The sequence below is a fragment of the Channa argus genome, chromosome 2 (assembly GCF_033026475.1).
Source record: "Channa argus isolate prfri chromosome 2, Channa argus male v1.0, whole genome shotgun sequence".
Taxonomy (NCBI): domain Eukaryota; kingdom Metazoa; phylum Chordata; class Actinopteri; order Anabantiformes; family Channidae; genus Channa; species Channa argus.
Genome location: NC_090198.1, coordinates 2,401,624 through 2,617,314, shown reverse-complemented (window position 1 = coordinate 2,617,314; position 215,691 = coordinate 2,401,624). Strand labels below are relative to the sequence as shown.

Genomic DNA, 215,691 nt, shown 5'->3' with positions numbered 1-215,691 from the left:
CTGGTCAAACACCACAAACACCACCCCTTAAATGATGGAGCATTTACAACATGTTAACAGTGTCACAGAGTGACAAGTCTACTTGTTAGCTTAGAAGTTTTGATAGAGCTGGTGTAAGATTAGTTTCATATGTATCACTATATTAACTTTAAAACTGTAAGTGCTTGAATGTAATAGACGGTACTGCAGAGTTGGTCGTCTTTGACAACATTAAAGTCAGTGAAATACTAGGTAAAAAGTCAGTAGACTTTTTATTATGTATTGTAACATCTTTGGTTGATATAAAGACTTTGTTACATGTTTGACACATTTTTAAAGTTTAGTAAACTGCTCCTGTTGAAAATTAATTAATTATTTTCAGATTCTGCCACCCTGTTGACTCAAAGCTGTTCTTGTAGATTTGTAAATCACAGCTCTTTACTAAGGGGGAAAATACTTTTTTTTAAAGACACAAGACTTTAACAGAACAAAAATGTATTTTACTTAAAGTGCATGTAAATGAGCACATTCTCACTTTAACCCAGCTCAAATAGATGCAAAAAAAAAAACCTAAAACAACTAAGCAAATTGATTCTTCATAAAGAAAAACAAAGGTAACAGTCCGAAAGTAACGATGTCTGTTGCTGGACAAAGGGGATGGTCATAAGCAGCTGTTAGTTGATCATTGTCTGCTTTTGCTTCAGTCCTGCAAGATTCCCTTTATTTTTGAATAAAGCTCTGCTTTAAGATCTTTAAGATAGCATTTTAGTACAGACTATAAAGCTATAAAGTAATTTTCATTTTACTGATAGTTTTACTAATTTTTACCTACTGATGAATGAATGTAATGTGCTGGGAAGTATGTCTCCAAACATAAACCACGTTAAGTTTGTCAAATATGGGCTTTGTAGTCTTAGAGACTATTATGCTGTCACATCACAAGATTAGAATACAGTAAGTAGCCTTACAAAAAAAACTGTAGTAACCGACAGCTAACTAATGCCTACCATATAAAGCAGCAAGTGCTAACTGTAACTAAACTTTATTTAAAGGCCAAAGACCAACTTTGATGTCACGGCCAACAAAACGTTATGACTTTCTTTAAAAAACATAGTACTCTGCTAAAAGAATAGTTAAGGTGATATATGGTGGTGATATTTGAATATAAAGTGACTATGGCAACACTCGCAACCACTGTTCAGTGGCTGTTGAATAGCTTGAGGGTATGATGCTTCAAAATTTTTATTTTCAGTCTATGATCACTACAGATACAGGATTACCATGAAATAAAATTTGAATTAACTTGAAATATGTAATTTAGCATTTTTACAACTCTCTTACAATGTTCTGTACCTGTTGGTATTTTGGTTCCACATTACTAAGCAGATGAATTTGACCTCCTTATTATCTAGCTATATCCTTTGGGTGACTGGTTTGATCCCCAGTCCCTGCTGTATGTCAAAGTGTCTCTGGGCAAGACACTGATTACATGTTTTGAACCCCTAACAGCCCATTCCCCTCCCCATGCAGACAATAATCCGCCGTGGCGACCCTGAACTCGGGGATAGCCGAAAGGACAAAAAAAGGGGAAAAAAAACAAAAAACAATATTACACCCCATTACAGAAAGTTTACATTCCTACTACCTTGTAATTTCTAACATTGGCCCACTATTATGTTATTACATGATATGAGCCATTTTTACCTTGTCATTACCCTTATATTATCCTGTTATTACAAAATATTACCCACACTGTTATTACCAAGCTCTAAAGCAAAGTGGTGCAATTCAAAAACAAAACTTGAGGTTGATTAACTTTGAAATAGGTCCCTGTACTATAACTTGAAACGGATAACGTGAATGTGCTTTATATAGTTGAACTGGTTATAAGATTCAAGGTAAAATAAGCTCCACAAACTCAAAATGTTCATAAGGAGGAGCTCCACCAAAACATGACATGTATACAAATTATTTTGAGATTCATAACTGTGTAATGTGTGTACATTTCTTTGTTACACTTTGTAGGCAATCATTAGTTGAAGACAGCTAGGACAACTTTAACTTTACATAGTTAACTGATTGCTGCTGGACATTTTACTTCTACCAAGCAGTGTAGTCATTTATTGTACTTTTCAGTGGAAGGTCAGTAAAAAAAATAATCAATGCAGTTGAAACTGATTTTACTAAGTATCGACTTTGTGTTTTGGGGATGCTCTCCTGTGTTGCTGCACTTTGAGTGACAGGTCATAAATAAGGGTAATGTAGCTGCGAAGCCCAAATTAGCCATGTTGTACATTTTGGCAAAAAAAGGATCGTAGTCTTTTTCATAGGACAATATTTCTACATTATCCCACAACAGCCAAACCAAACTATGGCTTTAGATGGAATTTCACAGTTTTCACAGTGTAAGCAGCTTTAATTTAATAAAAATAATGTTAGTTTAGCACACTTATTTGTCATTTTTCAATAAGAATCCATTGCAAACACTAATATAAACCTAGGCTGTAAGTATTGGTGTATAGGCAGGAAAAAGGCGCTTTTTTGTTGTTGTTGTTGTTGTTTTTTTGCATGCTGTTGCGCTTGCATTCCAAACTTTAACAATTATTAGTTATGCTAAAATTATGTCTAAAATAAATATCAAAACTGCCACTAACATTAAACTTATACAGGACCTGATATTTGTCAATTCCTAATCATAATGCCACAGACCAGGTATAAACATAAACACACTGTCAGACTGGGCTATCTCATCTTGAATGGGTAGTTTTAAACTTTTCAACCTAATCTGGACAGAAACTTGAATGCTATTTCTGAATATGGAACAGCTGTTAGTTGTTAAAATGTTTTCTGCTTTACACACAGACTGAAAGTGAATTTGATCAAGTTGTTGTGTTATTGCTTCAAATAAAGAGTAAAATATTTTACTGTTATAGTACAAATTAGATTTGACTTATCACAGTGTGGCCCAGGAGGTAGAGTGGTAGTCTACCAATCCCCCAACTCCTGGTTTGATCCCCGACTCCTCTGTCGAAGAGTGCTTGAGCAAGACACTGAACCCTACCTTAGTTACTCCTGGTGAGCATTGGCCAGCTGTATACCAGGTCCATTGGTATGTGAAGTGTGCGTATGATTGAAAGAATGAATGGGTGAATGAGAAGCAGTGTAAAAAGGTAGAAAAGCGCTATATAAGTGCAGACCATTTACCAATCACTTACGCACCACTGAAAAGTCTCAGGTGGACTCTGGAGTGCTTTTTTGTAAATGAGGGCTGTACAGCTTGGCCTTCATTTCTTACAGTATAGTCATGTCCCGGATGAAATAGCAGACACTCCAGAATGCAGGAAAGTTTTAACAACCAACAGCCTGTTCTATATGGATAAATAGTAGTCAAATGTCTATCACAACAAGGTGGAATAACCCAAACTATTCCTTTCCACCAGATCATCTTTAGAAATAAGTATTTCTAAAAATGAAATACTCAAAACATCCTCAAACAAACAGTTGCACTAGAGTTAATGTAGTAAGAGTAGGAATGTTTATTATAGTGAGTTTTATAGTAAGGTCTGACAGCAGCAGGGAGAAAAGACCTAAGATATCACTCCTTCAGGCACTTAAGATGTAACAGTCTGTGACTGAAGCTGTCACTGTGTCATACCAGGAGTGGGAGTTGTTCTCCAGCAAGTATTATAGCTTGGCTATAATCACTCTTTTCTCCCACCTTCTGTACTTTGTCCAGGGGCATCCCCAGGACAGGAGTTGGCCTTCCTGAGCAACTTATCTAGTCTCTTCCTGTCTGCCGTACAGATACTGCTGCACCAGCAGATCACGCTATAAAATATGGCTGAGGCCACTACAGAGTCAAAAAAGGTCTTGAGTAGTGCTCGTTACACTTTAAATTACGTTAGTCTTTTCAGCAGAAAGAGTCGTCTTCGCCCTTTCTTATAAAGTGAGTCCACTCTCTCCATGTCGTTTCCCTGGATTTTCACTGGTGATAGTAAAGAGTGTGTTTATCCCAGGAAATCCACCACCAGCTTTTTGGATTTCCCCTCATTGATCTCGAGGCAGCTCCGCTGGCACCAGTCCACAAAGTCCTGAATCAGTTTTCTGTACTCTCTGTCCTCATCATCTGTGATTAGTCCGATGATGGCAGACTCATCAGAGAGCTTTTGCAGGTCGTAGGTTGCTGAGCTGAACATGAAGTCTGCAGTGTAGATGGTGGAGAGGAGCGGTGCCAGAACCGTTTCCTGTGGGGCTCCTGTGTTGCAGACAACCATGTCTGACTCAAAGTCACAAGCCCTCACATACTGTGGTCAGTTTGTGAAGTAATCCAGTATCTAGGTTGACAGTTGTTGGTCCACCCCCATGTGCTCCAGCTTATCCCTCAGAAGAGCAGACTTGATTGTATTAAAAGCACTAGAGAAGTCAAAAAACACGAAACATGACTGAGCTCCCAGGCTTTTCCAGGTGAGAGCCCTATTCAGCGGAAAGATGACAGCATCTTCTACTCTGGTGCCTGGCTGGTAGTCAAACTGAAGTGGGTCCATAAATGGGTTCACCAGAAGGCGGAGATGGTTAAGCACCATCCTCTTCAGTGTGTTCATTATATATGAGGTCATCACCACTGGCCTTTTTGCGAGAGATCCTGTGGTACAACACAGGATGTCTTCCACAGTTGTTGGGCTTCTGACAGTGATGTGACTGGAGTTACACCATCTAGTATTCAAAAATACTGCCAGCACTCCTCCCTTCCCCTTAGGTTGCACGAAAATTTCTGCCACTTCCTTTCACAGGGAATGTGGTCACCTTTTAGTAGAAGTGTTTAACATAATACCCACTTTCCTGGTAGTGATCATTTAAATGAATAGCATTCCATTTTAAAAGGTAAAATGAGCCCTTGTGAGGCTGTGGTAGGTAAAAGTATTACTGTAATGATAGTCACCGTTTCTCATTGTGGTCCCTCGGCATCAGGGGCGGGTGCTAATTCCAGTATATTTGTCTTTTGAGCATATTTGGCAATTTTGACAATTTTTTAATTGATGTTTTTTATTATTTTGCCAGGCAAAAAACAGTAGGGTACCAGAAACCCTGATATCTCCCTAATCTAATCACTCAATTGCTCATTGCTCAATACGGTCCTAGACAGTGACATGGCTGCTGAAAAACAACCTGCAACCTCACTGCTCGATGCCAATACATTTTAGACTTTTGACATTATATCCAGGTGGTTTATAAAATTTTAATTCTCAAAAACCCCCAACTACAGTCTTCTGAGCTAGCAGGTAGCTAATCTTTAGAGGGCTGCACCACTGTGTCTCTCTGTGATTATCTTCTATAATTGGAGAAGTCATATAAATGTTAAGTTGCTCAAGACAGGCATGTTAAGTTTCCTATACTTGAATATGTTGGCAACAAATTGTATTGTTTTTTAAAAGTACGAAGAACAATTATGAGATGTATATTTAAACAATTTCACCTTCTATTTTTATATAGGATTTATACTTCCCCTTTGTGTTTGGGTACTATTTATTGCCTGAATTATTTATCTGAATTGAAAGTATTTTTGAAACAAGTGAAGTCTAACAACTCTGTTTAATCTACTGGTGTGTGTTTTCTTATTGCCTGTATAGTGTTTGCCTTTTTGTGACATGTGCTACTTTGACAGTGTGTCATGGACTATGTATACAGGATCCCTCAGTGCTGGTATAGACTCATAGAAATATAGTATAGAAATCCTCTCTGTCAAACATGCCTTCGTTTAAATAAATATTTTTTCAAAAATACAGAAATTATAGTTTATTCTAAAAGTTCTTTTCAACATGTCCTTGTTGGTAGATCTTAAGCCACAGTATACAAATAAAGTTAGTACTAGGTAAAGCTGCCAGGTTGTTCTTTGAGTTTGACTTCACAGGAGTCAATACTCCCTCCACTACAGAAAGAAATGGATAAAGATACAGTAGCGAACACTAAACCGAAGATTCTTAGCCATCAACAACCTGTGCAAATTCCACAAATGGCATGTAACCAGTCCTGTGTGCATGAGCTACACAGAGCATTACATAATTGAAGAAAACATAACAAGACACAGGACATTTCCACAGGAGACCAGGGTTTGTCTCTCTTTGACTGTTTGTAGCATTTAGTTTTTATGTAATATATTTTCTAGTTATCAGACAAAAATACCCAATTTATAGAAAATAACGAAAAGAAGCAGAACAATTCAGATTAATAATATGGATTATTCGGATTACAGAATAAAATGATTTTTGGAAATGTATGTAAATTGATGTGTGGAAATGGATTTGCTCCTTTTTCACATACTATTCCCACTGCTCTGTTGGCACATTTTATATTGTTACTCAAAACTATCAACAATGCCAAGACAAACTGTCAACAATGCGCATATATACAAAATATATACAATATATTATTTAAAATATCATAAAGTTTAACAGTCAAGCGTACTGTCAATTTATCTGCAATGACTAGTAGTAGAAATTTTTGATCTTTGGATTCTTTGTTTGGCTCATGTCCCACCATGGGACAGGTCCTAGACTGTACCTATGGCTTACGGTGGCTACACTTCTAGGAATCTGTCATGTCATAACAAGTAATGCCATGACATTAACTAGAGTGTAATCTAATTGTTAACATGTTATTAACCACTTGTTTGCCCTACCGTTACCTATTCCTCTAATTATTTTGGTAATTAGCATAATTTTGCTTTATTATATTTTTGATAATGATGTAATGACCTTGTTACATAGTTTTTACCCCTTAGTACTTTCTTATTGTTCAAATATTACTTCACTATTACCCTATTATTACCAAGCTGTATATTGCTACAGATTTTTGACTACATTGAAAAAATACAACTAGATTTATTCTTTAAATTATAGGTAATACAATTTATGTGTAAATAATAGACAAATGTAACATGTTTCACCACAAATCAGGCATACTTAGCATTTGACCATTTTCAAATACACGCTGTAGAGTTGCACTTTGCTTCAGTTTGAGTTATAGTTTTCAGTCCTTTCTTTATATTAAGAATATAATGGCAAGCTATACTTGCCAACAACTGTCAACATGATTTTCATAAGAAACCTGTTGCCAAGCAGAAAGCATTAGGTTAATAAGGTTACTGTAGATATAGGATTAGATGGGATATAGTATTATTATTTAAGTGCACAACATCTTGCACTAGTGTGGAACCCTGGTCTGCTGTGAGAGAGACCTGTGTCCTTTTATACCATCCACCACCCTGTCCACCTCTCCACAGCACTTTTTCACTTCATATACTACTTCATTGCTTTAGGGGTTAAAAAAGTTAAGCATCTATTTTTCTTTTGTACTTCAGTGAACGGTCCGACGCAAACTAGTATCCTAAGCTCTGTTTTCTATTACTGTTAACCTAGGTTTGTCTCTCTGTTGTGTTTTTTCTAGATCTCTTCATTATTACCCTAGCGTGTTGATGTGAGGTCACATTTCATCATCCAGTTCATGTTTTCCATGCTTCTTTGATGCTTCCAATTTAGATTTTTCACTTTGATGTTGATTTCTAGCAGGTTTTGTTTTTTCCCATGTGTTATCTGTGCTGTTGACAGCGGTGCTAGAAGGACTGCTACTGAACAAGTTTAAAGTTACAATAAAATTCTTACAATAGTATTCTTACAATACAATCTATTTTTCTAGAACTGATTTATCTATCCGCGCGATATTTATAAATACAATTTAATGTGAGTCTGACCTTTAACCTGTGTTGTGGAGCAGTCCTCCCGGTGCCTTATATACAGTATACTTTTTTATGAATTTGTGTGTGAAAGTAGCTAATCTGTCTTTAAATGATGTTGTGATTGGTGGTGTGTCTCCTAAGCAAGAAAAAAAAACTTTTTAAGCGAGTTAGTAATCATGTGTTCTTTGACATTTGTTTTTTTAATACTAGGCCATCTAAAGATTAATTATTACAAAGATGTTATGAGGAGGTCATATTTACTGTTTACTCATAACTGCAAGCACATGATAGTGTTAAACTTTGTGTGTTTGTGTTTGTGTGTGTGTGTGTGTGTGTGTGTGTGTGTGTGTGTGTGTGTGTGTGTGTGTGTGTGTGTGTGCAGAATCAGAAACAAAACTTACAAGGGAGAGATTTCTGTTTAGTATGCATGTTTTTATATATTCAATAAAATTTGTGGCAAAGCGTGATATCATTTCTGTTAAGTTTTAATTAAAATAAATGAAAATACAAATTATGTGAATTGTTTGGCACAACTTTATTAATTTAGAGATCATTGAGACCTATGATTATTTAGTGGTATTCATATTTTTGTGATCACTGGACCAATGTTGTGAATTGCACCAAGTGTGGTCCACCATTCTGGACGGATCCGGACAAGTTATTTAATGTAGCTTGCTAAACATTAAGGGGATTGCTACAGATTAATGGGATAGGAGGCCTGGTGGCTCAGTAGTAGAGCATTGGTTTGGCATGCAGAAGGCTGCGAGTTTGAATCCCATCCCACTAGGTGTGGCCCTGCCAAGCCACCGGGGACATCCTTGGTGGCAGGTCCTAGCCCTGACAAAATTGGAGTGTGGCGGCAGGAAGGGCATCTGGCGTAAAAACTCATGCCAAATCAACATGCGGAACATGTTCCTCTGTGGCAAACCCTAAAAGGACAAGCTGAACGTCCAATGAAGTTGTAAATTCATCTATAGGGACTGATAGGGACTGGGGCTCCCCCTCCGGTTCTGCAAGAAGGACTCCGAGGGACTGCTTTGGCTTACAGCGGTTTCAAATGTTTGTTTTTCCAAATGAAAGAATAAATGACCATAAAGGGTGCAACAGAACTTATTTATCCCCTGTTCACTTTATTAGGTACACCTGTGCAAGCTAATTCTACTCTGTTTATAATTAAGATTGAAGTGGGTAGTGGAGTCGCACTGGAGGGCATTATAAAAAGAAGTGGCTCTAATGTTTTGGCAACCCTATTTAAAATAATTTAATATTAAGTTATGAGACAAGTACAAATCTAATTTCATTCATTCATTGCAGAAAAAACATGGTACATAAAAGTATCTGTCTGGCAAGTTGTCACTAGGAGTGGACTTCTGATCCCTTAAGGAGGTTTTATTGGATTGGGGTCGTGTAAAAATTTAACATAGTCTGGCTTCTTCGTTTGTAGTTCACAGACATGTCTCCTTTGTACGTTGAACTGTGCCCAGTTAATGAAATTGAGACTCACAGCAGCATTTGGAGGGGTACAGTGTTAATGAACATACATGAATTTTGCATGTTGTTCACTGTTAAGTGCTACATTTACAGAAAAATATTAACAAACCCTCCTATTATTTTAAGTATTATGCCAATAGTTACAAATCACATTCATTTCCCATTTTTGTACAGAAAAAATTACTGTATTAGAATACAGTCTAAAAATGTTAAATATTTACAATATTTATCTGTAATTTAATATCTTCTTTCCCTTTCGGCTGTTCCCTTCCAGGGGTCGCCATAGCGAATCATGTGCCTCCATCTAACCCTGTCCTCTGCATCCTCTTCTCTCACACCAACTTACTTCATTTCCTCTCTCACTACATCCATAAATCTCCTCTTTGGTCTTCCTCTAGACCTCCTGCCTGGCAGCTCCAAGCTGAACAACATCGCTGGTCTCACCACCGTCTTGAACATCTTTCCTTTCATTCTCGCTGATACTCTTTTATCACACAACACACCTGACACTTTTCTCCACCCGTTCCAACCTGCCTGCACTCGCCTCTTCACCTCTTTTCCACACTCACCGTTGCTCTAACCCGTTGACCCTAAGTACTTAAAGTCCTGCACCTTCTTCACCTCTGCTCCCTGTAACCTCACTGTTCCACCTGGGTCCCTCTCCTTGACGCACATGTATTCTTGTCATGGTAACACCGTACTTCCTGGTTTGGGACTTTTATTTTGTGCCCCCTTCTTCTTACTTCCTGTCCCTGGTTCTTTTTGCCCAGCTTTACCCTCATTGTCCCTAATTGTTTGCACCTGTTCCCCCCTCTATTTAAGTTCAGTCCTTACTTCACTCCCCTGCCAGATCCTTGTTGTTGTTAATGTGGTCACTGCTGCTGTTGTTGTTGACTTCATTGTTGTTATAACCCTCACCAACCCCACAGTAGACTCTGGACTTTTGGTAAAGCCTAAACTTATGTTTCTTGGACTCTTGGGGAATCTGGACTCTAGTATCTTGGACTTTGGTATCCTGGACTCCGTGTTTCCTGTGTGGTTTTGGTCTGAGGTTTGCCTTTTGTTTAATTCAGTGTTTCGGTCTAGTCTCTACTTTTTTCCACTTGTTTGATCCTGGTTTTTCGTGTTTAAGTTTGCTTGTGTGTTCTTCAGTTTGCCAGTGCTTTATGTTTAGTTTGTTCGTGTCTGCCTCCCCTTAGTTCTTGTGTTTATGTGCTCCCCCAACTCTCTTACTTGGGTATCTTTCCCTTCCAGTGGGTTTTAAGTAGTGCTCCGTTTTACTTTAATCATTATTACGTGTTATCCTTTGTTTAGTAGTTTGTGTCCATTTATATTTCTGTTAGTCTCCTTAGCCTTCCCCTTGTGGTTACCCGCCTTAGTAGTTTAACGTTTATCTGTGCCTTATTTATTTAGTAGCCTTTGTTTGTTCTTTCATTTAAGTTAATTCCTTTCGTGTGCTGGTCCTGTTCTGAATCCGGTTTCTAGTATCCTCCTGTTAGGAGCGAACTCTGTTCACCATTTACATCTCTGTCAATAAAAGCCCCTTATTTGCAATCCCCCTCGCACTGTCTCTTCACTTGGGTCCTCCTTTAACCAAAACCGTGACAATTCTGTCTCACTGCGGCTAAGCTTCATTCCTCTGTTTTCCAGAGCAGACCTCCACCTCTCTAGATTTTCCTCCACCTGCTCCCTGCTCTCTCTACAAATCACAATGTCATCTGTAAACATCATAGTCCATGGAGATTCCTGTCTAACCTCATCTGTCAGTATGTCCATCACCAGAGCAAACAAGAAGGGGCTCAAAGCCGATCCTTGGTGCAGACCCACCTCCACCTTGAACTCCTCTGTCACACCTACAGCACCTCACCACTGTCTTACAGCTCTCATACATGTCCTGCAGCACTCTAACATACTTCTCTGCCGCTCCAGACGTCCTCATACAATACCACAGCTCCTCTCTCTGCACCTTGTCATACGCTTTCTCTAAACCTACGAAGACACAATGCAACTCCCTATGACCCTCTCTGTACTTCTCCATCAGCATCCTCAAAGCAAATACTGCATCTGTTGTTCTCTTTTCTAGGCATGAAACCATATTGCTGCTTACAAATACTCACCTCTGCTCTTAGCCGAGCTTCCACTACTCTTTCCCACAACTTCATTGTTTGGCTCATCAGCTTTATTCCTCTGTAGCTGCCACAGCTCTGCTCCTCTCCCTTGTTCTTAAAAATTGGTACCAGTACACTTCTCCTCCAGTCCTCAGCATCCTCTCACTCTCCAAGATCTTGTTAAACAAACTAGTCAGAAACTCTACTGCCACCTCTCCTAGACACTTCCATACCTCCACAGGTTTGTCATCAGGACCAACTGCCTTTCCACTCTTCATCCTCTTTAACGTCCTCCTCACTTCACTCTTACTAATCTTTGCTACTTCCTGCTCCACACCAGTCACCTCTTCTACTCTTTGTTCCCTTTCCCCAAAATTGGACTACTTAGAAGTTGAGTCCGGCAATTGATTTAGTCACTGAGAGGGTGGCGGTGGTAACTGAGAGGCCAACGGTATCTCTGCAAATAACTCTCTGAGGCCAGCTACCCACTCGCCAAGCAAGGCTATTCAATTGCGAAGCCTGGTAACTCTCAATTATAATTCGGCAACTCAATGGATATGTAACTGAATCGGCTAGTCACTGAGATTCCTATGCTAGCTACTAGCATCTGTAGTGGTTAGAGATTATACATGGGAGTTAATTTATAATAGGTTTTTTTATTATGAATTATAATTAATCTATACTATAATATATAAGTCATACTGATAATTGTGGGATTTAAAAGTCAATGACACATGTTCTGGATTTGGCTTTGCTATTGTAAACTTGATTGACTTGATTGATACTTGATTGACTTGATTGATACTCCTTTAGTGCTTTAATTATAGTAGGTATATTTTGAGTGCTTTTCCCCTTTAGCGAGATATCAAAATGAATCCTAAGGGCAAAAATAATGGAAAAATATTAAGTCCTACTACTAAGAAACATTTCACTGAATCTGACCTTTTTGTTGTATGTTTTGATTTTACTAATTAATAAACTGTAAGTAAGGATTCTAAATTAAGACATTATATGGTTTGACCACATATAATATCATAAGTGTACAGTATAGAGAGCCCCCAGGAGTTGGGAATATCATGGATAATAATATAAAACAAAGACAAGCAACAAATATGGTGGCACTGTGGTTTCATAGAAAAATATACTGTAAATACTTTTGTTGTCACACACTTAAAAAATCAGTGAAGAACTCCTTGTTTCCATAAACCTCGGTTTACATACAAAATCTTTTAAAAGCGGTATTCTCTGGTCAGAACTATTCTTATTTTCATATATTCATGTTTTAAAGAACTATTATAGGGGAAACACTTTACATCTGGATACATCGAATACTTAAAACATTGAAATGGCAAGACATTCTATTTGCTGTAAGATAGACAGAAGACTTTTGGATTTAAGATCAATATATGGATAAAAGACATTTTAGATCATTGATGGTATTAACTACTTAATAAAAATATAAGATAGCACCTTTATTATCAAATGAATCAAATTTTACATGTGTAAAAAATTATTGGAATAGTAAATAAAACTATAAAACGGAAGAGTTAAAAGTAAGTCATGCTGAAAGCTAATTTAAACCACATGGCATGATTAAAGAAAGGAATAATAAAAATAATAATAATTTTTTTTACACAAAAACAACAACCACGCTGACATTCTCAGTGTGTCCTGCATTAATTTATGATTACCTGGCGTTACTTAGTTGCTGGGGGTGCCCTCGAGTAGATAGACCTTGCACACTCAGTGATAGTACTAAGTGGGTCCAACATGTTTACATGAGTACATTTGGAAATTCTTTACCTTATTAAAGTGTCTTGATATTATTTCTGTTGTAAATTGGCACAATAAAAATAAAGTGAATTTTAATTGAATGAAATTACATTTTTGGTATATATCTGTGGACAGTTGTGTTTTTTCTATTGGAAGATATAACGGATATTAAGATAAAATTGACACATTTCACACTCCAGCACCTTGTTTTGTCTTACTGACCAATGTGGGGTGCTGACTTCACTCTTATCAACATCTTCAAATGAGAACACAAAATTGGTTTGTGCCATCTCGATTCAGGAAGTGGAATTAACTGGATCTGAGCGTTGATCAACATGCATACACACACATGCACCTTGCGCAAATAAAGTGCATGTGTGACTATCAAAACCACAGTTGCCTAACACTGAAACTCTCCGCATTCTATTGAAGAGTTTAAATCAATCTGAAAAACAACAAACATTATACAAGGTTTACTTGTTTACGTTTGGCAGGTTATGGGTTAACATAATATGATCTTAAAAAGGTTTACAATTTTTCAAGTCTGTATTCTCAATCTACCCATATGCTGTTCAAAAGAATAAGCCTTAGTTGTTGTGACTTCCTCTATTCTTTACACTGTTCCAGAAGCTTTCACCCTGAATATGACTATGCTGTGGAATGGAATGCGGAATGTGGAATGTCACTGTTATACTGTAGTTAGCTACTGAAGGTTTTAGATCTTTATGCAACTTATAGCTTATAGTAATTTATTACTATTATCACATACTGTGCATTTTAAAAAATTTTTAAACGTACTCTTAATTTCCTTCCTGTTTATCTGAAATCTTAGTGGTTACACTCACTATTCAGACTACCATAGGCCACACATGCAAGATTTTACATTCATGTTTTGTTTGTCAGTGGTGGAGAATAGAAATTCTGCAGTGTGAAACTTTTCTAACTAATACCCCCAGATTTAAGAGTTTACTTATGAACAGAATTACTATCAGCCAATATAAGTATCACTGTCTCTGAGACAGAGACTTGTAGACACTAGGGATTGTGGGAGTTCTGTTCCATTCTGAGGGCTATTCTGTTGAATTATATAGTGATGTCCTTTAATTTATATGCATAAGCCAGTATGCTTATGCTTATTTATGTTTATGTATGAGTTTATGTTGACACCACGACCACGAGTGCTGCTGCTGAGGAATTTAAGAATCTGTACTGTAAACTAAGTGGCTAAGGGGAAGCAGAGAGGTCTCATATTGCTTGTGGTCTGGTGGAAAGAGACTGAGTGACCGAAAAGAAGGAAACTTTACATAATAACAACAAGATTATACAGATATGTATCATGTCACGGGGGATACACCCTGGACAGGTCAGGGCTGACACAAAAGTTTATGCAGTAAAGTCAAATTGCAAAGGTGGAACTGGGAGGTAATAACAATTATGTACTTACATAATTGGCATTCTCCATTTATGGTTTAAATTTGGCAGAGTGCAGTAATCCCATAAAAGTTTTTTATCTCTTACACTTTATTTTTTAATATTAATAAACGAATGAATGAACAAAGAAAATTGACTGAATGTGAATTGCGGAAAGCACTATTACATAATCACTCTGTTCTGGTTACACCTGCAAATTGTCTTCTTCCAGAAACAAGGTTTCTATTTTTGTGTAGCCTCCTTCTCTGAAAGGAGGTTAAACAGGTTTTTGCCATGGCTCACTGCCACAGCTTTTCCCACCTGCAGTAAATACAGTTAAATAATACTTTCACAAGGTGTGGAACACTGGCTTCTATGGGAGTGGACAAAATACAGAAGTGGTAGCTGAAAGAAGGGTAAAAGATGTGTAATGTTATAAGAGAATAGGGATTTTTTTTTATTTCAAGGACAATTCAAGGTTGATGAGTAATACCTATTCAGTAATCAAGATTTGTTTAATTTGGTAGGACTGTTGTTTATTGGTAATAACCTCACAGCATTCTGATGCAAATCACCACCTATTTCCTCTGTCAGTTATGAAGCCTTTGTTAATGCACACACAAAGGAACAACACGCACAGTGAAGAAAACTCAAAACTAAATTTACAGAATTTCGAGTGGCAACATAAACGTAACAACCTGCAGCACCAGTGCAGAACCAACAAAATTAGATTGCATTGAACTTAACTCATCCATAATAAATAGGTTTTCAATATAAATAGCAAAAACAATATGCTATACACAGCAACATAAGACATCAAATCTTTATTGAATATTAATATATTTGCACATGTTCACATTTATAACAATCTACTATGTAGAAATGCTTCTACATATGGTACTTCTTCTCTGCCGTGTGTAAATCTAAGTTATCTAAGATCTATCTTTGATAACTTAGATTTAGAGGTAAAGAAGCATCATTCAGTATTACATTTAAATAACCAAAGTGGACGGAATGGTTCTGTAGTTCCAACAAAAGAGACATTTCCTCTCTTGTAAAACAATCAGCTAATCTAGTTTCAGCAGTTACTGTTTTCCAGTTGAAATCCTAGTAATATCGTGTAAATACATCGACCCTCGACCCTATGGACAGTGGACAGCCACTTTACCAACTGAGCCACTAACGCAATTCAACAACAGAGAAAATAAAGTGACTTCACAGCATTAGTGTTTCCAGAAATAACTAAAGGATAAAAGCAGCAATGAAAGGTTATTTACATTTATTAATACACTATGTACAAACGTTTTTGACTTGATTCTGTTGTCATGGCTTGAGTGAGAATTCATTTTAACTTTGTTCTATTGCACATAGATGTATTCAAATGTCCTGTTACTCCGAGTCCATATTAAAGAAAAACACAAAGTGCAGCACTGCAGCAGTCGTGATGTGCTTATGTTTGAGGCTTTAAATGCTCTGGTTTGAGATAGATATACGTTGAACACGAGTCCATCCACCTGCTTGGGTCATGGTCCTCTATCTGCTCCTCGACCTCTACTTCACTGTACTCTTCCCCTTCATCTTCATCTGAGCACATCTTCCCAGTGCTGTCCCCCCTTTCTCGAGTCGTACCTTGGGCCTTTGTCAAAAGACCTGAGTGACAAATAGTGCATACCCTCAACTTCTTAGTGGGATGAATGTGTCCAATAACAGCTCGGTTCTTGGAGCATCCACCACATACCACAAAGCCGCATTTTCTGCAGTGGTGTCGCCGTTGGGTCACTGTGAATTTCTTAGAGCAGCGCATACAGATGGCGGAGGCCTGATCAGGGATCCAAGTAACGGCAAAGGCTGACGAGGGTCTGCGGCCGCTGTTTTGCAGAAGTCTGGACTGGCATTCCTCCATATGTTCAATCCAGGCTCGCTTCTCCTCACATGAGGCAGCTGCCACATAGAAGGATTTGCGTGGTGTGCGGATCAGCCACTGGTTCCTCATTTTGATACCATCCTCCAAGTCTTCAAGCTGGATGTCCTCTGAAATGATGAATGGTTGTAGTTAATATAACAGTAACAATGGTATGAAACTTTGGTATGTTTACATGTATTTCAGTTGAGTTAGCCAGGTCTAAAACTATTTTGAAAGATCTTTCAAAATGTTTAATGCAACTGTATCTACCACTGGAGGGGACTTTTAGCTCTTTACTGTTGTTTAAGGGTATAAATATACACCTTAGCCAGTTCCACCTTTAATCAGCATTTTCTAAGGTTACTGACTAAGGTTTTTAACCGTCAAAGCATTTCAAAACCCTAAAATTATACAATTAATACAATCTTACTTCTCAGGAAGGTATTGTCTACTTGCATCAAGAGTTTTGAATAAACAGAAGTTTTGGAACTTACCTAGAGGGATGATCTGTTGGTTTTTATACCAGCGGCCATTCAGAATTATGCTTCCATAGACCAACATATCATTGAAAAGGAAGAACACTCTTGGCTGTGGCCCCCGACGGCTCTGCTTCATGAGACGGCCCTCTCCAATCAGAACTCGACTGGGCTGATACAAGGGCTTCCCAGATGGCCCAAATGAGTTCTCAACTGCCTGGATCCGCTCCCGGTTCTCTTCAGCAAATGTTAGGTGGTCCACCATGATGTTCACTAGTCCAAGTCTGTGCTGATAAATGTGCTAATAGTTCCTTACTTCTGTAGATATGAGATGTTGTCAGGGTTTGTCTTTTCTCTAATGAAACAAGCAGCTGAGCAGAGGCCCTATAAGCTTTTGCCTTAGTGACGTAGTGGGGATTTCCAGTCAGTTCAGCTTTAAGAAAAACATTTACAAAGAAGGAAGGGGCAGAAACTAACTCTGAAATCAGAGTGACGGAGGAGATGTCAGCTTTTACAAAAGGGGAAGTTGTAGGTAGATCTAAGAAATTACACTGACTTTGTGTTGGCTGTGTACAGACAATTCTGTTTAAATAAGTCTCCCAGTGAAGGTATATGTTAGGTGGAACTGCACTTCTATTTTACTTGGTGCTTCCACTATTTACAGCTCACAGATGGATGTATCCGCTTATGAATGTATATTTGTATTTTACCATGCACTCCATCATGAACTATCACTTTCTTTTAATAACCAAACATGTAGTCTACACTTTACACACATCTCAGCAACAGAGACCAAAACTGCTATACCAGTGGAGAGTGAAATCTGATCTACTGTGAGCAGAAAGTATAAAAACAGTAAAGCTGACAAGAGCTCACATTACACAGACAGATGCATTATTGTCAGACAGGTTGAGCAGCTCTGTCAGGAGTTCAAATGAAAACAGAGTCATTAGACTCCCACATGCTGCCAGCTTTTTTCATTTGTTATCTGGGAGGTCTGTGATTGAACTCAATTAAATTATTCTTCCTTCCAAGAACTGTCTGTGTGAATTTACCTAATACCACTGATTACAGTAAACACATGCACAGAGAAAACAAATGGGAGACTCCAGTGAGTTGGTGAGGTTTGGCATACTTCCCTTACCAAATAAGCTAAAGAAGTCCTACGTCAGTCCTTCAATTTGACATCACATTATGCTCAATTCATATATGGAGCAACTCTATAAGGGGATAGAGCAGTCATCCACCACTTCAAGTGCTGTTGGTTCAGTTCTTGACTCCTTATGTCACATGTCCTTGTGACATATGGAGTCAAGTCATGTGTCTTGTACTGTCCAACTACACTAACCACCTCAATCACCTTGCTGTGCGGACTGTGTATTTATATATTATGTCTGAGGTGCCTTAGGTGTTAATTATAAAAGCACCAGGCTTTCCATTATATTTGACTGATAGCCCTGTGCATCTATTACATATGGGGTACCTATAGTGTCAGCATGTAACACCAAAGGAGTGGACAAAGTGGCTGCGTCTGACGCCTGGAAAATGAGATCAGGCTGAGATTTGAGAACACCCAACAAATCCTCCTGAACAAGCACTAGGCGATAGCAGGGAGGAAAGTAGGGAGGCAACTACAGTACTAGACTCAGGGTGGGCAGAAATCTGCCTTGATTAGTTGGGGTGATGGAAAGCAGAGAAAGAAAACAAAGGAAGGGATTCAAGGTTAAGGTAAGGTAAAGTTAAAGTGCTATATTTGTCATTATACATTCAAGGTGTACAACAAAATTGCGTCAGATGGTCAAACAGAGGCCTAGTCCTGAGCTGCTGCAACGGAGTGCACTGCCACTATGGGTCAACCTAACATGTTCCCTAATACACATTTTTAGTCAAGAAGTAACATACAAAACCACTACTGTGTTGTTTAGTAGGACTAGTAGGTTTTAACTCGTCATTCAATCTAGCTAATGTATTTTTCAGACTTTATAGATAAAGTCAATGCACAAAACACAAAATCATTACGTTACATTATTTAACTAAACAACTGGTGAATACAATGATTATCAGTAATGATGTCGTCAACTTAATTTCTCCTTGTAAACATCCTTATCATGACTCTTTGCCAATATAAATCTATAAAAAGTAATTAAAAAGAAAAAGGTTTTCAATATTAGAAAAATCTACAGCAATAATTATGGTATCTGATTTGTTTAGAACCAACAACTGCGAGATTAGTGGATAACCGCTCTACCTTCCTGCGCCACAGTCACCCCAAGTGAGATACCGTATAGTGGATTTTCTATCTAATCATACTTATGGATCAACTGATGCCAAAAGTACATAGAACAAAGTCTGAAGACACAGTATAGGGTGATATTCCTGCGCACCATTTTGCAACTTGGTGGCATGAGATGTAGAAAGATATAATCATTGTTGTTTTCCCTATGTCATACCTGTTCCATTTCCCAGTTTGGGTTGCTGACATTGCAAGAAAGTTGTTGACACTGAAAAACACACAGCTCCAAAGCCGTGGACAACTGAGGAAAGGGACAGAGAAAGTGAGACATAAAAGGAAAAAGACAAGTACGGGAGAAAGACGACACAAAGTTATTGTCATACAGTGGTGACAGATAAATGTGGAGTGAGAGGACAGGAGAGAGGGATGATAGGAGGAAAGGAGCTCCATGCATCGGGGGGTGGTTCTCCCAGCAGTCTTTAAGCCTCTAGCAGGATAAATAGGATAAATAACTTTAGAGGAGAGGTGCTTGATAGCTCAAGGCTCTGCCTCCCATTCTACCATTGGAAATTTTGGGAAACACAAGTAGGCCTGCATTCTGAGATTGAAGTGGTCTAATGGAATGATATGGTATTATGAGATCATTTAGATATGATGCAGCTTTATATGTTAGAAGCAGGGTTTTAAATTCTATTCTTAATTTTATGAAAAGCCAACGGAGAGAAGCTAGTGAAGGTGAAATATGATCTCTCTTGTTAATTCCAGTCAGCACTCTTTCTGCAGCCTTATGGATTAATTGTAGGCTTTTTTAGGTTGTTACAGGGTTATGCCGAAAGTAGGGAATTACAGTAGTCACACCTAAAAGTAACGCATAGTTTTTTGGCATCACTTTGTGACAGGATGTTCTAATTTTGGCAATGTTCCGTAGGTGGAAGAAGGCTGTTCTAGAGATTTGTTTTATATGTTTTTTTAAGGTAACGGGCAAATCCTCATCAAAAATAACTCCAAGGTTCCTTTCTGTAGTACTGGGGCCAGAGTTATGCCGAGAGTAACAATATTATTGGACAGCGTTTTTCTAAAATTTTTAAGCCCAAATACTGATTACTTCAGTGTCGAGTTTAAAAGTAGGAAACTGTAGTACATCCAGGCCTTTATATCTAGCTTATGTTTGATTTTTTTATCTGGTTCCATAGATAGCTGGGTGTCATCAGCATAGCAATGGAAATGTAAAAGTTGTGTTTTTTAAATGATGTTGTCTAAAGGAGACATATATATATATATATATACACATATACATACATATATACCTGTATATATACGTGTGTGTGTATATATATATATATATATATATATTGTAGCGCCCCACAGCTAATGGGAGCTAACTGTGGGAGGTGCCAAAGCCGAAGCTAAGGCTAACCCTAACTGACTAGTATGGGTGCTAGCAGGCTGATGCGAGAGCAAACTTGTCCAAAATGACAGGCAGAAGGGAGAGCACCTGTGCCCCATACACTGCAAGACTCCAAATGCCTCAAGCTGTTTAACAGGACACAATGATAGGACAGCTATTGCCTTTTTTACAGCTACCTCTAGCAACAGAAATAGCTGAGCTTTATTTTGAACACACCAACAGTGCACGGTCACCGTGATGGCTACTCCTCCTCTTTCCCTCATGGTGCCGGCCAACACACACATCATGTATAACAAAACCAGAATGTCTAAACACACCTAATAACACTAATAACATAAATCATGCACATTAAACACTTTAATTCAATTCAACTTTATTTATTTATATAGCGCCAATTCACAACAAAGTCATCTCAGGGCACTTTACAGAATAAAGTCAAGATTATAAAGATGTATAAAGAGAACCCAACAATTCCCCCTGGAGCAAGCCATAGGCAACAGTGGAGAGGAAAAACTCCCTTTAACGGAAGAAACCTCCAGCAGAACCAGGCTCAGGGTGGACGGCCATCTGCCTCGACAGGTTGGGGTGAGTGGAAAAGGGAGAGAGAAAAGAACAGAGCAACAAAAAGCAACAACAAAACATCGGGCAGGTTGTTAGGACCAGTAGCTGCACACTGGAAGACACACAGCTTCGAAGCCGGGGGACACCTGCAGAAAGGGACAGAGAGAGGGGGACAGAGGAGGACAAAGACAACTACGGGAGAGAACACACAGAGTTAATGACATACAGTGGTGACAATTCTGGGGTGAGAGGAGAGGAGAGATGGTCAAGAGGAGGAAAAAAACTCAGTGCATCGGGGGGTGGGTCCCCCCGCAGTCTAAGCCTATGGCAGCATAACTATAACTAACTATATGCTTTATTTAAGAGGAAGGTTTTAAGCCTAGACTTAAAAGTAGAGAGGGTGTCTGCTTCCTGAATCTGAACTGGGAGCTGCTTCCTCAAGAGAGGTGCTTGATAGCTAAAGGCTCTATCTCCCATTCTACTTTTGGAAATTCTGGGAACCACAAGTAGGCCTGAATTCTGAGAGCGAAGTGGTCTACTGGGATGATATGGTGCTATGAGGTCTTCTAAATATGATGGAGCCTGACCATTCAGAGCTTTATATGTAAGAAGCAGGGTTTTAAATTCTATTCTACATTTAATGGGAAGCCAATGGAGAGAAGCTAGTAAAGGTGAAATATGATCTCTCTTGCTAGTTCCAGTCAGCACTCTTGCTGCAGCATTTTGGATTAATTGCAGGCTCTTTAGGGAGATACTGGGGCATCCTGAAAGTAGGGAATTACAGTAGTCCAACCTAGAAGTAACAAATGCATGGACCAGTTTTTCGGCATCACTTTGAGAGAGGATGCTTCTAATTTTGTCAATGTTCCGTAGGTGGAAGAAGGTTCTAGAGATTTGTTTTATATGTGAGTTAAAGGACAGATCCTGATCGAAAATAACTCCAGGGTTCCTTGCAGTAGTACTGGAGGCCAGACTTATGCCATCTAGAGTAACAATATGGTTGGACATCATATCTCTGAGATTTTTGGGCCCAAATACTATGACTTCAGTTTTGTCTGAGTTTAAAAGTAAAAAATTGTGGGACATTCAGGCCTTCATGTCTTGTAGGCTTGAAGCTTTATTAACTGATTATTTTCATGTGGTTCCATAGATAAATATAGCTGGGTATCATCAGCATAGCAATCGAAATTTATGAAGTATTTTCTAATACATTTGCCTAGAGGAGACATATATAAAGTAAAAAGTATTGGTCCTAACACAGAGCTTTGTTGAACTCCATAGCTAACCTTTGTGTGCATGGAGGATTCATCATTAACATGAACAAATTGAAATCTATCAGATAGATAAGATTTAAACCAACCTAGTGCAGTTCCTGTAATTCCAATTTCATGTTCCAGTCTCTGTGATAAAATGTTATGATCAATGGTATCAAATGCAGCACTAAGATCTAACAGAACAAGTATAGAGATGAGTCCAGTATCTGAGGCCATGAAAGATTGTTGGTGACTTTTACCAGTGCTGTTTCTGTACTATGATGAACTCTAAATCCTGACTGAAAGTCTTCATACAAATTATTCCTATGAAGGTGATCACATAATTATTTAGCGCCTACTTTTTCAATTATTTTAGAAATAAAGGGGAGATTAGATATTGGTCCGTAATTGGCTAAAACACCTGGATCAAGACAGGGTTTTTTAAGTAGTGGTTTAATTACAGCTACCTTATAGGCCTGTGGTATATTTGTACATTTTTAAACTATTTTTCCAGGCTAAATGAGATTCTTCTAACTTTCTGGAACGCCACTTCCTTTCTAACTTTCGTGTTTCCTGTTTTAAGTTGCGTGTTTGTGAACTATACCATGGAGATCGCCTCTGCTGGTTTACTGCCTTCTTTTTCAGAGGGGCAACACTATCGAGTATTGTACGTAGTGAGGCTGCAGAATTATCAACAAGATAATCTATTTGTGCAGGAGTAACATTAAGGTGGCTACTTTCCATTGTATTAACATATGGTGAAGCAAATGATGAAAGAATAATTTCTTTAAATTTGTTGACAGCTTTTTCACTTAAGCATCTGCTATAGTGGAATGTTTCCCTAACTGCTATATAGTCCGTTATTGTAAATTTAAATGTAAAAAATGGTCAGACAGAAGAGAGTTGTGAAGAAATATGGTTAAATTATCCATTTCAATTCCACACGTAAGGACAAGGTCTAACGTGTGACTAAAACAGTGAGTGGGTTTATTTACAGTTTGCGAAAAACTAATTGAATCTAATAATGAATTAAACGCAGTGCTCAAGACAGTTACTGTCAGCATCTACATGAATGTTAAAGTCACCCACTATAATGACTTTATCTGTACTAAGCACTAAATCAGATAGAAAATCAGAAAATTCAATCAAAAACTCTGAATAAGGGACTGGAGGACGGTACATGATAACAAATAATAGTGGTTTTTGAGTTTTCCAGTTTGGGTGTGAAAGGCTAAGAGTAAGGCTCTCAAATGAGTTATAACTATGTTTAGGTCTAGGAATTATTGATAAGCTAGAATGAAAGATGCTGCTGCTCCTCCACCTCGGCCTGTGCTTCTAGGAACATGATAATTAATATGACTCATTTAAACTGACATATTCTTCCTGCTGCAACCAAGTTTCAGTGAGACAAAATGAATCGAATTGATGATCATTTATCAAGTCATTTACTAACTCAGAGAGATCTGATATTTAATAACCCACATTTAATAGTTTTGGGGTTTTGTTCTGTAAGAGGAGTAGTCTTAACTTTTATTAAGTTTTCATGATTAACTCCTCTTGTTGTCATATTTACTTTATGTAATTTAGGTCGGGGAACAGACACAGTCTCTATAGGTACTTTAAACACATAGAACTATTAACATAACCCATAACACCCATAATTCCCGGGGCTCACTGTGCCAGCCCCAAAACTAACCCACTAGCCGGGGTGTTACTATATATACATATATATATATATATATATATATATATATATATATATATATATATATATATATATATATATATATATATATATATATATATATATATATATATATATGTATATGAAGGAAAGTGCTGTGTATAGGAGTAGCCTTCACGGTGAGCGGCCACTGTTGGTGTGTTCAAAAATAATGCTCAGCTATCTCTGTTGTGAGAGATAGCTGTAAAAAGGCAATAATTGTCCTATCATTGCTCCCTGTAAAGCAGCTTGAGACACTTGGAGTCGTGCGGTGTATGGGGCACAAGTGCTCTCCCTTCTTTCTGCCATTTAGACAAGTTGCTCTCACATTAGCCTGCTAGTACCCATGCTAGCCGATTAGCTAGTCAGCTAAGTTAGTTAGGGTTAGCCTTAGCTTCCGCCTCGCCGCCTCCCACAGTTGCTCCCATAAGCCGTGGGGCGCTACATTGGTGTCAGAAGTGGGATTCCACCGTCTAGTAAACTTCGTCATGGAGCGAAGCATAGGCGAATTAGAGCGCACAGTCCTAGAGAGAAGCATGCTGCTGGAGCACCTCAAGCAGGGGGCGTGGCGAAAGACTGGTGATTCGCGCGTGTCATCGCGGGGCGGCTCTGCAGTGCACTAGTGGATACGGGATCCACCATCTGCTTAGTGTGGCGGGGGGTTCTGCCAGGGACTGCTGGTCCTCTCCAGCCCAGGTCGGGCAGGAGAGGCAACAGAGACGCCATGGGAGCCGTACAGCCAGGGCCGGCACACCCCAGCAGCCTCACAGAGACCAACGCTCTCCAGCCCAGGTCGGGCAGGAGAGGCAACAGAGACGCCGTGGGAGCCGCACAGCCACGCCAAGAGCACGTGAACAGCCGCCCCCTCCTGCCTCTGTACCTCCCTCTGGTGAGACTGCTGCCACTGTTGCAGAGCTAGAGCAGCGGAGCGGAGGACACCTTGATGCAGCACAGTGGGAGCAGCTGAGCAGGCTGCTGCAGGACTTTATGGACATTTTTGCTGCCAGGGACGAGGACTGCACTAGGATGGGTCTGGTGCAGCATCACATTGACACTGGCGATTCGCCCCATTCGCCTGCGGCCCCATAGACTGCCGCTGGTGAAACGCCAAGCCGCCCAGGAACTGATCGAAAGCATGGTGGCCAACGACATCATCGAGCCCTCGGACAGCCCCTGGGCTGCACCAATGGTTATGGTGCGGAAAAAGAATGGAAAGTGGCGCCCTTGTGTGGATTATAGGCGATTGGATTATATATGGATATATGGATTATATACCCCCTGCCCCGCATCGACGATGCCCTGGATTATGTTGCTGGGTCCTGTTCGTTCAGCTCCTTGGACTTACGTACCGGGTACTGGCAGGTGGAGCTGGCACCAGAGGCCCGTCCAAAGACTGCTTTTACCATAGGGCAAGGACTGTGGTAGTTCAAGGTAATGCCTTTTGGACTGTGCAATGCCCTTGCCACCTTTGAACGGCAAAATGCCAGCAAAATGCCACTTGCTGGCCAGAGAGACTCAGTTCCTGGGGAACGTGGTCAGCGAGCATGGGGTGACCACGGACCAGGCAAAGGTGGCCGCAATTAAGGAGTGGCCCCAGCCAACCACCACGAGTAAGCTGAGGAGTTTCCTCGGCCTAGCTTCCTACTACAGGAGGTTTGTGAAAGTGTGGTCGGAGGCCTGCTCGGTGGCAGTTGAAGACAGCCCTCTCAGAGGCTCCTGTCCTGGCATACCCCGGCCCCCAGCAGCCGTTCGTTGTGGATGGGAATCGGAGCGGCACTCTCCCAAGGGGGAGAGACAGGAGAAAGAGTGGTGGCCTACTATAGCTGCAGTCTGAGTTGGGCTGAACGCAACTACTGTGTCACTAGGCGGGAACTGTTGGCGGTGGTCTTGGCTGTACGACACTTCAGACCGTATCTTCTTGGCACCAGGTTCACCTTGAGCACCGAACACGTCTCTCTGACTTGGCTGCTCAACTTCAAGCAGCCCGAGGGCCAGGTGGCAAGGTGGCTGGAGATCCTCCAGGAATACGACTACGAGATCCAGCACCGACCGGGGCGACAGCATGGCAATGACGCCCTCTCCCGACGCCCCTGTCTTTCAGACGAGTGCCGCTACTGTCGTCGCCATGAAGAACGAGAGCTGGGGCCATCAGCAGCTGCGGCACAGCCAGGCGTCACCGCTGGGGAGGGGGAGCCATTCAGCAGAGAGCAGCTGCAGCAGCACCAAGAGACTGATCCGGTGCTGGCTGAGGTATGGAGCTGGCTGGAGACTCGACAATGACCGGAATGGCCGGCCATTTCAGCAAAAGGGCCAGAGATCAAAATACTTCACTCGCAGTGGGACAGCCTGGAGCTCTGTGATGGTATCCTCTACCGGCGGTGGCGGGCGCCAGGTGGGGGGGTTGACCGCCTGCAGCTCCTGGTCCCCGGTGCTCTTCTGTCGGAGGTACTCCGGTGGGTCCATGGGTCCATGGGTCGGCCAAGGCTGGCCCTTTCGGGAACTCCAAGACGGTGCGCGGTCTGCGACAGCGTTTCTACTGGCCAGGCTGCCGCCAGGACGCCGAGCTTCACGTCCACTGCTGTGACGACTGCACAGCGCGAAAAGGACCCACCCAGCGCTCACGAGGGCCGCTGCAGCAGTACCTGGTTGGGGGCCCAGCGCTGGATTATCTCAGGCGTCTCAAGGAGCGCCTTAGTGTGGTTCATCAGCTGGCTCGAGAATCTCAAGGGGATGCTGGGGTCCGACAAAAGCACACCACTGTTGGTGTGTTCAAAAATAAAGATCAGCTATCTCTGTTGTGAGAGATAGCTGTAAAAAGGCAATAATTGTCCTATCATTGCTCCCTGTAAAGCAGCTTGAGACACTTGGAGTCGTGCGGTGGATGGGGCACAAGTGCTCTCCCTTCTTTCTGCTATTTAGACAAGTTGCTCTCACATTAGCCTGCTAGCACCCATGCTAGCCAATTAGCTAGTCAGCTAAGTCAGTTAGAGTTAGCCTTAGCTTGCACTTCGCTGCCTCCCACAGTTGCTCCCATAAGCCGTGGGGCGCTACTATGTATATCTATATCTATATCTATATATCTATATCTATATCTATATCTATCTATCTATCTATCTATCTATCTATCTATCTATCTATCTATCTATCTATCTATCTATCTATCTATCTATATATATATATATATATATATATATATATATAGTAAAATCTGAAAATTCGGTCAAAAACTCTGAGTAAATGACTGGAGGATGGTACACGAAGACAAATAAAAGTGGTTTTTGAGTTTTCCAGTTTGGGTATGAAAGGCTAAGAGTAAGGCTCTCAAATAAGCTTTAACTATATTTAGGTTTAGAGTTTAATGGTAATCTTGAGTGAATGATTGCTGTGCTTTCAGGAACATGATAATTAATATAACTTGAGGGGGTTGAGTTTCAGTAAGACACAATAAACTGAAATGATGATTGCTAAAAGAAACATCATGTAGGTCTTTTTTTCCCTGAGAGCTACTTTTACAAAATGAAAATGGCAGAGAGCTACCTATCTACTCTAACATGTATTCTCAGTCTTCTTTAACCCAAAAACAAATTCTACAAATTGTTGGTATTGGAGAAAACACATGGGAGCATCCAGTGAGTGAGTAGGAGAGGTTCAGCATGTTTCCCTTAACATAGGAATCATTAAAAGCAGCAGTAAATAAGCTAAAGAAGTCCTACATCAGTCCTTCAATTGGAAATTACATTATGCTCTATTCATATATAGAGCAACTGTGGCTCAGGAGATAGAGCAGTCGTCATCTGGTTCCAGAGCTGTTGGTTCAATTCTTGACTCCTCCTGTCACATGGTGAAGTGTCCTTAAGCAAGACACTGAATCTGAATTTAGTTGCTCCCGGTGAGTGTTGGCCAGTTACATAACAGCTCCACCATAGGTGTGTGAGTGAGAATGGGTGAATAATAAGCAGTGTGCAGACCCTTTATCATGCAAATCACTGTGCTGTATACAGTGTAATCAGAATTTCTATCAGTCCTATACCTGACATGAGATTTTGCAGACTTAGTTCAACACTATTAAGACTCCTCGATGCTTAATAAATACCTCATCAGCGATCTCTGGGCCGCAAAATATCCTTCTTGTATGCATTTAGGCAGCTTGTTGCAGTACCCCATAATGACAAAGTAAAAACTGAATTATTGAAATGTCTGAAAAAAGAAAAACTGAATTATTACATTCACACAGCTGCTTCCACTGCTACTGTATCAGAACAAAAGCCATGAGGTCAAAGGAACTGCCTGCAGAGCTCAGAAACAGGATTGTTGCAAGGCACAGATCTGGAGAAAGCTACAAAAACAAATTGTTGTTCCCAAGAGCACACTGGCCTTTGTAATTCTCAAATGGAAGAGGTTTGGCGCAACTGTTTTCTATTATTATTAAAGCACAAAAGTTCTTCACAGTTCAACTAAAAAGCATTTGCATTTTAAACTGTGCATATTATTGAGGATGTACAGGATGTTTTCTATGGCATTAGCATATTAATCTGATCTCTAAAAGCCACAAAAAAAAAAAAAAAAAAAAGAATTGCCATATATGGCAGTTGTGTGTTTTGCGATCAGATTGGAAGGAAGCTTCTTATTCTCACAAGCACAAATCGCTCCTAACTCCTAAACCATAAGTCAAGTCAAGTCAAGTCAAGTGGCTTTTATTGTCATTTCTACTATACACAGTGGTACACAGTACACAGTAGAAACGAGATAGCATTACTCCAAGAACCAAGGTGCTACAAACAACACAAGCTATAGTAAAGTGCATCGAGTGCAACGAAGTGCAAACAGTGCAGATAAAAAAACAGTACAGACAGACAGTGTAGACAGACAACACAAGTAACACAGGACAGGACACAAAACCCAAGACAGTGCCGACGTAAACCTACTGTATACTATTTTACAGTACAGTACAGTACAGTCAAGTGTGCTAGGGGTGTAAAAAGAGCAGCATGTAAACGGTATAGTGCATTTAAATGTCCAGCATGTCAACAGTGCAATAAGTTATAGAATAAAAATTTTTTTGCATTGCATTACTGGAGTGGAATACTGAATATCAGATCCCTCTTGTCTAAATCTCAATTGGTAAATTACTTGATTCAGGAGGGAAGCTCTCTACTTGCAAGATTAGCCATAAAACTTTCATTTTGATAAAGCTTAGGTAGTGGGTTAATCATAGATGTGACATCTGCTGGCAACCATGGCACAGGAAGGTAGAGCGGTTGTCCACCATTCTCACAGTTGTTGGTTCAATCTCCGGCTCCTCTGGTCACATGTTGAAGTGTCCTTGAGCAAGACACTGAACCCCAACTTAGTTGCTCCTGGTGAGTGTTGGCCAGCTGCATAGCAGCTCCCCCATCGGTGTATGAGTGTGTGTGTAATTGTGAGTGTGAATGGGTGAATAAGAAGCAGTGTAAAGTGCTTTGTGCCAATAGGTAGAAAAGTGCTGTATAAGTGCAAAGCATTTACATCTTAAAACTTTTTTTTGTCCTGTGAGAGTTCAGGGCTGTACACAGTGGATCATTTGTCCGATTGTTGATTTGTCAGTTTTTATGCTGGATGCATAAAATGGCTTAGCCACTGCTGCCCCATCTTAAAACATGTTTATTGGTATAAAAAAAGCCAAATCCTATGATTTAACATTTTAAAATATATAAAACAAAGGGGCCTAGTGGCTCAATAGGTAGAGAATAGGGTTGGGATGCAAAAGGCCGTGGGTTCAAATCCCACCGGCACCAGGTGCGGCCCCACCCAGCCATCAAGGGCCACGTTAGTGCCAGTCCCAAGCCCAGATAAAATGGGAGGGTTGAAGCAGGAAGGGAATGTAGCGTAAAAACTCAAGCCAAATCAACGTGCGGAACATGTTCCCCTGTGGTGTGGTGGTTTAAGTGTGTACTTTATGCTTTTAGTATGTGTAGTGTGTACTTTTTGGATCATAACAGATTTTGCACTTTTAGCAAGGTGACCTGCCCTCTAAAACCTAGGCATGCATCCCTCTAATAACTTCCTACAAAAAAAAAAAAAAAGGGGAGAACAGTGCTGTACCTTTTTGTTTTAGCCCTGTCATACCACAGATACCTGGAACTCAGTAGACTCAGGAAATGCTCAGACAATTTCTCTTGCCAAGTGAATACAAGCACACAGCAGAGTAGCAACGTTTGATAAGCAAACTGAGGGACATCCCAAGAAAAGTGAAGAAGCTCAATGCGAAGGGCTTTATATTGTTGCAGAATTTTTCCTCAGTTAAAGCTCATTGTGTTTCATATTTTCTGTAACAGAAAAGGAACAAAGAAATCTTGCATAATGGTTTGTTGTGACAAAGAAAGACAGGGCGCAGATTACAACACATTTCCTGTACTATACAACATGCATCAAACCAGAAAGACTGAGCCTCAAAAAAGTTTTAACTTTAATTTATTGCTGACAGTTTCCAGCTGCTTCCTATACACAAGATTTTAACATTCCAAGAAGAATCAATCAGATTCGTAAGAAATAAAACTGCAGAGAAAAAAAACTTTATTTTACCACTAAGCACTGTGCTAATAATTCCCAGAAAATATTGTTCACAATTTCCTAGAAATTAGCAATTTTATTGTTGTTAATTATATTTTTCCACAACAGAGTGATACACATTGTGTGTAATGTGTTTTGAGGTAGGTCCTACAAACATTAAAATTCTTTTGTTGCCTTAAATTCTTTCTGCATATGACATGTCAAATCTAAATTTACTTAATGCATTTTTTAACTCAAAGCAACAATTTGATAACTGCAGGTATACATTCTCTATTTCCCCTGTAACTTGTAACCACCACTTTAATAGAAATATTCTAGTAAAATATAACAAAAAAACGAAAAAAATAAACATATGGTACCAGTAAAATAAAGCACTTCTATAAAATGTTTTTTTCGTTTTTAACATTATAACCGAACTCTAAAAGGGGAAAAAGCATCCATAATCATGAGCCTGAGCAACATGCAATAATCAACAAATATAATACAATTTGGAAACATCTAAACATACCACAAAATTTCCAAAAAGCATGAAACAGTCACTTTGGAAAAGGTTTAGCAGTTGTAACTCTGAAAGAGCATGTTCATGCAAAAACCTGTTGCTAAGCCCTTTAAAGAGAGTAAAGATGCTTTGGGTTAAACAGCTCAGATTATGTGGGTGAGAGAGCTCTGACACTGCCACTGCTTTGTAACAAGTCCCTGATAAACAGGACACACCTGCACTTAAATCCTTTGACTGTTTCTAGTCTGAAGCACCTGAAGCTCCTGCTAATGGCTTATAGGGGGCTCTGTGTTCACAGAGAAACAGTACTTCCTGTAGTGACACTTCCATCATAGGTCGATGGTCCCCCTCAGTTTAAACTTCTTGGCGGAGCGTTCGCTGGCTCGCTGCTCAAACTTGCTTCCATAGATGTGAGAGATGAAGCCGTTGATCTCTACTGCAAACACGCTGTTCCTCTTAGGGATCACTATCACACAACATGTGTGTGGAGAAGAAAAAACATAGGAACAAATGTGTTAACATGTACCATTAACACGTTTAAACATTGGTGTAGAAAAAGATTGTCTAAGACTGACAGCTTCCATTATATGTTAGTTAAAAAAAGTGCTTGAAATGCACCAGTATGCACCAGTAAGTACGTTAATTTTACTGTATGGCATAAAGTACCAGGATGTTTTCTTGCTTAACTACACTTCTCAAAAGGCTGCTAGCAATGAGTTTGGACTCTGCTGAGATCTGAGTCCCCCCAACGGGGGCATGCACAGCAGAAATGAAAACCTTTAACTCAAACTTCTTTTGAGACAAATATTCTACTCACTTATTCAGTAATCCCCATTTAAAGGTGCATTTTGCCAAGTCTAGTGTCAAATTTACTCTGTCATGTCAAAGTCGATCAAATGAATCACATGCTTCACAAGTGTTCCTGGACTTTCAAAGTCGATCTGCACTTGGTGCAAACCTAAGATGACATAAAGTAATGCAAGCTCATGGTGTTACTGCTTTGAGAACAATCCAGCACATAACATTGGGGTGCAAGATACTAGCATTAATGGAAGGCCATAACCAAACATAACCAGAAACACCTGTGCCAAAACACAGAAACTTCCAAAGGCCGTTGAGAATGACAGAGCTAAAGTCCTACTCTACTAACAGCACTGCAAATTCATTGTTTTTCCTGCATCCTGAAGTAGGGCTGCACCCTATCGATTATTAATCTATTGTTGTTGTTTTTTTACCTGTTAATATTTAATTTACAAAAGAAAATAGAATTTAAAATCATCAATCATTTATATTTTAATATTTTATTCAATCTTCTCTTTAAACAAACAAATATGACAAAATGAACTGCAGGGCATTATTACTCAAACAAAAAAAGGGCCGGTCTTAACTGGTAATCTGTGTATTATTGACTAAAGTCTCTGCACAACATTATTAAAGCAAGAGCTTCTTCCATTCAAGTTAAACTGCAATTCAGCCAAATAAATGAAGTAATTTGCAGAGCTCGCAGAGCACCATGTTGTTTGGCTTCTGCTTAAAATACTCTAGATGTTTCGTAAGTTCCGCACATAGATTTGGCATGGTTTTTACACCCGATGCCCTTCCTGCTGAAACCCTCCCGTATTTATCCGGGCTCGGGACTGGCAACAAGGAGGCCAATTGTGGGTTGGCGGAGCCATGCCTGGTAGGGTGGAATTTGAACCCACGGCCTTCTGCATGCCAACCAAATGCTCTACCACTAAGCCAAAAGGCCCCCTCCCTTATGTGTTAAAACTGTTAATAAATCATAAATTAACATGAATTAGAGTGAGCTGTCTGCAAGGAGAAAAACAAATCATTATGAATTTAAAAATGTGTGAAATCAATCTGAGGCATTTGCCAAAAATTGAGCATTGCCAGAACAACAATTTGGAATGACTAGTACCAGTGGACAGAAACCAAAGATACTGGTACTCAGCAGCATACACAGACCAGGTCAGTAAAGGGAAATAACAGCAACTAATGACTAGAATCCCAAGTTGCTATGCTAATCAAAAATCTAGAATAATGGCAGCCGCTTCAGAAGACAATAAAATAATACCAAAGAAAGGTATTGATGTTACCAGAGTGATGAAATGGTTTTTGCTGTGTTTGTGTGCTTCACATTAAAAGAAAGTAACACTGTTTCTTTATAGAAGCCTTAGCATTAGCAAACCGAACCTAACTTAGTGTAGGGCCCCATGTTCAATTAGAATTATAAATTATCAGAAATATCTGATATTTAGAAATTTTATATTCATTGTTTGAACTTCAACTTAAATGGCATCAATATGCAAATTACTGAAGGCCTTGCCATTCCAGTATTTTTGGAGAAGAATTATAAGCTAATAATTATTGTGGAAACTGATGTTTACTACCTCAGTGTTGCTTGCACATCTTCGATTGTAAACTAGACACCCGTCTGCGTCAGCAACTTAGAACAAGCTCAACTAGATGGCATGATATGAGATACCCCTGTTCCTGCTATGACTTGCCAAAATGGCTGTGTGAAAAAGGTTTATTGTCTTCTTCCGTTATGCGTTTTATCTACTGTGGTATGACAGACTTTTTAACAGAGAGGTTGCAAAATGTTGCAAATTCATCTGCAGCATATCTGACCTTTCAGTTGGTCCTTTCTGGTGATGATTTTGAAGACATGTTTGAACTCTTGTACTAGAATCCCAGTAGTCCCCACATATGATAGACATTTAGAACGAACCACTGTAAGAAGAGTGAAAAGAAAACACACATTTAGTACAATGCTGGCAGAGCTGCATCTGTGTTCAGATGCAGACATCTAATCCGGTTGGTATAATTCCATAACCAACGGGTATTTGTAGGCTTCTATATGTGGGGGCCAGCAAGATGATGAGCTATACCTATAAGTTCAGATCCAGCCATTCAAAGTGTTGTAGTTTTTCTGTGCAGTAAGTCTGTGGTACTTTAGTGGTGGTGTTCCACCAGAACTGCAGTTTGTTTAGTTTTGAAGCAGGTTCATAATATCTGACCTACAGTTCTTCAGGCTCATTCTAGTCCCCCGTCCACAGTAATGAATCCTTCTGTCTTATGTTGACTTTGTCAGATAATGTAATTGACATAAGATTTCCTCATTTTGTGGGTAAAGTTTGATGTGCAACATGCTTTTAGAATGAATGAAGCGAAACATTTACCTACAGACATGTAGACAGAGGTATACAACAGTAGTTGAGTGGTGACCACTTTAAATACTTGAGTTATGAGTTAGACTACAGCGTTGTTCTTGGAGGTAGCCATAAACAGTTATCATTCAGCTTTGAAGTAATTTTAATGATTCATTTGATAACTCTTCCCCTAGTTGTAACCACTGGCTTACCGCAGCGATGTCTGCTTGTATTTAAATTGAAGTTCGCCCATGTCTGAAAAAATACATGTTGAACACTGTGTGTTCAACATGCAGTTCAGTTTTTTCTTAACAAATCTAATCATGAAAACTAATCTGAAGCCGCTTATCCACAATGTTGCTGATTAATAAACTACCAACACAATCTGCTGACTGGGTTTAATTGTTTTAATTATTATGTGTTAGTAACTGACCAGATATAGGAGGTGGAAGAGTCCCCTCCTATCAATGTCCATAAGCCTTTTCGAAGTGAGATGGACATGTGAGAGAACAGATTTAATAACTTCAAAAATCCTGTCCTGCTTGTGGGTCACAATAAGCATTATGTTAACTGGAATCAGCTGAGAATAGAAACCTCTCCCCCTCCACCTCAAGTGTTTGTTACACCAGCTCCTGTTCGCAGCTTAGAGGCTGAGGAGCCGATTAGTCTGTTCTCCTGTTTATACACAGCAGTGTTAAATTAACACTTGGATGATATAAATTTACCACTGAGTTAATTTAGCACTGGTGATTTTGCAGTGTACCTGTAAATTTGGTAAACTTTGGTTTGATTAGATAAGACTGTAACTGCTGTTTTTCATACGGGGCTGTTTGTCTTCTGTTTTCTCATTACATTTTTCCTTATTTAGGATAAATATCATAATTTTATAATAATGCCAATGAAAATAATTCCTCACTCCACCCAGTCTCAACCAGCTAAATATTTATTTATTATTATATAATTTATTATTCTATAAATAACTGTAGCTTGATGAGTATTAATAAACTTAATTCCCATCATTGTACTTGTTACTACTTACTCAGCTACAGACCATATACTGTAATCACATGTCATCCAACAGCAAAAAAGATGAACATCTTGCGTAAGATTGATGAATTGCACAGCAGAGACCAACACTTTCAATGGCTACATCTGTAAAGCCTGTTTCACACGTAAACTCCAGACAATTTTAATTTTTTGGAATTCTTCTTTTATTCCTGCATAAATATGACCAAAAAGGTCATTACTTTTTCAAGCATATGTCCAAAAGCTACATAACGAGTACCCAATGAAATCAATCATGTGGAAAATTCTTTTGTAACTCTTTCCAGCCTTACATGCGATTGCCCGTCAAATGGATTCGTAATCCTAAAGGTTCACATACTTTTGCCCTATACATACATAGGTTTACCATCTTCTACAATAAATATGGAAAAATTTACTTTTCAGACTCAGAAATGAAGTTTCCATGAACTACCTAGTGCCTCTGTATCACAATAACCTTTTTCTCTCATTCAAAATTACATCATCTCAGGTTTCTAATTTATTCTGAGGCTCCACTGAAATAGTTTTTAACAATTTACAATTTTTAAACTGCTTATCTGTCATAGCACGGGCATTTATGCGTTACTTTTTCTGCAGCTTCGTGTGAAATTGTTAGTTTTAGCTCCCATCTTTGACCAAGCTGACAGAGCAAATGGTAAAGGTAATTTTGTTTTGTGTCATTTGTTCTACATACTGTATGTTCAGCTCATGCTAAGTTAACAGTTCTAAATATTATGGTGTTAACTCTACCTGTGATAATGGCACCGTGGAAGTCTGCTTTTAGAAGCTTCTGCTGCACAAACTGTGGACTGCTGTAAAACCAGCACACATTTATGTGGCTTATTATACGGTAAAAGAGTGAACTGAGCAACTAAAGATAAATGTTTCGGTTAATTTTGCTCCAAGATAATTTACCTTGTTGGTTTCAATCCACTGCACAGGTCAATAATATACTCCCTCCAGAGCTGATGCAGAGGCAGGAAGAGCTCATACCTAAAGTGACAATGATAAACAGTGAAGAAAAAGTCAGAAACCAGTACTGAGTTTTGATACAGAAAAGGTATTATATGTGGAAATGTATACAATAACGTGTAGTGCAAAGCTCCCATTATATTTTCTTTTGCTTTCCTGACTAACCTCTGATGTTCGGGTTTGATCTGAAAGACCTTCATTGTCCTCTTCTGACGAGCATTTAGTCCTTTGGCTTTCTTGCTGTTCCTTTGGGACTTGTCCTTCTTGGGTCTGGTGTAGCCTAGGATCACTGCCTTGTGACTCAACATGCTCTTCAGATCATGCCGTGTGCCCTGCTGAATGCTATTCTTCAGAAATGCCTCGGTGAAGGCCTCAGCTTTAGAGATGGGCTTAGACTGGAAATGAGACAAACTCTTTACAAACTCTGTAGAATTTAATTACAACTCGTATTCAAAAGTTGGAACGATGTGTAAAAGGGAAATAAAACACATATTTTATGTTGCTCCCATCAAATTCTAAATGAGCTAATATTTTCCATGAAATGGTAAAATGGTCTGTTTCAACATCTGTTATTTTATTTATTTATATAATTTATTATTTTAGTCAGAAAAAGAAAATAATGTAATCTATAATGTAATAAATTATCTACCCAGCTGTTCCTTTATGTTTTGTAAAGCTTTCGGGCGGATGTTTAATTCTGTTGATTTAAAACTGCATAAGCACTTTTTACTTACCTCAACACCAAGAACCTTCACCAGGTCCTGCGGTATCTTAGCTCGAACCAACGTGTCTAATGAGACGACAAACAAAACCAGAATTACACAAAACCTGATCATCTTACAGAGGCAACTGGACAATAATGCAGAAGTGGTCACAGGGCCACAAAGAAGTTGAAACTTTTTTCACAACTTCCATGTTAATGCTTCTAGAAATATTGTGCTGCCTCCAATTAGAAAGTAGATTGGAACTGGAAAAAATATAATTTCTATTAGTCTCTATATTACTGTTGACTATTGATTAAATAACTGAATATTATAATTTTGTGCCCACAGTAATATCTTATTTGACCAAGAGTCCAAAGCTCAAAGATACTGAGTTTATAAAAACATTTGCGGACAGACAGTTGGCTATTTTGCTGAACTTAATCAGTAAAACTGTTGATCTGTTGATTAACTGATTTAATTAATTAACTAATCAAGCATAATCAGAATATGAAAGTCTTAGTAGTGGGGACATCTCCTGTACAGTTGGGATTGTGCAGGTGATATCCCCTACGGTGAAGCATGCTGCATCATGTTATGGGTTTCTTTTTTCAGCAGCAGGGACCGGGGAACCAGGCTGGTTAAGAGAAAGCTGAATGGAGTAGAGTACAGAGATATCCTGAATGAAAACCTGTTCCACTGTACTCAGCACCTCAGAATGGGCTGGGGAGAGACCTGAAAATGGCTATTTACCAACGGTCCCCATTTAACCTGAACTTGAGAGGACTTGCAAAGAAGAATGGTAGAAAAAAAGACTAGGGGCTGTAACTGCTGCCAAATGTGCATCAACAAAGTACTAACTACTTAAAGGGTGAGTTCACCAAATTTTAACTTGCTCTCTATGGCATTAGTTTAGGGTATGAATTTACATCTGGGGAACTCCTAAAATAATCTGAAATGAAGGTTCCTCTAAGTGATGTCATGTGGAGGCAATTTTTCAGCTAAAAGTAGAGGGACACTTTGATATAGGGAAGTCAATGGGAAATTGAATGGCATTTATGTACACGTTCTACACAAACTAAAACCATAAGAAGCACGTTCAAAATCAATGAAGGCATCCTTGTACATGTGAAATTTCAGTTTTTCCATTTTAAAACAATTACAGACATTTCTAAAATTCTGTGTTTACTTTGTCCTTATTGGCTACTAAGTGTATATTTTAAAAGAAAAAAATGAATTTAAACATCTGTACTATCAGGCTGCAGCATCACAAAATTCCTTCCTTCCCCTTCACATTTTTATGAAGGGGTTTAGATACTTATTGGAGATAGACATGTATCAGTATGTTTGAAAACCAGGCATTCTACTGACTGTAGGTCACCTTTGTGTCTGTGCAGGAAAGTCAAATGACACATTGACTTTTGATTGAAGCCATAAAAGTGGGCTGCTGATTGGTAAAGCTACAATACCTCCAAACTTTTTCAGAGTGTTGGATTTTGGTTATTCACCTTCCCACATCTGCAAGAACCCACTTAGTCAAACTTTTTTGGAGAAGCTACTGTTTGCAAACTACACAAGCAACCTGGGAAAAGACACGGAGAGTGACTAAATGTCAAAAGGTCAGGTGTCAAGTACAGACTAGGGAAAAAAAAAAAACAGCATTGCTGGCTGAACACATCACGCATGTTGGAAGTTTTGGAGGACTTTCACCTGAAAGAAAATCCTGCTTACTGTAACAACTACCATACTTCCTTAACCATAAGACTGCTTTAGTTACAGGTTATATGTTCAGCTATTCCCAAATGTGGACTGGATAACCTCTTAGTGCTTAGTGCTGGGTCAGTTCCAGCAGCTGTCATGGAGCAGGCAGACCTGCCTGACCTGCTGCTGATGTGACCACCACCCCGCTGATGACATAAACGAATGCAGCAAGAACAGCTGAGTCATGCAACATTATTAAAAACAACAGCTGCATCAACAGCATGTGAACTTGTCTATGCATGAACAAACAGTAATGAAGAAGCCACATGTCCCAATTCTTTTGAGCCTTTGTAGTTTTATCACAATGTGTTTGAAGGCCTGAATCTCAAACACAGATCTTTCTATATTAATGTAAACTTACTTAAACAAAGCTCAGCCTTGGCACTCGGCCAGCATATTAATTGCTTGATGGCAGAATGTATGGCAATGTAACAAACCCTAGGAAGAAATAGTTAGGCCTATATCACAGCAATAATAAGTTAAACTAGAATGGGCATTTCCTGCAGAAAATGCGTGTGATTGCTGAAAGCCAGCCGCTGCACCTGCTGCAGCCATCGCCGAATCTGCAGCTCTGAACGTTGTAGAAGCGACAGGCAACACTGTAGCATGTGTAGTTTTTTAAAATATTGAACAACTTGTGAAAGCACATGAAACGATGAAGAAGTTTTCAATTGCTATTCACCAACTCTCCAGCAGATGGCAGCCTGTCCAAAGGAATCAACTGTTGCCATCTTGCCCTCTCACCACTAATGAAGTTCTGAGGATAAAATACCAAAAAAAAAAAAAAACACCCACAATAGCGCCCCCCAGTGGAGAAACGTTTAACTAGGTGTTTAGAGCAGTGTCCTACACATATTTGTAAAGTTCCATTCAAGTCAGTCATTGCATTAGCTTAAAAAAAAGATCGAAACAGTTGCAGTACCGCGAATGGCCGCCAGGTGGCGCACGTGGTAGTACTAAAGGCCCTGTACAATATAGAAGTGAAATCAGAAAGAAAAAAATAACTGACCACACGGTGGCGCTAGAGAGCCCACACTGCAACATGTGAAGCATTTCATCGTTGGGCAGCTTTCCTGAAAGTTTCATAACAATATCACGTATAGTTTCCGAGATACAGCCATGTGAAGATTGCTCTCATCTTCTTTTCCTTTCGGCTGCTCCCTTTCAGGGGTCGCCACAGCGAATCATGTGCCTCCATCTAACTCTATCCTCTGCATCCTCTTCACTCACACCCACTAACTTCATGTCCTCCCTCACTACATCCATAAATCTCCTCTTTGGTCTTCCTCTAGACCTCCTGCCTGGCAGCTCCAACCTCAGCAACCTTCTACCGATATATTCACAGTTTCTCCTCTGAACATGTCCAAACCACCTCAATCTGGCCTCTCTGACTTTATCTCCAAAACATCTAACATGAGCTGTCCCTCTGATGTACTCATTCCTGATCCTGTCCATCCTCGTCACTCCCAAAGAGAACCTCAACATCTTAAGCTCTGCTACCTCCAGCTCTGCCTCCTGTCTTTTCTTCAGTGCCACTGTCTCTAAGCCAAACAACATCTCTGGTCTCACCACCGTCTTGAACATCTTTCCTTTCATTCTCGCTGATACTCTTTTATCACACAACACACCTGACACTTTTCTCCACCCGTTCCAACCTGCCTGCACTCGCCTCTTCACCTCTTTTCCACACTCACCGTTGCTCTGAACCGTTGACCCTAAGTACTTAAAGTCCTGCACCTTCTTCACCTCTGCTCCCTGTAACCTCACCGTTCCACCTGGGTCCCTCTCATTGACACACATGTATTCTGTCTTACTGGGGCTAAGCTTCATTCCTCTGTTTTCCAGAGCAGACCTCCACCTCTCTAGATTTTCCTCCACCTGCTCCCTGCTCTCACTACAAATAACAATGTCATCTGCAAACATCATAGTCCAGGGAGATTCTTGTCTAACCTCATCTGTCAGTCTGTCCATCACCAGAGCAAACAAGAAGGGGCTCAAAGCCGATCCTTGATGCAGACCCACCTCCACCTTGAACTCCTCTGTCACACCTACAGCACCTCACCACTGTCTTACAGCTCTCATACATGTCCTGCACCACTCTAACATACTTCTCTGCCACTCCAGACGTCCTCATACAATACCACAGCTCCTCTCTCGGCACCCTGTCATACGCTTTTTCTAAATCTACGAAGACACAATGCAACTCCCTATGACCCTCTCTGTACTTCTCCATCAGCGTCCTCAAAGCAAATACTGCATCTGTTGTACTCTTTCTAGGCATGAAACCATATTGCTGCTCACAAATACTCACCTCTGCCCTTAGCCGAGCTTCCACTACTCTTTCCCACAACTTCATTGTGTGACTCATCAGCTTTATTCCTCTGTAGTTGCCACAGCTCTGCACATCTCCCTTGTTCTTAAAAATTGGTACCAGTACACTTTTCCTCCAGTCCTCAGCATCCTCTCACTCTCCAAGATCTTGTTAAACAAACTAGTCAAAAACTCTACTGCCACCTCTCCTAGACACTTCCATACCTCCACAGGTATGTCATCAGGACCAACTGCTTTTCCGCTCTTCATCCTCTTCAATGTCCTCCTCACTTCACTCTTACTAATCTTTGCTACTTCCTGCTCCACACCAGTCACCTCTTCTACTCTTCGTTCCCTTTCATTTTCCTCGTTCATCAACTCTTCAAAGTACTCCTTCCATCTTCCCATCACACTCCTGGCACCTGTCAATACATTTCCATCCTTATCTTTAATCACACTAACCTGCTGCACATCCTTTCTATCTCTATCTCTTTGTCTGGCCAACCTGTACAAATCCACCTCTCCCTCTTTAGTGTCCAACCTAACATACAAGTCCTCATATGCTCTTTGTTTGGCCTTTGCCACCTCTATCTTCACCTTACGCTGTATCTCCCTGTACTCCTGTCTACTCTCTTCAGTCCTCTCAGTGTCCCACTTCTTCTTAGCTAACCTCTTTCTCTGTATACACTCCTGAACTTCCTCGTTCCACCACCAAGTCTCCTTGTCCGCTTTCCTCTTTCCAGATGACACACCGAGTACCCTCCTACCTGTCTCCCTGATCAAATTAGCTGTAGTAGTCCAGTCATCTGGAAGCACCTCCAAACCACCCAGAGTCTGTCTCAGCAAATCCCTGAAAACTAAACGACATTCTTCCTTTTTCAACTTCCACCACTTCGTCCTCTGCTCTGCCTTAGTCCTCCTTATCTTCCTCACCACCAGCATCATTTTGCACACCACCATCCTGTGTTGTCTGGTTACACTCTCCCCTACCAATGCTTTACAGTCACTGATCTCTTTCAGATTACAACGTCTACACAAGATGTAGTCTACCTGAGTGCTTCTCCCTCCGCTCTTGTACGTCACCCTATGTTCCTGCCTCTTCTGAAAGAAAGTGTTTACTACAGCCATTTCCATCCTCTTTGCAAAGTCAACCACCATCTGACCTTCTGCGTTCCTGTCCTGAACACCAAACCTGCCCATAACAGTCTCATCACCTCTGTTCCCTTCACCTACATGCCCATTGAAATCTGCACCAATGACAACTCTCTCACCTCTGGGGATGCTCTGCATCACTTCATCTAACTCACTCCAGAATTTCTCCTTCTCTTCTAACTCACATCCTACCTGTGGGGCATAACCACTCAACATTGAACATCACCCCTTCAACTTCCAGCTTCAGACTCATCAACCTGTCTGATACTCTTTTCACCTCTAGAACATTCCTCACAAAATCCTCTTTCAATATAACTCCTACTCCATTTCTCTTCCTATCTGACCCATGGTAAAACAACTTAAACCCTGCTCCTAAGCTTCTAGCCTTGCTGCCTTTCCACCTGGTCTCCTGGACACACAGTATGTCCACCTTCCTTCTCTGCATCATGTCGATCAACTCCCTAGCCTTCCCTGTCATAGTACCAACATTCAAAGTCCCTACTGTCAGTCCTACATTCTTAGCTTTCCTCTTCTCTCTCTGCCTACGAACACACCTTCCTCCTCTTCTTCTTCGTCTTCGACCAACAGTAGTCCAATTTCCACCGGTACCCTGTAGGTCAACAGCACCGGTGGCGGTCGTTGTTAACCCGGGCCCCGACCGATCCGGTATGGAAGTCTTTGTCACGATTCGCATGTTTGATTTGGCATGTGTTTTACGTCGGATGCCCTTCCTGCCACAACCCTCTGCATTTATCCAGACTTGGGACTGGCACAAGAAGACACTGGCTTGTGTCCCCTTGCGGTTGCATTTGAAGATTGCTCTCATAGACGGCAAAAAAGAAATCATACAAATATTCATAATAATTATTGTATATCAGCTGTCAGCCCACAGAGTAATACGTCATCTCTCCTAACTGTATTTAACATATTACAGTTGGAACCATGTTTCTAGCTGTAAGCGTGTAGGAGTAGTAGCACGTGAAAAACAACTAACATAAACATGCTGATATCTGACCACACGGTGGCGCTATAGAGCCCACGCTGTAACATGTGAAGCTGTTCATCATGGGACAGTACTAGACAAAGCTGCGTCATGCTACCATGTGTAGTTTTTGAGATATTGCAGTTTAAACATCACTTCCATAGACTTTCCATTCAAAAAAAATGCATATTAATATTCATAATAATTACAGTACATTAGCTTAAAAGAGTATCAGCGAGAATGAAAGGAAAGGTGTTCAAGACGGTGGTGAGACCAGCAATGTTGTTCGGCTTAGAGACAGTGGCACTGAAGAAAAGACAGGAGGCAGAGCTGGAGGTAGCAGAGCTTAAGATGTTGAGGTTCTATTTGGGAGTGACGAGGATGGACAGGATCAGGAATGAGGACATCAGAGGGACAGCTCATGTTAGATGTTTTGGAGATAAAGTCAGAGAGGCCAGATTGAGGTGGTTTGGACATGTTCAGAGGAGAAACTGTGAATATATCTGTAGAAGGATGCTGAGGTTGGAGCTGCCAGGCAGGAGGTCTAGAGGAAGATCAAAGAGGAGATTTATGGATGTAGTGAGGGAGGACATGAAGTTAGTTGGTGTGAGAGAAGAGGATGCAGAGGACAGGGTTAGATGGAGGCACATGATTCGCTGTGGCGACCCCTGAAAGGGAGCAGCCGAAAGGAAAAGAAGAAGACAGTACATTAGCTATCAGCACACAGGGTAGTGAGCACACCTCTCCCAACCATGCTTAACATATTACAGTTGGAACCATGTTTGCAGCGTTTAGCATTCAGGACTTACAGCACGCCGAAAAACCAACGGAAGAATCCGTAATAATAATAATAATAAAATTAAATACTGGAAACAACATAAGTGTGATTGCTTTCAGCAAGTAAGTTTACAGAAATAAATAACGACATACTAATTCTCATTTTAACTGTGTACCATTTCTCCCGAACGATGTTGGTGCATTTCCATGGCTACAGGTCTGAAAACCATGATTGATAACAGTAAGTAAAAACAAAGCTCTGTTCTCTTTTGTTAGAGAAATAATTCACAAAATTAAATATTTACCATGTGTGGACGAGATTTGGCTCCACCAATTTTGAGAACTTGCTTTTTTTAGAACTCAGATACACTTACGGCCTTCTAGACTCAACATTAGATTATTTCAGATCTTAGCTAGTAATGCTAAGCCTTCGGCATTAGAAACCGTATCATTACATATTTATATATTTCTATCACTGAAAAAGCTTTGCCGTCTATCAAATTGTGCTTTACATTAGGGCTTCATGTCTCGAGTAACGTTGGCATAAATCGCCAAAGCACCGGTGTTAGGAGACTCGCTGGTAATACAGGGCCATTGATCCTGCTGCGCCCACACACGAAGTCGAAGCTGAACCAGTCCTACTTTTTTTATTTCATCAAATTACGCAAGGAGCGGCACGTGTCGTCGTGTTCACGATTGTCAGGTCGCATGTCCGATGTCTGGTGAACACTTTCGGACTTCTCTTTTACAATTGTGACTTTAATTTCGTTGCCGTAAATTAAACTCACCATCCATTTGGACGTTTTAGGGACTTTCCGAAGAAACGTAATTAATCCAAACTCTGTCTCTGACTGCAAGCAAACAGTAAAAACGTGATAAACTTGTATTTTTTATCAGCCCACTTCCGCTTTTCGCTTCTTCGATTACCAGCAAACTGGTCGCTGTGAGACGTGATACTGCCCTCTACAGTAAACTGCACGCGCAACAACTGATGTACAAATGGAATAGATAAAATGTTACCAGGCAAAACTAAAGCATAATAAAAAGATATAATACACAATTATCAGAAAGAACAGACAGGGGACAACTGAGAGACAAAAAAAGACACGACATGTATCTGACACAGTAGTAATGTAGTCCTGGATATTTTTCCTCTTTGTGTATTTTAAAGACAAGCGGTAGTTGCAAATTCATTGATGCAAAAAGCTTTGTTTTCCTAAACTGGTTTGGTGCAAATTTCTGGGATATAATGATAATATATACGATCATTTTAAGTCCTTTAATTTTCAAAAATAGTCCAACGATAACACTTTCTCTAGTACGTAAATGTCCCCCTCTCTCTGTCCCTTTCTGCAGGTGTCCCCCGGCTTTGAAGCTGTGTGTCTTCCAGCGTGCAGCTACTGATCCTACCAATCTGCCCGATGTTTTGTTATTGCTTTTTGTTGCTCTGTTCTTTTCTCTCTCCCCTTTCCACTCACCCCAACCGGTCGAGGCAGATGGCCGTCCACCCTGAGCCTGGTTCTGCTGGAGGTTTCTTCCGTTAAAGGGAGTTTTTCCTCTCCACTGTTGCCTATGGCTTGCTCCAGGGGGAATTGTTGGGTTCTCTTTATATATCTTTATAATCTTGACTTTATTCTGTAAAGTGCCCTGAGATGACTTTGTTGTGAATTGGCGCTATATAAATAAAGTTGAATTGAGTTGAATTGAATTGAGTAAATCAGATATGCTAGGGAACAACAAGCAGCCTAATATTTATAGCAAAAAGTCCTATTTGAAATAATGAAAAAAAAGATTTTGGGTTTCCATTATCATCTCACAAAATTGTAGATTATAATCTAGTAAAGTCTAAGAAATTCTAAGTTGAAAGTTTGACATAAAAAGATCAAAATGTCTGGCTATTTCTAATAACAAACTCTAATATTGCAATAGGCATACAGTGTTAATTGTATGTCACTGTTGCTATCATTCACACTTTTTTACAGGTGGTACTTAGCGGCAACTGTACTTGTTTGAGGATGTAAAAACCAGAGCAACCATCAGTGGTCCACAAAATCACTTATAATATAGTATTGACATTACATTACAAGCAGTATTACAGCTATTTCCACTTTGGTACGTTGCCCTAATATAACACATTATGGTGAGTGGGACACCATAATGTAAAGACGACACAGTGGTTAAGTACCTGGAACTCCCCACCAGTCAGTTACAACTGAAGTAGCCTTTTGAAATAGAGGTTCTCTGTTCTTTTCTCTCTCCCCTTTCCACTCACCCCAACCGGTCGAGGCAGATGGCCGTCCACCCTGAGCCTGGTTCTGCTGGAGGTTTCTTCCGTTAAAGGGAGTTTTTCCTCTCCACTGTTGCCTATGGCTTGTTCCAGGGGGAATTGTTGGGTTCTCTTTATATATCTTTATAATCTTGACTTTATTCTGTAAAGTGCCCTGAGATGACTTTGTTGTGAATTGGCGCTATATAAATAAAGTTGAATTGAGTTGAATTGAATTGAGTAAATCAGATATGCTAGGGAACAACAAGCAGCCTAATATTTATAGCAAAAAGTCCTATTTGAAATAATGAAAAAAAAGATTTTGGGTTTCCATTATCATCTCACAAAATTGTAGATTATAATCTAGTAAAGTCTAAGAAATTCTAAGTTGAAAGTTTGACATAAAAAGATCAAAATGTCTGGCTATTTCTAATAACAAACTCTAATATTGCAATAGGCATACAGTGTTAATTGTATGTCACTGTTGCTATCATTCACACTTTTTTACAGGTGGTACTTAGCGGCAACTGTACTTGTTTGAGGATGTAAAAACCAGAGCAACCATCAGTGGTCCACAAAATGACTTATAATATAGTATTGACATTACATTACAAGCAGTATTACAGCTATTTCCACTTTGTTACGTTGCCCTAATATAACACATTATGGTGAGTGGGACACCATAATGTAAAGACGACACAGTGGTTAAGTACCTGGAACTCCCCACCAGTCAGTTACAACTGAAGTAGCCTTTTGAAATAGAGGTTAAATGCCTTAAAGAACTTTAAGTCTAGTTGCCACTGAGCAGCACCTTTGGGACAACCATGACCTGGATAACTGTGAATCTCCTAAGCCTAACACATTCATCCCTTTTATTATACACGGTTGCATTTTATTTTCTGTCACATGAATAAGTTAGCCGGCATAAAATGAAGTTCCTTAAGTGGCCGGGCTGATTCAGCAGAATAGAGCTGTCTAACAGTGAGATATTTTCTTTGAAAACGATATATGTTAACTTCCTGCTATGTTGCTGTTCTCATCATCAAAACCAAAAGAAGTGCAGTCAATTCTGAGAAAAAGTAAACCACAAAGAGGACCTTTAAATGTCTTATTGCACAAGTTCCTGTCCAACCACGTGATTTCAAATAAAACTATCTTTTACTTGGTAGTTAGTGAGATACATGCAGCAGAAGGGTTTTCATGCTACCTATGAACTACTAATGTGCATTAGATATCAGAATTTCTCCTTCTCTTCTAACTCACATCCTGACTGTGGAGAACATGATGCCTTCAAATTCCCCTTTGACACCTTCCTAACCATGGTAAAACAACTTGAACCCTACTAACCTTCAAGCCTTGCTACCTTTCCACCTGGTCTCCTGGACATATAGTATATCCACCTTCTTTCTCTGCATCGTGTCAACCAACTCTCAATGCTTCCCTGTCTTAGTCCCAACATTCAAAGTCCCTACTGTCAGTCCTACACTCTTAGCTTTCCTCTTCTCTCTCTGCCTACGAACACGCCTTCCTCTTCTCCTTCTTCGACTAACAGCAGCCCAGTGTTCACCAGCACCCTGTAACTTCATGGGTGGTGGTCCTTTTTGATCTGGGCCCCAACCGATCTGGTATTGAAGTCAGATTTGGTGTGGAAGTCAGGATTCACATGTTTAATTTGGCAGGTTTTTTATGTTGGATGCCCTTACTGAGAAGACCCTCTGCATGTATCCAGACTTTTGACTGGCACAAGAAGACACTGGCTTTGCCCCCTTGTGGTTGAATAGTGTTTATAGTTTATATTGATAGTGTTAGTGCATTTACAATTATGAATTGGAAATTTCTATACTTGGGGAATGTGTGTTTGTGTGTGTGTGGAGTGAAGTTCTTCTCTTGATATAAATCAATAAATCACAAAATAATTCATTTTAGACATTTATTTTCAAACTGTATTTAATTTTTTTACAAACAAAAAGCACAGATAAATACAATTTGTTTCTCTAGTTATTTCCAACATCAGAAAATCACATTAAAAACATTTAAGTTGGATCTATATAAAACAAAGGCACGCAGAGTCAGAATGAGTAAACATATCCCTTGTTATTTCTTGAGTTAGAAATCTGAATGAATATGCTAATATGCAGGTACCACTATGCACATCTGCTCTTAATTACCGAGCCTTTGATATTCCAGATTGTAGAGGGATACACAGGACTCATGTTTCTACAGTATAGAAATCACTGAGATTCTCTTTCTGATGCATTGAAAAGAAAATTATTTTGACTTCTCAAAGTCACTTTGTTTCATGTTTAGTCAGTCTATGAGCAGAATTCAGGTAAAGAATGAATTGCTTAGTTTTATTTACATCACAGTAAGGACATTTGACACCTGCCAAAAGCGGGTAGTTTTCAGCAGTGGCAGGTTACACAGTAACTCCTATTTGCCACTTTGTCAGTTTGAATCTTATATAGACTTTAAGTTGTTATTTTGTAGTCTCATAAACCATCCGAAATATTTGCAATGTGACACAATGACACTACAAACCCTACTTCTTTGTGCGCTAGTAACCCACAACACACAATACGGAAAACAAGACTTTCTGGAGAACATGATGGAGATGTAAACAGAAGGACATATGTGGTGGCACATAAAGGGTTGGCCTGTCACAATAATTACTGGTTCTAATGTTTTGGCCACCTCATTCATTTTAAATAGGGTGACCTCTTCTCATAATGCACTCCAGTACAACTCCACTACCCACTTCAACCTCAATAATAAACAGAGAGTAGGATTATAACCTTTCTGACAATTTTAACTTAAAAACTGAAATTAAAACATTGTAAAAGCAGAATTTAACAAAATGAGGGGGCAGAGACAACAAAAATGGTGCCACTGTTTGGGAAAAAAGAAAGAAAGTAGGAAAGTTTGGATTTGCTTTCTCTATGTGCAGTTTCCAAATATGAAATTGGCAGGTGCTTTCTGTATTTACAGCTTGATTCATTTCTTGTGCACTTGCTGCCAAAACCCTAATAGGTACAGCACAGTATTTCAATATGGAGTTGGCACACAACTTGAATTCCCTTTGTGCAACTGAAACTATGGCAAACAGTGGTTTTACTCTTGTAGCAAGTATTTCCTACTCGTTACAGTAGCAGCAGTAATTTTAAATTACAACAATTCAAATAAAAATAACAAGGAGAATGCTATAAGACTGTCCTCTCAGTACTTTTACCACGGAGTGGACTTAGTTAGAAGCAGTCACTTCATTCCTTACTGCTGGTGCTCTAGGTGTGTGTGTGTCCAGCGTAGGTGTAAGTGGGGGTGCTGGTGTAGTTGACAAAGTAATTCCTCTTCTGTTGGCTCCTGGATTTGCTCCCTGCAGAGACATAGGGGAAAATCATGGATAACAGAGTTAGGATTGGTCGTGGGATTAGCTATGGATTGAGAGCTAGATTTTACAACAAAAAAGCAGCATTAATTTACTTGAATATGAGCTGAACAGAGGTTTCATATCTGATCTTCTCCACATCTGTAACAGAACAGCTGTGACTGCGATCCCACTTGTAGATAAAGTTCTGTTCGAAGAAAGAAAACAAAGAGACTGTTTCACATGTGGTTTACTCTGAGGGGGAATGTGGCCTGTTTGACGTATGAAGATATACAGCACACAGAAAGACACAAGAAACCAAAAACGAAAACCCAACTTTTGAATGTTGTGTCTGTGGCTGTCAGCCCAAAAAAAATGATCAATTTACAAGAAACTTGGTGAAGTGGGACGTGTGTGACCAGCTCATTTCTGTGGTGAAAAATGTTGATTTTTTTTTTTCATAAGGAGTTTGTAGAGCTATAGTACAATTTACTGTATAGAAAAAAAAAAATCCACAGACAACATGGAGATGTCATCGACTGTTAATTCTATGTGTGTTACATAGCTTAGCTTGTTCCAGAGGGGCTTGTTCCTCTGTGCAGACACTTTCTAAGGGAAGGACATTTCAAACATTAACCACAGGCTCATACTCATCTGAGGGACCTTGACTGAGACTGGATTGGTTGCAACGTGTGCAGATCGAAAAAGATTCAGCGGCAGCTTCTTGTGTAAAACCAGTGCTGATGCTGCATTTTTTTTTTTGTTAAAAAGAAAAACATGGTTTCAGCTTCACCAATATTAAATCTGTGAGGCACATGTTGGTTATTTAATTTATATCAATAATTTAAGCTGATAAACGTAATTGTTTTAACCTTTAACATTTGTAATCTTTTAAATTTAATGATCTTTAATTTTGAGTATTTGGATAAAGGTCTGAAAAATACACTGTCAGATTCTGTCAGATTTCAGATACATTTAACATTTACTGTAGCTAAATATGAATAAAGGATAAAAGGTAGCGGATCACACTAATACTAAAGGTATAGAGTTACTTAATAGTAATAAGACACAGGTTCTTTTCATAGGCATCAGATCCATCCTTTCTAAGTCTGAGACTGCCTTGCTTGCTATTGATGGATTCTCTGTCTCCCCTTTCGCCCAGGTAAGAATTTGGGTGTTCTCTTTCATAGCACCTTATCTTTTGAATCCCAAGTCAATAGCACCACACAAATCTGTTAATTCGATCTTTGTAACACTGCTCGCCTTCATCCTGCTCTCACCTTTCTCCAATTCTATCCTCTTACACCCTTTGATCTCTTCGTGTTTTGACTAATGTTCTGTTATGTGGTATCTCACACAAGCTTCTCGATAAACTTCAACATGTTCAAACCAATCAAATCATGACTTAAGTCTCATCTATTTAAAATGGTTTATTCTTTGTGATCTCTCAATGTAGGCTTTTACCTAAATATTTTTATTAGGGAGATTTTAGCCTTTAAGTGGCTGGCTGCATCATTTTTTTTTTTTTATCAACAAAGCAAACAAAACTGAGATTCTTGTAATTGTTCCCCAACATGTGAAAAAACTGATTCAGCCATCTACTGGTACATGTTGGGCTTGTTGCAAAGAATCTTGTTTTGTTAGACAACAACTTAAGCTGTGAGCAGCACATCACAAAAGACGTGTTTTAAACGTCTCCGAAATATTTAGTTATGTTTGTTTGTTTGCTACACATTAGAAACAGAATAAATACAATTAGATCCTAATGTAGAAGCAAGTCTTCATTCACATGTGAGATGGATGATTGCAACAAGTGGCTAAAATGTGCCATATGGTGCAACAACACAAGAGTATAGCGTGTCACTAAAAACAATAAAAGGGAATTGTTTTTACATTTTTACCAGTTATTATGTTTTATTATGTTATGTTTTGTGTGTTTTCAATCAGTCCAACAAATCCTTAATTCGTTCTGTACAGAATAAGTTGTGTTTGTATGAGTAGCTGCAATTTAACCTCCCTTGAACACTGATGGAGATCAGTGGTTTAAGAAATGATAAATGAATGTAACAGTCTGAGTAATCTCCCCCACAATTGTCACCACTGTATGACATTAACTCTGTGTTTTCTCCCGTAGTTGTCTTTCTCCTTATCTGTCCCTTTCAGGTGTCCCCGGCTTTGGAGCTGTGTGTTTTCCAATGTGCAGCTACTGGTCCTACCAACCTGCCCAAGTTTTTGTTGTTGCTTTTGTTGCTCTGTTCTTTTCTCTCTCCCAGTTTCACTCCCCCCAACCGGTCAAGGCAGATGGTCGTCCACCCTGAGCCTGGTTCTGCTGGAGGTTTCTTCCATTAACACTTTTCCCTCTCCACTGTTGCCTAGGCCTTGTTCAAGGGGGATTTGTTGGGTTCTCTCTATACATCTTTATAGTCTTGACTTGCCTTGAGATGACTTTGTTGTGAATTGGCACTATATAAATAAAGATGAATTGAATTGAATTGAACTGACCTCTAAGATGAGTGCCACAAACAGGTTGACCCACATGACGGAGGACGTTAGCCACCAACATACAAAGTAGACCTTAGCCCACCTGGGAATAATGAAACATCATCATTATCATTATCAATAGCAGCAGCAGCAACAGTATTAGCTGCTGTGCATGTGAGCTGTATTCTTTTCTTACTCTGTGGTGTATCTGCTGTATGCTTCCATGAAGGCCTGCCAGTTGTTGACTACCATGACATCATATAGCAAAATGATGGATGCCTGAGTGGGAAAAGAATGTTTTTATAACATCACTTTTAAGAAAAATATTGAATATATGTACTTGTAAAAGTCAGTCAATATACTTAAAAACATACATAATAGTAAATAATATCAAAAGAACATACAGTAGTTCAGTCTTGAACTGCAATCACATGCTTGACACTTTTAAAGGTCGAATTATATTTCTCCGTTGATACTGTAAACATCGAAGGGGACCTACGCTCGGATACGTTTGCCATGTGTTTCTTTTATACTTGCACGAAAGATGTACGTGTCCAAAGGAGGGCACAAACCTCAATTAGCCGAAACGGAAGAAACAATCCGGAAACAGAAATTAATTGTGTGTGTTCTACATTTCAAAACACTTAGCGGTGTCCCATGTGAAGTACATCATGATATCAATCCCATGCTTTTCTTATTGTCCTTTTTAAAAAAATATTCATTTTGGAAACAAAATGCCATAAGTTAAAATACACATCTCAAAACTGTGAAAACAAAATGAATACACTAAATACTGAATAAAGCAGCAGTAAAACCATAGAATACATTAAACAACATACATAAACATTATATAAAATCAGTGTAAACATCTACAAAGGCTGGGGTTATGTTCCTTGATCTACTTTTTCATTCTTTTTTTTCCGGTTCTACTCCCTTTTTGATCCGGACTCCCGACATTATACAATCAGCTTGGTTGACGCACATTTCCGCACAACACATGGTTGAGACCTGGGAGTTCTGCACGTAAGGGCCTCTGCAAACCTGTGCAACCTAAGGTTACCCGTAATTCTCTTCTCTGCGTAGGTCTGTGTCGACATTTATGTGTATTGACGGGGAAGCATAAATTGGCCTTTAATTTTTAAGTTTAATTTTTAAGAAAAAAGTGCAACACAAATAAATGAAACCGACAGTGGTTGTCACTCACAGCAAAGTCATCAAAATTGTTTGGCCAGTAGCCCAGCTGCTCATAGGTGCCACACTCCATGCTGAAGTTTGAGGTGATGTTCTCCATGGAGTTATTGGACTGCATGCTGGGACACACACAGAAAGAATGCACACACACTATAAGATTTGACTAACTCAACCGTGTCACTTGCAAACCATATAAAAGTTTTTTAACCATAAAGCCATCTTTTTAAAGTCAGAAACATTTAAAAAAATATATAAATACTATTCCATTCTTACACACATTTCCTAGGTATCAGCTGCACATTTTTACAGTGCATTTACTGAATTTTCTTCAATTTCAGTTTGATTTACTACATTACATTTAGAAATTAAACATTATATAAATATAACATTTATATTGTGTTCATCTTGTAAATAGGTTTTTATGCGAGAAAATCAGAAGTGCCATTCTATTGTAATATCTAATATCTAATGTGTAGTGTTGCATGATGCTTGTGTGATTTGATGTGATGTGATGTGATATTAAGTTTGATGTAATAAAGTTTGGTTTATTTAAGTTTGTGTAATGTCAAATGTAAAATTACATTGTTTGACAGTTTGAAGTTTATGAAAATTGTTGAACAGTGAGCTTTGGTAATGGAGCCTAATTACATTTAAAGAAATGTGTCTTTGCAATTTTGAAAAACTGTAAGAGGAAGTAGAGGTAAATTGATGCAAAGTGTATGTGTCACATACAAACAAATACATAAATTACTTCAGTCAGTATTTTATAACTTCCGCTGCCCATCTACTGCCTTCTAGCAAACACCAGCTTCTCATAGGCCTGAGTTAAAGCTTACATAGCTTAGTTGACAGATAAAACAAGCCTAATTCATTATGAGTTTTAGAAGAATTAAACCAATTAAAGCAAATGCCTAAACAAATTCAGGTAGGAGACTAAGCTTTACCCACAACATATTTAATTACCCTCATCTAGTCAGTCTTACTGTACCAGCTGTACTTTCAACTTTCAACTACTTTTTTGCTGCTGTTTAAATTTAAAGGAAACAACGGTTAGAGATGTGGTATGTGACTTTTTCTTTTTCTTTCTTTGTCTTTAGAAATATGCTGCATAACTTATCTGAAGGTAGATAGATGCTGTGAATGTTTTCTATAATGTGACAAATATTCACAGAACTGTGAAGATGTCACATGTGAAGGTTTACATGTCTTGGCTGTATTTTACCCCCCATTTGTCATGGTTTTTTAAGTTACAGCTTGCTTCATTCCCAAGAGTTGCCTATTGTAACTTTAACTATTATAATCACTTAAAATGTGAAAAAATAATGTGAACAGAAACGTGGTGTGATGTTTTATTTCACTATTTCACTAGCCCCACTAAATCTCATCTGCACAACCAAGACACTTGAAGGAAAAACACATGTTCTCATGTTTTGTCCTTTCTTCTAACTGCAGACAAATTCACACAGTACCTCATAGGTGGAACGGGTTTAATGGCTCCTTCAAACAGCCAGATCCCAAACACAGCAAACACATAGTACACCACCTGTACAGAGTCCATGAAAAAGACATCAGCATTTACCCATTTTCAAATTGCTTCCTTTGGACACTTGTCCTGCACATCACTGTTATCAGGTTTTAGAAAGCACAACTTAGATAATGGTCTCAAACAATGAATATATATGAAGAAGAATTTATTCCAAAAGTGGATTGTATTAAATTATTTATCCGATTTAAAATAATGCACACATCTAAGAAGAAAGGTTTTCACTAACAGATAGGTATCATATTTTAAGGAAACACCAAGTGCAGAACCGCTTGATTGCACTAATAGTATTCACTCACCACAAGTATCCCTGCAAAGGCTCTGAGGTTTTTCACCAGGTCCAACAGTGTGCTTGCCACCAAAGCCATGAGCTACAGAATAGGGCAGAATGTATGAAAACAAATACCCTAAGTGAAATTGTAGCATGAATAAACAGTTTAAACCATTTCAGATATAGATTATCTGTATTTGGAGTGTTTTGAGAATTTAAGTTATATAATGCTGAGCATTATCTGCACCTTGATATCTGGGATGATGCGCAGGAAGCGGAAGACAATAAGCATGTTGACTAAACGAATCATCTCCCACAGAGACATCACACTGTTAGAGGATGGGTCCCTGTTGAGACACACATTCACACACATCCACACACATGTCAGTGGAGCTGTAAATCTCATATAATGTTCATATAGAGATGCAAAATAAAACGTAAGAGACTACATAAGAGACACAACCAGCAGCTGAAAGGACAAATTCAATCAATTATTTAATCATTGTTTAATTATCTCAATTTAAAACAAATGGGAGAAAATACAAACCCACCACTGAGAATATGGAAGCCTGTAGGTGGCATAAATAGTGATCTGTAGGAGCTAAAGGGTTCAAACAAAAGTATAATATTAGTATTGAACAGTAAAAGTTAAACAAGGTCTGGACCTTGACTATGTCATTCCAAAATCTGTATTCTTTTATTTTTCAGCCACTCTGATGTAGATTTACTGCTCTGCTTTGAATCATTTTTCTGTTGCATAACCCAATTTGGACCAAGCTTTAGCTGTCGGACATATGACCTCACATTTACCACTAGAATACTCATGAGTCGTGTTTGCAAGGTGCCAAGATATTGTGGTTGCCAAACAAGCACAAATCATCAGCCCTACACTGCTGTGCTTGACAGTGGGTATGAGGTGTTTCTGCCCAAATGCAGCAAACTGCCGAAACTGCAGACTTTTATAGCAGTCTGCAGATCTGCTGATGATCAACTGATGAAGGGCTAAGAATTGGCAACTTCTGGCTGCAAGTTCTTCTCTTAAACCTTCACTTTTTGACAACAACAACAACAACAACAACAATAATAATAATAGCACCATGAAAAAGTTTGATGATTTTTGTTATGTTTTTACCCCCCAAAACATTCACATTCATTCATGTGAAATAGGGCATTATGCATAAAAAAATACTGTTACTTTTGGTGTTTGTACTTTTGTAGTGAGAACAGGGAGCAGGTGGAGGAAAATCTAGAGAGGTGGAGGTCTGCTCTGGAAAACAGAGGAATGAAGCTTAGCCCCAGTAAGACAGAATACATGTGTGTGAATGAGAGGGACCCAGGTGGAACGGTGAGGTTACAGGGAGCAGAGGTGAAGACGGTGCAGGACTTTAAGTACTTAGGGTCAACGGTTCAGAGCAAACGAGAATGTGGAAAAGAGTTGAAGACGCGAGTGCAGGCAGGTTGGAACGGGTGGAGAAAAGTGTCAGGTGTGTTGTGTGATAAAAGAGTATCAGCGAGAATGAAAGGAAAGGTGTTCAAGACGGTGGTGAGACCAGCAATGTTGTTCGGCTTAGAGATAGTGGCACTGAAGAAAAGACAGGAGGCAGAGCTGGAGGTAGCAGAGCTTAAGATGTTGAGGTTCTCTTTGGGAGTGACGAGGATGGACAGGATCAGGAATGAGGACATCAGAGGGACAGCTCATGTTAGATGTTTTGGAGATAAAGTCAGAGAGGCCAGATTGAGGTGGTTTGGACATGTTCAGAGGAGAAACTGTGAATATATCGGTAGAAGGATGCTGAGGTTGGAGCTGCCAGGCAGGAGGTCTAGAGGACGACCAAAGAGGAGATTTATGGATGTAGTGAGAGAGGACATGAAGTTAGTTGGTCTGAGAGAAGAGTATGCAGAGGACAGGGTTAGATGGAGGCACGTGAAAGGGAACAGCCCAAAGGAAAAGAACAAGACTTTTGTACTTTTACTGAAGTAATTTTACTTGTAACAAAATTTCTACTCTGTCATATTTTAACTTTTACTTTACTTTACTTTAAATATCAGGCAGTGTCAGTAAAAAAATTTATTTAAAGAATTTGTTTGAAATTTTGGGAAATGTGCTTAATCCACCATCTCTCTAGAAGTTATATTAGATGAACAATACCAATATTAACAGTCTCAGGAAGACACTAATTAAACTTAAAAAACATTATGTTTAATGAACTGGTAGATTATTTTCCATCTAAAAAGGACATATGACATCATACAAAACATGACACTAAAAGTAACCATGAAGAAATCTTGCCCTATAAAAACCCTTACAACTATAGTTTTACACTGACTACACAGATGTAATATGCTCAATAGTTAACGTAAGTGGAGTTTATAAAAACAGCCGCTTTACCAATAGGACAACGGTGAGGAAGCCATCAAAGATGTTGTTCCTGTAGGAAAGGTACCCTCTCCAGCTGAAGGCAAAGATCTTCACACACATTTCAAATAAGTAGTACAGGATGAAGCACAGGTTGATAATCTGAATGAAGGACAGTGGTAGACTGGAATTAGTTTAGCTTGGCAACATGGTAATGGGAGATAATCTCTCTGTAAAAATGCAACTAGCTTATTATGTTGATTAATATTATGGATAATAGTAAAGTAATCACAAGGTACTGCTTACATTTTGCAAATAATAATAATAATAATAATAATAATAATAATAATAATAATAATAATAATAATAATAATAATAATAATAATAATAATAATATACCTAGGTAATAAGAGGCCAAAATTATGGGTAATACCATTGAAACCAAACATCAAGAGCTTCAGTAATTACAAAAGGTGGCAAAAGGTGGATGTTTCTGTGCAAGAGCTGTAAAATGCATAACTAAATGTTTTTACTGAATTGCATGGTAATAACTGCAGTGGTTGTTTATTATATTGTTATTACTTCACTAAAGACAATGATATTACTGTATTATTTTATTATTCATTTTATATTTTAATATTTATTATTTAATTTTCACCTTTTCCAAAATAGTGATGCTAGAGGAAAGGTCGTGGGGGTTCCCCAGGTTTTAGGAGTTATCCTCTGATCACCTCTATAAGATAATGTTTTTTGGGCCAGTGTGCAACATCCTGATCAAGTCAGATGTTGCTCCCCAGCACTGATTTTAGGGGCTTCGCTATGACTGTGCTCACCTCCAAGGTGTAGTTGTCTCTCTCTAAAGTGGACTTTTCAGAGTTGATTACCAGGATAGTCTGAAAGACACAAAAAATGTTATTACAGTATGCTGGCCAGCTTGACCACGTTGTGTGGGTTTGTTAACTTGTTTGACCAGTTTGAGAGTTAAGACTTAGTGGTAGGATTCGGGATAGAATAAAGTTGAGTATGTTTTAGAGTGAAGTGCAAGGAAATACATTATGTCAGTGAATGTCCACACAGCTATACAAATTTGTGTGCATGTGCGTGCAACTTACACATATACACATGACGTTGATGAGTGCTACTGCGTTGCCAATTATAGTGAGATAGTAGTGACTGAAGATCAACTGAAGCCTCTGCAGAACTGGAGAGTTGTACTGGGGCAAGGGAGGATGCTGGGAGGAATGCCCACACACACACACACACACACACACACACACACAGATATCAGAAACAGAAAACATTTGTAAAATAAAATGTAAAATGAATGGGGTAGAAATCCACCTCCTTGATGCGGTCTTTATCCAGTTGATCAAATATCCTTCTGAACTGCTCTCGATCCATGTAGCCAACATCTGCATACTGCTGCGCCTCCTGCATTAGAAGGGCAGATGAGACAGTCATAAGACCATGAGTGGCTGGTGTAAATGGGCTAACAGAGCTAAGTCCTCCAAGTCTTATTATACAATCAAGACACTTCAACGCGTCTTCAAAAATAGAACAAATAGTTTTATGTTAACAGCATAAAACAGTCATATTAATCAATATGTGTCTAAATGTGATTATTTTAACAGACACAAAAGCTTCCTTTGTTAATTTGCTGATTATTTGGGCTAAATTCATTCAGCTCACAGGTTGTCTGACAGTGGCTTAAGCAAGGACTCTCACACTTTTATTGGCAGCAAAGTGTTATGTTTTTGACCTCCTGTAATGCACAGTTTCTCTGCTCCGAATGTCCATTGCAACTACCAGCCAACTGGCTTTAGAAGCTCACTAGGAGGAGAGCTGAAGATAAGTGAAGCCAGTTTTATCCACACAAAACATATTTACAAGGTGTTTACTGGAAGAAAAAAGGGATGAGGAGCTGGTATTCAGCAGCAGGCTGGTGGTGGAGGACATGCTACACCCTGTATGCATGTTGAAATAGTGATACCAAGCATTGTTCAACAACATGACAGACTGTTGATTTGGTTAGTTTGCTGATTACAATTATTACCGAAATATATTAAATTTGGGCAGCTCGCTGTTGGAGTGGTTAGTACTACTGCCTTACAGCTACAACGTTTCTGGTGCAAATCCACCAGTGAACTGAAGCCTTTCTGTGAGTTGACATGTTCTCCCCTTATTGCTGTGGGTTTCCTTTGGGTACTGGTTTCCTCCCAAGTCTAAACACATGCATGTTAGGTGTGAATATAGGTGTGAATAGCTCTGTTTTTGCTCTGAGATAGACTGGAGACCTGTCCAAGATGTAACCTGCCTCTCTACACACTGAACGTAAAGCTGAATGGCATTTAACCATCAGTTGTGTGTGTGCAGCTTAATATTCAAGTTAAAGAGCAAGTTCTTGCCTAACAAAGTACTCACTAAGTACTTTTTACTAAGGTGGAAGTACTAAGTACATGCTCTATAATTTACTACAAGCTATAGTATGTATTTTTTTCCCAAATACTGTTTTGTAGAGATATGCTCAATAACTAATCTTACTATGGAGAAGTGCATTCAATGCCTCCCATGATACCAAGAGGACTGAACAGGAGTGGCAGCAGTGCTGAGCTATTTCTTTTTTAAATGTATGAAAAAGAACATGTATGAACTTACCAGTCAGACAAGATCAAATCCTGTGCATCACATGTGGATGTGAAGTGGCACCTTGCACATTTCTCAGACCACTTATAATAATAAGATTAACATCAACAGCTATATGTATTTAATGTTATGGCTGAAAAGTGTATATACGTATAGCTTGTTCTGCAAAGTATCTAAATAACTACTGACTAATGCTGCTAAGTGTTTTCTTCCAATAAAAAAGTATTATCTGCTGTAGTATCAACATTTGCAAAAAATAAGTATGTGAGTGTGGGTTCAGAGAATGGTGTAATGGTTCTGACCAAAGTGATAGCTGCTCTGTAGTAGCTCTTCATCTTGACTCTTTTCATCACGTCCAGCACAGAATCCAGACGCACATGCTCCCTGGTATAGAAAACAACACAAAACAAACGGTAAACATAAACTACCATAATATTTCTCATTAAATAATGTATTTCTACTGTGTCTCTACTGTGTATGAGCTTAATTTGTAGGGTTTTCCGAAAAAAAAAAAAAAAAGAGAACGACTGGATGTGTGACAAGACACAATTAGTGAGTGTTCAAATACTTGAACATCTGTGTGTGTGTGTGTGTGTGTGTGTGTGTGTGTTCGTTGCTCTTACGCAGCAGGCTGTTGGGCTCCGTGGCAGCTGAGGACATGGAAAGCAGCACAGATTCCTAGTCGTCTTCTGATGATGGATGTCTGAACTGACATCTGGAAGGAAACATGAACAGAAAGATTCCCGACTTTATATGTTGATGTGCTTAATGTGGGTGAACAGTATTTTTGTTCTTTCTGTCTCTATTACTCTGTTACATACTTTATTCTGTCTCTGTACTATTAATACAGTATAAATACTGTGTATGTCTTTGCCCAGCTTAGTACATGTGAACCCCATCAAGAAAATGACTGCTGACTTGATAATGGTCCAGAAGACAATCATTGGTATGCTTAACAAGAAGGGGAAGCCAGAGAAGTTCATTGCTAAGAGGGCTGGCTACCTGCAGAATGCTGTATTGAATCATATTAAGATGGACTGAAGGAGACAAACATGGTAGAAAAAGGTGCACAACAACAGGGATGACTGCAGGCTTAAGCAGACAAAGTTGATTCAAGAATGTGGGAGAGCTTCTGAAGAAGCTGGCTGAGCCTGGATTCAGTGCTTCAAAAGTCACCATGCACAGACACATCTGATGTAAAATCTGTTTCAGTGTTGGAATATGGAATTCTTTATATGTTCTCAACTGCAGCAACTCACACTAAAGCATATAAACCACAGGAATGGTCCTTCGAATAAGGGGGAGGTCCAAAGCCAAAAGTGTTGTTAGTCTATTTCTAATTGTGGTGCAGTAAAAGCATGCAATTCACTAAGAGGTTTATGCCAGGTGAACGGGTGAATGTAACAGCTTTAGCTACAGAAACGGTATAAAGTATGACCTGAAAGAACGGTCTATTGGCTCGGCACAGATACTATTGGATTATGAGAAATGTAGGAAGAGGAGCATTTTGGTGTTCACACTAGGAAAAGTCAGGATATCTTAGTTGCTTTAATTTTGACCATTCTGAGTGTGTTTTACTAAACTACTACAGTGCCATTGCTGAAGTGGTAACCATAAGGCTCAACAATTTGATAACAGACTGCATACACCCAATAACTGCATTATTGGGTGTATGCCATGGCTATGAATCATGATTCCTCCTGTCAGCCCTTCACCGCCAAGGCCAGTCTTTCCAAAGCACTAGCTGTAATGACACACCCATTTTTCCCAGCTGAGAACAGGCCTAAATTGTTTGTTCATGTCTCTGAAAAGCTCAAAACATGATCCAACTGGAGCTAACTCTCTGCACATGTGACTCACCAGTAAATATCCCCTGAATTGGTTATAGATGATGGCTGTCAGCAAATTCATCAGACAGTAGGTCCCTGTTGGGAAGCAAAATACAATCTCTCTGCAACACTGATTTGACTTGAACAGTAACAGAATCATCTACTATCACTTAAAGCTGCTGCACTAACTTAGACAATAATACCTGATGCTTACCAATTACACTGAAGACAACAAAGAAGATGGAATAGCCTCTGTTGAGGGAGTAGGCAGGGATCATCACTAAAGGTATGAAGTGAATATGATCAGCTCAACCACAAAAACAATTAACAGGGATCTACAAAAATGAATAATTGCATACCATCTGGGTTGTTGGCAGTAGTGAGCAACACTAGCAGAGAGGTAAGGGAATTAGGCAAGTTTCTGAAATGCATCTCCCACTCCCCATTCTTCTTTGGATCCTGGACAGAAACACAGGTTGAACTTATGGAGCAGCTCAAATTTCTTAGTTTCATCATTTGATATATTGTGTTTGTGCTATTTACAAACAAAAATAAGTTTTAAATTATTTGCAAATTATTTAATTTTATTTTAATTGACATTTTGCATAATGTCCCAACTTTCTTGGAAATGAGGTTAGTATTTTGCTGCAAGTCATGTGTGGAATGACAACAGTGTGTTGGTCACTAACAGTCAAGCTCTATTATATCTAAAAGGCCTCATGGCACCATATCATCCCAGTAGACCACTTCGATCTCAGAATGCAGGCCTATTCATGGTTCCCAGAATCTCCAAAGGTTGAATGGGAGGCAGAGCCTTTAGTTATCAAGCTCCTGTCCTGTGGAACCAGTCCCCTAGTTCAGAGTCAGGTAGCAGACACCTCTCTACTTTTAAGTCTAGGCTTAAAACCTATTCTTTCTCCCGTGAATGTCTTTCCCCTTCTCTGTCTCCCTGTCTCTGTCCCTTTTTCCAGGTCTCCCCTGCTTTGGAGTTGTGTGCTTTCCAGTGTGCAGCTGCTGAATTGAATTAAAGGACAGTTAGATCAGTCAAATTCTTTTGCTGTTTTAATCTATCAGTCACTATGGGTTTAACACAGATTGCCTACAAACTGATGGAGAGTTAAATGGGCCTCATTCCACACACGTGGCTGAATCCAGATTAAAATGTTGAATAAATTATGTGACATAAGTCTGGAACTTGGTTCTTTGAAACTTTTCAATTAAATTAAATAATACTTTATTTATACAGTGTCAATTCACAACAAAGTCATCTCAAGGCACTTTACATAATAAAGTCAAGACTATGGTGATCTATAGAGAAAACCCAACAAATCCCTTGAGAAAATCCTTGGCAACAGTGGAGAAAAAACTTCCTTTAACGGAAGAAACCTCCTGCAGAACCAGGCTCATGGTGGGCAGCAATCTGCCTTAACTGGTTGGGGTGAGTGGAAAGTGGAGAAAGAAAAAAAAAGAGCAACAAAAAGCAACAGTAAAACATTCTGCAGGTTGGTAGGACCAGTAGCTGCACACTGGAAATCAAACAGCTCTAAAGCTGGGGACACCTGCAGAAACGGACAGAGAGGGAGACAGAGAAGGAGAAAGACAACTACGGAACAACTATGGGAGAAAAAAAGAAACTAAGCTAATACAGTCATACAGTGCTGACGAATAAAGCTGGTTCAAAATGTACATGGATCTGTTGTCATAGGATCCAGACCAAGACATAAAGTCATTTTCAAATACAAGTGTTTCAATTTCTAAAAAGAAAAAAAAGGAATTTTCTGTTGACGTAGCAATCATAATTCAATTGCATGTACTCATACATGATAAAATAGATAGCAAACACACTAAAATATGAAAAAACCCAGATTTTGAGATGCTATAAACAAAATTATGTAAACTCAGATTCTGATTGCAAAATAACCAGTGGAGCCAAGATTCATTATTTAAAGACTAACACTTCTTAAGTGATTAGTGTAGAATTCACTTTTTTTACATTTTCCCAAGATATTTTAGAAACATTTAAAACTCAAGTAGCTTAGTACCAGACTTTGCATATGATAGGTCCAACAAGCTCAAGCTCCAACATTGTTCATAATCTAAGAAAATCAGTGATGGTATCTAAGTTAACAGTAATGCAAGTAGCACCAGTCACAACATAATATAAAACAGTGGTGATAAAATGAAGAAACACATGTAAAATGACAGCTATTTACCTGAATCTATTACCATGGTGCATGCTGAGATGTTTCTTAACACATCTCATGTTATATATCATGTTTTTACAACATGTGACTACGGTATGTTTGGGCCTAAGTTAAACTGTGTTAAGTTGCCTCATAAACTCACCTTTTCCTTTAAAGACTTCAACACGCGATGAGTTAAAGCTTTTCTTTTTCATGTTTTTATAATTGTACTTTTTTGGAAGTGACCCTTGAAGGTGAGTTGATTTGTGTGATATTTGTGTGGCCAAAAATATCTGAACTCACCTCATTTTTAGCAAACAGTAACATGCCAATCATGGTGAAGAGGCAGAGGTGGAGCGCCAGCAGCAGGATGACACTGCAGAGACAGGAGGACACACACACACACACGCACACACACACTTAGTGGAATGGAGACCCTGAAAGGGTTGAGCAGTTAAGATAATTGATGGAGGGATTTGCACTGATGATGGGATAATTGCAGCACTACTTAAAGTTTTCTCCAGCACATCCCAGGCTTCTTAATTGAGTTTAAGTTCAAAGTCCACATGTGAAAATTATGTCTCATGCTTCTCTCAGCCTGTCAGCCAACCCTGGCATTTTTGTCTTGAAATACATCTGTACATCTGTTAGGGAAGATAAACTCCACTGATGGAAAACCTGGTCGTTCAGTACACAATATTCAAGTGGTCAGCTATTCATTGCATCAGTTAGGGTTGAAGAACTTGCCAGCTGAGATGTATTATTCATTGTACTGAATATCAAATGGAGACATTTTTGGCCAGGCAGTGCATATGTACATTGTCTTTTAACATTGATGCCTGAAATAACTTCACAATTACAAAACAAACTTCTGTCCGGAGATCAACTCATTAGCATGGTTTAAAATTGTAGGACAGAGACGTAGGATATTTGCTTCCAGTTCCTTGTCGCTAATAATTTTACTGTAACTTCACATAGTTTTAGGTCTGCCACTACCAGTCTGGATCAGTACACGGACACTCTGACGTCCGACATTAACTTCTGTGAGGACAGTGTCATTCCATCACGCACCAAGGTGAGTTATAACAATGACAAACCCTGGTTCACAGCTAACCTTAGACAGCGGCGGTCAGAGAAAGAGGCCGTATTCAAAAGTGGGGACGAAGTCAATTACAGAGAGGCTAAGTACAGATTTAGCAAAGAGGTGAACGGAGCTAAATCGGTGCATGGTGAGAGAATGAACAGCAATTCTCAGCCAGCTGAAGGCAAAGCTAACTACAACCCTAGAGCCCCCCACTCTGAACAACCGGCGCCTGGCCAACTGCCTGAATGAGTTTTACTGCCGCTTTAAAAGACAATGGGACAGACGTGATACACCGCACCAGCCACTGATCAGCAGCATGTACTAATTATGATGTACTAATTTTACTCTTTACTTTTCCAATCATTTGTTGGTGCCAATTAGCCCCTAAGCTAACCCCAACACTTTTCCACCATGTTGTTAATTTGTTTTATGTCATAGAAATTTTTGGAAATGTTGTGTATTTTAGACACTGTAACACTATCAGAAAGAAGATCAGTGAGCAGTCGTGCTTTTGTAACTTTATAATATAGAAGCAGACACACATGTAGACACTTAATCAATCAGTAATTTAAAAAACTGAAGCCTGCCACTCTCAGTGACCCAGTTTGCCGAGCTTCTGATTTACCCATCTGTGTTCTAGCATACATCATAATTCTGTGATTGCCACAGAGGCTGGCTAGTTCGGACAAAACAGCTTATTTATGTTGCATAAGATGACCATAAATGAGGGAGTATAGAAGTAAACCTGGCAATCTCTGGCACAGTCCTCTTGATGCACTTCAATGTTTTTTTCATCAGGGAGGAGTTTTGCAGGAGGAAGAAGGGGCGCAGTAGACGGCGTACTCTCAGTTTCTGATTAATAATGAAAAGCAAATTTGTTATAAATGTTCAGCTATACACCGATCAGGTAAAACAGTATGACCACCTGTGCAATTTAACGCAATCCAGTACAGTGGCTCTGTCATAAATTCAACTTTTACAGATTTATAATTTCTCATTTTTTAGGTTAAAACTGCCAGAAAGGTGATCATTCTACTATGTGTTTATTATTGAGGTCAAAGTGGGTAGTGGAGTCGTACTGGAGTGCATTATAAGAAGAGGTGGTTTTAATGTTTTGGCCAAACTGCTATGTGAATTTGATGTATTAAATGTTATGCTAAAAACAAAGCACAGCCACGAGTTTACTAAATGGGTCACTGAGATAAAAACTATTGTGTCCTGAAATGATGACAGTAGTTGATGAGTTAATCTAAATCTCTGGTCTTCTTATCTCAGGGGGAGAAAGACAGTCCTCATATCTCTAAAAACATTAACATTTATTTGATAAACCAATCAAGATTCAAATTTAAATCTCTTGATTTCGAGACTAAAAACTTAACACTAAACACTAAATTGGTATTGGTATGTTGGTGTTTTACTGGTCCAATGCCATTGGTGCTGATCCTCCTCTACACTTTGGTCATTTGGAGCATACAGACTTTTAACTACAGTACTGATGGTGTGTTGTTGTCAGTAAAAAGTCAATAATTATTGGCTGATTGCCCAAGAAGGTTGTTCCAAACACTCATTTACAACCGTTGTAATGAGAATGATAATAATCTAACTTTTTAAACAGTGGCTGATCAATGTTTTTATTTGTCCAGTACTTCTAATCTAAGGACATTCCCACCATCATCAGCTGTAGGTTGTGTTTTATGCTATTTACCAAGGGTATCAACTGTGTCTGAACACAACTTTACATTTGGATGACTGTACACTCATCGTGTTAATGGAGCACATCAAGGAGTCGTATGACATCATGGCAGCAAAGCACAAAATACCAAACTGTGATATGTGGCTTTGGTTTTCTTTGGGAGGAATTTTGCTGATAATGAAAACAGAATTAATGACTCTAGGAAAGACTATTTCTTCCTTATTTCTACTTCACTTCTGAATGACCAGTGATGTTCAGTTGATTAAATAACAACTGAGCACAGCATTAGATAGCCTCACCTCATCACACAGCATGCTGAGAGACAACACCCAGTCGATGACAGAGACTAAAATGACTACAGAGTAGCCAATCAGCCATTTGTTCTTTCTGAATTCCTCCCAACCAATCAGGTAGCTCTGAAAACAAAACTGATGAAGTCAAGATGTGGTCCAAGTTGATAAATAATTAGAAAACAAATATGAGATCAGTGTGAATATTTGGAGACGTGACAAATACCTTGTCAAAGTCAATTTTTAAACCAGACAATTCCAAATGTTCTGGAAATTTCTAGCCAAGTTGTTGTTACCTTAATACCAAGGTCTAGTGAGAAGATGATGAGGCAGACCATCTCAATGCTCTCAGTAAATCCGCATGGAGGCTCCCAGGGTGGAGAGCGATATCGAGGGTCTGAGGAGACAGACAGAGAGGAAGGGCGCTCCACGAAGGCCAGCAACAACAACACCGTAATGGTCAGGCCCAAACCCCTGAGACAGGGAAAGACAGATGAGTGGGTGGACAAATCAAGTTAGGAAAAATATCACTTTAAATTTTGAGTATTCAATATAAAGTTGGGTATACATGTTTGCATCCCCTTACACTGAAATATTCCATATGGGGATGCAAAGTTAACATAAACCATAACATGACTATAATGCACATTCAGCTAGTACAAAAGTTATTTTATCATGAGACGTAACAGAAATTCTTGAGGAGCGTATTGATGTTTAATGGACTGCTACAGAGTATTTTGGTTGTTTTATGTAAATCATGGCAAGATATTTGAATGGACATGAAAAGTAGATCTAATCCTGGACAGTGGCCCTTTTTTAAAGTAGTGCTTTGAGAAAATTACCCGTAGAAAAATCTGAAAATAGCACAACTTTTTAAAAGTATTTACAGTGAATATACCAATAAGAAGCATGACTGCTTGTCCATCTTAATGTGTGATACACTAGTAATGAGTGCAGGGCTTATCTTGCCTAATGCCCCATGTCAGCTGGGACTGGCTCCAACTGTCCACAACCCTTTTCAGAATGCAACTAGTATACAGTGGCATGTTCAAATGCACCTGTCATTATCACACTTTTCTGTCATTTGCACTCTGACAGGTGAATAATGGGACCCTGCTTGGAACTAAATGAACCAGTACATTATCTAAGGAGACTATGTACAAACCATTGTTCAAAACTGTGTTACAGACAAAGATCATCACAAAGTCCCAATTTCTTTGTAGCTGCGAGACTTTTTGTAGAGCAGTCACATGCTGTAATTTACAGTCATTATTGTAGCAATTACAAAATAAGCACTGGAACACCGATCTCTTGTGGACTTTACAGGGAGGTGATGTATGTAAGAAGGCAAATGTTTGAATGAGTTGCTCTGGAAATTACCCAGAGAGCTGATCTGTCTCCAACTGTCAGGAGGATTTAAAGCAAACGAATGGACATGTTGACGTAATCTCTGTAGAAAGTCAACTGATCTGAATAAAACTTTTTGGCTTATATTTCTAAAAGTGTTACTACTCTTCTAATGTTTTCTGTAAAAAAAAAAGGACTTCTGTCACCAATAATGAGCAGCTCCACAGTTTCTGCTCTTCTAAACACTGTGGGTATAGAAGTTTTAGTTCCAAGGTAAACTCAGGTGTAATCGTATTTCATCCTGCCTGAGCAGGTGTTAAAAGGTGTGGACTTACCACTGGCATATCCTGGAGTAGTACCATCGATACAGGCGGAGTGAGCTGGCATCCACCCGGTGGTTGATGGATCGGTACTGTCAGCAGGTAACAAACTTTAAAAGTAGGACTTTGTCCAGGCAATGTAAAATATAAGAGGAACATACAAAATAGAAAAAACAAGGAGGCAAAATGTACTCACTATGAAAACTGTGATAATCTGTACCAGTTGCAGATATTTTTCTTCGTTTTTTAAGATTTTGATATGGTAGCTGTTAGTTCTAAGCTCTGATAGCTGACGTTCTATCAACACATGCTTCATTTGCCTCTGAGTTTAGGGATAGGGCGAGGGGTGGATTTAGACAGTCCATTTACTTTAGGATAGCACAGCCTGAAGGTGTCAAAATATGACACTGGTGACTCTAGAGCCTCACATTAACTACTACACCCAAGCCTTTAGAATACATCTACCATTTAAATACCTAAACATATAAACTAATAGATCAATGCCACATATTGCTATATACTGTACATCTGTGCTTAGAGATAAAAACAGGGTCAGCAGCCTGCTGTGTCTAGATGATTATAGCAAATAGTAAAACCAAAACAAATCATTTTACTTTGCCACTTTTAAAGAAGTTTTTAATTTAGATCTGTCACTTATCAGACACATATGTAGTGCTGCTATGGAGCTGGCCTACGCTCACTGGAAGCAACTAAGTTAATATGTGAATAGGAGGAGTCAAAAACCCTCTACCTCCTGAGCCTCAGGGGCCTCTGTATTTAGACCAGTCCATGGGCACAGGAAGGTAGAGTGGTTGTCCACCAATCTCACAGTTGTTGGTTCAATCTCCACCTCCTCCAGTCACATGTTGAAGTTTCCTTGAGCAAGACACCAACTTAGTTGCTCCTGGTAAATATGTAGGCCAGCTGCAGAGCAGCTCCCTCATCGGTGAATGAGTGTGTGTGAATAAGAAGCGGTGTAGAATAGGTAGAAAAGTGCTATATACGTGAAGACCATTTACCTTCTCCTAGAGGTGAAGGTGCCAATGGACCTCAGACCTGATTTTTTATTACAAAGGTTCTTGCCCATGTAAAGCATGTAATGTTTGTTAAGAGCAAACGTTTCAGTCATGATCAGTCATTATAGTGATCAGTCATACTATCAGTCATAGTGACAGAGAGCAACTAGATACAATCTAAAGTTAGAGTAATTGTGTTACACTAGGTAGAAGCCTCTGGACTGGGAGGATTTAGGAGAAGTACAGGTTCAATTAGTCCAGGTGTGATGCCTTTTTAGAAATGTTTAGAGAGAATAAAGGCTCTGACTCTGCACTGTTCCTTAGCTAGAAAAGGGAGGACTGAAGCATACGTTCTGCCACGCAGGACAAACAAATACTGTATATTGTTTATCCCTTTGAATGCATATTCTTTTTCTTTCTAGCTGCCAAAAAAAATATTCTTCTTACCTGTATGGCATCCTCGATGAATACAACTGCTTGGTGGATGTAGAGCTCCTCATTACCTATGGACAGCAAAAAAAGGAGAGTAAATGTCTCAGAAGATGACTGAACAAAGTGCAGAGGTGGTGTCAGAGCACAGTAGTTTCCGCTGTTCCGAATCATCACCTGTGTAGTTATGGATCCTAAACAAGATAATATGCAAAAAACACCCCCTTACTACAGCAGAACACAGTCTCTGAGATGCTGTTGTCTGCACAACTGGTTGGGTTGGAGGCTGATATGAAGGTTTGTTTTTTTCTGGAAGCAATACTGAAAACAGAAACTACAATACAGTAAATACAAAAACTATCCAGACATACAGCACTGATTGTTCTCTAATTATCCTGAGTAGGATTATCACACTAAAGTAGATTCTGTAGAAGTACAGAATGAGTCCCGTTTCAAATTCTAAATGTACCTCCATGGCAACAATTTTAACAGCTCAATCTGTTCAGGGGTGGGGGGGCTGGAGCCTATTGCCGCTGTCACTGAATTGACAGTCTATCTCATGGCCAACGCAGAGAGATCCACAAACAACCAAACAAACCTCATTCACACCTTTGACCAATTTTTAGTCACCAATGGACCTAACATGCATATCTTTGGACTGTGGGAGAAAACTAAAGTACCAGGAAACCAACTCAAGCACATGGAGAACATGCATAAATCCCACAGAAAGGCTACAGCAGGCCTTGGAACCTTGGACCTTCTGCATCAGACATCTTTTTTTCCTCATCCTCCCTGGACAAATTATTGTTGTCATGTGTGCTAAATAAGTGTTTTTGTATTTGCAGTAGAAGCACACACAAGGCTGCATAGAAAGATACTTGGATACCTGAATTTTAAGTTTCTGTGTAAGTTAATTCTGTTAAGTTTGGTTATATTACGATGGAAAACCGCAAAGTTATTTTCTATCTGATAAATGTGTTTCATGTGTGAGGAAACCACAGTGCCCTCAAATATTAATATTACACATCACATCAATGTGGTAATTAAATTAGTGTTTGGCTAATTCTGACCTTTGTACTAGTGTTTCCTTTATAACAAATGTGTCAAAATGTGTTAATAATCCCATATACAAGAGCTAATGCATTCTTAATTTGTACTCTATGATACTTTGACTATGTTTTTGAATACTAAGAGTAAAGTAATTTCTATTATTATACATTGTTTTTTGCTGCTTGTGCTCAACTCTCCAGGTGTTTTATCCTAAAGTTAACTTTAACGCACTTACTTGTCAATATCCTCTCTGGTGTCAAAGATCAACAGCTTGTCCCATGAGGCGTCGCCAAAGAGGAAAATGTTTGGCACATTGATTGGGCATTGAGCAGTTTTTACGCTGCATACCCCTTTTGCCGCAACCCTCCCATTTTTTTATCCAGGGTCAGGATCAGCACCAGGGTGGCCATTGGTAGGTGGGCGGGGCCACACCTGGTGAGATGGGTTTCGATCCCACGGCCTTCTGCATCTCAACCTGATGCTCTATCCATTGAGCCACCAGGCTCCCCAATATTGCTTCTGGTGTAGCTCTCAAAAATCTGTTTCACTGATAGGTGCATCTAGCAGTCAGAGCCAGTCTTGCTCCTCTCAAATTTCCTCTGCTGTTCCTGGTCATCTGAATCTCTCACCCCCAACTCATCCATTGCTTTTATCACAATAAAGTAACTTCACCTCACCATGATGCTGAGCATTCTTTGGGTCACACCTTCTCTGAACCATTGCAGAACATATAGTGATTTAAAAGATAATGTTCCTGCATGCACATTCAAAACGCTTCTCCTCAATGAAAAATATCTTTTTCGTTTTTCTTTTGTTCATTTTACCCAAACTTATTTGATCTTCTTTGAAGTTGTTCTATCAGTGTATTGGCAAAGTGTACGATCATGGCAGTTCTACTTGGACACATTGTGCCCTGAAATCCAACTACTTTAAATATAAAATTAAAAACATGTATAAGCCGTACAGGTTTTAGTGTGTTACATTGTATGTAGCCTTTACCCACTGTAATTACTGTAACACTCAAAATCCCAATGTATGACCATGAACAAGGTTAGGTGATGGTCCTCACTGCTGTGAATCTGTGTATAGGATTGTATATAGGACTTTTAGGGGAAAAACTATGGTAAAAGTTTGTTTTTCAGTCAGGTAAGATCAGAGAGCTCCTTACTTCAGAATATATCTTGTTCATAAAATACATGTATGTTGAAGATTTTGTTTTCTAGGTGTTCTGAGTTGTATTATTTGAGACAAAAAGGGTGTGATAGTGACAGAATTCAGATTAGGCTTTTAAAAAGCTATTTTTTTTAAAAAGCTGTCGAAGTGCTGGTAACTAATGCAGACAATGATTTTATCGGAAAAGTTTAGAGCAGAATAAGAACCTCAGTGATTCATATTGTTCCATAGCTGTCAGGTGATTATGTTTGGTGGCTTTGCATTTCCATTCAGCAGCCGTAGATGCATAGAGACAGAATGAATCACTTCTGGCCACACACACACACACACACAAAACTGCTGCTGACTTGATGTGTCATGCAGTGGTGGTCGGCGCAGCTGACGGGACATAAAACACAGTTGCTAAACTGTTGCAACACTCAATAACTCTGTGTTGGGTTTCTCACACTTGTTTCAGTAGCTTGATCTCACAAAAGGGAAACTACCAGAGGTACCTTGTGCTTGATAACATTAGCAGTAATTATCAATAAAATAATAAATATTTTCTCTTTGAAATTTCAAAGTATGTGAGTATGTGTGAGTATGTGCTAAACAATACTATTTTGTACACTGCTGCAGTTGTGCCAGGTTTTGCATTCACTGCACATAGGTGAAAACCCCAGCATCAATTATTTCTAGGGCCTGACCAAAAATTATAAATGATCTCTACACTACTTTATGAAGGTTTAGAATCAACAGTATTTTATCAGGCTAAAGTCTGTTAGCAAGTATTATTTGATACCCTTAATACAATTTATCTGAGATTAGCACCTTTTATTGATTAATATCTCAAAAGTCATTATCTGAATGCAAACTCGTTGGCTCATTATGAATTATTGGCTGATAACACATTTAATCCTGTTTCCTGAGTCTAATGGGATGGATGCACAACAGACTGTAGCAGCTAAGTCGTTAAGTGCATGACATTCAGTTAAAACAGTAAAATAGCTTAAAGAGCTAATATAAATTTGATTCATCAGTCTGCCAACAGTATGTATGAAATTCACACTTTAAAATCCAAAATTGACTTGTTATTTTAACCAGGAAAATTGTTACATGCTGTATCTGACATTTATAGGTTACAGCCCAAGATATCCCACATCATTTTATCCTATTTGTATTTGTAAAGAATTACAGAGGTGGGTGCATTATTATTACTTCAGAGCTGCTGACGATTGAATCCTCTTACTTTATTGAAAATTCTTACTATCATGCCATAACCAACCACAGTTGGTTTACAGTTGGTAATGTGCTATTAATATGTTAAATTCAGTTTGGCAATGAGAATTCCACATAGCCATCAGTTTCAATGGCTAAAATAACAGGGGATGCTAATATCAACATCGGCTCTCCCAAATACTATACCTCCTCTTAAGTTTTTCAGACACTTTAAAAGGTTAAAATTATTTTACCAGCACATATTTTGATGTCTCTGGTTATCAGTGTAAATTTCAGTTTTGTAACGGTACCTAATGAGAGATCAAAATGAAGAGGGATATCATTTCACACTCTTGTATAAAACTGATTTCTGTCCACACAACACACTAAATTGTAAAGGGGATGCTTTAGGGCAGCACAAGACCATGGTGGTTTATTTCACTGCCAGCTAAGAACAGGAAACTGAGGTTAAAATGGCTACCTGCTCGACAACAGATGACAGACAACAAGGCACTGTCTCTGGAATCTGGATTTGGACAGTCTGGACAGTTCAGGCTGCTGCTGAATACTGATGTGTGGGAAATTCTCTTGCCATAAATCCGGTTTAAATTCCACAGAGCATCTCCTTATCCTGAACATTTTAAATAATACTTTCAGCTCTATTTGCTTCAAAAGCAAGGCTTCCGTCAACAGACAGTTCAGTTACTCAGTCAAGTCAAGCACCTTGATTGTGGTGGCAGCTTAAACATTCAGCTGAGAAATATGCAGCAATTCTTGGATCCCATGCAGTCCGATAACCATGGACTCAACAGAGTGACCAATGAATGTTTACCACTATACAGTGTTGCAGGTAAGGGGTGACCACATTACTCAGATACAAAGGAGAGTTGTCACAAATTTTTATCATGTGCTTTAGCCTTTGATGCTTTGTCACAGAAACTGTGAATAAAAAATGGTAAATCCTCTGCACTTATATAGCACTTTTCTACCTACTGACACTCAAAGCGCTTTACACTGCTTCTTATTCACCCATTCACACTCACAATCACACACACTCTCACACTGATGGGGGAGCTGCTATGCAGCTGGCCAACACTCACCGGGAGCAACTAAGTTGGGCTTCAGTGTCTTGCTCAAGGACACTTCGACATGTGACCGGAGGAGCCCCATTTCATGCATTGTTCTAGTCTTCAAATGACTTTTTTGTAGTTTGATACTGATGGACATTTTTGTGTTGAATTTAAGTTCTACCTCCAGTTGATGTGTGGAATCGAGCTCACATGTTGGCTTTAATTTTAACACAAGAATGTCTCCAACAGCTGCAGCCGTATGTTTTTCATGTTGAACTACGAACTGACTGACAAATGGCAAAGGATTTTGATTAGGTTATTAATGTAAACTTTAGATAAGTCTCAAATATTCACCTAATGGCAGCTTTACAGATTCATATTTGTACAAAGCACTGAAACTACATATTGAATAAATGTGACATAAACATTAATACTCCAGTAATAATATTCCAATATATTAATTAAACATGTGTTTAACGTCCTCCAGGGGACCTGGAGTCCATGACTCACTGCGTACAGCTTTTGATCATTTTACTGAACCATGCTTTCTACTGAGATCACTCAGGGGCCAAGTTCTTCAATTTGGTTGCTCACATTAAGCCTAGAATATCTTCACATGATGTATCTGTAGGTTTAATGCATAGAGGTTGTAGAGACGTCGAATGGGTTATTAGGTCCTCAGCTGATTTCTTGCTGCTTCGTGGTGTGAACATGTGTTAGTGAGTAACAGAGGAACAGGGCTCACCTGTTCTGACACTCTCACGACATTTTTGCAGAGACCGTCGACCTGAACGCTTTACAAACCCCCTTGACCTCCACTCACCTGTGTCCCTCTCGACACCACACGACTCCCCGGCGACAGAGTACGACATCCGTCTCCTGCCCCAGGTCCTTTCGTGCTTTGCGCCCGACCTAGAGCCATAATCGCCGGGAGCTGTGTTCACACTGCTGCTCAGCAAACTGTCCGTTTCCATTCAGGAAATGTCCAACTTTTTCTGAAACCGCTCACCGCAGGGGAAAGCGAAAGTAGTTGGTCAGCTCCGAGATCGAGATCAGCTCCAGCAAAACTCCCTTTAGTGTTGTGCGAACACAGAACCAAAATACACCAGCGTCAAGCTGAAGGTATCGGAATGTGTTTTAGGAAGTTGTTCTCTGCCCCTCCCTGCTCTGTCCTGTCAATATGATTTTACAAGGACTCCAACAGACACACTCCACCTACTAAACACGGCACATTGCGGTCACATGAGAGGACAAACTTTACCCCCTGAGAACAGACGGAGAAGGGGACAAAACCAAAAGTGCAAGTAATTGCGACAAAGCCTCCTTTACAAGTACTAGTTTAAATTGACCATGCTGAAGTAAATACTAAACCTAATAACTGAACTGAAATATAAATCTTTAGGCCTTGTTAATTTAAATTCATTAATTAATTCATTCAGGTAAAAGGGGAATAATTAAAGTTGGACATAAAAATCATATACAACGCACACACACACACACACACATGCAACCTAAGGCTCAGTGTCTTGCTCAAGAACAGTGAGATGTGGAGTTTGGTAGCTGGAGACTAAATATCCAAGAATCCGCTGTACCCGATGTAGTTTGGTTCTAACTACCTCGGCCTGTAAGAAACGAGACGCAGCACACAGTAACATGCGACCGACATAATATTGTAGAGATCACAAATATACCTACAGAAAAATAGTTTCAAATAACTTCCATACTGTAAAATATACCTTGTTGTTTCAACTTTAAAAAGCCAAGTCCACAGGCTGCTTTAAATATTAAGACAATAATAAGACAATAAAACAATTAATTTTCTTGGGTCAGAGGTGCTTTTTTGTCATGATGGTTTTGAAATCCAACTGCAAATCTCCACTGTCTTACCAGTTACCAGTTTACCAGTTTGTGACTAAGAAGCAATGAGAGAGTTCCTAACAGTCAGCCAGCAATTTTTTTTCATTCTGAAATGAGTCAGCAGCAAGGCCACAGCTGTTGGTGTGATACACAGCACTATGAGTGTTTCGCTTTTTAACATTTAGTATCCAGTCAGTCCAACACTTCAATCGCAATATCTCTTTTTGATTAAATTTCACTGACTTTGTTTGTTCCCTGACTTTTAGCTTGCACCACTAGTAGGTTACCATTAATATTAGATGGCCTGACATTAAATTACATTCACATATACTTTAATCTTAAATTAATCATAATCATAAGAGAGCAAACACTTGAGTCATACTCTGACATGTAAATGGTAAATGTTCTGCACTTATATAGCACTTTTCTACCTATTGGCACTCAAAGCGCTTTACACTGCTTCTTATTAACCCATTCACACACACATTCACACACACACACTCATACACCGATGATGGAGCTGCTATGCAGCTGGCCAACGCTCACCGGGAGAAACTAAGTTGGGATTCAGTGTCTTGCTCAAGGACACTTAAACATGTGACCGGAGGAGGTGGGGATGGAAACAACAACTGTGAGATTGGTGGACGACCGCTCTACCTTCCTTTTTTTGTTTTTTGTTTTTCTCTGGTGCTCAGTTTCATTATATGAAAATAAGTTATTGTATCCATATGAAATAAATGCACAAGCATTAATGTACAGCAAAAGATCCAGAAATTATGAGTGATGGTTAACCTGCCAGATGTGCAAATGCTGACTGAACGCTGGCATGATAAGTAGTTTTAGCCTGGCTTTTCTTTAAGGAACAGTGCACCACCATTAGAGCCATGACTAAAGCGCCTTCCACTCGTGGCAGCAGCGTAGGTGACAAACAGCCTGAGGTGAGCACACCACCAGGAGGTAGGCAGATCTGCAGAAAAGTGGCAGCAAATGAGTGGTACAGAAGTATTAAGGGCTGAATTAAAAGTTGTTTCAGGAGGGAGTGTTTGGATTTTCAGCCCGAATTGAACAGCAGAATGGCCACTTACCCAGGTAGAAGTAGATGAAATGCTTCGTCTCATGCGTCACATAACTGCCAAAGTTTCTCCCAACAATGCAGTGCGATGTGGGGTTGTACTTCTTGTCAAACTCCTTTTTGACATAGGCAGCGATGTCCTTTTCAATGTTGTACTTCTCCTGCATGGCACAGTCTACTGCATCCTGCTGCATTTCATCACACATGTCTGCAGTCTTTATTACTGCTCTCTTGTCAGACATGTTGGCCTCTTGACTCTTGTCTCTCAGCTAAGTTAGAGTTTGATCAAGTTTTGAAGTTTGATTGAAGTTTGATCTGACATGTCATCCAGTGCCACCATCACTTCGGTTTTACAATTTGGCTTATAACCAAACACTGCAAACAAATGACATTGACATCAGCCTCAACTGCTTTTTGTTATATGTGAATCTGTAAAAGTTAGCATGCTACCATTACCATTACCATATAAGCATTTTTATTTCACAGTCAGAAACTGTAGTTGAAATAGAATGGGGATAAATGTTTACATGTTTCCTGCATTCTACATGGACAATGATCAGGAATGATCCCTGCCTATTCATAGCAACCATTTGGAATGATGACATATGGATTGACAATGGTCAGTAGTCTTTTAATCAACTTCACACAGTTAAAACAATTTGTTATATACTCTGTAAACTCTTTGTTATACATTTCTCTGATGTATTTTCACTGGACACTGAAGTGTTACAGTAGGTTTTTCTTATTTCTTTGGGGCATTTGGTGCCATCTGGGACACCTGTGGGAAAGAGAGTGAAAAATGGAAATTTGTTTAGAAAGCTTATTCACAGTATACTGTGATCAATGTCACCACCGTTTACGTCCAGTTCTACCAGGTCAGAGTTTTAATAGATCCTCTTGACCCTCATTATTCCTTTATTGCCTTTAATTTACACATCGTTCAAACTAATTCTAAGAATAACATTTTTAAAAATGGTTCTGCTTTGAGCACAGATCGCTACCTGGCTGTCGATGCACCTGAACTGCCAAGTCCAGCGTGTGTCGTAGAGGAATGGTCGGAGGTCAAAGCGATTGTCGTCAGGACTGTAGCTCTCAGCATGGTAGGAGGGTGTCACCGTAGTCATCTTGTGGCGGTTCACCGCGTACATCCTAAAAAAGTGCTTCACCTTCTGGGCCACCTGAAGGTGGAAGAAGAAGTTAACGAGCAAAATATGACTTTGTGATAGTAGCCACCGATAAATGCAGTATATATATAGATATATAGATTGATAGATAGATAGATCTATTGGTTTAACCTCCTTTAAACCAATTGTGTTGTAAAAAAAGAAAAAAATTAAACTTGCAAGATTTTTTTTGGGGGGGATGTAGAATATTACACTTCTGGAGGATTAACTCTTCCCACCCCAAAACAAGCAAACAAACAAACTAACAAAAAACAGAAGAATGCTGACTGACCTCTGTGGGTGAGAACGTACCCTTCCACATATGAATGAGTTTACAGAACATACTGAAGGGGCCGCACTTGGAGATCTTTCTCAGTTTTCCAATCAGAGATAACTCTGAATAAGTCATCCCCATGTCTGCCTGAGGAGGGAGGAGGGGTGGTGGTTCAAAAAAATGGAAGAAAACAGGAAAGAGAGGATAGAAACCCGAGGCAAAAGTCCAATGATTCTGTGCAGCCATTGCTATCCTGGAACGTAGCCCAATTTGGACAAGAGGTTTTTCTTGAGAGGAAGCAATGCTCTTTTATTATTTCTGGTTTTTCACTCTCTATTAAAACTAACAGTCAAAACTCCTCAATTCCCCCTTTGCAAACAGCAACACTGTTTTCGAATGGAAACCATTTGACTTCCGTACGGTAGAGTTAGAGTTAGAGTATTATAAGCACACTGTTATTTCATTCTGAATGCTTACTATAAGTTAATACTTTAACAAGCCTAAAGATTCAGAGAAACTTGTAAAAGGGTAAAACTGATTACTCAGTCATGCTAATGTTTGACGCTTCTTTAAGGGAACAAACAATTTAGTCCATTTCTGACAATTTTGCTAACGTTGAGATATAAAAAAAATATAGAACATATTCTAACATAATTTTTACATGGTATCCGGAGATACCCATCCACTCACCCATCCAAATAAATGAATTCAGATGCACAAAGCAAGGTCCATAAAGACATGGATGGGTGAGTTTGGTGTGGAAGAACTTGACTGGCCTGCACAGAGTCCTGACCTCAACCTGATAGAAACCTTTGAGATGAATTAGAGCAAAGACTGCGAGCACTGTGTATTATGTATTTCATAAACACACTCCTAAACCTCGTGGAAAGCCTTCCCAGAACTAAGGTTCATATAGGTCTAAAGGCAGATGAGCGAATACTTTTGGCAATATAGTGTTTATACTAACAACTCTGAAAGTCAGGGAGTAACACTATCTGAACAGGCCAACTGGAAGATTACACTTTAGACATTCTTTCGTCCTAAGGAGGGGACATATTCCCTACCTCATCTGTCTGTGACACCTGTCCATCTGTGAGTGGCTCCAGTTCTGCTGTGGGTGGAGCTGCCAGGATGCTACAGAGGAAACCAAAACGAGTGACAAACAAATTAAGGACGAAATGCTGAAATGTATGGTTTATAGTATATGATGTAAATACATGGTGCTGCTATTTTTAACAAGTTTCCTGGCAGATTTTTGGTGTCTCTGTTATTAGTAGTACATTTGTTAGTCAGAAATCTTGTTACCCTCTGAGGGCAGTGAGCTGGAAGTGCTCAACACAGTAATGGAGGAAACTCTTCAGGTCTGTCTTGCTGATTCCTCCTATTGGGTTGATGTCAGCACTGGAGCAGTCATACTTGGTGAAATACCCTGTAAGACTGAGCAGGAAAAGGGACTTAGTGGTAAGTTTGGCTACTCTCCATAAAGATGTGAAAATTATTTCTAGTCGCGCTCCTTTATCCTTAGTAACTAGTGCTTTGTATGTGCTGATTTGCCAGTGAACAAAACACTTTAGGCCTTATTCACCAACTTTCCATTGGAAGAAATTTCTTCTTAAAAAAAGATTCTGACATTCACTAATTATTTGTTATTTGAGATTTGTTCTCACACCAAAGACCTAAAGATTAAACACTTACACACATTTGCTTGCTGACTTGTTATTTTTTATTTCATAATATTTTTAATATTACTTAGTTGTTTATTTATTTACAAACTATTATCAATAAATACGGAACTATTTGTCCCAATTTAGCAAATGTGCTAAATTGGGACAAATAGTTCCATGTTTTTAACTTAAAAACTTGCCCTGACATAAACGTTTTATTTTTAAGAGCAAATTTACTCCTAAAAAAACATTGGTAAATAATGTCCAATGTTTTTGGTAAAAAGCCTCCTTGTGTCAAACATTACAGACAGTAAATAACCAAACACATCCGTGCTTTCTGTCCAGGTAATCCTGTGTTCTTACAACTCACATTACTGCCAATCTACCACTCATGCAAGTAGCAATGCCATTTTATATTCAGGGGCTCATTGATTTAGGGGCTCACTTGTGGCAACGTAGAAATAGAAAATCTACAAGAAGGTCAAAGTGTCAGAGAAGCTGAAAAAGGACCTTCAGAAAACACCTGTTCAAACTACCTAACACACTGAGACTCGAACACCTACACACAAGATGAGCAAAATAGCATATGCAGTCCAATGCAGTAAAGAGTGTTCAGAGCTCTACATTGGTGTGAACATAGAGCCTTTATGCAAGCAGATGGCCCAGCACAGGAGACACAACCCCTCAGGACTACAATCAGCAGTTTACCAACACCTGAAGGACAAAGGACAATCGTTTGAGGAGAACAAGGTACACATTTTGCACAGAGAAGACAGATGGTATGAGAGAGGACATGTAAAGCCATTTAAGTTCACATGGAGAGAATGTTCACATTCAGAGGAGGCGGCCTCAGGCACAATCTGTCTCCCCATTTTATCCATCCCCAGGAAGTTTAAGACCACTTCACACAACAATCAAGGACACCCCTAACAACCCCATCCTAGGGGATTAAGGGTGTTTAGGGTCATAACCATGACATCTCTATGACTCCACCCTGTTTTCACCTTCCCCAATATTCAACTTTCCACTTTATTTTGATAGTGCCAATTCACAACTAAGTAATTTCAAAGCAATTTACAGATTACAGTCAAAATTATCTTTATAATTTTTTATTTATAATAAACTTTATAATAATTTCTTATTTGAGATTTATTTTTATACTAAAGACCAAACACTTACACACATTTGATTGCTGATTTGTTATTTTATAATAGTTTTGAAAAGTCAAAATTATCTTTATAAGTTTGACTTTAATCTGTAAAGAGACATCTATCTGTATAGAGACAACCCAACAAATCCCCCTTGCGCAAGCCCAAGGCAACAGTGGAGATCCATCTAAAGAGTCTATAAAGTGGAGATAATGTGTTCCCCCCCAAATTTTGCCTCAGATTGAAGGAGCTGCTTGGATAAATATAAAACGTTTCCAACCAAGAAGAAAGAAGTTCAGCTGACATGACATAACCTTTGGATAACCAAACCTTGATAAACGACCATTGGTGGAGGAAGTACAGTAGTTAATTTACTGTACTTAAAGTTACAATGTGCAACATTTTTCACACATCAAAACAGTGAAAGTTCTCCACATAAAATATAACCTATTTTAAAGTCTATAGTAGTATATATGAAGAACCGCTATTTTACATGAATAAATATTATATTATTGGATTGTAAATAATGTGTTTATGTTCATTACTTTAATGCTATAGCTTAGCACTCTTAGACACTGTTTTGGTTATCATTTCTTTTGAATTTAATTAGTAATAATAAAAATTTGAGGATGACACTGTATTGTGTAATAGTATTTTTCTGTATTTCTATCTGATGGTGAAACAAAATATACTTATCAAATGCATGTCTTAAGAGTCAAAGTATAATGTTTCAGAAAATGGAAATACGTAAAAAATACTTAAGTATACCAATTAATTAAATGTACTTAGATACATTTAACTACTAAACGCAGCTGAAGCAATTTAATAAAATAAATGTCTGCTTCAGTTTTTGATAAATATGTAAAAATCTTGGGAGTGATGTCTGAATTTATAACAATAGTGAATTCATGTGCCAAAATTAAGGTCTAATAATAGAGCTTTAGCATTCAGCTCTATCCATTTAATCATCATTTACTTGACAAAAATACTGAGGAGTAAATGGTGCAGAGGGCAGTCAAACCCACAAACATACATAGTGTTAGTTTATAAACTGTAGTATCCTACACATTTCCCTTACAGAATATCATGTCTTAGTAGTTGTATTATCATTTGACATTCCAACAATCGCATCAGGTTCAAAGCTCGGTCTCTTGCCTACAGGGTGATCACCTCATTAGCTCCTGCTTACCTCAACTGCCTCATTCAGGTCTACAATCCTTCCCGTCCACTGCAGTCTGCCAACGAACGTCATTTGGTGGTTCAAGCACCGCACAGAAGACACCAAGCAAAACTCTTCAGCGCAATGATCCCACGATGGTGGAATGAGCTACCAAACTCTGCACACTCAGCAAACTCACTCCCAATATTCAAAAAACCGCTGAAAACAGACCTTATCCTCATCTTCCTATGCACTTAAATCCATCAAAACAAAAACCAAAAAACGTCCTTTCTGCTCTTTCTTGCACTTGCATCTCAATGTAAACACTTTCCTTTGATGTCTTCTTCTTGATTTAGATTCTTGCTGCCTTGTACCTCACTTGTAAGTCGCTTTGGAAAAAATCGTTTGCTAAATGACTAAATGTAAATGTAAAATTTAAATGTAGATATGGTCAGTGATAACTGGCCCAGTGTGAACATGGAGACATAGTTAGTATGGCTATATGGCAATTATTTTGCTGTAAAAACAAATGCAACCACAAGTGGGCACAAGCCAGTGTCTTTTTGTGCCAGTCCCAAGTCTGGATAAATGCAGAGGGTTGTGTCAGGAAGGGCAACCGATGTAAAACACATGGCCAAATTAAAAATGCGAATCATGACAATGACTTCCATACCGGATCGGTTGGGGGCCGGGTTAACAACGACCGCTATCGGTGCTGTTGACCTACAGGGTACCGGTGGATATTGGACTACTGTTGGTCGAAGTCGAAGAAGGAGAGGAGGAAGGTGTGTTCGTAGGCAGAGAGAGAAACGGAAGGGAACAGAGGTGATGAGAATGTAATGGGCTGACTTGGTCTTCAGGACAGGAACGCAGAAGGACAGATGGTGGTAGACTTTGGTAGACAAAGAGGATGGAAATGGCTGTAGTGAACACTTTCTTCCAGAAGAGGCAGGAACTTAGGGTGACATATAAGAGCGGAGGTAGAAGCACTCAGGTGGACGACATCTTGTGTAGACGCTGTAATCTGAAAGAGATCAGTGACTGTAAAGTATTGGTAGGGGAGAGTGTAGCCAGACAACACAGGATGGTGGCAGGAGTGTGATGGGAAGATGGAAGGAGAACTTTGAAGAGTAGATGAATGAGGAAAATGAAAGGGAATAAAGAGTAGAAGAGGTGACTGGTGTGGAGCAGGAAGTAGCAAAGATTAGTAAGAGTGAAGTGAGGAGGACGTTGAAGAGGATGAAGAGTGGAAAGGCAGTTGGTTCTGATGACAAACCTGTGGAGGTATGGAAGTGTCTAGGAGAGGTGGCAGTAGAGTTTTTGACTAGTTTGTTTAACAAGATCTTGGAGAGTGAGAGGATGCTGAGGACTGGAGGACTGGTACCAATTTTTAAGAACAAGGGAGATGAGCAGAGCTGTGGCAACTACAGAGGAATAAAGCGGATGAGCCAAACAGTGAAGTTGTGGGAAAGAGCAGTGGAAGCTCAGCTAAGGGCAGAGGTGAACATTTGTGAGCAGCAATATGGTTTCATGCCTAGAAAGAGTACAACAGATGCAGTATTTGCTTTGAGGACGCTGATGGAGAAGTACAGAGAAGGTCATAGGGAGTTGCATTGTGTCTTCGTAGATTTAGAAAAAGCGTATGACAGGGTGCAGAGAGAGGAGCTGTGGTATTGTATTATTGGACGTCTAGAGCGGCAGAGAAGTATGTTAGAGTGCTGCAGGACATGTATGAGAGCTCTAAGACCGTGGTGAGGTGCTGTAGGTGTGACAGAGGAGTTCAAGGTGGAGGTGGGTCTGCATCAAGGATCAGCTCTGAGCCCCTTCTTGTTTGCTCTGGTGATGGACAGACTGACAGATGAGGTTAGACAAGAATCTCCCTGGACTATGATGTTTGCAGATGACATTGTTATTTGTAGTGAGAGCAGGGAGCAGGTGGAGGAAAATCTAGAGAGGTGGAGGTCTGCTCTGGAAAACAGAGGAATGAAGCTTAGCCGCAGCAAGACAGAATACATGTGTGTCAATGAGAGAGACCCAAGTGGAAGGACGAGGTGCAATACTGGTGAATACTGGTCATCTCTTCAGTCCCTCTCTGGAATAATAAATGTCTCTCTTTACAAACAGGAAAAATCCAACAATATTGATGATGCTCAAATGTGCAGTGTCAACTCCAGTAGCTGTGGTTTAACAAGGCAGCGTAGTGTGGATACAGGTCCACACCTGTAAACTAAATGGTATGTAGGATCACTTTAGACTCACTAAACGTCCCATAACTAATATTAATTGTAACATCCTGCTGACACTCTTGCTACTCTGTGAGGCCCAATGCTAAAGTATGTGACTAAAAACATTTAAGACCGACCCAATCTGAATTTAAGACATTGTAATACTTTGATTACTACAGAATTTAGTGTTAGGATAATAAACAATGTTACAAAGCACTGATTTTTAGGCTTTTTAGAGCAACTGAACCTTTCATTTTGAAAAACAATTGTTAAATATCCTACAAGTGCTCAATTATAGCTGAATTCTTTGTGGAATATTCCCACAGAGCTTATTTTTGAAGAAATGTAGTCTATTGCACAGGTACTCGGGTAATTCATAGTTACATCCTTACTACAGGTGGAAAGTAATACCTCTCATCTACGTTGGCTGAGCCCAGCACTAGTAGTCCACCCGGCTTACCACGCACCCACAAACTCAGCTGGGCAAAGAGGTAGGCCAGGACCATCCTGACCCGAGCCTGGATATCCACAGATATACAGAGAAAGTCAATACAAACTGTGGTACTGAGAAAAACTCCTTCAGTTAAACTGCCAGAACATGTTTGTGAGCTGAAAAAAGCTGTGAGAGTGAGGAGTAAAAAAGAGAAGAAGCGAAAAAGCTGTCATGATGGGAAGAGTGTGAGCAAGTGCCTGACCTGTATGTTCTGCAGAGCCAGGTTTTCTCGGTGGCTTCCCCCGTTTGCTCGAAACTGAGGCCATGTGCCAGTAACCACTGAGAAGATACCCAGAATTCCTTTCACTGCCAGGTCTATGTTAATATTCATGTGTGTGCTGCAAAGAAAAAGATACAGGTCATGAAAAAGTGTTTCCCCAATGAGAATTGCTCATTAGAAATACCAGTTTATCCACCTTTACCTCAATGGGCTAACACAAAAAACAATGTTCCTGTTGCTGGCCAGTTGAAATGGAGCTACATCATAACGCCTACCTTTCTGAACACTGGAGCCTGACTGATCCCGGATTTCTATTTTGTAGATTAAACTGTCTTACACACTGCATATATTTCTCTTACATGTATTTTCACATTTTATGTATATGTATACTCTGTTATCTTCTGCATACAGAGTAAATTATACTTTACATGATATGTTTTAATTTTTGTCTGTCATTAAATAATTTTATTGTAGTTGTTTGTGTATCCATTCTGGATATTTGTGGTCGATCTAAGGAGCCCAAACTTTTTCTGTCAGAAAATAAATCATTTACTACCGAAACCCTAGGGTCTTTAGGGATTTTTTATTTTTTGACATTAGCTAAAATCTGAAAGCCACTTCCTGTCTCAGTTTTTACCAAGGAGCCATGATGGCAGGTGTTTGAGGATGGAAATACAACACTGCAAGGACCAATTACTATGTTCAGGCTACTTTCTGAAGGCGCTCTTATCCGATTTGTCCGTTCAGTTGACTAAGATATAAAAAATTGTAAGTGTAAAAAGTGTAAACATACCAAATATGTAAATGGCCCTGGATCTAACAAATACATGATTTCTGGCTGGGTAACTGCTGTCAAGTTGAGATCGATTGTTTTTTTTTATTATTATCCTACTTCTGTGAGCATGCCGATGTTGTCTGTTGTCATCAGTCTGTATCTTACAGTCAAGTAAATTTAACACGGAGAACAACAGAGGCAGCTTATGAGACTTGGCTGTCAAACAAAGGACAAAGTAGTTTTTATTAGAAGTATGACACTGATATTGACCGAAATCTGCACATAATGAAGTAAAGAATGTCAGTGGTGATACATGTCACTTGCAGACATTAAACATCCACACAAAAAGTTTATATCTGATTAACAAACCTGAACATTTAAAGCCTGGGATCAGGGCCTGAAATACAGTTTTTGAAATGTTGGACAATTTTCCCTTAAATGCTTCATATAGGGGGGATTTGTGAGCCTAACTACAGGTTTTACCAAGTGCTATTCTCACCTCAGATTGTGTTTAAGTTAGCTTTAGAGGTCCTCTTTTAGAACAGTTTTACTGATTGATTTATTGAAATGATAAAAATAACTTCAACTGTTGAAACTGAAGTGAGACCACCCAATAAGATGTCTCACTCAGGTTGCAAGTACAAAAAAACTCAGTCCATTCTGATTTTCCATAAGTGTTACTAAATTAAAAAAAAACTTAGGCTTTGCTGTGTTGAAGCTGTGACCCACCAAATTTATTAAATGCGTTAAATAATTAACTGTTTGAAGGTTTTTAAAACAGTCACAGGAATAGTAAATGAATACAGATCAGAAATAATTAATAACTTTTTAATGTTTTTTCAAAATAACTGTTAATATTAGTGTAACATTGCCTCCACTTGTAGAGGTGATCATCCACTAATTGCAGAGTCAGTGGTCAGATCACTTGCTCCTTCTGTCAAATAGTCCTTTAGACACTGAAACCCAGTGTCTGCCTGCCTACTAAATATTTTGTCTCAGCTGCATTGGGTTACCTATATTTTTAAATGTGTGACTTCCAGTTCAGTTGATGTAGATACCGTATAGATGTAGATTTATGTTGTATGCTCTCATGTTCATATCAGTAAACTTGACTGTCTATGAGCAGCCTTGTGGAGAAAGGGGGAGTATGTGTGTCTAGTGTGTTGTCATTATTTTTCATCCCTGTAAAAGTGTGTGGGAACTCACCAAATTAAGTGCTGGATTATTGGAATTCATTGAAATTATGTGCAATTTCCAAAATCACAAAGAAAAATTTTGGCAGTAGCCTCAGTTTTCAGTGAAAGTGACATTACAGTCACCTCTGTCTTGGCCATTTTTAAAGTTTGATTGTACACAGGCTGCCTGACTAACAGGTAAAATAGTGGATTCTCTAGCACCTCTCTCGCTATTTCCTAGCAAAATTCCTTGAAAGTTAAATCCTGCCTACCTGCCAATCTGATTAGACAGGTCTTTGGCTCTGCTACATGTGTCCTCTGAGGAATTCTCACTAGCCATGTAGCAGGTGGTAAAGATGCGCCGACACAGCTCTCTGGGGTTCCGAGGACAGTAGGAGTCGTCTCCAACCACCCTGCGAACATCGTTCAGTACCTGGCTGTCTGAGAGGAGGACAGAGAGAAGGACAAGGGAAATAGTAGACTTTTGATCCATTAGAGTGACGAGAGACAAAAAGACATTAAGGATTAAGGATATTTAAACACCTGCAGCTCCCCCTCTAATTAAGGGAATGTAAATTAGAAGAGGAAAAAAGCAGACACTGAGTATAACTGAACTACATTGTGTGTGTTCATGAAAGAAGAAACATGTCAAGCTTGGCTCATTTTTGGCTGACAATGGTGTCCACAAAGTAGACACAAAGTAGGAGGCATTCAGTGTTAGTTTGGGCCATATCATGAGATTATTGTTACCATTATTAAATGATAATAAGTGAGAATACTACTACTCTTTACACAAACACACATAAATAAATCACAAGCAAAGCAAATGGAGTCATACTCACTGTTGTCCTCAATGGCCTGGCACAGCAGCACACACATTGAGTGGACAATGCAGGCAGTAGAGGAGCTGTCGACACCTCCACTTAGAGGCAACAAAAAACCAGCCTGGAACATAAACCATAGATATCTCAGACACCAGCAAGTCACAATCTAAGTATGTATTTATTTTCCTTCCAAAACAGAGCATGTTTTATGTGGTGGATCTCAGCAACAGTTTATCTGGAATATAAGTAAATATGGGGAGGACCTAGTTTGAAATAATGATATACTTCAAAATCCATGGAGCTGTTTTATAGTAATAAAGAATTCTGTTTGAATGGATCCAAGGACTCTGGTTTGCTGTCCTTTTTTGAGCTCAGGCGCTTCAGTATTTACATACATGGAATATTCAACGGTTTTTCCACAATTATAAAGTGCAGCACAGTGTCTTTAAGAGAAGGCTGCATGGTGTTGGAGTGGTTAGCGATGCTGCCTCACAGCTAGAAGGTTGTGGGTTCCACCTGGGTTTCCTCTGGAGTACCCGGTTTCCTCCCACATTCCAAAGACATGCATGTTAGGTTAATTGGTGTCTCCAAATTGCCCGTAGGTGTGAATGTGAGTGTGAATGGTTGTCTGTCTGTGTTGGCCCTGAGAGAGACCGGCAGCCTGTGAAGGATGTATCCTGTCTCTCACCCCGTGATAAGCTCCAGCTCCCCCACAACCCAAATAAGATAAGTGGTGACAGATAAAGGATTGAGGTCTTTAAGTCTAACTATCCATCTTGTTCGCCTAAATTCAGAAATGACACCACTCTGCTCCACAATAACCACCAATCATTTAGAGTATATATACACACACACTTCAGACTAGTCAATAATAGGATATTCTCTGACAGGACTATGACACACTAAGCCACTGGTTGGCCATAAGCCCATCTGGTGAGAGAGAACACTGTAATCAGCTGTTCAGCTAAGTAAATTGGTCTACATATTAACAATTCTGGTACAATTTACAACTTGTTATCATACATATCCTCAATAGAAATAGTTATACACTATCTTCAGCAAGAGTGTTGTTAAAATGCAAATCTAACATTGCTTTGTTTATAGATTGTATATCCGCAGTTCAAGGGCAGAATGTTCTTCAACCGTCAGCTGCAGTTGGTGAAGTGTGTTCAATTCCGATTTCTTGGTCCAGACAAAAGGGGACGTGAGCAGACGGTAAAGTTGGTCTTTGACACCTCTACTTCATTGCCTTCAGTTAGGTGTTACATTGCCCCTCTTTGCAGACAGGGGGTTAGCAGAGCACAGTGCCATCTGGCCATTCTTTCCAGTTTTCTTGATGATTTCAGTGGTTAATTTTGTAAAAATTAAGTGCTTTACAATGCAAATTCTGAAGTATGCTGCAAGTGTGTTAAGAACATCTCTCAGCTCCTGCCTTAAAATTTACTTGAAATAAGCAAGAAACTGATAAAGTCAAAACAATAGTTCTTATACTGTTAAATGTTGTGCACTGTCCAGACCTGTAACATGACTGAGTTTTTAATTTATCCTGTTTTATGGGCTGGTTTCATGTGTTACTTTGATGACACATACATGTAATGATTATGCATGCACTTGGATTGTTATATGGTAAATGGTCAATGTTCTTCACTTATATAGCGCTTTTCTACCTATTGTCACTCAAAGCGCTTTACACTGCTTCTTATTCACCCATTCACACTCACAATCACACACACACTCACACACCGATGGGGCTGCTATGCAGCTGGAAAACACTCACCGGGAGCAACTAAGTTGGGGGTTCAGTGTCTTGCTCAAGGACACTTCAATACATGACTGGAGGAGCCGGGGGTTGAACCAACAACTGCAAGATTGGTGGACAACCGCTCTACCTTCCTGCGCCACAGTGTGTACGGCGAAATACACATGTATGTGAGCAGTACACATATATATACACATATGTGTACATGTATGATTTTCAACCGGATTCAAAAGTGCCATTATGTTAAGAGCATTGTTCCAGTGCAATCCAGCAGCAGTATATCCATGGATATACATTTTCACATATAAAAAGTACAATTCAAAAAGTATTAATATATTACAAGAATGTCAAGGAAAATTCAAACAAACAGGATGCACCTGACCACAATACAGAGAATCACATTATAAAGCATCTAAATACTTTGGACAAGAGGGATAAACCCGTTTAACTTTTAAGTAAATCTCAGCTTACTCACCTGTCCACTTCTCCGCAGGTAGTCCCACAGCCAGCAGGCCGGACCTAGACTAAACAACATGGGAGTCAACTGCTAAGGGTTTTCCTGATTAACCAAAGCTAAAAGATGATGGTTTCAAGTCATATTTAAGAAATACTATTTTAATAAATTACACTTATCTTGTACCTGATCTCTTCCTCTGGTGTATGGAAGTGCCACGTTATTGGTTGGTGGGTTGGGAGGTAAATATCATCCTCATTGGATAATGAGAAGTCAACTTTTACTCTCTGACATGGTTTGGGTTCACTCTCCTGCAACAGGAAAGTAAGTGTAAGAATAAGAGGAAACACAGAGATGAGACCAATATCTAATCTCCCCTTTATTTCTAAAATCCTTGAAAAAGTAGTTGCTAAGCAATTATGCCACCAACTGTAAAGATTTTCAGTCAGGATTTAGAGTTCATCGTAGTAAGGAAACAGCACTGGTGAAAGTCACCAACAACCTTTTTGTGGCTTCAGATAATGGACCATGTTAGATCTTAGTGCTGCATTCAACACCATTGATCACAACATTTTATTACAGAGACTGTCACATGAAATTGGGAATTAAGGAACTGCAGTAGGTTGGTTCACATCTTATTTATCAGATAGATTCAAGTTTGTTCATGTTAATGAAGAATCTTTCACATAAACAAAGGTTAGTTATGGAGTTCCACAAGACTTAGTGTGTTAGGACAAATACTTTTTACTTACTCTCCTTTAGGATACATTAATAGAAAACACACACAATTTCCATTGCTATGCTGATAACATCCAGATATATCATGCCTACAAGACTTAAATTCAATTAATTTTCAATTCAACTTTATTTATATAGCACCAATTCACAACAAACTAATTTCAAGGCACTTTACATAATAAAATCAAGACTCTACAGATATGTAGAGAAAACCCAACAAATCCCCCTTAAGCAAGCAACAATGTAGGCAACAGTGGAGAGGAAAAACTCCCTTTAACGGATGCAACTGCCAGCAGAACCAGGCTCAGCAGAACTCCGTAAAGCGCCTGCAATAAACCCAAAATGCTGCTGCAAAAGTACTTCCTTACAATTTCAACCTCATAGTCAGTAATGTGAACCTAAAATGGGATAAATAAAACACAAATTGGTTGCTAAGCAACATTAGTTGAAATGTACGGTAGGCACTTTCAGGGGAGATGAAAAAACAAATAAGGGCAGTATAGGTAATCCAGCTGCAGATTAAATTTGGTCTGAAAGTGTCTCTGTTATGTATTTGGTTAACTACATATTTTGGTTATGGCATGTTTGGGTTTGTGTAATCAGTATTTGTATGAGATGTAGTATAAAATGTAAAAAGTGGTTTGTCATAAACAGCATGGTATGCTAATTAGCCTTGTGCATGTAGAGTGATTTGTATGGAGTGTACATGTATTTACCCTGTATTTCTTTTAAACTTATTTTAAACCTGTAGCATTGCTGTGGGATTAGAGAGCCTACAATGTTGGTGACTATAGTTTAATGTTACATTGAATTTTCCTTTTCACATTCTCTTTGTAAGGTTATCAACCTGTTTCGACTGCTTTGAGACTGTACTGTGCATTGATCCTGTTTCAGTTTTTAGCCAGTTTGTTACTGAAGAAAGCTTCAATAAACAAGGCAAAAGTAGAAGAAACCCAGTTGTTCCTGAGTCTCCTGTGGTTGGCCTGTAGTTGTGCTCTTCCTCTCCATCTTCCTCTCTCAGTCTCCCCATCTAAATCCTTTTCTTCAGGGTTTCCCACCTTTGGAGCTGTGTGTTTCCAGTGCAAAGCTACTGGTCCTACCAACCTGCCCCATGTTTTTCTGTTGCTTCTTGTTGCTTATTTCTTTCCGCTCTCCACTTTCCACTCACCCCAACCGGTCAGGTCAGATGGCTGTCCACCCCCAGCCTGGTTCTGCTGGAGTTTTCTCTTTCATTAAAAGGGAGTTTTCCCTCTCCACTGTTGACTAGGGCTTGCTCAAGGGGCATTTGTTGGGTTTTCTCTCTATATATTTATAGTCTTGACTTTATTGTGTAAAGTGCTTTGAGATGACTTTGTTGTGAATGGGTACTATATAACTAAAGTTGAAAGTTGTAATTGAAGACAAAGACACAACAGGAACAATCTAATTTAACAGTACGACATGATATTAGCAAATATGTTGTGTAAACAAACAAAAAATGCAAGAAAAGTTAGAAGCAAAGAGCTGCACATGAACTTGCAGGTTAATTTTAAGTAAGAGACAACCTGGGACAACACAGTGGTAACTATTTCTAAATATTTCTTGGAAGCTAAATTGATAGACTATTATGGGCAAGTGGGTGAAGCATAACAGCACGAACAGACATCCATTCAATTATTAGCTTTAATCTTTATATTCGGGGTCGTAGGGGCTGTCATTGGTCGAGATGCAGAGTATACTCTGCACAGTCTATGTTAAGGTCAACACAGAGAGACGTTCTCACATTTACACCTAATAGCAATTTAAAGTCAATTTACCCCGAGAACATGTACAGAACATGTAAACTCAACACAGAAGGGCCCAAGCTGGCAGGTAGATTTATGTTTCAATGACCTTATTTTTCAACAGCTACTTACAGTAAACACTAAACGGCCTCATTAGGAGCTAAAAGCTGACCTTGATTTATTAATATACTGTTAAATGAACGTTCTAACTCAGAGACTGAAAATAATGATAATAAAGACAAAAATTAGCGGTGGTTTTACTAGAGGGGTTGTCTCTGTTTTGGGATATTTTAGGACTACAGAGACCAGTGCAAACTGGTTGTTTAGAGGTGTTACAGAGTGAAACCTCTTAAATCTTTGGGTAAACACAGCAGAGTTGTGTTTGTAGTTAGTAATAGCTTACTTATGTTCTAGTATTACACAACATTGCACAATATTAGTGAGGTATGTTGTTTTGCAAATTATTACTGTATTCTTCAGTGCAGAGGAGATGTGTGTACATCAGTATTGCCAGAACAGAACCGGACAGGTTGACCTGGTGACCAGGATTAAACAGTTCCCACTAAGAGTTAATATTAATAATCTGAAAATCAGTATGTGTGAGAAGACTCTTGGTTTGGACTAGGAGAAGCACAGGATATGGTGTTAATGTAAGAGAGAGAGATAAATTAGGAGAGTTCTTGGGGAATGGGGGTCTGAGCAGGAGCAGAGGCGAAAGACTGTTGATCTGTTCCGACTCACACACTTTCTGCAGATAGCTAGGTGTTTTCTGCACTATACCTTGTATGTTAATATTGTAATAATAAATGCATAACTGAACTATACTGATGTGTTTCTGTCTTTACACTTGCCCACATTGCCACCACATGTTGAAGCCTGTTTTTTCACACTGACTAGCAGAAATCCTCCACACTGAGAACAGTTCGTATCATTTTGGCCTGTCATCAATTTCAATGCTGAAATTAACATTTGTTAACAGCAGTGTATCTAAGCTCCTGTCTCACATTTAATTTGCAAAAGTTCAGTGCTAGATGATCAACAAAACCTGTTACATTCACACACAATACACACACCCACAAATTTTAAAAGTTGTAGAAAGAGACAAAAGTCTCTAAAAAGCTACAGGTAAGCATTTTTAATATGACTTGAGAATAGTCAACATCGCCACTGAAATGTATAAATATGCCCCCTTGTACCTGTAATATACAATAAATTAAGATTTTACCCACCACAAATAAATCAGTATTTTGCAGACTGTGTACTGTTAAAAAGGGTTTGGTGTTCAGTGTGACCTGAAGGGCTGTGGAGTGTAAAGAGTGAAGCAAGTTGCATATTGTAGCTTTAAGTAGGATAAAGCTGTTTTTAGAGAGTCATACATAGTTAATTAACATTGAATGCAGAGGATCCCAGTTTAAAAAATGTGATTATGGCATCCCTGACATAAAATGTTTTGTTATATTACCCATTCAATACTTATTTCAGCACTGCTTGCAGTCTTCCTCATGCACACATGAATATTAGTTTGACACATAATGAAAAGGGGTTGTGTCTCACCATGTGGGGCTGGCACAGTTCCCCTCTGTAGCTACGTACATCTTCAAGGTCAACTGTGGCTGTAATCACCTCCTGGAACAGAAGCACACAAAGATTATTTTTGCGATCTTTCGGTGACATCATCTTTGCTTGTTCAAACACTTAAATGAATAACTGACCTGCTGACCTCTGATAAACACAGCACTCATTAAATGTGTCCACTGTAACAATATCCAACAGTGACATTTGCAGGTGTGTTTGGAGCCCGGTTACATTCTTTTATATGTGCATTCTTACCACATCATTGAGGGAGAACTGTGCTCCCTGTGCCACAATGTCTCCATTGATGGCCACCATGGCACAACCATCATAGTAAACACGGTCTCCATCGCAGCCCCTCTGGTTGGCGTACAAGTAGATACCTCCACTCTGGAACAACACCAACAAACTGAATGCAGTAGTGACTGATCAAACATCTGTAAACTAATAGTAGATGTACAAACAAGAAATGTACAAACATTACAGGATTCTATGGTGGATTTAAGTCCTACATTAGTGGTACAGCACAGCTCTATGCTGATCTCTGCTGTTATAAAATCTCAGAATACCTTGGTGGTGGCTGACTTGATCAAGCTGACCCTCTGGTCAGCTTTGCGGAGCTCATGGTGGCTTGCGGATGAATTAGTGAAGATCTCGACCCCATCCAGACCCATATTAATATGTGGGCTGAGGGAAATTGAAAGGACTCAGTCATCAATTGTTAGGACCATTTCTGACACGAAACCAAAAGCTGCAACACTCCAACATATTCTCTACAGTCCGCGCTTTACTCTACCTTCTGGGATTCCAGAGCTCCGCACATATCTCACTGCCGATGCAGGTGTCCCTAGTGGACAGCACACAGTCACCGAATGGGACAGTCTCCTGATGAACACGGAAAAATGTTTGTGTTACTCAGTGACAAACTGATCAAAAATTCTTAGCTATATGTGACTGATAACAGTGTACTTTTGTTACCTGGCCTGTTACCTCCAGGATAATTCTGGGTAGGAAATACTCCTCTATTTTCCTTGAGAAAACAAACAAAAAAAGATACTTTCACTACTGTCCATATAATTTCCAAATGTGAAACTAAAAACAAAAATGAATACAAACAAAAAAATAAATAAATCACATCAGCAGGAAACAAATTTTTAATTTTTTAAATTCATTGTGCATGTTTTAATTGTCTCAGCATAGAAAATGAGACACTGTGTTTTAGTGACACCATGAGATATTTATTCCTAATAGTAAGGTTGTGAGGTTTGATCATTGTCCAAATTCCAAATAAACCTGAACACTCATCGCTGAATAGTCTACAAGCTTAATGCAAATAAGGTGGGACTGTAACAAGTTAAGGCTTCAGCATGGTTTCCCACATCTTCTAGTTCCCATTTACATCTAACTGTGGGTGAAACAAGTGTGTTTCACAAACACACCATGCATATTACAACAGAAGCCCTGAAAGGCAAGTGAAAAGAAAAAAACGTTGATGACCCTTTTTTTCAAATCTGATCAACATTTTCTCTCCTGTACCTCACTTGTAAGTTGCTTTGGATAAAAGCGTCTGCTAAATGACTAAATGTAAATGTTGTGGCCAAAATACAGGAAAATTGTAACACGCAATTTTTGTAAGTTAGAATTAAAACTTATAAAACTGCTAAAATCATGTTTAATTTCTTCCAGTTTTACCACTGAGTAAAAACATTCCATACACAAATGGAAAAAAATGTAACTTAGCTTTCAAAGTCTGAAAGTGACCCTAGAGTAAAATGGTATCTTTGTGCTTATCTCTGCCTGTACTCAGTGACTCAAGTTTAAACAGATACTGTTAAATAAATTAAATAAATTAGCAGACAAAATGTTTCTGTACATCCTCTACCATCATAAGTTATATGTTCCAGAAGCAGCCATGCAGCCCAAGCGATGACACTACCTCCAACATCCATGCCATGCAGTCTCTGGTAGAGATCTGAGTGATGACCAACCTTAAATGGTTCCAAGGTGAGAACCACCGCATCTCTCTGTAGTTCCCATGGTTGGCCATCACCATCTTTGGTCTTATCAGCAGTATCTTTCTACAGCATGGAACAAACATGCAGAGTGACTGTTTTCAATCTGCCAGCTGGACAGCCAAAATATTTTGTCCAGTCCAGTTATAAAAAATTAGAAAAAAAAGAAAAACAGGATATAATTTATGAGACTGGTCTGATGTGCTGACGTACCTGTTGAGAAACAGGACCCTGCAATTGTAGCGCACATTGCGATGCATGATGGGCCTGCGAGAAACAGAATCCAAATACTGTGAAATGCAACAAAAATGTCAGGTTGTAGCACATTTGCCCTGTCATTTTAAACACTGAATGAGCAGAAACCACTGGTCACTAGTGCTCAACCGTTTAACTGTTTATAGTTGGAAATACGGTCTTAGAGATAAATTAACCTTTGAGAGAAGTTCAGTTATCTCCTGTGGACAGAACAGCCAAAGTGAAGGCCGCTTGTGGATTGGTCTGAATGTTTGGATGGGTTACTCACATTCCCACATCACAGATGATGTCCTGGGTGATGGGAGATTCCAGAAGCTTCCTCAGGACCTGAAAGCTGTGGAGCAATGTGTCCGACTCATAGAAGTGATCTGCACAGCCATACCCACTATTAGATATGTAGTAAAAAGAGAAGGCAGTGCAGGTAAAATCAAATTGAACCTCAAAACTTTGCTAGTGCTGGCACTTTACAAAACCTCTAAGCTACAAGAAGGCACCAATAAATGCTGGTAGCCCTGTAGTTGATGTTTTGAAAGCCAAATAAAAAAAATCTTACCATATCTCCAGCTCTGGGCCCAGTCTGTATTTGGCTTCATTGCACTTAGCAATCTCAATACCTGCAGAGAAAGTAAGTAAATTAAATTGTTATATATATCACCTTTCAAAAGCAGAACATCAAGAAGTGCCTCATAACAATATCAGTCAGATAAATCACAAATTTGGCATTAATGTCTAGAGCCATGTTTGGTGAAAACACATAATTTCAGCAGGAACACCTCACATCCACAGTCAAACATGGTGGAGGCAGAGGTGGTAGAGGACTGATGATTTGGGATTTGCTGTCCCAGGAACTTTGTACTCATTGAACTTATTGAGTCGACCATGAACTGCACTCTATACCAGTGTTCTAGAGGCAAATGTGACACCATCTGTGACCTGTGCATAAGCGCATGCCCAAAAATCTCAATGAACTAAAGCAATGTTGTAAAGTAGAACGGGCCAAAATTACTCCACAACGATGAGAGAGACTGATAAAGTTATACAGGAAATTATTACTACAAGTTATTGCTGCTAAACATTCGCAAGTTACTGAATCATGGTGACTTAGTATTGCCTACATGTTCTTTTCTTTTGGCTTCATTTTCGTTAAATAAATAATGGCACATTAAACAGTTACAGTATATGTTGTTTTTCTTGAGGTTTTTTTTGCCTATTACCAAGATCAGATCATTTTTCCTATGTTTTTACATAAAAAAACTGTGTTAAAAACGAGGGTACTAATTATTGCAGCTGATTGTAGATGTACTAACGACGTGGTCTGAGGAGGGAGGGAATGCAAATTTCGGCAGGTAAAGAAAAACCCCTGTAGAAAAATGCAGCCACGATTCATTTTCTTGTTAAAAAATAACTTGGGAACTGAGAATACTGTAATACTGTACTGTAATGCTGATACCTTTTTCACTTCCATAAACTAGCATTGGCATGAGTGCATTCGCCATCACAGAAGAACAAAGATTATATTGTAATGACGTCTTAAAGGTCTTAGACATCTTTCCTCCAGAGGTTTTAGCTCCAGCGGTGCAGATTTCTGCAGCATCCACAGTGGGACGTGCTTGAGCGTTTTTTGCAGGATAAAACGAGACATGTTATGACACCGATATAATGACTCGTGTTATAGAACAAAGGTCTTACCGTGGTGTAATGTTCATCTTCAGTGAATTTGGAAGGAAGTAAACTGTTGTATATTACAGAGAAAAAAGTCTCTTTTGATATTTAACGCAATTGTTGTTTTCTAGATATTTCAGATCTGTGTCCACTCAGTACACGCACATACCCAGGGTTTGGATAAAAACATTCAATATGTACGAATAAGGTGTAACAGATTTTAGGCTTCAAATTTTGTCGAACACACTAGATAAACATACTTAGGATCTTTGAAACAGTGTTTCGTGCAGCGGACCAGATTATTATTCTTGGGTCTGGACAGTTCGAATAAGAGTCTATAAGTATTAAGGAAACACGAAAAATGTAGCCAAGCGAGATGTGCTGATTTTTAGGGTGGTCATCGTGTTGTTTCTGTTCTGTCATCTGTGTATCTTTCGTCTTTCTGGAGCTGGAAGAGTTTCAAACCCACATTCCCACTTACTCCTCAGGATTCTCTCCAGGTTGCCTTCAAAGTCCAGAGCCCACTGGTTCAAGGAGCAGGTTGCAAGTGTCACTTTTCGGCCCATTTTCTTGGCGTCTCGCAGCTAAAACACTGAGTCCGTCTTGTCTGCGTTACACAAAGCAAAGGACATATGATCGAAGTTTGTAAAAGTACTTATCTTATTGACCAGTCTGTCCTTAGCAGTATTCTGGATTGTGTGTATGTGCTGCCTCTTCTTCTGCTGCAGTTTCACAGTGTGAGTACGTTTTGCTGCCCTCAGCAGGATGGTGGCAGAATGACGCTATGGTTGGCAGACTCCTAATGTACAAAGTCAATTCAAAGGTATTTCTACGTATTGGGTTAATAAGCTTTGTATTGATGCTGTCTAGGACAGTCTTCCTGTCTTCCACGATAATTAAACCCCTAACCGTTTTTTAAGCCACATTTATGTTCTTTCATGTTCCATATACTAGATCTGCCTGCAGATTGTTTGAGGGATACTGTTTGCTGATTACCTCTCTGTGTTAGTGTGATTAATGAAAACCGATTTTAGAAGAAATGATAATAAGGTTTTGGAAGGTCAAATCTGTACATGAATTAAATTTACCAGCCTCAAAAACCTTATTTATAAGGCACATGTGGAACAAATTTTGACTTGTCTTGTTCATTCATCCTACCAATGTGGCAATTGTGGCACAGGAAGCTAGAGAGAGGCCCACCAGTCTTACAGTTTTTGGTTCAATCCCTGTCATCGGGTCACATGTCGAAGTCTCCAAGACACTGAAGCCCAACTTAGTTGCTCCCGGTGAGCGTTGGTCAGCTACATAGCAGGTCCCCCATTGGTGTATGAGTGTGTGTGTGAATGGGTGAATAAGAAGCAGTGTAAATAGGTAGAAAAGCACTATGTAAGTGCAGAACATTTACCAACAGAATCAAGTTCGGTGGTGTTTCAAATACAGGTTGTGTACTTTTTTGCTGTTGTTCTTGGTACACTAATTATATTGGAGTGGTGGAACTGCAGGTGAAAAATATAAAACTGTACAGTATTTAATCTGGTTATCATGTTTTATATTCCATACGCCAACTAACATCAGTTGTCAAATACATGTAGTGAAGTATAAAGCATTTCATTGGAGCATGGTGATACAATAGAATAACTGTATGTGTTGATTTAAAGTTTAAACTCCAGGACAACACATTAGCACCACAAAGATGTTGAGGCATCATGTTTAAAATATTATTTTTTATATTTTTCTCCAATTGCTCCACTGTGTTGACCATGGTGGTCTATCTTTGTGTACTGTAACAGAGGGTTTATCCGTTTTTAATGCTGATGCTGCCAGTTGATAAGTGCATTGGGAAACTACCATATCTATAACATTATGGACCATAAAACAAGAAAAATGAAATATAATACTGCATATCTAAATCTCTGGTTACTAAGTGGAACTACATAATTCATGTAATTCTCTGTGAGTAGTCCCCTACATATAACACTTTTCATTCGATTAATTGTTTCTGTAAAACAATTGATAACAATGTAGGAACCCTGGTGGATCAGTGGTAGAGCATTACGATGGTTGGGATGCAGAAGGCCACAGGTTTGAATCCCACCGCACCAGGTGTGGTCCCACCCAGCCAGTCCCGAACCTGGATAAAATGGGAGGGTTGTGGCTGGAAGGGCATCCGGCGTAAAAAACCAACATGCGAACATGTTCTGCTGTGCTGAGCCCTGAAGGGACAAGCTTATATGAATCATAGTTTCGTTTGAAATCCAATGTGCTGATGGTCACTGTTGGAATATTTGTTGTAACGCAGTTCAGCACACATGGATATATGTGTCTAACTATTATTTTAATTCAGATTATCCATATAGTAGACCACATTGTAGAATATAAAACAGCATCACCATGGCCATGGTTTGTACTGAGACTCAAAACATGATCAAATTCAATGGATTTACACAGCAACAGTGAAGCAAGTAACAGACTTTATTTTTCTCAAAAACATGCAGTTGGTGGTGGACTGTGTAAATGGGTGAAATCAACATGTTGCCATTGGTTATACAAAGCTAAGAAGAGGTTGTGGCCACTCGTATGGCCAACAGTGATGATACTAAAACTACATTCACTTTCATTCTCTGTCCTTTTTGCATCAACCATCACTTCCTTTGAACACTTTGTTGTGTCACGTGACAGTGAGGGTTGTGGCAGAGGTGGCAGCTGCAGGGTTCATGAAGTGACCTCACTGGTAAAAGAAAACTTACCCTGGAATTTTTAAGAAAATCCCTTTGAAGTCAGGTTTCAGTGTGTCCAGTACTTTGGTTTATGACCTACAAATGTAGAATTTTGGTTTGGTATTAACATTGCTTACACACTAAACTGACTAAAAGCTGTCGTCTTTACAGTACAACTTTCTGTCAAGTTAATGGTTAAGCTGGTTAAATGTTCAAAACACGTAAATTAACACAATTCAGCCAAAGTTTAGTCTTAGACCCTGCAAGTTATCATATTCTGGGCCCTATTTGATACATTAATCTTTTGTATTGTTTTTTAGCACTTGCATATAATAGCATTACATTTAAAATTAAATCAAACAATAATGTGAAAAGTTGTTTCTTGAGTTAGCAGCCAGAGGTGGTAAAAGTACACAAACTTAATACTCAAGTTTTTATCAACTGAAGTAGAAGTGCTAAGTGTACGCTGTAAAATTTACAAAAGTAGAGGTACTCTACCGAGAAGAGTCTGTATTTTGGACAGGCTTTAATTAGCTAGTTTTAGGTTGTCAATAAAATAAATGTCCTAGTCTAGATTTGATGAAAACTAAAAAAACTTAGAGTAAGAAATAAAGTGTTAAAGATCTCAGTCACCTACAGACCTGTGAAACAAAAACAGCAGCTGGTAAATGTGGTGCTATTCTGACACTTTTGTGCTGACAGGTGGTTATTCTATAATCCATACATTTTCTTTATAATATCTGCAAACAAGTAAAGATGTAAAATTAATCTAGTGCAGTGGATGAAGAATTCCCTCTCTGTTGTAGTGGAGTAAAGATGCATAAAATAGAAATACTTCAGTTAGTCACACGTAATTGAGAATTGTACACAATAGTAATAGTATAGTAATTGAGTATATGTACTTGGTTAATAATCACCTCAGATGGCAGCCACATTATCTGTTTTTCTTTATTACCATGAATTGCCATGCATCTCCCAATGTTGTCTTCACATGTGTCTTTCCTGTAGTAATTTAATATCTGTGCTTGATATTTTAGGTCTGTGTTACAAAGTAATGGACAAACTTAAACCCTTAAACCCAACTTGACGTCTTTGCTCCGAGTTGGCTTAAAGGATAGTTTTAAAGAATAACCTGCTGTATTTCCCCTAAAATTGGGCCTGTTGCTATTCCTGCCTATGTTGTATAGGTTTGGAAAAAAAGAACAAATGTTGAATGGCCTAATACATAGGTGTAATGGGTTAGGGCTGAGAATGCTCAGAATAAACATGATATCAGTCAAATCATTTTTTTCACCTATTGCTGAGTCAGAACATATACAAATAATAGATGAACCTGTCTGAGGTCTAAGGCTATAAATTCATCGTGTACTTTTTTTTAAGGGAAATAAAGCAGGTTAAAAAAGTAAAAAATAACAGCATGACACAGAGGATGTGGTTGTCACTACTCTAGGCCAAAACAATTCACACTTTGAGAGACACAATGCTTCTGGATGTATTCAGGTTAATGTGTGAAGAGTCACCTCGACAGGAAGTTGATCAGTTACCATCTGCTTGTTCCACATCACAACACAGAAATGTGGTGAGCTGCATTTTTGAGCTGTACCTGTTTTACACACACACACACACACACAGACACACACACTTCATATGAAATAAATAGCAATATGTATATGATTCTCTCAACAGGCCAGCAAACTTAGTAAGTACACAAAAACAAATCTACACACAATTCACAACTGACATCATGTAAACAACTAACAAAAGGCTTAGCCCTGTCATGTTCAATAAAGTTAAAAAAACAAAAGACCTGTAGGTTGTACAGGGATTCTAGCATAATTCAAGCTAAATCACATCCAGATACAATCCAGATTTGAGGCATTTTAAAACTGCAACCGTGGTCAGTGTGTTCCCAGACATCGCACTGCTGTTCTGAAATCTCCACAATCACCGAAATGGTCTTAAAACCTTATTACAGCCTATAACAATGTCAAGCTGTCTTAATAAACTACATCCTGTGTCCCAAAGGGAAGATAGGAGGGAGGTCTGCAGGTTGCAATGTTAAGAACAAAAGTATTTTAAGAAAGATGATACAGGCAGACAATAATTGAATTAATCAATCCTGTTTGGACGCAAAGATTTTGAATTAGGCCAGTGATTTTCTATGTTTTTGTTACTGTCAACCAACAGTGAACGGAATCTACTCACTACAATGTCTCTGAATCCAGGACCTGAATTTAGCTCATCATCAGTGAGTCAAATGAGAGCTCCACAGGCTAAAACTGACCTTAAGGTTTTACAGTCTCTGAAAAGGATTCCCACAAGAAAAAGTGAAAATAAAAAGTGATGTTTGTTCTCAAGCTTTAGAGTTCTCTTCTGAAAAAAACAACATACTGTAATACAGTCATATTTTTATGATGGAGAATCCTGACAACACAGTGATCTGACTCACTGCTGTAGTTACTATAGTCTGTAAACAACAATGAAGCTCTATAGTCCTCTACAGGCAATACAATGAGAAGATTCAATTCTTTGTTGGTTTTAGACTTTTTGTAAACTTTGCTGACAATATCAAAAATATAGAAAATATTCAGCCTTATCCTTTCATAAAAATAAGTCCACATGTGAATGAGGTTTTGAAAGACGATTCTTGTTTGATCTGTTTCTCTGTTGTGATTTAAAATTTTCAAAACTCAGTAAACTAATTCATGGAACACTTTTGAAAAGATGTTTAGATGATCACACAGGTTAATCACACTGTTAAGCCAAACTCGATGCAGTGGTAAAAATGAAAGGGTTACAGTTACATTTATAACATTTTTAAAAACTTTTCTTTGCCAGAAATATGCTCTAAAACATAAGTCAAGGTGGAAAGGTCCTGTCAAAGCCTCCTGTGGTCTACAGTTATTGAACAGCACTGGCATTTGATTTTAAACCAGTGTTTTTCAACAATTTCTGATTAGGAGATTTTGGAACTTCTTATTTATTGTAAATTCATAATGACAACTACCTGAAGCACTGGGCAGAGTGTGGTGGAGGACAGCAGACTATAGTGAAGCAGGGAGAGAGAGAGCTGGTTTTGTAGCCTGACGTTGGATTTGAAACTCTATGCTGTAGAAAGTATACGTCAGCTGAGGTAAGAACTTTAAGGCAACGTCATTTTTTTCCTGCCTGATCTGACTTCTTTTGAACTATGTTAACATATTCCCAGATGTTGGTATTCTCACTGAGTACACTGGTATTATCAGTAATAGAGCTGAAACTGAGATAAATATACACCACAAGTTCCCCTTAAGACTGTATGTTTATTAAACATCCAAAATAAGGTGAATTCTGGAAGTAATTCAATTGCTCCTCAGACTGTAGACCAGACATAAGCCTGAGCCCTGCAGAAAGACGAGATGACCCTGTTTTATTTTTTTACTCTGACCCTTCAAACAGTCTGTGTTCAGTGTTTTCCAATTTCTCTTGTCTTTCATCAGTGAGTTTCCTTTTTATGATCGTGTCACTCTAGTAAAAACATAATGGTGGTGATCTGGTGCTCCAAGTGGTCAAATGCAGACACAGATATAGGCAGATTTCATCCAAATGTATCAGTCTAGGCTTTAAACTTTACATATCTGTTGAGCTTATTCTTAGTCCCGCCTCTTCGTTAACCCTTGGATAGTCTAAGAAAATAGCAGCCCTGTGCAAATATATTGTAGCTTAGTAGAAGCGTGTGGATAGTAGGAAGTGTAAAAGATAGATCCCAGAGCAAGTCTAAAGCTTTAAGGGTGAAGATGCAGTTTTGTATGAGAGCCAATCCATAAAAATAAATCCAATCACAGTTTGATTCCACGTTGGTTCAGAACCTCAGAACAGCCAACACAATGAGTAAGTGCAAGGTCACATCACTTATCTGCTAAATAAAAGGCATTAATTAATTCATACAAGTTGTCAGCTGGCATTGGTAGAAATATCCCACATGGGAGTTTTAAGTGTATTTTCCAAAGATGGCACAGGCCATGTGGTGCTTTTAATGCACTGTGATGTCCCAGTCCATGCAGGATTTAACATAAAGCTCGGCCTTATTGACATAATCCTGCTTGTAGGGTGAGAAACTTTAGTCAGAGCATTAGATGTTTCAAACATGTTGGAAATTTGACCATATTTTGGAGTGAATTTTGCACTAAAACTACCAAACCCAGCCTGTTAACTATGTAACAACATAGATATTTTTCTAAGGGCTTTACAAGCTTGTGTCATTAAACACACTGCAAAGGCGCTCATAACTGTTTGGAGGGGCACTTTTGAAGGTGTGGTGAAAAGCTTGCATTTGCCCTAAAGTGTTGATCTGATGAACAATGTAAACAGGGATACTGATGCACATTTAAAAGCATTAGTGCTGCAATCACATTACGTTGCTTAAAACATTATTTTGAGCAGCCAAGTGGAATAAAAAAAAAGGACGTCAAAAATGTCAATCTCCTGCTCAGTGAAAAAAACAAAAGAGACAGGCAAATGGACAGGCAGAGAGAATGCAGACTTTAGGGCCTCCACAGGGAAATAAAGGTAAAATAACAAAACAAAGCTAACTTCAAGTAAAGCTGCTTTTACTGGGCAGGTGTGATGGTGAGTGACCAGCAGTGTTTGACAAAAGGAAATGCTGTTTTGTTTCACGTGACAATCTTGTAATGGGCTCTTAGTTCTATTTAAATGATCTTTAAATAAAAACGTGTGGTTCCCCACAAATTGCTCATGAAGGCATTCACCCCACATTTGAGAAAGGCCATTTGGAAGAGGTATTGACACTCCTGCTTTTAGTTCTAGGCAAACAATATATAAAGCTAAGGTGATTTAAATCGTACTTAGAGCTTTCAGTCCTTACTTTAAAAAAGACATTCTCAGCCTGATTGTGGAAAAATGTCAAATATCCCCTGTCTACTGTGGAACTGTGAGAGCTGCAGTCATGTACGGAAGCCCAATCTTCTTCCAGTCTTTTGCAGAATTCAGATTTTACATCCTGCTGTCTGTATTCTAGATAGTCTGTTGGCCAGTGTTAGGTGCGAAAGTGTGCGTTTCTGTCCATTTGTGTGGATTGTGTGCATCTGCATGCATGTGGGTATGTGCGTCTTTGTCTCTTTTTCAGAGTCCACGTCTGTTCGGTCAGTGCGTGTCACTGTCCAGGGTAGGTGGGGTAATGTGACGGGGAATATGTGTGTATATGTAGCTGTGATTGTGCGTGTGTGTTTGCCAGTGGCAGTGTGGCATGGCGGTCGGTGGGCAGACGGGTAGACATCAGGTCATCTACTGCAGGATCACCTAGAGACAGACCATGGCTGTTACTGTCACATAAAGCAAATACATCATGTTGGTTAATCGGCTTTACACATGTTGACCCTGTCCCCTACCAGTCTTTATGTCATGCCAGGCTATTACATCCTGATTTCAGCTTTCTTAAACTGGATTCAGGATGTAATTACTCCAAAGTAGTTGATATCAACTATAATAATTGTCCCATCTCACTACAATGACAATAGACTAGTAGAAAAATATGGGCTACAAGAGAATTGGAACATTGGAAATGTTTAAATTTCTTAAACATAAGAAAAAACAAACAAAATCGTACCACTGTCAGGATCCATGGCAGCCTGGTTTCCAGTGATATGGTGCCAGTAGGCAGATCGGGGCAGGATAGCTGTGGGAGTGCAGGGGTAGGAGCCCGGCTCTGAACCCTTAGAGAGCAACTGTGCACAGAATGCCAGGAAAAAAAACAACCGTGTAAATTGCAAACCTCATTTCTAGAATAGTTTGGATGCTTTGTAAAATGTAAATTAAAAGAGAATGTAGTGATCGGCAAATCATGTGAAAACTATTTTTGCATGTAAATAGCACAGAGACAGCATAGCAAAGGATGAAACTAATTTAATTGTTTTTTAAATATTTGCTCATTTTGGAACTGATGCCAGCATGATGTCTGATGTCTGGCATTACTTAGTGTAATGTTAAAAAATGTGAAACAAAAAACATGTCTAATGAGGTTAATAGAGCTCTAAATGTCACCTGACTAATCCTGTACATGTGGCCCTGATGGCAAAGAGATTTCTGGATGTAGTGAGAGGACATGAAGTTAGTTGGTGTGAGAGAAGAGGATGCAGAGGACAGGGTTAGATGGAGGCACATGATTCGCTGTGGTGACTCTTGAAATGGAGCAGCCAAAATGAATGGTGCTAGTATTATAGTGACTAAAGCAGCCGGAACAGACAGACAAGACCAAATACCAACATTGTATTATCAAAATACCCTCACACAGCACTGCATTTAAAACAATTTGCTTTGAACACAAATCTCGTGCAAAAAAAACCCATATAACCATAATAATATAATGGTCTGAGAAAACTATGCCAAAATGTAGTTTGTAATTAGTTTTAAAAATCTTTTTGGAAAGAAAAAAGAAGAACTTCAAGAAGTTAGAACTACGTCAGGTACAAATGTTATAAGCAATTTTGTCACTTCTGAAAGTTTTAGTGAACAGGACAGTTCAAGGTCACAAACACATGCACACTTTTATTCACCATTTCAGTTCCATTTTTATTGATTTACCTATGTTGTTTTTTGCTCTTCCAATCAGTCAATTATCAGCTGCTTGTTACTCCTGAAACTAATAACAGGTTCAGAACACGCAAACAGAACCAACGATGTAAATGGTCTTTATTTATATAGCACATTTCTTGGTACTTATTGCTTTACACTGCCTTTTAGCTGCTATGCAGCTGGCCAACACTCACCGGGAGCAACTAAGTTGGGGCTTAGTGTCTTGCTTAAGGACACTTTGACATGTGACCGGAGGAGCCGGGGATTAAACCAACGACTGCGGGATTGGAAGACAACCGCTCAAACTTCCTGTGCCAATTCGTGGGCTATAAATCCAAAACTCCTAACATTTATTTAACACTCTGTAGAACACTGCTGTTCATTCTAAAGTAAAATAATTAGACTAGACTGACTTGTTAGCCTGTGTGTGTGTGTGTGTGTGTGTGTGTGTGTGTGTGTGTGTGTGTGTGTGTGTAGGTGCTTGCCAGGCTCTCACCCTGCTGTTTTTCTCCATTTCGAGCAGGACCTTCTTGTGCTGCTCAGCAATGGCCAGTGTAGCCGAGTGAACCCTCTGGTAGATCTGCTCTCCCTCTCTGGTCTGGAAGGTGTAGAGTCCTTCACCGCTGTCACACATTCTACACACAACAGCAACTCACCGTGAAAGAGCATAATGAACAGTATAAAGGAGGCGTTTGCTCAGCAGCACTGAGCTGTGAGAGTTTAGTTAATATGTGAACCAAAATTCCTAAGCAAACAAAGTCTGTTGTTCAGTGATTTTAATTTACTATGCAGGAAATCAGCTGACTCACTTTCATTCTCACGATCTACGAATGTTTTACTGTAATCTGGCAATTGCTCTTGGAATTTAAATGTTACAAATCAAATACATACAGGTACGACTATTTGCAGATTGGCATTATTTATAGTATGTGGAATAAGTTATTAGCAGATCCAGACTGCAATGTGGGATGGATGTAGTATGGATGTACACATAACTACCACTGGATAATTTTGAAACTAAGAAAAACTTTAAAAAGAGATGTCTCTCAAGTTTTGGACATCAGAGATCCTTATATCCCAAAGAATGAACAGAAATGTATTAATATAGCTTTCATGATTTTCAGATTTGAGTTATGACCCTAAAGAGGATTTATGAAGCAAAGTTACCTCATACAATACCTCCCCAGGGGACAATAATTGTAAACTAACTGGTTTAAGTCTGTTATTGTACAATACTGTGTCCATATTGTGAGGCTAGTTAGCAGATGTTAGCAGAATGAAATAAAACAGTACTAAACCAGCTACCAATTAAAGCTTTACCAACCAGACACAGTTTATGCCATTGGTGCAGTGCCACAGCCAGAGGGCTCTCTTTGTCCGTTTTAATGTGTTTTAGACCTCAGATCCAGACGCACACACACACACACACACAAACAAATATAAACCATTATCTGCATGCTGACCCAATCATAGCTTGTCAGGTTTTATCTAAGAGGAGATAAAGAGGTCTAGCCAAGCATTGATTCATTGTCTAATCTAGTCAATCAATCTTTTTATGAGACTCAGTCCAACACAACTAACCTGTTAGTGTGTGTGTGTGTGTGTGTGTGTGTGTGTGTGTGTGTGTGTGTGTGTGTGTGTGTGTGTGTGTGTGTGATTGAGTGAGACATGAAGATATCCTTGAATGACCGTAAGCTGATAAGCAGACAAGTATACACACACACAAACAAACACACACACACCCTCATTCTTTGGTTTTGATTTCCCATAAAGATCAAGTGTTTATCTTAAATACAAGATTCTTTAACTGAGGATGAGTTGCCTCTAACTTGACACCAGCTCTGAATGTGGCGATCTGTGACATATGTAAGATGTATTTATCTGGTGACAGTCACCAAGCCAGCAAACATCCCTCCCCCAATTTTCCCATTCCTGAGCTCACCGTCCGGCTTCGAAGGTAAAGCGCGTGGCATCGCGTCCATAGCGCCGCAGGGAGCAGAGAGGCCATGTGACCAGCTTGGTGCGAGGGTTGTGAATGTCCCACAGGTAAATGTTCTCGTGGGTGATCTGCATCATGCACTCCCCATAGATGTCCAGGTTGGGACAGGGGAGGAGGAACACATTGAAACGCTCTGAGGACATAAGAAATGACAGGAACATTTTTAGAGTTTGATTTTCACTGTATTTTGTCTGAGATCAGAACTAGGAATTTCACCTGCAATTGGACATTAACAGAAAGGAAATGTACCGTCTCATGGACCAGTTTAATTATCTTAGCCTTTCACTGTCATTGCTTATCAATGTTTTCTTTTCAATCCATTTTACGATCTAGTTTTTCACAATGAGGCATGATTGGCTAGGAGGCTACATAACTTTACTGTTTGCTTTATTGCACCTTAAGGTTTTTTCATATTTTCCACATCCATTTGTCCACATCCATGATGTGAATTTTGACATTTTCCTAGTCCACCAGGGTCTGGACAGACTCTCTGCCGACAGTCGTGCAGAGGTCTATCACTAGTCCTTCACATACTGCACTGTCTAATTCCCATTTAGAAGGTATTTAACATTTATTTCAGTGTGACACTGTGAATTACTTACACCTACTGTTACATGTTTTTCACATTTTCATGGTCAGTCGACCACACAGGAGTGCTTCTTCTGCTTGCTGCTACTGTCCAGAGTAACAAAATGCTGTTGTTGTTGAACAGTGAGCATGTGTGGAACATGTCTGTATCCATAATTTTAATATAAATAAGAGCACGTGTAAATATCCTGTCTGTGTTCATTTCAAGGCAATGGGATGCAGAAAGTATGACGTCGCCTTTACAGGCACTTGTTTGCACCTCGAAATAATGTTTGTTCTACTTTTGGGGGCAACGGGGTGTTTTGGTATTTGGTTTTCCTTGTGGCATCTCTGAGTGTCAGTGTTTGGTTTGCATGGGACTTGAATAGATTTCTCTCATATATTTAAGTATAATTTTTTTAGGATTGCAGGCGTCTCATAACCTATAGGTACTGTATGAATAGCTCAAAGTCTTCTTTTCAAGACACTTCGCAGGCCTCAGAACTTTGATCGTCTTTGCTCTCAGTCCTCAGGTCATGTCTTGTGGGGTCAGATCTTACAGTAATACAGGTCCTCACTTTGGGTAATGTACTGGATACTGAGTTTTTGAAAACCCTGTAGGAGTATTTTTACATCACAAAATATTTTTTGTTTAAATAAAAAAAAATTAACAACCATAAGACTTTCACAGACTTCACATCTCTATCCATCTATCTATATATGAAATTATATATATTTAAAATATATAATAAATAGTGTCGTGTTTACTTCTCTTTACAGCAGTTCACATGTTTGTGTGTTTGCTCTTGAATGACCTGTGTGTTCACACTGCACCCCAGCAGCAAGCAGGTCAGGCTCTCCCATGCTGATGTCATTGAGCCGAGTGCCCAGACACTCAATTGACAGAGTCTTAAACCAGTCCTCTGCCTCCAGCTCTGTGCAGAGACAGAAAGAGAGATCACTTCACATTGGTTAGCATAGATGTGATTCTTCAAGCTTTGAATGTAAAGAATTGAAATGATTGCTCTCTAAGTTCTATGTTGTTATCATTTTGATTTTTTAAAATAAACACTGAAAATTTGGAAAAATGAATTCAATTTTTTTAAAGCTGCCCTTTTCATTTGTCAAATCTATTTAGAATTAATACTGTGCACAAGCATGAGATTAATATTTTTTCATCTTAGTCTTAAACAAAGCACAGAATATTGTACCATTACTTACTTGACTATCTGATAGACAGTTAACTTAAGCTTTTTAAAAAGATAATGAGAATGTATGAATTACAGTTTCTTTGGTTTTCATTTTGTATCTGTGGCAACTGTCAGACAAGTACTTTAACGAGGCCATAGTTTTTCCATAGTTTCAGGTTTATATTTTTATTTTGTGAATTAACTGAAATAGCTGCATAGTTTTCTTATTATGGATCGACATGCATGTGGAGCTGTGCTTCTAAACATGTGTGTATGTGTGTCTGTCTATGCATTACCAGATTCACAGGTGAATGTGCGTGAGGTGTCATCTGTAAACACAATAGCCACAGCCTGACGCTTGGTATCCCGGGGCAAACGTGTGACATTCTTTACGTTGCTAATCTCTGTCACCTAGGAAACAGGTGAAGGGTAACATTGTTAACGACAGGTAGAGGTTAGTTCCTAAGAGTTTAGAGTAGTGTCGTCACATGAGCAAACAGCAGATACTACATGCCAGATGGCCAGTGTTTGTCTAATACTATCAAATCTTGTTCTTCAGGTGAATTGTTTAAGTTTTTACATCATGTAAACCACATACATTAGAGGGCCTACTTGTTAAATAGAACCCTAGACAGGTGAAGTGTTCTATCATATTTTAAATACTACATTCTACATATCATTCAATACTTTCGTCTTGTCCCCTATACTGTCTGCCATACAGCAGAGTCAAGGGCAGCTGCCAAATTTGCACAAATGAGGTGAGGTTACAAGATTCTCATTATATTCAGTCTCAGCACAAGTTCAGAAATGATCAGAATCAAAACACATTCACCTGGAAAGGTTAAACCAAGTCAATGGTTTCTATGGAGTTGTTTTGTACAGTTTTGTACAATCGTGAAACTTTCAGTAAAAGGCCTGACATGTATGTTGTTGCAGTTACATTGAAGAAAAACATAGAGCAAGGTCACACTACAACTTAACCCTCAGTCCACTGGTGTGTTAAAAGATGCTAAGTAAAGGAGTGTAAAAGCAGAAAAAGAAGATCAGGTGAAGGATAGGTGATGATGATGGAGAATGAAAGATGAGAGACCGTGTGAATAAAAAGAAAAAAGCAAGATTGACTGCTGATTCTCACTGATCTCAAAAGTAAAAAAGTCCGACTTTAATGTGAAGGATGGCTGCTTTCATCTCCATCAGCATGTGAATGTGTGTGTCAGCTCTTTATCTTTGGCTTTCTCCTACAGACCTGTCACATAACCTGCACTTACCTTCGGACAAGTTCGGATGTAGGCAGATTTCTCATCAGGGTATTTCTCCAGACGTCGAGGTCCTTTACTGGATGATTTCTTAAACACCAGCCAGCAACGCCGATAGATCTTTAACACACACACACGCATGCACGCACGCGCACACACACACACATAGCGATTTAACATTCAATGCTCAGAAGAAAGTAGATCAAACAACAGAAACAGAAGTTATACTGTACTGTGTTTGGGATCGAAGGAAAAAAGAGAGAGACACAAGTTTAAAAGAGTTCAGTCACAGTATATATAGCAGAGGAGACAAGTTACAATAAATAACCACTAATGCATCAGACACACACACAGAAATCGGAAGACACACTAACACACACACACACCTTAAAGGAAAATTATTGTTATTACAACTTTGTATTTATCTTTAAAGTCTGATATTATCTTACTCACCAAAGTGTTTGCTAAAGTTTGCTGAAATTACTAATACAAGCCATCAGATGATCTAACAGGTTGTAAATAAGGTAATAGTTTGGCCAAAAAATTTAATTTCTGGAACTTTAGTGATGTGGAGACATGCTTCCCTCCCTTTACAAAATCTATTGTCCTGAATTCTTTTATAGTTTCTGGTTGATTTAGTAACTTGTCTCTCTGAACATTGTCCTCGTTATGTCCTGCCACATCAGCAGAGATCTAAGTCGATAAAATGTTGGTCCAGTCATATGAGTTTCGCTCCATTATAACCACACAATCAAAGCAATAAGCTCAACTAACGGCAGACAGTTTTGTGGCAGACTCTGGCCCTGGTTCATGCCTTTTAGGTTATGTAGTCTGTCTTATACTTACATCACATTTTTTTCCCTATAGCACTTTGGACTATTGCCTTCTTGATTTACACGTTTTTCTTGTTTTGAATCTCCCTTGCAAGTTATTCTGGTAATAAAATCTGACAAATGTAATTATAAAAAATGACCTTGACCTTTGTAAAACAAAAATCTAATAAGCTCATCCTTGGGTCCAAAAGAATGTCCGGAGAAATACCCTGAAGACAATCCTAAGATATCCCAATCACAAAAATTGGACGGAAAGACATGTTTTGGCTATATTGCAAAAATCAAACAAAGAACAAACATATACAGAACACACAGAACATAAGAGAAACAAGTTATAAAACAACAGAAGTTTCCGAAAATCCTGAAAAAGTACAAAGCGAGGAATTCATCTTGTTCCCCAAGTTTTATTGTGTTTTCTCACTTTAGAGCATTTTTCAGGCTTCATGTCTTCATTGCTTGAGTTTTGACTATTTGTTTGTCTTCTAAAGAATGGTGGGTTTGTGAAGTCAATAAATGGCACCAAATTTGCCAAATACTCTTTTGAACACAAACTATGCACATGAATTTATATTTAAAACCTGTCTTCTTCCCTCCACCCTCACAGCTGTTTACCAGAGCTTAGTTCAGTCTTGTGGACTTTAAAGGGAGAGACACTCAGACTAGAGCTCTATTGAACACGTATGGAATTCCAATACAGTACCTTCCTGTCTTTAACTGAGCTCTAAGCACAATAGGCCACAAATTCTACCTTTTGAAATTAAGATTGTTAAGGAAACAGCCCGCACACATCTGCAAATTAACGCTAATCAAAAAATGTTTAGCTGCTGCTTCTATTTACAGCCAGCTGTAATGAATGAGCAGGTAGCAGTTGAGTCATCTGCCTCAGGACAGTTTACCACATGTGATTAATCATGGACTAAAACTGTTTGTGACGGTTTAAATATTTTGACAGAAAAGCTTTTCTGCCCACTAATTAGTGACTTGGGGAGCTGCACTATTAAAGACATGGGTTTTATTTTAGTAGCTCTGGCAATGAGTTCAGTATGTTATGACAACACTTTCCTTACTAATGTTATATCTGACATTCAGGAGGACGTAAAATTTGAAATCCTTCAAGAATGTTCTTAATTTATGCATAAATATGACCTAAAACTTGATCGGATTTTTGAAAGTTAGTTAAAACCCAGATAATCAAATAAGATAAAATCATTATGCTTATTATTTATTTAGTTTGGAAAATGATGCAACCTTGAATATTTATTTTAAAAATTAGTGAACTTATAGGATTATCGTTTATTTTGGTAGGCGGGTTACAGTCAGGTGTTTCAATCAATGAGGTGACAATGAAGTGTAAATGTGGGAAGCCTTGCTTTGTTTTACGAGGACAAATCTGGGTCTTCACTTTTAAAGACTTTGTGATCAAGCTTCAAACAAAACACATTTCTGTGTTATGATCATTGTCCTGCAATTTGCTTTGCTCCTTGGCCTCTTCTGCTCCCAATCTGCTTTATAAACACAAACAAAGCCTTCAGGTCCTTAGTCACCAATTACAGTCACCAATTACCATGCATGTCTTTTCACTGAGGGAGAAAGCCCACACAAGCACGGGAATAACATATAAACTCCAGAGAGAAAGGCCACAGTCAGTTGGGGATGTAGTGGTATCATATTAAATTCTTTTAAATCTAATCATTAATCACACAGGCAGTGATATATTTAATCATCTTCCAACACAGCACTAACACCATGTCTGCTGTAACATCATTTTCTCACACATTCATGTGAGCAAACAAATCTGGAATTGCAGTCACCCCAAACTGTTTGACATTAGTTTAATCTTTGAAGTTGTAAGAAGGGAACAATTAGCACTTTCTGTGTTTCCCCTCCAGGGCCTCTCACTTTAACTTCACATAGCACTCCTCACTCCTCACAGTTAGTTTGCCTGCTGAGGCCTGATTACTTCAAAATGCAGGATCTTGAAGAGACACAAGAGAAGGAAAGATAAAGAGGAGGAGGGAGATGGGTAATGGGGAGAACAGGCTGAAGGACATAGTGGAAATGGTAACAGTAGGAATGTACAAGGAGTGAAAACTGGAGCTTCCAGGAGCCACATCAGTTATGTATTTGGCATATATTCATGTTTCACCCACTTTTACTGCTGAGTTCACCTTCACCTTATACCAGTCCAAAAAAAGTGAAGCGACACTGGCTGACAACTAGTTTACTTGTTGGAATGTCACCAACAACAAAGCCCTCTGTGTATTTGACACTAACACATTTGAGTTTTTCCACACACTGAACACACATTGAATACATGTGCTGGTTTGATTTATTTGATATGAAAAAGGAACTGTAGTTGTTTCTCTTTTTATCTAAATAAATTCGAGTCATTATACCTCAGGATATAGACCTGAATCAAACTAGGGTCACTTTATTTGATATAATATTAAACCCATGGGACAGACTCAAGGGACAGACGTGGCAGCAGTGCAGAGATATTCACTTTTAAATGTCTTTGAGTGGAGGGTCTCCCTTCTGACCAATCAGAGAAGGTCAAACTCTGTGAGGCACATGAAATAAATCGGGGTACCTTTCATGAGATTTCACAAACTTCAAGACAGTGTATTTGACCTCCTGGATAGACTGATTTTAACTCTCAGGGTACAGCTGCTGGTGCCTGTCCTGAGCCCTGACAAAATGGAAGGATGGACGGCACAAAGTGCATCCGGTGTAAAACTCATGTCAAATCAACATTCGTAACATGTTTGTGCAACATGTGACCACTGAGGGAATAAGCTCAAAGCCTGGTAGCTCAAACTCTGCAGCATCAGATCCCAGCTCACCCACCAGGTCTGTCCTGTACAATGTACATAATACATTGTAATAAGTATTTGTGCGCAATAACAATAAAGGTGTTTCTAGTTGCTCAACAGTTTTAAAGAGCGTACAGATATAGATCAGGTAGCAGGTGTTATATTAACAGATTTGAGTCGTAGTATTTAGGCCTACAAATCTCAGAAATATGATGTCCAACCATATTGTTAGTGTACATGGCAAAATTCTGGCCTCCAGTACTACTGCAAGGAACCTTGGACTCATATTTGAATAGGATTTGTCCTTTACCTCGCATATAACCAAATCTTTAAAACAGCCTTCTTCCACCTACAGAACATTGCCAAAATTCGGAGCATCCTGTCTGAAAGTGATGCCGACAAGCTACTCCATGTATTTGTTACCTCTAGGTTGGACTACTGTAATTCCCTACTTTCAGGATGCCCCACTAACTCCCTAAAGAGCCTGCAATTAATGTAAAATGCTGCAGCAAGAGTGCTGACTGGAATTAGCAAGAGAGATCATATTTCACCTTCACTAGCTTCTCTCCATTGGCTTCCCATAAAATCTAGAATAGAATTTAAAACCCTCCTTCTTAAGTATAAAGCTCTAAACGGTTAAGGTCCACCATATATAAAGGACCTCATAGTACTATATCATCCCTGTAGACCACTTCGATCTCAGAATGGAGGCCTCATTATGATTCCCAGAATTTGGATGGGAGGTAGAGCCTTTACCTATCAAGCTCCTTTCCCTGTGGAAACAGCTCCCAGTTCAGATTCAGAAAGCAGAAACCCTCTCTACTTTTAAGTCTACGCTTAAAACCTTCCTCTTTGATAAAGGTTTTAGTTACTATTGTTGTTTACTACTAGTTTACTATTGTTGTTTCCAGTATTTAATTTTATTATTATTATTATTATTAGTGTGATTGCTGAAAGCAATCACACTATTGTTGTTTCCAGTATTTAATTTTATTATTATTATTATTATTATTATTATTATTCCGTATTCTTCCGTACGTTTTTCGGCGTGCTGTAAGTCCTGAATGCTAAAAGCTGCAAACATGGTTCCAACTGTAATATGTTAAGCATGGTTGGGAGAGGTGTGCTATTATCCTGTGTGCTGATAGCTAATGTACTGTAATTATTATGAATATTAATATGAATTTTTTTTTGAATGGAAAGTCTATGGAAGTGATGTTTAAACTGCAATATCTCGAAAACTACACATGGTAGCATGATGCTGCTTTGTGGGATGCTGTCCCATAATGAAATGCTTCACATGTTACAGTGTGGGCTCTATAGCGCCACCGTGTGGTCAGATATCAGCATGTTTTTGTGCATTTTTTGACATGCTACTACTCCTACACGCTTACAGCTAGAAACATGGTTCCAACTGTAATATGTTAAGTAGAGTTAGGAGAGTTGATGTATTACTCTGTGGGCTGACAGCTGATGTACAATAATTGTTATGAATATTTGTATGATTTTTTTTTTGCATTGCCGTCTATGAGAGCAATCTTCACACGGCTGTATCTTGTAAACTACACGTGATATTGTTATGAAACCTTGATTACTACTGTCCCATCATGATGTGCTTCACATGTTACAGCGTGGGCTCTATAGCGCCACCGTGTGGTCAGTTACCACCATGTTTATGTTAGTTGTTTTGACATGCTACTACTCCTACACGCTTACAGCTAGAAACATGGTTCCAACTGTAATATGTTAAGTACAGTTAGGAGAGATGACGTTTTACTCTGTGGGCTGACAGCTGATGTACAATAATTATTATGAATATTTGTATGATTTCTTTTTTGCCGTCTATGAGAGCAATCTTAACACGGCTATATCTCGGAAACTATACGTGATATTGTTATAAAACTTTCAGGAAAGCTGCCCAACGATGAAATGCTTCACATGTTACAGTGTGGGCTCTCTAGCGCCACCGTGTGGTCAGTTATTTAACTCGTTTTTTACATCAAAAAAAAATTTTTTTTTCTTTCTGATTTCACTTCTATATTGTACAGGGCCTTTAGTACTACTATGTGCGCCACCTGGCGGCCGTTCGCGGTACTGCAACTGTTTCGATCTTTTTTTTTAAGCTAATGCAATGACTGACTTGAATGAAACGTTACAAATATGTGCAAGACACTGCCCTGAACACGCATGTTAAACGTTTCTCCTCTGGGGGGCGCTATTGTGGGTGTTTTTTATTTTTGGTATTTTATTCTCAGAACTTCATTAGTGTTGAGAGGGCAAGATGGCAACAGGTGATTCCTTTGGACAGGCTGCCATCTGCTGGAGAGTTGGTGAATAGCAATTGAAAACTTCTTCATTGTTTCATGTGCTTTCACTAGTTGTTCAATATTTTAAAAAACTACACATGCTACAGTGTTGCCTGTCGCTTCTGCAACGTTCAGAGCTGCAGATTCGGCGATGGCTGCAGCAGGTGCAGCGGCTGGCTTTCAGCAATCACACGCATTTTCTGCAGGAAATGCCCATTCTAGTTAGTGTGATTGCTGAAAGCAATCACACTATTGTTGTTTCCAGTATTTGTTGTTTCCAGTATTCTGACAGCTGATGTACAATAATTATTATGAATATTTGTATGATTTGTTTTTTGCCGTCTATGAGAGCAATCTTCACATGGCTGTATCTCGGAAACTACACGTGATATTGTTATGAAACTTTGACCCATGCTGCCCCATGATGAAATGCTTCACATGTTACAGTATTGGCTCTCTAGCGCCACCGTGTGGTCAGTTATTTAACTCGTTTTTTAACTCAAAAAAAAAAAATTTTTCTTTCTGATTTCACTTCTATATTGTACAGGGCCTTTAGTACTACCACGTGCACCACCTGGCGGCCGTTCGCGGTACTGCAACTGTTTCGATCTTTTTTTTTTAAGCTAATGCAATGACTGACTTGAATGAAACTTTACAAATATGTGCAGGACACTGCCCTAAACACGCGTGTTAAACGTTTCTCCACTGGGGGGCGCTATTGTGGGTGTTTTTTTTTTTTTTGGTATTTTATCCTCAGAACTTCATTAGTGTTGAGAGGGCAAGATGGCAACAGTTGATTTCTTTGGACAGGCTGCCATCTGCTGGACAGTTGGTGAATAGCAATTGAAAACTTCTTCATTGTTTCATGTGCTTTCACTAGTTGTTCAATATTCTAAAAAACTACACATGCTACAGTGTTGCCTGTCGCTTCTACAATGTTCAGAGCTGCAGATTCGGCGATGACTGCAGCAGGTGCACCGGCTGGCTTTCAGCAATCACACGCATTTTCTGCAGGAAATGCCCATTCTAGTTATTATTATTATTCCTTATTCTTCCGCCCGTTTTTCGGCACGCTGTAAGTCCTAAATGGTAAAAGCTGCAAACATGGTTCCAACTGTAATATGTTAAGCATGGTTGGGAGAGGTGTGCTCACTACCTTCTGTGCTGTCAGCTAATGTAATGTAATTATTATGAATATTAATATGAATTTTTTTTTGAATGGAAAGTCTATGGAAGTGATGTTTAAACTGTAATATCTTAAAAACTACACATGGTAGCATGATGCTGCTTTGTGGGATGCTGTCCCATAATGAAATGCTTCACATGTTACAGCGTGGGCTCTATAGCGCCACCGTGTGGTCAGATATCAGCCTGTATATGTTAGTTGTTTTGACATGCTACTAGTCCTACATGCTTACAGCTAGAAACATGGTTCCAACTGTAATATGTTAAGTACAGTTAGGAGAGTTCATGTATTACTCTGTGGGCTGACAGCTGATGTACAATAATTATTATGAATATTTGTATGATTTGTTTTTTGCCGTCTATGAGAGCAATCTTCACATGGCTGTATGTCGGAAACTACACGTGATATTGTTATGAAACTTTCAGGAAAGCTGCCCAACGATGAAATGCTTCACATGTTGCAGTGTGGGCTCTCTAGCGCCACCGTGTGGTCAGTTATTTAACTCGTTTTTTAACTCAAAAAAATTATTTTTTTCTTTCTGATTTCACTTCTATGTTGTACAGGGCCTTTAGTACTACCACGTGCGTCACCTGGCGGCCGTTCGCGGTACTGCAACTCACTAGTTGTTCAATATTTTAAAAAACTACACATGCTACAGTATTGCCTGTTGCTTCTACAACGTTCAGAGCTGCAGATTCGGCGATGGCTGCAGCAGGTGCGGCGGCTGGCTTTCAGCAATCACACGCATTTTCTGCAGGAAATGCCCATTCTAGTTTGTTATAGTCAGGCTACTATAGGCTTAGGCTGCTGGGGGACCCACCCCCCGAGGAACTGAGCTCCTTTCCTCCTCTTGACCATCTCTTCTCTCACCCCGCAATTGTCACCACTGTATGTCATTAACTCTGTGTGTTCTCTCCCTTAGTTGTCTTTGTCCTTCTCTGTCTCCCTCTCTATGTCCTTCCCTGCAGGTGTCCCTGGCTTTGAATCTGTGTGTCTACCAGCGTGCAGCTACTGGTCCTACCAATCTGCCCGATGTTTTGTTGTTGCTTTTTGTTGCTCTTTTCTTTTCTCTCTCCCCTTTCCACTCACCACAACCGGTCGAGGCAGATGGCTGCCCACCCTGAGCCTGGTTCTGCTGGAGGTTTCTTCCGTTAAAGGGAGTTTTTCCTCTCCAGTGTTGCCTATGGCTTGCTCCAGGGAGAATTGTTGGGTTCTCCCTATACCTCTTTATAATCTTGACTTTACTCTGTAAAGTGCCCTGAGATGACTTTGTTGTGAATTGGCGCTATATAAATAAAGTTGAATTTACTTTAGTCGGGTTTTTTTAAAAATGTTTAATAAAAATCCATCAGCTAAAAAATTAGGCCAGCATCAATGTTTTAAATGTTTTTTAGTCTGTCAGCTAGACATGAGGCTAACATGATGCTGGATGCAGAAGAGGAGGGAGCGAACTCATCAAAAGCACAGGAGAAGTCAATAAAATTAGCCTCGCAAGGGACTTGGGCCCCTCCAGATGTTTGAGAACAAAATTTAAAAGTCTCAGTATAGCGTATAAATGCAAATGATAAATACTTATTTGTTGTATATTTGTTGTTATGTTCGTGTGTGTATTGTTTGATTTGTGCTGCTCACCTGAAAACAAACTGCCTCTTGGGGATAATAAAATTAGCTTGGGAAGCAAGAGTAAAACCACGCAAGCTTAGGGAGAACATGTGCAATGGGCAATTTTAGAGTCGCCCATTAACCTAACATGCAAACTCCACACAGAAAGGCCACAGCAGGCCAAGGCACAAACCTTCTAGCTGTGAGGCAGCAGCACTAACCGCTCTATCACCTTGCTGCCCCCTTCTAGTTTCATGTACAATGTGAGCAGTTGCAGTTCAGTCGCAAAGGAATGTGTGTTTAATTACATTTCCATCCATCCATTTTTTTGCATGCTAATTTTGTTCTTATGCAGGACTTGTATTGTTGCTTTTTTTAAAGATGTCTACTTCTTTCACTATAGGAACAGACCAACATTCTAAATCACTCTAAATAACTAATTTTAACAAAGGACTCACAGTACTGTAACACAAGAAATTTTTTACTACCCAACACTGCTCATGGATAACAATGTTTCAATGCCACCATTACAGTGTAATAGTTAATGTGTAGGGAAATTTAAATACTGCTACGTATTTGGCAAATGAATATCATTTCGCTACCATCACGGTGTTGTTATGAAAAGACGTTAGCCAAATTAGCAATTGCATGTATGGTAAAAATTGCCATTAAGCTGTAATTGCATCTCTCACTTTCTCTCTCTTTACACACAGAAACAGACACACACACACACACACACACACGTTGCCAGAGAGTGAGAGCGGGAGGGAAAAAAGCAATACATTTAGCAGCTGTAGGAAACTGACTTACAATTAAAAATCCCATTAAATGTTGTCAAACAAAATGCAGAAAGGCTGCAGGGAGAGAGAGGGAGATAGAGGACAACAGAGACAGGTAATGAAGCAGTAATGAAGAATGATAAATAAATACAAGACAGTGTTTGCTGTTGAAGGACTGTGGAAGACAAATTTGGAAATGAACATCAGCTGCTTTCACTTTTCACTGCAGTACACATTACACAGGTCCAAACCAATAAAATAATGTTCAATGTATTAATTACAAAAGCCTCTACGGAAAAATACACTATTAACTACTTAATATTAATTAATTATTAATTCATTGTTTAAGTGCATCAGAGAATCAACTGTAATATTAATAGTCTTTTTTTCTGATTTTGTAAAAACACAAATATGCTATTAAGGCTATGGTTGTTTTAAATTGTTTATTGTGAGTAAAGGCTAAACCATTTGCCCTAAAGTCTGAGGTTTAATGTGATTTCTCATTTCCCTGAATCTGTACAATGGAAGCAAGATAGTGATAAAAAATTGTATTTATTTTTTTAAAGTTATCCTGAAACTTCTTTTCAGCTGAAACAAATATATGCAAAATATATGCAACCTTTAATGGAATTAATAAGATAATAAGATGTGTGTGTTTTTTGTTTGTTTGTGTGTTTGTTTCGCAGCAAGCCAGCACCTTTGGTAAGTGGGCTTTTATATGACTCACAATCACACTACAGCATATGGTGAGAAATTAAACAAAAAAACATCAATACAGCCATATATGCATTGTGATGCAGTGAGTTTTAGAAATCGTGTTAAAGATTAAACACAAAGATGGAGCTAGAAAGCTATGGTCAAGTCATCCACTCATGCATGACTACAGTTTCCCCAGAGAGCAATAAGTCATCACCCTTCAACGTGCTGGTACAATAACCACACTTACTTTACTGATTCAGTCATCGGTCATGGACAACCTGTTTAAGGGGGACTGAACCAACAACTGTGAGATTGGTGGACAACTGCTCTATCTTCCTGCACCACAGTCATTTTACATTGTTATTTTTTTAATAAGGGTTAAACATTATTAAATTTACATCTAAAGCAAGAAATAAAAAAGCTGCAAGGCTGTGTTTTATTAATATTGCCAATTCTCATTATCATAATACAATGTTAAAAAAAGATATTAAATGTAATATAAATCTCTAACTGTAAACTTAGGATTCAACACTATCTTTACACGATTGTGGTAGTAAACAAAACTCAGACATTAATTTTATACTCAAAACACGTAATAAAAAGTGTTCAAGACTAGATTATAATTATGACAAATATCTGCAATATATATATATATATATATATATATATATATATATATATATATAGAGAGAGAGAGAGAGAGAGAGAGAGAACATTTTTATTTAAATTTGATGGAGGCAATTTTTCACATCGTTTTACAACACTTGAACTTTTTTTTTAAATAAGGGTCAATTAGTTTTAAATTTACAGTCCCGTCAGGGGTCACAACAGCAGAATGTGTTGTGCACGTTGATTCAGCATGAGTTTTTACGCTGGCTGCCCTTCCTACCGCAATCCTCCAGTTTTATTCAGGCAGGGGACAAGCACCAGTGTGGCCCTTGGTGGCTGAGCGGCGCCATTAGCCACACATGGGGCCATTCAAACCTGCGACCTTTTGCATCCCAATCCAATGCTCTACCACTGAACCACCAGACCCCCTACCCCACAGAACAGTATATTTATCTTTATACTGAGCATCTTTGTCAACTGTTAACTCATAATTAAATTAACAAACTCACAGTGTTTCAAGTTATGCCAGTTTTATATGGGCAGTGTTTTAATGCAAACACAAAATAGTATTAATATATTCCAGTTGACGCGGTAACTTCCTCTGTGAACTTCTCTGGCAAGTTTTCTTTAACAAACCCAGACTTTCACTCTGTCTCTTCCCTCCTGTGAAGATATGTCTCACATTTTATTTTCTTATTCACACAGTTCATATCACATGCCAAGATTGAAGTTTAGGTTAGGATAAGAATAAACATCCTGGTTAGTTTGCTTAACTATTTATACTTTTAAGATCATTGTTTTACGATCTTGTTCACACAAGGGAAGATGTCTGTAAAGTAACAGCTTACATTACTGTTTAAAAAGAATATTACTTGTACATTTTATCCAGTTTAGTAGCCAAAGTAATGTTGGTCTGCACCTGGATTTCATATAAGATGCAGACAGCACAAAGTGCTGAGGGGCTGTGAGCATTGTGTGCCTTCAGCACATTTTATTATGGATGATTTGTTGGTGTGTTTTTTAATGTTGTAATGATGACAAAGCTACAAAAATTAACATAGTGAGTCCCGTTTTTATCCACAGATGGAATTGGTGGATCACCTACACGTTGGCTAATCTGTTCAGAGGTTCCAAACATCTTAGTTCAGAGCTGAGAGGAAAAACAAAATGCATTCACAAGCACACTTCTGATTTGTTAAGTAATTGTTCTGGTCTACAGTTGCAAACACAAGTCTGTCATGGCAAAATTGGACTTTAATTGATTTCTTGAAACAGGGTTGAACATACTGTTTTTATTAATTTAAAAACGTACGTTCACCACTGTTCTAAGCTGCTCAAAACTAAACATACACGGTCAAAAATACAAATACAGCACATCGTCAACACATTTGGTTAAATGTCCCTTAGCAATGTCCCTTAGCAATTTCACACTTTTAGTAGCCTAAAATGAGCTTCTGGCAGAACTCTGGTTGGATATTTGGTCACTATTTTCGGGCACAAATTGTTAAGTTCAATTACATTTGTTGGCTCTATGGTACAGACCTGACTTGGAAGCACAATTCACACATTTTTGACAGTGTTGAAGTCAGGACTTTCCTAAAACCGGCTTTATCCACTCCACAACCAGCTTTGTGCACTTGGGTATTCAAGTTTCCACCATCTTCCTGATGGTTTGAAGTTATGTTGAAGAATTCTGAGTATTCCTTCTTCATTATTTCATCTACTCTGCGTAATGCACTAGGTCCATTGGCAGCAAAACAGGTTCCGAACATGATGCTAGCACTACAGTGCAGACCTGTATTGTAATGGTTCCTACAATGTTCCTGACCATCCAAACCAGTTTTCTCTTAGCTGAGTGAGACAATCTGAGTCTTCTTCTACCATTTAAAAAGTGGCTATACCTCTTAATAGCTTGTATTTATGTACAATTATTTGAACTGTACTTAAAATTTGCAGTTGTGAAATTTCCTATAGTATTGTGCTGGTCAATTCAATGAGTGCTGTCAAACAAATCCGTATATGTACACTAGCTGTAGTCAATCACGATCACTAACAGGAAGTTAATAGGTCTTGAGCTTGATTTGGCCCAGTTTTTTTTACGACGGATGCCCTTCTTGACGCAACCCTCCCCAATTTCTACCGGCACTGCACAGCTGGGGAGGGGAATGGGCTGTTAGGGGTTCAGTGTCTTGCCCAGGGATACTTCGACATATAGCCATAATCGGGGATGGAACCACTGACCCTGTGGACGACTGCCTTACCAAATAACAAAACACCTTTATGTATCTGGACTTTAGCCTTCTTTTGTGTTGCTAATTGTTTAGGTTTAGGCCTATTGAACAATCCAACAAACATCAATCCCTTCAGCCATCATAAAGCATAAGTTAATAAAGACATGTGCTTGAGTTATGCGTTAGTTAATAATGACATATAAAAGACAGTTTCCCCTGGTCAGTTTGGAAACAGGCAGCAGGTGTTAAACCTCCTCTGCCCTTTAACAGGGGTAAAAACACAAATACAGAAACTCCTGTTTCTGTATACTATAGCCCCTTTCAGACATACAGTGGAATTCTGACATTACCCTGACTTTTTTAGAGGCATGTGTTAGTGTGAACGAAAATGTTTGAATACAATGCTGCTGATTATATCCTACGAGCCCCCTAGTGCAATGTCCGTATTATGCGTGAGTTCACGCGTGTAGCACTGTGCTCTGTCCCAAATCATTTGAAGGATTAAAACCGATGGAGTGGGCGTGTTAATGATGTTTGTATAACTCCACTGCCGCTCTAGTCGAGTGATTGAACCTTTTTTATTAGTTGCACGGCTCCGACATGCTGGTAACAACATGCTGTTTCTCAAATTAAAAAAAATTTCTCATCACATTTTTCGTGTTTACAACAATTCACATTATTCACATCATTTTTTTTTCATGGTTTCAACTTCCAAGCATCAACCAGCTTGATATTTAGTGCATTATTAAAATAACTTAAAATAACAGCCTGATGAAGATATAAAAAAACAGTTATTACTGTTACATTTACGGTTACTGCTACAGTTATTCCCAGGTAAAACCAGTTTTTACTTGGAAATGAAAAACGACGCATATGATTTAAACTGAACATCGTTAGATTGATGAGATCACATAAACAGGGATACAACAATGCATATAAGCCCCATTTTTCTTTTCATGTGAAGAAGTTTGGAAACAAAAACAACGTTAAAGTACACATAGTCTTGAGTCTCCACATAAACAGTAAAAGCAGCAGTCACGTCTAACCAATAATTGTCTTTGGAATTGCTTGTTAAAGTCAGAGTGAAGTCAACATAAATAGGTTCCTCAAAAATATGTTTGGGAAAAGTTTGCTGTTCTCATGCCTCTTGAATAATACCAGTACATTGTTGGTGTACAAATACAGTGTTAGAGACTACGATGTGCGCATGGACAGGGTGCATATTATATTAGTCCAGTATTTAATAAATTTGGTTATTAGTGTTTCATTAAACCCAGCACACTTTTGTTTTTGTGCATTTGCAAGATTTGTTGTTTGGGGTAATTTAGAGTCACAAATTAACCTAATATGCATGTCGTTGGACTGTGGGAGGAAAAAGCAGAGGAAGAAGAACAGAAAGGTTGCAGCCAGCAACCGTAGACCAGCGCTAACAACTCCACCACCATGCTGCCTTCAAAACTAATACTTTTTATAAAATCTAAATCTACATATTTCAGATTCTGCATATGCACATTAGTACAAATAGTATACAGCATGCACTAAGGCATGTCAATGAATAATACAGGAACATATTTCTGGCTTTTTAGGACTGTTCACATAACTAAACTGCACAATGCACAGTGTTTTAACAGTGTTGTTATTACTTTTTTTAACTCCATTGGTATCTTATAGTGTAACAGCTACTGCAACAAAAACATTTCCCTCTGGAGATTAATAAAGTATTTATCGAGATATTGTCCTGACCAGTATCTGAGATAATAAATGGTCTGCTTATATAGCACTTTTCTACCTATTGGTATCCAAAGCATTTCACACTGCTTCTCATTCACCCATTCACACACACAGGGGAGCTGCTCTGCAGCACCAGAAGCAACTAAGTTGGTGACAGGAGGAGCCAGGGATCAAACCAACAACCCTAGGATTGGTGGATACCTGCTCTACCTGCTCTACCACTATCACCCTGATGGCATCAGAAGGTAAATACACAGGGTTGTCGTGGAAAACATGACCATGATGATGATGATGATGATGAATATATTATCATTATTAGTAATAGTAGTATTGTTGATGAATAAAATGGTAAATTAGAGAATCGGTGAACACAACTAATTCACTCATGAGTTGAGTTGAGTTTTCCAAAATAAAAACACAGGGCCTCACTCAGCAAGATAGACCTACACTTTTTCAAAAATTTGTTATTAAGAAAAAAGGCTACGTCAGATTCATGACACGTTCTTAAACTGCAAAAATTGCTTGCACCTGTTTTATCATAATGATGAATCCCACTGTAAATAACTCTAAATTTGAAAGTCCTTTTTAGTGTTATTGACATTGGTAAACACCTCACTAATTTTCTTAAACGGTATGACAATGGAGAGCTGTGTGCACACACACGAGTCCCACATAGAAACAGAAAATAAATGCTGAGAAAGTCAGAAACAGCCACATGAAACCTACAGACAGCGGAGCACTGCACGCCACATGGCTGAAAGACATGTTATGGAGACTCTGTTGCAGGAAGCCAACAGCAAACAAACTGTCAGATTTAGCACCATCAGTAATGGATATAAAATAACATACGTACTTTCGTTAACACCATGTCAGCAGAAAGGAGCACAACTGATTAAGTTTAAAAAAATATTATTATTATATATATTATATATTATTATTATTATTAATACATATTTAAAAGCCAGAAGGACGGTAGTGTCTATATCCAATCACAGAAGAGAGACACCTGTCTTCTCTAGAACAGATTTGCCCAGAGTTATCTGAATTGAGCGTCTCTGCAGTCCAGTGCCAAAAGAGGTCAAGATGCACATCCTCGTGTTGTGGAGGTAGCTGGTAAAGGGGGAAGTATAATGTCACATTAAACTGTGACATTGTGCATTGTAAACTGAAGAGTTAGGGTACTTTTTATTAAGTTTAAAAGGCCAGAATGATTTCTCGAAAAGTGAAAATAATATACAAATATATATCAATGATAAAACTATTACTGTAATGTAAATTCAATAACATTGTAGAAGCTTAGAATGAAAGAAAAACCATTAACTAATTGTTTTTCACAAACTAGTCAGCCCTCAAATGAATGAAAGGATGGTATTTACTGTGTGTAGATTCTACTTAAGAGCAAATCCTAAATAAGAAACATGTGTTGAAAAATAGAATCTTTGTAAAAACTATGTATGTGGGTTTTATATGGTACAATTTTCTGAAGAACATTTGAGAAATGAGGGGGTTCAATTCCCAGACAGTAGCTAGCTGCACAATCAACTGTGCCCTATCCCTATCAGATTAGACGCACCTTTTCTCAGCAAGACAATAAGCTTTGAGCGTGGCCTCTGGGTAGAGAAGGACGCAGCATTCCCAGTGTCCCACAGGGCAGCATTACAGTCTGATCTGATCTCACCTTCCCTGACCTGTTTCATTAGCTTTTCGACTGCCACCTCTGCTACACCATACTGACGCCTTCAGACTAATGACAGCATTTGACTACAGTAGCTTTGTAAAAGTCTAGCTGCTATTTTTGGCATTCGCTTAGGCCTGCTTTTCTCATAGATGACTAGGTCAGTAATTCTGAGGGATCACTTGGGTGCTTCACTTTTTGCAGCACATTCATAATCGTAATAGGATGATTTCGCAAATTTTCTAAAGTAATCGTGTCCACAATCACCATACAGATGCTAAAACTAACTTTACATCTTCTCTACTCACATTAGGTTAGTAATCTAATCCAATTTATCTATATAGCCCTTTAAAAAGCATCTCACTGACCAGAGTACATTACTTACACAAATTAAGAATCTAAACACAAATTCCTGCATAAATTTGTGTAAACTGCACAAAACGAATGCAGTTTGATGGCATGGCTCAGTTGAATTGCCATCAGTTAACATGCCATCTGTTTTCCCGCTTGAGGAACACAGCTGCTCTACGGGAACTGTCAAAGTAAAGGGATCTTCTACTTAAGTAAATGTATTAATACCACGATGTAGAAATGCTCAATTACAAGTTTAAGTGCTGCAATAAACAAAACTTCAGTACAAAAATATGAAAGCATTTCTTTTTATTGTAGAGTAGTCTGTGAGTCTCTCTGTGTAAACATCACTAATGGTGCAGCTTATAAGTGCGGAGCTAATTGTAACTACTTAATATACTGACAGCGGCTTAATCCACTATCAGTGCGTTTACATGGATTTAAAAAGTAACAAAGGGGTTTTTTCCAGGAAAACTGATTTCCTACGTGTCATGTAAACCAGGAACCTGGTTCCATGCAATAATTTCCATTCTTCTTGAAACTGCCCATTTGTCTGCCATGTATACTTAGAAACAGGTTTCTAATCAGCTTTCCCCAACAGTTTACGCTAATATCTGAGGTTTATGCGTCTAGACATGACGTCTGACAAAGGACAATCTGGTAGGTTAAAGGTCACTGTATGTGACCATGGTATAGAGATAATTAGGCAAACATGTCTCAAAAATGATTATTAAAGTTAGCCACTCAATTCTAAATTTACAATAAAAGTATTTGTTACACAGGTTATTCCACACCCCAGAGCAACCCCAAGTTGCTCTTATTAGCAATGAGTCTTGCCCACACTAGCCATCATCTATTATTGGAGCCCTGGGCATTATTTAATACCAGCTATTTTTTAAGAAGACCCCCTTGTTTTTTCATTTTAAATAATTCTTGAGGCAGAACTAACCCTGCAAAAGAACCCTGCAAAGTCTAGAGTTAAAGACTAAACAATCTGAATTTTCCTCCTGATAACCATAACTCTGCATCTGTGACACCCACCAATGGTCGGTCACAATTGTTGAGTAAGATTATGTTTTTGTTTTTTGTGTAAAGAGGCTAAATGTCTGTACATTTACTTTGTTTTTAAGTACCAAGATCTTCTACATTGTAATTGTCAAATTATGCCACTAGGTGGAGTATTCACCAAAGTGAGCGCTAGTTGAAACGTAGCCTTCAGGTCTCTGCTTCTCAGACAGAAACAGCAGAAACATATTTTAATACAGGGTCAGGGGAGAGTTTAAAACCATTAATGTTAAATCCATACAAAATCCATGCTGTAACTGGTGACAATGGGCCTAGTGATAATAGAAGTGACTTGGTTGAAGCTTTTAATAATTTGTTCTCAGAGCGTCTCACTATCAACTAAAACTGTTTCCGACTGGTATGGGGGTATTTCTGTATTTATTTTATTACATACACTGCAGACAGGCAACATAGCAGAGAGATGGGGTATGACATGCCGTAAGGGTCTTGAGCATGATTTGAACCCAGGGTTCTACAGTTATGTAGAAAACAACTTAACCATTTGGCAGGTTGATAAAGGGATCTTCTTTTTATACCTGTTTCCAACTAACCTAAATAGTTGTGAGATGTTCAGGTATTTTTCTGTTTTTTGTTGCAAATAACTGAAACTGTTGCAAATGTAATTTAAAGCTAAACTAAATTAAATATAAACATTTTAATATTATTCTAGTGTAAAAATGGTTTTCTTTTTTTTATTTAAATATCATCCCACATCTTATGGAAAAGAAAATCTGCTGAAGAGCATCTAAAATGTAAAAGGGGTGAAAGGTAAATGTTGGAAATATAAAATATATTTGGCTTTTTTTTTCTGTTCCTAAATAGCTGAATGTACTCTCTCTCCAGAATGTGCCCATGAACATTAAGTACAGCTCTCTCCACATTTAGATACACACTTGTCAAGGCTAAGGACTGTTTAGCCTACCAATCTCAAAGTTTAAGCATATTGGGCAAATTCATCTCCCATATGCTTTTAGACTTATTACTTATTATTAGATGGGGCCTATTAACCATGTGAATGCCATGACCTTTTGAAACTTTGTCATTGACATGCTTGTTAAGAAGGATGTGGGGTTAGTTCCATGCCCACAGGCTGATCAATATCAGTCTCATCAATACCACAGTTCATTATTGTCATAGTGTTGTGGTAGTGTAAAAGCAGAAAACTAAACACAGTCTGCTGTGTGGAACATTGGGGCTTTTCAGCGCATGCAGCTCTGGTCTAAGTCAGTGTGCACAAGTATTTGCATGTCTGGGTTTTTTTCCTTTGGATTTGTTGTCCTTGTTGAGATAAATTAAGCATGACTGCGGTCTATCTACCCAGCCTTGAGGAGGACCTCAGCTGTGCAAATCTTCTCTGCCCTGAGGATAGAGAGACTAAGTTGGATAACCCTCTACTTACCTCCCTTTGTATTCATTACATCCTCATCTCTCTCTCTCTCTCTCTGTCCCTCTCACTGTGTTAACCCACAAACAGAAACTGCTACCAGGCAATCCAGGCTTAGTAGGATGTAGCTAACACTACCAAAAATCCAAAGGCAAACTCAATCAAAACCTGGCTTTTGCTTTTTAATTAGTTGCACTAATTTTATAAGACACCAAACCCTTCTGCTGTATTCACCAGTTGGCGATGAATATAGTGGAGCATCCAGGTAAAGAGCAACTCTCAGGAGTTGCTATAGACCAACCTAGTACTAACAGTGTCTATAGGACAAAACAATATCTAAGAGACATATAATGACCATAAAGCACCAACATCTGTTGTAATGTGTGTGTTTCTCATGCAATTTAACGATTTTAATAAAATGCTACAATCCACCAAAAGCATCTCTGCTTTACACAACACATCACAAAGTATGGGGCAGACTGCTAACAAAAGTGGCACAGGGAGAAAACAGAGAGGGCAATTGAAGAACGAGAAAAGAGAGACAGATGACAGAAATAATGTGGAGGAAGGATACAGATAATGAGGCAGAAAAAGAAAAATGAGATGTGAAGAATCAGTGATCTGGGCAGAAAAGTACAGAGGGAGAAAGGCAAGACACAAAGCAATTAAATGATGGGGCCACTGAGAGGAAGAGGAGAAAAAATGAGATGGGCACAAAAATTAAAGCAGTTACTATTGAAAACAAAACACAAAAAAATCAGAAAGGAACTACAAAAGCTACCGGACCAAATTTGGCCACCAACACACACATACTGTTAAGACAGTAGAAGACAACATGAATTGAAGCTTGATGTTGATATAAATTAGATAAAATATCCTAATATTATGGAACTATTAAAATCTAATTATTTTACCCTTAACTCCAAGTGCTAGAGTTGTTTTGTTATTTTTGCAGTTTTTGAAACCAAAAAGTTTAATATGCTCAGTGTATTTTAAAAAATCCATCTATCCATCCATGTTTAACTGCTTTTTCTGGTGAGGGTCATGGAGGGCAACCTGACATGTGTGTTTGGAGTGTGGGAGGAAATCCAGGCAGAACAAGTCCACACAGAGGCCACAGCCAGCAGGTAGATTCGATCCAGGAATCGTGTAGCTTTGAGGTGGCAGCAGTGACCACCGTGATATGGTTGTATAAACTGCTGGAGAAGATTTGAGTAATCAGCCAGACATGTTTAGTGCTGGTAAACTCTGGTTGCTCTGGTGGAAACACAGGTAAAGGAACTAAGTTTGTAAAAGGTTCCTGGTTCATCCACTATTTGAACATTTCAGTCTGAACTGAAAGATCTACAGACCAGACAACACTGCCACCTTCGGAGTTTTCTTACAAAAATCTTATTCTATAGTTTCTTTTTCTTTTTTCGCTGGTACGGACAGACGGAAAGACGGACGCACACACACACAGATAGACAACAATCAGTCATCTCTTTGTATCCAGTGAGGGGGTTTTGATCTGCCTTGTAAGAGCATGGACAGACATACCTTTTGTCTTTCTTGTACACACATTAGTACACAAGGTACTTGTGGTACTAATGCAGGTTGCTGTATATCAGGCACTAAAAATTAACAGCATTGTTTCCCACAAGTGAATCTGGATCTATACATGAGCCTTTTTCTTGTTTTTAAAATGTTAAAGACAGGAAATCTTATTTTGGTGATATCCCAAGCACCGTGCTCATGCTGCAATGGGAATTTCATCAGTCCCCTTAGAGAGATACACAGCTTCATTCATTCGGGTGTGTAAGCAGTGATAGCAGAGGAGAACATTATTTGAAGAGAGCTGGCGAACAGAACCTGACTGTAATTGATTTGCGTTCCTTTGCATAATATGAGTCATGCAGAGTTGAATTCCACTGCCTACACGATGGGAATGTAACTCATATTCACTCAAATTAGCATTTGCCATGCAGCTTATGAGGCCTAAGCCACAGGGCTATATGTAAATGGTGGAGACATTTTCTTTTCTTTTTTTTTTTGAGAGGTGATATAAAACACGTCTTTAAAAACTTTCATAAGTCAACTGAAAGAATCTGCTAAATACAAATCTGGACTGATATGCTGTAGTCGGCCTTTTTTCTTGACATTATTATTATATTATTATTAATTATTAATATTATATTTATTATCACCATCTTTACTTGCAGAAATTCAAATTACAAAAACCTGTCACAATATATATTTATTACCCTTTCTCTAGTGATATGCAGACGGTAGTAGTTGTATCTGTGCTTTATGCTACTGAGGGAAGGAGAAAAACATGTTTTTTGATTTGATTAAACAGCTTTTGATAATACTTAAATTTCCACCCACCCATTATCTTAAACTGCTTATATTCTTCTGGGTCATGGGGGGCTTGAGCCTATCCCAGATGTTATTTGAAGAGAGCTGGGGAGACCCTGGAGAGACCAACTGCTTTATTTTTAAAAGCAATTTTTGTATATACCCTGTAAAAACTGAAATTAAAAGTAATGTTAAATAAAAGTACATTTAACAGAGCTTAAAATAACATTATGTTTAAATGATCAAATTTTAATACATAATGAAATGACTAGGATATTCATTGCACTCATTTTCGTTAAATAACAATAAAAACCAAAGACACAAACATTTATTTAAAGGTTCTGCCTGATTGATGACACATGGGATGCTACATGAGCTGGAGCTTCTTGGTGTTGCCCACACTGAAACCTTTATGAAGGAAACATTTAAAAGTGGGATGTTAGGCTGTCCACAAAACTACACAGCTTCATAATATTACGTTTCTGTCAGAACTGTCATATCTGTTAACGAGTTATTTCATGTCTATTATTAGCTGCTTGGTTGCAGTAGCAGCAAATTAGTAAATTAGTAAATTAGCTCCAGATATTTTCAGTTGGTGACAGATCTACACTGCAGGCAGCAGCTCAGTTAAGCATCTAGACCCTACACAGTCATGTTGTTCTAATTCCTTCTTTTGCATTGTTAACTGAAAAGGTTCCAATGGTCCATCATTGCTTTAGAATGGAGGATACAGCATGACTTTCAAAAAGAATTCCACATTTTGACTCACCACAACCCAGGAAATCTTCCCACTTCATCTCAGTCTATTTTAAATGAGCGGGTTATGTGGTTAGAGTCGTTTCAGTGCATGGATGAATTTAAACTTGCATTTGCAGTAATAACTGCGTTCACTGACAATGATTTTAAGAGGATTGTTAGTCTTTATTATTCATAATATTATAAAGTAGATGATGAAATACATACATTTTTTTCTTTATAGTGCGAAAGGTTATTGTAATTGTTAAGTTCCTTGCTCCATCCTTACTTCTCAGCTTCTTTTAATTCTCAGCTTCTCTGGGATGCTCTTTATATAACCAATCATAACACTGAGATTTTGTCACCTGACCCAACTAGTTAAGAGATGCTCCACAAAGTGTGTATAGGTTTTGTTTTTTTAAAACATTGTTTCTCGTCTTTTGTTGACCCTGTATTCACTTTTTTGACACGTGTTTTTGGCATTAAATTCCAATTGAGCAAATACTTGTTAACAAACAGTCAAAAATTCAAGACTGTATGTTGATTTTTCCTTTTAGCACCTGAGTTTTATTTAGCCTTTAGTCAAATTTGAGTTATTTGATTTAGTGACTGATCAGTGACTTTTTATATTCCATCCATTATCTGTAACAGGTTATTCTATTCAGGGTCTCAGGGGGCTGAAGCCTGTCCCAGCTGTCCTTGGATGGAAGGTGGGCCACACCCTGAACAAGTCTTTGTCAGGGCCAACACAGAGAAACATACACAGACAGAAAACTATTCACACTCAATTTCACACCCACGAAGAAAAGAAAATAAAACAATTTCTATATAGACTAGTTCACAACCTGTCGGAATAAATAAATAAATAAAATGTGGTTAAAAAATTACTTATTTAGACTCCTCCAGGCAGACTTTCATTCTTAAACGAGGTAGCATTGCTCCATGTTATGATTTCTTCTTTAATTCAGGCTTTTCTTCTTCTGCTTCTCCTGTCTGACTCTGTGGCCTATTATGATGTTGTTAAAAAGACAGAGTCCTAATCCCAATCCAACCACTGGCAACTGGTAAATTCTATTAAAAAATATATAAGAGATGAGTTGACCCCTTTTACACTGTACAACTAGCATTTTCATTTCATGATGGATATAATAAAAGATCCATGGAGAGAAAACACACACATATGAATATATTCAAACACTCACCCCCAACTTGCGGCTGCGCATGCGCACATAGCCCTGCTTGACAATGTCGTTGAAGCTGGAGGCCATCTTCTGAGGGCGACTAGTGTGCTGGCCGATGCTATGGAGACCATCCAGATGTTTCTTTTCTCCCTCTAGCAGTCCCTTTTCTTCCTACTTTTCCAGAGCTTCCAGTTTCTTTGTCCTTTCCTTTTTTATGTTTCGATCCTGTTTGTCTGTTCTAGGGCTTCTCGAAAACTCTTTCAGTTTCTAGCAATCTCAACACTGCCTGTCCTCTTTTAGGGAGCTCCTCACATCTCCCTCCTTTCCTTAATTACTCTGCCTCTCTCCTTTTGTTCCTCTCTGGGGGATTTGTTTCTCTCTTCCTTTGCCTTATACTTCGCTTCTGTTTTTCACTCTTCAGCAGGCAGGTCTTTGTTTGGCATTTCTGGAAATGGAGAGTCATAAGAAGAAGAAAAAGAGAGAGAGGCAGGAAACAATATTTATTTATTTATATATAGAAATACATATTATATATTGAAAATTATCATGCATTAGTCATTCTACTGGCACACTGTTACAGAGGCAAAATGCAGTATGGCTGCTCTTAACCTGTCATTGTGCTGTAAGGTACAGCATAGCATATGTCCGGTTATTTTTGCACGTGTGTGTTTGAATAAACTTGTGTAACTGATCATACATGGAAGCTTCTGTGACTCACACTCATTGAATGAGTGTGAGTATGTCGTGCAGGAATACTGGAACACCCTACAGAGGAGATAACAGGAGACAACATCTATTAGCGGTATTGTATCCAGAAAACAAAAAGGTTGGAATAAACGGTTATCTAATCATAGTCTCATTACCGACTGTGTCATGCCAAGCTATTTACTCCCTGCTTCCGCCTCTAGTTAAATTGCATCTTTTATGTTGTAGAACCACTTCTAATTTAACCATCTGTAGGAGGTTTGACCACATATATGATAAATACAAGTAGTTGATGTGCAAATAGAAAATATCGGCTCTGAAAGGCTGATGTTTGCATTTTATGATTTTCTCTTCTTTATACACATACCGTCACAGCTCTTATATTATTTCTTTGGGCAACTGAACTGAACTGAATTGAATTTGAACAAATTCTCGCTGTAGTCTTCCCCAGTGCTGAAGTCAGCCATGTGTGACACACATATCCCTCCAGAGAGCAAAGACACTTGCCATCTTAACTGGCTTACTTACAGGAATGAAATTGATATATAAGGTAGGATGTGACTTATATGACTGTTTATTCATCCTGTGCATGCTGATGCACATGTGTAGCACAATTTTTATGTATGTTTGTAAAATTGTGTAATGTGTGAGTGGAAGTGTGCGTTTGCCATGAGGCAAGAAGCAGTGAGGCAGGCATTTTCCCCAAGGCTTGGTGGTAAATCTCCCTGACAACAGTGGAACAGAGACATTAAACTTTAACAAGGGGATCATTAATACACACACACACACACACACACACACACACACACACACACACACACACGACTGGCAAAAGAGTACGCAGGGACAGGCCTATCATTATGGCAATGTTGGTTTAGCTAAGTGGCTCAGGAACAAGAGAGTATAAAACATCAAACACACAGAATAAAAATTCTGTGAGAGAAATAAATGGCTGCAATGTACACATGAATATATATATATATATATATATATGCAACAATAACCTTTGTCTTTCACCGCAGTGTTCAAGAATTACACTATGAATAAGTCATTACCGCAGTCATTTTTGGACATTAATATGTTCCCCATAAAGATTTACAACACACAGATCAGAAGAGTCTGATACACTCTATACTCTGTATTTCTCATCAACAACTACGGATGGAAAAACAAAAAAAATTAGAATTTGTATTTATCAATATTGCAATTGTTATTGTTATTGTTAAGCTTTTCTAATCTCTATTTTCTATATTAACAATGCATCAATTGATGTATGTATAGGTCTGCGTAGAGCTCTTCCAATGTTAAACTTTATTTATATAGTGCCAATTCACAAAGTCATCTCAAGGCACTTTACATATTAATGTCAAGACTATACAGATATTTAGAGAAAACCCAACAAATCCCCCTTGAGCAAGCCCTACGCAACAGTGGAGAGGAAAAACTCCCTATAACAGAAGAAAACCTGCTGTTAACCAGAATAACCAGAGAGTGTGAGGATTATCTGCAGAATTTTAAAGGCTGGAACAACAGCGCCACGTTTTGGTGTGGTACACAGAACTGAAAAAAAAAAAAAAGGATGGGCTTTCCTAATATTTTGTGATTATACACATTGGGTTTATATCAATTTAAACACAACATAAATGCCACTGTCATAAAGTTCAGTTTCTATCACAAACAAACCGTGCTTGGTTGAGTGTACAGTAAAAAGTCCTAATTTGTGTAGAAAGTTTAAAAACGTGAATTAATTTTATTTCACACATACAGTAGGGTAATTGCTGATAGATGGGAGACATTGTGATGTGCAGACGAGGGTTAAGCCACAGCCGGTTGCAGTTGCTCTCTTTTTATTTTTTAAAATGTATTCTTCCTTTTTGTGACCCAGGTCACAAGGTGAAATATCCTCTGATTTCCCAACATACTGGTCAATGGAAGGGAGTCTGCATGTACGCATGAGAGATTTTACTTCAGCTTCAATCCAGCTCCAAACATCCTCCCATCTGTACCACTGAAGAGGGGACAAGACCCCTCCCTGGGGATATAAACTAGCCTTTCCCTAATGGGGTCCTCACCCAAATTAGGAAGTGGCTGAACTTGGGGGTTAAATGTACCTGCTTCTGGCTCTGTCTCAGCTCATCTGTCCATTTTTCTGTCCAAGTTCAAAAATTAAACATTAATGCCAGCTAATGTTCTGCTTCAAAATAAACAATTACAATATAAGACAAACACAATATAAAAACAACAAATTAACCCAATATGCAAAATAGACGTCTCTAGACAAAGATCCTGCCAACAACGCCAAATTTTTGACCCAAGTTACAAGGTCAAATATCTTCTAATTTTACAACATACTCAAAGAGCGAGAGACATGCATAAAACTTAAAAAAGATTCGTTTATGAACATAAACCAATATTGAATATAAAGGCAGAATAAATAGTATCCTGGTATTGTGCAATGTTTGGATTTTTAAGTCAATTTAAGCATTTAAAAGTAGGCAAATAACTTAACCACTTATTGGAAGGACCCACTGCAGGAAGACGCCACACCCAACTCCAATAAACCCCAACCACACATGGCAAAAAGAACCAAACAACACTGCAAACTTGGTTATGTACTTTAAGTCCCCAGTATTGTGTATGTCTAACACTCAGTGCAATGAAGAGGGGCTAAGGTCTGGCATGCTCCCCACAGTTCCTACCTGGATTCTACAAAATCGAATTACGATTAGTTAGTACTGCAAGTGCAGCTTACAGAGTAGAAACATTATAAATTAAACAATAAAAAACATTCAAGTAAAAAATACACATTCATTTAACACATTGCTCAGCTGGACAGTTGGTTCCAAACTTCAGCATAAGCAGCACAGCCGACTGGCATTAAGTCCTTTTCAGCCTAGGACATCGGACGGGACAGGCTCTGTCTGTCTTTGTTTTTATCATCGTGGAACTTTTTCTGCTTCAAGCTGTGACCAGTGCGCAACAGCTGTATGGAGCCGGTCAGTCGGGAATAGCTGATCAGGCTGCAGGAGACCGGCACTTTAAATTTAAATTTTGTTCGGACATTAAACATCCCGGATGAAATAAGGAGAAAAACTGTGAGAGGTCGGAGAGCTGGTAAAAAGCGGAGGGGTGGAAAAGAAAACAGGTGAGCTAGGGAGAGAAAATTCGAGCCGCATCTTCTATCTCTGATTATGGGCAACGGGAGGTCTCTGAAGAACAAGGTGGACAATTTGACTGCTTTGGTGAGGAAAGAAATATCTTTTGAGAGTTTAGTCTAATGTTTTTCACAGAGACATGGCTGCAGGACAGTGTGTTTGGCACATGCATCAGTAATGACGGCTTAAGCACAGTGTGGGTGGATCGCAGAAGAGAGGAAAGGAGGGGGCCTGGTCCTGTACATCAACAAGATGGTGTCATGTTACTGTGAAATAAAGAGTCTGTTGCCTGGACATCAAACTGTTGGCAGTGGGCCTCCGTCCATACTATATGCCCAGAGAGTTCTGACATGCCACATTGATCGGCGTCGGTATATTGCTCCCTCCACCTCTGCAGATGGCGCTTGTGATGTCATACACTCGGTCACAACCAGACTCCAGATCCGATATCCCCATGCCCTCTTTATGATCCTCCCCACCTTCACACATTATGTGGATTGTCACACCAGCGGGGAGAAGACACTGGACTTGATGTAATCAAATGTTAGAGGTCTCTTCTGTGCTTCCGCCCCTGGGCAGGTCTTACCACAAACCGGTCCACCTCCTACCTGTGTAGAAGCCCTTTGTTCACAACAAGCCATGGGTCACCAAACACATTAAAGAAATCCTGAATGAGAAAAATGCAGCGTTCAGGTCAGGTGACAGGGAAGCAGTGAGGGAGGTCTACAGACGGCTGTCAGAAAAGATCAAAGAGGAGGAGTAAGGAGGGGCTTACAAGAGGATGCTTGAACAGAGGCTCCAACGGAAAGATACCAAAGCAGTCTTGTGTGCCATGAAAAACATCACTGGATATAAGACCTACTAAGACCTCTATAAGACCTCTACACCCACCTGAGCCTGGGGGGGTCTGTAAGGATTATGTTCTTTGACTTTTCCAGTGCTTTTAACAATATCCAGCCTGTCCTGTTGGGGAGAAATTAAAGAGCATGCTTGGTGATACCCACGTAGTTGCCTGGATTTTGGACTACCTCACTGACCGGCCCCAGTATGTCTGTCTGCAGAACAGTTTGCTGACACTGTGACCTGCAGCACAGATGCTCCCCAAGAGACAGTCCTATTTCTTTTTCTTCACCCTGTATACCTCTGACTTCAGGTACAACTTAAGAGTCCTGCCACCTTCAGAAGTTTTCTGATGACTCTGCTGTTCTTGGATGTATCCAGGTTGGAGATCTCATGTGGACAATTGTGTTAACTGGTGTGAGCACAATCAATCCATCTCCAGCTCAACATCAGTAAAACAAAGGATCTAGTGCTGGACTTCAGGAAGTCCAGGACTCCTGTCAATCCTCTCTCCATATGGGGAGAGGGGGTGGATGTAATTTTGGAGTACAAACACCTGGATGTCTACCTGGACAATAAACTGGACTGGTCAGTTAATGCAGCATCAATATACAGAGAGCAGGCTGTATTTACTGAGACTGATCCCAGTCAAGTGCTCCACAGAACACCACAGGAGATCCTTTCTCCCCGTGGCCATTAAAGTGTTCAACTCATCCCCCTTCTGTCAAAGGGAGGCCGACTAAATGGATTAAATGGGCAAATAGTATTGTTTTATGTCATTTATGTTTACTCTTTTAGCTGGGTTTTTATTACCTATTGATCAGTAGTTTGTACTTGTACTTGTTTACTGCCTTGGTTTGGTGAAGTTTTTTCCTTTCTTTTCTACTTTTCACGTGAAAAGCAGCTGTAACAAGACAACACAATTTCCCCATGGGATCAATGAAGTTGTTTGAATCTTCAATCTTGAATATTGAATCATAGCTTTCTAAGAAAGAATACTCTGTAGCTGTTGTGGTGTCGAAACCAGACTATATAAACTAGCTATAGTTATACTACTGTCTACTAGATTTTAAATACTGAAACATCAGGGTTCCAAATACTAACTGCTGACATAAAGTGCTGGAAAGGCCTCTTTGCACATATTTATTATATTATTTTCTTTCTCTCTGTAATGTTTGGATTAAGCCTTGGCAAAATGTGACATTACCGATATGGATGCTCGATTTTGTAATATTTAAGACAGAATACAATTAGATCTCTGCATTTTATTTTATGTATATTATATTATGTATTTCTGATTGAGCTGATATGTACTATACAGAACTCAACCATCCACTCATAATGCTATCATAACTCAGGTTTGATGATATGCTATAAAGTCCAGTGAAACACATTAGATGAGCTTCACTGGTTTGATGTGATGTTTTTAGTGCCCTCTCAAAAAGTCCTTCCCTTCTCTTTCTATGTGCACAAAAAAATTATACAATACAGAACATTGATGAAAGGCAGATCCCAAGAACACACAAATACATAAAAGAAACTGCAGTGGTTTCAATACATAAATGTTGCACATAAATGGAAATACAAGCAATAAGCAATAATCAGATATTGAAAACACGCAGACACATATAAAAAACACAGATGCTCACACACCGAGGCCATTTTGTAAAACATCTGATGGAAATCACAACAAGTGCACAACATCAATTCACTGATGGACCCTCATTGATTCCATGTTGGCCCTTCCTGTGTGTGTGTGTGTGTGTGTGCGTGTGCGTGTGTGTGTGTGATTACACTGAACCTAAATACGTATTTACAGGTGATTTCTTGACAAGCCAGTAGATCTGACAACAACACTCACATCCAAACTTAGCTCCAGCTCAATCTCTTCTTACTCTGACTAGTAAGAAATGGTATATGGTAAATGTTCTGCATTATAGCACTATATATATATATATATATATATATAGCACTTTTCTACCTATTGGCACTCAAAGCGCTTTACACTGCTTCTTATTCACCCATTCACACTCACAATCACACACACACTCATACACCGATGGGGGAGCTGCTATGCAGCTGGCCAACACTCACCGGGAGCAACTAAGTTGGGGTTCAGTGTCTTGCTCAAGGACACTTCGACCTCCTCTGTGACCAGAGGAGCCGGGGATTGAACCAACAACTGTGAGATTGGTGGACAACCACTCTACCTTGCTGCGCCACAGTCACCCACAAAGAAAGAAGAAGAAAGTGTTAAACCCCTGCATGTCAAATGCATTTCCCCAATTAACATTGGTGGTCTTAACAATGTCATGGAGGACATATGCATCAAAATGTGATACAGTGTGCAAGAACATGGAAGAAGTACACAGACTCAATAGTCAAACAACACTGATTATGGTCATCATGACAAAATATGTACAGTAATAAATTCAATTCATTTCAATTCAACTTTATGTATCTAGCGCCAATTTACAACAAAGTCATCTCAAGGCACTTTACATAATAAAATGAAGACTATAAAGATATATAGAGAAAATCTAACAAATCCCCTTAAGCAAGCTGTAGGCAACAGTGGAGAGGAAAAACTCCCTTTAACAGAAGAAACCTCCAGCAGAACCAGGCTCAGGGTGGGCAGCCATCTGCCTTGACCGGTTGGGGTGAGTGGAAAGTGAAAAGAGAAAGAAAAGAGCAGCAAAAGCAACAACAAAACCTTGGGCAGGTTGGTAGGTCCAGTAGCTGCACACTGGAAAACACACATCTCACATATAAATTCTGGACACAGCCAGGAGAAATCCAGTCCAGACACTATCTGGGGTTGTGTTTCACAGAAAGCGGGAGATGACCCAGTCAGAAGCATCTCACAGGAGAAACTCTGCTTGATTTTAGTGCACGATCAGCAATCGACATCAACACGCCCATTTTAACACTCCCGACAATTCACTGCACATAACACAGATATTATACTAGGGGACTTGAAGGATAAAGTCCAGATAATGTCGGGAGCTTCTCACTTGGACATTTGCGTTCTCATATTGCATTCCCCCTGACAAAGTCAGAAGAATCTCTGAAATCAAGTGTATGTGTAAAAAGTGCTTATCTTAGGTCCAACACAGAGAGACATACACAGACAGACAACCTTTCACATTCACACCAGGAGGAAACTAACGCAAGTACAGGGAGACCTAGCAAACTCCACACAGAAAGGCCACAGCTGGCCAGGAATTCCCACTAAGAACCTTCCAGCTGTGAGGCAAGACCATAGTATTAAAGAACCCTAAATATACTGTAGCCTATGGCTCTACCAGAGTACCCATAATGGACTGGGATCCAATTTGTTCACCCTTATAAATTTAAAACAAAGTTTTAATTTAAGTACAGCAGACAGCTGTAGATCAGTCGGTAAGGCAGTCTTCCATAGACCACAGGGTCAGTGGTTCGATCCTCGAAGTCACTAGGCAAGACACTGGACCCCAAACAGCCCATTCTCCTCCCCAGCTGTGCAGTGCTGGTCCAAGCCGGTAGAAATTGGGGAGGGTTACGTCAGGAAGGGCATCCGGTGTAAAAACTGTTCCAAAACAACATGCGGACAAAGATTCGCTGTGGTGACCCTGAAGTCATGGGATAAGCCAAAAGGACCAAAAAAAAAGAACTAAGTATTGCACACTGTATTCATGATGAGAAAATGGAACCTGGAAAAACAATTCTAGATAAATATTACAGTTGGTTCTACCATCTTTTAGGTGTTTTGCAGACCTTAAGCTCTGCATTTCTATATAATTCAGAAAAAAATTATAAGTAATACCTTGGGACTTTTCAAGCTGAACCTATTAGAAACTCAAATGATACTGATACCACCATCTGGCTCAGAGTCTTAATCGCTTAAAGCTTTACTGGTTTCCACAGTGTTCCTTAATGTTTTCTACTGGAATGCAACTACACTGTAAGAAGTGAAATCCGTGCTGAAACTGTAGCAGACAACATTGAATAATAATGGTGACTGTAGCGCAGGAAGGTAGAGCAGTTGTCCACCAATCTCACAGTTGTTGGTTCAATCCCCGGCTCCTCAGGTCACATTTTGAAGTGTCCTTGAGCAAGACACTGAACCCCAACTTAGTTGCTCCCGGTGAGTGTTGTCCAGCTGCATAGCAGCTCCCCCATCAGTGTGTGAGTGTGTGTGTGATTGTGAGTGTGAATGGGTGAATAAGAAGCAGTGTGAAGCGCTTTGAGTGCCAATAGGTAGAAAAGTGCTATATAAGTGCAGAACATTTACCATAATGGTAAAATGCCCCTATTAGGTTTCCTCAGTGTCAAAAAACAGCAACTGATTACAGCTTAGGTGCCAAGATGCAACATATGCCACATACAAATATAATAAAAGAGTGATTGCGAGGCCACCCCTGGTGGGGTGGGATTCAAACTTCTGCATCCCAGCTCAATGCTCTACCACTGAGCCACAAGGCCCCCCCAACATAAACCTGTGTTTTTGTGCACGCATGTATAAACATGCAACTATGTCTGGCAACCACTACATTTCCAACAGAGACTATTTTTCCTTGCAGCAAGACACATGTGAACATTAAAAGGTCAAATCTCGTCACTATCTCTGTACGATTACACACACACACACACACACACACACACACACACACAAGGACATATACAGCCACCTGTCTCTCCAGCCTCTCCTCTGCAGAGAAGTGGCTCATGAAATCAGTCAGGCAATCAGCCCTGCATGCTTGTCTCTTCAATTCCTCTTCTATTCTTTTCCTTGGAATTTTTTCTTTTACTGACTCATTCTTTTCCTTCCATTATCGTTTATCTATGTATCTTTGCATCGTTGATCGTATTTATCTAAAAAGCTGGATAGACTTTGAACAGAACTGGAATCAGTTTTGTCTAGACACTTTTATTTATCTTGTATGGTCCTGTGACTCCTCTGAGTGGAAATAAAAATGAAAGGGAAGTGGGAGATGGAAACATTGTTTCCACTGACTGTTAAGCAGTTCTGTCAGCACTTGAATTATAAAGATACTTTAAGGAAGTTTATTAGTGTATACAAGACCTTTGTAAGTCCCCATGCCTCTTCATGATATTTGCACACATTTAAAATTGTAAGCCCAAACACACACGCACAAGTGCATATATTCACTTTTATACATGGTAATTGCTGTTTCATGTTTGTTTGTTTTTTTGTTCTGGGATTGTTAATAAGCTGTACAACCTATACGAGTCTCTCTTACCATCAGGACAAATGCACATTCCACATTCTGAATTTGCTGAAAATCCTCTGCTGGGTATCCAGCTACTTCCAATGGCAGGGGACACAGTGAAAACTAGGCCAACAGATGCTCACAGAAAGCCCAGCAGAGGCCGTCAGCCGACTGCCGGATTAGTGCATCACTTATGCTCTGTGCTCACTGTGGAGCCTAAGTCTACCAATCACAACTTTAAAGTCATCTGGACTTAAAACAGATTTGTTTCGTTTAGAATTGACAACACAGGAAATGCATCAAGGTGAAGCAGAAGCTTCTCTGTTGTCACTGTGAAACAGTAGATTTTAAACTGAAGGTCTTGTGATCGAGTAGCCCACAAAATCCCCACAGAAAACCACTCGCTAATCCCACCATGAACTAGATGACAATACAAATGCCTGAAACCTTCTCAGACAATACCTGTGAAAAAACAGCCACAACCAATGGTAATAAATGGCCTTGGAATTAATAATTAAACATTTCTTGGAAATTATTAGCTAATTTTGCATTTGATGGCAGCAACATATCTCAAAAAAGTTGGAAGAGGGGCAACAAAACCCTGGAAAAGTAGTTGCTGTAATAAAAAAAGAAATGGAGGAGCATTTGACAAATAATTATGTTAATTGGCAACAGGTCACTAACATGACTGGTTATAAAAGCAGCATTTCAGAGAGACAGAGACTCTCGAATATAAAGATGGGGAGATGTTTGTGGCTCCCGTGACAAACTGCGTCTAAAAATTGTGGGACAGTTTCAGAAAAATGTTCCTGAACATAAAATTGCGAAGACTTGAAGGATCCCACCATCAATATCATCAAATGTTTTGGAGAATCAGGAGGAGTCTCTGTGCACAGGGGACAAGGCCAAAGGTCAAAACTGGATGCATGTGATCTTCAGGCCCTCAGGTGGCACTGCATTAAAAACAGGCATGATTCCTCTACTGGACATCACTGCATGGGCCCAGGGACACTTCCAGAAATCACCGTCTGTGACCACAGTTCGATGTGTAATCCACAAATGTAAGTTAAAGCTGTATCATGCAAAGAAGAAGCCATATGTGAACACGATCCAGAAGTGCTGCCTTGTTCTCTGGGTCAAAGCTCATTTAAAATGGTCTGAGGCAAAATGATAAGCTATATGGTCCCTCTCCTCCATAGTATTCAGGTCATGGTGTCCATGGTTTCCAAAAATATTTATTCATCTGATTCAATACAGAACAGTTTGTTATCAACGGACAGTTCAAAAGTCTACATCTCTGATGGTTTGGGGATACCTATGGCATGGGCATCTTAAACATCTGCAAAGGCACCATCAATGCTGAAAAGTACATAGTGGGTTTAAAGCAACATATGTTCCCATCCAGGCAACGGCCCTTTCAGGGAAGGCCCTGGATCTTTCAGCAAGACAATGCTAAACCACATACTGCATCCATCACAACAGCAGGGTTTCACAGGAGAAGGGTCTGGGTCTGCCTGCAGTCCAGACCTTTCACCAATATAAAACATTTGGTGCAGAAAAAATCTGGCAACAAAGGCCCAGGACTGTTGAGGAGCTAGAATCATGAAACATACCAAAGTTTAACATTCCTCTCAAACTCTAAGACACTTCACAGATGTTTACCGACAATTGTTAAAAGAAGAGGGGATGCTACACAACATTTTTGAGATGTCTTGCTGCCATTAAATTCAAAATGAGCTTATATTTTCCATGAAATGGTAAAATGTCTCAGTTTCAACATCTGATATCTTGTTAATGTCTTATTATGAATAAAACGTGGGTTGTTGAGATGCAAATCTTTGCATCCTGTTTTTTTTTTTTTTACGTTTTACACATTGTCACAACTTTTTTTGAATTGGTGTTGTATTGTTGGTGAGAGCACTAACAGATTTGTGGACAAATGTTATACAAACATAGGAAAATATAACTACTCATGTAAGAACTCAGGAAAGCTCTGATCTATGGGGAAACTATGGGTGATTAGGAAAAAGGAGAAGAAGAAGAAAAAGAAAAAAAAGAATACTTTAGAAATTATAAACAGGAACACGATGCCAAGAAATACAGCTAATGACTGTGATAATAGCTGGATATACAGAAAACAACTTACAAAACATGGAATCATATATTAATCCAGAAAGCATTTTTTTCTCTAATTAACATAAAAAAACATCACTAAACACTGTTATACTGATCAATGTGATGGAACTGTCTACCCATATAGTCTAATACCTGCAATTAATTTAAAATGTAGAAGTTTAAATGCAAATTTTGATAAAAATACAAAATTGTTATTTCAAGGACCTTTCATTGTAATAGCACATTCTGAGACCTGGACAAAGAAAGATCAAATATATTAAAATGTTTCGTTACTATGTGCACTAAGTAAGGAGGAGGAGTTGCATTTTTATAGATAGAGACTGAGCAAGTCAGAAAAGCACCATAGATGTCCTTTTGGGGTGTATTACAATAGCAATGGAACTGGAAACCAGAGAATATAGCTATTAATGTATATATAGAAAGCTAGGATCTTGTATAAAACATTTTTTTTTAAATAATTATCAGATTTTATAGCAGGATAAGTTACAAGTAGACGTTTAAAGATGGGCCACAGATGGCAGCCTCGGTGTTGTGGTGGATTCTACTTTGTGTTGTGCTGTGGGGGACCTTCAGTAGTGTTTGGACTGTTCGATCTGGTTTCTAGGTTTGCCAGTGACACGAACACTGTGAACTACTACAAAAACTTATTTGAGGACAGCATCGTTCCATCATGCACAGGTTAAGTTGTGTAAGTGACAAACCCTGGTTCATAGCTAACCATGGGCAGCTGTGGTCAGAGAAAGAGGCTGGATCCCAGAAATGGGAACAAAGACAAATACAGAGAGGCTAAGTACTGATTTACCACGGAGGCGAGTTGAGCTAAATCAGCAATTTTCAGCCAACGACTCTGCCTCTGTCTGGACAGGGCTGAAAGCAATCATTAGCTACAAGCCTAGAGCCCCCCAGCCTAAATGAGTTCTATTCCTGCTTTGAAAGACAATGCGACAGACCTAATACCCGAAGCACAAGGTGGACAAGCACCAAACTAGGACAGGAGATATACTCAACAAGTAAGTACTGTTTGAAATTTGTTTGTTGGTTTCAGAGGTAGCTGAGTTTCTGTCATTTTTCTTGAGTTTGCTGATTTAGTCTGTTTGTTTTTAATAGAGTTAAGAACTGTACGTAGAAATTTTCGCTCTTCTGGAGAAGTGGATATTTGGTCTGTTGTTGGTGGTAGTTTCAGCTTAGTAATCACCGTGCGTTCACACCTTTGACCTAACAAAGGCACAAGTTAGGTTGGTTTCAACGAGGGGGGCGGTTTCGGCTGTATCCAATTAAGACCATATATAAGGCACCTGTTGGGCTGGAGCATCAGTGGAAGCATCAGCCTTCCTTGTGTGAAGACCGGTGGTGTACAGACGAGCGAGTCAGCTGCGCGAGTCCACTGAGCGAGGACATTAGGGAGTTTATTTCTTCTCTACCCTCTACAACATCAGATGGATCAGACCTTACCACATGGAATATACAACCCAACTCATTGTACTCATTGCGCTGGTCATATCTCGCCTTGATTACTGCAACGCTTTGTTAATGGGGTTACTGGTATCCACAATCAAACCCTTGCAGTTGATCAAAAATGCGGCAGCTCGCCTCATTTTTAATCAGGCAAAAAAGAAGCATGTCACACCACTCTTCAGAAAGCTCAACTCAACTCTCTCATTCAGGTCGACAATCCTTCCCGTCCGCTGCAGTCTGCAAACGAACAATGTCTGGTGGTACCAGCACCGCACAGAAGACACCAAGCAAAACTCTTCAGCACAATGATCCCACGATGGTGGAAGAAGCTACCAAATTCTGCACGCTAAGCAAACTCACTCCCAATATTAAAAAAACTCTTGAAAACAGAACCTTTCCACACCTTCCTATGCACTTAAATCTATTTAAAAAAATGTTTTTTTAAACTCCTTTCTGCTTTTTCTTTCACTTGCATCTCATTAAATGTAAACCCATTTCTGATTGGACTCTGGTTTGATGTTTTCTCCTTGACATATTTCACCTTCACTAGCTTCTCTCCATTGGCTTCCCATTAAATCTAGAATAGAATTTAAAACCCTGCTTCTTACATGCAAAGCTCTGAATGGTCAGGCTCCATCATATATAGAAGACCTCACAGCACCATATCATCCCAGTAGACCACTTCGATCTCAGAATGCAGGCCTACTTGTGGTTCCCAGAATTTCCAAAGGTAGAATTGGAGGCAGAGCCTTTAGCTATCAAGCTCCTCTTCTGTGGAACCAGCTCCCAGTTCAGATTCAGGAAGCAGACACCCTCTCTGCTTTTAGGTCTACGCTTAAAACCTTCTTCTTTAATAAAGCATATAGTTAGTTATAGTTATGCTGCTATAGGCTTAGACTGCTGGGGGACCCACCCCCCAATGCACTGAGCTCCTTTCCTCCTCTTGACCCTCTCTCCACTCCTCTCACCACACAATTGTCACCACTGTATGTCATTAACTCTGTGTGTTCTCTCCTGTAGTTGTCTTTGTCCTTCTCTGTCCCCCTCTCTCTGTCCCTTTCTGCAGGTGTCCCCGGCTTTGAAGCTGTGTGTCTTCCAGTGTGCAGCTACTGGTCCTAACAACCTGCCCGATGTTTTTTTGCTCTTTTCTTTTCTCTCTCCCCTTTCCACTCACCCCAACCGGTCGAGGCAGATGGCCGTCCACCCTGAGCCTGGTTCTGCTGGAGGTGTCTTTCGTTAAAGGGAGTTTTTCCTCTCCACTGTTGCCTATGGCTTGCTCCAAGGGGAATTGTTGGGTTCTCTCTATACTCTTTTTAATCTTGACTTTATTCTGTAAAGTGCCCTGAGATGACTTTGTTGTGAATTGGCACTATATAAATAAAGTTGAATTGAATTGAATTGACTTTGATTTTTGCTTGCTTTGTATCTCACTTGTAAGTTGCTTTGGATAAAAGCATCTAAATGACTAAATGTAAATGTAAAGTCTGAAGCACAAAGCAATTCTAAGATAGCATGGAAAATATTTGAAGAAGAAAAAACTAAAGCAACTTTAATAAGTAAACTTTAGTTTACTCTGCAACAAATAAAGGAAAATTGTGGTTTTATTAAAAGTGTAGCTGAAGCTTTAATAGTAACTGCTACACAAAACATTGCTCAAAGGGGTCACAGATAGAATATGGAATCAGACAACAAGGGAAACTTTCTGGATCTACTAGAAACTTTAGTTAACCATGACAAAATGAAATATTGGACATTTTGGCAGAAGGTGCAGTCCACCATTATCACATGTCAAGGAGAGTAACGTTTTTGCTCTCATGGCTGATGAAACCAAAGATTTAAAGAAGAAAGAACAAATTGTCCTCGTTCTCAGGTATTACTACAGATGAACTGTAAAGGAGAGCTTCTTGCACTGCACTGGAGGACTGACAGACATATGTATCCTAGAAAGATATGGACTAGAATATAGACAGAATTTGGTTGGACAGTCTTATGATGGGGCTTCTGTAATAAGTGAAAAAAAACTCTGGTGTTCAAGCGCATGTTGAAGAGATGGCAAACATGCATTTTATGTCCAATGTAATGCTCATTGCCAAACCTGATTCTTGTTGACACTGTAGAAGCAGCCTGAGAGGTTGATTGCTTCTTTTCTCCTATTCAGAAACTATATGTGTTTATGTGTGGTTCTTATGTCCATACAAAGTGGCTGAACCAGCAAAAAGAAATGTATGATGGAGCACCAAGAGTTAAGTGATACAAGGTATGCCTGCCGACAAACGGCTTCTAAAACTATCATGATAGGCTGCCTGCAATTATCTGTGTGCTTGAAGAAATACATGGAGAAAAGGACGGTGATAGGTCTGTTGCAGCACGAGGGCTGCTAGCTCAAACTGACCTGCAGTTTACAGGACTTTTAGTCACACTGACTGAGTTTTTTAGTCCGGCAAGATGCCTATGTGATGCTCTCCAGTCTCCAAACCTTGAATTAGGTGCAGCTGTTGATTTGGTAAAAGCACTTGTTTAGACTCTGCAACACTGCAGAGATGAGTCATGCTGGAAATAAGTAGTGCATACTAGCAGTATGTTGCCACAGAACCTGTGCCTAAAAGAAAGAAAATGTTGAACAAAAGGCCGGATGGACATAGTGTATAGTCTTCTTTTTGTGGGCATAGTGAACAAAATAAGGACACTTTTCGCACAAATGTATTTTACACTGTCCTTGACAACACACAGCGAGATCAGCAGAAGTTTCTCTAAACTAATCTGTGAAATAATGAAGGACATTCAAGCCTTAAATCCTACAAGTCCTACATTTTGTGACAAGGAACCTCTGTTTTCCTTTGCATCTATTTAAGAATGCATCAACACAAGACCTCAGACATGAAAAGAGTCCTAGAGAGATAAATTCATGCAGGTGTAAATCACCCATCTAGCATAATTCAGCTCACAAAATTCATTGAGCCATATTGTGAGGTATTTCATGAACTCTTCAGGCTGTGAAACATTGCTGCATAGCTTAGCTTAGCATGGTTTCATGTGAAAGGAGCTTTTCAGTACTAAAGCTCATTAAAACATACCTGAGATCAACCATGGATGATGCCAGATTGAGCAACCTGGGTATGTTAAGTGTGGAGTCTAGACGAGCCAAAGCCCTGGACTTAGGTGAATTTGTGAGTCTGTTTGCCTTAACAGCAACCGTAGAATACAACTTTTGTAGTTTTGTTTGACACAAGCATTTTATGTGAAATTACCACATATAACTTTCAGGAAAATGGCCCCACTCCCTGTTAGACTGCTTTTTACCCATAGATCTCTCTGAGCTAACTTCAATTATTACCTCATCTAAACCAACAACCTGTCTGCTAGACCCTATTCCAAAAAAAAGCTATTGTCAGATTATAAATAAACTAATCTTTAGTCACATGATGGCAACAAATCCACTAAATTTCTAATTAGTAATTAATTTTTAGTGCATGTACCGCACAACTATTGTCTCATTTAGCCACTTGTTAGCAAGCACCTTTTTAAGAGATGTTGTGGGGGTTTTACAGATGTGTTTATGTGGTTTCTGAAGATCTCTTGACTTTGTGCTACTTACAGACCAAATTATTACATAACCAAAAACCCTTTCAAAAACCCTAGGACAAGGCAACTAGAAGTATAAAAATACTGATTACTGAACTTCACTCTACTCTATGATACCTTTTTCTACCTACCAGCATATCGGTGTGTATTACTGGATATCCTCTCTCTGCCAAGTAGATATGTGCAGACTTTCAGTTTTGCATACAAGTGGAAAAGATAAACAAATGATATTTGCTTTACAATAATAATAGAATGATCCCAAGAACGCTGTACCTGTCAAACAAGGTGGTGCTGGAGCTAGGATTACAAACATATTCATGTCACTGAGGTAACATGATCTTTCTTTTGTTTTATTGTCTTCAACTGCTGCAGCCGCCATTACTGTAGTTTATTGACTAACAAAGCCAACACGGATGGAAGCATCTTCAAGGAAACAGTGACAGCAATCATCACTGGGACTGCAGTTTTCATGTCAGTTAAAAACTAAAATTCACATAAATCAAAATAATTGGATATATATTGGCCCAGCCCTAAAAGAAGGATTTCCTCAGAATTCTTCAAAGTAACATCAAATATCCAATAGATGTTTTAAATTGGACACACGTGGTTGTTCTAACAATACAATCATCCCAAACACACATTAAAGCTGGTGAAACTTGAAAAAAGTGAAAAGACATTTAACTAAACATGTATGTGTATGTTTTTTGCTTTTTGTTGCTCTTTTCTTTTCTCTTTCCACTTTCTATTCACCCCAACTGTACAAGGCAGATGTCCACCCACCCTGAGCCCGGTTCTGCTGGAGGTTTCTTCTATTAAAGGAAGTTCTTTCTCTCCACTATTGTCTAGTGCTGCTCAAGTTGGGTTTTAACTATATATATATATATTTATAGACTTTATTTTGTAAAGTGCCTTGAGATGACTTTCCTGTGAATTGGTGCTAAATAAATAAAGATGAATTGAATTCTCAGCATCATGTACTACAGCTTTAGTTTTACAGTTCAGAAGGATAATAAAGACTATATTTCTTTATTCCCATCTGATTGTTGCATGTTAGTGCCCTACACACTGGTAGTCTGAACAGTGCACCTAATACCTGAAAACGTACATATTTACAGTCTGGACCGAAATGTATTAAGTCAAAAAACACTTACATTTCTCAGCAGAGTTCATGTCTGAAATATATACAATTTATTCAAAAACTAAATGAAAACCTTTTTACATTCCACCGTGTGTGTCTTAAACAAAAAGATTAAGACATAGAGATTTACAGCTTTGGGGTCTCCATCAGGGATCCGAAACAGGGACCTTCTAGCTGTGAGGCAGCAGTGCTACCCACTCCACCTCTGTGCTGCCCAGCTGAGCCTATTTCAAAGCTTATTTCAGAATATTCTTGCTCTTTTGTAAAAAAGGAAGCCAGAAATGGAAAGAAAAACAAGGAAAACAAAGACAGATGGGAGAAATAGAGAAAACAATGAAAGAAAAAACATTCAGATGATTCTTTGACTGACTGATTTAATTTCCTTGTTCCAACAGTGATGAAACTATGGCCATTGGCGATCCTTTTGGCATTTTAAAGTGTGACTGTAAATGTGTGCATGATTGATAGTAGGATTTACTGTATGAGAAAATGAGCTTTTATAACCCAGTTTTACCCTGCAACACGTCACAAACCAGTCTCCCACCCACTGTATCATCCAACCCCCTTTCATCGTAATTCCTCTGTCCATGGTCTTATCCTGTTACTGTGGTGCACACACACAGACACACGCACAAAATTTGTTTTCATTCAATTCAAGATTTAATTCAAAAGTTCTGCTTGCTTCACTATGTTTACCATAGTGGTACTGCACAGTGGTGAGTGTTTTCATTGATAAGTTAATTCCAAATCAATGTGGTGAAAGAAGCAACAATACTCTGTTGTGAAAGAAGTCTTTGTTAGTGACAAAGCCACAGTTATTTGATCATGTTTTGATCCCTCATACTTTCTTGCATGTGAAAATGACTTTATGCTGCAAGAAAGAATTCTGCAGAATCTGACAAATTGTAATTTAATCTATTCCAGTGTTTGCTGTGATGGATTGCTCAAGCAAGTTTCAAGTCTCTACAAGGAGCTTTTTGTTGTGAAATTAAATGAATGGAAACCAAGGCTGGATTATGTCACTCTAAATGCTACAACAAAAAGGTTGTGCCTCCGTACTACATTTTATTCTCATTTGTGTATTTTTTAATGGTTAGTACAGTAGCGTTGCATGTGTGTAGCTTCTTGTGGCACCTCAGGTTCTGAAAGCCTTGGAGCAGTTGTTCACTTGTAAAGCCATATGCAAAATCGACTGCAGCATGCTTTATAACAGTCTGACACGTTGGGAATAACATTTGTTCACTTTTTGGTTAACGTCCTAAAAAGTCTTTTAACTTAATTGCATTCACAAATACATTTTATATAAAATGAAATTCCAACTGGATTACATTTTTTATTAATATAACACAGATATAGTGAAAACATAATTGGTAAGTCACAACTACACTGACAATGAACATATCCTGCTCATATCATGGATTCTGGATTCAGAACAGCTGGGATAGGCTCCAGCTCCCCCCACAACCCCTCAAACAGGATTAGCGGTTACAGATAATGGATGGACTCTATCATATTATTTCAGTGCAACTTTTGTTATAATGCCACAAATGTATTAATTCTTGCCTTATTATTGGTTGAAAACTTTTATAAAACTTTTTAAATTATAATAAGCATAATTTCTACTAAATGGCCTTAAAATTGAATTGCAAACATAAATATTTTTGCACATTTTGCACATCAGCAAAGAGAAAGATTAAAAAAAAAAGAATAGGAGTCACTGAGGATATGAAAAAGAAAATCAAAGGTTGAGAATGTAGGGATGAAACAGATCATTTTAGATTCTCATCCCATTCTTTTTCTTAATCTTTAACACACACACACACACACACACACACACACACACACACACACACGCCTCTCCCCAAACTGCCCAAGGCTAACACTTGGGAAAGCGTCAGTCTGTCTGCTCATAACTATCTGTCACAGATAACAGTGGGATAAACACAGACACACACAAATTTGCACTCCCACGCTCACACACAAACTTGTCCCTGGACAGCTGTGCCACAGACAGACAGACAAGACAGTCCGTCTCCAGCACCATATCAGTTGATTGTATGCGTACACTACAAACACACACACACAAAGACACGCACAGCCACAACCACTCCTGATTATCTTACAAGAGGCATTTAAATTGTCAGATCGCTTTTCAACATTACAGTTCCAAAGAAGGGCTTGATAAACACTTTGCTTGAGACGTTGAGAGTGGACACTGTTTTTACAAAAAAAGAGAGAATCACAAAGCAATTTAAAAAAAAACACACACAAAAAAGTAACTTCCAAGGACAGAACGCAACATGAAGAAAAAAGGGAGTGGGGGTTGTTTTCTATCACTCAAGGGAGACTATGAAGCTTTATATTCCTGCCTTGCAGAGAACAGTGACTGCGACAGCAAAGTGCCAATTATGTTCATTTCACAACTTGTCATTTCCAACAAAGCCGTCCTCTACAGTAAGAACCAGGTGGACTGCAGAGACCGTCTCCAGACGGTGAATCCTAATGAATCTGGGGATAGTACAAACAATTATTTTCATGTAAACCTAGTGTGACAAACCATATATGTTGCCAGTCCTTGAATAGTTGTGAGAATGGGACTTCTGGCCATGAATCTTCATTAAAGAAGTCAATACCCGACAGTTTTTCACTTCCAGAACAGATTGCAAAAACTTCTCCTCACAGTACATAATATCGCTCGAGATATCTAATGTATGTACTCAAGGAGAAAAATGTATATTGAATGACCATGATCTTTGGCACATCAGGTGGTACTACAGTAAAACCACACATGATTATGTACTGGATATCACAGCATGAGCTCAGGACAACCTCTGAAGATCACGCTCAATGAACACACTTTGTTGTTGCATGGTAGAGTTTTAACTTCAATGTGACAATGTATAAATTACATCCAGAAAGACTGCTGCCTTCTTTGACCCTAAGCTCATTAAGCGTGGACTGAAATGAAATTGTAAACTGTCCCGTGCTCTGACAAGTCAGAATTTGAGTTCCCACTCAGAAATTGTGTTTTTGTGTCTCATTAAAACAGACGTCCACACAGAGCACCCTCCAACTTCTACCTGTAAACATCTTCCAGTGGAATTTGTATGTGCAAAATACAATGTAATGAAAGTATTGCTAGTCAGTCTGCTACTTTGCTAAAATGGATATTATATCAGCAGTCCTTGATCTTGGTTTAATGCAACCGCAAGGGGGCACAAGCCAGTGTCTTCTTGTGCCAGTCCCAAGTCTGGATAAATGCAGAGGGTTGTGGCAGGAAGGGCATCCGACGTAAAACACATGCCAAATCAAACATGCGAATCGTGACAAAGACTTCCATACCGGATCGGTCGGGGCCCGGGTTAACAACGACCGCCACCGGTGCTGTTGACCTACAGGGTACCGGTGGAAATTGGACTACTGTTGGTCGAAGACGAAGAAGAAGAGGAGGAAGGTGTGTTCGTAGGCAGAGAGAGAAGAGGAAAGCTAAGAATGTAGGACTGACAGTAGGGACTTTGAATGTTGGTACTATGACAGGGAAGGCTAGGGAGTTGATCGACATGATGCAGAGAAGGAAGGTGGACATACTGTGTGTCCAGGAGACCAGGTGGAAAGGTAGCAAGGCTAGAAGCTTAGGAGCAGGGTTCAAGTTGTTTTACCATGGGTCAGATAGGAAGAGAAATGGAGTAGGAGTTATACTGAAAGAGGATTTTGTGAGGAATGTTCTAGAGGTGAAAAGAGTATCAGACAGGTTGATGAGTCTGAAGCTGGAAGTTGAAGGGGTGATGTTCAATGTTGTGAGTGGTTATGCCCCACAGGTAGGATGTGAGTTAGAAGAGAAGGAGAAATTCTGGAGTGAGTTAGATGAAGTGATGCAGAGCATCCCCAGAGGTGAGAGAGTTGTCATTGGTGCAGATTTCAATGGGCATGTAGGTGAAGGGAACAGAGGTGATGAGACTGTTATGGGCAGGTTTGGTGTTCAGGACAGGAACGCAGAAGGTCAGATGGTGGTTGACTTTGCAAAGAGGATGGAAATGGCTGTAGTAAACACTTTCTTTCAGAAGAGGCAGGAACATAGGGTGACGTACAAGAGCGGAGGGAGAAGCACTCAGGTAGACTACATCTTGTGTAGACGTTGTAATCTGAAAGAGATCAGTGACTGTAAAGCATTGGTAGGGGAGAGTGTAGCCAGACAACACAGGATGGTGGTGTGTAAAATGATGCTGGTGGTGAGGAAGATAAGGAGGACTAAGGCAGAGCAGAGGACGAAGTGGTGGAAGTTGAAAAAGGAAGAATGTCGTTTAGTTTTCAGGGATTTGCTGAGACAGACTCTGGGTGGTTTGGAGGTGCTTCCAGATGACTGGACCACTACAGCTAATTTGATCAGGGAGACAGGTAGGAGGGTACTCGGTGTGTCATCTGGAAAGAGGAAAGCGGACAAGGAGACTTGGTGGTGGAACGAGGAAGTTCAGGAGTGTATACAGAGAAAGAGGTTAGCTAAGAAGAAGTGGGACACTGAGAGGACTGAAGAGAGTAGACAGGAGTACAGGGAGATACAGCGTAAGGTGAAGATAGAGGTGGCAAAGGCCAAACAAAGAGCATATGAGGACTTGTATGCTAGGTTGGACACTAAAGAGGGAGAGGTGGATTTGTACAGGTTGGCCAGACAAAGAGATAGAGATAGAAAGGATGTGCAGCAGGTTAGGGTGATTAAAGATAAGGATGGAAATGTATTGACAGGTGCCAGGAGTGTGATGGGAAGATGGAAGGAGTACTTTGAAGAGTTGATGAACGAGGAAAATGAAAGGGAACGAAGAGTAGAAGAGGTGACTGGTGTGGAGCAGGAAGTAGCAAAGATTAGTAAGAGTGAAGTGAGGAGGACATTGAAGAGGATGAAGAGCGGAAAAGCAGTTGGTCCTGATGACAAACCTGTGGAGGTATGGAAGTGTCTAGGAGAGGTGGCAGTAGAGTTTTTGACTAGTTTGTTTAACAAGATCTTGGAGAGTGAGAGGATGCCAGAGGACTGGAGGAAAAGTGTACTGGTACCAATTTTTAAGAACAAGGGAGATGTGCAGAGCTGTGGCAACTACAGAGGAATAAAGCTGATGAGTCACACAATGAAGTTGTGGGAAAGAGTAGTGGAAGCTCGGCTAAGGGCAGAGGTGAGCATTTGTGAGCAGCAATATGGTTTCATGCCTAGAAAGAGTACAACAGATGCAGTATTTGCTTTGAGGACGCTGATGGAGAAGTACAGAGAGGGTCATAGGGAGTTGCATTGTGTCTTCGTAGATTTAGAAAAAGCGTATGACAGGGTGCCGAGAGAGGAGCTGTGGTATTGTATGAGGACGTCTGGAGTGGCAGAGAAGTATGTTAGAGTGGTGCAGGACATGTATGAGAGCTGTAAGACAGTGGTGAGGTGTGCTGTAGGTGTGACAGAGGAGTTTAAGGTGGAGGTGGGTCTTCATCAAGGATCGGCTTTGAGCCCCTTCTTGTTTGCTCTGGTGATGGACAGACTGACAGATGAGGTTAGACAAGAATCTCCCTGGACTATGATGTTTGCAGATGACATTGTTATTTGTAGTGAGAGCAGGGAGCAGGTGGAGGAAAATCTAGAGAGGTGGAGGTCTGCTCTGGAAAACAGAGGAATGAAGCTTAGCCGCAGCAAGACAGAATACATGTGTGTCAATGAGAGGGACCCAGGTGGAATGGTGAGGTTACAAGGAGCAGAGGTGAAGAAGGTGCAGGACTTTAAGTACTTAGGGTCAACGGTTCAGAGCAACGGTGAGTGTGGAAAAGAGGTGAAGAGGCGAGTGCAGGCAGGTTGGAACGGGTGGAGAAAAGTGTCAGGTGTGTTGTGTGATAAAAGAGTATCAGCGAGAATGAAAGGAAAGGTGTTCAAGACGGTGGTGAGACCAGCAATGTTGTTCGGCTTAGAGACAGTGGCACTGAAGAAAAGACAGGAGGCAGAGCTGGAGGTAGCAGAGCTTAAGATGTTGAGGTTCTCTTTGGGAGTGACGAGGATGGACAGGATCAGGAATGAGTACATCAGAGGGACAGCTCATGTTAGATGTTTTGGAGATAAAGTCAGAGAGGCCAGATTGAGGTGGTTTGGACATGTTCAGAGGAGAAACTGTGAATATATCGGTAGAAGGTTGCTGAGGTTGGAGCTGCCAGGCAGGAGGTCTAGAGGAAGACCAAAGAGGAGATTTATGGATGTAGTGAGGGAGGACATGAAGTTAGTTGGTGTGAGTGAAGAGGATGCAGAGGATAGAGTTAGATGGAGGCACATGATTCGCTGTGGCGACCCCTGAAAGGGAGCAGCCGAAAGGAAAAGAAGAAGTCCTTGATCTTGGTTTAGTATGGTAAATGGTCAGGACTTATATAGTGTTTTTCTACCTATTGGCACTCAAAGCACTTTACACTGGTAAAACTCTCCCATTCGCACTTACAATCACACACACTCATACACCGATGGGACCAATGGCCAACACTCACCGGGAGCAACTAAGTTGGGGTTCAGTATCTTGCTCAAGGACACTTTGATATGTGACCAGAGGGGATTGAACCAAAATCTGCAAGATTGTTGGACAACTGCTCTATCTTCCTGCGCCACATCACTCATATGTCACTGGTAAACATTATGTGACAATATTATCACTGTGATGTGTCTAAGCACTTAGTTTAAAGCGCTGCTGTGCAGTAGAGATCACAGCGCTGCTATCATGACTGAAGACTCATGCAGCCAATCCACAGAGAAGGCACCCAGTTCATAGAACAGATCTAATGTACCAATCAACCCTGATGCTGAGATATGAGGGGACACACCTTAGTTTGTCTACAAGATGGACGGGTATTTAAAACACTCAAAGCCCCTCTATAATGTGTCTGTAATGTGAGAGAATAAGCCTGTGCAAACATTTAGTTAGTACTTTAGTAGTTGGCACTGTTAATATCTTGCTTTAAATGCAGATTCTCAGTTTTTCTTTTGCATTGGGCAGGTTACAATTTGACTTATCATGGATTGAACTATATTCTTGATAGCAAGTTAACATCACGACGCAATAGATTCACATCCATCCTGTTAGGGAACGTTTAAACATGGCAACATTTGCCACCCAAAGGTGATGTCATAAAAATTGATGAGACTGGAGATCATCCACATTCAAACAGGCTGAAAAGTGCAGAAAGGGCAGAACTGTTGCAGAACGGGACACATTTATCCACAGGTGACTGCCCAGCACTACAACCTCCATTTGTTTTGTGCTTGTTTGATTTCCATCTGCAAAAACATCACCTCCAGTTAGTTTGTAATTCACACACAGTCTGAGCAAAACACATTAGTGGTGCACAAACACAGGGACATCCCCAGAAATAATGGATGATCCTAACCACCAGATAATTGATCAGTGATTAGCTGGGATAAATGCTGAACAGTCTGTTTTACTCATTACAGTTCCACACCTGTGCCAACCCCGCTAATGCCAGTGTTACTCAGTGGGCACTCTCCTCCCATTTGATCTATTTCAGGCATTTCTCTGGCACTCATCAACAGCCTGACATACAGTGAGAGCAGCAGCAGACTAAGCCTCAGTTATGTGGCTGCCATCATTGCCATTAACTTAATCTGCTATTAACATTCTGCTGCAAATTGGTTTTAGAAACAAAGTCTTGTTTTTAAGTGTGGCAATCTAACCTTAATGCTAACTAGTTTAAGTACACGACAAACGGGCACGGTTATACCACATTATTGGGCCCAAATGACTGACACCTTCCTGTCACCGATTTGACACAGCCTTGGATATACCTAGCTGTATCCCTCCCCAAAAAGAAGAAAACAAAATGAATAAACTGATCAGGCATAACATTATGACCACTTGTGCAATTTAATGCAATCCAATCCAATCCAGCGGCTCTGCCATAAATTCCACTTTTACAAGGTTATAATTACTCAATTTTTAGGTTGAAAGAAGATGGAAATGTGTTTATTATTCAGGTCAAAGTGGGTAATTGAGGCGTATTGGAGTCGATTATATTAAGAGGTGGTTCTAATGTTTTGCCAGCCTATTTAAAATGAATGACATGGCCAAAACATATAAAGTTGGCAATCCTGCCTTACTTTGGAAGCAGCACTGACCTAAACTGGGGACACTAGGAAAGAAAAACTACAAAAACAAAAAAATGTATGATATTTAGTCAATTTTACATACTCAAACCCAGTTCTGTTGCTAATTCATCTCTATAGTTGGAAGATTAGCATTACAGTCTTTTCTTGCCCGAGTCCTTTTCAAAATTGCATTAAATTTCAAAGGCGCAAAATACAACGTTTGATATGTTGCCTATGTCCTTTTTTCATTTGAATATAGCTTTGAAATGCAAATTTGCAGATTACTGAGTTATTTCTATTTATATTTAATGTGCATTCTAGCTACAGTGGAAAACATGGTTGTATTACTTCACAGTTACAAAATTTAAAAAAAGTAGCAAATCTTCAGATCTGAGAAGCTGGTACCAGCTCCGTCTTTAATCCTGATAAAGAAATAAAGAATGATGATTAATGTAGTGCACCACAGCAGAGATCTCCAATATATCTGCTACACTGAAAGTTGTAAAAGGACATAAGATAAGATAAATAGACATAAAAGACTGTTTGGTTGTAAAGAGCAAAAATAGAATCATTCACATTAATCATGGCAATAAAATACCTAATTCTTTCTAAATACAATTCTATAAAATTTTCCACAAAATTTTAATCTCTGAACAAGAAAAGATGAACTTGTACACAGACACTTTCCGCCTGGAAAAACTGGCTGACTGGTTCACCTGTCTGTAAACACATGTAACACACACACACACACACACACACACACACGCATAAGCATACCAGACTGGGCCTGAGTCTGGAAGGGTCCCTGTCCTGTGGAAGACTTCCGGTGTGGTTCCGGTTTCTAAGACTGCATACGCTAAGGAACCAAACCATTAGAGACCTGTCGACTTGACCCTTCCACCTAATAAAAACCATGGAGAGGCTCATACTCAACCACCTTCGCTCTTGGGTAAGCACACCAATGGACCTGCTGCAGTTTTCCTACAGGCCAAACATTGGTGTGGATGATGACACCATCTACCTGCTGCACCAGGCGCTGACTCACCTGAAGACTGCCGGGACTGCTGTGTGTCGGAGGGGAATGAGCTGGATTACAGGTCAGTCATCAAGGACTTTAAGAACTGGTGTGAGCGCAACCACCTGTGCTTGAACACCAGTAAGACGAAGGAAATAGTGATAGACTTCTAAAGAAAGATATCACCTCACACACCATCAAGGCCTTGGACATTGAGACGGTGGACAGTTTTAAGTACCTGGGTGTTCACCTCAACCCTAAACTGGACTGGTACCAAAACACAGATGCCCTGTACAAGAAGCCACCTCCACCTTCTGAGGAGACTGAGGTCTTTCAGAGTGTGTAGGCCTCTGCTAAGTACATTGTATGACTCTGTGATAACCTCAGCTATCTACTATGCTGTCATCTGCTAGGGTATGGGCAGCACTGACCGGGACAAGAAGAGACTGAATAAGCTGGTAAGGAGGGCCAGCTCTGTTCTGGGCTGCCCGCTGGACTGTGCGGGGGAGGTGGGTGAGAGGAGGATGTTAGCCAAGCTGACACCCATTATGGGCAATACAGGCTCTGTGCAGCTCCTTCAGTGGCAGACTGATAAACCCTTAGAGTTGGAAGGAGCATCACTGCAGATCTTTCATTCCCACAGCTGTATGACTATACAACTCAACAGTCAGCTGAATATCTCTGGTCATGTTTGATTACTGTAAATTCTCTTGGCCACGTGTTTGTTTGTTTGTTTGTTTGTTTGTTTAGAAATGCTTTGGAATATACACTGTATATTCCACTTTTAAATTTTTGTAAATTTGACAATTTAGTTTACAGCATCTGAACAAGTACGGGTTCCAACAAATAGCAGCCTTACATCATTGTAAAATAGTTTTGTCCATATCAATAAAACTTACCAATGCTGCTTCCTAAAGTAATAATTTCAGTGTTCTAGCTGGAATCTCTGCTGGCTGAAGACCTCTACAGTGTTCAGTCCTCTCCTGCTGTTATTAAAGACGTGTCCCAACTCACTGCAACCTGTTGACTCTTGGACTGTAATGTTTAGTCCACATACGGCTAGCGTTCTTGGGAAATGGTGTTCTTTGAAGACTTCTTATGAACTAAATATTGAGTAAACAACTAGGTTAGATCATTTTACAACCTAATATGCTTTTCTTTAAATACCAAGTAGCATTGAAAAGGCTGCATTCCAAGGTTGAATATGTTGTTATTAGCAATATTAGAAATGTCTACGGGATTTTGACATTTTTTTAACTTCTGGAATTCAAGAAGCTAGTGGAATAGAGGATTAACTTAAATTAGTGTGGGAACATGAATTGACTGCGCACAGAAGAAGTCAGCTAGAGGCTAAGTCAGAGCTGCAGCACATTCTAAATACTTCATTGTGCACATAAGGAACAAAAAACTGAAACATGCTGTTGATGTTGAATTCATCCATAAAAGATAAAATCTGAAAGGACTCAAAGCATCGGGTTTCTGCAAAACATACATCAGCTTTTTGTCAGTATAAGGTGCAAATTACAATTTTTCACTACATTTATGGTTGACATTGATTTTTGGTTGACATGAAGTTGTTTTTCCTTTTTGCAGAAAATTTAGCCAGGGACTAATTGTTCAATTAGAGAAACAAGCCCTATAAATGTGGCAATGATTATCGGCACATGAGGATTCCAATTATTTGTGACCCACATCAACAGCGGATAAGTTTGTCCGCATGTTGATTTGGCACAGTTTTTACACTGGATAAACACACTTTCTTGGAGAGAAAAAACAGTTGCTAATCTCATCTGAATCTGGACTAAAAAGACAAACAGGCATATTTCCTAAAATATGTGAATGTTCCTTTAAATTCCACTCCTTATCTGCAGTCATGCAACAACAGAGGCTCAGACACACAGGCAGCAGCTGCTTTATCACAGTCTCATAAACATCATGGCTGAGGGACAGTAACTGGAACTTGTCTGATGGGATTCCTCATCATGGCGATGATATACTAAGATGATAATACTAAGTGGTTTGCTCTCAGACACAGTCACTAAAGGGGATTAATATCAGAATAGTTATTCGGCTCCTCAACAGAAACACACAAAAGATGAACTGATTCAGAGCTAAGGGTCAGTGATCACATACACATAAACACACTCACAGAGTCTCCAATGTCAAAGTATGACAGGCCATGACACAACAGCACTGACAGTAATCACATTTGTTTAAAGTCTGGAAAGGCTGGATGAAACCGAATACAGCTGGGCATGTAACCCCCCCCACCTAAGATTTTTTTTTTCCTAATATGCAATGAAAAGTAAAACTAACAAAGTGATTTGAACTAACTCACTTGAAAGCTTTACTCTTTTTATCTGACAAAAGTACAAAAAAGATTTTTAGTGTTTTCATTGACCCATTTAGTTGTTTGATGCCTGAAAGAGACACAAATAAGGTGGTGATATTTTATCAATGTGCAGGACACGCACATTTTATTCGTCTGAGGTGCCTAAAAATGATGCATTCCGTTTAGCAAATGCTTGAAATGTGCTCTTTTGTAATCAAAAAAAACTTTTTAATAGGAGAAGCCAACAGAGTTTACCACTGTTTCATTACCCTTCCTTTAAATGACACTTTTGAATCATTTGGGAACTGAGGATAGAAAGTGCTGCAGTTTTGCAAATGGAATATTTGTCCATTCTTGTTCCATTTAAGTTAACACCAACATCGAAATCAGATCATCTTCTCCATATGGGGCAGTGGTTTCCAACCCTGGTCCTCAGGGACCCCCCTGGCCTGCTTGTTTTCCAACAATCCAATCCAAAATCTGGACTAATCCAGTGCTGAATAAAGTCCCTAAAAATGCACTTATTTCTGCTATTTTAGTTAAGTTTGTATTTAAGAAAATAGCCAATTTAGAATATATTGCAAGCCTTTTAAAATATCTACATCTACAGTCCAACTAAGAGACACTAATAAACACTAATAAAAAGTCCATCAAAGATTCAGGTTAGTGCTAAAGTGCCTGAGTACCAAAACTGGCAGAGCTGTCCCCTTGTATAATAGTAAAACATTTGGTGTTAAACCAGAATTATGACATGAGTGTCTAAATAGGCTCAAGCGATGGCATTAAAAAAGAAAGAGGTGGTGAGAAGATCAGTGTGGATAAGGTCTCAAGAGGAGAGAAGGATGAGGGGGGGGGGGCTTAGTCTCTTCACTCTTCTGAGGTGGTTTGGACACTATGATGTGGAAACAAATGGAGTCTGTCTGACCAAACTGGAGCAAGAGGGCAAGAGAAACAGACAGACACATGGAGACAGGGAGAAAGAGGGAGCACCCACACTGCACTCTGTCATTTACAGATGTGGAATGTGGCAGTAGGTTGGCCTTGAGCACTAATTACAGACCATCTCTCTCTTTCTCTCTCTCTCCCTCTTGCTCTCTCACTCACTGTCAAGGCCAGTCAACCAGAACCAGACTTCACCCACAATTCTTTGCTTCAAGCTCCAATCCTCAGACACAGAAAATAGGCTGTACTCATGATTTTCACACACACACGCACAGAAAACAATGCTAGTGTTTCAGCTGTTGCACTCGTAGGTGCCTGTACTGATTATTACCCATTTAAACAAAACCACCAACTCAATCATTTAATTACCTTGCAGAGCTTGTTTACCTGATGAGGAGGTAAAATGAAAACAAGCAGTCACAGTGAGCTCCACACAAGCTACATTTACAGAGAGAAACAACATCACATGACTTTACTGAGACAGGTTATAGACCTGCTGTTTGACAGCTATACCTACATTGATGCTGATACACAAAAAACATTTTCCTTACTCTACGTCCCACACTTGATGGAACCTCAGCCAGTTTAACTCTGAAGAAGACAATAGGATGCAGTTTTAAGATGAAGGGAAAAGAAGTAGGTAACTTCCTGTACTGTAAACAAGTTGTTGGACAAATTAACCTGCATTGGAAATAAGTAACAATGGACCAGGAACCAGTTGTACGAACAGGTTTGGCTCATAACAGAGATTGATGGGCTTCATGATCAAAAAATACTCGGGATCAGTCTCCAAAAAATACCTCAGTACATTGACTTGCTTATAGTATTACAATACATCAGATCTTAACCCCTGTATCATGACATGGATCGTACAGCCAGATTCTTGCCAATGCGCAGTGCTAATTTTTAACGTGTTAAACCGCCGACATTCTCCACAAATATGAACATTATAACTTTTCCAGCCCTAGACCATTCATAGATGCCATAAACCGAACAACTGAATTTCTCCATTGATAGAAATTGATTCTATCAATGGAAACTGATTCTCCATTGATTTGTTTGACTTAAGAGTTATAATAGCTTCATATAAATAAAATATATTGAAATCAATTTCTATAAGTATATAAAAAATTTCTTGAAGGAATATTCTTTTCACCAATTTGTTTTTGAGTTATTTTAATGATTTTAATATGATATTTCAGATTAGCAGCTTCTACATTTCTGTAGTTAAAGTGGAAAATGTCCCTCCTTCCTGTCGTTGCCTGTGGGTTTTAGTGCATGTCTGTGTCCAATATCAGCCTCCAATTAAACAGCTGACTGTCTAACATCACCTACTGTAGTTGGAATATTATTTACTTTAATTTCTCAATGTTTTTTGTTTCCTTAAGTTTACATTCAAGTTTGATGATTTGACAGTAGATCTGGGGCCAATCCCAATACCCTACCCCGTGTTTTCAAGTGCTTCCTGGCTTCTCTCTGAAAATACATAAGGGTTAGCGATTTAAATATCTTTCTGTTAAATGCGACAACCCTTCAAGAACCCTGTATGTCATCAGAGTCAAATAGTCTTGTTTGCTGAGGAGTCTCCAGTAAAACCACTGATTGCACAGTGTGCAGAACACTGTGTGGAATTCTTATTTTTACTCTTGACAATTTCTGTAAAAAACAACAACTTTGAAACAAAGGGGAACAGGAGCAATATTTGGCTACTTCAGAAACACTAATTATACTAAAGATCAAACCTCATGGATTAACAAGAGAGATGTTCAAGCACAGGCTTGGTATATCTGAATTGAAACACTTCACAAAGAAAAGCCAGTGAACTTTATGACAAACACAAAAATGCTGATGCATAAAGCCCAGTACTTCTCGAAATTGGCTCCAACCTTCAACTTAAAGGAAAAAGGAAAAAGTTCATGTGACGAAGCTAAGTGCAGTATTCACTCTCATAAGTTCTGATCTGTTTTCCAACTGCTCCTGAATATATATTTAATACATAATTATACACTTTTCTACCTTTGGTACTTAAAGCACTTTACACTGCTTCTCATTCACCCATTCACACTCACAATCACACACACACACACACATACTCATGGGGGAGCTGCTATGCAGCTGGCCAACACTCACCAGGAGCAACCAAGTCTGGGTTCAGTGTCTTGCTCAGGTACACCGGAGGAGGCAGGCCGAACCAACAACCCTGGGATTGATGGACGACTACTCTAAATCCTGCGCCAAATTATTGTGTTATTAAAGTGTTAAGACTGCACAAAAAATGTAAAGCTGTGGGATAAAAAACCAAAACACTGAGCTATAGGCTAAATCCTTTGTACAGCTTCAGAGCTGGGGATGATTTTCTGTGGCTTTATCACACATTTCACAATCTGCTTGTTTCTGACAGCCCTGCTTTGTCAGCAGCCTTCATCTTAAAGCCCACTGGTTTCATGCCCATACACATGCTTCAGTAGGAACCTACTGACCTACCAGCAGGGTAGTAGGTGGTTATCATAAAAAAGTAAATAGGTTACATGTAGCAACAAAGGTAAATATGACAGAATATGACAGAGTGGCAGCTTCCTCATGTGTTACTCAAACGGGAGGAAACTGCTTGAGGGGACTACTTTCAGCTCCAATTTAATCCGCAGCTGATGCTCTAGTGAACACTGAACTATTTAATTGTTTCACTTGCTGTAAGTTGCCACATTGGCTAGTTTACACTGGTTCACCTGTAAGATAAACCTATTGATTTATTCATCAAAGCAGTTTACCTCACAGCCACATGCTGTTCCGGATTGATCAGCTCCCTTAAACTGCTGCTTCTTTAATAATGGTGTCAGCAGCCAACAATACCTCAAACTGCCCCACACACATCTTGAAGAAGGTCCAAATGTGACCAACCTTTCATTCTTGGTCTGGGTGTTAATAATATACTTAAAATAATCACGCTTACAGACGACAGTTATAATACATATGGGAGGCGGTGGATAATTAGCAGGAGGGGATACAACAAGAGAAACTCTGTAGCTGTACTACAAAACTACACCAGTGTCACCAATTAGGCCATGTTAGTGGGACAGCAGGAATACTTTGTGTCTCTGTCCCTCCTATACAAAATAAAGGCTTTTTCAGAGCCTGAGCCAATGAAGCCGCTGTCAAAGCAAATTAGACACACACACACACACACACACACACAGCCTTCATGTTTTCCTCTCCACCTCCTCCTCCCCACTATCCCCTCTCCCTTTACCCTCCATCCCCCATCTCATCCTCCTCCTCCCTCCCTCAATCTCCCCACTGTACTGCCCTCTCTCCTCATTCACCCAGAGACTGAGCCAATCACACACACATACTCACACACACACACACGCACAATGAACATAGACAGACACTGAGGTTTGAATATGCATGAGCATATGCAGACCTATAAACACAGACAAACACACAGCAATAGCAGCAGCAGGATACATATAAGAGAATGCACGTGCTTCTTCTAAGATAAACTGGTGCCTGCTCTGTGTGTAGCAGACTGCCATACAAACTAGGCAGCTTCACCATTACTGTGTGTAAGTGTGTGTGCATTAGTGCAATAGATTACATACATGACAACTGATCCATTAGGAGAGAAAGTATGCAGAGCAGTAATGTAGATGTATGTGCCACCTTTTCTTCCACACAGTAGACAGCACACACACTCATAAAGTCTCATATGGCTTCAATGGCTAATATCCTTACCACAGGCGGGTTTGCACTGCCCTCATGCTCCTTGTGTTCCAGTGGTAGCAGTGTGCAAAACTCATCCGTCAGCCTGAGTACTGTCTACTCCCCCCATGCTCACGCTGCTCTCCTCCCCAGCATTATCACACTCACTTATTACCACAATGACTTTATGGCCACTGAGATAACAGACACCGGCAGTTCATTAACCGCACTGCAACAGGAGCTCCAGCATCAGCTACAGAGATGTCCTTTGACAAAACATTACTCTGTGATACTCATCAGGGGCATAAGAATGACACAATGCAATTATACAGTAAAGTGACAGGAAATTCCAAATAAAACCAACAACCAACAGCCAAAATACAACCGGTAGCAATTAGTAATGGTTTTATTCAGTGACAACTGTGCAGTCATTTATTGATGAATTGTCCAAAAAAGGGCGCATGTTGTCCCCCTAAGACAGTGTTTAGAGGTTACTGTCTGACCTACAGTCAGCCGCTGATGTTTCTGGATGTTTATAGGGTTCCAAACTAAAAGTATTTGCATTATATATTATTCTACAGACATATTTTTGTTTGTTTAAAACCTCGATATTTTCAAAAATATTCAGAATTCCGATCCATGAAACCAAGTAATAATTTCTTGTTTTAGTTTTTTGTTACTTAACTGTGATACTATTTAAAAAGATACTGCTGCGTCAGATAACGCCGAAAAACTTTAAACATCACAACAGCAGAGTAAATTAACACTAGTTAAGGTGAATGAAGTCGCACCTCTCTGCAGTTTGACGGAATAACAGAGAACCACCATCTCTGCGCTTACCTGGATGACAGTTCGATGAGCTTCAGCACAGCGGAGGGCCGGGCGGGGCCCCGGAGATCTGATGGGGTCCTTCGCTGCTCCGCGGACTCAATCCTCCGCTGCTGACCTTCCTGATTCAGTGGCTTTCGTTGGCTCCTGTATTCGTTCTTGCAGCTGCAACAGACGCCACAGTAAATCCAAACCGGAGCGGCGGGGAGACGTTGTATTTATTGCGCGGGGCCAGCGCTCAGCACGTCTCATACGGGCTCACCGTCCCTCTCTGTCCCTGTCTGGTTGCGACGCTCCTTCCTGCGCTGAGCCCGTCCTGTACTGTGCCGCGCAGGAGCGGACAGAATCCCGACAGGGTAAAAAAATCAAACACATACACAAAGACACAATACGCCCAGCAGACCGGCCACGCTCCATCAAGACACGCCTTTTACCGTAATACTCCGAAGAGTCATCCACTTTACTTTTTGATGTCACTTTGCTCCATCACTAATGCACTATGATCACTATAGCTATAGTCACAATAATTGATGCTTTACCACAGTGAACCCACAGAATCTCAAGTGAACTGACCGTAGGCCTACGACCTGTCTGTTTTGTATCTGCGGTCATTTTGTGTTTTTAAATAATTGTTTTAGCTTCATTTATTATGCAATGCAATACAATGTCAGAGGCTCTTGTTCATGGGCAGAACAACACAGAAAAACAGAACAACACTGGTCCTTTGCCCCCTAATATAAATGTTAGTAAATGTCAACATCCATACTCAAAAGGTAACAATGCTCATCTTTGCATAAAAATGTAAAAAGAATATAGGCTTTACTACATCGTCTATTGTTATAAAAGCCAGCAAAGATTGATAAGCAACACCACTACAACTTTTTTATTTATTTTACAAAGAAAAATAAAACTCACAATTAAATGCCATCATATATCCATAAAGAAATGTTATTGTGATTCTTAACCAGGGCCGAGTAATAACTTTTTAAGTAATGTCAAGCTAACTTTATTGCAATTGTTACTCAGGAATCATCGTAAGATTCCATTCAAAAGTGAAAAAGTGAAGTGAAAACTAAAAGTCAACAAGAAAAGCTTGTGGCAGGTTAACTCCTCCATAGCCACAGGTAAAGTGGAGACTAAAATACATGCAACAGATAATTAAGACTACTAAACAACATGGTAATTAATCTGCATATTAGGGATCCACTCACCAGTCTGTATGTTTAACCCTCTATTTCACAATATTGCTTCTAAGTGCAGAAAACAAATTTTCTTTCTCAGTGTATAAACACAGGCTGCAAGTTTACTGACATGGGTTATTTTAGTAATGGAGGGACAAGATTAAATTAACTAATAAGATTCTTGTCCTTGATCACATTTGTTTGTGATCTAAAGATAGGGATGTGTGGATATCAACTTTATCTGCTTCAAAAAAGATTTCGCATGTCCCCACCTTTTCATTTTGTTGCTGGTGAAATAAGAAAAAGTGATGTATTTGGGTGAAACATTCATATATTGGGTGGGCAAGCAGTTCCATTAGCCAACCTGAGAAGGTCACAGAAGTGGTGTAACTATCACCACCACTGACACGGCGGAGCTACACCAATTAAAATCCTAATAGCAGATAACAATAACAAAATGCCAAAATAACATATGGGCCTCCTGCTCACTTTGTTCACTGAGAAATGCTGATTGGAAGCTTTCGAGTGTTGCATTGGTGAGTTACCTTGAATATGTTGGATTGGAGCACCAATGCCATTAGTCACCCTGACAGCCTGACAGGTGAGAGTATGAATGAAAAATGCAGGTTGCTGGCATGATGCTTGGTAGTGCTGAAAGTGTGCACACCTGCTGTGCACTAAACAGCTCAGGTCTGTCACTGTCAAGGTTTCAACCCTTACAACAGGCTAATTAGGCAGAGGTGTCAGTGATGTGTTGGTCTGAAGGCAGACCGACAAGAACAGGACAAAAATAACCCAACTGTCCCCTGACGAATAAGAGTGATTTTTCAGACTGCTTACGATGACAGTTTTCAGTTTTGGTGACTGATGCTTCTGCAGTGTGTTACAAATGCTTCGGCCTCTGCGGGGCTATGGTAGTTGTCTCTTTGATAACTCATACATCAATTTCTTGTTTTAGACTGGAACTTTTATTAGAAACAATTGCTGCCACCAGGAACTAAATATGTAACAGTTATTGAAAAGGTACTTTAGAGTTTGAGCCCTTCTGCATCATGTGTAGATCATCACATTACAGAATTACAAACATTACAAAAAAAAATAATCTATGTCACCAAGCTACAAAAACATCCTAAAAAGCCATGGAACATAATATTATGTGATTTCCATCCAAAGCTTGGTGCATATCAGAAAATAAATAAATCCTTAATTTAGTGGACTTTACACTTAATGAGACTGCGACATTAAATGTGTCTGTATTCTGTTTAATTACCCTCTAAAGCTTAACAATCAAGTAAAAGGGTGAGCGAGATTGTTGATCTTAAGAAATGTGTTCTCTGTGTGCTATAAAGCAGACTTCTACATGCGGATTGTTTAACATGTGCGGTGACAATTAATGTCTTTGTGTCAGCTTTCACAGTTATCAATCCTCCAGAACATTAGATTTAAAGTCAGCAGCACCTTTTAGTTCTGTTTGAGTCCAAAGTGTCATTTTCGTTGTCTATTTTCTGCTTCTTTGTTTCTCCTGCCTGGTCACCAGGTGATACTCAGCCCCTCTGAGTTCCTTTGCTCCATTTCTCAGTGTTTCTACAACTCCACTGTGTGACATGTTTATTCATTCCAAAACACACGAGCAAGAAATATTTCCTCAAATGCTTCAAATCCTAGTGGTCCTTAATCCAGTAAAATGCGCCATGTGGATCTCAGAGTGAGAATTTTAAAATGAAGAAACATCACAGAGTGCAGCTGTGTTGCTGGCTGCTGTTTTTTAAACCATTTTTGGACAGAAACAGAGGAGGACGTAACGGACAAATAAGCTAACCCAGACATCACAAATGAGTGGAGGCAATTTATTCTGTGTCTGTAGTCTCTGAAGTTGCCATTTTATTCAAGGATCTGGATAATATCCCTCCTTGTTACCAACTTTTTCTACTGCTGCTAAGCCACCATTCTGCAGGGGAAATTGTGGAGATATAAAGAGGTGAGTTTTTGTGAAAATTAACCAAACATTTTTACATAGCTATGCAGTGTTAACTAACAGATGTAAAAGTAGTGGTGAAATATGCTTGTTGAAAGTCAACATGGACTAGGTAGCATTAACGATAATGTTAGATAAGCAATGATGAGTTCAGCTACTCCATGTCATTTTGAGAAGGTTCCTTTTGTTTTGTTTTTTTGTGGTGACTGGTATTTAGGAAAACACCATTTTAAAGTTGGCTCTTGATGATAATTAAAAGTTCATGATTTAATGTTGATGTGCAAAATGCACCCAAAGGTTGACCTGTGATTCATACATTTTAACAGTTCAATTAATATAAATCCACTCAGTGTCTTTTAAACATACAGTGTAAGAGCCATATCTCTCTTTGTTCACCTGATACTAACTGCCAACTCATATTGGTACTTGGTATTAGCAGGTACGCAATGTACGTGCTTGTACTCAGTCTATGAAAAAATGGGTATCAGAACATCCCTAGGTTAGACATTTATTTGTGATGCTTAAGGTAAGAAACATGTCAATTATGCCCTCACAGCTATAGACAGACACTACTATGTGAGTGTGTGTTTAAGAGACAGAGACAGGCTTGGTGCCAGCACCCTGATAAGGGTGTGATAGCACTAACACAGTAAGATGCATGGGACAGAACACAGATACATAAAGAATCTTCATATAGATATGAAGATTCTTTATGTATCTGTGCTTTTATCTTTAAGACCTCTCTAACACACATGGAGCAAAGACACATCGGCTTACTCTCTCTCTTACACGCACACACACACACACAGATACAGTGAACAACCTGTAGGGGTAAATGATGACACTTTATGTGTTACATATGTTCCTTCTATGGCATTGCTGTCCTTCTGTCAAATGTGCTTTTGTGTGTATCACGAGTTTGTGTGTGTAGCTGGTGTAAAAATTTCATAAATGGGCGTAATGGGGTCCATATGGTGAAGTCGGAGAGCAGGAGCAGAGAGTGTGTGAGAGAAATATCACTCCTTTCTCCACCTTTCACACACATTTATTACAACTTCCTGTGGGGATAAACATGTTTCTCCAGTCAGTGTATGCGTCTTAATGCAGCGTGTTGTCAAATGGAAATTAATAAATGGAAATACAAAATTATTACTTGCAAAGGAACAAGCCGAGAAGTGAGGGAGGGGTGGAAGAAAATATTAATGGGGCAGGAATGAGGAGGAGGAAGTGCAAAGTTATTATAATGGACTGTAGAGAAAGCAGGGAGACTACAGTTTGCAGGTTTAAGTCAGTCCTCTGTAGTATAGTAAGGGAGACTGATTATTTAATAGATTGTCAGACTGATGAATGGCAAAAATAGTGGACTTGTATTAAAAATTAGATATGGTTTAGTCATCTCGGAAAAACAATATTAAATCCATCTGGGTGTATTAATGTTAATTCAAAAAGATCACTGGTTTCCGGCTTGTGCCTTCAGGGGTCACCACAGGGGAATGTGTTCTTTTTTTACAGCGGATGCCCTTCCTGCTGCAACCCTCCCATTTTATGCAGCCTCGGGAACAGCACCAAGGTGGCACTTGGTGGCTGGGTGGAGCCACACCTGGTGGGGTGGGATTTGAGCCCGCAGCTTTCTGCATCCTAACCCAATGCTCTAGCACTGAGTCACCAGGCCCACATATGTCTGAAATTGTTTTCTTAAAAACACAAAGATGATAAGCAAAATGAGCAAAGAAATCAGCTAGGTAACTGCACATACACAATCTTTAAACCTGAAATACCAAACACCAGTCAAAAAAACCTGGTTTAAATATTTTAGATATTCTTAAGAAAAAACACCACTCATTATCAAGGGGGATACAAATATTTGCACTTTTAAATTTGTCATTATTTTACTCAAACTGTTATTTATTTTAATTATTTCTGATGATGAACATTTGTACTAGATGAATGTACAGTAAATGTTTTTGTCCTAACTTTAGGGTTCAGTTTGTGTTCCCCCTACATGCAGTTTCACTTGAAGGGGATGCTAACTTAAAATTTAGAAAGGAGGTTAGTAAAACTTGCAAAAAAGTAAAGTAACTTTAATTTCTGCTGAAAAAAACACATGTAATAGCTTATTGCGCTTTGAATTATGACGATCAGATTTTAGTGTAAATGGTTGTCTGTCTGTGTCTGTCTGTGTATGTCTCTGTGTTTGCCCTGATATAGACTGGAGACCTGTTCAGGGTGGACCCTGTCTCTCACCCTATGACATCTTTTAATACAAATTCACAAGTCAGAAATATAATTAAATAAATGATTCAAAAATAGATAAAGCTTCATTAAATGGTATTAAATTACCATTTTAATTGCTCCTGCTAACTTTCAAAGAATTTGGCCTCTCATTCATTCACATACCATGCAAGACACTGGCCTGACCCATCAGGGGAAAACTGGGGTTCAGTATTTTAAAGACACTTTGATAGAAAGAGCTGGAGATCTAACCAGTGCCCATGCAATTAGTAGACAACCCTCTCTACCACTAAACAATAGTTGCCTTCCACTTAACTTTTATTTTGAAATTATTTTTTTTAAAGGTAGTGGTTAGCAGTAATTATTTTCAATCTGTACTATTATACTTTAACTGTGACTATGTATAAAAAAGTAAAATAGCAAATATTTAGCAAGTCATCCATAAAGTTTAGTTTACAATTTAGACTTGACCTCCCGAAGGCAGTACCAAGTCTGGCCACGCTCGTGTAAATGGGGTAGAACCACCACTGAAGCTCATCAGTGAAGAATTACTAGAGCAACATTAGGGATGTTTACAGATTAATGCATCAACACTTCTAATCTTATAGTATATACAATTCCGCAAAATTAGTTATTTTACTTTTTTTCCATTTTCTAAGTTCAATGTTTTAAACCCTTAAGTAACCAGATTTCACTTTGACATAACTAAAAAAATCAGCGTACTCCTCCTCATCGTCTAAGACTATTAATTGGAAGCTTCCTTCTGATAGTACTTTTGCAGGCTGGAGTCTCCATGTGGCAAATTCTATCTGTGGTGAAGTTACTTTTCTCAATCCTAGTGAACAGCTTGATCTTCAGTGCTGTTATTAATATTGGTGCCTCATCCTGGTTTGGATTTAACTGCTCTAGTTTCAGTACATTTTAATGCTATTTGTATGTGTAGCATATTCCACAATGACAAGAATGAAAATAAAAATGACACAAACACACATAGAAAACTAAAATAAGGAGTCCAAAGGCAGAATGGAGGGTAACTTTTGCTTGTTTTGTTTTGTATTGTGTAAGCAGAACTGTTTCTGGGGTTTAAACCATTTTCGTTTAAAATGCCCATTGAACAAAAGGCTCTATTCAGCACATGCCCTCCTGCAGCCCGGAGTTAATGGACTGTATTAGAACTATAACACACAGACACAAATATCAGTCGTACTTTGATACTTACACACAAAGCTAAATTAAAAACTACTTCACACCTAGAAAATACCAAGCATATTGTGATGCAGCTCCAAATTGGTATTAACCATTAGCAGAGTCTTGATAACACCAGGAATTATAGATCAGTGCCGTTGGATCACCTCTTTTGCCCATAGAATAACTGTAAGCTTTGAATGTTGGTAGAGTTCCAGCACATACATGTTAACAGCCCTCACACATATGCTGCAAAACTAAAGCCGTTTCTACACATAAATATATGGTCATAATCACCTGTGCATGTCATACTCCTCACTCTTCCTTGACTGTCAAACCCATTAAGGTTTCACCCAACACCTCTGGGCACCTTGCAGAGCACCTTCCTTCCTTCTGTATTTTGATTTTGTCTAGTCACCTGCCAGCCGTTCTTTAAATCCTAAGAGTCTTAAGAAATCTTAAATCTAAAAGGCCAGTCTATAAATTGCCACAGTGATCAGGAATCCAGAGCAAGTACTAAAGTCTAATCATTCAATAAACAGTAAATAATAAATAGGAAAGAGGTGGCTTAATGTTTGAGAAGTGTTTTTCTTAATCATGGCTTTTACAGGATGTCCATAGGAACTTTATTCAGATTTTTAGACTGTTTAGGCAGAGGAGGAGCCGTAAACAGTCACTGTCACCTGACCAGCAGCAATCTGCAAACAGACACAATTAGAGACAAGCTGGTGAAAATATTACAATGTTCAGCAGCTAAAGACATAAATATTCCAATCAGGAGCTTGTGTAAACCAAAAACAGCTAAAAGGCAGCAAATATAAGACTTGAAAGATTACTGTTGCTCCATATCTGCTTAGTTTACTCACTGGCAAAAGACAAATTATGAGTTAAAGCAGTTATGATCTGATCCTTTTCTCATTTTTGTTTTGACAGTAACATCTTACATTATTTGTACTATAAAGCAACTTGAAATGTGGTCGGGACAGAATTAATGAGCTACAGAAATCCCACAGCAAGTAAACATGTAAAGTGTAAATGTATGCGATTGTCTTGTTGCATTATTTTGTCATTCACACCTGATTTATTCCAGACAAACAGTTCTTACTGAATTAAGACCAAGAGTTGTCATTGTGCTGCTTTATATCATCTTCTGTGTGCATGGCATACATAAGAGTTAGACAAAGCAAATTGTAAGGTCAGGAAACATTTGGAGTGCTGGTTGTAGGATAATTTGTCAGGATTGGTGTATGTGGGTGGACCCAGGTAAATAGAGAGATGGCAAGTGAGGATAAATGGGGTTTATTAAGGCAGAAAAATCAAACTCAGGACAAGGATAACAAAAAAAAAAACACTCAAACGCCACAAAAACTAAACTACAAAATAACTTAATGTCACAGCACCCACTCCCCCATCTTCCTCTTCCCTGTTTTCCCCCACTCCCTGTCTGTTTGGGTGTATGTGTGTGTGCGTGTCTTTGTGTTTTTAGTGCACCTGGAACTGCAGTGGCGGCCACACCTGCACGCAATTACTCACCCTGATGACAGCTGTTCACATACACGCGTTTCCTGCACGCCACAAGTCGCCAGATCATTTCAGTAACCCCATGGTATCAGAGAACTCTAGCCATCTTACCTGAACTCACTGAACTATCCTTGTTTTGCTCACCGTCTCTGCCCCCTCTACAGAACCTCCAGTCGCCCTGCTTTGCCCAGTTTTCTTCTCCTGCTCCTCGTCTCCACAGCTCCTTGTCCCCTGGCTTTTACCAGCCCTCCTCCAGCAACTCACCACTCCATCGCTCCCACCTGCACCTGTACTCCAAGTGCTTACAGTCTCCCCCTCCAAGGATGGCGCACCTTACCTACACCCCCCCTTCCCTCCTTTTCCTACCTGTGCTGCTACTCACAATAAAACCGTTCTTACCTTCCCTATTGCTTGGTTCCCTCTGTCTCTCTGGTTCCGCTTCAATGAATACACTCAGGAAGTATGACAGAACAATCTGGCCACTCAAATGGACCCAGGAGACGCAAACCAGCTGCAACGCGCGGTCCACCAGTCAGGGCACTCTATTGGGGCAGCATAACCAGCAGATGTTGCGGTTGGAGGAAGGGCTGAATCAGTCTGTGCAGAAGATCTCCCAGCTGGCAGAAATGGTTAGTGGACTCTGCTCCAGATAAACCCACCTCTGCTTCCTCTCCAGAGACTCCGCCACCGTCGCCCGCACCTCCAGCAAGTCTTGCCTCCTCCCGAGCCCTTCTCTGGCGACCTGGAGAAGTGTCGTGGGTTCCTCCACCAGTGCCATCTGGTCATCACCCATCAACCCATAATCTATGCTTCGGACTCAGCGAAGTTCTCCTACGTCATCGGGCTGCTCTGAGGACGGGCTCTCGAGTGAGCGGAGGCCAGATTAGGTAATTCCCCCCTTATTCCTTTCCATGTTTTCACTGAGGAACTGAAAAAAGTTCAGTTTGTCCATCCGGTGTGTTTGGAGAACGCAGCCCACATGCTTCTCTCTCTCTGCCAGGGCTTTTGGAGCGTGGCAAAATTCTCTGTGGAATTCCTTATGCAGTCTCCTAAAAGCAACTTGGTCCTTGGTTATTCCAGGTTAAAAGACACAATCCTCACATAGATTGGTTCTCCCACAAAATAATCGGCTGGGGAAACTCTCACTTTCAGCCCCATTTCCACCAACCTTTCACAACCTCGCACCAGCCTTCTATAAAGAGAGAGCATTCTCCTATTGGAAAATAAACTTTTTATAAAAGCAGAAAAGTGCGAGTTCCATGTAAAGACAGTGTCTTCTCATTGGAGAGGGGGAGGTGAGAGCTGACCCCGAGAAGACACGCTGTCACAGAGTGGCCAAGACCGGAGACAAGAAAACAACTACATGGTTTCCTGGGCTTCGCCAATTTCCACCGACGATTCATTAAAAACTACAGCACAGTGGCCACCCCTCTAACCAAACTAACATTGTCCCTGTCACCTCGTTCCACTGGACCCAGCACGTCGAGAGTGCCTCTCCACCCATCCTGACTCAGCTTGACAACTCTCGTTAGTTTGTTGTAGAGGTGGATGCCTCAGAAGTTTCCGTGGGTGCGGTCCTCTCCTAGTGCGACCAGAAGCTGCAGCCCTGCACTTTCTTCTCTCGTCAACTGTCCCCTGCAGAGTGGAACTACTCAGTGGGTGATCGCGAGCTTCTGGCAGTTAAACTGGTACTAGAAGAGTGGCAACATCAACTTTTCCTTTACTTACCACCGTGGGTCAGGAAACATTAATCCTGACACTTTGTCCCAAGTCCACGCCCCGGAGATGTCCTCCTATGAACCCCAACCCATTCTCTCTCCCCGTCATGTATGGTGGGGGCCCTCACGTTGGAAATTGAGAGGATAGCACGCACAGCCCAGCAGCAGGAGCCCGAACCCTGTACCGGACCTCCTGGTCTCCTATTTGTTCCATCTCTGGTCCGGTCCCAGGTTCACCAGTGGGCCCACTGCTCTAAGCTCTCCTTTCACCCCGGGGCAGACCGCTCCATAGACCTCCTCCGGCAACACTTCTGGTGACCATCTCTTATCAGAGACACCAGAGAATTTGTAGTGACCTGTGCTGTCTGTGCCTGGGGGAAAACCTCTAATACGTCCATGTATCCCAGTTGAAACCAGTCTCCTACAGTTCTCTGTGCCCTCCAGCCAACCCCCCACCTCCCATCGACAATCATCCTGCCTATACTGTACAACGCTTTGTGGACGTTCGCTGCCGGGATCAGGGACTCTAATACCTTGGGAGGGTTACGGTCCTGAGGAACGCCCCTGGATTCCACGGGGCTTGATCCTTGATCCTGGACCCGAATGTCATCAGGGTCGGGCCCATCCTGACAAGCATGGCTGGTCGCCGAGGGGTGACCCTTGAGGGGCGGGTACTGTCACACCGTTTTTGTCTGTTTTTGTGTATGTGTTTGCTTGTATTTGTGTTTCTAGCTCACCTAGAACTGCAGTGACGGCCACACCTGCACGCAATCACTCACCTTGATGACAGCTGTTCATATACCGGTTTCCTGAATGCCACAAGTTGCCAGATCGTCTCAGTATCAGAGAACTCTAGCCATCTTACCAGAACTCATTGAACTAATCTTGTTTTGCTCACCATCTCTCCCCCTCTACAGAACCTCCGGTCGCCCTACTTTGCCTAGTTTTCCTCTCCAGCTGCTTGTCTCCACGGCTCCTTGCCCCCCTGGCTTCCACCCACCCTCCTCCAGCAACTCACCGCTCAATCGCTCCCTCCTGCATCGGGACTCCAGCCAGTCTCCCTCTACACAGACAGCGATGACCTACACCCCGCTTCCCTCGTGTTCCTGCCTGTGCTGCGACTCACAATAAAACTGTCCTTACCTTCCCTATTGCTTGGTTCTGTCCCTCTCTCTGGGTCCGCTTCAATTGAATACACTCAGGAAGTGTGACACTTAACATGAGCAGGACAGTGGGAAATTATGAAGCTAAATAAGAACAGGATAATGTGAACTAGGGGAACTAAAACAGCTAATGAGAAATCACACACAGGCCAAACACAAATTTATGGTAAGATCTAACATGAAACAGACCAAAAGAGAATCTTGCAGGGGGTTTAAATAGACAGGGGCACAGGTGCAAACAATCAGGGATGATGATGAGAAGTGAATTTGCTGGAGTGAACTATGGGCTGACAGAAGTGTGAGGCCGCAGAATTGTCAACAAAGATAATCAACCTGTGCAGGAGTAATGTTAAGGTTATATTGACATATGGTGAAGCAAATGTAGTGGAATTTTTTTTTCTAACTGCTATAGAGTCCAATATAGTAAATTTAAATGTTTCAATTCCATATCTAAGAACAAGGTATAAGGTGTGACTAAAACAGTGAGTGGGTTTACAGACTTACATATTCTTCCTGCTGCAACTAGGTGTCAGTAAGACAGAATGAATCGAATTGATGATCACTAATTTAGAAGAGAGAGATCTATTATTTAATAATCCACATTTAATAGTTTTAGGGTTTTGTTCTGTAAGAGTAGTCTTAACTTTTATTAGGTTTTCATGATTAACTCCTCTTGTGGTCGTTTTTTGGTTTATCCAATTTAGTTGGTCGGGGAACAGACACAGTCTCTATAGGTATGTGGGAGTGGTGGGGGGGTGGCGGTTGTAAGGACACTGCAGACAGACATATAGGACTGGATCTCTGTATCCTAAGCTCAACTCTGGATTGTCATACTTTTGGTTGTCTAATAAAACCTGTCATATTTCTGGATAAGACAACTGCCCCATCTAAAGTAGGATGGATGCCATCTCTCCTAATCAGCCTAGGTTTTCCCCAAAAACATTTCCAATTATCTATATAGCCCACATCATTTGCTGGACACCACCTAGACAACCACCGGTTGAATGACGACATGCGGCGGTACATGTCGTCACTGGTCGGAAAAAAAATATTTTTTACACACAGCCCTATCCTGTCACTAGTGGTTCTCCACAAGGCTCCTCGGCCCTCTCCTTTTTAATCTATCCCCTCCCCTTTTACCTCTTTCAGGGAATTTGGTATTCGCTTCTACTGCTATGCAGACGATACGCAACTTTATATAACCTCTGAGCCTGACTCTGCTTTTCCACCTACATGTCTTACTAATTGGTTACATTTAATTAAATCGTGGTTGACTTTAAACTTTCTTCAGCTTATAAGAAATAATACCGAGGTTCTTCTGATAGTCACCAGTTCCACCTTTTCTGAGACTTTCTGGTTACTCACACAAGCTACTCCATAAAATTCAAGAAGTTCAGAACGCTACTGCTCATATTGTAACACAGTCTCCCGCCATACAACATGTCACCCCCACTCTTTAACAGCTTCACAATATCAATTTGATTATAAACTTTCCTTACTTTTAAGCCCTTCATAACCTTGTGCCACCACACCTTCCAGAGCTCTTAATCATACACTTCTTCCTGTACTCTTTTTTCCCACTTTGGGTCTTCTTTCCGCACCCTTCAGCATTTATTCGCACTATCCCCCAGAGATGTGGCAACATTCATAACACAGACTCTTTATAACTTTAACTATAACTATAACTAAACCTTTTAGCTAATCAGCCTTATCAGGCTATTTTTATTTTAGGTAGAACTGAGCCATATACAGTAGGATGGATGCTGTCATTTCTAATTAGCCCAGGTTTTTTCCTCAAATGTATCCAATAGTCTATGTAGCACATATCATTTTGCTGGTCACTCCCTAGACAATCAGGTTGTACATGTCATCAAGTTGTACATGTCATCACTGGTAGGTAGAGCCTTTAGCTATCAAGCTCCTCTCTTGTGGAACCAGCTCCCAGTTCAGATTCAGGAAGCAGACACCCTCTCTACTTTTAAGTCTAGGCTTAAAACCTTCCTCTTTAATAAAGCATATAGTTAGTTATAGTTATGCTGCCATAGGCTTAGACTGCTGGGGGACCCACCCCCCAATGCACTGAGCTCCTTTCCTCCTTTTGACCATCTCTCATCTCCTCTCACGCCGCAATTGTCACCACTGTATGTCATTAACTCTGTGTGTTCTCTCCCGTAGTTGTCTTTGTCCTCCTCTGTCCCCCTCTCTCTGTCCCTTTCTGCAGGTGTCCCCCGGCTTTGAAGCTGTGTGTCTTCCAGTGTGCAGCTACTGGTCCTACCAATCTGCCCGATGTTTTGTTGTTGCTTTTTGTTGCTCTGTTCTTTTCTCTCTCCCCTTTCCACTCACCCCAACCGGTCAAGGCAGATGGCCGTCCACCCTCAGCCTGGTTCAGCTGGAGGTTTCTTCCGTTAAAGGGAGTTTTTCCTCTCCACTGTTGCCTATGGCTTGCTCCAGGGGGAATTGTTGGGTTCTCTTTATACATCTTTATAATCTTGACTTTATTCTGTAAAGTGCCCTGAGATGACTTTGTTGTGAATTGGCGCTATATAAATAAAGTTGAATTGAATTGAATTGGTCAGATTTGTCAGGGGTACAGAGTAAGTTTTTTTTTTAATTTATACTAGGAGTCAATATTACTTTTATTGTCATTCACTTCTTAGTGAATAATAGTATAACTGTAATTGTGCTGCCAAATACAATAGTTGGTTTCTCAGTGTGTGTGTCACTTATTGGTGAAATCCAATTCCAAATGTGAACTGGCTGGTGGTAACCATTAGGCCTCCTATGAACCGTCACCCAACTGGCCTTACTACCATGTTCTCTATGGTGGAGAGCTGTGCTTCCAATTCTGTGACCCAAGCGACAAAGCTACAAAAACATACACCTTTAACAGACAACATTATGATTATCATATCAAGATGCTGAGGAGAAAGACAAACCACAAAGGCTGAGAACATGACTGTGATGACAGTCAAAACTATCCTCTTGAACACATTGATCCTCTTTTTCCTGGACTCATCTCAGACATTTCATCAAAATATACGACATGCCAAGATCGAACCCCGCTGAACAGATGGAGAAGATTGGGCAAACTGAGAGCCATGCATGAGTCCACTTGATTTGAAAACTATGGATCAGCAGTGTATCCTACCTCTTGAAGACCACTTGTCTAAGAAACCTGGAGGATCTTTACATCAACTTGGTGTCCTTTTTATCGATTAGCCTGAGGATGATGGGTCCAGCTCAGCTGAATCAGAAGCTGAGAACCAGTCACACCTATCAGGAATGACGACAGCAGATGAACTGGATGACAAATCTAAGCCTCCCAACCTGAGGCCGCTTGTTTGGGCTCCACAGATGGCTAATGCCCCAGCTCCAACTCTTGCTACAATAGTCCTGCTAGATCGCTAGCTAACAAAACTTATATTCTAAAGAATTTCTTTTATGTTTCATGTGTTGAATTTTCTGTGTGTAATCAAAAATTGGATGACTGTCAGTAAGTCCAGTGCTTTTTGTGAACTTTTCCCACCTGGTTGCACGTATATTAACCTTTCAAGGATGTCTGGTTTTGGAAAAGGAAAAGCGACCTATGCTTGTAAGCAGGTCACGGCAACAGCACCTTATACCAGCTTTGAGATGAACTTATTTGTGCTCAACTCTTCTCCCTGTGTTTTGCACTGTTATATATAGACTGTACAATTAAAAAAATGTATTGATAACTTGCTGACTTTTTGACTTTTAGTTCTTTAAAATCTCATTGACACCTTTAATCTTGTACAGTTTGTGTCGGATCCCACACAAGAACGTGGGCTCAATTGATCTTGTCTTAACACATGGTTTTGTCATTAATGCTGTGTTTTTAGCCCATATGCATGTTGTATTTGACATGCGTCTCCCTTGTCATATTGTTAAATCAGGCGCTCCTGCACAACGCTGTCGCGTTAACTTCTTCACTGCTGCTCAGCTCTCCGCTGCTTTCAGTCATAACTCAGTAACTAGCCCAGCTGGTTCCTTGTGCTTTCATTCAGATGTTAAGGCATTATCCACTTGCTTTAATACAACCTGTCAATGTGTATATGTAACTGGATTGGCTAGTTATGGGATTCCTCGGTTAGTAATTCCCATTAGAAGCGTTGAGTCAGACCTGAAAAGTTGAGCTTTTACTTTGAAATGGCTAGTTTACGTCAACGTCCAGCATAGGCATGCTAGTAGCTAGCATAAACATGCTAGAAACTGGCCAGCCTATCTGTGACTACATCAGTTGATTGCCTCGACTTCTCAGTAGTCCTATTTTTGGCACAACCACTGCCCAATATTTTTCTGATGTTGTTGTCTCTAACTTTCACAAACCCTCGTGTTTTATTTAAAACCATAAACTCTGTCCTTAATGTGAACTAGCCTTGAAAGCACTGTGTGTAAGAACTTCTTGAGCTGTGGAGTGCATCAAGGGCCCATTCTTGGGCCTTTTCTCTTAACTTCCACTTGGATCAATTTTACGAAAACATGGCTTTGTCAAGGTTTTGGTTAAGGGAGGACCCAAGTGAAGAGACAGTGCAAGGGGGATTGCAAATAAGGGGCTTTTATTGACAGAAATGTAAATGGTGAACAGAGGTCGCTCCTAATAGGAGGATACTAGAAACTGGATTCAGAACAGGACCAGCACACGAAAGGAGTTAATTTAATAGAATCTAAGGTGAGAACAGAGTGGATGTTGAAAACAAGAGGAGAAAAGAATTTACCAAAATAAACACAGCTAAGGCTCAGGGACAAGTTAGACTAGGAAATGAAAGACCAAACAAAGGCTACTAAATAAATAAGGCACAGATAAACGTTAAACTACAAAAGCGGGTAAACACAAGGGGAAGGCTTAACAGAACTTAACGGGACTAACAGAAATATAAATGGACAACTTAAAACCCACTGGAAGGGAAAGATACCAAAGTACCAGAGTTGGGGGAGCACATAAAGACAAGAACTAAGGGGAGGCAGAAACGAACAAACTAAACATAAAGCACTGGCAAACTGAAGAACACACAAGCAAACTTAAACACGAAAAACCAGGATCAAACAAGTGGAGAAAACTAGAGACTAGACCAAAACACTGAATTAAACAAAAGGCAAACCTCAGACCAAAACCACACAGGAAACACGGAGTCAAGGATACCAAAGTCCAAGATACTAGAGTCCAGATTTCCCAAGAGTCCAAGAAACATAAGTTTAGGCTTTACCAAAAGTCCAGAGTCTACTGTGAGGTTGGTTAGGGTAATAACAACAATGGAGTCAGGAACAACGACAAGGATCTGGCAGGGGAGTGAAGGAAAGACTGAACTTAAATAGAGGAGGGAACAGGTGCAAACAATTAGGGACAACGAGGGTAAAGCTGGGCAAAAAAGACCCAGGGACAGAAAGTAAGGAGAAGGGGCCACCAAATAAAAGTCCAAAACTAGGAAGTACGGTGTTACCATGACAGGCTTCTCATTCCACTTTTATGCAGATAACTACGACTAAAAAAGGAAAATGCTTATTCTACAACTGAAGTTCTACAATGAGTTAACACATGGATGTCAATGGATTTTTTGCACTTTAACAATAAAAATACTGAGTTCATGTTGTTTGGGCCTAGGGACGCCTCCAAAGTTCAGGTTTAACCTTGGGACCTTAAGTCAGTATTTGAAACCTACAGCAACAAACCTGGGTGTGAGACTGGATAGTGATCTCAAATTTGATGCACATATTAGTTCAGTGGTCAAGTCCATATTGATGTCACTTGTTCAACTTCAATTAGTTCAAAATGCTCCTGCCAGGCTTTCAACTGGTACAAAATAACAAGAGCAATGAGATCTAACAAATGATCTAGGCGTCACTTGTTGACTCCCGGGTTTGTTTCCGTATTGGTTTTAAAATTCTTGTATTTTCTTTTAAATGTTTTAATGGTCTTGCCCCACAGTATCTGTCTCACCTTCCGCCGTACACTTTATTATGCTCTCTTAGGTTAGCAGATCACTCACTTTTGGTCATCCCTTAGAAAAAGGGGGGGCTTCGATTTGACTGCGCTTTTCCGGTTGCTGCCCCAAAATTGTGGAATGAGCTGCCCTTGCACATCAGGCAAAGGCATAACCTTTGCATAACCTAGTGTTGACTCTGGTTGGTTCACCACCATACATTTTGGATAAATAGACATCACCAAGGGGAATGGTTTGTCTGATTGCTGTATATTGTGCAATTACAAGACAAACATTAAGTGTGTGTTGTCTAATTTTAGGATTTAGTCTTAACAGTTTCTGCCAGTCTTCTCACAAAGTTTTTTTTAAACATGTTTAATATTTACGACCAGTGTTGGCAACCAACAATATCACAATGACATCACAACTCAGACAGACCTAGAGTAACTACAGCTTTACCTGTTCTTTTAACCACAAATTGTTAAGTTAAAACGTCAAAGTTCGCATTTGCCACTATATTTATTTTGACACAATAACATGGAAGCATTTCCTGCTCTCATGGGATTTGGGGTGTCAATCTATCTCCAGAACATCAATTCATTTTTGCCTCTCCACAATGGTTGCTGCCTTCTCTTCTCTATTTATACCACATCCCTTTTTCATCATCTCCTCACTTGGCTTTTCCCATCACTGCTATGATGCTTACAATCATCCCTTCCTGTCCTTTCCAATAGATGACTCCACTGTCTCATCACACATTTCCGCCTGTCTCTCAGATATTTCTGCTTGCCTGAGAGGAGAGACATCTTCCATACAATCTCTTCAAGACAGAATTTCTGGTTTTCCAGAACTGAGCCTTACTGACCAGGTCTCCTCCATCTCTACAGCATGCAGATTTGCCCTCTACAACATCAGAAAGATCAGGGCCTCCCTTTCTGAACATACCTAACTCATTGTGCAGGTCATGTTGTGGTCATATTGCATCATGACTACTGCAATGATCTGCTTACTGGGCTGGATATCTTTATCAAGTGCAATAGGCAATTCACACCATAAGCAGATTTCCAGACTCTGTCCCATTGAATGATATGGACATGAAGAGAGAAGAGAGATTTATATCCATGGCTTTCTGAAAACTATTTTCACTTACTCACTCAATAAACAGAAATCTAATATGTGCTAGATAGAAATAGATAGATGCAAATGGGACACCAAACTGTGAGAAACAGTGACACCTTTCCACTGTTTTATAAAGTCTGAAGTGCAGCTGTGTGCACTCATTTCGAATAGCGGGTTATTTTCAACAATATTGGATCAACAACAGGAGAACGATTGCTCTATTTGTCATATTTGTCTATAGTCTGGCCAATTTTAGTGTGCCACAAACTCTGTCAGGAATGAAAATAAAGCTACTAGCTTTCATGCCTGGATGTCACATTTTTGCATCACAAGTAAAGAAAGCACACAGCCAAGCCAACAAACAATATGGTGCTGCCAGAGCACTTAATTACTGCTGTCTGTCTTTCAAGCTCAGGCTTCCTGACAACCTGAAGACAAATGGGCTCTGTGCATTCAACATGGGGTTATGTCATCTTCCTATTCTCTATACAAGAATCTGTGTATTTATAACATGTCCACTGCATACAGTGAGCTACACAGATAAAAGATACAAAAATTTAAGGAATACACTGATTTAATAGATGTATGATTTTCCACTGCCTGCTCACATCACTGTTTACCAGTGGGCTCACATCTAAAAAGCAAGTGCAGAGAGTGAGTGAGTTGTCAATATCACTGAGTGAGCAGGTGACCACTTTAAGACCTGGTTCCCACTAGGATTTTCAAATCAAACCAGCATTAGATATGATTTGTAGGACAAGCTGGAAGTGAGTTGCAAAAAGATTTGATGGTTTCAAATGAGACTAGTACATGACAATACTAAGTACAACATATCTGGCTGGCGATGCTTCCTTGTAAGCTTCCTTTGATTAGATGTTGCTGGTTTCTGCCTAAGGTTGTTGCTGTGTTCTTTGAAACTATATCATCTCAAGTTCCTTCAGTCACTTGATCCCCAACCCATCTGCTCACATTATTCTTATCTAATTAGTCACCAGGTCATTTCTTTGGTCAACAATCAAACACATCAGACCGATAGGCAGGAATAAAACGGAATAATATTAAAATAAAATAATATTCAGATCATAAAGCAGAATGTTCTGGACACAACTACACAGATAAAAGTTATCCTCTACATCATATTTAACTGAGATTATTTTTGAAATTAAGTTTCTAATTCTGTTGCTGCTTACCAGAAACTTCTATCAGTTACTGTAGTTGGTCTCCATCCATAAACGTATGAGATATGAGAGAGTTTTTCACAGTGTTTACAATACCTAAAGCAAAGGGGAGGAAGGGAGGTGGGGCTGCGGTTCCTACTGAAGAGAGCAGTAATTGCACCACTTTAGAGCTGCACTGAGATGGAGTCATAAAGACTAATTCATGCTACACACACATTCACAGATGTTATTGCTCTCTGGGAGAATGAGTCAGTGTGGCCAGCAGAGAAAAGAGAGGAAGTAAACAAATAAACGACAATGGTGTGGGGGTTGCAAATGACTGGACCTGAAGGAAGAAGAATAGGTGGTGGGGGAAGATCAGAGAAATACAGAAAGCAAGTCATTTGACTGAAGACAATAAGAGAAGGGTTGTCTGTCCTATCAGGTCAGAGTCCTGCTGTCCCTGCATGTTTTCAAAGTCAGCAAGATAAAATGAAGTCAGTGGGGGAGAGAAGATGAGGGAGGCATAAGGGAAGGTGGAGGAGGAAGGTGGAAAGGTTAGACTTGTAATTAACCTTCAGAGTCAGCATCGCTCCAAAATAAACAGCCCAACTTTCTGTTACATTGTCTTATCTGCAGCTTTCTCGATTTTTATACTTTGTTCTCTTCCTAAAACATTGGATTATTCCACAGGTGAAAGGAAGAGTTTTTTTCAAGGTTTATTCACAGTTTTCTGGATCATCTGTTTTTAAAAGACTGCTGTACATAAATACATGTTTCAGCCATGGCCCATCCTTTCTTACCCATCAAAATTAGTGTCGTAACAATGAGATAACAATGGGATCCTGTGGGACAAATAAGATGAAGAACTTAACATATTTAGGGTTGCAAATCTATGTGTTGCTTCTTAGCATGGTCTGACAAGTTGTATTAGTACATAGATGAAGAAATACTTAAAGTAAGCTCTAATACCTTTGCATTTCTAATTATGTTACTAATGAATGTTTCTCTCGTGGGTCATTATGATGGGATCCTGCTTGGGGTCTGAGGATGTGAGGACTTCAGCACCTTTTTTATGACCCTGAATTTTAGCTGTGTATGTTGCGAGGATACCCTTGCTTTTTTGATGGTGAGACGGAGGCTGTGTTTTGACATCCTATTTTGGTTAAAATGCAGAGACCTTGGTTTGCAAACAAGAACTGAACCATTTCTGTCAGTCAAAAAGTCCTATACACGTGTCAGGCAAGCAAGTGTAGCGATGCAAAATGTAGCAAACAAGATACAAAACAGAGAAACTCGAGGCAAAAATGTGAAAGTATTACATTTTGTGGCAATGCATCTATTGTGGTTAAAATGACTGTAAAACTGACAGTGTCTGAAAAATATTGAAATGGTCTGATGTGAAATGGCTTTTTTAATGGCTTTTACAATGTGTAAACAATAAAGAATAGATAAAAGTATCCATTAGGGGGAAAAAATATAGAAGAAACCTCACAAAAGCAACAGAGGTGGCGGTAAAATAAGTACCAAAAAAGTCACTGTCAGTTTTGAGTCTATGAAATTGGACCCAAGTAAGAGACAGGCCGACAACACGGAATAGAGTTTATGGATTTTATTAATAAAACTGGTGATGAGGTTTTCTGCAAGTGAAAATTTGAGGGGACCAGGGTGGACATGCCAAGTTGTCTGGATGGGCATTACACTGTGCACAAGAGAGAGTGGTTAGGCAGGGTTCAGAGTTTAACAGGCAAGTAATGTGGATCCATAAACTAGGTTACTCACTCGATGCCAAAGGAGCAGAGCAGAGCTGCGCTAGGCAAATTCCAGATCCAGAATCCACAGGGGGTGTCAAAACAAATCACTGTAAGGTTTGGGGTCCAGAGGGTTGGAGGAGGAAACAGGAACAGGGCAGAAAACAGTGGGGAGACAGGCGACAGGCAAGGCAGAGCACTAGGTTTAGAGCACTGAAAGGTCCCAGAAATCCAGAAACCAAATGACAGAACAGGAAGTCAAGTTAAGAAAAACAAAAAGCCAAGCCCACCATCCTGTCACAGCACCCGATCCCCCATCCTCCTCTCTCCTCCTTTTCCCCTCTCTCCCTGCCTGTTTTGTGTAGGAGTGTGTTTGTTTTGCCCTTTAGCGCACCTGGGACTGCAGCGGCGGCCACACCTGCATGCATTCATCCACTTTAATGACTGCTGTTCATACATCGGTCTCCTGCACGCCACAAGTCGCCAGATCATCTCAGTAACCTCCACGGTATTTGAGTACATAAGGCTTCTTAGCTTAGGCTTCCATCAGAATTCCTTATTCGTTCATTGTTGCTCCCCCACCTACAGAACCTCTGGTCGCCCTGCCTGCGCCCAGTCATTCTCCCCAACTCCTCAGTTCCATGGAACTAATTCCCCGGCTTCCACCCGTCCTCTTCCCGCGACTCACCACTCAATCGCTCCCTCCAAGCTCCCCTGGCCGGACTCTCCCTCCCCCGAACATCACTCTCCACCTACACTCCCCTTCCCCCCGTTTTCTACCTGTGCAGCATAACTTCCCCAATAAACCATTCTTGCCATCCCTATTGTTTGGTTCCATCTCTCCTTCTGGGTCCACTACTATTGATTACACACAAAGTGTGACAGAACGATCTGGCCACTTAAATGGATCCACCAGATACAAACCAGCTGCAACGGCCTATGGAGCTGGCTCGTGCACACCTGTCCCCCACCGAGCGACAACGCAGGATCCAAGCGGGCGAGTGCATTTATTGTGGCTCCACTGGACACTTTATTGCCCTGTGCCCCTTGCGGCCAAAAGGGGGAGCTCATCGGTGAAACTGGGGGTCCTGATGAGCGGAGCAACTTCCCCTGACAATTCCCAAACCCGGCTGCTAGTCACCACAACTAGTTTCTGGTAACCATCAAGAAAATGTATCATTCTTTCTTATGGGCTCTCCGGATAACACCCTGGTCCTTGGTTATTCCTAGCTTAAGAAATAACCCCCACATAGACTGGTCCTCCCACAAAATAATTGGGGGGAGAAACTCCTGTGATAACTCCTGTCCTGTCTCCTCTCACCCCTGTTTCCCGGTCGCTACCCTCCTCCCAAAAACAGTTTCTTCACACCAGTTTTGTCTCTCGTTCCCCCCGCCTATCATGACCTCACGCAAGCCTTCAACAAGGAGAAGGCACTGTCACTCCCCCCCACCGACCATACAACTGCGCCATAGACCTTCAGTCTGGAGCGTCGTTGCCCGCTGGCTGCCTATACAGCCTCTCTCGCCCCGAGAGGGAAGCCATACATAAAGGAATCTCTGCAGGCTGGCCTCATTCGCCCATCCTCCTCCCCAGTCGCAGCTGCCTTCTTCTTCGTCACCAAGAAGGACGGGACCGCCCAGGCATTGACTATCGTGGATTAAATAATATCACTATCAGGTTATATGGATCAGTAGGACCCAAAAGGAGCAGGACACAGAGGAGTGAAAAGCAATGACAGTTTTATTGAGGGAGGATGTGTAATGGATGGGATAACCAGGGTGGCGATTCAGGGCAGAAGTGCATGAAGGAGGTGGCCGGGTAGGGTGATCTGAGGGAGAAGAAATAGATGTGAAAAAACAACCTATGACTCAGGAAATAATCTGCGGAACAACTAGACTTCTTACTCGCCAGGGTGAGAATCAGCAGCGCTGCAGAGGAGCCCAATCGGTGCAGGGCAACTAAAGGTGGTGGGGAAAAACCCAGGGGGACAAAAACACAGCAAGCCAACAAAGTAACAACAAAAACCCAAAGTAACAAATAAGCAAAAGTAACAACCAAAATGTAGAGAGGAGGGAAACTCAAACTCTTAATCCTCTGACTTGCGCAAAATCCTCTTCTCCAAAAACATATGTTCCACAGCGTTCTCATGCAACAACAAATGTACAAAGTCACTTACTGAACCGAAAGTGTCAGTAGTCCTCGGAAGACTGCTGCTGGGGCAGGACAGCGAAGTGTCACCAAACTCAGCCAACAAAAAGCTCTAACAACACAAACAGAGCAGGTTAACAGGAGCAATATTTCCAGGTGGAGTCCTTAGGTCAGGGATTCACAGGTTACTCAAGATAAACAGGAAGACAATCTGGCAGAGAACAACAGGTAACCGGGGCTTATGAAAGGGAGGTAACAGGTGCACGGAATACAGGCTGATTAGACAGCAGAGTGGGGAGGGAGAGATGGTGATACTCACCAGGACAACACGGAGCAGAATCACGGCTGTGACACTATCAAAAACAAATACCCTCACTCTGCTTAATTCTGCATTTGAGTCTTTACAGGGAGCATCAATCTTTCCCAAACTAGACCTCTGCAACGCCTACCACATGGTCCGGATTCGTGAGGGAGATGAGTGGAAGACTGCCTTCAATACACCCCTGGGTCAGTTTGAATATCTGGTGATGCCTTTCGGCCTGACTAATGCTCCAGCAGTCTTCCAGTCACTCATCAACTGTATTCTGCTGGACTTCATGAACAGGTGTGTCTTTGTCTATCTTGATGATATATTAATATTGTCAGGGAGGCTCCCTAAACATCAACAACATGTTCGGCAGGTGTTACAGAGGCTGTTAGAAAACAAACTCTTTTTCAAAGCAGAGAAATGCAAGTTCCATGTAAAGACTGTGTCTTTCTTAGGATTTGTCATTGTTGAGAGGGAGGTGAGACCTGACCCCAAGAAGGCATGCACTGTCACGGAGTAGCCTAGACCGGAAACGATGAAACGGCAACTGCAACGTTTCCTGGGCTAAGCCAATTTCTACCGACGTTTCATCAAAAACTACAGCACGGTGGCCGCCCCCTAACCAAACTAACGTCCTCTGTCACCCCGTATCACTGAACCCAGAAAGCTAAGAGTGCCTTCACCCACCTAAAAGAGCTGTTCACCTCCCCACCCACCCTGACTCAGCCTGTAGAGGTGGACCCCTCAGAAGTGCGGTCCTCTCCCAGTGCAGCGAGTGCGACCTGAAGCAGCGGCCCTGCGCCTTCTTCTCACGCCAACTATCCCCCGCAGAGAGGAACTACTCAGTGGGTGATCGCATGTTTCTGGCGGTGAAGCTGGCACTGGAGAAGTGGTGCCATTGGTTAGAGGGGGCGCCGGAAGCATTCATTATCTGGACCGATCACAAGAACCTTGCTCACCTGAGGACTGCCAAACGTCTAAACTCTCGTCAAGCCCAATGGTCTCTCTTTTTTGACCGTTTCAACTTTTTGCTCACTTACTGCCTCGGGTCTAAAAACATCAAGCCTGACGCTTTGTCCCGCATCCACGCCCCAGAGAAGGCGAACCCATTCTCCCTCCATTGTAGTGTGGTGGGGGCCCCCCCTGGAGATTGAGAGGACGGTGCGCACAGCCCAGCAGCAGGAGCCCGACCCTGGCACTGGACCCCCCGGCCTCCTATTTGTCCCATCCCAGGTCCGTTCCCAGATTCTCCAGTGGGCCCACTGCTCCAAGCTCTCCTGTCACCCTGGGGCAGACCGCTCCATAGGCCTCCTCCAGAGACACTTCTGGTGGCCTTCCCTTGTCAAGACACCCAAGATTTTGTGGGCTGTAGAGAGAGACACGGGCAGCCCTCCTCAGAACAACGCACAGGAACAAGCGGCTAGCCAATCGCCGGAAAACCCCGACCCCACCTACAAACCTATTGCTCGGTTACGTCTCTCCTTATGGGTCCACTACTGACTACACGCTAAGTGTGACAAATCCAAGAATCACAGTAAATAGTAGAATCCAAGGTCCAATCACAGTAAAGAGAATCACAGAGAATCTGGGCCAGACAGACAGGGTTCAGAGAATCTAACAGACTTATGGAGCCAGGGATCAAAGCGTATTCAGGTTGTACTAGGTAAGCAAATGAGTCAGGTTCAGATAGCTAGAATTTTGCTTCACCGAGGAGTTTGACAGACAATCTGGCAGAGGAGAGAGTGCCGCAGACCTGCTTATAAAGGGGAGAGCACAGGCGTTAATGATGGGGTAAATTGCAACAGAACAGGGAGGGAAAGAGCAGAGACAGGAAGTTTACCAAATATGACAAGAAACCAGGAGTTCAGGACAGAGACCATGACAAATAACACTGACAAAAGCTGTGCCAAAGCCTGCCTATATTCACATGGTCCAGTGTTTTTTTTCCTCTGGAAACATTCTGAAAAATTCTGGTGGACACTACGTTGGATTTAAACATTTTAATGAAATTCAAAGATTGGGAGTAGGAGTGGGGGATGGTGAAATGAGGCGTCAGCCGAGGAAGGTGTTCCTTCTCTCTGTGGACATCCAGACAGGTAGGTGGCACTTATGTCCACTGACCACAGGTGGAGCAGGTAAGCACAGGTAATTATACACTTAGTGAACAAAGGAGAAACAGCAGAAGATGCAGCGGAGTGGTGGCAGGAAATATCCATATTCTGCACTTACAGCATATGGTGGTAGATTTTAGGCACCAAAAAGGATGGTTGATGGAGTGGGTGGTCTCACAGCCAGGAGGAAGAGCCACAGTTGTTGGTTCAATCCCTGGCTCCTCAGATCACATGTCAAAGTGTCCTTGAGCAAGACACTGAACCTGAACTTATTTGCTCCATGTGAGTTCTGGTGGACTCTAGGTTATATTCAAACATTTTATTTGAAATATAAAATGTAAAATTATGATAGCAGCTCCCCCATCGGTGTGTGATTGTGCGAGCGAATGGGTAAATGTGAAGCAGTGTAAAGTGCTTTGTGTACCAATATGTAGAGAAGTGCTATATAAGTGCAGACCATTTTAGAAGGGTTGACTGGAGAAGATGGAGACGAGGATGATGGTTGCAGGGTTACAGAAAGCTGCGCTCAGGTTCGCTGTGTGCTGAGGCTGGGGATGCAGAGAGGCTACTGTGTGGTAGAGGCTTCAAAATCATCTCCAAGCCGCTTTATGTCCTTGTGATCCCCAAGGTACAGCAGTCTCAATCCGTCTCTTAAATGTCAGAGATAAACGTGTTCAGAGAGAAAACCAGGTGAGAATTTGCCTCATGTTATTTGTGTAACATTCATGCAGTCCATGTCCATTTCCCACAAACAAACAATGTGCTTGTTGTTCAGCTTTATCCTCAGACTGATCTGAGTGTCTTTCCTCTTGTCTTTGTCTCTACCATTTATGGAGATATGCAGATTCATACAGCCTGGGACAAGTGCAGATGTTTTGATCAAGTGGAAACATTTTCAGCTCCTGCTTATGGATCTTTGTATCAGGTTCTGTTACCCTGGTCAAATTGACATCTGAAAACCGCTTTTCAGGGACGATAACAGAGGTTATCAGCAGATGTCTCCTACATGTTCCAAATTCTCAAAAGATGTTGACACTATGTTCTGTGAACATATCAACATACCTGCTTAGCATATGAATGTTTTTGTGTGGTGACTTTGTAGCCTGCTGATACTGCAAGAGAATGTATCCCAACATGATCCTGGGTGGTGTGTTTTTCATCCAAAACATCAAGGAAAACTGCTGCTGGGAATGACAACAAGCTTTTAGGCTCACACAGCTCAGAGACGCAGAGGTCATGTTTCCCACATACTGACATTAAAAATGATCAGGGAGTTATAAAAAAAATGCCATCACTTTAAACAGAGGGAGATAAATCTCTTACATGGCAGCCTCTAGTAAAGCTGCTGTGCTGCTCAGTTCTCTGTAATCATCAGACTACATTTCAGATGTCTGCTCTGTGCTTTGGATGCTCTGTCTACCCATTATCTTGCTGCCCTCAACCGCGCACACACATGCACAACCACACTTCCAAGCAGCCTCCGAACACCTTTAAACATTGGTTTGGTCTCACAGGGATCAGTGTGGTGATGTTTTTTTATTTATCTGTTTATTTCTCTCGGTAACAAATGGGCTGAATGGGGCAGTCAGCTCCATCTGTTACTGTTGAGGCTGATAGTTGCTCTAATGGGCTGGGACTGAGGTCCACTCTGCTGACACACACACACACACGCCTCCTGTAATAGAACAGTAGCATTAGCAATTTGGTTCAGAATGCCTTCTGTAGACACAAGCATAGACGCACAGATCAGTATATACACATTTCAGTTTGTGCTGACAGATGTGTTTCTAAAATCAATAGTGTTAATGAAGCACACAAAAAGCTGAAGGTGTTTATCTGTAACATTACATCTTAAGACAGGAGGTGTTGTACTACATGTTCCACATTCTTTACTGTTGTTCATGTGTAGCCACACATACAACCCTGGTTGGGTCTGTCTCATCCATTGTGTGTTACTGATGCTTTCTATTAAAAAGCACGGGACAAGCAGCCATGTACTGTGTTGTGTAGGAGGTGAGACACATGCATTAGTGAAACAAACAGGTTCATCTTTATCATTGATGTATTTTCTCTTGTAAAATTCACCCAGCAAACATCCAACATTGGAGAGACACACGTTACATCATGTGGGTTGGAACATGTCTCAATTTCTATGTTTATAAGACATATGATGCAGGTCCTAATACAGATGTCTAGTATTCTGTATTTATATTAATGTATTTGCATGTGAAATACAAGTTCAGTATTTGGACATAAGGCTCTCTTGTCTGCCTCTGGACCTACAGTAGGTAATAGGTGGGGTATTTGGAAGCTCTGTGAAGCTCTGTGAAGCTCTATTTTTATTTATTTTGTCCATTAACATACAAAGCAAACCAAGGATATCTCTAGGAATATTTGGAGCTTTATGGATGTGCAATAAAAACTCAAAATTAGGACACTTGTCTACAACGTTAGATAGTAAAAGTCCAAAATAAGTATTCTCTTTGTAAATTGGGACAGCACCTAATTTAGGCATGTAGAGACAATGAGTATGTCTATTATAAACGGGGTGAGCTCTGAGAACAAGAGACAAGTACAATATATTTCTCCAGGGGCCAAGATACTGATAATCTAAAAGGGGCTAACTTGTAGGCAGAGACAGCAGGAATACTGAGTGTAGTTGGAGGGACAGATGAGTGAGTCAGGACCCAGACAAAAGGGGAAACCAGGAGGAAGGTTAAACGATGGACGAACAGTCAAGTGGAGGGGAGAAGGATAATGGTGTACCAGGGATGAATGCCAGGCTTTAGGTGTGTACTGCATAGTTCCCGTAGAGGAGCTCAGGATACAGAGAAATGTTTTGGTTGCAGAAGAACAGGTAAGTAAAAAGTAGTAAACACTGAGGTTATCACAGTGCCAAAGTAAATGTCCACAATCCAATGTCCAAAGCTTTTCAGTACAAGATCCGAAAACTTATTAAATCCAAGATCAAATAGCAATAGTCAAACATTCCAAGATTCCAAGATCCAATTTACACAATTCAGAAATAATAAGTTATGGGGCACTTACGACACAGAGTACATGGAGGAAGGAACCCGGATGGAGACTGGAGGGATGGGTAACAGACAGGCAGACAATGTGAGGAGTCAGCAGGTAGACTGATCTGCAGGCGGGTTAACCACTTAGCAGGTTGGCAATAAGCAGACTGGTGTTGCTCCAGCCTGTTGCAGTTACATGCACTAGAATAAGATAAAGAAGACATCACACCAAAAGTTATTCCCAGACAAACGCAGGATTTTTGCTTCCTGCACTGCTAATGCAGTCAGTAATAACTAAGGTCAGCAAATTATCCTGTTTGGTGCAGTGTTCTACACCTTGAACATCAAAAGAACAACATCAAAAAATGTGAATAAATGAATAAATATCAACATCAACCGAATGGTAAATTAAATGGTCTGCACTTATATAACACTCTTCTACCTGTTGGTACTCGAAGCACTTACACTGCTTCTCATTCACCCATTAACACATCAATGGGGCAGCGACTATGCAGCTGATCAGTGCTCATGGGGTTCAGTTTCTTGCTAAAAGACATTTTGCCAAGTGACCAGAGGAGCCGGGGATTGAACCAACAACTCGGGGATTGTTAGACAACTGCTCCTACTGCCCCTACTTTCAGGATGCCCCAGTAACTCCCTAAAGAGCCTGTAATTAATCCAAAATGCTGCAGCAAGAGTGCTGACTGGAACTAGCAAGACTGATCATATTTCACCTTCACTAGCTTCTCTCCATTGGCTTCCCATTAAATGTAGAATAGAATTTAAAACTCTGCTTCTTACATATAAAGCTCTGAATTGTCAGGCTCCATCATATATAGAAGATCTCATGGCACCATATCATCCCAGTAGACCACTTCACTCTTCGTTCCTCCTAATTTTCCTCATTCATCAACTATTCAAAGTTCTCCTTCCATCTTCCCATCACACTCCTGTCACCTTTCAATTAATGTCCATCCTTATTTTTAATCACCATAACTTACTGCACAGCCCTCCCATCTCTATCTCTTTATTTCGCCAACCTGTACAAATCCACCTCTCTCTTTAGTGTCCAAACCTAGCTTACAAGTCCTCATATGCTCTTTGTTTTGCCTTTGCCACTTCTACCTTCACATAACCATCCCCCTGTACTCCTGTCTACTCTCTTCAATCCACTGTGTCCTACTTCTTCTTAGCTAACCTCTTTCTCTGTATACCCTCCTTAACTTCCTCATTCCGCCACCAAGTCTCCTTGTCCACTTTCCTCTTTCCCAAAAACACACCGAGTACCCTCCTACCTGTCTTTATGATCACATTAGCGGTAGTGGTCCAGTCATCTGGAAACACCCCCAAACCACCCAGAGTCTGTCTCAGCTCCTTCCTGAAAACTACACAACATTCTTCCTTTTTCAACTTCCACCACTTTGTACCACCAGAGTCATTTTACATACCACCATCCTGTGTTGTCTGGCTACACTCTCCCCTAGCAATACGTTGCAGTCACTGATCTCTTTCACATTACAACATCGGCATAAGATGAAGTCCACCAGAGTGTTTCTACCTCCGCTCTTATGTCACCCTATGTTTCTGTCTCTTCTGGAAGAAAGTGTTCACTACAGCCATTTCCATCCTCTTTGCAAAGTCTACCACCATCTGTCCTCCTGTGTTCCTGTCCTGAAGACCAAACCTGCCCATCACTTTCTCATCACCTCTGTTCCCTTCACCAACATATCCATTGAAATCTGCACCAATCACTTTTGGGGATGCTCTGCATCCCTTAATCTAACTCACTCGGAATTTCTCCTTCTCTTCTAACTTACATCCTACCTGTGGGGCATAACCACCAACAACATTGCACATCACGGTGTTAGGTACTAGTTTTAGGGTTGGACCCAATAAGCCGCTTGACACAGCTGCTCAGTTTAAATAATGTTTATTATAAAATATAATAGTTGGCAAAAAAAAGGATGGTAAGTCCTCTGACTCGCTATATGGTCCTATGAAAGAGGACACGAAGATGAGAATCTTGACAGTGAATTGAGGGATATGGTGTCTGAACATGAAAACAACAACTTACTCTAGTGAGTCAGTAGGAGGATGAGCTGAGTCTAGAGGAGAAGCAAAGTTCTTATGGGGAAGAGTGGAGTATGGTCCTTGGTTAACAATGGTGCCTTCAGTGGATATTCATTTGGTGAAGCCCATGATACAGGGAACTTGAACACATGGTGGATAATCATCTGAGTGGTAGTAAATAATCACATAGCTTGGTAAAAACATAACATGGCATGATCAAAAAATGTAGACATGACCTGGTAAATGTTCACCTTATAATGACGTGGTTACAAGAGCTTGTGAAAAACTTGATCCCTCATGGGCAGATAACAGTACTCATAATCCTGGTCATTCATAAGGTTGGCAACAGAGAGTCAGTAGGGAGCGGTTACTCAAATAACGAAAGTAGGAGGCAGAGTCAGGTCAAAAACGTAGCGTGGTCCTAACTATAGATAGCAATGATGAGTTAGATGGACGCTGGAAAGCTGCGGTGAGAAAGCAGATGATCTGGCAGCTTAGTGAGGGAACTGAGGAGGTATCTAAACAAAGTGGTGAGAGCAGGTGAAACTAATTGCCGGTGATTAGTAAAGCTGAGAAAAATGTGATGGGACCAGGAGGTGGCTGCAAAATAAAAGTCTTGAAGGGGGAAGTGAAGTTGGTGATCCTGACACACGGCTTCAATTTTCAGCTTCAGACTCATCAACCTGTCTGATACTCTTTTCACCTCTAGAACATTCCTCACAAACTCCTCTTTCAGGATAATTCCTACTCCATTTCACTTCCTATCTGACCCATGGTAGAACAACTTGAACCCTGCTCCTAAGCTTCTAGCCTTATTACCTTTCCACCTGGTCTCCTGCACACACAGTATGTCCACATTCCTTCTCAGTATCATGTCAACCAACTCTCTAACCTTCCCTGACATATTCCCAACATTCAAAGTCCCTACTGTCAGTGCTACACTCTTGGCTTTTCTCTTCTCTCTCTGCCTATGAACTTCCTCCTCTCCTTCTTCGACCAACAGCAGCCCAATTTCCAACGGCGCCCTGTAGGTCACCCACTGTTGGCGGTCATTGTTAACCCAGGCCCCGACCGATCTGGTATGGAAGTCAGGATTCGCATGTTTAATTTAGCATGTGTTTTAGGTCGGATGCCCTTCATGACACAACCCTCTACATTTATGCAGACTTGGAACTGGCACAAGAAGAAACTGGCTTATGCCCCCTTGTGGTTGCATTCAGATTGTCATTCATCAATTCAGTTTTTATTACCCACATTCATTACTTTCCTTAACATTCTTTACCTTCCTCCTGTGTTCTATGCTTCTGGGTCCTAAACACAAAACTTCCACAAACTGCATTCTTCCCCTCACTTAAATCATACTACAAACTTTACATAACCAACTAGCATTAAAAAGAAAAGCAGGATCTTCATAAACTGGGGTTTGTTCACATTGTCTGCCAGTACCATTGTCAACTAACTATGTTGAAAATTGAGTGTCTACTCAACAAGCTTCCTACATGTCACGTGATCATGTGGATAAAATATAAAGACGGCTTATTGAATGAATGTTATTCCTTTAAGCAATAAAAATAACTGACAAGCTTCAATATTGCCTGAAACCTATGTTGGCAGGACAGATACAAAAACACACTTCACACATAGGTCATTCAGTGAATGAGGTAATTAGCATTATAAAGACATGGTTTCCTAATCATGCCGAGGTGGAATGGAGGCTTTAATAGAGACATTGAAATGCACATGTACATAAACACACTAATAGGATCATTAGCAGGCATAACAAAGATGTTAAAACAGCCATTAAACGCTCTGTAGCAGCAGAAGTGAAGGGAGTAGATTCATATCCATGCTGCAGCAAACAGATGGACAAGAAACTGCAGCCAGGAAAAGGAAGCTTAGTGACCGAGTTCTATGTGCTCAAATACCAATTTTTCCTATGGATGCAGAGTGTTAGATGGATGAAACTAATTGACTGTGGCGACCCTAGAAACAGCCTAAAGGAAAAGTAGAAGCTTTACCGTAACATTGTGATTGTTATGACTGTTAGATAAAACCTTATTTTAGTTACTTCGGTGCAGTCACATGCTAAATCCACTTTAATGAGCCAGTAAAACACATGTACTGTCTGTATTATTTCTATTCACCTGCACACCTGATATAATTCCCCCATTAGGTCCATAGTACATGCTGCATATCAGTCCACTTTCACTTCAACTAGACTGTCTTTTGTTCTATCTAGGACTTTAAATTTTACTTGTCTCTTTACCCTGTCCCTCTGATCGTCTTCTGCATGTGTCACCTTTAGTAATAAGGATCTTAGTAGGTTTGTATTATTTATTCCTATGTTTGACGGATTGAGCAATCAAATTATTCTGTATTCTACAAATTTATGCTAATGATTAATGTTCTACGAAGATAATTCAGACTCTTTTTGACATTGAGCACACATGCAGTCTGCAGTCTGATATTACCATATCTCCACAAGTCCAATTGAAATTAAACTATTAATGTTTTTTACATTAAATCCTTCGTCCTGCATGGTCAAATGTCCCGTCTTCTCATTTATAAAAAACATCCAAAACAAGTTTTGTATTGTAACTTTTTTGGTTCCATAGTGACTATGGAGGGACAACTTTCCACGCACCCAGTCATACCTTTAAATAATGCCACTTGCACAACATGTACGACAATGTATGCATACAGGAGCCATAGAGTTTGAAGAACTACCCACTCTAAGGCTTTTCTGCTGTTTCCTTTAAAGTCCTGCACCCTTTATTTCTATAATAAAATGTGGACAATAACATAGTTTCATGTAGTTTCACACCAAATTAAATCTCCTTTAGGAATGTCTGGGACTTTGTTGCCCCACCCATCCACCTTACAAACTTTTGAGGATCAAATACTTGATATTATGTTCACCACTGCTGCTACACATCACCAAAAGGTAGTGTGTCTTTTGGCTGCTGGTACAAATAACCTCTATAGTCATATTTTATTGGAGGACAGCCTCTCATTTTTAAATAATATATTATAAACAGGAACAGACATCTTTCCTTGAACCTTAGCTAATTCAGTGAGCCACCAATTGCAGCACCTCAGTCTACAATCAAACAGATACTGACATGCATATCCAAAAAGCAGAAAGAATACTTGGTTTCCTATGAAAATGGTATTACAGTTTATTACTAACAAGCATTGGTCAAAACTGAAGTCACATTGTCAAAACTCTTCACACAGTCAGCAAAGCAGAAGTCAGAGTGGAGCAAACTGCAAATTACTTTCATTACTTTCACATAAATTGCATTAAGTGACCACAGTTGCCAAAATCCATGAACTCATTTCTCAGTCAGAGACCATCCCATGCAAAACACTATACTGTTTCAGCACATTTTTCAAATGCTAACATACTTTGTTAAAAACACAATTTAAACAGAATAATGAAAGAAAACATGCACTTCTGCTGCAGCCACATTGAAATCTTTAGGAAATCATATCAAAAATATTGACAAACAGCTGACTGCAGCCTACAGCTGAAACTCTACTCAGGTGACCTGTGTTTGGCTCATTAGCAGGCAGATAGGTGGATGGAATGTGGAGGACGATTGAAAGCACTCTGTTATCAATGTGTTCAGGTAAGATGTCTGTTCAATAAATGATTTGAGTACACAGTGATTTATAGTTTAAATGCTTTTTCTGATAATAACATGTCTTTCATGTAATGCTCTCTGTTGTTAGGACTTTGTAGTTCGATGAGTGACAGTGCTTGGTTCCTGAGTGAGACTTGTTGCCATTGCTGTTGATGAATGAGCTTATTCTGAGACATGTGTCATGTGTTTTGTTGGTGAAAAGTGTTTTGGAGGTTAGATGAACGTTTAGCTGAGATGCATGTTTACATACATACATACATACATTAACTTTGATTTTGACTGGAAAATATTTGCTTATTTTGTGATAAATGTGCCCTTATATTTTCCCGGTATTTCAGTTCAGAATTTGCAGCTGCTATAATAACACTTCCATATGGGCCTCGTTGAAGATTTATGTATGAATTATGAATGCAAACTATGCAGCAGCACTATCAGCTTGGGGTTTTGAAATGCCATCATTTAAGACATTTACGTCATGAACAGCCCTGTACTCATTTGCTCTGTATGTGTGTGTGTCAGAGAGAGAGCACATGCATGTATGTGTGTATGTTAACAGTGGGTTAGCACAGCCAGGTGACAGGGGCTGTAATTACAACCAGTGAGACCAGACAGCCTGTCTTTTCCCTGCAAGTAAGAAAGAAAGACAGGACAGAAGACAAGACGAATACACTCAGACATTGGCCCAGTGTGTGCGTCCGTTCAAACAACGAAAGCTGCGACACTCAAATCAGTGAATGCAAAGTTCTTCCTTGCTTTCTTTGCCTTTACATGAAGCCCAATACAGCACTGTAAACAATATTTTTAATTAAAAATGATGTGCCGCAAAATTTTCCTTGGTAGGGTTAGATGGGGTTTTAGCAGAAAGTGGGACTAAGGAAAAATTCAAAATAATAAATAGCCTATACCAGTACATGATATGTTAAAATGGTTAAGGCCTAACGTATATTGGGTGTAGATCTATTCAAGGAGCCAACCTTAAACAATGGAACCAAAATCCCACATTGATTGAAATGGCTGTGTTGCAGGTTACTTACACTTCCAGTGGTCATGGTAATGCAATTTGCTTAATAGCAATTCAGTTGGGACATGTAGGTTAGGAAACAGATGGGACATTTACTCTGTTGTACTGAATGCAGTAAACACTGAGTACGGAGTAACTTGTTGCTATGGTAATTTGAGGCACTGTTGGACTAGTAACAGGAGAAAATCTGCAAACAAGACGAAATGAAGAAAATTGATTGTTATTTCATACATCAGATTATTTCTTGACAGGCTATGGCCTCATTTAACCCCACCCTATCATTGCCTGCGCACAACCTTTGATGTTTGCTTCATGTGAGTCTGCAGATTCTCAGTAAAAACTGGTTTTATAAAATCTAAAAAAAGAAAAGTGACAAAAATATTCTAAAGTTGTGTTGTCAACTTCTGAATGATACATTTTTACTGACCAATTCATTTTAGGTCTGATGGAAACTTTTTTTAAAATTTTGTCCTTTCGGCTTATTCCTGTGAGTTCAGGGTCGCCACAGCCACCACTGCGCCACCTTGGAGCAGTTCAAGTTGTCATTATAACTAGGTAAAATGTGAAGAGTTCATTGCAATCATTTAATCATACTTGATTTTCCATTACATGACTTCATGACTTTCTTTATGAATACAATTGTAGCTATTAGAGATCAAATTCACCAGATCCTTCCCCAAATATTACAGATAGATATTCACGCTTTCTACCCATAGATCTCGCTGAACTAACTTCAACTATTACCTCATCTTAACTAACCACCTGTCTGCTAGACCCTATTCCAACTACACTGTGCCAAGGAAGCTTTACCCTTAATAAACCTGTTTGTCTTAAATATCATCAATCTATCTTTAGAAACAGGCTATGTACCACAGGTCTATAAGGTAGCTGTAATTAAACCGCTACTTAAAAAACCCTGTCTTGACCCAGGTGTTTTAGCCAATTACAGACCAATATCTAATCTCCCCTTTATTTCAAAAAAGTACTTACAAAGCAATTATATGACCACGTGTACAGGAATAATTTGTTTTCAGTCAGGGTTTATAGTTAATCATAGTACAGAAACAGCACTGGTAACTGAAATCTATCTGATAAATAAGATTTAAAGTCACCAACGAGCTTCAGATAACGGACTCGTCTCTATACTTATTCTGTTAGATCTTAGTCCTGCATTGATCAATTAATCACAACATTTTATTACAGAGACTGGAACATGAAAATGGAATTACAGGAACTGCACTAGGTTGGTTTAAATCTTATTTATAAGATAGATTTCAATTTGTTCATGTTAATGATGAATCCTCCATGCACACAAAGGTTAGCTATGGAGTTCCACAAGGCTCTGTGTTAGGACCAATACTTTTTATTTTATATATGTTGCCGACCAGTCTGTCCAACCATATTGTTACTCTAGATGACATAACTCGGGCCAGTCTAACTGCAAGGAATTTGTCCTTTGCCTCACATTCCACATTCTTCTTCACCTACGAAATGGTAAATGGTCTGCACCTGTATAGCGTTGTTTTACTTAATGGTACTCAAAGTGCTTTACACTGCTTCTCAATCACCAATTTACATTCACAATCACACACACACCAACAGGGGAACTTCTATGCAGCTGGCCAGCACTCACCGGTAGCATCTAAGTTGGGGTTCAATGTCTTGCTCAAGGAAACTTCGACATGTGATTGGAGGAGCCGGGGATTGAACCAGCAACTGGGGGGATTCATGGACGACTGCTCTACCTCTAGCACCACAGTCACTTAGATGGAACCTTGCCAATATAAGAAGAGCATCCTGTCTCAAAACTATTCCATGCATTTGTGTCTATGCAATTAATCCAAAATGTGGCAGCAAGAGTGCTGGCTGGAATAAGCAAGAGAGATCATATTAAGGCTACACTAGCTTCTCTCCATTGTTGTAAAATGACTATAGTGGTGAGGAAGATGAAGAGGATAAAAGCAGAGCAGAGGACTACCTAGTGGAAGTTAAAAAGGAAAGAACGTTGCAAATGTTTTCAGGGAGAAGATGAGACAGACTCTGGGTGGTCAGGAGGTGCTTCCAGATGACTGGACCACTACAGCTAATGTGATCATAGAGACAGATAGGAGGGTACTAGGTGTGTAATCTGGAAAGAGGAAAGTGGACAAGGACACTTGGTGGTGGAACGAGGAAGTTCAGGAGTGTATACAGAGAAAAAGGTTAGCTAAGAAGAAGTGGGACACTGAGAGGACTGAAGAGAGTAGACAGGAGTACAGGGAGATACAGCGTAAGGTGAAGGTAGAGGTGGCAAAGGCCAAACAAAGAGCATATGAGGACTTGTATGTTAGGTTGGACACTAAAGAGGGAGAGGTGGATTTGTACAGGTTGGCCAGACAAAGAGATAGAGATGGGAAGGATGTGCAGCAGGTTAGTCTGATTAAAGATAAGGATGGAAATGTATTGACAGGTGCCAGGAGTGTGATGGGAAGATGGAAGGAGAACTTTGAAGAGTTGATGAACAAGGAAAATGAAAGGGAACGAAGAGTAGAAGCAGTGACTGGTTTGGAGCAAGACGTAGCAAAGATTAGTAAGAGTGAAGTGAGGAGGACGTTGAAGAGGATGAAGAGTGGAAAGGCAGTTGGTCCTGATGACAAACCTGTGGAGGTATGGAAGTGTCTAGGAGAGGTGGCAGTAGAGTTTTTGACTAGTTTGTTTGACTAGTTTGGAGAGTGAGAGGATGCTGAGGACTGGAGGAGAAGTGTACTGGTACCAATTTTTAAGAACAAGGGAGATGAGCAGAGCTGTGACAACTACAGAGGAATAAAGCTGATGGGTCACACAATGAAGTTGTGGGAAACAGGAAGCTCGGCTATAGTTAGTTGTAGTCATGCTGCTATATGACTGCTGGGGGACCCAGCCCCCGATGCACTGAGCTCCTTTCCTCCTCTTGTCCCTGTGTCCTCTCTTTTCACCTCACATTTGTCACCACTGTATGATATAACTTGTCTTCTTTCTCCTGTAGTTGTCTTTCTCTGTCTCCCTCTGTCCCTTTCTGCAGGTGTCCCCGGCTTTGAAGCTGTGTGTTTTCCAGCGTGCAGCTACTGGTCCTACCAACCTGCCCGGTGTTTTGTTGTTGCTTTTGTTGCTCTTTTTCTTTTCTCTCTTCACTTTCCACTCACCCCAACCGGTCAAGGCAGATGGTCGTCCACCCTGAGCCTGGTTCTGCTGGAGTTTTTCCTCTCCACTGTTGCCTAGGACTTGCTCAAGGGGGATTTGCTGGGCTTTCTCTATATATCTTTATAGTCTTGACTTTATTATGTAAAGTGCCTTGAGATGACTTTGTGAATTGGTGGTATATAAAAAGATTTTAATTAAATTGAAAATTGCTCAACGAATTAGGTCAAATAATCTCTATGACAACTAAATGAACAAAATGGACCTTAGATGTGAACAAACTTGCTGATGGCTACATGCTGTGAATGTGTGTGATGATCATTTATTGGCCTTGTTCACATGCAGTCAAGCTAAACGTTTACAGGATTACAAAAGATAGTCACCACTTTAGTGCAAGAAAAATGACCAGAAAGACAGAAGAACGCTGCCATCATGCTCAATGGAGGGAAAACCAACAGGTCACAATTCAATTGTTTTTCATAACAGTAGATCCTTTTCTCACAGTTTTTTTCTTTGTATTGATGTCTATGCTCTGAGACATACAATCAGATCCTCTGATAGTTGTGTAATATTTATAGATGGATCAATGCCATGTTCTGCCTTCCTACTGACAGCCATTACTGCTCTAATGAGAAAGACAGTGAGAAAATTAACATAATGAATTAGGCTCCAGGCTTTGTACACATGCACGCACACACACATATATCTATAGAAGGCAAAGAGAAAAAACCAACTACATCCAACACACACACTGAAAACCATATACGCATTTTACAGTGTGTCCTGCTTATCCAACACTTTTCAGAATGATCTTCTCTACAGTACTCAAGGGTTCAAGCTAAACATAAACACACAACATTATTGTCTGCATGCGGCTCGAGTGTGTGGGCACGTTATGTGTTGGCAGTTATCCCGAGGGCGCCCTAGGATACTTGTACAACTTTGTATGGCTGAACTCTCAATATGCAACTATTTGTTTTATGCAAAGTTAGCGCACACAGTGCAAAAACCACCGTTTATGATTTCAGTCATTCTGACTCCAGCCTACACGAGGGTAAAACATTAATTATATGTCTTGGCTTCTCTTTGTCTCACACACACACACACAGTAATAAAAATGATCTCAGAGGGAGATGTGAGCTGCTCCCCCATGCTGTGTGTGGGGAGTCAGGCTGAGGTCCAGTGTATTTATTGTGTCGACTGTGTGCAGTCTGCACTGCCCACCGTGTGTCTGTGTGTGCGTTTAATGCTCTCATGCTACAGTATTTATTCTGGCTATTATTGTACCACAGAGGTCATCTGTGCTCAACTAAAAACGTTTTAAAATGAACACAGAATTACCGATGACTGTCGCAGCTATAGCCCATTGTTTTTGGGTTTTCACCCCTCAATCTCTCCTCTCCTGTAAAAGTCCGTTTCTGTGTTTCTATGTCAGTGAGTCACACTGCTGCACTAGGTGACAAGTTCCTTTATCAGCATCCGCACACTCTGTAGTATATGTATTTTAACATTGACTCGATGTGTTGAGTTTGAATTATTTTACTACTTATAAAACAAGATGATATTGATTCCAATTTGGAAAATGTAGGTTTTAGTTTGTTGTTTAAAATGATATATATTGTAGAATAAGGGTCTATGCTGCTTATATCCAAACCATTGTTTTTTTCCTGTCTTTGAGTTTTGTGGAGGAGCAATACTAAAAAGCTCAAGTATTCCTGCAGAGATTATGCTTAAAGCTACAATAGGCAACCTTTGGCCATCAAGCTACTTATAAGATGAGACTTGTAACAGGCCAGGAATAATGTTCTATTCTGATTGGTCTCTGCACTGCTGCCAGTCTTTATTAGAAGCAACAACAGCTCGGAACATATTTGTAGTAATATTAATGACAATACTGTAGCCTTGAAGGAATAGAGATTTCTCCTAATGTATACATGAAGGACCACAGAAACTTGTATCTCTCTCTCTCTCTCTCTCTCTCTCTCTCTCTCTCTCTCTCTCTCTCTCTCTCTCTCTCTCTCTCTCTCTCTCTCTCTCTCTCTCTCTCTCTATATATATATATATATATATATATATATATCGATATCTATATCTATATAGATATAGAGATATATCTATATCTATATCTATATCTATATCTATATCTATATCTATATATATATATATATGCACTTCTCACTGGAGATGTAAGCAGGGCCAGATTAACCCCCTGAAACCTCTCAAATTGCCATTGTTTGTTTACCCCACTCATTCATTTGTTGTTCTGTATTGCCTGGGTCTGTCTGTTGTTTCTGAGACTCACAATCAACCTACATGCCCTCAAGATCATTCTGAATGTATTTGGCATTTGGTATTTTACTTACTGACACCTTTACACCTTTTCAGTTGGTGCTCTTTAACATTAAACGTTTTGAAGTGGTGAAACAGAATTTTAATTATAAACCATACCGGACAAATAATATTCCTATACAACATGGCTGTTGTGCCATCTTCATTGAAATTAGACCAGTTTTGATTATCACATGAACAAATTTAGCTAATATTTAATAAATAACACAACAAGATTACTTAACAAATCATATCTCGGTTAATTTCGTTTTACCCAGTTTAAAGTTACATCTTTTCTAAAATTAGTCAACATTGTTAATAAACCAATACATTCGCCTGACACCTTTTACCAATGTTGTGAGTGCATTTTAAAGCTGAAGACTATTGTGGAGCAGATGAAAGGATTTACCTCCATGGATAAATGAGTGACTGTGGCTTTTAAGAGTATGATCAATGGCAGATAATTTCAAATAAACAAAAAACATTTAAACTTTACCAGTTTCAAGGAACACGACTTTTGCCTAACACTTAATAAAATAAATATATTTGTTAAATATTTAACACTTACCTTCAATTATACTTTCTTGACTGACTTTTAATCCACATTTTAGGAACTCTACAGCACGTCTTCTAGTACAATGGAATCCTGAACCACAATGTGGGCTCAACCAGATGTGCACACTGTTTGTGTCCTCTGGGGAACTATGGAAGAACAGTTCGACCACTGCCCATACCCCCCACCAACCATTGAAACAGACATTTTTAACACATCCCTGGAGATCTGCCATGTGCCATTCTGCTTTAAGACCTCAGCCATCGGACCAGCCCCTAAAAAGGCGACGATCATAGGACTTAATAATTACAGACCTATTACACTGCTTTCTGTGGTTATGAAGTCTTTTGAACGGTTCGTCTTCTCCCACGTCGGGGACATTACAGACCCCCTTCTGAACCCCCTGCAGTTCGCTTACAGAGCCAACAGATCTGTAGATGACGTTGTAAACATGGCCCTCCACTTCATCCTCCCCAGGATCGTATGCTAGGATACTGTTTGTGGACTTGAGCATTGCTTTCAATACAATCATTTCAGCTCTGCTCCAAGTCAAGCTCTCCGAGCTGGACGTGCCTGACTCCATTTGCAGGTGGATTACTGTTTAGGTGGATTCCTGACAGACAGATAGCAGTTTGTGAGGCTGGAGAAGCATGTCTCTGACTCAATGACCATCAGCACTAGTTCCCCCCAAGGCCGCATTCTTTCTCCTCTGTCATTCTTCCTGACACCAGCCTTATCGGCCTCATCTATGAGGGAGACGAGTTGGCAAAGGAGTGAGATGGACCGTCTGGTGTCTTGGTGCAGCATTAACAACCTGGAGCTCAACCCTCTCAAGACAGATGTAATGAGATGAGAGATGATAGAAGAATTCAGGAAGGACCCAGACCCTTCCCCCTGTCATCCTCGGCAACACTCCAGTGACCTCTGTCAAGTCCCTCTGCGCCCTCTGGCAATAAACATTTTTTTAATTCCGATTCTGATTACTATTGAGATTTGAATATGCCAAGATGGAAAATGAAGCAGCTGTAAGGGTGAGCGTAAGCACACCGAATAAATCGTGGGACCCAATTATAAAACCAGGACTCCGAAAAAAGTTAAATATGGATTTATTAAGGAAAGTGGTGCAGGAAGTGTGGATGGGCTTCAGGCGGCGGAAACGCTAAACAGGGTGTTTGTGGAGGAGGTGAGGAAAGAGAAATTTGCAGAAGCCATTGGTGCAAGGTAAAGGAAGTGTACCAAGGAGAGGTGTCCGGTGCCGGGGCGGGTGAAAGGAAAACAAGTCCGGTTATCCAAAAATGTATCCGAGGTCCGAGCCAAGTCCAAGTCCAGAGATCCAGAAAGCAGTTTCCAAAAGGGGAGAGGCAAGCAAAAGTACAAAATCCTGTACATTAAAAAGGAAAATAAAGATAAATAAATAAAATCAGGTTAAATGTTAAAAAAACACAAAGTAAAATAGATCAAGGGATATAGATAGAATATAATATTTATACTAAAACTAGTATCTCACATCCCAGTTCTAGGCAGGAACCGAGCTGCTGAGATCTGAACAATTTGTAGGCTTTTTGGTGAAGTGAGAAAAATAAACTATTGCAATAATCTAGACAAGAAGAGATAAAAGCATGAATACTACTATCAACTTTTCGAAACTGTTGTTTCCAAAACTGTCAGCAACTGCTGTATGAACAATTTTTGGCAGTTTGGAAATGGGGCAGTAGCTGTCTAGGACAGAAGGATCAAGACCAAGTTTCTTTAAAACGGGCTGTACGCAGGCCTATGAAATAATCAGGGACACAAGCAGTACTCAGTGATTTGTTCAATATGATGAGCAGGTATGGTGCTATGCGGTCTAACACTTCCAGTAAAACCTTTGTTGGAATAATGTCAAGTGGACTAGTTGATGCTTTCATATGAGATATTGTATGGAGTAGGTTAGACAGTGTAATAGGACAGAAATAATTCAGGGAGCGCCGATAAGGACAGACCACATCCAGAAATGAAGGGCTTTGAGCGATACCACCCCCAATCTTCTCCACTTTGGAAACAAAGTGTGATAAAAACTAATTGCAATCAGCAACACAATTGGCAGAAGCATGAGGGGATAGAGGGTTAACCAGCCTATCAAGAGTATGAAAAAAGAAATCTGGGATTTTGATAATTGGCATAGATCAGTTGCTAAAAGTAAGAGTCTCTGTCATCCTGCACCATCCCATTAAAAGGTCATACGTTTTCTTTCATGATAATATCATAAGACCAGATGTCTCCCATTTACGCTCAGCCCTTCTACATACTCGTTTACAATTTCGTACGTTCTCAATAATCCATGGTTGCTTCCTGGTCACTACAAAGAACAACTCTTATCAGATTTTAAAATAAGAGCAGATAAAAAATCTGAAATTTCCAACAAGAAGGAACGAGCAGTTAC

The 215,691-nt window shown here is 39.8% G+C and overlaps 5 protein-coding genes and 1 pseudogene across 13 annotated transcripts; all 6 read right to left on the bottom strand.

The window, feature by feature from the left end:
- Nucleotides 1-15,302: 15,302 nt before the first annotated feature.
- Nucleotides 15,303-17,284, bottom strand: plekhf1 (pleckstrin homology domain containing, family F (with FYVE domain) member 1). The gene is made up of 2 exons (XM_067495561.1): nt 16,891-17,284; nt 15,303-16,524 (listed from the first exon to the last, which is right to left on the bottom strand). The coding sequence occupies exons 1-2, from the start codon at nt 17,135-17,137 to the stop codon at nt 15,944-15,946; spliced, it is 828 nt and encodes a 275-aa protein (XP_067351662.1). The 5' UTR covers nt 17,138-17,284; the 3' UTR covers nt 15,303-15,943.
- A 13,199-nt stretch (nt 17,285-30,483) lies between these two features.
- On the bottom strand, nt 30,484-47,703 carry pop4 (POP4 homolog, ribonuclease P/MRP subunit). 3 transcript variants are annotated; one of them, XM_067494532.1, is made up of 7 exons: nt 47,566-47,703; nt 37,004-37,059; nt 36,435-36,664; nt 36,213-36,290; nt 36,048-36,109; nt 33,733-33,834; nt 30,484-31,564 (listed from the first exon to the last, which is right to left on the bottom strand). In XM_067494532.1, exons 1-7 carry the CDS (start codon nt 47,675-47,677, stop codon nt 31,428-31,430), a joined length of 777 nt encoding a protein of 258 aa, XP_067350633.1. In that variant the 5' UTR covers nt 47,678-47,703; the 3' UTR covers nt 30,484-31,427. The 3 variants fall into 3 exon arrangements, with proteins under 3 accessions (XP_067350633.1, XP_067350653.1, XP_067350643.1); XM_067494552.1 differs by lacking the exon at nt 47,566-47,703 and adding an exon at nt 44,741-44,900; XM_067494542.1 differs by lacking the exon at nt 47,566-47,703 and adding an exon at nt 39,741-40,302.
- A 431-nt stretch (nt 47,704-48,134) lies between these two features.
- Nucleotides 48,135-77,626, bottom strand: tpcn2 (two pore segment channel 2). Of its 4 annotated transcripts, none has more exons than XM_067494444.1 (25): nt 77,395-77,626; nt 70,274-70,329; nt 68,826-68,902; nt 67,440-67,617; nt 67,153-67,269; nt 65,906-66,012; nt 64,380-64,452; nt 62,253-62,352; nt 62,108-62,173; nt 61,925-61,989; nt 60,688-60,779; nt 60,367-60,448; nt 58,763-58,852; nt 58,534-58,653; nt 58,255-58,314; nt 57,455-57,583; nt 55,617-55,666; nt 55,313-55,412; nt 55,094-55,165; nt 54,721-54,794; nt 53,265-53,370; nt 52,257-52,339; nt 52,082-52,163; nt 49,696-49,787; nt 48,135-49,588 (listed from the first exon to the last, which is right to left on the bottom strand). In XM_067494444.1, the coding sequence occupies exons 1-25, from the start codon at nt 77,486-77,488 to the stop codon at nt 49,483-49,485; spliced, it is 2,271 nt and encodes a 756-aa protein (XP_067350545.1). In that variant the 5' UTR covers nt 77,489-77,626; the 3' UTR covers nt 48,135-49,482. The 4 variants fall into 4 exon arrangements, with proteins under 4 accessions (XP_067350545.1, XP_067350535.1, XP_067350562.1 ...); XM_067494434.1 differs by lacking the exon at nt 77,395-77,626 and adding an exon at nt 75,569-75,972; XM_067494452.1 differs by lacking the exons at nt 48,135-49,588; nt 49,696-49,787; nt 77,395-77,626 and adding exons at nt 49,797-50,325; nt 75,569-75,983.
- Nucleotides 77,627-77,633: 7 nt separating this feature from the next.
- On the bottom strand, nt 77,634-78,043 carry LOC137109101 (dynein light chain 1, cytoplasmic-like; annotated as a pseudogene).
- Nucleotides 78,000-99,733, bottom strand: nadsyn1 (NAD synthetase 1). Of its 4 annotated transcripts, XR_010912268.1 has the most exons (22): nt 98,798-99,468; nt 97,901-97,961; nt 97,616-97,732; nt 97,306-97,359; nt 97,069-97,158; nt 96,059-96,110; nt 95,877-95,965; nt 95,650-95,767; nt 95,339-95,470; nt 95,063-95,134; nt 91,194-91,318; nt 91,029-91,077; nt 88,813-88,915; nt 88,243-88,411; nt 86,003-86,138; nt 85,719-85,825; nt 80,417-80,548; nt 80,176-80,245; nt 79,130-79,258; nt 78,676-78,852; nt 78,366-78,452; nt 78,000-78,049 (listed from the first exon to the last, which is right to left on the bottom strand). XR_010912268.1 is itself a non-coding variant. In XM_067494488.1 (21 exons), the coding sequence occupies exons 1-21, from the start codon at nt 99,573-99,575 to the stop codon at nt 78,417-78,419; spliced, it is 2,103 nt and encodes a 700-aa protein (XP_067350589.1). In that variant the 5' UTR covers nt 99,576-99,733; the 3' UTR covers nt 78,285-78,416. The 4 variants fall into 4 exon arrangements, 3 of the variants coding, with proteins under 3 accessions (XP_067350589.1, XP_067350576.1, XP_067350597.1); XM_067494488.1 differs by lacking the exons at nt 78,000-78,049; nt 98,798-99,468 and adding an exon at nt 99,491-99,733 and having other exon boundaries at nt 78,285-78,452; XM_067494475.1 differs by lacking the exon at nt 78,000-78,049 and having other exon boundaries at nt 78,285-78,452.
- Nucleotides 99,734-101,463: 1,730 nt separating this feature from the next.
- Nucleotides 101,464-172,354, bottom strand: dok4 (docking protein 4). Its single transcript, XM_067494420.1, has 9 exons — nt 171,982-172,354; nt 136,847-137,270; nt 113,321-113,428; nt 112,349-112,463; nt 111,678-111,797; nt 110,239-110,428; nt 108,793-108,931; nt 107,332-107,449; nt 101,464-107,024 (listed from the first exon to the last, which is right to left on the bottom strand). Exons 2-9 carry the CDS (start codon nt 136,910-136,912, stop codon nt 106,879-106,881), a joined length of 1,002 nt encoding a protein of 333 aa, XP_067350521.1. The 5' UTR covers nt 136,913-137,270; nt 171,982-172,354; the 3' UTR covers nt 101,464-106,878.
- Nucleotides 172,355-215,691: the final 43,337 nt, after the last annotated feature.

Bases quoted from the DNA above. Each gene is read 5' to 3' on its own strand.
- plekhf1 (XM_067495561.1), bottom strand. From the start codon at position 17,137: ATGGTGGACCACCTAACATTTGCTGAAGAGAACCGGGAGCGGATCCAG. The intron at 16,525-16,890 runs GTAAGTTCCAAA...TCATCATTTCAG, and splicing joins CCAACAGATCATCCCTCTAG to AGGACATCCAGCTTGAAGAC.
- pop4 (XM_067494532.1), bottom strand. From the start codon at position 47,677: ATGTTGGGACTAAGACAGGGAAGCATTGAGAGTTGGTTGACACGATGC. The intron at 37,060-47,565 runs GTTAGTAGGGTT...TCGTCTCATTAG, and splicing joins AAAGGTAGCAAGGCTTGAAG to ACACGTTGGTTCGAGCTAAG. The intron at 36,291-36,434 runs GTTAGTCAGGAA...TTGTCACTTTAG, and splicing joins ATCAAACCCGAACATCAGAG to GTATGAGCTCTTCCTGCCTC.
- tpcn2 (XM_067494434.1), bottom strand. From the start codon at position 75,719: ATGGAAACGGACAGTTTGCTGAGCAGCAGTGTGAACACAGCTCCCGGC. The intron at 52,340-53,264 runs GTGAGTGACAAC...TTTCCCACTCAG, and splicing joins ACAATTTTGATGACTTTGCT to GCATCCATCATTTTGCTATA. The intron at 49,589-49,695 runs GTAAATTAATGC...ATGTCTCTGCAG, and splicing joins TCTGTTCAGCTCATATTCAA to GGAGCAAATCCAGGAGCCAA.
- nadsyn1 (XM_067494475.1), bottom strand. From the start codon at position 98,894: ATGTCTAAGACCTTTAAGACGTCATTACAATATAATCTTTGTTCTTCT. The intron at 97,733-97,900 runs GTAAGATTTTTT...CATATCTAATAG, and splicing joins GGCCCAGAGCTGGAGATATG to TGGGTATGGCTGTGCAGATC. The intron at 97,360-97,615 runs GTGAGTAACCCA...TGTTTCTCGCAG, and splicing joins ATCATCTGTGATGTGGGAAT to GCCCATCATGCATCGCAATG.
- dok4 (XM_067494420.1), bottom strand. From the start codon at position 136,912: ATGGCCTCCAGCTTCAACGACATTGTCAAGCAGGGCTATGTGCGCATG. The intron at 108,932-110,238 runs GTGAGCTCAGGA...TGTTGTGTGTAG, and splicing joins TTTACCTTCGAAGCCGGACG to AATGTGTGACAGCGGTGAAG. The intron at 107,025-107,331 runs GTACGATTTTGT...GTCTGTCTCTAG, and splicing joins TGCCATGGATCCTGACAGTG to GTGATCCTGCAGTAGATGAC.